Raw genomic sequence first — 274,180 nt, 5'->3', positions numbered from 1 at the left:
GGGGAGGCCGGATAGAAGGTTTATGCACAACTGCAGCCTCTGGAGGGTCCTACACCTTGATGTTCGGGAGACTCCAGAGGCACCAGCAGCTTCAAGTACCTGTCTGCTGTTTTGTAGCATCTGTTCTCTTAATCCGATGTATTTGTCTGGCAGAAACCGTCCATATTGTGCCTTTATCTGCCCAAACCCAAGTGTGCTCTGAATCAAATTTGCATAATAATTTGGAACGCAGTGTAAAGGTCAAGTTAAGTTCACTTTTATTAGCAGTCATTTCATCTCTTCTTAGTAATCCATTCCGGTTAGGTATCATGACTGGTTTAGACATGACAGTTCACTTCTTAGTCATAAGAAGTGCTTGGAAGGTTGAATGTTTTATTAATCGTTCGAGAACAACTGCTCTCTTCATAATACAGGATGACATGGTGCATATATTTCACTAAAAAGCATTTCTGTCCCATCTTTCTGGTCTCGGATTTGCAGATTCGACTCCCGATACGACCTGAACCGCGTCTGAATCTGAAAGTCGCCCGGTGTTCGACAAACGTGCCGTGGAAACTCACACGCAGAGATACAGAAGAGACGGGATCTGAAAACGGGGGGGGCGCGGCGAGGGTCCGGATGAAAGCTGGCGGACTCCGGGGCGAGGGGAATGAGTCCTGGGAGATTAGACCCGACGGGGACTCCGGGGAGGGCATCCGGACTGATCCACGGGGAGATGACAGAGATGGGGAGGCGACGGGAGCAGATAAGCCCCCGATGTGGTCACTTTAAAGGGTCAAGCTTTATCCGCCCTGACGTCAATCTGTGCCTCCAGGTCAGAGAGGAGTAAGAGATGGATTCTTGGACGGACACGTTTCAATTTTAGATGGTTCTCATAAAAATATAGCAATTTACCTGCATTTATGGAAACTGTAAGAGTCTAAAAACCTAGAATTTGTTAGCTAGTGCAGTACTTATAATCAAATCAAATCAAGAGGAAGAAAATAACAAATCAATTTATACCTAGAGCTGTACAAGTAATCACAATCAAATCTAAATTTCAGTTTGAAGGAAGCGTAATGAACCACAAATGGTCACGTTCGAAGCTGCCAGAGGGAAAACAAAGCGGGAAAAAGGAGGAAAAGAGGTACTTTCAACATTCTAACGTTTTTCTACATTTTTCACTCTTTTTAGCCGCTTTCTGGTGGAATATGAACTTATTTATCACATACAAATAAAGTCAAGTCCAGTGTTAATTTTGACAACATATTTTAATTTAGTTTTAGTCTTTTGACGAAAATGTAATTCGATTTTAGTCTAGTTTTAGTCGACTAAATTTAAGACGAATTTAGTCGACTTTGCTTTGATAATATTCATTATAATCATATTTAATCTTGTTCCTCTGCTTCATGTTTCTGCTCCACATAAACAAAGCTCAGAGCTGATCCTTTGGCAGTGAATTTAAATGATCTGAGGCTCTTTCAGACGCTCAATATAAGTTTGGATGATTTTAGTCTCTCCTTTCCATTTTTATTTAGTCTTATTTTAGTCGACTAAAATATCTGGACATTTTAGTCATAGTTTTAGTCTCATGAGAAACGTTTAATTTAGTTTTAGTCCAATTTTAGTCGTCAAAAATATCACTTTAACTAAAATTAAGACAAAATATTTTAGGCGACGAAATTAACACTGGTCAAGTCTAAATCGGGTCCATATGGATGTTTATTCACAGCAGATTGTTCAGTAGAAGCGAAAAAAAACGGCAGTTGTAGCTAGCGTTAGCATTAGCACATTGCTAACATGTTCTCCGTTATGTATGTGTTTATGGGCTGTTAAACCACTTTGCTCCTCTCCATGTCTTTGTATCTTTATTTAGTGGAAAACTATATTCATAATTCAGCATTTGTTAAAGTAGTTTTTAAATAATTAGAGAAAGTTTAGATTTTTCTCCAATTTGTTTTCCCCCTTAACTGTTTTCAAACATATATGGGCGATTCCAGAGATGCCGTCTGTATTGTCCGTTTTCTAAGTATTTCTGGGCTGTTGAACCACGTTGCTCTCCGTGTCTCTGTATCTTTATTTAGTAGAAAATATATTCATAATTCAGCGTTTCTTTCTTGACCTCAGTGTGAGCTGTCGTTGACTCGTCATCGGAGTCACATAACTGCGAGAGAAATGTCTGAGATTAATGCTAACAAAAAGAAAAGGTAGATACATGATATTATTATAGCCTTTCTTTAAATATTTATGAACTGAAAAGTATAGAAGCACTTCCTGAGTCTGTTAATTTTAACGTTTTAATGTTATCTGTGGCAGTACCCGAATGTCCACCCTAGTCCCTGACCCGTCATTCACTACATAGGCCCGCACTATATAGTCACTGGTTCTGTTGGCGATTCGGACACAAGCCACTACTTTCTCCGCGGCGAGCAGATGTGTTTTTTTTTTAAAATCTGAATTTATTTATTGTTACAAACGTTTATTTTATGAAACAGAACGATTGTTTTGACACTTTTACAGGCGTTTTATTTGACATTTAAATTCAAATTAAAACCATCATCACAAAAAAAAAAAAAAAAACTCTCCAGCGTTAGCTCAAAAGACAGCAGGTTGAGTGACTACATCTGCTAAAAGTTCGCTAAACTCCGGGAATAATGTATCTCTGTGATAAAAAACAAACTCAGAGACAGTGGAATATTTATGGATTAATACGAGTCAGATACTTTATATTTAACTTGGATTTTACAGGAATGGCTTGGATTATTCGAGAGAAGGAAGCTATCGGTCATTTAACAGCTCCAGCTAAAAGTTAGCAGCTAACGTTAGCATCTTTTCACCGTAACCGTTTATATTGAAGTCGTTTATTCATGACAAATACAAACGCACGACTGAAACAGCTGATTTACTTCAGTCGTGTTGTTTAGTTCAAAGACCTGTCGCTGTCAGGCTCTTCTCCGACTCTCGCAATGCATTGTGGTCTATATTGAGACCTGTTTAGTGACCATCGATGCTCACTACTTTCCGAGATGCATTGTGGGAAATTTCGAGTGCCCTACTTTTTTCTCTCTGGACATTCGGACACCCCTACAAAATGGCGTGACCTCTATATAGTCACTATATGGGGGATAGTGTGGACATTCGGATACAGCCTGTGTTTTATCATTTTAGCTTTTTTATGCTTATTTAAAGTGCCTATGACAGGTTTGAAAGCTTTTGAAAATATGATCATCAGTGGCATCATTTTATTTCATTGAAGGAGCAGTTTTAATGAAGAAAAGTTATTTTATTTGAATTTTTAAGCTGCTGACAGGAAGTGACATTGACAAAGGTAAAGTTCAGAGCAGTTTGACTCATTTCCTTTTGACTTAACATGGTTTGCCTCTATATATGTCACTTCCTGTCAGTGTCCAATAAGGAAGTGAAACTATAAACATCACAAAAATGGCCAAACTAAAGAAAAATGGGGACGATCTTTAGCAAAATGTTAAATATAATTGCGTTAACTATGTTTTGGCAATAATTGCGTCTAATGTGTCATGTGCACTTTAAAGCTTTTTCGCCAATGATCACAAATTACACATTCAACGGTAGCATGATTTTCAACAAATTTAAAAGAAATCCCTTGACGATAAAAGGTCTGTTAATATTTCTGCACTTTTAACGAAGTTTGCCGTTTGTTTTGCTCTGCAGTTATTGCGCCGTAGAAGTAAAATGATTAACTGCTGACTCCACGATACTTGAAGATTAGTTTTATAAGACACTCCGGGGCTAATTCGTCTTTAGCCTTTCGCTCCGTTGCTGCGTCTCTCGGGGCTGAATAGCTTTAATTACTATTGACTGACTCTGAAAACAGCCCCATAACAAAAACAGGGGCGATCCATAGTTGCACCAGGACGACTCTTGACTCCCCCTAGTGGCTGGTGTCATTTCCACGACCAAAGGTGAGGAGAGATTCAGTTTTGTACCTAACTATATATATTAATACTGACTTACTGACTTAGGGAGGGAAAAAATTCACTTTATGTGGGAAAAATGGCTGATAGTTGACATATAATTTACAAAGACTTGTTCAGAGGGGCTACTGTTAAGCTCTTGAATAGTGAAATAGTGAAAAATCTATAGTTGCTTAGTTTTTATGGGGTTTTAAACTCAATAAATCAGGCAGGGGTTAAATAATTAAAAGTCCCAACGGAGAAACGTTCACAATATTGCTGAGTACAAGACAAGAGCATTTGGAACTTGTTACTTAAGCAGAGATTGTAAGCAAATTGTTGACAAGACTGGGTGGTTTGAGTTGAGGACGTTTATGACTAAACCCAAGCGAGAGGGGTCTTAAAGGTCTTACATTTGTTGATGTTCACAGTTTCATTGTACATCAAAGACTCGAACAAAGAAATGTTGGAATTAATTAGAAATGTCAACTTTCTCCAAATAATCCTGTCCACATTTGAGGCTGTTTTGGGGATTTCGCTGTAGAGCCAACAATCCTTACCATTTTTAATGATATTTTAGCACAACAGCATATTCTATGTTAAAGGGATATTTCAGGATTTTTGACAAAGGGCCTCATTTCCTAGTTATCCAGAGTGTTGCTGATTTCTGGAGATATTTTCTTTTGTAATTCATTCAGTTCTTATATTTGAAGAGTTTCGTGGTGCTAGGCTAGTGCAAGGCTAATGCATTTCTTTGGTATCAGCTAGCCTGCATTAAAATATGTCTGACCCGCTCCACAGAGCACCTGAGGCAAATCACTTATAACACCAGACTAACCATATAAATGTCTGTGTCCATAGAATAATTTTAACCATTTTGTATTTAAAATACCTTATATTTGAGCAGCATCAGCTTTGTGGTTGTATAAGCTACACAGCGGCGGAGTGATCTGCTAGAAAATAGTCCCTCAAAATGCGATCATTCATGTGATGCAGGTCAGTTATATTCCAAACATTATTCTACGGACACAGACATTTATATGGTTAGTCTGGTGTTATAAGTGATTTGCCTCAGGTGCTCTGTGGAGCGGGTCAGACTGTTTTTAATGCAGGCTAGCTGATACCATAGAAATGCACTAGCCTTGCACTAGCCTAGCGCCACGAAACTCTTCAAGTATAAGAACTGCATGAATTACAAAAAAATAATATCTCCAGAAATCAGCAACACTCTGGATAACTAGAAAATGAGGCCCTATGTCAAAAATCCTGAAATATCCCTTTAAAGCTCTGGACACCTTTCACCCTAGTTTGAAAGGTAAGACTCTAAGCTCTCAATAGGTGAAAACAGTTTAATTCTACGTGCCTCGGTCCCTGAGAAATCCTAAGCTAAACAGAGGCTAGTTTTGATCAAAATCACTGATTTTTTTCTGGAAATTGACACTCTCCTTTCTGATTAACTCCTCTCTCCGCTCTGGCACTAACGTTATGGGAAGAGGTCAAATTCCTAAATATCTCTGCGTGTTATCGATCTCTTTTTATGGCATGTGTATTTAAACAGTCTGGTTCTCGGATTGAAGACTTTAACAGGATGTTTCTCAGTCGTCCTAGGACCGATTTTAACCATTTAAAAACTCAGAGAAACGTTAAAATCTCAACTGTTTCGATCCATGTGAAGCTGCTCTGCTTTGTCAAACGTGCTCCAGAGAGAGTGTGTCGGGTTTACTCTGCGTCTTACCGAGATGCTGTCCCGGGACCCGTCCGGCCTGTAGGTCCATGAGAAGGTGACGTCCTCCGAGGTCCACCTCCAGGAGAAGAAGGAGCAGGAGAGCCGCACGTCAGACCCGACCAGGGCGTGCCTCTCCCAGCCGGTGTAGATCACGATGCCCCCTGACCGCTCCGGGACTGGACACACACGGGACAAGACACTACGGTAAAGTACTTCTCAAAAACAGCTTCTCGGACTCATCGTTACTTAAAGGCCCTAAAAGAAAGACCTGCCTTTTGTCTTGTTGTAGGGAAACTATAAAAGTATGCTGTAAGTCCTCATTTGTGAAAAAATAATCCTGATGGGTGAGGTTTGCTTTACATTTCGACTAAATTTAAGGGAAAGTACTAGAGTCTTGGTAACACTTTATATTAACTCCACCTTAATAAATGGTTAATTAACACTTATTTTATCATGAACAATTAATTAGTTAAGTGTGACTAACACTTAGTATCTACTTAACCCAGGGGTGTCAAAAACGTACGGCCCGCGGATCCGGCCCGCGAATGATTTAATCCGGCCCCTGCCCTGTAGCCTGTAAATTCCAGAGTATGTAAAAAAAAAAAAGTTTGGCTTTACCCTAATCAAAAAGCTTCTTGGGAAAAAACACCAAGAATAAGAAGAAAGCAAGGATGTAAACGCAACAAAAATATGACAAAAATTCAACCAAAGAGTGACAAAAACTCAACAAAAATGTGACAAAAATTCAACAAAAATGTGACAAAAATTCAACAAAAAGTGACAAAAAACTCAACCAAAAATGTCACAAAACTGTCAAAAAAATGTCACAAAAATGTCACAAAAATGTGACAAAAATGAAAAAAAAAAGAAAGAAAAAAAAACATACAAAAGGTGACACAACACAGCAACAACGCGAGGAAAAAGATCAGTTTTGTGGGTCTTAGCTTTCAAATGAGGTGCTACACAGCCAAAAGAGGACAGAATGCATTTGGTTTAGGCGGGTGGTAAGAGGTTAAAGAATAACCAGAGTGCTCATTCCAGCCACTAGGGGGCATTACATTTAAAAAAAGTAAAGAGTTCCACACGTGTCCAGCAGAGGGCACTGACATAACAACAGCTCAGGATATGAACAACACATTATAGCCACGTGGTGAATGGTCAGTCTGCCCCAGGGCGAGTGTGGAGTGAATGAATAATGACTATGTAGTACTTTGAGGAACTTGTGACACAGGCTTGTAAAGTGCAATACAAGTGTAAGCTGGTGTTATTAATGAAGCTACAGTTAAGTTTGGGCTTTAACCAAATCACAGCTTATTATTATTCATTTATCGGAAACATTTTCTTTATTATCTGTGGCCCGTGACCCAAAATGAGTTTGACACCCCTGACTTAACTAGTGCAGTTAATTCCCAACTCATAATGAATAGTTCTTATTGTTAAGTAGTTATTAAATGAGAGTATTACTTAAAGGGACTATACAGAGTTTAAAACTGTTAAAATTAAAGGTACACCGCGCAATATTTTGGACTATACAATAAAACAAAACATGCTCCTAATGACAAAGAAAATGCCGTTAGTGCAGTGTGTAATAAAATAATGGATTTGGATGAGAAACCAACCTGTTTAAATCCCATATTCTACCGCCTTTCGTCACATCTCCATGGAGACGAGCTGGAGATTCACTCCCAGTAAAGTTTACAGTCATATCTCAGGAGGGGTGAGCTTCACACATTTGTACATTTATGAGGAATTTTTCAATGAGGAAAATATCTGTCATAAAATAAATGCTTCTATTTAAATTTGATTTATTGGGTAAAATTTAAAGGGGGGGTATTATGCAAAATCGACTTTTTCAAGCTTTACATCATGTTATTATGTCACTCCCTCATTAAAAACATGCCTGAAGTGTTGCCTTGGCACATTCCCGTATTTTTGAGTAATCTGTAAAAATTCTGATGGCGGCCATTTTAGGGATAGGTTTGCCTGAGTCCTCCTAGGAACGCCCCCACCTCCTGGAGACGCCTCCGAGCTTTGGTCACCAGCCGAGTAACCAACCACTGCTCCTCAGCAGAACCCCCTCCCCACTGATGCCACAGACAGCGTGTGGAGGGGGCGTGTCGGAAAGAGTCAGAGGTTCTTAAAGAGACAGAGGCCTATTTCAAGACATTCACTACAGCCATTTTGAGAGAGACATTTTATACAAGGCAGTTATTCTAATTTACTGCATTTACAGACCAACAGAAGGTTTCGTCATCATTGTAGTGTGATATAGACTATGTGATTGAAAAAAGCATAATACCCCCGCTTTAATATAGAAGCTGCAGTTACACGTATGACCTGAGGTGGCAGTAGTGAGTATAAAATGGCTAACTTGCATCTAGCGCCTTTAACTGATAATTAATTCAGTTTCAGCTCATCATTTATTAAGGCTAAATAAGGTGTAGTAATTATAAAGTGTTACCGAAAGGACAAATCTGTTCAGGAATAAGAACTTTGCGGCTCAGTTAAATAAAGTTAAATAAATAATCAAATCGAGACGTTATAGAAGATACAGGCTTGTTTCATTACCCATAAACCCGCAGCAGCGTACATTTATCTTACACTGACCACCTCTGCCATCGAGCTGAACCAGTTCATCCTAATCTTCCACAAAAGCAACACCTTCATGATTCTAAAGTGTTCATTTCAAGTACGTCAATTTCTTTGTGACAGAAAACTTCTCTTCTGTAACTCTGAGTAATCACATGCATTTAATTTTCCGCATTTCCGCCTGAAATCACACCGCTCCACAAAAGCTCTGCACGAGTCTCTCAATCACCATAAAAACCCCCTTCATGAGGTTCTGCAGGAGGCCGTCACTGACGCTCGGACAAAAGGCAAAAACGTCACCTTGATTGTGACAAAAAACAAGAAACAAAGGAATTCATTCAATCTACAGCCTCCGACTCCGCGGCACAGCCCACGGTTTTATAATGGTTTGTTTTATATATGTATATTTTACAACACAATGGAGCAGTTATTTCCAGCTTCTCATTAATACTCATAGTTTCAAAGCTTGTTCTCCAGGCTCTGAAAAGCACATATCTAAAACAAAGGATCTACTGCACTGTAAAAAAGACAAAGATATTAAGTCCATTCTACTTATATTTGTATGGCAAGTTTTACCAACACAAAGGCCTCAAACTGCTGCACAAACAACAAACATGCACCAAATCTAAAAAAAAAGTCAATCAACAATGGAAAGTAGTAGTTGTTTTGTCTAAATACAGGTATAAATATCTTGCCCAAATCAAGGACAAAAGTATTAAATTCAAGGTGACTTTTTTTTTGCAGTGTAAATACTATAAAACACGAATGAATCCAACGCCATGGAATAAATAAATATATGATTGAAAACAACAAAATGAATAAAAGATTTGATTTGCAAAATAACTGTCTTCGGGAAAATTAGTAATAATCAACAATGGAATTGTTTTTATTTTTTAAATAAGGTTAAAAACAGAATAAATAGAGACATACACTGCAAAAATGGAAGAAGTAAAATCAACCCACTCAAAACTAGATCAAAATTCTTCATGAAATAAATCTGTTGTAGTTGTTTTGTCTTAATACAAGTATAAATGTCTTACCCCATGGACAGATCTCTCGAAATCTCTCATCAAGGACAAAAGTACTTATTTCAAGGTGACTTTTTTGCAGTGTAAATACTATAAAACTTGAATGAATCCAACACCATGGAATAAATAAATATATAATTAAAAACAACAAAATGAATAAAAGATTTGATTTGAAAAAAAAATGTTTTCGGGACAATGAGCAATAATCAACAATGGGAAAAAAGATTTAAATAATATTAAAAACAGAATAAATAGAGACATACACTGCAAAAATGGCAGAAGTAAAATCAACCAACTCAAAACTAGTTAAAAAATCTTAATTAAATAAATCTGTTGTAGTTGTTTTGTCTAAATACAGGTATAAATATCTTACCCCATGGACAGATCTCTCGAAATAAGACTCTCAAATCAAAGACAAAAGTACTTTTTTCAAGGTGACTTTTTTGCAGTGTAAATACTGTAAACCTTGAATGAATCTAACGCCATGGAATAATAAATAGATAATTAAAAACAACAAAATTAATAAAAGATTTGATTTGCAAAAGAATTGTCTTCAGGAAAATGAGTAATAATCAACAATGGGAAAAAATATATATAAATAAGATTAAAAACAGAATAAATAGAGACATACACTGCAAAACTGGAATAAGTAGAATCAACCCACTCCAAACTAGATCAAAATTCTTCATGAAATAAAACTGTTGTAGTTTCTTATCTTAACACAAGTATAAATTCCTCGCGCCATGGACAGATTTCTTGAAATTAGACTCTCAAATCAAGGACAAAAGTACTTATTTCAAAGTGACTTTTTTGCAGTGTAAATACTGTAAAACACGAATGAATCTAACGCCATGGAGTAAATAAATATATGATTAAAAACAATAAAATGAGTAAAAGATTTGATTTGCAAAAGAATTGTTTTCGGGAAAATGAGTAATAATCAACAATGGAAAAAAATATATTTAAATAAGATTAAAAACAGAATAAATAGAGACATACACTGCAAAAATGAAATAAGTAGAATCAACCCACTCAAAACTAGATAAAAAATGTTAATGAAATAAAACTGTTGTAGTTGTTTTATCTTAATACAAGTATAAATATCTTACTCCATGGACAGATCTCTGGAAATCAGACTCTCAAATGAAAGTACTAATTTCAATGTGACTTTTTTTTTGCAGTGTAAATACTATAAAACTTGAATGAATCTAACACAATGGGACAAATACATATAATTAAAATGAATAAAACACAGTCAGAGGACCACGTGTTGACAGTGCGAGTATAGCCTTGTTTTTAAACAGGACTTAAAAGCACCAACAGAGGGCGCTGTGTTAACGTGAGGCGGAGGACGAGCGTTCCAGAGTTTGGGGCCAACAACTGAACAGCTTTGTTTTCGGGACAACGAGCTGGAGCAGAGTCTCAGAACTCACACGGCAGATCAAATCAATCCACGAAATGCCAAAATACTCATTAATTAACACAAGTATAAGCGGTGAGTGCAGATAAAATCCTTTCAGAGTCATATTAAAAAGAACACACTGTAAAATCAAATTAAATATATCGATAACCCCAAACAAACATATAATAGAGAAATTTCTTCCGATAAATTAGTAATGATAAGCTGTGATTTGGTCAAAGCCCCAACTTGACTGTAGCTTCATTAATAACAACGTCTTACACTTGTATTGCACTTTACAAGCCTGTGTCACAAGTTCCTCAAAGTACTACATAGTCATTATTCATTTACTCCACCTGTTATTGAAGCCACGGCCGCCCTGGGGCAGACTGTCCATTTACCATGTGGCAGTATAATGTGTTGTTCACATCCTGAGCTCTTATTATGTCAGTGCCCTCTGCTGGACACGTGTGGAACTCTATCCTTTTTTTAAATGTAATGCCCCCTAGTGGCTACAATGAGCATTCTGGTTATTCTTTACACATTCATAACTCCGCACAGGAATGGGCGAGAGATGTACTTTTTTTTTTTTTACATAAAATTCTCTACAGGGGCCGGATTGAACCATCTCGGCCTGTGGGACGAATGTTTGACCCCCTGATCTGAGCTCTCTCCTTTGGTAGGTCTGCAGAGTTTTGACCGGGGGCATTTTAAGGGGAGGCACAATATACTTTTTTTTCTCTTTCTTTATTTTGAAAGAGGTTTTAAACTCATAAACTTACACCTGGAAACAAAAAAACACCAAAGCTTCACAATAACATGTTTAATTATTGCACTGATTCAATGTCTCTCCATTGATCTTACAGGGAAACTTTAATCTTTCTCACATTGGTGCCACAATATCTCCACTTTAGTCGCTCCTACAGACTTAAAAACTTTACAGCCTTGGACTTAACAATATTTTGAAGCTTATTCCAGAGGGATTTTTGAACAGAGCTGTGGGAAGATATTTTAGTTAGGGGGCGCTGAGGGACAAAATTTACCCCCAAAATACTTTTTCTGTGCATAAATCCTATTTATTAACCTCTTAACTCCCGCCTGAACCGAGAGCATTTTCTCCAGTTCAGCTTGACCTACAAAACTAAATTGATCTTTTTCCTCACATCAGATTTTTTTTTCCTCACTTTTTTTGTTGGGCAGTCATCTCATTTTTGTCAAATTTTGGTAAATTTTTTGTCACTTTTTCGTCAAATTATTCGCATTTTTTTGTCAAATTTTTCTCAATTTTTTGTCAAATTTTTGTCAATTTTTCGTCCATTTTTTCTCAATTTTTTGTCCATTTTTGTCATTTTTTGTAACTTTTTTGTCACTTTTTCGCCAAATTATTCGCATTTTTTGTCAAATTCTTATCACTTTTTCGTCAATTTTTTCTAAATTTTTCGCCAAATTTTTCTCACTTTTTTGTCAATTTTTTGTCACTTTTTCGTCAAATTATTCGCATTTTTTTGGTCAAATGTTTTGTCACTTTTTCGTCAATGTTTTCTCACTTTTTTCACATTTCCATCCTTGTTTTCATCTCACTTTTGTTGCTATTTTCACACCTTTTTTCCAGAAGCTTTTGGACTGGGGTAAAGCTGGAGAAAATGTGCTCGGTTCAGGTGGGAGTTAAGGGGTTGATATTGCCTGCAGTTCACAAACTGTCCACCAGGGGGTGCTGCAGCGCCCTCAGCACCCTGGGTTCCCACGGCCCCATTTTAACAAACAAGGCAAAATTGTTCCATTTAAAAACAGCAAGAAATCAAAAATCCCCCTTGAAAAGGTCTTTATAAATAATCTTGTCAATGAAATAAAACCATACAGTTAAACCTGGCTCCTCTATCCAGATTTTTTATATTTCAATAATACAATTTTTTTTTTATATTACCCTTATTATTGATGTAGAGGTATCAATAATAAGGGGATTTTTTGGCATTTTCAGGCATAAACGTCGTATTTTAATATGAAAACATAAAATGACAGAAAACTTGTAATACATTTTCCTCTCATATTTATGTCAGTGATCTGCAGACAAACTTTCAAATTGATATCTCTGAGTTTAAAAAGTTTCCCTATTGACCGGACAGGAGCACTAACATCACCGACATCATCCCACAGTCCAGACAGTGTTGCAGCTTCTGTCAAATCCACTCAGTCCACAGTGAAACCTTTTGTTTATTGGTTTTCCCACTTTCTGCAGAGGGTTTTTAATCTGAAATCCTCACATCTCAGATCACAATCAGCTCCTCGCAGCGATTTTCCGGCCTTCGACCCACTTCACTATCAGACTCTGCATCAAATTAGGAGAAATTAGAGAAAAAGCCAGTTCTTCTCCTCATTTAACCCTTTTCAGTTTCTGCAGCTGCACAGACGCAGAAACGACGGGACTTTTCCACTTCATCATCACTAATGCACAGAAATGTCCTTTTATGATTATGGATAATGTCAATTCTGTGAAATATAAACATAAACCAGGTCTGTTTTTAATTCAAGTGGCTCCAGTGACTACATTTAAGTTTAGGATTATCTTCTTTGTAAGACTTTTTACTCCTTGTTGTACTTTCTAAAGCTGCAAAAGTAAGACATTTTGAAGCTTTTGAAATGCACAACGTCTTGTTTCAACGGGTTTCCTGATAATCTCTGTTACTTTACAGAATTAAACTTAAAGATGTTTTTTTTTTTGCCTATTGCCTCGACTTACTTACTTGATTTAGCTGCATTTTAGCCTCATTTTGTCCCTGATTTGAGTCTTGTTTTGTCAAAGGTGAGACGCTGCAGGTGAATACGGAAAGTTTTTAAACTCAGAGATATCAATCTGAAACTGTTGCTGCAGATCTGACATGAATATGAGGAAAAAATGTGTTACAAGGTTTCTGTCATTTTACATTTTCATAAAAACAAGGCCTTTTATGTCTAAAAAATGATTCTAAAAAGCTTCTATTCTCAATTTCTTTCCTAATTACACCCTGGCTCAGCTTCAAAACGTACGACTGCAACTTTTAACACACCTCTTTGTTCTCAAGTCTCCTCACTCTGTTTTCAGATAGATAAATTCTGTATCTGTTTTTATAAAGATCTGTGAGGTCTGTGAGTATCTGCCCAGGGAGCAGCGAGGGGTCGTGCCGGTGCCCCGAATTTCTTATATTTTCGGCGACGAAATCTGATTAATGGATCGAACCAGGTTTAAATGTATTATTTTGTTGATATACTGATTACAAAGAGGGGATTTTGGATCTTGTTCATTCTTAACACATTGAGGCTGCGCTGTTTTGGGGATTTAACTGTAGAGTGCCAACACGCCATTTATCATGATATTTGTCGCACCACAGCGTATTCTATGTTATAGCCATGGACACAGGCTGTGGCTCGTTTGAAAGGTGAGACTCTAATCTCTCCGTAGATGGAAACAGTTTAATTCTACGTGCCTCGGTTACTGAGAAATCTAAGCTAAACAGAGGCTAGTTTTGATCAAAATCCCTGATTTTGTCTAGAAACGGAGATAACGGGGGTTTATTCAACTCTCTCCTTTCTGAGTAACTCCTCTCTCCTCCTCTCTGGACGGACACTAACGTTATGAGAAGAGGCAAATGCATAAATATCATTGTTTCAAGTCAATTTTCAACGACAACATCAGTGACACATTTGAAACACCTGATTGAAGACTTTAACAGGATGTTTCTCAGCCGTCCAATTTTGATCATTTAAAAACTCAGAGAAATTAGTGGTAAAATCTGCAAAAAAAATACATTTTGCCTTGTTTTTTTAAATCCAAAAGTCAACACTTCAGGTTAGGAATTAGATATTGAAAAATCCCCCGGAAATGGTTTTGAAAATATCGTTCAGTCCGAAGTTGGAGAGTTTAAAGTCTGTCGGAGCTGCTTTGGTGGAGACATTGTCGCACCGATGTGAGAAAAAAGAAAACAATTTCAAATGACCTTTGAAATAACTCTGCGGGGAAACATTGAACCAGTGCAATAATTAAACCTGTCATTGTGAAGATTTGGTGTTTTTTCTTTGTTTCCAGGTGAAAGTTTCTAAGTTAAGAGACCGATGAGTTTTGCCTGTGGTGACACAAGCGTAATAATGTGTAAAGGTTTGTGATTTTAAATAATGTAGCTGCATTTTAGCCTCATTTTGGCCCTGATTTGGTGGGTCAAAATGTTTTAAAATCCGCCATAGCAGTTGTCGGACGTTGCCGTGTTTGTCTCCTCCTGTAGTTTTTATCTGAAACCCTCTGGACGCCCCTGAACTCCATCCCTCGAGCAGAAACCTGTAGTTTTTACCTGTTCCCAGGAATAGGACGGCCGCCAGAGCCAGCGTGGTCAGCATGTCGTCGGCGCGCGTTACTTGTGTCCCCCAAAAAAAGACGGCGATGGATCGGACTCGGAGCAGCGGGACGTCCCACAGTCGGAGAGAGGAGCGCAGGGTCTGAGGCGCGAGGCGAGAGGCGAGAGGACACAGGGGACGCGGAGGGACGCGGCCAGAGCACAGTGGGAGCTCTGTGAGGGAGTTTCCAAACAACCACACCCCCCTGGACCGGCACCGGCACGACCCCTCGCTGCTCACTGGGCAGATACTCACAGATGCTCTTTAGAAAGACATTTATTCATCTGCAAACAGAGTGAGGAGACTTGAGAACAAAGAGGTGTGTGAAAAGTGGCAGTCATACGTTTTGGAAGCAAGGGTGTAACTAGGAAAGAAATTGAGAATAGAAGCTTTTTAGTATCATTTATCATCATTGAATTTGACTTCTAGTGCTTTTTAATGATCCGCCTATTGCAGGGATCTTCAACCAGGGGCAAGGCCGTGGGAAGCCAGGGAAGGCAATATTAACCCCTTAACTCCCACCTGAACCGAGCACATTTTCTCCAGCTTTACCCCAGTCCAAAAGCTTCTGGAAAAAAGGTGTGAAAATAGAAACGAAACTGAGATGAAAACAAGGATGAAAATGTGAAAAAAAGTGAGAAAACATTGATGAAAAAGTAACAAAAAATTGACTAAAAAATTACAAAAAATTGACAAAAAAGTGAGAAAAAATTGATGAAAAATTGCGGGGGAAAAAGGACGAAAAAGTGATAAGAATTTGACAAAAAAATTTGAATAATTTGACGAAAAAGTGAAAAAAAATTTACAAAAAAATTAAAAAAAAATTGAAAAAAATGAAAAAAAAATTGACAAAAAAGTGAGAAAAATTTGATGAAAAATAGCGGGGGGAAAATGGACGAAAAAGTGACAAGAATTTGACAAAAAAATGCGAATAATATGACGAAAAAGTGACAAAAAAATTACAAAAAATTGACAAAAAATTGACAAAAAATTGACAAAAAATTGACAAAAAATTGACAAAAAATTGACAAAAAATTGACAAAAAATTGACAAAAATTTGACAAAAAATGGAGAAAAAATGGACGAAAAAGTGAAAAGAATTTGACAAAAAAATGCGAATAATTTGACGAAAAAGTGACAAAAAAGTCACGAAAATTTGCCAAAAATGAGATGACTGCCCAACAAAAAAAGTGATGAAAAAAAATCTGACGTGAGGAAAAAGATCCATTTAGTTTTGTAGGTCTTTCAAATGAGGTGTTACACTGGCCTACAGGATTTGGGTAAAGCTGAACTGGAGAAAAATGCTCTCGGTTCAGGCGGGAGTTAAGAGGTTAATAAATAGGATTTATGCACAGAAAAAGTATTTTGGGGGTACATTTTGTCCCTCAGCGCCCCCTAACTAAAATATCTTCCCACGGCTCTGACCAGGAGATCAGGAGAAACCAGTCGTTCTCCAGCCCTTCATTGGTCGCTCGCCAAAGACTTTCTGCATTTCTACTCGTGCTCGAAAGGTCACATTTTAGAGGCGTTTTCTTGTTTGTTCTGAGCGCGCTGAACAGAATCTGCATTTCAGAAAGTTCAGCTGGATATTAGAAAGAGTGCTCACTTAACCTTACCCTTAACCCCCAGGCGTAACCGAGCTTTACCCAAATGTAAAAGCTTAAAAGAAAAGCATCCGAAAACAAAAATGTGCTGGAAAAGCAACAAAAAAGTGACAAAACCCCCCGAAAAACAAGAGACGAAAACAGGCCAAAAAGCCACAAAAAAGTAATGAAAAAGCAGCAAAAACAAACAACAACAAACAAAAATGAAGCGACAACGTGACAAAAAGTTACCATCACTTTTCTAGATTTTAGCTTTCAAATAAGTGTTGCTCTCCAGTCAAGAAGCCTTTGGATTTGGGTAAAGCCGAACTGGAGAAAATGCTCTCGGTTAAGGCGGGGGGTAAGAGGTTAACATATGTATTTGTGGAAGTGTCGCATTTACGCTAATTTGGGCCAGGCCGGCCAGAGTCCAGGGTCCAGAGTCCAGAGTCCAGGGTCCAGTCCCAGTCCCAGTCCACCCCTGTGCTCCGCTGTCCTTTCCACACTAAAGTCCATGAGATGCTCAGGACGGTCTTGGTTAACGGTTGAGGCCAAACTACAGGCCGGGCTCCTCATGTTCATGCACAAAGTTTTGATAAATCAACAGCCCAGTTTTTGTGTTTAACAAACTCTTATTCAGCGGGTTTTGTGACTCGCCAAGTGACGACAAACTCTTTGGTTGTTCCCAGACCCAAAAGTAACTCGATGAAGAGAACTGTTCTGCACACTGCAAAAAGTAATTAACTAGATCAGTATAAACATCTCAATTTGAGCACAATAATCCAAATTTTAGTTGCTTTGACAAGTTAAGAAGTTGTTGGGCATTTGTCCTAGATTATTTCACTTGTTCTGAGATGTTTCTGACTCGTTTCGATACATTTCGTCCTTATTTCAGGTAGTTTTCTTTGCCAATTTGGTAAGAAAATTGGTCTTATCTCATTGGCAATTTTACTTTCTTATTTCAAGCGAGATTTACCCTAGAACTGGTCTGAAATGTCCTCAAACAAGCAAAGTAAACTTGGTCCGATCAGGAAAAGTGTCAAAACAAGATACATTTCCTCAATTCAAGTCATTTAAGCCAATGCTTGATATTTACTTTTTGTAGTGAGGAGCCAACGCCTTTTAATATAAACACTAAAAGTAAAACACACTTCAAGCTGAAAGTAAAGAGTCAATTAGCTCAGTACATGTGAGCAGAGTCACCATGTGTGTCCTGTAAGGTTGTATGATTATATGAAATGTGTAGCATTCATGTATTCTATTTTAACTGGTTTGTAATTTTATATTGTGTCAGGACCCCAGGAAGACGAGCGACCACTTGTGGGCGCTGATGGGGATCCTAACAAAGAATAAAGAATGAAGAGTTACTGAACTATGTGGGAAATTCTTAGTGACACAAACAGGAAGTAAAAGGTGACTGGACTCTCTGAGAAAACAAACACACACCAGAAACCAGATACTGCCAGAGTGTGATCTCGGTCTTGGGTTTCAGTGTAGATGTTGCTGATGAGAGGCGACCTGAGCAGACAAATAAGGTGGCTTTAAGGTGTTTTAAGGAGGAGTCGGTCACAGTTGTCGCTGTTCACCATCGAGGGAGACAGTGTGGAGGTTTTTGGAGACCTCCCTGGGCTGGACTGATGTCTGTACTTCCTCCAGAGACCAGGGGCCTTTAACATCTGTTTTACCGGACTGTCATCTCCAGTGTCCTCTTCTATCGTCTGCTGCGGAGGAATCAAGAAGAAGGACAGGCTGGTGAGGAAGGCGGGTTCTGTCATGGGCACAGACTTGGACTCATTTACTTATTAAGGAGAGTCCTGTAAGCAAACTCTTGTCCATCATGGATCATCCCCACCACGCCCTGCACGCTCCCTTCACCAGGCAGAGGAGCAGCTCCAGTGAGCGGCTGCTGTCTCTGTCCTGCTTCAAGGACCGGCTCAGGAAGTCATGTGTCCCACAGGCCATTCAGCTCTATCATTAGTCCTGTAATAAGTGACAGAAAGCACTCAATTCACTGTTGCTCACTTGTGGGAGTCTTTAGAGGACTATTTTCTCGTCGAAAGGAGCAGCTGAGGTGGCTCGGGCATCTGTTTCGGATGCCTCCTGCCTCGGTAGGTGTTCCAGGCATGTCCTATTAGGAGGAGGCCTCGTAGAAGACCCAGGACACGCTGGTGGGACTATGTCTCCGAGCTGGCCTGGTGTGGCCTCGGGGTCAGAACAGCTGGAGGAGGTGTGTGTGGACCGGGAAGTCTGGGCATCTCTGCTGAGACTGTTTCCCCCGCGACCCGGCCCCGGATAAAGAGGAAGAAAATGGATGGATGGGCTAACGCGGCCAACACAAAGTAAATATTAAAACACTTTTATTGAACAAAACAAACAAAACAAATCGTTGACATTGTTGCACACATTGTTTGATATGCATAATAGAGACATCTGTTCAAGCCAAATAAATACGACAGCACATCCTAAAGAGGAGAGGAAAAAAGAAGAGATTATGAAATAACATTTTTGTGTTTTGTCAAGTATGAGTTTATAGGTGTCCAATTTTTCAAATATATGTCCTCCTTCAGTCGTAAAGTTGCGGTGATTTCCTCTATACAACTCACAGATTTCAGTCTTTGAGTCCATTGGTCCAAAGTGGGCGAGTACGGTTTGAGCCAGTTGGTTGTTATTACTTTGTGGGCGACCAGCACCATAACTTTTAACAAATACACTTTTCCCTTTTCCCTGACTTCAGGTGTATTGCCACTAAGTATTACCTGGAAGATGTGATTTGATATCTTTATATTTCCCAGAAAATATGAGAAAAGTCACCTATTTCTTCACACTTTCGGCAACAGAGGGCGCTTGTATTATTATTGTAACTGGCCACGATGATTGGGGTTCTGAAAAATCTTATTCTTAACTTCCAACTACATTTTTCCCAATTTGGACTGTTGAGACGTTTATGCCCCATGATTGTTCCCAATCTGAATCATGAATTACTGTGTTGAGCTCTAATTCCCAATTATTCTTGTCATTTTCATCTTGTTCTATGCGAATCATTTTGTATAGAGAAGAAATTATCTTTTTTAAATACCTTTTTACTCTCCACTGCTTCTATCCAGTACTGTTCAAAATCTTGTGGCCATTCTTTAACTTTGTGCTTCTCTAAATAATGTCGAATCTGAAGAAAAAGAAATAGGTCACTTTTAGGTAATTCGAATTCTCCTTGAATCGCAAGTGCAAAGTTTTGAACGAGACTGAGCAAAACTGATGGCTTCAACAAACCAGGACTTTCAGCACTCTCTGGGGCGGTTTGCAGCCGAGTGTGTAGCGGCCGGGATGAGAATCAGCACCTCCAAATCTGAGGCCATGGTTCTCCACCGGAAAAAGGTGCTTCCCCTCTTCAGGTCGGTGGGGAGTCCTTACCTCAAGTGGAGGAGTTCAAGTATCTCGGGGTCTTGTTCACGAGTGAGGGACGGATGGAGCGTGAGATCGACAGACGGATCGGTGCGGCGTCAGCAGTGATGCGGTCGCTGTATCGGTCTGTCGTGGTGAAGAGGGAGCTGAGTCGGAGGGCAAAGCTCTCGATTTACCGATCGATCTACGTTCCCGCCCTCACCAATGGTCATGAGATTTGGGTCATGACCGAAAGGACAAGATCGCGAATACAAGCGGCCGAAATGAGTTTCCTTCGCAGGGTGGCTGGGCGCACCCTCCGAGATCGGGTGAGGAGCTCAGTTACCCGGGAGGAGCTCGGAGTAGAGTCGCTGCTCCTTCACGTCGAAAGGAGCAGCTGAGGTGGCTCGGGCATCTGTTTCGGATGCCTCCTGGTCGCCTCCCGCGGGAGGTGTTCCAGGCATGTCCTAGTGGGACAAGGCCTCGTGGAAGACCCAGGACACGGTGGTGGGATTATGTCTCCGAGCTGGCCTGGTGTCGCCTCGGGGTCAGAACAGCTGGAGGAGGTGTGTGTGGATCGGGAAGTTTGGGCATCTCTGCTGAGACGCTGCCCCCGCGACCCGGCCCCGTATAAAGCGGAAGAAAATGGATGGATGGATGAGAAAAACAGTCTCGTTTGCTTTTAATTGAGTTTACATTTACATTTAATACTATCATTATTTAGCGCCTTTAGCTCGTAAGATAAAAGCTCCGCCCTTTACGAGCGCTGGCGTTTCCTTTGGGGCAGGACTCACAGTGAAAGTGATGTTTGTAACACGCTGCAGTGAACGGTCCATCAGTAACTCACTGCCCTTTACTCAATCCTGAGCTGCCTCTACATTTGTTGGGGACCCTGCTAAAAGACAACGGGACAGGAAGTCCAGCGTGGGGACATTCTGCAAACAGCCCATTGCTGCTTCACTGAAATACAATGATAATTATTACTTACAACTGATGTTATTCATCTAAATAAGTCATATTTAACATTGGTCCTGGTCTTTTGACGATGAAGAAAATCGTCCCTGCACCAAAACAAACTGGCCTCGCCCTGTCGTGGGGAAGGTTGAGGACTAAGGGGTGGAAAAGTCCTTTTGTTTTTAACCCAGATGCTCTTCCTCCTGCGACAGCCACAGAGCGACTGGCTGCGAGGCTCATTCCCCTCATTCCCCTCGTTCCCCCGCGAGGTCACACCAGGCCCTCCTCTCTCTCCTGTTTGGGTTGCTGTGCACTTACTGACGTCCCCGAGAGGAGACAATGGGGACAGTAGCAGCGTCTGAATGTCCCTTTCTTCCCCTCTCTGCCTCTGCCTCTTGTCTCTCTATTTATGCTTTTGCTTGTCCCAAACAAAGGCCGGCATTGACAGCGGAGCCGGCCCACTTCTCGACTCTTCCAGTAAAGCAGACCGTCTGAGGAGTGGGAGACTCCGGCTATAAATAAACGAGTGGATATAAGGACAGATCGAGGCGGGACGGGAGGAAATGGGCCCGATGCAACTGTTGCTTCAGGAGATGTGAAGAGAATAATGTGTGTTTGGAGGACGGTGGCAGATGTTTTAAAGGTACTACTGGTATCGAGAAAATAAGCTCAAATAAATGATATTTTTCCCCAAATTTTCCATCAGTTTTGCCACATTTTTTTCATGTTTCCCTTATTTTTATTAGTAATATTTCCCCATTCTTTTCCCTATTTATTTTTCGATTCATTTTCCCTTAATTTTGCCATAATTTTTCCCCAAATGATTCCACATTTTTCACATATTTCTTGACATTGAGAGATATTGTAAATTTGAAGATCTTCCACACACTATTGTTCTGTTTTCTGGTTTAGAAGAGAAATATTTATGTAAAGTATCGCAGCATAGTTTCAGCAGTTTTTCCCCCCCGCATTTTCTGCAATTTTAATTTTTTTATACGGGATTGGGGAATCCGGCCCAGGCATTTTAATAGGATTTCCGTGACTCCAGGTCTTTCAGCCATTTGTGCAGCTTCTGCAATTTCAATACGTTTGTTAAGTGGTGACATCACAGATCTACTTCCGGGTTCTCTGATGTGCGAGAAACTACAAGAAACTCTTTAAAACCACAGTCAATATTTCTGAAACTCAGCAGAGAGTTACTGAACAGACTTATTTATCAGGCCCATTAGCCAAATATGCTAAACCTACTGCTATAAAAGTAATATTAACCAAAATCGGTGCATCCGGGTTAGCGGAGATAAATGCTAATGCTAAAGTAGCGATATTGATGGTTGTTTTTAAAGAGGGGGTATTGTGCTTTTTTCAATCACATAGCACCAGTCTATATCACATTACAATGATGATGAAACCTTCTGTTGGTCTGTAAATGCAGTAAATTAGAATAACTGCCTTGTATAAAATATCTCTCTCAAAATGGCTGTAGTGAATGTCTTGAAATTGGCCTCTGTCTCTTTAAGAACCTCTGAGCCTTTCGGACACGCCCCCTCCACACGCTGTCTGTGGCATCAGTGGGGAGGGGGTTCTGCTGAGGAGCAGTGGTTGGTTACTCGGCTGGTGACGAAAGCTCGGAGGCGTCTCCAGGAGGTGGGGGCGTTCCTAGGAGGACTCAGGCAAACCTATCCCTAAAATGGCCGCCATCAGAGTTTTTACAGATTACTCAAAAATACGTGAATGTGCCAAGGCAACACTTCAGGCATGTTTTTCATGAGGGAATGACATAATAACATGATGTAAAGCTTGAAAAAGTCGATTTTGCATAATACCCCCCCCCCCCCCCCCCAATATAAAGAATTTATGTAAATTATGGAATTTAACCACAATGCAATTTCAACAGTTTCAGCAATTTATGAATTTGCATCTGCAATTTCGCAGTCAATCCAACACATTCTAGTTACTTGTATCCATGCTAGTAAACAGAGGTGATGATGAGATGTTGATTTTAAAAGCTCAAAAGACTTTTGAGCCAAAGTTTGACAAGACATTTTCAGCAAAACCTGTAAATTAATGCATTTTGGACCTTTTTTCCCTAGTTTTAACCTCTTAACTCCCGCCTGAACCAATCACATTTCTCCAGTTCGGCATTACCCAAATCTAAAAGCTTCTTGGGGAAAAAAACGACAAAATGGAGACGAAAAATTTGAAGAAAATGAGGATGTAAGCGCAAAAAAAAAAATGGTTAAAAAAGTGAGAAAAAAGTGACAAAAGAGCAGCAAGAAAGTAACAAAAAAGTGATGAAAGTGTAGCAAAAAAGAGACAAAAATGTGTTAATAAATTTAAACAAAAAAGCGATAAAAGAGCCAAAAAACCCAACAGAAAGTGTCAAAAGAGCAGCAAGAAATTGACAGAAGTGCAACAAAAAAGTTTGCAAAAATGAGAGGAAAAAACATGAACATATTGACAACAACACGGCAACAATGCGAGGAAAGACATACGTTTTGTGGGTCTTAGCTTTCAAATGAGGCGCTACTTTGGCCTTTAGGAAAAGAGGAGAGAATGCATTCGGTTTAGGCGGCTGGTAAGAGGTTAATAAACTCTTTTAATAAAAGTCAAGCAGTGTCACTATATTCCAAATAAACTCAGATTTTGATTTTCAGAGAGAGGTTTTATACTTCAGGAATTGGAGCTTCCCATTTCAAACTATTCCCTTGAGCAAGACATTTCAGTCCCAGTGAATGAACCCTTATAACCATCAGTCTTGTCATTTTGTGCCCAGATTTGCTGTGAATTTGTCGCACAGAAACTGGAAACTCCGTCCATTCTCTGGCCAATTACCTGATTTTCATTACACTCGAATTTGTTTTTTGTTTTGAAGAACAAAGCTTCAGTCCTTCACAAAAGAACAATCTGTCTTCAAAGAAAGCTCAGCCTCAGCAAAGCGTCGTCCATGTGGAAGTGCTGAAGTTTCAAACTGTTCATGGAGAAGCACCGGCCGCTCCTCGGTCTCGGGAAGCTCTCATTGTTCTGCTCGAGTCCACTGAAAAACAGGACAAACTGAAGCATGTGTCCGAAGGCGACAATTGACCTTTCGCAAAACCCCACCCAGAACAGTCGTCCAATCATAATCACAGCAACCGTTGCTACCAGACATTCTCCAGATCTGCCTCCAGAGAAAGTAATGAAGTGCGTTTTCTCCTCTTTCAGAGCTGAAAAAAAGCTCCTGCCGCTGGAATATCTGAAATATTTCCTTCTCAAGTGCTACAGGAAGCCTTTAATCTGAATCTGGCTGAAGAATCCTGGCTTTTATGTTACCTGCGGGGGAGACAAAGCCACTGCAGCCTCTCTCTCCTCCACAGCAGGAGCAGACCCCAGGCTTTCTTTATTTTATCATATATCAATACAAGACCAACATAAGAGGAGACCTTACCCGGTACTGGCTGCATTTGAGGCAGATCCAGGGATGTTTTCTGTTTTCACATAAGGGTGGTGCTTTTGCCCCCATAGTTGTGTGGCTAGGTAGCAGAAAGAACGGCGGTGAGAATAATTTGTTTAACCTTAGCTTTTATTTTAAAGAGGGGGTATTATGCTTTTTTCAATCACACAGCACCAGTCTATATCTCACTACAATGATGACAAACCTTCTGTCGGTCTGTAAATGCAGTAAATTAGAATAACTGCCTTGTATAAAATGTCTCTCTCAAAATGGCTGTAGTGAATGTCTTGAAATAGGCCTCTGTCTCTTTAAGAACCTCTGAGCCTTTAGACACGCCCCCTCCACACGCTGTCTGTGGCATCAGTGGGGAGGGGGTTCTGCTGAGGAGCAGTGGTCGGTTACTCGGCTGGTGACGAAAGCTCGGAGGCGTCTCCAGGAGGTGGGGGCGTTCCTAGGAGGACTCAGGCAAACCTATCCCTAAAATGGCCGCCATCAGAGTTTTTACAGATTACTCAAAAATACATGAATGTGCCAAGGCAACCCCTTCGTTGCATGACATGTGTTAACTTCTTAACTCCCGCCTGAACCAAGAGCATTTTCTCCAGTTCAGCTTCACCCAAAATCCTTTTTCCTCACATCATCAGATTTTTTTTTCAGCACTTTTTTTGTTGGGTAGGCATCTCATTTTTGATCTGCCTCCAGAGAAAGTAATGAAGTGCGTTTTCTCCTCTTTCAGAGCTGAAAAAAGCTCCTGCCGCTGGAATATCTGAAATATTTCCTTCTGAAGTGCTACAGGAAGCCTTTAATCTGAGCCTTGAGCCTTGATGTTTCAGCCGCAGGTGGTTTTGTTATTGTCACTGCACTGACGGGACATCGCGGCTGAAGAATCATGACTTTTATGTTACCTGCGGGGGAGACAAAGCCACTGCAGCCTCTCTCTCCTCCACAGCAGGAGCAGACCCCAGGCTTTCCTTATTTGATCATATATCAATACAAGACCATCATAAGAGGAGAACATACCCGGTACTGGCTGCATTTGAGGCAGATCCAGGGATGTTTTCTGTGCTTTCGCCTCCATAGTTGTGTGGCAGGACGGGCGGAGCTAGGTAGCAGAACGGTGGTGAGAATAATTTGTTTAACAACAGTAGGAATGTGGAGATTTCTAAAATGGAGTTGCCCTTTTTGTCCCCAATATCTGTGACCGGGTTTTGCCCTGATGACTTTTAGAGCGGGACAGCAAATGACCTGTTAGACGGCCATTCCCACAGTAAGTCACTGGTCACGTAGTCAGGATAAATATCCTCAGTCTCGAGTAGAAATGGAGAGAATCGGTCTTCATTTACTCCCGCAGTAGCAAATTAAAAAAATATTTTTAACTTCAATATGCAAGAATTTAATAAACACCTTTCAAACACTGTGGACACTGTGGAGAAGGAGGTGGACATGAAGAGGGTCTTGTTGTCGTTTGCTGCTCAAAGTTTTGTGATCTTTCAAACTCCCCCACATTTTTTGTCACTCCTGCCAATGCACGTGTGGAAGAGATAAACCTTAACACCATTCAGTTACTCAGCTCCACTTTCTGTCCACTATCATTAGTTTTGTTTACTCTGTCCACTGACACAACTGAAAAGTGCCTAATTAAACCAAACTCCAATGTTTAAATGAACTAAAGGAGCTAAAATATAAAATTATGTTTTAACACGTAGGCTACAACCAATGTAAATATGTTACATCAATGTTTACTGAAATTTTGATGAAAGAATCTTGAATATTTAAAAAGTTCTGGTCATTTCTCTCTTTAGGTCACACTGACCTCTATTTGTTTCAATGGAATGGGCGGGACTAAAGAGAGATGCTGATTTTGAACTAGAAACAGCTGCAACTTTCTTCATACTGAACATATAGACACACATCTCATTGCATATTGTTGGGGGTTGCTGCATCTTTCCACTTAAACTATTTGCTTGCCTTTCTATTGAGTTTGAACATTTTATCCACATACCTAACAATAGCTTTTATTTTAAGGATGTTGGGAGTGTGTTGACTTGAACAGTGTTATAGCTACTGAATTTGCGTTATTTCAGGGTTCATCAGGTTTTTTCTATTCCGTCCAAGAAACAAACTGTAAACAAAATTGAACAAAACTAAATCAGAACAATGCTCAGTGCAACAGTTGGTCTCCAAATAGCCGGGGAATACCTCTGAGGGAGAATAGCAGGGTGTTAGCTGAGTGGCTATTGGGGTTTCTCCGGAGTGCAGGCGTAACATACAGTTTGATTCACCAGAGCTTGACGCCTTTAGTTGGTCGGAGCCAACACGGCGAGTCCGACCAAAAGGAACTGGATACAGGAAACCCACAGTAGCAACAACAAGCTTCACACACTGGCAACGCTGGGACCATAGAGTCACTGAGAAAGGGCGACAACCAGGAAGTGTTCGAGGTGAGGGGACAGTTGCAGTGTTCCCTTCGTTGCATGACATGTGTTAACCTCTTAACTCCCGCCTGAACCCAGAGCATTTTCTCCAGTTCAGCTTTACCCAAATCCTGTAGGCCAGTGTAACGCCTCATTTGAAAGCTAAGACCTACAAAACTAAATTGATCTTTTTCCTCAAATCATGAGATTTTTTTTCAGCACTTTTTTTGTTGGGCAGTCATCTCATTTTTGTCAAATTTTCGTGACTTTTTTGTCACTTTTTCGTGACTTTCTTGTCACTTTTTCGTCAAATTATTCGCATTTTTTTGGTCAAATTCTTATCACTTTTTGGTCCCTTTTTTCTAAATTTTTCGTCAAATTTTTCTCACTTTTTTGTAAATTTTTTGTCACTTTTTCGTCCATTTTTTCTCACTTTTTTCACATTTTCATCCTGGTTTTTCGTCTCAGTTTTGTTGCTATTTTCACACCTTTTTTCCAGAAGCTTTTGGACTGGGGTAAAGCTGGAGAAAATGTGCTCGGTTCAGGTGGGAGTTAAGGGGTTAAACTTCACTTCTTGACCATTTTCTAAAGGGCGGGGCTTTTGCCTCGCAGCCCCTCAATGTATCACAAAGTATCTCGTTTAAACGCTTTTTTTTAGGCAGCCAAGAGTCTTTCAATTCTAGTTTGAGGGATTTTAGCCCTTTCTTCCTTACAAAAGTCATCCAGAACTAAGAGATTTCTGTGTTTTCTGTGTCTTTGTCACGCAGAGGTCTATCCACAAATCTTCATTGATGTTTAGCTGAGGAGACGGTGAAATCCACGGCAAAACCTCCAGATTGCAGCTCTTGAGGTCGTCCATTGTGGATTTTGAGGTGTTTACGATCTGTTGTTCGGCTTTTTCACACATGGTGCTACGTTCTGTGCCCGTTCTTCTCCACACAGACCTTCGACATCAGTCCGGTGAAATGCTTCCTTAAAATAGCAGCACGTTCACGCGGACACGTCTCCGTCTTCTCCTTCTTGTCACAGGTCATAAATATGCAATCATTCGCCCGTCGGCAAAGTGTGAGAGGAAACATGGCCAAACTAATGGGCTGCATCTCCCTCGTAGCTTCAGTAAACACATACAACGCTCGGCACTGGGCTCCCGCTGTGGTAATGTAAGTCATCACTCAGAGGCCCCCGGGGGCCGCGCCGTGGACCACACACGGGCGTATGCAGATGTTCGGATATTACTTTCATGAGTGCAAAGGATATCAGACGAGACGCGGCAGGTGAACACATCGATTTTTCACCCAGTGGTCAATTTGGAGATTCTTGGTTCGTTCAAAGGTAAAGACAGACCAAACTCACCCTTTACCATGTTTGTTTTATGATGTTTTGTCAACTTGTGCTTTTGAATTTTGTCTTGAAATCACTAAAAGTCCAGTGTTCCAGCTTCCCACAGGGGGATCTTCAGACAATAAATTTAGGGTCCCTTTAATCAAAGAGTATTTTTATGCACTTTCTTGCATCATCTCCAGTTGGGCAGAACGATATGGAAGTAACTTGCGATACGGCTGTGCAATATCGCCATGACGATATTATGGCGATATTTCACTAAACCCTATCAACACGATATGCTCCATTCTACTTAACCCCTTAACTCCCACCTGAACCGAGCACATTTTCTCCAGTTTGGCTTTACCCCAGTCCAAAAGCTTCTGGAAAAAAGGTGTGAAAATTGCAACGAAACTGAGACGAAAACAATGATGGAAATGTGACAAAAAAGGGAGAAAACATTGACAAAAAAGTGACGAAAAATGTATGAAAAAGTGGCAAAAATGTCACAAGAAATTGACAAAAAAAATGACAAAAATGTGACAAAAATGTGACAAAAAAATATATAAAAAAATGACAAAAATGTGACAAAAATGTTTTCATTTCTGGCGCCTCCACTTGTTTTTAGAGCTGTTCACGGGGAAAACATGCAAGGTTTCCTCCGAGTGCTCCCCTTAGCCAGGTGATTCTGACCATCAGCCTGGCTCCACATCAGGAGATGGGTCCTCGAGCGCGGCACTGCCCACGGCTCCTTACGGGTCGGCCCAGCGGTATCGAAGGATCGGTCAAATGCAGAGGACACATTTCCCTACGAGGACAATAAAGTAAACAAACAAACAAACAAACTAAAGATTCTGAGAATCCTCTCAGAGAGCTTCTAACTTAGGTTACAATTCCTAGCAAGGAGTCTGAGTGATTCCAGAACATTCTCAGAGAACTCTGAGCAAAGAATGGACAAACACTCCTGCCTGAGTGAGGAGGTGAGGCCGACCCCGTTGTTAGCTCTGAGTCGTCATTTCAAAAGCTGTGATTGGTTGATCCTTAAAGCTAGATAAAAAAATATACTTTTGGTGATAATAGGTAAAGGATGGAGCCTCAAATTGATAAACTTGATCATAGAATCTAATCTTATGAAGACTTGTCAGTAATATTTCACATAAATAATATATCTGTTAAATGACTAGTAAGCTATACTTTAAAATGATCCTACAAAATGTGTGAAACTTTCGGGTAGTATTACATTGTGGCGTTGGAGAAGTAAGTGCATCATAATGGGATCAACCACAAATGAGATTCCTGCACGAGCCAAACTTAACGTTTTATTTATTCACTGTCACCCAGTGTAAAATCTCTCCTGCCTCTTCTGTCCGCCATTTTGTCCTGAGCTCCTTAAAAGTCCGATTCCCTGCTCTTAAGAGATCTCAACTTATGAGCTCTTCTTCTTTAGTGTTATGACCCAGGGCTCAATGGGCCACAACAATGGGGATTTCCACACAAAAACATAATTTATTTCAAAAATATAAAGATTTAGAATTAACAAAATATAATACTATGTATAAAGATAGTTTAGATGTGCAAAAATGGTCCTGGCTGGCATCCTGGGGGAGGAGAGAGGACATAGAGGTTAGCAGGAGCCAGGGACACCGGACCCACCCACTTCACTCCTCCAGGGCCGTCACATTTAGCACTAGCTTTGTTTCTTTCCAAGGATCTGCTCTTCACTCCTTGGGGAAACATCATAATTGTAACAATCTTCTTTGAATTTGGCCACAAGGAGCAGCTCTTTGCACTGAGAACCTTTAGGAATACAGCCCCAGTTTATATACGTCTTAGCTTTCAAATGAGGTTACACTGGCCTGTAGCTCTCCGGTCAGGAAACTTTTAGATTTGGGCAGTACTAGGGCTGGGTTTTTTTCCGATACCACTACTTTAACGATACCTGCTTTTTGGTACCGGTGCCTTAACGGTACTTTTTTTGATACCTTTTTTCTTTTAATTGAGTTAAAATAATGTGTATAAAAAGTATCGTTCAGGAGAACAAACAGCCCAGCGGCAAAAACATCAGAAAACAGGAGCAGCAGCATCACCTGTAGCTTCATGTTTTGAGCAGAATTCCCACTAAAGCCGTGATAAAAAGAGAGAAAGGACATTATTACCTCCTGAGCTGGAGGAACAGACCAGATCCACATCGGGCATGGTTTACTTTCAGATAAACTTTTCTAAACTCACTGCGCTGTTTGACAGTGAAAGCGCCTCACACGTCAGAGATCTGTTAGATAGTGGGAGCGCTCACTCTGTCACTAAAAATGCACCATAACTGTTCCAAAAATGGCTAATGCAGAGTGAGCGCTCACCTTTTCCAGAAACAATCTTTGATCCCAAATGCTCCGGTGTAGCTGGAGTTGTAACAACAGCAGTAACTTCAGGCTCTGTGGGGCTAAAGCTAAAGGTAAAGCCCATGCATTTCTCGTTGTCATAGAGTGTTGTCACTGCTTTTCTCTTTGTCTAAGAGCTCTAGTTTCTTATTCAGTCCTGGTTTAGTCCTGGCTCAGACCGCGGCTCTGCCATCTCTGATAATGACTGAAGTGTGAGTAAGTTACAGCTTTGCTTCACTTCTGCATTTACGCTGAAGCTGCTCATGAGTTCAGGCTTTTTTAGACTCACTGTGGATAATTTATTGACGTTTGGAGAGAAAAGGTACGGGAAATTAGCACCGAAAAAGAAAAAAAAGCTTTTCGATACCGCCCCCTACCGGAGCTTTTCGGTCGGTACCAAGTAGGTACCGTTTAATGGTACCCAGCCCTAGGCAGAACTGGAGAAAAGGTGGGGCTAAGAGGTTCATATCTAATTCCCAGTCTGATTTATTGAGTTTTGAACAAGGCGAAATTTCAATTTTGACGGAATTTTCCACAAAAAAATCTTTCTAACTAATACATTTAAACCTGGCTCAATCCATTGAAACGCCTTATTTTCTATGAAAACGCAAAATGACAGAAAACTTGCAATACATTTTTTCCTCATATTGGTGCCTTTAATCCACTTCAAAAGTTTCAAATTGAAATCTCTACATTTCAAAAGTTTCCTCATTCACCTGCAGTGCTTTCATTTCTGGCGCTTGTTTTTAGAGCTGACGTTCCTCATCTCTGCCTCCCCGTAAACAAAGCCTCTTCACTCTCTACTTTTCAATCCTTTTTAAACCTTAAATCATCCCACGACTCCAGCTCCTGCAAAAACAAGAAGAGAAGCTCAATGCCATCAACTCCTCGTGTTATTTTCTTACTTTTGCTTGATCGCGGTCGCTGTCGGAGGCCGTTTGTTAAACTGATCAAGCCGCGGGAACAACAGTCTCTTAAACCCTCTGTTCGAGACTCTGACGGGCTCTGAAGTCGCTCCTGCCGCGGAGAGAGAAGAAGCTTGTTATCCTTTTGACTCCTGTCTCGGTCTGATCACAAACACGTGGTTCGCTTTAATGTTTAATTGAACGGGAAAGCGGTGGAAAAAACAGCCCACTCGATCAGCGACGGAGCGGCTTTAACGGGAGCAGAGATTTATACAAGAAAAACAGCAGATCATTATTACGCTGCAGTGTTTCTCATGCCACACAAGAGACCCATGTGTTCACTGTTTGGTCCACTTAAACGCACCAGGGTTAAGTTTCGAACGCTGGTCCGGACCTTTCATGCAGGTGTGAAAGCAACAAACGAATCCTGGTGCAGATCAAAGCTACTAAACTACTGATTCATCCTCTGTGAGTTAAAGCTGTCCTGAGATAAACAGTGAATGGTGATGTTCTCTGTGTGGCGCCAGGAGGGCCTATCAAAGGGGCCAGGCCATGCTGCTTTTCGTGACAACAATCACCACGTGCACCCGCCCCGCACCACCTCCCTCCCCTCCCAGCGCCGCAGGAAGAAGTATAATCATATTGTGTATCCAAGAGTCCAGGACTATAGCATGGATTTTATTAGAAAGAATAATGACAGTAATTTAAAGAGGGGGTATTATGCTTTTTTCAATCACATACACCAGTCTATATCACACTACAATGATGACCAAACCTTCTGTTGGTCTGTAAATGCAGTAAATTAGAATAACTGCCTTGTATAAAATGTCTCTCTCAAAATGGCTGTAGTGAATGTCTTGAAATAGGCCTCTGTCTCTTTAAGAACCTCTGAGCCTTTCCGACACGCCCCCTCCACACGCTGTCTGTGGCATCAGTGGGGAGGGGGTTCTGCTGAGGAGCAGTGGTTGGTTACTCGGCTCGGAGGCGTCTCCAGGAGGTGGGGGCGTTCCTAGGAGGACTCAGGCAAACCGATCCCTAAAATGGCCGCCATCAGAGTTTTTACAGATTACTCAAAAATACGTGAATGTGCCAAGGCAACACTTCAGGCATGTTTTTAATGAGGGAGTGACATAATAACATGATGTAAAGCTTGAAAAAGGGTTCCGTAGGGTTCGGGCAAAGATTTCCAACTCTAACCTGGAGCATCAGGAGACACTGAGCCTCCTGGATATTTGTGCAGATGCAGTAACACAAGTGCTAGAAAAGACACAGAAAAATGCGTTTGTGTTTAGCGAGAAAATGAAGGAGAGGCTTCGAGCGGTTCCCGAACAGCGGCGTCAAAGTGGAAAAAACTTCACCAAACTTAAATGAAAGTACAGACGCATTAAAGAAGAAGAGGAACAAGACCAACAGTTTGTCCCGTGGACATAATGGAAACAAACAGAACAATCTCTCTCTAAATGTGGAGAAGACAAAAGAGATTGTGGTGGACTTTCGAAGAGCATGAGTCCAACTCCTCTAACAATCAACGGTGCTGCAGTGGAGAGGGTGACCTAAGTTCCTGGGTGTGCACATCACAGAGAAGCTCTCCTGGACCATGAACACGACATCACTGGTCAAGAAAAGTCATCTCTGCTTTCACCGCAAGTTAAGAAGAGCCAGAGTCCCAGCCTCCGTTATGTCCAACTTCTACAGAGGGACTATAGAGACCAGCTCCATCACTGTGTTGTTCTTCTACAGAGGGACTATAGAGAGCACCCTGGCCATCACTGTGTGGTTCTTCTACAGAGGGACTATAGTAGGGCTGAAACAACTAATCGATTAATCGACGACTAATCGATTGTTGAAATAGTCAACAACTATTTTAGTAATCGATAAATCGTTTTCTGGTTCACACAGACTCAAATAGAGCAAAAATTACATGAAAATGTAGTATTTTTGATGAAAACCTACTTTGTTTTTATAGTAAGTGTATGTAGTACCCTTTGTACATTGTAAATTTCATGAATATCTGTTTGTGTCTCATCCGATCAGAAGCAGAATTAGCGCCAAGAGCCTCCAAACAACCTTTTACTTACGTTTACTCCATCAACACGTCCTCAAGCGGATCCACATGAGCTTTATGTGATTAAAAAAATAGAAAAAATAACATTTTCCTACACCATTCATAGCCAAGCGATTAATCGATTAATCGTAAAAATAGTCGATAGATTAATTGATTACAAAATAATTGTTAGTTGCAGCCCTAGACTATAGAGAGCATCCTGACCAGCTCCCTCACTGTGTGGTTCTTCTACAGAGGGACTATAGAGAGCGTCCTGACCAGCTCCATCACTGTGAGGTTCTTCTACAGAGGGACTATAGAGAGCATCCTGACCAGCTCCATCACTGTGAGGTTCTTCTACAGAGAGACTATAGAGCATCCTGACCATCACTGTGAGGTTCTTCTACAGAGGGACTATAGAGAGCATCCTGACCAGCTCCATCACTGTGTTATGGTGCCAGCACTACCTCCTGCTGAAGGAGCTGTGAGAGCAGCGGAGAAGATCTGTGGAGCCCCTCTCCCCTCTATTAAGGACATGTACTCCACCCGTCTCACCCGTAAAGGGGATCCTACGCACCCATCACACAGTCTCTTCAAGGTAATGCCTTCAGGGAGGAGACTGTGGAATCTATGGGTGAGCTCCAGCTCCTCCAAACTGAAGAACAGTTTCATACACAAGGCCTCCCTCCCTCCCTTTCACTTTGCATGTCATGAGTCTATATCATATATTAGTTTCACATTTTAAGTTGTATTACAGAAATACATTTTCACGATATTCTAATTTCCTGAGTTTCACCGGTATTCAGTTGCATTTTTGGGTTAAACTGACGACTTGTTCGGTTAAAAAGTTTCCTGTTTTGTCCAATTATTTTCCTCTTGGATGAAATATTTTCAAAGAAATGAATTATGTGCTGATTTAAATATAGTATTTGGGCATTAGGAAGCATTACATTTGAGTTGCTTCTGCCTGTATAAACCCTGTATTATCATCATTACTATGTTTTAAATGGAAAACAACATGGCCGTAACTCGCCCCGTTCGACCTGACGACCCCTCGCAGACCGATAATAAAAGTCAAAGCGTCTCCTCGGGCACTTGACCCTCCAGCGTGTGTGTGTGTTTGAGGTTGTAGGTCTTCCAAACCTCACTTGTATCATAACATCCATGAAGCGATCTAATTTCCTCCACGTCCTGGTTTGCCCCTTTGGTCCACAATGGCCTTCTCTCTCTCTCGCCTCAAACAAACCCTTTCTTCTCCTCCGCCGCTCTCTCTCCATCTCGCCGTCCCCTCCTCTCCGCCATTGTCCCGCGCTCTCTCGGACATCTCCTCCATGTCGGGGCCGCCGGGGCAGGCACAGGGCCGCTCTTTGTCCCCCAGCACAGTGGAGCTGATTCGAGGCGGCGGAGTGCGCGGGCTGCCCCTAACCTTTCAGGGATTCGGTGATGTCAGGCGCCTGGCGTATTGTTGTCGTTCCCACATAAGATCACACAGAGGAGGGCTGTGTCGCCGAGGAGCCGGGCATCGGACCATTGGAGAGGAGAGAGCGCCAAAGCAGGACTGGATCAGGTCTGGCTCTTGAAGAAGGCAGCTCTTGTGGAGTCTCAGCAGGACATGGAGAAGCATCTCATTAAAGCATTACATGTAATTTAAAAAGCATTAAGATGGATTCTATCAGTCCATCCAGAGCTCTGTGATCTCATCAGTCCAGTCTTTAGATCATTCCTGGCCCCCCCAGCTTATGTGTCTCTGAGCACTTGTACTTCTGGACACTTCAGGTTGGATATAACTGCTTATTATACGGCTCTTCACAACGTAAGTAGAAGCTCCGTTGATTTGAATGGGATTTCCCAACGTTCTACCGGTCATTATTTTCTGATAAAGGACCTCTGAAAAAAATAATGACCGCTGCCAATGGCAACGGAGTTCGTGCTTTCATATCACTCCGCACGTAAGTAGTAGCGACACTATCTCTGTTCCCGTCACTGCGAGAGAAGTTGGGGAATTGCTTGTGAAGTTAGCATGAGTCTAACTTTCAACTTACCCAGAGATTCGCCACAATTCCTCCAACTGCGCCTTCAACTAAGTAGCTAGGCTAGCTGCTAGCCTTGCTGCTTCTAGCCTAGCCAAACGTCGCAGAGCAACGCGCAAACTTTTGGGAACTATTTGTCGCGGAAGTCATTAAATAAACCTTCCGACCTTCATAAAAGTGTATGAAGTTTATGTTGTGTGTGTTCAGTTGGCAAATGGCCGTATAATAAGCGGGATAATGTATAGAACGCTGGTCATTATCGGGAAAATAAGCAACTTCAGGGCGAAACAAGTCCGGTTCGCCCTGTCGGTGCTTATTTTCCCGATAATGACCAGCGTTCTATACATTATCCCTTACTTAAAATGGCGGCACTGGTAGATAATGGATTCTTTTAAAGGGATATTCCAGGATTTTTGACATAGGGCCTCATTTCCTAGTTATCCAGAGTTCATTTCTGGAGATTCTTTATTTTTTATTCATGCAGTCCTTATATTTGAAGAGTTTCGTGGTGCTAGGCTAGTGCTAGGCTAGTGCATGTCTATGGTAACTAGTAGCCTGCATTAAAACAGTGTGACCCGCTCCACAGAGCACCTGAGGCAAATCACTTATAACACCAGACTAACCATATACATGTCTGTGTCGACTGAATAATGTTTTAAATATAACCATTTTGCATTTAAAATAACTTATATTTGAAGAGTTTAGTGGTGTTAGGCTAGTGCTAAGCTAGTGCATGTCTATGGTAACTCATAGCCTGCATTAAAAACCTCTTCAAAATCATGGGGTTGTCCTCCAAACGTTGCCATATCTGATTTGTTGAAAGCTCCGGTAACCGAGCAGATCCCTCCACCGCTGCATAGCTACAACCAGGAAGCTGATGCTGCTCAAATATAAGTTATTTTAAATGCAAAATGATTATTATTCAGTCGACACAGACATTTATATGGGTAGTCTGGTGCACTGTGCTTGGGTCAGACTGTTTTAATGCAGGCTACAAGTTACCATAGACATGCACTAGCCTAGCAACGCTAAACTCTTCAAATATAAGAACTGGATGAATAAAAAATCCCCAGAAATCAACAACACTCTGGATAACTATAGGAAATGAGGCCCTGTGTCAAAGATCCTGAACTCTCCCTTTAAGCTCGAGTTCTCTTCAGTCATTGACAGTTACTTTGTGTTTTCTCCTGTAAACTTGCTTCTTGCCCCCTCGATTTCCCGATCCCATATTTTGACATTTCCAGAGAGCTGCATCCCTCTGACAAACTGTCAACAATGTTTGGCTTTTCAGTGTTTGACAGACGTCTTTGTCCTTCACCTGGGACGCTTCAACCCAACAGGCTTTCAGTTTCACAGTTTGGAGTTAAAAATATGGTCAAATAATGTAATAAAAAGTACACTTAACCCAGTGTACTTTTTATAAGGGGTCTTTTTAAAACCTTTTTTTTATTATTTTTTTTTATTTTGCAATGCAGAATAGGAAAACTTTACTTCATCAGGTCAGGTTTTTGTACTAAGTAAGTTCTCTGTATTCTTTAAGGCTATATACTTTTGGAAAAATCTACAAACCAAATATCATGGAAAAGTACAGAACATATGGCTGTAAATGCTGTTTAAGCGGCGCTAGCCCACAGTTAGCTTAGCCCGTTAGCCTGTTAGCTTCTTCTTCGTGATTCCTTTAGTGTGTATTGGTGACTCCGACCCGGAGGCAGAGGGGTTGAAATTGTGGTTTTCTGGCCAGAGACACCAGGGGGAGATGAAAGACCCCCCAAATCATCCCTTTAACACTTGTATTACCCCCACAGGGACTACGGAAAGGATTTATTAATGTAAACAAGTTACTTAGTGCTGCTTTTAAAAAATAATTTTAAAAATCACATAGTCGCTCCGGGGTATAAGACGCAGCCAAGCTATGAAAAAAAAGTGGGACATCAAGTCTGGAAAATACGGTCTGCTAAACACAACCTTATAAAACGTCAATGAAAACAAAGCAGAAATCATATTAATGCCATGAAAGGGACAAAACATACCTCGAAAATCACATAGTCGCTCCGGGGTATAAGACGCAGCCAAGCTATGAAAAAAAAGTGGGACATCAAGTCTGGAAAATACGGTCTGCTAAACACAACCTTATAAAACGTCAATGAAAACAAAGCAGAAATCATATTAATGCCATGAAAGGGACAAAACATACCTCGCCATACTTTAGTATAGCCCCGTTGCTTCCATTTTCATTTGTACAGGTTTAGAACGTTCAGTTTAAATCGGGTCCGGAAAAGGACGGTGATATGAGAGCATTTAAGAACAGGCTCAGATCGAAAGACATTTCTGTGATTTCTATGATGTTTCTGCGCTCCAGTTTGAAACATCCTGAATGTGTTATGCTGAAATTAAAGGGACTATACTGTCCCGGCTCACTCTAACCCAGAAGGACGACGAAGCAGGTACATTTTTAACAGATTTATTTTGGTAACTTTACAGGTGGAGCAGGAGGAACCAGGCAGGCAGGCATATGGACAAGATGGCCGGCAGGCAGGTGAGTAGACAAGATGGCTGCTGGCACCTGAGCACAAAAAATAGGTTACAAAAAATATAGATTTCACAAAGAAGGAGCCAAGCGTTACTAACTGGATAGTAGAGACAACGAACTGGCGAGGAGTGGCTGAAGAACCAGGCGTCTTATACTGCAGGTTAATGAGGATGGATGAGTATCAGGTGTGCCAGCAGCCAAGCCAGGAAAGCCACGCCCAGGTAGGAGGAAACAAACACACACAGAAGAGAGGGGAGAGCCAAGATATGGATCCTGACATATACGGAGTTTAAGAATGTTAAAATGATGTATTTTCCTCCACCTACATGTTCCAGCCGTGTCCTAATGTGTAGAATGAGCTCAGACCTGTTCACCACAACTGCCTCTAAAATCCTGTCACTCAGAAAGTTATACTTCGGGTCTGAAGTGCCGTCATGCACGAGCTTCATATAGAGCAGGGAGGCCCAAACTTTTTGTCTCCGAGGCCAAGATGAAAAAGTGCCTGTGAGTCGCGGGCCAAACACGGCGATGTCAACATAACATGCTATATTAAAACAAATGGTAACTATGGCAAAAGCCTAGTTTTAGTAAAACAAAATCAACAATTGAAAAAAAAAAAACCACCTGTATCTACAGCACCTACAGTGACTTTACCTCATCTGTTCACTCAAAGAAAACGCCACATTAGATTATTTTGAAAGTGTCAGTTCAGCATCAATTCTTTTATAAGTCATTTTTTACATATACTGTTGTCGATGTAACAACCTTTGCAATAAAAGTTGGAAAACTGAAAGTTGAAGCTACAACGCTCTGTGATGAATAAATACCAAGACGCCACAACAGTGTTTCCAAAAGGACGGGAGAGGGTTTGAGAGTTTTTACCATAGACTGTAAAAAATAACGGATTTACAGACTCCCCCTCCCCAGCTCTGACGAAGCATGTTCCTAAAAAGGGCATAAGGGCGGGATCTTCACTTTAGACTCCGCCCTTGTGTGACGTGTAGCTCGCGCTGCTCCAATGCTAACAGTCCGACCCTCATTAAGTACGAGAATTCAAAAATTCATATTACGAAAACCAGCCTGGCTTCATAAATTGTGACTAACCCAGCGTTATCTCAGCAGGAAGATCGAGCCTAGTGTTGAAAAAAATGAAACCAGGCGTTAAAGTTGTTTTTAAGGCGTCTAAACTCCAATGATAAAAGATAATTGAAGCCCTTAGCCTGAGTCCAAAATCCAAACATCAATGAAATCTAAAGAGACAAATGTGCGGGTCGAACCTCAGCCTATCACAGAGCAGCACCGTCGTCACAGCCAATCATCGGCCTCGCGTTTAAAGGGATATTTCAGGATTTTTGACATGGATCATTTGGTGGTTTTGGTTTCTCCAAGACAGAGACACATTGGACCAGTTCCACTCAGAGTGATCTTTTAGCTCTGTTTTCCAGAGGCTCAATAGGCAATGGTTTATAAGAGGCAAGGAGTATATCGAGATCTGAAACAAGGCCATGGGTTTTTTCCTTACACAAAGCGGTGGAGGGGACTTTCCTGTAAGTCTTTTTTTTCTCTTAGTCCATTTTGGTCTATTAATTTTCCAAGCGTGTGACATTTTAGGTTTTATTTCATGTTTATTTGACTTAAAACAAATACAACAAATACAATCTTTTAAACAGGGATATACATTGTAAAGACAGCAGATAAAATGGCAGGGAAACACTACGGGAGGCTGTTTTTGGGCTGTTTTGATCATAACTAACTCCGAATTAAAAGCATTTATCTATCCATCCGGACCTCGAGTTGATTTAGTCGTCCTGGTGGGTCCTGAAGCCGAACCATTTAAGAACCACTGGTTAATATGAGGAACCCGATCATGATCTGACTGATGCAATAATGTCTAATCTATTATGGAAACTGGCTAATCTGATAATCCGATAAATGGCATTATGTGAAGTCGACACAAAAACCCAAATTCTGAAGAATGGTGCACCTGGGCATGAGTGAAAGGCCACAAAGTCCTCAATCACGTGCACGTGTTTAGTCCTGACTCTGGGACCAGGAGACCACGCCCTGACGTCAAGGATGAAATCAATAATGGTGAATGGTCTCGAACAAGCGCTTTTCCATCGTCATCAGGCCCAAAGCGCTTTAAAGGAAAAGGAACCAGTCACCCATTCACGCTCTCATTCATACACCAATGAACACAGACACTGGAGGTAAGGAGGGGGAAGTGTCTTGCCCAAGGACACGATGACAGTGTGTATCTGCGGGAGCTGGGATTTGAACCCCCGACTTTCCAACCACGAGATGACGCGCTCAACCACCTGCACTCGCCCCAAACGAAAAGAAAGGAAGGAAGGAAGGAAGGAATGGAGTGCGGGAGGAAGGAAGGAAGGAAGAAAGGGAGGGAGGGAGGAAGGAAGAAGGAAGGAAGGAAGGAAGGAAGGAAGGAAGGGCAGGAGGGAGGGAGGGAGGAAGGAAGGAAGGAAGGAAGAAGGAAGGAAGGAAGGAAGGAAGGAAGGAAGGAAGGAAGGAAGGAAGGAAGGAAGGAAGGAAGGAAGGAAGGAAGGGAGGGAGGGAGGAAGGGATGGAGGGAGGGAGGGAGGGAGGAAGGAAGGAAGGAAGGAAGAAAGGGAGGGAGGGAGGAAGGAAGGAAGGAAGGAAGAAAGGAAGGGCGGGAGGGAGGGAGGGAGGGAGGGTGGAAGGAAGGGAGGAAGGGCGGGAGGGAAGAAGAAAGGGAGGGAGGGCGGGAGGGAGGGAGGGAGGGAAAGAGGGAGGAAGGAAGAAAGGGAGGGAGGGAGGAAGAAAGGGAGGTAGGGAGGGAGGGAGGGAGGGAGGGAGGAAGGAAGAAAGGGAGGGAGGGAGGAAGAAAGGGAGGGAGGAAGGGAGGAAGGGAGGAAGGGAGGAAAAGAAGGAGAGGAAGGAAGCAAGCAAGTCAGGAAGCAAGCAAGCCAGGAAACAAGCCAGGAAGCAAGCCAGGAAACAAGCCAGGAAGCCAGGAAGCAAGCCAGGAAGCAAGCCAGGAAGCAAGCAAGCCAGGAAGCAAGCAAGCCAGGAAACAAGCCAGGAAGCAAGCCAGGAAACAAGCCAGGAAGCCAGGAAGCAAGCCAGGAAGCCAGGAAACAAGCCAGGAAGCAAGCCAGGAAGCCAGGAAACAAGCCAGGAAGCCAAGAAACAAGCCAGGAAACAAGCCAGGAAGCCAAGAAACAAGCCAGGAAACAAGCCAGGAAGCCAGGAAACAAGCCAGGAAGCCAGGAAACAAGCCAGGAAGCCAAGAAACAAGCCAGGAAACAAGCCAGGAAGCCAGGAAACAAGCCAGGAAGCCAGGAAACAAGCCAGGAAGCAAGCAAGCAAGCAAGCCAGGAAGCCAGGAAGCAAGCCAGCAAGCCAGCAAGCCAGCAAGCCAGGAAGCCAGCAAGCCAGGAAGCAAGCCAGCAAGCAAGCAAGCAAGAAAGAAAGAAAGAAAGAAAGAAAGAAAAAACAAACAAACAGGGGCAACAGTGCAGTTAGTAGAGTGGGTCGTCTCATGATCGGAGGGTTGGGGGTTCATCCCGCCTCCTGAAGATACACGCTGTCGTTGTGTCTTTGGGCAAGACACTTCCCCCACCTGGCCTCCAGTGTCCGCGCACACTGGTGCATGAATGAGAGTGTGAGTGAGTGAGTGGATCCTCGCTGAAGCACGTTGAGCCTGATGTAGGTGGAAAAGCGCTGCAGACGCTGAGACCATTCACCAAAGAAAGAAAGAAAGAGCTGACATGGTCTCCGTGGCCGGGCTCCAGCGCCGCCTGGACCTCCTCCAGGGCAGAGCGAGCGTGACTGACCCAGGAGCAGCGCGCCGCAGCGGGACGTCCCAGCACCAGCCTCCCCCCTTTATGCTGCGCCCGGGCCGGGGCTGGTGCTGGACCAGAGCAGAGCGGGATCCCTCCTGAGAGGCCGACAGGAAGTAAAATATATACTCCTGTTTCCACGGCGACGCAGGAGTGTTGGGACAAAGGACCACAGCTCAGCGCCAAATGAGAGCGGTCACCTGCACTGGCACGGATACGGAGATGAACTCTCTTTGCTCCGACTCTTCGTCTTTTGAAAACGTGATTAATAATAATAAAATAAATTAAAATAGCATTGTGCTGTTTTTTTTCTTGTGTCGACTTTGTATGTTTCTCTCTTTTTTGTCACAATAACACCAGTATTTTCCATTCCAGGGCAACATTTGAAAACTAAGGCCTAAAAAACGGATAGTAGTTTTTTTGTCACGTTGTTGCTATGATCTTAGCAGAAGCAGAAAGCCCTCCCGAGTCTGGTGATGAAGCGAGTTGAGAGCGGTTTGGGCCGGTTTAGGAAGGCTTTGAGCTCAATGTTTAGATGTTTCACCATATCTTCTTCAAAAGTGTCCTGTTCTGCCTTCAGGAGAGCGCGGGCAGAGCCGTGCTCCAACACCAGCTGTTTAGCTGCTGTTTTTCCAATCTTCTTCAGGTCTTTCAAGCTGATGTCACATTTTCCACCAACAATCAGCTGTTTCTTGATCTTCTCACTCAGGGTGATGGCCATCTGCACACTGTCCTGTCTGTTGTGCGATCCGGCCAATTTAAGCACTTTCTTGACCAGCGCGTGAGTGAGAATGTCGGACACCGGACGTCCACTGGAAGAGGTAACGTCAGGTGGATCCTTCTCCTCAGGAGCGAGGACACTGTCCTCTCCCACAGGTTCAGCTGGTTCATGAGCGTTACTGACGAGGGAACAGTCCGGATGCTCAGAAGAAGGAGTCGATACTTTGCTCCCTCCAAGAACGTGGACCTCATCCTCTGCAACTCTTTCTGCTGGGTCAACAGTAGCCATGCTGACCACCACCGTTAATCCACTTCTCTTCACTGCTGACCTCTTGCTTGGATCATTGTCTTTGGGTAAAGTGTCCACATCGGCTGCGTCCGGCGCTGGTGGACTGGTCTCTGTTTTCCCATCTTCGAGTGGAGTTTGAACTAAACTGCAGACAGTCTTGGGGTTGGTTTCCACCCCCATGAAGTCCAACAAAGGCTGAACATCTGCCAACAGCTGCTGCAGTTCGAGTGCAAGCTTAGCGTTCAGCTCCACTTCTGGGGCATCCTCAGGTATTGAAGCGTCCTGAAGTTCTGCGGTGACCTCAGGTATTGAAGCGTCCTGAAGTTCTGCGGTGACCTCAGGTACAAAGGCGTCCTGAAGTTCTGTGGTGACCTCAGGTACAAAGGCGTCCTGAAGTTCTGCGGTGACCTCAGGTACAAAGGCGTCCTGAAGTTCTGCGGTGACCTCAGGTACAAAGGCGTCCTGAAGTTCTGCAGTGACCTCAGGTACAAAGGCGTCCTGAAGTTCTGCGGTGACCTCAGGTACAAAGGCGTCCTGAAGTTCTGCGGTGACCTCAGGTACAAAGGCGTCCTGAAGTTCTGCGGTGACCTCAGGTACAAAGGCGTCCTGAAGTTCTGCGGTGACCTCAGGTACAAAGGCATCCTGAAGTTCTGCGGTGACCTCAGATACAAAGGCGTCCTGAAGTTCTGTGGTGACCTCAGGTACAAAGGCGTCCTGAAGTTCTGCGGTGACCTCAGGTACAAAGGCGTCCTGAAGTTCTGCGGTGACCTCAGGTACAAAGGCGTCCTGAAGTTCTGCAGTGACCTCAGGTACAAAGGCGTCCTGAAGTTCTGCGGTGACCTCAGGTACAAAGGCGTCCTGAAGTTCTGCGGTGACCTCAGGTACAAAGGCGTCCTGAAGTTCTGCGGTGACCTCAGGTACAAAGGCGTCCTGAAGTTCTGCGGTGACCTCAGGTACAAAGGCGTCCTGAAGTTCTGCGGTGACCTCAGGTACAAAGGCGTCCTGAAGTTCTGTGGTGACCTCAGGTACAAAGGCGTCCTGAAGTTCTGTGGTGACCTCAGGTAAAAAGGCGTCCTGAAGTTCTGCGGTGACCTCAGGTACAAAGGCGTCCTGAAGTTCTGTGGTGACCTCAGGTACAAAGGCGTCCTGAAGTTCTGCGGTGACCTCAGGTACAAAGGCGTCCTGAAGTTCTGCGGTGACCTCAGATACAAAGGCGTCCTGAAGTTCTGCGGTGACCTCAGGTACAAAGGCGTCCTGAAGTTCTGAGGTGTCCTCAGGTACTGAGGGGTCCTGAGGTTGTGAGGAGACAGGGACGTCCTGAGCAGGAACAGAGTTCACCTCCGTCGTAAGAAGAAGCTCCTCCTTTGTGTTTTCTGGCTCGACACAGAGGAAGTTGTAGCCAAAGCCATTGAGTATTTTGGCAGCAGCGTTTTGTTTGGCCTCTTTCTTCGAGAGTCCGGCTCCCACAACAGTCTCCTCTGCTACAGTTAATCTAACGTAGAAGACCCAGGTTTCAAACGATTTGTCAACGTTGTCCACTTTGTACTCTGCAGGCTTTCCCCTCCATTTGGTCACTAGATCATGCAGACACACGATAGGATTTGCGTTCGGCTCAAACGAAGGCCGTTTCCTCCAGAGCTTGGCCTTTTGAGCGGAGTTCCCGGCCAGTGTTTTCCCCGGGAGCGGGAGAAGTCGTAGTTCGGGCAGAATCTCCTGTGCGGCGAGTGTTTTGGCGATGATCTTTGTCGGGCCTTGAGCCTCAGCCATTAAACGTCCCACCGTTAAACGCAACGTGAAGGATGCGCTGTGGATTGGGCCGTCTTGTTTCAGCTCCAGGAAACAAGCATCCAATCGATGTTTTGCTGCGAGTTCGTAAACCTCACAGACTTCGTTCTTGTAGTTGATGTTCACCTTTTGCTGGAGGGACATCGTTAGTGCTCGAGTATTTTCCATGTTCAGCTCCACTTCTGGGGCATCCTCAGGTATTGAAGCGTCCTGAAGTTCTGCGGTGACCTCAGGTACAAAGGCGTCCTGAAGTTCTGCAGTGACCTCAGGTACAAAGGCGTCCTTAAGTTCTGCGGTGACCTCAGGTACAAAGGCGTCCTGAAGTTCTGTGGTGACCTCAGGTACAAAGGCGTCCTGAAGTTCTGCGGTGACCTCAGGTACAAAGGCGTCCTGAAGTTCTGCGGTGACCTCAGATACAAAGGCGTCCTGAAGTTCTGCGGTGACCTCAGGTATTGAAGCGTCCTGAAGTTCTGCGGTGACCTCAGGTACAAAGGCGTCCTGAAGTTCTGTGGTGACCTCAGGTACAAAGGCGTCCTGAAGTTCTGCGGTGACCTCAGGTACAAAGGCGTCCTGAAGTTCTGCGGTGACCTCAGGTACAAAGGCGTCCTGAAGTTCTGTGGTGACCTCAGGTACAAAGGCGTCCTGAAGTTCTGCGGTGACCTCAGGTATTGAAGCGTCCTGAAGTTCTGCGGTGACCTCAGGTATTGAAGCGTCCTGAAGTTCTGCGGTGACCTCAGGTATTGAAGCGTCCTGAAGTTCTGCGGTGACCTCAGGTATTGAAGCGTCCTGAAGTTCTGCGGTGACCTCAGGTACAAAGGCGTCCTGAAGTTCTGTGGTGACCTCAGGTACAAAGGCGTCCTGAAGTTCTGTGGTGACCTCAGGTACAAAGGCGTCCTGAAGTTCTGCGGTGACCTCAGGTACAAAGGCGTCCTGAAGTTCTGTGGTGACCTCAGGTACAAAGGCGTCCTGAAGTTCTGCGGTGACCTCAGGTACAAAGGCGTCCTGAAGTTCTGCGGTGACCTCAGATACAAAGGCGTCCTGAAGTTCTGCGGTGACCTCAGGTACAAAGGCGTCCTGAAGTTCTGTGGTGACCTCAGGTACAAAGGCGTCCTGAAGTTCTGTGGTGACCTCAGGTACAAAGGCGTCCTGAAGTTCTGCGGTGACCTCAGGTACAAAGGCGTCCTGAAGTTCTGCGGTGACCTCAGGTACAAAGGCGTCCTGAAGTTCTGCGGTGACCTCAGATACAAAGGCGTCCTGAAGTTCTGCGGTGACCTCAGGTACAAAGGCGTCCTGAAGTTCTGCGGTGACCTCAGGTACAAAGGCGTCCTGAAGTTCTGCGGTGACCTCAGGTACAAAGGCGTCCTGAAGTTCTGTGGTGACCTCAGGTATAAAGGCGTCCTGAAGTTCTGCGGTGACCTCAGGTACAAAGGCGTCCTGAAGTTCTGCGGTGACCTCAGGTACAAAGGCGTCCTGAAGTTCTGTGGTGACCTCAGGTACAAAGGCGTCCTGAAGTTCTGCGGTGACCTCAGGTACAAAGGCGTCCTGAAGTTCTGCGGTGACCTCAGGTACAAAGGCGTTCTGAAGTTCTGCGGTGTCCTCAGGTACAAAGGCGTCCAGAAGTTCTGCGGTGACCTCAGGTACAAAGGCGTCCTGAAGTTCTGTGGTGACCTCAGGTACAAAGGCGTCCTGAAGTTCTGCGGTGACCTCAGGTACAAAGACGTCCTGAAGTTCTGCGGTGTCCTCAGGTACAAAGGCGTCCTGAAGTTCTGCGGTGACCTCAGGTACAAAGGCGTCCTGAAGTTCTGTGGTGACCTCAGGTACAAAGGCGTCCTGAAGTTCTGCGGTGACCTCAGGTACAAAGACGTCCTGAAGTTCTGCGGTGTCCTCAGGTACAAAGGCGTCCTGAAGTTCTGCGGTGACCTCAGGTACAAAGGCGTCCTGAAGTTCTGTGGTGACCTCAGGTACAAAGGCGTCCTGAAGTTCTGAGGTGTCCTCAGGTACTGAGGGGTCCTGAGGTTGTGAGGAGACAGGGACGTCCTCAGCAGGAACAGAGTTCACCTCCGTCGTAAGAAGAAGCTCCTCCTTTGTGTTTTCTGGCTCCACACAGAGGAAGCTGTAGCCAAAGCCATTGAGTATTTTGGCAGCAGCGTTTTGTTTGGCCTCTTTCTTCGAGAGTCCGGCTCCCACAACAGTCTCCTCTGCTACAGTTAATCTAACGTAGAAGACCCAGGTTTCAAACGATTTGTCAACGTTGTCCACTTTGTACTCTGCAGGCTTTCCCCTCCATTTGGTCACTAGATCATGCAGACACACGATAGGATTTGCGTTCGGCTCAAACGAAGGCAGTTTCCTCCAGAGCTTGGCCTTTTGAGCGGAGTTTCCGGCCAGTGTTTTCCCCGGGAGCGGGAGACGCCGTAGTTCGGGCAGAATCTCCTGTGCAGCGAGTGTTTTGGCGATGATCTTTGTCGGGCCTTGAGCCTCAGCCATTAAACGTCCCACCGTTAAACGCAACGTGAAGGATGCGTTGTGGATTGGACCGTCTTGTTTCAGCTCCAGGAAACAAGCGTCCAATCTGTGTTTCGCTGCGAGTTCATAAACCTCACAGACTTCGTTCTTGTAGTTGATGTTCACCTTTTGCTGTAGGGACATCGTTAGTGCTCGAGTATTCTCCATGGCAGTCGGGAAAGTCTCGTGTTTGTGTCCGACAGTTTGAAGAGATATATTAAAACGTGTTGTCTGGCTAAAGCTCTGAACAGGAATGAGCTGTGATGAAGGCTGACCTAAACTCTCAACACTCAGAATTCTCCGGTTGCTACGACGTCGCACTGAGATGGAATGGATGAGCAGAATTATGCAAATGAGCACGGAATGTTTTGGGCTGGTTACTTCCTGGTTACGAGTGTTGGGTAGCGACGAATTCCTGTCCACGCAATTTACAGATAAACTAATGTTAGCCTTTAGCTTCAAGGCTAAAACACAGAAGTGTCTTTGAATTATGAAAAATCCGCCTCCGAGAGCTGCACAATTTGGCAAAATAATGTGTTTTTTTTCTCCCTCCTTTTGAAATTCATAAAAGATCGAAAAAACTGTGATCCAAATTCACAATTATTTTGCCTAATTTGTCAAATATCCAAATTTAATCCTCGGCTTCATCTAATAAATGTGATGCTTTTCCACGTCAAAGGGGCTGGCTGTCACATTACTTCATATAGCTGCACTAGGGGGCGCTGTGACATGATGTTGTTATTGAACGTTGAGTCGATATGGACTAAAAGTCATATCCCAATATATTTAGGTTGAATATCGATACGATTTATATCCCGATATTTTTTTCCGCAAAGTGAGAGCTGTGAAATGAAATGTTAAGTCAAAGTCAAATACGAGTAGTTTTATTGAAAATTCACTATAAAATGTAAACATAAACGCTGCACAACAAAGCTCTGTAAGGCGCACATTTAAATGAAAAAATATCTTTAATAAAAATAGCCTAGAAAATAAAATAGGTCGATCTTTTTCTGAGGGCAGCATTTATGAGAAAACATAAAGTGCTCAGTTTAAGATCAACTTTTAAAAAATCGGCTTGAGATTACACGTTTCTTTTTAGTAACCTAAGGCGAGACACTGCAGGTGAATAGGGGAAAAAATGTATATTTACAGATTTCAATTTGAAGCTTTTGCTGTCGATCACTGGCATAAATGTGAGGAAAAAATACATTGCAAGTTTTCTGTCATTTTATCTTTTCATATAAGAACAAGGTGTTTTATGGCTAAAAATGCCCCCAAATTTCCCATCTTTTTGGCGACGAAATCTGAATAATGGATAGAGCTACATTCAAATGTATGGATTCATTTTATTGGTGAATGAGTTTCCAAGACATTTTCAGAGGGGATTTTGGATTTCTTGTTTAGTTTTAAAATAAGCTGTTTTTTAGTGGAAAAAATTGTAAAAATGTAATTTTTGCCTTATTTTTTGACATTCAAAACTCAATAAATGGAGTTTAGGGATTAAATAATAAAAAATCCCCCTGAAAAAATCTTCCAAATATTGTTCAGTCCAAGGCTGGAAAGTTTGAAGTCTTTAGGTCCGACTGACGCGGACATAGTGTCGCCACAATGACAGAAAAATGTGTTTTGAGAAAAAGGCCCTTGAAATTGTGTTCTCCCATATAAGTCTATGGGGGAACATTGAATCAGCGCAATATTTAAACATGTTATTGTGAAGATTAGGCATATTTTCTGTTTCCGGGTGAAAGCTTATATGTTCAGAGACCAATTAGACCCAAAAACTGAAATCTGAAAAAATGTAGTTTTGCCTGTAGTGTCTCCCCTTAAGAACTTATCTCAATTTGAAATATCCCGATATTTGCGATATGGTCTAATTCCATTTCTCATTCATAAATATATTGATATATCTTAAATATCTATATATCGCCCAGCCATAGATCATAGCTTTGAATGCATCTGTACTATAAATGAACGAATACTAGGGATAGATACAGACGGCATCTCGTCATAGAAGGGGGCGTGGCCTCGCCGAGGGGGAAAATAGAATCTTTAGAGAAACACAATTTTCACATCACATGTAAATAAAGTCAAATGTAAATCGGGCCCATATGGATATTTTCTCACAGCAGATTGTTCAGTAGAAGTGAAAAAACGGCAGTTGTAGCTTGCGCTAGCTAGCCGTTAGCATTAGCTCGATGCTAACATGTAGCATCAAGTTAGCATTCTCTGTTATTCATGTATTTATGGGCTGTTGAACCACTTTGCTCCTCCCCATGTCTTTGTATCATTATTTAGTAGAAACTATATTCATATTTCAGCATTTGTTAAGTTTTTGAATAATTAGAGAAAATTTACATTTTTTCAAAATTGTTTTCCCCCTTAACTGTTTTCAAAAATGACCATATATGGCCGATTCCAGAGATGCCGTCTGTATCTATAGACGCATGTTTTTTTTTAAAAATTAAACCTGTAGAAATAACTTCTAAAACATGGGACTGATTTAAAAAATTACAAATTTGTGAAAAACAAAACAGTTTAACATAATGATCCCAGTTTGAGCTCTGTGGCCCTCGAAGAAGAGCCTTTGCTGCTGCCAGACGGGTGGGGGGACATGTTTAAAAGGGGGGTCTGGGGCTCCTCCCACTGAGATCTCTTTTATTTTAATGGAGCATTTTGGTGCATTTTAACAGACCAATAGGCTCATATTTTTTTCCCAGTGTCAACTTAATGAAAATGGCTCAGACCTTGTTTAGAACTCGTTTAGATCCAGATTAGTCCTGGTTTAGTCTTAGTTTAGTCCTGGTTTAGACCTGGTTTAGACCTGGTTTAGACCTGGTTTAGACCTGGTTTAGACCTGGTTTAGTCCTGGTTTAGACCTGGTTTAGTCTTAGTTTAGTCTTGGTTTAGTCCTGGTTTAGACCTGGTTTAGTCTTAGTTTAGTCTTGGTTTAGTCTTGGTTTAGTCCTGGTTTAGACCTGGTTTAGTCTTAGTTTAGTCTTGGTTTAGACCTGGTTTAGACCTGGTTTAGTCTTAGTTTAGTCCTGGATTAGTCCTGGTTTAGACCTGGTTTAGTCTCAGGTAAAAAGTCATCTGATAAAGCCTTCCATGTGAGGGAGTTTGCAAAGAGAGAGGGAACTCATTTGACCGCCCGCACTGAACATGCATTTCTCTCCTTATGCCCAGGGGCCCTTGAACCTGCTGGGCCCCTGGGTTTAGCCCTTATAAGCCCCCGCATAACTCCGGCCTTGTGACCAGCCCGCACATGCAGAGGCGGGTGGTGCTCAGGAGGGCTGGGACAGATGTGGAGCAGGTCGTCCTGTGAGGGTCGAACAAACTGACTGAGGGGCTTCGAGTTCCAGAAATATATTGTGATGCCGTTAAAACTGAGGACGCAAACATTTCAAAGTGAGGTTGTAATGCACCCTTTTGCTCGAAGGTGCACTGTCGCTGTGTTGTTGGGCAAGACACTTCACTCTCCTTGCCTCCAGAGTCTGTGTACACTGGTGTGTGACTGGTTCCTGTGAGGGCCTAAAGCAGGAAGAAAGGCTTTATATAAATGCAACCATTTTTCATCACTGCAATATTCTCAATTCTCCAAACATTTTAGGCTGGGACGGTTTCTTGAAAACAAACCGACTGATATATTTTAAATATATATATAATGTTTTTTGTTCAGCTAATGGTGATGTTGTATATTTATGCTCCTGACAGTGTAAAGCAGGGTCTGCAAGTTTGCGTCGTGGAGGCCGATTTTCATCATTGCCAAAACACCCAAGGGCCGAACCTCAACATTGTCGCCTAAAGTAAAAAACTATTTTCTGCAAATGCCAATGTTTTATCAGTGGTTCCCAAGTGTCAGGGCTTTGGGACCTCGGACGACAAGCCAAGGACCCAAATAAAACTAATTCAGTCATATATCGTATAAAATATTGTATTTTCCACACACGTTTTTGTTGAACAAGCATTAGATTTCCTATTAAGACTGAAATTAAAAATCAAAACTAAATCAAAACTACCCAATAACATTGTAACAGACACAGTTAATGTTTCCGTGCAGCTTCAGATGGAAAATATTAAATAAACGTTCCCTATAGATACAGACGGCATCTCGTCATAGAAGGGGGCGTGGCCTCGCCGAGGGGGAAAATAGAATCTTTCCGGAAACACAATTTTCCACTCTTTTAAGACATTTTCTGGTGGAATATCAACTTATTTATCACACATAAGTAAAGGCAAGTGTAAATCAGGCCCATATGGATATTTTCTCACAGCAGATTGTTCAGTAGAAGTGAAAAAACGGCAGTTGTAGCTAGCGCTAGCTCACCGTTAGCTTTAGCCCGATGCTATGCATGTAGCATCATGTTAGCATTCTCCGTTATTCATGTATTTATGGGCTGTTGAACCATTTTGCTCCTCCCCATGTCTTTGTGTCTTTATTTAATAGAAAACTATATTCATAATTCAGCGTTTGTTCAAGTAGTTTTTGAATAATTAGAGAAAGTTTACATTTACATACATACAAAGTGCGTGTCCCACTTACAAAACAACACCAGTGTAGAACAAGGCTTTCTCCTCAAAATAATATTTTCCATTTAAGTCTGAAGATGAATGTTCTGCTTGTGTTTCCGCCTCGTGCTCCCACACTGAGATAATTTAGCCGTTATGAGTTTGTCTGAGGAAGAAAATACAAACTTTTCCCTTTGTAGCACTTATTATTTTCATGACAAAGACTGAGCGGCTCTTGTTGTGATTTGAAAAACGCACCGAGACTCACATTTTCAAACCACCTGGACGTCTCACTCAACTGCAACGTTTCTGACGCCACAGAAACATGAGAGACAGAGCGAGTCCAGATGAACTCAAGCTGAGCCAAAACGACCTCCATTTTAGGATCTGGTTGACGTTACTTAAGTTGCTTTGTAGAGAATTGTTACGTTTTCAAAGTAGAATACAAATCAGTTTATATAATCTGTTACGGCTAACGGCTAGCGGGCAAAGCTAACTGCGGGCTAGCACCACCTAAACAGTATTTACAAGTTTGAGTGGGAAAAAATATTTTCATTGTGTAATTGGATGTAAAATATCCCTCTGTCCCTTTGTCTTTTCTGTCAGTGTAATATTTACTCTGACGGACAATTAATGAGTAAAAAAAACGTAACTTGCTACGACACCTGCAGTGGCACTTATGGCCTCTAGGGGTAAGAACTACTTAAGGTGAATGGTTTGAACTGGATCTCAATTGGGAAAAGAGCCAGTTATTTTCAGTCAATTTTACCCAGAACTGAACGAGAAGAATCTGCCCAACAACAGAGCAGGCCACACAAGTCAAAGCTAAATGACATGTCAGACCTCTTTTTTTTCGCTGTGGCGCAAGATTTTTTTCAAAGCGTAAATATCAGTCCCTCTGTATGGTCAGTTATGGCGTCGTGTTATATTAAAAAGAGCCATGCGGCGTCCGAATGTGCGTCAGCGTCCGCCATGATAAGAAGCCTCCGAATTGGTCTGTTAGTTAGGAAGGAGTTATGGGAAAGGAGCCTCAATGCTAACTAGCATAGCCACTTTAGCATAGGGACCTCTGGTGCTAACTAATCGGTGATAAGGAGCTATGTGCCATCCCATAAGCCACTGCGCCGCCAATCCCCCCACCCCCCTCGGCCCCACCCTCCAGTGATTCATGCACAACCACTGTTGATTGACAGGAGCACATTTAATAATAATAATAATAATAATAAGCCAAACTTTATAAAAGTGACTAAATCCATGTTGTCGTCTCCACAGCTCAGTCACATGTCAGTGTTAAAGAGCCGCCTCAGGAAACGGATTAAATAAAGACAGTTTGTGCTTTTGTTTTCATTTAGTAGAAACTTAAGCCACATGGATCATTTGCTACTGCAGCTTTATGAAACAGCTGTTGAGATAAAATAACACCGAAGGGAAATGTATGGCTCATTTGGACTTTTTTTTCTCCTTAAATGTCTTTATGTGGACACTATGTTGTTGCATATGCAATACAGTAGGGGGCGAACAGCGCTTTTGCTTGCCTGCAGCCTGCCAATGACCTTAAAGAAGAAGAACAGCAGCTGTTGGTGATGTCACTTCCCCTAACCCTGGGTAAGGATGGTTGAATTGGGCAAATGCTGCTGAAGCTCTAGTTCCCTAACTGCATAGAGGTCTAACAGTCGACTCCATGAAAGGTTAAGGATCAGGAGCTAGTGTTATACTTAGAGGCTACAATTTGATGGTTTCAGACGCAGCCCCAGTGTTTTGTCAAACCTTCTTCTATGTGGACTCAGAGGCATTGACAGAGCATCTGCACGGCGCCACCTACAGTTCTGGAGTGCACATTATAAGGCTTTTAAACAGTAAAAGCAGTTTAGTGTGAGTAAAATCATGATATAATCCTAGTTAAGACTTGGAACGGCCCTTGTTCTTTCTCATCCCAGTCTTTACCACAGTCCAAAAACCACACCCCGACTAAACCCACAACCGACAGCGACAGAACCGTCCGCTCGGCGTTTTCTGGGAGGAGATTTACAGCTTTATCTGAGGCCGAGCGCCGAAAGCAAACAACGCGGCGGAGGAGAGCTGCGGTTTGAATCTGGTATTTGGGAAATGACTTGTTCGACAATGGAGTCCTCACAGACCCGGCCCACTCTCCGCCGCCGACAACACGGGCAGCGGGCGTCCGAAAATCAGCCCGACAAGAGGAAGCAGTGATGGATGAGACACAGGAGAGAAGAGGCAGAGGAGCCGCACATGACCGGCAGAAGAGGATTTAACCGTCTGAAAATACAGCGGTGATTCCAAGTCTTCCCCCTGTGCTCCTCCCACTCACACATTCACTCTCATTCAGACTTGCTTCTGCCATTTTATTTATTCCTCTTTATTGGTTTCATTGGTTGGGACGGTGCATGTAGACCTCTTAACCCCTGCCCTTAATTGAGCACATTTTCTCCAGTTTTACCCAAATATAAAAGCTTCTCAGCTGGAGCTCACAGCCTATAGGCCAGTGTAACTCCTCATTTGAAAGCTAAGACTCACAAAGTTCATCGAAAGTTCTCATGTTTCAGTTAGTTTTTCATCACTTTTTGCTTTTTTTTGTAGCATTTTTCCGCATTTAGAAAATATAATTGAAATATAATTGTGATCAAGCCACAAAAATGTGAGCAAAACACAGCAAAAAAGAACAAAAACATGACAATCATAACAAGAGAGAAGCTTAGATGAGTTTTTAGCTTGGCCTATAGGCTCTGACCTTATGGATTTGGGCAAAGCTGAACAGGAGGAAATCCCCTTGGTTAAGGCGAGGGTTAAGAGGTTAATGAGCACACACAGGTCTCATGCATGTAAACAAGCCACACCGGACTCTCTCATTCATCGTGGCCTATTGTGCATGTTTTTAGTGGTAGGGGAGACTTACGCAGACAAGGGGAGAACGTGCAAACTCCACACAGAAAGGCCGCCCACTTATACTATCCAAGTCAGGTGGTTTTGATCATAATTTCAGATTCATAGACACTATAAGGCTTTGTTAAAACAATAGAATGCATGACTTAATAAAAGGGTGATAGTGAAGCTCCAACAAGGACTGGATGTTCTTCCATTGTGTTCAGCCCCGTCTGCAGAGAGACTCCCTGGGTCTCAACAGGAGCTCATCATATAATTAGAATGTCATGAAAAAGTGCATTCACTTCTGTGACTCATTACATGCAGAGTAAGATATGTAAAGCCTTTATATGTTATAATTTTTATTATTATGGCTCAGCTTGTAAAAACCCCAAATTAAAAATCTCGTTAAATTAGAATATTTTGAAAATGGACTGTAAATCATAATCATGGAGGTGGCACAGCGGTTATTGCTTGTGCTTCACAGCTAGAAGGTCCGGGTTCGATTCTCACCAAGGACGGGGCCTTTCTGTGGAGTTTGCATGTTCTCCCCGTGTCTGCGTAGGTTTCCTTCCGAGTACTCCGGTTTCCCCTACCACTAAAAACATGCACAATAGGCCAGGATGAATGAGAGTGCGCTACAGAGTGCGCATGGGGGACGACGGATGGAAATTAGCCTAAGGCTACAATCCGGTGTGGCTTGTTTACTAACTTGCACTGTCCCTACCAAATAAACCACAAACACAAACCAATAAAAATCACCTTCTCAGAAGCAGCGCAATGCGCTGCAGTCGGTGCTTGTCTGTAGCGCCGGGGAACCACACGGTGATGGAGGATGGACTCCATGATGGCCGTGTAGAACTGCACCAGCATCTTGGTCGGCAGCTTAAGTTTCCTCAGCTGCTGCAGGAAGAACATCCTCTGCTGGGCCTTCTCGATGAGGGAGCTGATGGTTGGCTCCCATTTAAGGTCCTGGGTGGTGGTGGTGCCCAGGAAATGAAAGGAATCCACAGTGGACATGGGGGAGGGAGAGTCTGTCAGGGCGAGGGGGGACGGTGTGGCTGTGTCCACAATCATTTGCCTGGACACTGCGTTGTTTTGGGTCATTGTCCTAATGTTTGGTTTGGCTTTGAGGCAAGTCCTGTTGTGATATTGGGTTAAACAAAACGATTCATTGATTGTGGGTCTCGAAGCCAAACCAGTTGAGAACCACTTTTCTAGATCATTTTTGCAGTTTGAAGCTTCCAGAAATTAAGTGGTAATTTCCAGACTATTAAGTAAAACTGACACGTGATGCTAAAGACAATCCCTCGACTCCAGGCCACGTCTAAGATCTGAAATCCCCCAGCCTTTCTGCTCCGCTTTGGCTGGAGTTGTGGTATGTTTTTTCAGCATCTCCTCTTTCCCGGTAAATCCGTCTGCTGCGGCGGCGCCCGGCCTCGTCTCCTTGGCGCGTCCCGGCCCCATCGCTCACAGCGCGACGGGACCGGGCGTTTGGTATTCAGGACGCGGCGAGGAGACCGTCTTCTGCTGCGGACGCTTTTCAATGGGAATTTCTGACAGAATCGACACAGCGGCGATGGCACGTTTCCCGCAGATATGGAGCCGCAGAAACGAGCCGAGAATATGAGATTAGGATCTGACGGAGACCGCAGGTGAATTTAGATTTGGAATCGAGGGCAGGATCGTGGTTCGTACCAAAGAGAGGAAATAAAAATCAAGCTTGGAGGAAACGATCGAGACCTAACACAGAAAGTACTGAGGTAAACAAAGATGTGTCTGAGATTACCCGCTCTTTAATGTCCTCATACTAAAAATCAGCGTAAATCTCATCTCTTAATATTTGCAAACATTTCCATCAAACTGAGGAGTCACCAAAAACAACAGTGTGTCCGGGGGAGTAAGGTTAATTTCCTTCCCAAAGCCGAAAACACAACCTGAACACTGCCTACAATGTGGACGACATACGCCCAGATAAATGTCTCCAAATAAACAAGAGCACGTCTGCTCTAAGGTAAGGTTAGGGCCTAAACGCTAGGCTAACACCTTAGCATGCTAACATCTAGCTACTGACAGTCACATAACGTTACACAAACTGGAGCTGTAACTTTAACTGCGGCGGTCAACAAGTCACAGTCTCACGTGTTTTCATCTCCCTTTATGATAAAAGTACTGTGTATTTTGTCTCTGTCCCGACTGGCTGTAGCTGATTGTCATTGTGGCACCTGTAGGTCTAGCTAGCTGTAGGTTTAGCTAGTTAGCAGCTCTGTCAGTGGCAGACTGAGACACCCTCAGTGCAGGACGGAGCGCTACCGCAAAGCCTTCATCCCCACTGCTGTCAGACTGTACAATAAGACTGTGAAGTAACATGTGCAATAATCTCTGTATCAGCTGCACTTTATCAACTCTGAGTGATCTTCTTGGACGCCGACTGTAACAAGTGAATTTCTCCTTTGTGTGATCAATAAAGGTTTATCTTATCTTATCTTATCTTAGCTAACTTTAGTGCACCGGAGAAATGTTCCTATTTTTAGAAATACTAAAAACAACTAAGAGGGTTCTGACCGGGAAGTGCTGGGAGAAATTGTGGCAAAAAAAATAAAACATAAATTGTGTTAAAGGGGCTGGATGAAAGTTCAGTATTTTATACTCACTACTGCCACCTCAGGCCACATTTGTAACTGCAGCTTCTATATTAAGCCCCTGGTCCACAAGGCGGTGCTGTACGTTTGTTAAGTGTGACGTCACGACTTCCGCTTCCGGGTCCTAGCATAACCGGCTAATATGTGAGAAAAAAAAAACTCTTTAATACAACAATCAATAACTCAACAGGGAGTGACTGAACCTACTTATTTCTCAGACTCTTTAGCCAAAAATGCCGCACCTACTGCTAAAAAAGTAATATTTACAAAAGCATAGCTTAGCGTAGCTGCTGCGCCGTTAGCATTTATCTCCGCTAAACCGGAAGTGCCGACTTTAGTAAATAATACTTCTTTAGCAGTACGTGCGGCATTTTTGGCTAATTAGTCTGAGAAATAAGTATGTTCAGTAACTCCCTGTTGAGTTTCAGAAATATTGATTGTTGTTTTAAACAGTTTTTTGTAGTTTCTCGCACATCTACGACCCCGGAAGTAGAGCTGTGACGTCACCACTTAACAAACGTGTTGCATTTAAGGAAGAGATCATGAGGTTTGATTTTCCTTTAGACCTGTCTGTTTGCTGTAGTGTCAATGGTCCTTTATCCTTCGTTGAATATTTAATATCTCGAATATCTCCCTCCACTGCAGACGGTAACAAGCTTTTGCCTCGATCAAGAGGATATCATCGTGTTTCACCATTTATTTGTCGGGCTTAGCAACAGTAACTAAGGGGGGCGGGGCTCGGCAAAAGGTCAATTGTTTTCCAAGAAATTTTGATTTAAAGGGTCTAGATGCAAGTTAGCCATTTTATACTCACTGCTGCCACGTCAGGTCATACGTGTAACTGCAGCTCCTATATTAAGCTCGTGCATGATGGCACATCAGACCCGAAGTAACACCTTTCTGAGTGACAGAGCAGGATTTTAGAGGCAGCTGTGGTGAACAGGTCTGGGCTCATTCTACACATTAGAACAGGGGTAGGCAATGTAAGGCCCGGGGGCCAAATTCGACCCTCCAGCATAAAACCTTTGGCCCCAAGAGAATTTTGGAGAAACATTTATTCATAAATCAGAGACCAAATACATGAAATGGACTCTAAAATGTGGAAAATACTATCAATATTTTCCACATTTCCCAGCAAAACACCCTATTAGATCATGTAATATAAACAAAACTTATATTTGTAGAGAAATGGTCCTTTACTTTGGGCTAAAATTGTGAGTTTCGGCCCTTGGTGTTTTGGCAATGAAAGAAAATCAGCCCTCCATGACACAAACTTGCCTTAGGACATTGTTGAAACATGTAAGGGGAGGAAAATACTTCATTTTAACATTTTTAAACTCTGTATAGTCCCTTTAAAGACACAGGTACATGAGAGAGATCTTTTTGACTTCATTGAGAGAAGGAGAGATGTGGTTTCTCTCTTCCCCCCCTGGGTTTTTTACTTTTTCCTCACTGTGCTGGAGAGTCTAAGGACAGGGACCCCACGCACCTCGTCACCACCTACTGCTGACCCTTATTAGGACTTTATGCTTCATTTGCCTGAACTTTACATTATTTACTGCTCTGTTTTACATGTTCAGTGCAGCCCTGTGAGGCAGCTTCTGTTCTGATACTGGGCTAAAGTGTTCTGCTCATCTCCACAGGTCGGCCACTCCTTGGAAGTGAAGCAACGGTGAAGCCAAACTGTCTCCATTTATAGACAATTTCTCTAACTGTGGGTTTATGAACATCAATACTTTTAGAGATGGTTCTGTAACCTTTTCCACCTTTATACAAATCAATAGTTCTTGATCGCGGGTCTTCAAACGGCTCTTTGGAGCGAAGGTACGAACATCAAACAAAGCTTCTCAACACGAGACAATTCTTAACTAGTGTGTTTTTCAAGGGCAGCTTTAAAACACAACTCAGTGACTGGACTTCAGGTCGGCTCACGCCTGACTCGAAATGTAGAGTTGATCCTCCAATAAAAGCTTCATGAATAAATAAATGTCTGCATAAACTTGGCCCACGACTTATAGGGCATAAAATAAAAAAAGTAAGTCTCTCGCCCATTCCTTTGCAGAGTTATGATTTTTTTAAAGAAATTACCAGAATGCTCACTCCAGCCACTAGAGGGCAGCTTAAATAAAAATAAAAGGAAAGAATTCCACACGTGTCCAGCAGAGGGCACTGACATAATGAGAGATCAGGATACAAAGAACTAGTGATGAAGCTTTCCTGCAAAAAAGTGTCTAAAAAAAGTGCTTCGAAGTCTCTGAGCCGTTTCATTCTGTTTGAACACTGACCTCGTGTGGATGAACTGAGCACCAACTCAATCATGTGGAAGAGTTTTATTGAGTTTATTGAGTTTTCTTTCCCTGTCTTGGGATCAGCAGAATGTTGTAACGTAAATATTGATGATTGTATAGTCACTGGAATAGGACAAAATGACTATTATGTCAGATCTTCTTTATGCATAGTAAATTAATGTATCTACTTACAAAAGGGGTGTCAAGTCTACTTTTACAGCTCCCCGACTTGAAAGGGAATGTCCTCTCTACAGGAAGGAAATAACTGGACTTCACTCCAATGAACAGACTTTTGGGTTTTTATTTCTCTGTCCGTGTGGTACAGGTGAAAAACCTCAAAACACAGAACAAAAGCAAATGTAAATAAACATGTAAATAAACAAATAATTTTCTAACCAATTTTTAGCTTAAGTATTTAACATATATTTTAAACACATTTATGCATTCTGATACATGAAATTAGTTTTGATGCCCCACATTTGTCCCTTACCGGCAGTCCTTCTCTCTTTGCAGAAAGGTGTGTCTTTTTCTTCTTTATTCGGGACCTCTTTGAGGTTTTGAAGAGAGACACCGCTTGTGTCTCCACTCTCTCTGGTCCTCTGCACACTGACTGGCATGGAGAACCTGTGTGTTTTTGGAGTTGGTCGGAGTGTGTTGATTGGAGCATTGGTTTCACCTGCTTGTAGTGCTTGCTGTGGCTGGGGGGCGGGGCGAGCAGGCAGCTGGACAGCACACCTCCCACTCGGTCTTCCATCGGTTTCCGATGGAAAGATCGCAGAATGACTTTGCTTCTTAATGGTCTGATCCCACCGCTGATGGGAGGTTTAGCATCGCTGTGAGTATTTTTGCAGGGGTTGTGAGCAATGGCTCCCTCTGCTGGTCTTACCTCCCACTGCAGTTTTTTGCAGGTTCTTTTATCCACCTCGGTTTTGGTCGACGGTTCCACCCTTTTCTTGCAGATAGCTCCGGACCTCTGGATCCCAGGTAAGTTACAACCACAGTTGTCTTCCTTTGCGTTCACAGCACTCATGGACCTCGCAAAGTGGGTTTTGGAGCCGGTAGTTGAGAACGTCAGCCCTCCGAACAGCTTCGGATGAGAGCCAGCAACCGTCTTCCCCAAGGGCCCGTCCCACAGCACTAAATCTCCAACGCTGGACACCTTCTGGGGAGCCAGTTTGCCCTCCTTGTGGCTGATGAGGAGCTCCACCTGTCTTGGCCTCACCAGTTCATTGAGTGCGACCTCTGGGAAGAACCTTTGGAGTTTCTCAGCAGACACATGCTCATGGACTTGAGCTATATCATTGAGTCCATAGCAGATCAACAAGCGAGGTTTGAATGTGCCATCACTAGCGCGGACCCGAATCTTCAACAGGTAGCGCTTCGTGTTAATTTGGGAGGTCATCCCGCCGACGCCATGCACCACTAGTGTGATGTCCTCACTCCGGAGATTTAGTCTTCTGGCCGCTCGGTGAGTGATGTAATTTGTATCAGAGGCTAGATCAATGAGCGTGCCTATCTTCTGCCCCCCGTTGGCTTCTACCTCTAACAGCATAAGGATGACTGGCCACTCTTTCAAGCCATTCTCCGTCAGCAGATCTTGTTTGCTTGACGCCTGTGGGGTTTTGGTCACGGAGTTGCTGAAGGCATGGCGACATTCTTGAGAGAGTTCTGGGGGGAGTTTTTTGAGGAACTCCTCCTGGGCTTCTGTGTAAGTCTTATAACGATCCCCTCCCACTGCAGCGATTCTGGGCTTCGGCTTTCCTAAGGGGCACAAGTAAAAGTGATGTTTATTGCCACTGCATTCTGGTTTCCTGCACAGGAATTCGTCTTTGCAGTGGTCCTTCACACTGTGGATTTCTAGGCATTCTTTGCAGGCTCCTAGTCGTCTCACAGCATCCTTTTTGTCAGATAGCTTCATTTTTTGAAACTTCTGGCAGAAATACAGCCTTCGACTGTGCTTAGCGTCCCCACACACAACACAAACAGAGTCTCTGCTTGACTGCATGGTGGTTCTACTTGACCTATGTTTCGGGACTTCTTCCCCCATTAGCTGATCCAGCCGTTCGTAGATCTCCTCCTGGCTTCTGAGGAAAGTCAGAAGAGTATCAAAGCGTTTGTTATCATCTACATGATTTTCAGCTGCATAGCGTAACCAATCCCTCTTCAGAACCTCAGGCAACTTGCTTTCTATGGACATTGTAACTAGCGGGTTTTTTATGGCACCGGTTTGGCCAAGGTCTCTCAGGTCAATTAAGGCTTTCTCGACCAATTGAATAAGCTCAAGGACCTTTCTCGGCTGGTAGCTTCTTACATAGGGAAACCGCTGCAGTTCCTCAACAATTTCAATAGCAATGGTGGTTTTGTTACCGTAGCGATTGTCGAGGACCCTGAAGATGTCTTCGACTGCTGTGTAATTAGACAGGCGAAGATCTCTTCTGGTCCGGTCATCAATACTGTCTAGAAGCTGGTATTTCATTACCTCCCGTGATCCAGTAGGTTCGCCTTGTTCCTGGAGCGCCAGCCAGTCCTTTCTCCAGCAATAGTAGTCACGCCTGGTGCCAGGGAATTTGGGTAGCGAGGTTGCCTTTAGCTTCACAGCTGGTCTCAGCGCGTTGTCGATTGTAACTGAGCTTAGTCGGTCCTCCTTCACTCTGGCTTTAACAAACTGACCTGCTCTCGCTGTTAGTTTGGGGAGCCCTCTCTCCAGGTCATGGACACGGGACTGGAGGGCTTGTTGCTCTGCGGGAGGAGCCCAGCACTTCCACCGAGTGTGAAGATCCTTCGCATTTTTAATCAGCTTCTCCAGGTGCTTTACTAGGAATTCATAGTCGTCATTTCCTTCACTTGGGTCAATGGTTGCCACACGGTCTGCCTCCGTCTCAGCAGCCTCCACGACCAGATTCAGCTCTTCATCTCCAAATTTGGCCCATAGAGTTCTCAATATGAGCCCTTTCAGCTCCTCCAGTTTCTTTTCACACTCACTTTTAGTCTTCTCCAGATCTGCTTTCTGTCGCTCCGTGAGTGCCTCGTCATCCAGCTCCGATTCCACCTTGTACTGATCCTCCACATCGTCATTAGCCTCGAGTACTTTGTTGGCCTCTCTTGCCATCGCTTTAAAGTTGTCTTTAAGTTCGTCTTCTGACATAACTGTATGCGTTCTTAGGATGTTGTTCACCAGCCGGGAAAACTGCCTTTTTGCTGTTGTTCTGGTGGCTTTCAGCTGAACCAACATCATTGAGTCGGCCATCTTGATTGTAGAGTCGGAACAGGTGGGCGCAGGTGAGTAGATTTATTTTATCCAGGTTTGGAGTCTGTCATAGGAATTCTTCCCAGTATTCACAGCTCCGGTTTTTCACTGTCAAGTCTACTTTTACAGCTCCCCGACTTGAAAGGGAATGTCCTCTCTACAGGAAGGAAATAACTGGACTTCACTCCAATGAACAGACTTTTGGGTTTTTATTTCTCTGTCCGTGTGGTACAGGTGAAAAACCTCAAAACACAGAACAAAAGCAAATGTAAATAAACATGTAAATAAACAAATAATTTTCTAACCAATTTTTAGCTTAAGTATTTAACATATATTTTAAACACATTTATGCATTCTGATACATGAAATTAGTTTTGATGCCCCACATTTGTCCCTTACCGGCAGTCCTTCTCTCTTTGCAGAAAGGTGTGTCTTTTTCTTCTTTATTCGGGACCTCTTTGAGGTTTTGAAGAGAGACACCGCTTGTGTCTCCACTCTCTCTGGTCCTCTGCACACTGACTGGCATGGAGAACCTGTGTGTTTTTGGAGTTGGTCGGAGTGTGTTGATTGGAGCATTGGTTTCACCTGCTTGTAGTGCTTGCTGTGGCTGGGGGGCGGGGCGAGCAGGCAGCTGGACAGCACAAGGGGGAAGGCGCTAACAAGCTGAAGCTACTGCCTACTCCTTTTGAGCATCATATCCACGTTATTTATTTATCTATTCGGCTATTCACCTACGCATGCATCTTTCTTTTGCTTGATTACTGTGCTGAACTCTGTTCCTATGAAGAGCTTTGTGGAGCTCAGATGCTCAAATAAAAAAGATGAATTGAATTGAAGAGAAGTTTCAAACAGACGTGTGGCAGTTGAGGTTTGATCAAATCAATCATAGGCCGATAAATTAGAGTAAATTTCTTGGTAAAGTGGGTCTGTGCTTCATGGAGCTCCAGTGAGCGTGGCCTCAGTGGGCGGGGCCTCAGTCACCTGCGGATCTTTTTACTTAATTCAGTCAGAACTAATTTCGGCTCTATTTGCTGTAGACGGCGCTCCTTACGTTTTCCTCGCCTGATCATCTCCGCACTAGGAAAGCTGTTGGACCAGACAGGCTGTGTCCCAGGGTGCTGAAGGCTTGTGCTGCAGAGTTGGCTGAGCCTGTCCAGCAAATCTACAACCTGAGCCTACACCTGGGAAAAGTGCCCTCACTGTGGAAGACTTCATGCATCGTCCCAGTGCCAAAGAAGGGGCGGCCAGGGGACCTCTGTGACTATAGACCTGTGGCACTGACCTCCCACCTCATGAAGGTGTTGGAGCGGTTGGTTCTGAACATCCTGACACCTCAAGTGCAGTCGGCCCAGGATCCCCTCCAGTTCGCCTACAGGAAGAATGTGGGAGTGGAGGACGCTGTGCTGTACCTCCTGCACCGGGCCCTCACACATCTCGATAAGGAGAGTTGCACTGTGAGAATTACTTTTATTGATTTCTCCAGTGCCTTCAACACGATCCAGCCCCTCCTGTTGAAAGACAAGCTCACCAACATGCAGGTCGACCCTCTCCTCGTGTCCTGGATCACGGATTACCTCACCGACAGACCACAATTTGTGCGGTTGGGGAGTAACATCTCTGACTCCGTGACCAGCAGTACCGGGGCTCCACAGGGGACGGTTCTTGCGCCCCTCCTCTTCACCCTGTACACCGCGGACTTCAGGCACAGCACTGAACTGTGTCATGTGCAGAAGTTCTCGGACGACACTGCCATCGTCGGGTGTATCCGTGGGGGGGACGAGCAGGAGTACCGGTCCCTTGTAAAGGACTTCACCACCTGGAGTCACCTGAACCACCTGCAGCTGAACGCCTCCAAGACAAAGGAGATGGTCCTGGACTTTCGAAGGTGTCGCCCATCTCCTCAGCCTGTGACCATCAATGGCGAGGAGATCGAGGTGGTGACCTCCTATAAATATCTTGGGCTACAGGTGGATGAGAAGCTGGACTGGTCAGTGAACACTGACCAGCTCTACAAGAAAATGCAGTGCAGACTCTACTTCCTGAGGAGGCTTGCTTCTTTTAAGATCTGTAAGAAAGTGCTCCAACTGTTCTACCAGGCAGTAGTGTCTAGTGCTCTCTTCTATGGTGTTGTGTGTTGGGGGGGAAACATCAGAGAGAGGGACACTCAGAGACTGGACAAACTAATTAGAAAGGCCTCCTCTGTGATTGGGGCCGATCAGGACTCTGTAGCGGCAATCTCGGAGAAGAGAACTCTGGAGAAGCTGCTCTCTGTAATGGACAACAGAGACCACCCCCTGCATGAGCTGGTGATGAAGCAGAGGAGCTCCTTCAGTGAGAGGCTGCTCTCGCTCTCCTGCTCAAAGGACAGGCTCAGGAGATCCTTCTTGCCCAGAGCGATCAGGCTGTATAACAAATCCTTGGGGGGGGGGGGGGGGGGGTTAAATGGGAGTGAAATGTTTTTTATAGTACCTCTATATTTTTATACTTTTAAATTATTATATTTATTCTCTGCACTGTTATTTTAAATTTGATGTTTGTATGTGTGACTGGATTGTGCAGCTGATAAACTGAATTTCCTTTGGGATTAATAAAGTATATCGTATATCGTGATCAGCTCCACGTCTGCTTTTGTATCTGTCCAAAAGCAGGTACAGATACAGACTCAATTCGTAAAGAATAAGAAAATACAAAATGTATTCTGACCCACAGACACTTTCGCCACATGAACGCATTTAAATGGAAAATGGGTGAAATACAGCACATTTATTTATCTATGATAATAATGACTTACATCACTATATGGACGAGGAAACATCCGCTGTTTAAACCTCGCCGCTAAAGGCAGCTCAGTGAGACGCTGTGAGCCGATGACCGGCTTTAAGACTCGATACAGAACTCACAGAATGAAGCCGTTTTCAAGACAGTCACGTGACCAGATGTTACTGAAAATGGCTCCGACGCAATGTTTCAAAGCATCTGCTTCAGGAAGAGCGAAACAAGCTCCGGAGCGCCGAGGTTTTTGGCCATCACTACTAACATCACATTGGCTACAGTCCTGAAAAAAGTTTCCTCAATCGTATTTCCCAATAAAAACATATTTTATTCAGGAGCTTTTGTTAATGGACCCCGGCGATACACTCCCCATTTTTGCTTTGCCACCGTTTTAGACCATAATGTTGGTATCTTTAACAAACTTTTAGATTAATAGTCATTGAGCAATGTGACTCCCAGTTTATATTATGGTACAATTTAACCACAAAGCTTAAAAAAGGTCAGAAATGGCACTAAAGTCATTCTCGTACTACTTATGTTCACTTGACTCGCCTCCTAGAACATCATTAACTACTTATAATATACTTTTGATAGACTTTTAACTCTTTAACCAACACCTTCACCTTTGTTTGTGAGCAGAATCCTCCAGAGAAGATCCACTGTCAGGGAGAGTAGCATCAGTAACTCACAGTAATCCTGAAATATTTATCTATTTGAGCGAAACTCTGTGAAAACGCTTCATCGTAAGAGCCAAAAGTCTTTACTGCGACCTTCACAAAGCTGCACAAAGGTGAAAAACAAATCAATCAGACCCCAATCAGTCTCTTAAAACTGCTCTTTATTGTCATTTAACACATTGAAGCTATTTACAATTGACCCCGATCACTGATAACGGTGATTACGCGACTGTGGGGGGTGATTGGAAGGGCATCAGTAGTAATCCTCGGGGTCCGCCTTGTCGCCCTGGTTCTGGATCTGCTGCTGCTTCTTGTACAAATCCGCGATCTGTGAAGAGAGAGAGAGAGAGGTCAGGAAACAGTGAGGAAGGACAAACAGGACAAAGGATTCGCCCCAAACCTGCCATTACGATCACGGCCTGACGGAAAACGACGACTTCTGTTTTCAGGTGATTTGATTTAAACCCAATGCTAGTGTTTTACAACAGTCATATTCTCTGCTCCGTGTTTCCGAGGGTTGAAGGATATTCCTGTCAGCTCCTCCGATGCAGCAGAAGCACAAGTGTGGGGTAACATTACACGATACCATTAACCTCTTTGGCTTTTATATAGGCCTGTGTAACACCTCATTTGAAAGCTAAGACCCACAAAACTGATCTTTTTCCTCGTGTTGTTGAGTTTTGGTCACATTTTTGTTGAATTTTTGTCATTTTTTTGTTGAATTTTTGTCATTTTTTTGTCACATTTTTGTTGAATTTTTGTCACATTTTTGTTGAATTTTTGTCAAATTTTTGTTGAATTTTTGCCATTTTTTTGTCACATTTTTGCTGAGTTTTTGTCACATTTTTGTAGAATTTTTGCCATTTTTTTGTCACATTTTTGTTGAATTTTTGTTGAATTTTTGTCACATTTTTGTTGAATTTTTGTTGAATTTTTGTTGAATTTTTGTTGAATTTTTGTCACATTTTTGTTGAATTTTTGTCACATTTTTGTTGAATTTTTGTCACATTTTTGTTGAATTTTTGTCACATTTTTGTTGAATTTTTGTTGAATTTTTGTTGAATTTTTGTTGAATTTTTGTAACATTTTTGTTGAATTTTTGTCACATTTTTGTTTTTGTGGCTATTTTGGTGCTTTTTTCCCAAGAAGCTTTTTGATTAGGGTAAAGCCAAACTGGAGAAAATGGTCGGGAGTTAAGAGGTTAAACAAAGTGACTGACATAAATATGATCTCCCCAATTTAAGAATCTTTGCCTATTTCTTAACATTTTTTTTTATTATTATTTTTAGCCACAATTTCTCCAAAATTTTCCCTTTCTTTTCAGATTTTTTGCCCCAATTTTAAAAACAAATTTCCTCATTTTTTTTTTCTGAACGTTTGGCCCAATTTTTCTACATTTCCCCCCAAATGATTCCATATTTTTCCACACATTTCTTGACATTGGAGATGAACCCGATATTGTAAATTTACTTATTGTTCCTTTTTCTAACACTAGATGACAAATATTTTCGTTCAGGTATCGGTATCATAAACCAAGTATCGTTAAAGAGACTATACAGAGTTTAAAAATGTAAAAATTAAGTATTTTCCTCCCCCTACATGTTCCAGCCATGTCCTAATGTGTAGAATGAGCTCAGACCTGTTCACCACAACTGCCTCTAAAATCCTGCACTGTCACTGAAAAAGGTGTTAATTCGGGTCTGAAGTGCCGTCATGCACGAGCTTAATATAGAAGCTGCAGTTACAAATGTGGCCTGAGGTGGCAGTAGTGAGTACAAAATGCCGAACTTGCATCCAGCCCCTTTAACACAATTTATTTTTTTTGCCACAATTTCTCCCAAATGTTCCCAATTTTTTTCTGAATTTTTGCCCCATTTTTCATTTTTTGTGTGTGCCATTTTCATCCGAATTTTTTGCTCAATTTTAAACACAATTTTCCTAATTTTTTCCTGAATGTTTGCTTATTTTCCCCCAATTTTTTTGCCCGAATTATTCCAACATTTTTCACACATTTCTTGACATTGCCGCTGAACCCGATACTGTAAATTTGCAGCTCTTCCACACATTATTGTTCTGTTTTCTTGTTCTCCATGACAAATATTTTGGTATAGGTATCAGAAAAAGTATTGGTCAGGTATCGATATCATAAACCAAGTATCGTTAAAGTACCAGAAAAGAAGAAGATTTGTCAATGTCAATTAAAACCATATGCAGCATCCAAAAACAGCGCCTTCTCATCCATCCGTACACGAGGAGCTGGTCACCTCATAACTCCCATAAAGCTGAGGTTCTGTAGGTCACGATGGGCGATGCAATAAACTGGTTTCACTGTTTTAAATATAAAGGGGTGGAGCCATGTGTAAAAAGAATGTCCACTTCTCATTCTAAGTTAATATTAAGAAGTCATAACTCACAAAAACCTGCGGCTGAAGCTGATAAACAGCGCCAGAGAGCACTAGTGGTCAGATAGTGTAACTGCAGCAACACTGTCATCAGGAAAAGTCTAATCAAGCGAGTATTCATTGCAAGTCTGTGCACAATGAGCCCTTGACAGTTGAGGGGCCCCAAGCAGTGCCTGCCTGGCCTAATAGCAAGCTACGCCCCTGCTAATATTAACATGAGGCTGCGGCGCAAAACGATAAAGGGAATCATTAATGAAGGAGATTTAGGATTCTGGAAAAAACCGGTTCCGTTTTCTTTGATGGGAATCTCACCCAGAGATTCCCATCTCTAGGTGAGGTTTGGCAGATCAATAAAGGCTGTGAAAGAGAAGAAGCTTCTGCACTGGCTCCCTGTCACTCAGACTTTATAAGACTGTATGTTGGTACTATACAGCTAATACTGGCACACTGGCGAGATAAAGTAAGCACCTATAGGTGGGCCTATAATCATGCAAAATCGCCTTTTTGGAGCTTTTAGCCATGTTGTTATGTTATTTCCTAATCAAAACCACCCCCAGAGTAGTTTTTGGCTTCATTCACGCGGTTCTAATCCAAGTTCAATCCTCCTGAATTCTGCTCTGAGCAGGATTCCTGGTAAACGAGTTGTGACACTCTGATGTTTTTTACGTCATAGCGTCAAACAGGAAGAGCCCGACGTCTGTAATGTAATGCCTTACTGTGTGATTTCAATTTATAAAACAGCTTTATCATTATTTCTGTTGTAAGAAAGAAATGTAGAAAAATAAAAACAAAAAAAGGAAGTGCCTGAGGCGTCCGCGCTGGCCCTGCGGGGAAAACAAACCCCGAGTGTCTGAACAGACGTCATGTTTGCACTGAAAGTTGTGAAGAAGGAGCTCTTTCTAACTTACTCTGGACACGCCTGTTCTTTTTTCTTACTTAACGATAATGTTACGGAGAAAAGCTTTAGAGGACTTTATTCAACCTTCCTAAAGCAGAGGCCACTCGCCAGAGGTTGGAATTTCTCTCCGGGATTCAGCGACTATCAGCAAAATGGTGTTTTTCTGTGACTGTCTCTTGACCGACCTTGGCCAGAATCAAAATGGATTAACTTTTATAACTAACACGAGTCCCATAATGTAAACATACGATGGAGCGGCCAGGACAGAGCGTGTTAGCTTGTGTGTTAGCGTGTGTGTGTTAGCCATTTATGAAGCTGTGTTGCAGATGTCAACTCCTTATAACTCCATCGTGAAGTAACTTCACTTATTGATGTGATATTTAGATTTATTTTACTGCTAGTAAAGCATGGGTGGATTAGTTTGGAGAGTGGGGGCGGAGTTAACTGAATTGAAGCATTGTGTCTTCTGGGTTTGCAAAATACCTCCTGAAAATACTTATATTTCTCACAAAAAATAATACTTCATAGCGGTAGAGGTACAATATATAATATATGCCTATAATTTACTTTGGAATGGCTAAAATAGCAGGATACAGATCCTTTAAAGGATTTGTAACATTTAGTAGATTATGAACACAACCACACAATTTGAAGTCCTTAATTAGGGCCATATTCTCTGATGTATTTTTTTCTCGGTGATTAAAATTTCTGACTTGACAACTGAAACTCAGAAGAAACGTCTTTCCCAGCTCCGAGGATAAATTAAACGCAGCGTGACCCTGTGCTTTGTGCTGTGAGGTTGACGACACATGCAGCGCTTTGACCCCAAGTCTAAACACAAAGGTGCAATCATCTCTTCCAGGTGGAGATGACGGCAGGGAGGAGAGAGTTCAGCTGCTCCAACAACCACAACTAACCTGGCGCATGGAAACACAGAATTATGGATTTCTGATTATCGGGTTATCAGATTCCTTCAGTTGTCTCATGTTTCTGCCCATGTAAATCTGTCCCTGTCAAGTAAAAAAACAAACACACCTCTGAACAACATTTCAGGCTCTGATTGATTGTGTTCTCGCCCCTGTAGGAGCTGTCCCATCAGCAGTAGGGGTAGTATTAGAGCGAGTATCTGTCCAGCGGCGGCCGAGGCGGGAGAGCAGCATTAGACCTTCAGCGTTAGCTCTCCCACCGAGCGCCGCCTCTGGCTCTGGTTCTCAGCCAGTGTCCGACCGGGAGCGATCAATACGAGTTCTGTGGGCTTTTCCGATGATCCGTCCGCCACTGACTCCGCTGCTGTGCACTCTGTGCTGTGCACTGCACCGCTGGCACCAACACTTAACTCCACTGCTGTGCATAAATCTGTGATAACACATCCCTGTTAAATCAATCACTTCCTCACCAAAGAACTGCAAACTCTGACCAAGCTCCGACGGCGATTCAGGAACTAGGCCACACATTTATTACAGGCTGGACAAATGTGGTGGCTTGTTTATGAGAAACTACAAAATGCAGCAGCAAGAGCTTTAATACCAACATTTCTAATGCAACAATCACAAAAGATCTGTGCAGTTTCCATCGAAGACATAAGATCTACACAAAAATCTAGGTAAAAAAGAAAGTATTTCAGCAAACTTTAGAGAGGAACAGACTGTCTGTACAGAAGGTCAGGTGCTCTTCAGGATCAAAACGTAAGAATAGGCACAAAGAAAGAAAAATCCGAGGCACTCAGGTATCTCCTTCATTGGATGGACGTGCCGACGTGTTTTGGTCACGTTCGACCTTCAGGGCATACAATACCAATGCCTTCTTCAGGTATTGTACCCTGAAGATCCAATAAAAGGACCTTTAACCAGGTATCAGAGTGCCTCGGATTTTTCTTTCTTTTTTGTGCCTTCAGCTTTGTTAGTTGTTAGTTTTGAAATTCCTTTTTTTTCCTACTGAATTTATGAAGTAAATAAAGATGAGCAGTGACATCTTCCGTCTAGTGCAGGGGTCCTCAGACTTTTTTCTCTGGGGGCCACATTATAGTTCCTGACTGTGATGGGGGGCCGGACCGGGTTGGCTATAACATAGGCTTGCATGACTCAGACCAGAATGCCTCATAGTAAAGTAGAGCCTGCACAGTCGTCCCCACCACTATATCCACAAGATCACTGGATTCAGGCACATATTTGTTTCACTGTAGTGGTTTGCAAAAATAGTAATCAAGTCTTCACACTTTGTTTCAAATGTCCATTTATTTATATTTTCAAATAAAACATCATTATGTAATGTGACCAAAGTAATAACTTCTTACACTTGCGCTTTACGAGCCTGTGTCACAAGTTTCTCAAAGCACTGTCGTCATTATTCATTCTCTCCACACTCTGGTGTTAAGCTTCATTTACCACGTGGCTATAATGTGTTTATATTCTGATCTCTTATGTAAGTGCCCTCTGCTGGACACCTGTGGAATTGTTTTTTTGTTTATTCAAATTGCCCCCTAGTGGCTGGAATGAGTAAACTGGTTATTTAGTTAAAATATCCTAACTCCGCACAGGAATGGGGTAGAGACTTACTTTTTTTTTGACATACTCAGGGATTTGTGCTCTACAAGTCGGGGGCCGTAGTTTGAGGAGCCCTGGTCTAGTGCAACAACAGCGTTGACATACAAGCACCAAATCTAATGCTAGGGTGGCCAGGGCGCAGGGGCGGGGCTTAGAGAGAAGAGATCGACTGAGGCGTGGTGTGACTGAAGCTACATATTTACCACCACCGAGTATAGAGTGAATGAAAAATTGTCTCATGTAAAGCTCTTTGTGACCATGTCTGTGAAAGGAGCTGTACAAAGAAAGCTCTTCTTCCATCGTGCGCAGCCTCATGTACTTCCTTTAGCATTTAGGCGGCATCATTTACACGACATATTACACGCTTTATTCCACTGTGAGCTGAACATTAGCAGTGTCCCAAGAGACTCTGGTATTGAAGAGCTCTACACGCCGCAGAAACAAAACCCACTGCCATCCCTGCTCACTCCTGCTCCACGGAAAACATTGGTCCGCCGAAAAAAAAACAAACTTTGGGAGAGGCCGCGGTTGTACATAACTTCCCCATTGGCCGGTAGTGTTTGTCCAGTCCCGTTTCAGGCCTTACACGTACTAATCTGAAGGCCCTAACCGTCCGAAATCAAGATCATTGCACTGGCTTCTGCTGACCTGATCTGAAACTCTTCTGAAGGTTCATCGTTTAACAGTCAAGGACCAATTGCGTAAGGGAAAATGTATAGAATGCTGGTCATTATTGGGAAAAAATGTACCGACAGGGTGAACCGGACCCCGACGAGAAGATACATTATCATACGGCCATTTGCCAACTGAACACACACAACATAAACTTCATACACTAAAATGACGGCCGAGAGTAGGGCTGTGCAATTAATCGAAATTTGATTACAACAGTAAACGATTACAAAATTAGCATAATCGCAAAAAATTTATTATAATTTTATTTTTATTTTTTTCCCCAAAAAAAAATTCTTCAAATTTTCCAATTTTTTTTTCCCAATTTTTTTTTTTTTTTTTGCAAAGCAGACTTGCGTTATTTCAGGCTGCTGGGATTATTTTCCCTTTGCTTTTCACGTGCCGTGGCTCATGCTTTTGCCTGACATAGAAACAAACAGCGCTGTGTGATGATGTCATCAGACCGCGCTGCTCAGTTTACTTGCGCAGGTGTGAGGGCTGGCCAGCAGGGGGCAGGTGTGAGACAGAGACCTCTCTTTAATGACTTTTATGACTGTCCAGAAAACAGAAAAAATCATCATAGTGTTTTGATTATTAATTAAATAAAATAAAGATAGACTTTTTTAAAGGCAACAAATAATCGTTTGGATAATGGTGATTTCAATTATGACAAAAATAATCGTGATTATTATTTTTTCAATAATCGAGCAGCCCTAGCCCAGAGGTTTATTTAATGACTTCCGCAGCAAATAGTTCCCAAAAGAGTAGCCAGCCTTGCTGCTTAGTTGAAGGTGCAGTCGGAGGAATGGTGGTGAATCTCTGGGTAAGTTGAAAGTCGGACTCACGCTAACTTCACGAGCGATTCCTCCAACTTTTCTAGTGTCCACTACTACGTACGAGTGATATGAAAGCACGAACTCCGTTGCCATTGGCAGCGGTCATTATTTTTTTCAGAGGTCCTTTATCAGAAAATAACAACCAGTAGAACGTTGGAAATTCCCATTCAAATCAATGGAGCGTGTGGCAGGCATATCGGAGACAGGAAGTGAATCGGGGACAGGAAGAGAATCGGAGCTAGCGAACGCTGGAGAATCAGGGCTATGGTGTTTAGCGCATGCGCAGGCCTCGCATGTTTACGGCAGCTCTTTGATAGATACTTTATTGATCTCACAGATGGAGAAAGTGTTAATTAGGCAATGTGTAAATTATGTCGGCTATATTTATGTAAAATACATTGAAATAAATAATTGTAATGATGATGATAGAAATGATAATAACGATTATGAAAGATTTGACAAAGCAACAGAACAACAAGTTGTAAATTGTGTATATTTATAGAAAATACAAATAAACAAAATAATGATGATTTTGATGATGATATAAATTATAATAATTATAAACGATCAGATTTAACTAAACAAAAACAACAATTGGCTATTTACAAAATGTACAATCTATGATAATATTTATAGGCCTATATATTTACACAAAAGGCAGCCTAATATAAGATTTAAATAGGTTAGGTCCTCATAAAGCCATTCTTTTCAGCGAAAAACGCGAAAGAAAACATCCTCGTGGGTAGTTTGCACTCTATATGACTGGAATAAGCGGAAAAACAATTAAAATCATCATACAAATCATAAAAATATTAATACATTTTAAAGCCGGTCGAACTGCGCGCCTGTAAGACGCATGCGCAGAAGTACTAAATATATTGTGCTGAGTTAAAACAAACTTCTTTCAAAACAGTACTTTTGATTTTTATTAAAATGATGTTATACAAAGCATTATGTCTGTGTCAAGCTATTTTTTTTATTCGACTCCAACATATTAATCACTGTCTTCTAACTGTCCCCGATATGCCTGCCACAACTGTTTTCTAACTGTCGTAAACATAAATTGGCCACGCGAAGCTTGCGCATGCGCTAAACCCCTGTGTCCAATTCTCTTCCTGTCCCCGAAATGCCTGCCACAGAGCGTTCTACTTACGTTGTGAAGAGCCGTATAACAAAGCTCCTTAAGTTGAGTCTAATGTTTTTTATAAATGTGTTTCTATTGTCGCTGTGCACAGGGTCAGGCTTTTCAGAATCACGATAGTTTATTAATCCACATGAGGAATTCATCACTTGCTGCTGCTCCAATAAATATCCAAAACATGGAAACACAAAAGAGTCATCAATAAAAAGAGTCATAATAAAGTGCTGCTGGGACAATAGAATTAAAATGGATAATGTGTGAACAGTTGCTGGTGTCAGAGGAGCTGTACAGTCGAACAGCTGCTGGGAGGAAAGTGCTGCTGTAGCTCTTTAGTGCATCAGGGCAGGAGCAGTCTGTCGCTGAACGTGCTCCTCAGACCGAGTGCAGAGAGTGAAGGGACCTGATCCTCCCCAAGATCCTCCAGCCCATTACGGTTTAAAGACTCCATCTCCTCCTCCACACATCACTGGCCTTACGGATAGGTTTACTGAGGAAATTATTGTCTTCATTCTTAAAAGACCGAGGGCCGAAACTGACAATTTTAGCCCGAAAGTAAAGCACCAGTTTCTACAAATGCCAGTGTCGTACATAATATATAAACTAATCGGAAAGTCTGAAGTAAGAGACGGCATATCTCACATTTTTAGAGCACCTTAACTCGATAAAATGGGTAACACTTTATTTTACACCACCCTTGATACATTGAACCTGCTCGTTTCACTACGAGAGGTAAAGGACTTTCTTCCTAAGAGAGTCCACTCCCCAGAAGAAGAAATTTCTCTCCACGATTCAGCGACAAACCTGCCACAGTATGTTCATCACTTCACTGATGGCTTAGTGAACTTGTTCCAGAACCAAAGTGTATTCACTTAAAACCATCGCGATTCCCACAATAAAAACACCCGATGGAGCAGTAAGTAATTCAAAACGTGTGTTAGCATGTGTGTTAGCATTTTATGAAGCTGTGCTGCAAATGTCAACTCCTCATAACTGCAGTGTAAAGTAACTTCACTTATTGCTGTGATATTTATATTTCTACTACTGCTAATGTTGCATGAGCAGAATCGACTCAGAGAGAGGGGGTGGAGTTAACTGTATCCAAGAGTCTTGTCTTCCGGGTTGAAATACTTATATTTCTCACAAAAATGAGTACTCCATAGTGGTAGAGGTTCAGTATATGGGCGGCACGGTAGTACAGTGGTTATTGCTCTCGCTTCACAGCTAGAAAGTCCGGGTTCGATTCCCACCAGGGACTCGGCCTTTCCGTGTGGAGTTTGCATGTTCTCCCCGTGTCTGCGTAGGTTTCCTCCGGGTACTCCGGTTTCCCCTACCACTAAAAACATGTACAATAGGTGAATCCTCCAGCCAGGTGTTTCTGACCACCAGCCTGGCTCCACATCATGGAGATGGGTCCCCGGGCACCATCGAGATGCACTTCTTTGTCAAGCTGCACTGACAGAATCAGTGCGCATGTGCACATGTCTTTGTCTCTCATTAAAAACGAGTTATTAGCAGCTGGTAAACTTTGTCTTGCATAATATTACGTAACTTAAGAGCAGACGACTCTTTCCTCAGCAACTTTTATTACACTTAAACGGTCATGCTTTCTGATTATTGACAAAACTTGTACTTTTTTTTGTTTTTAAAGCCTATATTTTCAACAGACAGATTTTTAAAGGCAAATTGCTTTACTAATTACATGTAGAATAGACGGCCTAATTCGACAGTAAAATTTATGAAATCATGTTATTTGCTGAATAAGCGGAACTCGATGGCTGAATGTAAAATGGCTCGATAGTTCTGCACATGCACAGCAACGAGTAGTGCAACTCGACAAGCCGTCTGTTTCGATTGTACACCGGCCCAGGCTGGCAGCTCACTGCTCCTACAGGTCACCCCAGCGGCATTGAGCATGGGTCAAATGCAGAGAATGAATTTCCCTACGGGGATTAATAATAAATAAAGCATACCTTATACCATATATAGTTTACTTTTGAATGGCTAAAATAGACCTAAAGTAAATATTACTTTTTTAGCAGTAGGTGCGGCATTTTTAGCTAATGAGTCTGAGAAAAAAGCAGGTTCAGTAACTCTCCGCTGAGTTCATCGTGCAAATGCAAATGGCTAGCTAGCACTAGCTACAACTGCCGGTTTTTTGCTTCTACTCAACAATCTGCAGTGAATAAACATCCATATGGAACCAATTTAGACTTGACCTTATTTGTTTGTGATAAATAAGTTAATATTCCACCAGAAAATGGCTAAATAGAGTGAAAATCTGTGTTTCCCAAAAGATTCTATTTTCCCCCTCTGCGAAGCCACGCCCCCTTCTATGACGAGATGCTGTCTGTATCTATACCTCCTGCCCAGGGCTTTAAAACATAAGCAAACAGGCCCCAATGAATGGTTTCAGTTGGCGGGACACGTGTAGTTAGTGATACAGGAGAACAAACTTTCTCTAAATTAAACGTTTAATTTAATTGTTTATTCGTCTGGCCCCAAAGCACAAACTATCACAGGGATCGCGAGCTTTTCACAGCACTTTCAACAACATCTAAACAACTTAACATCTTCCAGGCAAACAACGTAAAACAGTTCTGAATGTTTCGTCCGGTGAATTAAAGGATGAAGAAAATTAAATTACCGGTGTTTGGGATTTCTATTTCTATTTGATTGTGAATTATTTTGCAGCAGTAACTTTTTCTCCACTATTATTGGACAAATTACTATGTTTTCCGTCTTCAGATGATTAAATTTCATCTTAAGCCGCGTCAAAATGAAAAACAAGAAAAGCTGCAGCCGCCTAAAAACTCTCACGGGATTCCTTCAGGGCTTAATTTACAAACTCTTAGATATTTTGTAACTTGCTAATTGTGTTACGGTCGAGTTAACGCGCCGCAGTTTCCCTTTAAAGACAGAAAGAATATAATTTTGTCCAGCTGCGTCAGAACAAAGCTGGCATATTTTTTACACATTTATAGGGTTTTGCATTCCCCCATAGACTTAATAAAGAGTAGTTAGGCCGGCTCATGGTAATTCATACTGAGCGATATAAACCTGCGCTTTCTAAACAGCAGAGAGTGAAATGATTCCACTCTGAGCAGACGGAGACTGAGCCCAGGGACCGAGACAGATCCAGGTTTAGTCCAAGGACCAAGGATTCCTAAAGGTGCGGCAAAGCTTCAGGTTTACATTGAAAACACCTGGAGGATGCGCCTCAGGGAGCGTCAAAATATCCCGCAGCGAGTCACGCTTTTGACGTGCTGGACAGGGAAATGTTGAACTTTTTGGAGAAATGTGCGAGCGTCGACAATCAGGAGCTTTCCCCAACAGTGACGTTGTAGCTGAGCCACCGGGGCAGATGTTACGCCGGCCCTCAGATGTAAACAAGTCACGGAGGTTTAGCTTCATTGTGAACCGGAGCTACAGCAGCTCTGGGACTTTTACAACGACACACATCAGTGTTTCTTCACCTAAACACCAAGGATTAAAAGCGGCGACAAGAAAACTTATACCATGGTCTGGGTGAATACTCGATTCTGATTGGCTGGTGGGTGCTAACAAGCGTGCATTATTTTCGTATAACCGCACACGTAGTCCGGTAGTTAAATCACTGGGATATCACTCCACTGTGGGCGTCGCCATAGCAACGCATGACACAGCTGAATCAGATAAACACGCAATTAGTGACTGACAAGAACGTATGAGATGGATTTTGTTTAATTTCAACGTATTGAGCCAAAACAAAATGTTTGATAAATGGGAAGTAGAGGAGAGTGAGCAGCTAGGTTAGCTACTGTTAATAACATATGAGCTTTACATTTCTATTGAAAACGGTTAAGGCACTATTCATGATTTTCAGGCGTACATAAAATGATCCTGCATTTAAACATATTTGTCTGGATTAGTAAAGTCAATCATAAAAGTTTCAGTTCGTGGGGGCCAGGTGTGAGCGACTCCACCGCAGCTGTTTCCATAAACAGTTGAGCTCGTTGAACTAGCTAGCTTTAGCTTCAGGTTAAACACATGGATCTATTAAACAGCGTAAAAGTGAAACAACTCCTGCCCACGAGTGCCGCACATCGGTGTTTACTTCCACGGAAAAGTGCCCGGTTAGTCCTGTTGTGTTGTGATTCTGGCGATGCAGCGTGTGCTTATGTTGTTTGGTTGCGCCTGAAGATCCTCGTAGCTGCGGAGAATGACTCGCCCTGAGACGAGCCTTCGGTGACCGGCTAATAACCAACATAAAATAGTCCCGGTGGTCTGGCATATTTAGTGAGTTTAGTAAATGAAACAAATATTTATTATAAATGTTACGTTTGTGGGACCATGGTATAAGCGGATTAAACAACTCGGAGCCGTGCATTAGACTCCGCACTTCGCGGCGTAACACCACTCCGCTGCGCGTCGTGGTGTTCTTGACTCCGCGTCGTGCATTATAACCGTCGAATGCACGGCTCCTCGTTGTTTAATCCTTACTTATTGGGCCTCGAGGACGCCTGTTGTAGCTACGAACACACGCTGACGTGCGGCCAGAGCGTCGGTGACATTTGTGACAAGCATCTAACTCCAGGCTTTAGGCGCGTTTTTGACGCCCGAAAAGCGTTTGGTGTGTACGCAGCTTAAAGAGGGGGTATTATGCTTTTTTCAATCACAACGCACCAGTCTATATCACACTATAATGATGACCAAACCTTCTGTTGGTCTGTAAATGCAGTAAATTAGAATAACTGCCTTGTATAAAATGTCTCTCTCAAAATGGCTGTAGTGAATGTCTTGAAATAGGCCTCTGTCTCTTTAAGAACCTCTGACCCTTTCCGACACGCCCCCTCCACACGCTGTCTGTGGCATCAGTGGGGAGGGGGTTCTGCTGAGGAGCAGTGGTTGGTTACTCGGCTGTTGACGAAAGCTCGGAGGCGTCTCCAGGAGGTGGGGGCGTTCCTAGGAGGACTCAGGCAAACCTATCCCTAAAATGGCCGCCATCAGAGTTTTTACAGATTACTCAAAAATACGAGAATGTGCCAAGGCAACACTTCAGGCATGTTTTTAATGGGACTACAGATGAAAATTAGCCATTGTGGCTAACTGGCATATTTACAACATGACTTTGAGGACTCATGCTAATTAATATGCACTGTCCCATCTTAAATAAATAAATAAATAAATAAAGAGGGAATGACATAATAACATGATGTAAAGCTTGAAAAAGTCGATTTTGCATAATACCCCCCCCTTTAACACAACCACAAGTAACCGCTGTGTCAGTCTGTGAGCGACATGGACGTCCTACAGGGGAGAAGTTCAATAACTTTGAAAATCATGAAAAGCTGTCTACAGCTGTAGAGCCGACACTTCACTCCCGCTCTCTGGAGTTTGACAAAGCAGAGGCTTCCAATGGAAAGCTTGAAACATTTGAGATTTTAACATTTCTCTGAGTTTTCAAATGGTTAAAATCGGTCCAAGGACGACTGAGAAACATCCTGTTAAAGTCTTCCATCTGAGAACCAGGCCTTTTCCTTCATTTCATTTATTAATTTATTTGAATGGGACAGCGCATATTAATAAACAGACAACTAGTGCTGTAAATATGCCGGATTTAGCTCAAGGCTAATTTCCATCCAATTTGAAATGCACAGGCGATAAAAAGATCGAACTGCGACTACGTTGTTGTTGAAACTGAGATATTTCGGCATCTGCCTCTCCCCATAACGTTAGTGCCTGTAGAGGAGAGCGGATGAGAGGATTTAATCAGAAGGAAGAATGTTTCATAAAACAAGCGTTAGCTCCGTTTCTAGGAAAAAAATCTGTGTTTTTGATCCAAAGTAGCCTCTGTTTAGCTTCGATTTCTCAGGAACCGAGGCCCGTAGAATTATACTGTTTTCACCTACGGAGAGCTTAGCCTCTCACCTTTCAAACGAGCCACAGCATGAGTCCATAGCTACAACATAGAAGACACTGTGGTGCTACAAATATCATGAAAAATGGTCTGGATTCTCCCAAAAACAGCGTGGCCTCAATGTGTTAAACTATGAAAAGAAAAAAAATCTGAAATCAAAATAAGCTGTTTTATCTTGTGGGTTCAAAGCTCAATAAATCAGGCAGGAAATAGACATTAAAAAATACACTGTCCGACCCCAAAAAAGGTAACGTGCACTAAAGTTTTGTTCTTGTGTTATTTAAGAGTTTACAAACACATGACAATCCATCGTGAATCTTCACTCTTAACTACTGCTGTCTCACACTCAATAATCCCGTGTATTTCTATTCCATAATTTAAAACATTCAAAGTTAAATACTGTAGTACACATTTTAATTACATGGGAGAGTTTCCCAAAAGCGAGGACGTCTCAAGGATTTCCCGGACGTTCAGCCCCGGCCGTCGCTCGTGTTATTGATGCGTTTGTAAATGCTGCGCCCTTGCTCTTGCTCTTATTTAAGTTTTACTGCAGAGCTCTCGACCGTGAAAACAAACGCGGCTAAATTTTACACGGATTTAAGCAGAAGGCCACTCGCTCGACCTCCAAACAACAGCGTGTGAGACGCCGGCGAAACTGGGACGAGCTCCTTTTCAATCCGCAAAGGCGAGACGCTGCAGTGGAGACGGGGAAATAATTACAGAGATTTCAATTTGAAACTTTGGCTGTAGCTTTCGAAAATATCACCAACAAAATCTGAGCCAGGTTTAAAGTTGTAGTGACAAAGACTCCGAGGGGATTTTAAATATGCTTGTAAAAGGTAAGATTCAAATTTCGGGTTGTTTTTTGCAGTTCAAGGCTCAATAAATCAGGCTGGAACTTCTGAATGAAACCGTCAAAATATTGTTGAGTCTAAGATGGTGAAGTTTGGAGTCTGTAGGAGAGATGAAAGAAAACAGGCCCTAAAGTCTGCACGTGTGAAAGGAAATGACCATATTTGGATCACAGCGTCATCTTGTTGCCTTTCGTGCTGCACGTGGATACCAAACAAGTTATTTCCTGGAAAACCTCCAAGAGATTCTTAACAAAACATTGTAAAATAAGCATTGAAGAGGATGACTTTGGACTCGTTTTCACTCTGACAACAATACCAAGATGTTAAAGGGATATTTCAGGATTTTTGACATAGACTCATTTCCTAGTTACACTGCAAAAACTGCTTAACTAGATCAGTATAAACATCTCAATTTAAGAATAATCATCAAAATTTTAGTTGTTTTGACTAGTTAAGATGTTGTTGGGCATTTGTCCGAGATTATTTAACTTGTTCTGAGATGTTTCTGACTCGTTTCGATACATTTCGTCCTTATTTCAGGTCATTTTCTTTGCCAATGGGGAAAGAAAATTGGTCTTATCTCTGGCAATTTTACTTTCTTATTTCAAGCGAGATTTACCCTAGAACTGGTCTGAAATGTCCTCAAACAAGCAAAGTAAACTTGGTCCGATCAGGAAAAGTGTCTAAATGAGAGACAACCACTCAAAACAAGATACATTTCCTCAATTCAAGTAATTTAAGCCAATGCTTGATATTCACTTTTTGTAGTGTATCCAGAGTGTTGCTGATTTCTGGAGATATATATACTTTTTAATTCATGCAGTCCTTATATTTGTAGAGTTTAGTGGCGCTAGGCTAGTTCATGTCTATGGTAACTAGTAGCCTGCATTAAAAACAGTCTGACCCAAGCACAGAGCACCTGAGGCAAATCACTTATAACACCAGACTAACCATATAAATGTCTGTGTTGAATAAAATATAATGCAAATTGTGTTCTGCGTCCTGTTTGGCTGGTCGAAAATAAAAACAGCTAGCATGTGAAGCTCTCCTCAGCTAAACACTCGCCGTCTGAAGCTGAAACTGCTATGATAAAACTTTGATCGTAGCTATGATTGTCTCTTAGTTTGAACAAACGCACAGCGGAGACGAGAGAAGCTCATGATGTTTCCATCCCCACGTCTGTGATGTGAATCTAAAGATCGTATTAATCGCCCAGTGACACCAGACATAAGGGAGAACCCGTGTGAACTGGTGAGAAAAGAGCATAAAGTGTGTGGTGAGGGGTTTTACAGCCTTAAAACATATGTTATCAGTCCCTCCAGGATTTCACGATCAAGCAAACATCAAGCACACTCCGCAAAATCAGTGCAGAGGTGCAACTTTTCCAAAAGCCCACAACTTTCCCGCAAGTATTCCAATAATCCGCTATTTCCTTCGCAATTTTTCCTTAACTTCGCAACTTATGCACAACTAAAGTGAGTTTCTGATCATTTAAAAATATTTGACTTGTATGTTATGTTTTATGGGGGGCAAAGCTCTCGATTTGCCGATCGATCTACGTTTCCTCTCTCACCTATGGTCATGAGATTTGGGTCATGACCGAAAGAACAACATCGCGAATACAAGCGGCCGAAATGAGTTTCCTTTGCAGGGTGGCTGGGCGGTTATTTTTAGAACGTAACCCCCGCGATAAACGAGGGACCACTGTATTTGTACAATTAGACTAAAACTCATTTGAAAGTAGTTAATCATGACTACAACTGTGACTAATTAAACTGATTAAAAAGAAAAGAAGGGACTAAAAACATCTAAAACATCCATGACAGTTTGTAAGAGCCTCAAACTTAAATGAAATGCAGTCCAGTGTTTTGCCCACATTAAGTTCTGTCGCTGAAATCATTCTAAATCCTCTTCTCACCTGTGACCCGGTGGTGGCGTCCTCCGGCTTCTTGTCGTCTCGGATTCGGAGGAAACGAGGAAATCTCAAAGAAATGCCCTTCACTGGATCCACCTGAGGGAAACAGGACAATGGTACACTTGAAATCATTCAGTTTTCTGGGGAATAAGAAACTTGCACAACAGCCAGAGTCTTATCATACTATTTATTACTCGATCTTTTATTCATGGTTTATTTTGAGACCCTTTAAAGTGAGATCTCAGCGCCGTATTTGATCCAATGTAAGCGACAAACAAACAGAGAACAGATTCACAGAGAATCAGGGTGTTATTAATGCACTGTTGAAAGTTCAGGAGGAGTTTTTTCCGTCATCAACTTTTTAAACTTAATGGGCTCCTGTCACGGTTTGCAAACTGGAAAATATCAAGTATTTAAGACATTTATGCCAATAGTGGTAAAGATTTTCATGGTTTGGGGGTCTACTATGGTCATTTGAAAAAAAAAAGAAACGGCTAGACATTAGGGATGGGAATCTTAGGCCACTGTCCGATCCGATTCGCATCTCGATACACCTGCCACGATCCGATTCATTTAAGATACACTTGGTGTAGGGCTGTGCAATTAATCGAAATTCGATTACGATTTCGATTACAACAGTAAACGATTACAAAATTAGCATAATCGCAAAAAATCGATTATACATTTTTTTTTCAAATTATTTTTTTTTCTTCAATTTTTTTTTTTTTTAAATTTTTGTTTCCACATTTTTTTTCTTAATTTTTAATTATTTGATTTTTGTCACTTTTTTGATGGATTTTTGTCTTTTTCAGCTGGATTTTTGTCTTTTTTGTAATGGATTTTTGTCATTTTTTTGCTGGATTTTTGTCACTTTTTTGATGGATTTTTGTCTTTTTTAATGGATTTTTGTCTTTTTTTTGCTGGATTTGTGTCTTTTTTTTGCTGGATTTTTGTCTTTTTTTGCTGGATTTTTGTCACTTTTTTGCTGGATTTTTGTCACTTTTTTGATGGATTTTTGTCACTTTTTTGATGGATTTTTGTCACTTTTTTGATGGATTTTTTTTAAAGGCAACAAATAATCGTTTGAATAATCGTGATTTCAATTATGACAAAAATAATCGTGATTATTATTTTTTCAATAATCGAGCAGCCCTAACTTGATGATACCAGAGCTGCGATGCGATTCGAATCATCACCAAGACCACGATGCATCTGGGTCCACACATCTGTAACCACCACCAGCCCGATACGATTCCACATCTGTAACCACCACCAGCCCGATACGATTCCATTTAGGCCAATTATCACAATGCATCTCCATGTTTCGTGATCCACGCTTTGCTTGATGCAATGATTCAACAGAACCAGCTCAAATAAATTAAGATTTGACAAATATTCACAATTATTGAGGGCATTCATTGATATTAGACAACTTTAAAGTTAACAACATATTTTTTTGAGTTTTGTATCCTATATATTCTATGGGTTTATCCACCTTAAGATTGTTTGTTCTTTAGTTTTTTCAACAATTTTGGGGGGACAATGATTATTAATCTCTGATCAGTATTGTTAAATTAAAAAGGCGATTGTGTGCATTATTTCCACATTAATAGCGCACACACAGAAAAGCTCACATGGTCATGCTAATTAATGGGCGGGGCTCCCTCTGCCTCAGCGCAGTCTCACGTGTACTTCCACCTGGCTCTAATGCAGTAAAGTGAATTTCTGGACTCTTTATCCCTACTAGACATGTAATACAGGAAATATAGGGTTCACACTGGCAGCAGTAAATCAGATTATCAGAGCCTATTCCCCCGTAATACAAACAGAAAATTAATTAAATCTCATCAAATCAAAGGGATTGTCCATTCGCCCAAACGATCATTATTGTTAACTCCACTGTAACTGTGCAATAAAGCCCGTGCCGCACTGAAGACATTTCCTCACGACTCGCTCCGGCCTCGGCGTCGAGTTCCTCAGAGACGGCGCTGATTTAACAAGCTCAGCCCCGGTTTAACGACAGACGCTTTATGTTTGCACTGGGACTCCAGCAAATGGACCACGATCCTTCCCATTACAACCAACATCTTTTACGGCTTCTTTAATAACTCAATTAAGAGCGGCTAATTGTGACTTCTTCTTCTTTACTGCCGCCGGTCGACCGTTACGTGGTGGAGGAGTTTTCAGGGAGATTATTGGGCTCTCGACTTCATCAGACTTTACACAGGAGGCAGAGAATGTCACTTCAACGGCCAAATACTGGAGGAAAAGTGTAGGAATAAATGTTGAAGAATTTTCTCATGGGGTTTAGAAAAAGTGCTTTGTACACTTGTATTTTACTCTACAAGCTTCTAAGAGATCAGAGTGTTAAGCTCTTAACCTCCACCTGAGCCGAGCACATTTTCTCCAGTTAGACTTTAACCAAATCTAGAAGATTCTTGAAAAAAAGTGTCAAAAACAAGATGAAAACGAGGATGAGAAAGTCACAAAAACCCAACAGAACAGCAACGAAAAAAGTGATGGAAAAGTGATGGAAAAAGAGACAAAAATGTGACCAAAAAGTGACAAAAATCTGACAAAAAAGTGACAAAAAAGTGTCAAAAATCTGAGAAAAAAGTGTCAAAAATGTGACAAAAAAGTGTCAAAAATGTGACAAAAAAGTGACAAAAATCTGACAAAAAAGTGACAAAAATCTGACAAAAAAGTGACAAAAATCTGACAAAAAAGTGACAAAAATCTGACAAAAAAGTGACAAAAATCTGACAAAAAAGTGACAAAAATCTGACAAAAAAGTGACAAAAATCTTACAAAAAAGCGACAAAAATCTTACAAAAAAGTGACAAAAATCTTACAAAAAAGTGACAAAAATCTTACAAAAAAGTGAAAAAAAATCTGACAAAAAAGTGAAACAAATCTGACAAAAAAGTGACAAAAATCTGACAAAAATGTGATGGAAAAATGATGGAAAAAGTCACAAAAATCTGACAAAAAGTGACAAAAATCGGACAAAAAAGTGACTAAAATCTGACAAAGATGTGATGAAAAAATGATGGAAAAAAAGATGGAAAAAGTGACAAAAATCTGACAAAAAAGTGACACAAAGTAATGTAACAAACTGTCACAAGAAACAAGATCCTGCTAGATCAGTTTTGTAGGTCTTAACTTTCAAATGAGGCTTTACTCTGGCCTATGGGCTGTAACCTCAGATTTGGGTAAAGCTGAACTGACAATGCACTTGGTTAAGGCGGGGGTCAACAGTTTAAAGGCCACATCTGTATTCACACTATCATGATGTCCTGATGGAGAAGGCAGAAAAAAGAAGTTCTACGTGGAACCTTGCTCCATGTGGGTTTTTCCCGATTTTTCAACTGGTCTTAAACTTTTGAGCTGTATAAGAAACACTCACCAGTCCCATGGCCGCCTTGTAGACCGGAGACAGGGACAGGTCTGCGCACTTCACCTCCCAGACCTGCACCGCGTCCAGCCACACGTCGGGCTCGGCCGACTGCTCCGTGCGGTAATACGCCCGCGGCTTCTGCAGAATGTGCTCCTGCAAAACACAAACACAGGGATTTATACAAAAGTACCAACCTGAAGACTAAACGCAGAAGTAAAGACTAAATGTAGAATAAACGACCTTTACATTGTTGTAGTAGCGAGTGCCTCGGACCTCCCTCAGTGTGGAAACGTATTTTTGTAAGACTTTGCTCATTTCTCCCGGCCTTTTACTTGAGGAGCACCTGTTGTTGCCAGATCTGAATGAGCATTTTGAAGCACCCATCCACATTACTGCTATTGGAGAGGCTGGAAATGCTCACAAAGCGCTTTCCATGAGACAATTTACATCCACTCCATACTCTGAGGAGGAAGCTGAGGCTGGAGGAGACCGACTCACACATACACACTATTGTACACGATACCTGCTGCAGCCATCACCTTTGTGTTTTGAGCACAATTTCCACTTAAGCAGCGATAAAAAGAGAGAAAGGACATTATTACCTCCTGAGCTGCAGAGACAGATCCACATCAGGACATGGTTTCTTACAGATAAACTGTTCTAAACACACTTTGACGAAGCGAAAGCACTTCACACGTCAGAGATCTTTGCACAGTAAGAGCGCTCACTCTGTCAATAATAATTTACCAAAACTGTACCAAAATGCAGCTGCTTGTAAAGTTGTAAACAACAGCAGGTAAGCTCCGCCTCCGGGTCTGTCGCTAAAGGGAAATAGTCTTTCTTGTTGTCACTGCTTGGTTTTGCTTTTCAATTTGCCTAAAAGCTCAAGTTTCTTATTCAGTCCTGGTTTAGTTTAGCTCTGGGTTTTACAACTGGTGAAGTCTATGTCCTGGTTTAGTCCTGGCTCTGTCGTCTCTATTACAAAAGTTTAGTAAGTTATAGCTTTACTTTGCTCCATTTGCGCTGAAGCAGCTCAGTATCTCCTCACACGTTCATGTGGCTTTTTTTAGACTCGCTGCGGGTCAGATATTGACGTCTGGAGAGAAAAAGTTGGCGCTAGGGCTGCTCGATTATAGAAAAAATAATAATCACGATTATTTTAGTAATAATTGAAATCACGATTATTTGTTGCCTTCAAAAAAATCTTTATTTGATCAATTCATTTTTATTATTAGAATAAATTTGCTGAGACTGGCTTGTAGAGTAGCTTGTGCTAAGTAGCGAACGCAGTCGAAAAAAGCAAAATAAAGTCCGAGGCACTCGAGTCATGTAGCAAAAATAAAAGTCCTTTGTTGAGTATGGACCAGGTCCATAGTCTCCAGCCAGTCTCAGCAAATTTATTCTTATAAAGCTCAGCTCAGTCTTCGAAGAGCACCGGTCTACTTTCTCACTCTTTCCTAGACCATTGATGCACTCGCCTTCTTCTATTTTCATTTTTATTATTATCTAAAACAAAACAACTATGCACAACATTTTTCTTTGGACAGTAAAAAAAAAAAGAAATTGTATGTTTCTGAAATCATCCTATTTTGAGAGATACCTGCCCCCTGCTGGCCAACCCTCACACCTGTCCAACAGAGCCGCGCGGCCTGATGACATCATCACACAGCGCTAATGTTTTTATGTCAAACCAAAGCCTGGGTCTGCGTCTGAAACCATCAAATTATAGCCTCTAAGCACAAACACTAGCAACTAACTCCTTAACATTTCATGGGGTCGACTGGGAAAGGGAAGTGACATCACCGACAGCTGTTTTTCTCCTTCTTTAAAGTTATTGGTGGAGCGCAGGCCAAACAAAAGTGCATGTCGCCCCCTACTGTACAGTGTCCAACAACAACTTGGCGCAGTGGCTTATGGGATGGCACATAGCTCCTAATCACCGGTTAGTTAGCACCAGAGGTCCCTATGCTAAAGTGGCTATGATAGTTAGCATCGAGGCTCCTTTTCCTAACTCCTTCCGAACAGACCAATTCGGAAGCTTCTTGTCATGGCGGACGCTGACGCACATCCGGTTTGGCGTAATCTGCTACCAATCTGCTCGTTTTCGGACGCAGCCTGAGCCTTTAGCTTGTGAAATGCAAAGGGAACAGGAACAATCATCTCAGCAGCGAGAAATAATACGAGTTTGCTTTGAGCTCCGTTGAGATCTGCTCCTGAAGAACAGTTTAGACTTTTCTGCTAAACAAAGTAGAAGGGGGGGGGGGATATTTTCGACTTGAGGGTACCCTTTAACGGTACCCAGGCCTATTGGTGGCAGGACAAACCGGAGCACCTGAAGGAAATGAACCTGTAAACTCCAGAGAAAGGCCCCGTGTGGCTGTGGATCAAACCCTTATAGCTGTGAAGAACAAGCGCGTGGATCAGTTTCTAGTGTCAAAGTGACTCTGTGCCTTTGCCTCATCCTCGCGGACTTTCATTCAGCCTCACGGCCTCCTCCTCCTCCTCCTCCGAGACCTCGCGGCTCTGAACCTGGATTTCAAACGGCGCTAACCTGCCCCGGGGCGGACACTCGAGCGCCGCGTTACGATGACACGACATGATTCAGGAACACTGATGGACGCACCTGCTGCCTCTGTTTCAACTCCACACATCAGACACAGGCGGGACTGAACCGGCCCACTGACGCTCAAAGGGACCGAAATATTTGTTTATTAAAAGCGAACGCAGGACATAATCACAGGAACAAAAGCCACCGCGATCACAGGCACACGACACCTCCTCAGTGGGTAAAGGGATGTGTGATCATGGAGCGCCGGGTAAACTCATCAACAGGGTCAAAATAACATACACTTCCACCTGGACTTTTTTTTTAAATGCTCAAAACGGTCTTTTCATTGTCAAAAACTTAAAATAATCAGTGAGTATTTCATTCGGAACATTTGTGTAACAAAATTTGCATAATTTCCGCCAAAACTATTATTGAATGTTGTTTTAGACCAGTGGTTCAGGGGTCACAAGGGAATATAATTATGAGAAAAACAGCATTTCATTTGTGAAATCCATTCAAATATTCAAAACTAACTGTTTAAAATGTAAATTAACCTGATTTTAACCTCTTACCGCCTGCCTTAAATCGAGCACATTATTATCATTATTTATTGAAACAGGAACAATGTACAGAACCATTAGTCTTTACAAGAAAAGATGGTTTGTACCAGATTTAGCTCAGCAGCTATTTTCCATCCGCAGTCCCCGGACAGGTTTTGAACATAAAACATTACAATTACAATCTATAAATCCAATCTACAATAAAATCACTGTATAAAATACGTTCTTTGCTTTTCCTAAAAGTGTACACACAAAAAGAAACTAAACAACCTCTATAGTTTACAGTACATTCATTAACCTCCCTCTCTCCTGGTGCAGCTGAATTGTTTGCCTTTTTCAGCGAACCACGTTGCTTTTCTGGATACTTTTGTACATCTTTGTCGTGTTTTTGTGGAGGTTTGGTGGATTTGTTTACTTTGAGAGTCCAAAATGGTCCTGAAGAAAGCAGCTTTTTGAAGGTAAACAAACTGCTAGCTTATCAGCTAAACCCATTTGAGATCTACAAACATCTTCTTCTGAGACACTGAACAGTGAAGAGGCACCAAGAGCCCCCACACCAGCAGCACGGAGGAGGCGTCACAAGAGGAGCTACAGGAAACAACAAAAGGGACCAACGAGGAGATGGTGATAGACTGTGGAGGGAGCTGTGCAGGAGGAAGAGGAAGGACGAGGTGGAGCTGACCAGTGCAGGACACCACGCTCTGAGACGGGGACAAGCCCAGGAGGCGGTTCACCGTTTCAGATGATCAGAGGAGACAGAGGGCAGCTACAGTTTCTCCATCCTCCAAGGTCATGCGGGTGGAGTGGCTGAAGGACAACGAGATCATGGACCCGGCCGAGGACAGGAACTTCTACATCACCATGGACACAACCTGATCATCAAGCAGGCGCGTCTGTCCGACACGGCCAACTACACCTGTGTGGCCAAGAACATCGTGGCCAAGCGCAAGAGCTCCACCGCCGTGGTCATCGTCTACGGATTTCCCATCAACCAGTGCTCCTCCTGTGACCAAAACAGTGAAGATGGCGGCCGCGACACAACGATCTTTCACCAAAGAAAAAAAAAAAGAGTGGTGCGCACTGAATGGGTGCTGCTGCCGGATGCTCTCTCATCGAATGCAATTTCTCCATCTGTGAGATCAATAAAGTACCATCTTATCTTATCTTAATGCTGACACGACTGATGATCTAAAATGACCAGTTTCAGACGGTCAGGAAGTTTGTTCCACTGTTTAATGGAGCGAAACGAGAAGGCACATTGTGCAAAGGCCGACGATATTTTTGGTATGACACAGTTTTTATTTGCAGTGGATCGAGCAGCTCTTGTATTTTGCTCAGAACAAAGTCTGACAAAGTTCTTCAGTGGTGGTGGACCTGCGTTATTGGTGATTTTGAATAAAGTTCTTAGATTATTATAGAATTAGGTTGTCAAAACTGAGCAGTTTGTACTTACTCAGGATATTGCAGTGATGATGATGATGAAGTGTTTTTTTATCGAGTGCCTTTAAAGCCTGATTATACACGGATCTTAGTGGTTTGAGTGTGGTCTCCTTTGCCTGTGACCAGCTGGATAAACAGTAAGTAAATACATTTCCTCCAGTTTGGCTTTAACCGAATCTTAAAGCTTCTTGACTGGAGAGTTTACAGCCTCATTCGAAAGACCGACAAATCTTCACTTACTCTTTTGTGGCTTTTTCATCACTTTTTACTCATGTTTTTGTCACTTGTGTATTGTGTTACTGTTGCTTTTTTGACACTTGTTTTTTTTAAGAAGCTTTAAGATTTGGGTAAAGCTGAACTGGAGGCCTACAAAAGAGAGCGGTCACATTGTTGCCGCGTCACATTTTTAAAGCATTTTTGTTATGTTTACATCTCATTTTTGTCACTCTTTTTGTCTTGTTTTTGTTGCTTTTCCGGCACGTCTTTTGTCACTTCATTGTTGCTATTTTGATGCTTTTTTCTTTTCTTTTTCTTTTTTAATTTTTTAAAGCTTTTAGATTTGGGGAACTGGACTAACTAGACAAAAAGTGCTCGGTTCAGGTGGGGGTCAATAGGTTAAAAGATTTACCTCAGATTTGATAAGTGATTTAGCTCTTGTTTAGAGGGGCTAGATGCCATTGTATACTCACTACTGCCACCTCAGGTCATACGTGTAGCTGCAGCTTCCATATTAAGCTCGTGCATGATGGCACTTTGGACCATAGACTGTATATATAAATGGACAGCTTCTGCTCACTCCTCCCCGTTAAACATAATGACCACAATTTACAGACTCCTCCTCCCCAGCTCTGACGAAGCCTGTTCCTAAAAAGGACATAAGGGCGGGATCTTCACTGTAGACTCCGCCCTTGCGTGACGTGTAGCTCGCGCTGCTCCAATGCTAACAGTCTGACCCTCATTAAGTACGAGATTTCTAAAATTCTTCTTACGAAAACCAGCCTGGTTTCTTAAATTGTGACTAACCCAGCGTTATCTCAGGAGGAATATCTAGCCTAGTCTAATGTTGAAAAAATTGAAACCAGGCGTTTAAGTTGTTTTTAACGTGTCTAAAGTCCAATGCTTTTCAATCGGGGCCTAGTGGCGATATGGAGGTACTGCAGCAATGGCAGCCTCTAGTGTTGAGGGCATGAAGCAGAACAGCCAGCGGCCATTGCTTTGGACCCGAATTAACAACTCTTTGAGTGACAGTGCAGGATTTTAGAGGCAGTTGTGGTGTCTGGGCTCATTCTACACATTAGGACATGGCTGATATACAGAATTTTAAGATTTTTAAACTCTGTATAGTTCCTTTAAGATAATCATAAGTGAAAATGTGGAATAAAAAAAAAAAATCTAATTGTAAGGCAAGGCAAGGCAAGTTTATTTGTAGAGCACAATTCATACACAAGGCAATTCAAAGTGCTTCACAGTTGCATAAATATAAGAAAACAAATACAATCAATAAAACATCAACATAGAATTAATCAATTACAGTAAGAGGCAAGAGTGTAGATAAAATACTTTCAGTTATATGCATTTTTAAGTCTTGTTTTGATTCGCTCTGTCTTGAGCACTATTTTTAAGTCTTGTTTTGACTTTCTCTGTCTTGAGCACTATTTCGCTCTGTCTTGAGCACTATTTTTAAGTCTTGTTTTGACTTGCTCTGTCTTGAGCACTATTTCGCTCTGTCTTGAGCACTATTTTTAAGTCTTGTTTTGACTCGCTCTGTCTTGAGCACTATTTGTGCTATTTACTACTATTTATTTTCTATATTGTGCTTTTTTCATGGGTTCAAAGCTGAATAAATCAGGCTGAGAATTAGATATTTAAAAATCCCTCTGAAAAAAACTTAAAAACATTGTTAAGTCCAAGCTTGTAAAGTTTAGAGTCTGTAGGAGTGACTATAGTGATTATTTTGTTGCATGAGTGGAACAAAGACCTGACAAACACATGTCTCTGCTCCTCTGTACCGGCGCCTCCAGGAACAGAAATACCATATTTGGATTAAAACGACATCTCAGAGACTCTTGGCAGGACATACTTACTGGATACAAAATAAGTCAATATTTGTGAATGAAAATGTGGGAACTCTGCTTTAGATACGCAATGTCAGAGTTACTTCCTGGAAATCTCCAGCTCCTCACGACAAAACATCATAAAATAAGCATCTGGGGTAAATAATCTCCAGCAAAAAAACCTCCACATCGACCCCAGCCTGAGAATCAATACTTCCACCTGTCGTGTCTAACCTGCATCAGATCCTTTACCGTCTTTAGCTCCTGACGTCGTGACATCAGTGTGAAGAACTGCAGCCTTACTATTCCTGAGATGCTCGTCAATAAAACCTCTCCACGAGCGATCACGTCCGACACGACTCTTACAATCCCTCCGTGTGATGCCTGTGCAGGAACGGCCCATTGTTGAGCGGCTGCTTTGTTTCCGCTCCTGTTTCTTTTGTCACCGCCGGCTAATCTGCGTTACTCCAGCGAGTCGGGAGTCGCACCATTGTCTGCGTATGATTTAACTAAGTCTATTGTCTATTTGTGATAATGTGTAAAGATTAGAACAACACTCACTGTTTTCTTCAAAGGGAGAGGTGCCAGTCGAACGCTTTATCCCTGATCCATTAAAACTAAACAAATCAAAGAGTGATTTTCTGGTTTAGGCGACGCGTGCATCCATTTTGACATAATTCAAGTCAAATTTAAGTGACTTTTAGAGCATTTCCAGCCGGTTTAGTCCTGATTAGATCTTGATCCAGGCCTGAAGGCTTCTTCCCATGTATTTCACAGGTTTACAGAAGTAGCAGCTCGTGAAAAGCTTCATGATGCCATTTCAATATCAAAATACAACATTCTAATGCTGCAAATGCAAAACACAGATACATACAGTTTCTTAAGATCAGGATCCATTACAGTAAATGGAGGAATTTGATTTAACGCAGAACTTTTCGGCAAACATTTGTATGAAATTGACAGAAAATCAACAGAATCTTAAAAGTATACAGGAGGATTTTCCCGAATTTTAGGAAACAACCGCCCTCTCCACTTTTAAAAGAAAATGCGCAATGCTCTGCCTGCCTCCGAGGAGGAAGAATCTCCCAAAAACACTCTGGTCTTGTTTCTCTCTTCTGAAGCCTTTCTCTATTTTTGATAAAACTCTGGTGCCACTTCCAAAGATGTTTAGATTTAGTGTGTGTTGTTCGACAGCCCTAAGTTTCAGTCTTTTGGATGAAAATACTTTTAGTGTTAATAACATTTGTGTTTCAGTCGACGTAAACTAAAAATATTGTTGTAGTTGTCGAAAGCGGCCGCTCTCCTCATCCTCTGATCATCACCGTCTGCACATCGGTTAATCAACATTCATATGCTTCAGTACGGCTGCTCGATTATTGATAAAGTAAAAGTACAAATGATTTCATGTTTGAAATCATCAAGGAGAGGTCTCTGTTTCACACCTGCCCCCTGTTGGCCAGCCCTCACACCTGCGCAAGTAAACTGAGCAGTGTGGCCTGATGACATCATCACACAGCGCTGTTTGTTTTTATGTCAGGCAAAAGCACGAGCCATAGCACATGAAATGCGAAGGGGAAAAGTCTGCTTTGCAAAAAAAAAATATATATATTTTTTGTCCGACTATGCTAATTTTGTAATTGTTTAGTGTAATAATCAAAATTGTAATTGGATTTTGATTAATTGCACAGACCTATGCTACAGTATTTAAAGCAGTACTAAGTAACTCTTCCACCTAGAGGCCATAAGCGCAACTGCAGGTGTAGTAGAAAGTTACGATTTTTTAACTTATTAATTGTCTTGGAGAGTAAATACTACGCTGACAGGAAAGGCGAAGGGAGAGAGGGTTACAGTGCATCCAATTATACAATGGAAGTATTTTTTTTTCACTCAAACTTTGCTGTAAATACTGTTTAAAGTGACGTTAGCCCGCAGTTAGCATGTTAGCTCGTCTTTGTGATTCTATTAGTGTGTATTGCTTTCTCCGCACCGGTGGCAGTCAAGTTGCAAACATGGTTTTCTGGCCAGAGACACCAGGGGGAGATGAAAGACCCTCCAATCATCCCATAAACACTTGTATTACCCCCACAGGGACTACGAAAAGGATTTATTAAGGTAAACACGTTACTTAGTACTGCTTTAATGCCTGATTTGAAAGCCAAGACCTTGGCTTAGTACTGCTTTAACTGGGGACAAAACTGTCCTGTGACATCGCTACCAGTCGCTGAGAGAGAGAGAGTCTCGTCAACGTAAACTCAAACATCTCGTCATGTTTTAGGCGCATTGAGTTGCCTTGTGTACGAAATGTCGTACCAATAGTCGGCTTCCATATTCAAAGTTTCTTTCTCTTCCCAAGGCTCTATCTTGACTGGTTCACAGAAAATATAGGCATTTTTTCCCTCTCTACTCATAACCTGTGCCTGATTTTGATGTGAAATCATTCAATTAAATTATATATTTTTCTTCATATTTATATCAGTAATCTACTGCTCAACTTTTCAAGTTTGATTTGTACAGTTTTCCCATACATTGTTTCTTATTGCCCAAATGAGAGGAGCAAGGTCTCGTATCTGCCTCTTTTATTTTTAAATTCACTGTCGAACTAAAAAGAATAGGTTTACTCGTTTTGGGCATTCTTGTGATTTTTCTTTCTTCTCAATAACTGTTCCTCTGGGGCTGTAGACAGTCCCCTCCAGGATTTCGCGACTCTGCAAAATCAAGCAAACTCTGCAAAATCAGTGCTGCATTACAACTTTACCGCAACCATTCCAATTTTCTGCTATTTGGCAACTATTCCTGTCCCGACTGCGAGAGAGAACAACAAATAAAGGTGCAACAACGTAATGATTTTGTAATAGTCTGATGAAAACAACACTGGACTCTTTGATGTCAGTTCTACATTCACACAACGTTTAAGGCCTTCATTTTAGCACAATTCATTCAATGACTCTTAATGCTTCGGTATTTATTTAATGCAGAACTAAGCAATAAATCCTTGTCATCCCTCTGGGGTAATACAAGTGTTAATGAGATGATTTTGGGGTCTTTCATCTCCCCCTGGTGTCTCTGGCCAGAAAACCACAATTGCACCGACCCAGAGCCTCAATACACACTAATAGAATCACGAAGAAGAAGCTAACAGGCTATCAGGCAAAGCTAACTGTGGGCTAGCACCACTTAAACAGTATTTACAGCCAAGTTTGAGTGAAAAAATTGATCTCCATTGTGTAATTGGATGAACAATATTCCTCTCTCTCCTTTGTCTTTTCTGTCAGCGTAGTATTTACTCTCACAAAATAAATGAGTAAAAAAACGCAACATGCTACGACACCTGCAGTTGCGCTCATGGCCTCTAGGGGAATGAGTCAGTTGGTACGGCTTTAAAGAAGTTCATAACCGGTAATCTCTAAAAACGTGTTAAAAACTGTCAGTAGAAAAGTGTTTTAATAATCCCCAATAATGTCACCCTGTCCCCCCCCTCCCGCCCCTCTGCCTCCCCCCCTGCACAGAACCCTCTCCGTGTTAAGAGTCCGGAGGCTTGTAGCAGCTCGGGCCGCGCTGTTCCTGCTCAAAGCCCCATCCATCACCTTCACCCCGGGCTTCATTACGGAGCTCCACTGCGCCGCTCCTATTAGTCCACACAGGGGGGAAAACATTACAGTGGTCTCTCAATCAGACCCTCCGCCGCTATTCTGCAGCTCCAAGCACTTCCTCACAAAACTTTTAACCTTTTACTTAAGGAGGGAGCACAGCGGTGTTTGGCGAAATGGGGAGGCTGGAGAGAGCGAGGCGGTGACGGGCGATTTACTCTGGAGAAGTGACGAGAAACCGGGATGAATATGAACGAGGAAAAACGTGAAGGCAACAAAATGTCCCTGTTACTGATCCAGTTTAGATCACGACAAACAGGCTCTGAAATACAATTATTCTGTATTAAATTAGGCTTAAATACGAGTCTTCTTTCATAGGAGCTTGTAAAGCCTTTTATAACGTTTCCTAGGAGGAATACAGTCAGGGTTTATACAGGTAGAAGTGAGTTAAATTGAATGCTTTTTCATGTTAATTTTAGGGTTGCACTGATCCGACACTGGTACTGAATATTAGAGCAGATACTTTGGCTCTCAACGCTTTAAAAAACACGACTTTCATCAACTAAATCTGTGCAAAATGTAACAGTATAGCGACGTGTAAATAGGCAGCAACTTCCCTCTCTCTCGGTACAGCTGCTTTTTGTTGGTTTCTGTGTACCGTATTGTTTCACTGGATACTTTTGTGCGTCTTTGCCGTGGGGATTGGTGGATTTTGTTTCATTTTAACAACTTATGAGCTGGATCCATTTGAGAGCTACACATTTCTGGTTGCAATTGTGTTTTTTTGTCTCTGGCCAGAAAACCACAATTGCAAGTTGACTGCCACCGGACCGGAGCCACCAATACACACTAATAGAATCACGAAGAAGAAGCTAACAGGCTAATGGGCAAAGCTAACTGCTGGCTAGCGTCACTTTAAAGGGATATTTCAGGATTTTTGACATAGGGCCTCATTTCCTAGTTATCCAGAGTGTTGCTGATTTCTGGAGGTTTTTTTTTTTGTAATTCATGCAGTTCTTACATTTGAAGAGTTTCGTGGCGCTAGGCTAGTGCTAGGCTAACACATTTCTATGGTATCAGCTAGCCTGCATTAAAAAGAGTCTGACCCGCTCCACAGAGCACCTGAGGCAAATCACTTATAACACCAGACTAACCATATAAATGTCTGTGTCCATAGAGTAATTTTAACCATTTTGCATTTAAAATAACTCATATTTGAGCAGCATCAGCTTCGTGGTTGTATAAGCGACGCAGCGGCGGAGTGATCTGCTAGAAAATAGTCCCTCAAAATGCGATCATTCATGTGATGCAGGTCAGTTATATTCCAAACATTATTCTACCGACACATACATTTATATGGTTAGTCTGGTGTTATAAGTGATTTGCCTCAGGTGCTCTGTGGAGCGGGTCACAAGGTTTTTAATGCAGGCTAGCTGATACCATAGAAATGCACTAGCCTTGCACTAGCCTAGCACCACAAAACTCTTCAAATGTAAGAACTGCATGAATTACAAAAAAGTTTTTTTTTTTTCATTGTATAATTGGATGTACAATATCCCTCTCTCCCTTCGCTTTTTTTCTGTCAGCGTAGTATTTACCCTCCAAGACAATTAATAACTTTTAAAAAATCGCAACTTGCTACAACACCTGCAGTTGCGCTTATGGCCTCTTGGGGCAAGAGTTACTTAGTACTGCTTTAAATTCCAGTTTGAATTGAATCTTTATAGCCTTGAGGAAACCCTGAGGAGCAATCTTCTTCACTTCGGTCGTTTCTTTCTCCTGCTGCTCTGTCAAAGTGCCTTAAAGCAGTACTAAGTAACTCTTCCCCCTAGAGGCCATAAGCTCAACTGCAGGTGTCGTAGCAAGTTACGAATTTTTTACTTATTAATGGTCTTGGAGAGTAAATACTACGCTGACAGGAAAGGCGAAGGGAGAGAGGGTTACTTTGCATCCAATTACACAATGGAGATATTTTTTTTTCACTCAAACTTGGCTGTAAATACTGTTTAAAGTGGCGCTAGCCCGCAGTTAGCTTTGCCCGTTAGCCTGTTAGCTTCTTCTTCGTGATTCCATTAGTGTGTATTGCTTTCTCCGCACCGGTGGCAGTCAAGTTGCAAACATGGTTTTCTGGCCAGAGACACCAGGGGGAGATGAAAGACCCTCCAATCATCCCATAAACACTTGTATTACCCCCACAGGGACTACGGAAAGGATTTATTAAGGTAAACACGTTACTTAGTACTGCTTTAAAGATGCTATACAGAGTTTAAAAATGTTAAAATTAAGTATTTTCCTCCTCCTACATGTTCCAGCCATGTCCTAATGTGGAGAATGAGCTCAGACCTGTTCACCACAACTGCCTCTAAAATCCTGCACTGTCACTCACAAAGGTGTTAATTCGGGTCTGAAGTGCCGTCACGCACGAGCTTAATATAGAAGCTGCAGTTACACTTATGACCTGAGGTGGCAGTAGTGAGCATAAAATCGCAAACTTGCATCTAGCCCCTTTAATGGAGGTTCATGAGCCAAAAACGGAGCACAGTACGTCCACTTTAACGAACACTATCCACTTTATCTTCACTTTTAAACAAAAATCGCAAAACTAATTGTAAATCCCCAGATGTTTTTCTCACGCAGCCTCAGTAGAAATTACAGTTTCCGCTTCTCCAACTTGTGCCGACACCCGACTATTGACATAACAAATTATTCCGAACACACTGCAGCAAGAAGCGGATTCAACCTCATCAATTAGCGCTGACAAATGCATGTGTTTCCCCCTCCCCCCCCAAAAAAAAAATCCGCCTCCGTTCTGTCAAAACCGCGCCTCGGAGAAAAAGTAACGGGATGAGAAAAAAAAAAAGTCGGCGGATGATTTGACTTTGCCACAACAGCTATCATTTTCAAACGCACTTGTCAATTTGCAGGAACGCTCCGTCGCTCTGGAACCGACCTCTTCAAAAGTAAATTGAAAAAGCAATTCATTATCCCCCGCCGGTGCACGCCCACGCCGTTACTCCGAACGCACATTGTTTAGACACGGCGCCAGTCAGTCCTGGACTTTAAAACAAGCAGGGTGTCCCCTTCCTTCAGGGGCAATTTGTCGGGGGAAATATTTTAAACGTTCTGCTGATTACGGACGGAAATAGGTTTGAGGAGACGGCAGGAGCGAACTGTACAAAGCTCTCACTGCCGTCATTAGGACAGGCACAGAATCCAACAACAATTCTCAACACCATTTACCGACGACACAGCGGTGGGTGGACTTATTTTAAATAGCAAAGCGCCTTTACTTACAAACTGGTGTAAAGACGGGAGGATTGAATGTTTGCCTTATCTCTAAAAGCTTTAACCTCGTCGATCGAACGGAGGAACCTGGGTGAACGGAGGAACCCTGCATTCTGGAATCTGAGGACTGGACGGTCTGTGATCTTGGCCCGTCTGCTGAGGGATCCTTCGGCCCTGGGTCTCTATAGCCTGTCCGTCCATGGGAGTGGATCTCTCCTTCTGTGGTTTTCCCCAAGGTTTCTCTTTTCTCCTGCCGGGTTTTTGAGTTTTTCCTTGCCGTGCTGGAGAGTCTAAGGACGGGGGACGCCCACGCCGCTCGTCGCTACCTCCTATTGGACATTATATTTGCCATTATATTTACCTGAACTTTTAATTGTCATATTTATTGCTCTGTTTTATTGCCTTGATGTTTGGTGCAGCCCTGTGAGGCGACTTCTGTTGTGATATTGGGCTATACAAAACCATTAAACTTGAAACTTGAAACTCTTATGCCCCACCTCCAGTTTGGCAGTAGCGAAATCTAAAAGCTTTACCCAGCGGAACGCCTCATTTCAAAGATAATTTGTCACTTTTGATGCTCTTTTGTTAGCTTGGTCTTAGCCACCCGTCAACTCTGGTCAGTTATTAGGGATGCACCGATACCGATACCATCATACTCGTACTCCTTAATGAGGCTTAATGAGGTCCCGATACCAGAAACCGATGCCACTTGACTTGTGGCGGGCGCTCCAACAGGACACAGCTCTCCATTGAGGAGAGAAAATAACAACAAACTGTAGAATTCTTTAGTGTAAATCCAATATTCCACAGAGAGCTGACTTCATTACAGACGACACTCCCTAAATCAGAGTCTGTGCTGGATTTAACCAGAGCTAAATGTTGTTAGCGCTGCAGCGTGGAGTCTGCAGAGTTCACAAGATACAGGCTAATGTTGCTAGGCTAGCCGCTAACTCGAGGTTAATAGTTCTGCCGATTTTTCCGCTGTTTTATGTCAAGGGGTTTATTCATCTGAAAAACTAACCCAGCAACTAAAAAGTCCTCAGAAAATCCAAATTAAAAAGATACAGCATGTTTATATTGAGCTAAAATGAGCTGCAGAAAAACAATCCAAATGTTAAGCTACTGGATAAGTTTCTATAAACACACGAGAAAATCCACACGGAGCTGAAGTAAAGGAGAAAAGAGACCATTTATCTGCAGTAATAAGTAACATCTCAATGCTATTGGTAAATAAAATACATACATGAATAAAGCACAGGCATTGAGGAGCTTTTGGACATGAGCTGTTCTGTCTGATGGACAGAGCAATAAAAATGAAAAAAATGAAATGGCATCTGTTCAATTATGATATAACTTCTCTTAAAAGTGGAGTCTACTTTACTGAAGGAAATGTAAATGAGTAAATTAACTAATTACTGATCTGCTGTGAAAATGTCAGTCTATAAACTTCAAACAGTCAACAACAAAATGCCTTGTACTCGCATCAGTATTCGGTATCGGCAAGTACTAAATCAAAGTACTCGTGTAGGTTTTAGAAAAAAGTGGTATCGGTGCGTCCCTACCCAAGGCATTTACCATCATGACCACGTTCCAAAGGGAAATCATGGCGGATTTATAGACTCCTCCTCCCCTGCTGTGACGGAGCATGTTCCTAAAAAGGGCATAAGGGGCGGGATCTTTACTGTAGATTCAGCCCTGGTGTGACGTGTAGCTCTAATGCTAACGGCCTGTCAATCAAACTCCGGCCCTCATTAATATACGAGATTTCCAAACCCTGCCGTTATCACAGGAGTAATGTCTCGCTGTAGAAAGTTCCAAAACATTAGAAACCAGGCTTTACATTTGCTTAAATCATGTGGAAAGTGCAACGCTGTCTAATGGAAAACTAGCTTGTTTGGAGATTTGATATAACACCTACTTTAAAATCTCCATCGCACAGAAGCTGAATTCCGGAGAAGTGCCTCTGCGGCGGCGGTGACGTCACACGAACTGCCACATATTCCGGTTTGGGAGCGTTTTTTGACGAGAACAAAGTGTATAAAAACCCAGGAGGCGACGTGTCCAAAAGTAAACGCGGTGTTTAAAATTGCCAGGGCACATTAGGGACGTGCCGGTCTCATTCCAGAGCCGGATATTTCATTTATGTCAAACAAAACGAAATGAAAGGGAGAATTAAATGGAAGATTGATGATTGTAAAAGTGGAAATGGGCCTCGGAGACGTCGCACTGCGGCCGCGCTCGCCTCCAAAACGAGACAATTTGTGCCGGGAATGACAGTGTGAGGTATACGCGGGAATGTGAAGCTGCTATTTACACTTTTGAATGTCTCACAAACTAAAGATTATATGACGGGAAAAAGAAAAAGGGTTTAACCTGAAATAGCTCCACCCATCTGCCCTCGGTTCCTGAGAAATCTAAGCTAAACAGAGGCTAATTTTGATCAAAATCACTGATTTTTTTTCCTAGATTCGGAGATAATGCATTAAAGAGGGGGTATTATGCTTTTTTCAATCACATAGCTCCAGTCTATATCACACAACAATGATGACCAAACCTTCTGTTGGTCTGTAAATGCAGTAAATTAGAATAACTGCCTTGTATAAAATTGCTCTCTCAAAATGGCTGTAGTGAATGTCTTGAAATAGGCCTCTGTCTCTTTAAGAACCTCTGAGCCTTTCAGACACGCCCCCTCCACATGCTGTCTGTGGCATCAGTGGGGAGGGGGTTCTGCTGAGGAGCAGTGGTTGGTTACTCGGCTGGTGACGAAAGCTCGGAGGCGTCTCCAGGAGGTGGGGGCGTTCCTAGGAGGACTCAGGCAAAGCTATCCCTAAAATGGCCGCCATCAGAGTTTTTACAGATTACTCAAAAATACGTGAATGTGCCAAGGCAACACTTTAGGCATGTTTTTAATGAGGGAATGACATAATAACATGATGTAAAGCTTGAAAAAGTGTTTTTTTTTTTTTTTTTTAAAGGGATATTTCAGGATTTTTGACATAGGGCCTCATTTCCTAGTTATCCAGAGTGTTGCTGATTTCTGGAGATATTTTTTTGTAATTCATGCAGTTCTTATATTTGGAGAGTCGAGTGGCGCTAGGCTAGTGGCTGAGTCGATTTTTGGAATATAACTGACCTGCATCACATGAATGATCGCATTTTGAGGGACTATTTTCTAGCAGATCACTCCGCCGCTGCGTGGCTTATACAACCACGAAGCTGATGCTGCTCAAATATAAGGTGTTTTAAATGCAAAATGGTTAAACTGACTCTATGGACACAGACATTTATATGGTTAGTCTGGTGTTATAAGTGATTTGCCTCGGGTGCTCTGTGGAGCGGGTCATACTGTTTTTAATGCAGGCTAGCTGATACCATAGAAATGCACTAGCCTAGCACTAGCCTAGCGCGACGTAACTCTCCAAACAGAAGAACTGCATAAATCACAAAAAATATATATGTCTCCAGAAATTAGCAACACTCTGGATAACTACGAAATGAGGCCCTATGTCAAAAATCCTGAAATATCCCTTTAACTCCTCTCCTTCTCTCTCCTCTCTAGACGGACACTAACATTATGGAAGAGGCAAATGCCTAAATAAATTAGTTTCAAGTCAATTCTCAAGTACAACTTTGTTGACACGTTTTGAAACATTGTGTTCTCGATCTCTTTTTATGGCGTGTGCATTTAAACAGCCTGGTTCTCGGATTGAAGACTTTCACAGGATGTTTCTCAGTCGTCCTTGAACCGACTTTAAACATTTAAAAGAGGAATGTTAAAATCTCAACTGTGTCGATCTTTCTATGGGAAGCTGCTCCAGAGAGCGAGAGAAGTGTCGGGTTTACAGCTGTTCACTACGCAACACCAGCCCCCTCAGACTAAAGAAACGCAATAATATAAAATGTCCAGATTGTGACTTTTCATCATTGATTTCGTCATTTATTTCACTGCTGTCCATCACTGAGGAACCAAAATCACACATAAGGTGTATTAGAGTGTCTAGTTTAGAAATTTAAAAAACAGGTTTTTCCGTTTTTGGCACTCGATGTGTTAAAACAGTGACTGAGCTGTGGTGACACTAACATGTAATTTGTCACTTTTATACAGCTTGTCTTGCGCAGAATCTTTTTAAATTATTACTCTTAAATTTGTGCCAGCACAACAAAAGTGGTTGCACATGAAGAAATACTCGAGGGTTGGGGAATATGGCACATACACTCAGAGGCTTCTTCTTCACTAACAATGGCCAAAAAAACAACTGTTATTCTGATTCTGAAAAAAGTCTATTGAAAATGTGTTTGTCACCCGGGCCTGGGAGAGCAATGTTTGCCATTTTCCCTTCAAAACCTGTGTAAAAATATAGTATAAAGGCTGTCGCAACATGTCATTTTCACCTCTTCTGCATCGTCCACAGAGCGCTTTACACTGAGAGACACTTTACCTTTAAGAACTTGTAGTGCTGCTCCAAGTCTTCGTCCTTAAACCCGGTCCCGATCTGAAGGAGACACAAAGCAGACGTCAGATCAGTGCTGTACACGCTGAGACTTCGACGGCAGCCTGTGGCGTCATGTCACCTCCCCGTAGACCCAAACCCTCCGGGACGCGAGCTAACAGGCTGACGAGGCGCAGGAACAGAATATCTTACTTTAGAAGAGGAGCCCACGAGTGACATGAAGTCTGAGCAGTGCAACAATACTGTCGTAATAACAAAAGGTCTATATAACTGAGGAGGGAGGACTTTGCAATGATGTGATTTGTCAGGTCAGGATTGTGTTAGTTTTCTTTCATTTCACAAGTGCAAGAATTGTCATGTAATGTCTCAGGACAGTGAACTCCAGCTAAATACAAACAAGACAAAAGAAATGTGCTTCACCAGCCAAAGGAAGCTGAAGCGTCACATGCACTGTTCGAAGCACTTCATGATGTAGAGCAGGTGGACTCAGATATAAGAACTTTTTGGAAAACTCTTTCACATTAAACAAACATGTTGACTGTGTTTATAAGAAAGTTCAGCAAAGGCTGTTCATCCTGGTCGCTGAGAGGGTTTGAGTCAGTGACCACATCTTAACAGGGGTTTATGTGAGAACATTTACCACGGTCGCACAAACGAAACGTTTTATAACAAAGGTTTTTTTCATTTACAAACAGGGCTGGGTACCGTTTGTTTTTTTTCCCATACCACTACTTTGACGATAACTTCTTTTCGGTACTTTATTGACACCTATGTTGTTTTAATTGAGTTAAAATAATGTGCATACAAATTAAATAAATCGTTCAGGAGAACAAACAGCACAAACACAACAGAAAACAGGAGCAGCAGCATCACCTGTAAATTCATGTTTTGAGCAGAATTCCCACTAAAGCCGTGATAAAAAGAGACAGACCAGATCCACTTCAGGACCGCTTTCTTTCAGGTCAACTTTTCTAAACACACTGCGCTGTTCGACAAAGTGAAAGTACCTCACACGTCAAAGATCTGTTACATAGTAAGAGCGCTCACTCTGTCACTGAAAATGTACCATAACTGTTCCAAAAATGGCTAATGCAGAGTGAGCGCTCCAGAGACAATCTTTGATTCCAAATGTTCTTGCTGCCATTTGGTGCAGCTGGAGTTTACTAACAACAACAGTAACTTCAGGCTCTGGGGCTAAAGCTAAAGCCCATGTGTTTCTCGTTGTCACACCATAATATCACTGCTTTTCTCTTTGTCTAAGAGCTCTAGTTTCCTATTCATTCCTGGTTTATTCCTGGTTTTTAACCAGGACTGTAAGTCTCGGAGAAGAACGCAGGACACAGTCCTGGTTTAGTCCTGGCTCAGACCGCGGCTCTGCCATCCCTGATAATGACTGAAGCGTTAGTAAGTTATTCACCTCATTCCGGAGGCTCGCGTGGGCGCAGCCATGAATTGTGCCCCTTTTCTCCTATGTGTTAACATGGGACTGGAGAAGTCCACATAAAATCAGTCACTACACAAAAGCAAAGCCGTTTTCAGGCTGCACAGAGAAACGCTGCAGTGTCGACATGTTGGTGCAAGTGAACATTGGCCATTTTACACAAATCAATCGACTAAACATCAGATTTGAGCGGAGAATATTTTCCCTCGTTCTCCGTTAAAATGAACGGGCTTCGCGCTCCGGAAGCGTCTGGACAACGAGGTGCCGAGACAAGGCAAAAAGTGGCAAAAGTGTGTGGGGGGGATTAAGGTGAATAGCTTCGCTTCTGCATTTGCGCTGAAGCTGCTCATGAGTTCAGGCTTTTAGTTTTTCGATACCGCCCCCTTTCCGGTCGGCACCAAGTAGGTACCGCTTAACGGCACCCAGCCCTATTTACTAAACTCACTAGATATGCCAAACTACAGGGACTATTTAATGTGGGTTATTAGCCGGTCTTCACTGTCTCGTCTCAGAGTGAGCCTCTCGCTGCTGTGAGGATCTCCGTCAGGCTCAAAACAACATCATTACACGCTGCATCTCCAGAATCACAACACAACAGGACTAACCCGGCACTTTTCCGTGGAAGTAAACACCGATATGCGGCTCTTGGGCTGGAGTTATTTCACTTCTACGTTGTTTAACCTGAAGCTGTAGCTCAACTCTTTACGGGAACAGCTGCGGTGGAGTCGCACCTCGGTCCCATAAACTGAAACTTTTATGTTTGACTTTACTAATCCATTATGCTGAAGTGCAGGGATCATTTTATGTATGTCTGAAAATTATGAATAGTGCCTTAAGCGTTTAATAGAAATGGAAAGCTCATATTTTATTAAAGGCTAACGTAGCTGCTTACTCTCCTCTACTCCTCATTCATCAAATGTTTTGTTTTGGCCAAAAAGGTTGAAATTATTTGAATCAATTTATTTATTTTATCCAAACCTACGCAGCCCTAGAACTCACGTTTGACTGGAAACTGTGTGGGCAGCTCCTCCACAGACCAGACGAATGTGTAATCAGTGAAATTAATGGCAGACAGACCAGGTCAATAAGACGATTTCAGAACACTTTCAGAAACAAACAGCAGCTCTTTAACTTCGCTTCAATCAGTGACGGTGGGAGAGTGAAAACAGACGGTAGCTGCTGCATTGTGCTTGGCCTGTGTCCCGTTAGATTTTCTCTTATTCCCTGTTCAATATCAACTTAAAGATTTTCAATGGAAATTGCTCAAAGCAACAGCACGTTTCCATCTGCGCGGCCCGGGAGTCTGTTCAAAGGCTGGAACCGAGGCTCAAAACGCAAGTCAACACGGACACGCATTTGCTACGAATAAAACAAAGCAAACCCTGTGTTTTTGTGGGGGAACGTTGGCTCGGGTGTAAATAAAGGCAAATTGTTTAAAGAATTATCTATGAGGAAAAAGTACAGAATCAAGGAGACTGTCCAACTATTGCTTAAGACAGCAGCGAAATAAATGGAACGATTTATGCAGCGTTTTGGAAACTCTAAAGCAGTTTTCACACAAAGTACCACTAAATGAAATATCTAATCTTACAACAGGCACCAAGCCAAACTAACCCGGGAATAGAAAGAGACAATAGTCCTAATATAGACCAAAAGTGGGTGTCTAATGCTACTACGCTTTTTGCAGGCAATAATCTTATTTATTTATTTGATAGGGACAATGCATATTAATGAACAGTTGCACATAAGCACTGTAAATATATCAGATTATAGCCGGGGTGCTAGTTTCCATCTGTAGTCCCTAGGCAGGCAACACATACACAATTTACAATTTACAAATCACTACAAATGCAATAACAACTAAAAGTGTTCACAGGCCTGGTTTTCCTTTAGCCACTGTTTAAAATGTGCTTTAAAAGTGTCCAGAGTTGGAGTCTCTCTGACTGATAAAGGGAGACTATTCCAGCACAAAGGAGGTTCTCCTGTGTGGAACCTCCCAGTCTCCTCGAGCTGATGCCCTGGAGCCCATGATCCCACTAACAGACTTTGGTTTAAAGGGGCGAGATGCAAGTTAGCCGTTTTATACTCACCACTGCCACCTCAGGCCATACGTGTAACTGCACCTTCTATATTAAAGCGATATTTCAGGATTTTTGACATAGGGCATCATTTCTTAGTTATCCAGAGTGATTTTTTTTTTCTGTAATACATGCAGTTCTTATGTTTGAAGAGTTTCGTGGTGCTAGGCTAGTGTAAGGCAAGCACATTTCTATGGTATCAGCTAGCCTGCATTAAAAACAGTCTAACCCGCTCCACAGAGCACCTGAGGCAAATCACTTATAACACCAGACTAACCATATTAATGTCTGTGTCCATAGAGTAATTTTAACCATTTTGCATTTAAAATACCTTATCTTTGAGCAGCATCAGCTTCGTGGTTGTATAAGCTACGCGGCGGCGGAGTGATCTGCTAGAAAATAGTCCCTCAAAATGCGATCATTCATGTGATGCAGGTCAGTTATATTCCAAACATGATTCTATGGACACAGACATTTATATGGTTAGTCTGGTGTTATCAGTGATTTGCCTCAGGTGCACTGTGGAGCGGGTCAGACTGTTTTTAATGCAGGCTAGCTGATACCATAGAAATGCACTAGCCAAGCACTAGCCTAGCGCCACGAAACTCTTCAAACATAAGAACTGCATGAATTACAAAAAAAAAAATATCTCCAGAAATGAGCAACACTCTGGAAAACTAGGAAATGAGGCCCTATGTCAAAAATCCTGAAATATCCCTTTAATAAAGTACACCTCAATAAAATGATCTCTTAAACTTCGTAACGTTCATTGTGTCTACTTGTATTCTAGTATCACTTTTTAGGTTCGTTTTGCCAGACACCAAGGTTAGAGATGTTAAAGATCTTTTACCTTTACCTGCAGATGGCGGCTGAAACATGTAAAGGTAAAAGATCTTTAACATCTCTAACCTTAGTGTCTGGCAAAACGAACCTAAAATGTGATACTAAAATGATCTCTTATTAAAATGATCAAGTCTAAGATGACCCCAAGTACCTCTTGTTGAAGCCCATTAGTATAGTTTTGTACAATATTGGTTTGGTTACATTTTATTGCCGTCACTCTAAGGCTTGACCATCAGTCAGTCTGGACTCAAAAACACCAAGAAGGAAACAGTGAAACCTGTTTTTAAGCGATGTGTGTGTAATCTCCTTAGAAAAGTGATGAATTATGTGCTTGCAGTTGCCCTGATTTTCTTTTTGGAATCCTAAAGCTGATCTTGGGGACGACAGCTCGCCCACGTGCAGCTGTAGCAGACGCCGTAAAACCCCGTGATCCGACCGCGTTCCCTCTCAGGCGGCTCACATCACGCCCGGCTTTCTCCAGCAGAGGGATAAACCAAGTCTAAACCACGGTTCAAGGACTCGGCAGCGGCTCCAGCAGAGGACGAGGAGGACCGGGCTGCTCCGCTCTCAGCTCAGGCCTGACCCAGAGTTTACCGTGTCAAGGACGAGCGGAGGAGGAGGAGGAGGAGGAGGAAGGCTACTCAGGGATTTGGGGCTTTGTCCAACTTTGGGCCGGCCATTTTTTTTCTATTAAGTTCATCTTTATGCGCAGGGGGATTTTTTCATGAATAATGAATAGAGAATTTGGCAACAAAGTCAAGACGGAAAAGACTTCAATGATGGACTAAGCACAGACCCAGAAGTATAGGGTAATTCATTTGCAATTAAGCCTTCGCAAATCAAAGACTAATAATCTTCCCTTCGTTGCAGAGAAGATCATTTAAATGTATTGCGCTTTTGAAAGACACAAGTTACACAAAGCATTTCACAAACCATCAGTATAACTTAAAAGCTGCTGCACACTTAGAGGTTTTTGCACTTCTTTAGACGGTTTAAACTCCATTTCAGACAAGAGAAAAAGCTCAAGCTCTGGGGATCAGGGCTGGGTACCATTAAACGATAGTATGGTATCAGGAAAAAGGTTTAGGTACTATCTGTAGGCCTGTCACGATAACAGATTTGAAGTTCGATATATTGAGGCAGGAAAGTATCTCGATAAACGATGTCATTGACTCGAATGATGCTCAACTCTCAGGCATAAAAACGACAGTAAACTTTTGTTCTAAAAGTGCATCATCACATCCTAAAATACCACACAAGCCGCAATAAACTTGAACTATAATGTGCCTCAATTTTTACAGAAAGAAAAATAGGGGGGAATGTTAATAAATGTACAGACGATAAATATCGAGTCCCCAAATGTAGAGGTGGGAGACTCGAGTCAAATGACTTGACTCGAGTCTGACGTCAATACAGCGATCAATACAGCACGAAAAGGCAGGAGGAAATACGACGTGTTTCTTTGGATGCATTAAAAGTTTTCTAAAGACAGTGAAGAGGAGGAGATTTACGGACAGGAAAACGTTTGAAACAATGGGCTGGACCTACAGCGCAGACGGAGCCTCCAGAACCACGATGCAAGAGCTGATTGATCAACAGAAATCTCGGGGCTTTTCGATGTTTTAATTCGTTCACACAAAGTTTACAGACTGAAGGCTACACGGAATCTACTTTGAGCAGGGGCGAATCCGAGTATACAGGGTCTGGGGCGTTACAAGGGGAACCACTGACAGAAAAACTGCCAGATACTAACAAAAATAAAAATAATATTTCATATTTATATTTCATACTACAAGGAAAAGCAGCTCATGTTTAAAAAGACTGTTTCATTTTTTTCTTTTTTTTTAAGTCGCCCCCCTGGGCCCCCTTCCTTAAAATGCTGTCCCGGTAATTTTGTACATAGACTGTTTATTTAAAATATATATAGTTTGAATGTTTTGGCAATTAAATATTAATTAGACTTTAAATCCAAATTAAAATGTCTATATCTTGAGAAAGCACTTGTAATTTTCAAGATTAAACACATTTTGAAAAGTCGACACGCTGGCGTTTGTGACTTGAGGTGACTTGTCGGCCCAAATGTATTGTTGATCTTTTATTTATTGAACAATAAGTCGATATAGTAATTATCATGACAGCCCTTACTATCGGTTATATTTCTAGTTTTTTGGTTTCTTTTTGAAAGACCAACACGCGGCGGAAGGCGTGGCCACACTGACAGGTTTATTGCTTATGTCAGTGTGGCCACGCCTGGGAAGAACAACATCCCAATAAGAGACGCATCATGCACGTCGGGAGACGCCTCTGACGAAGACGGAAGTAGTTCCTTGTCCGTCGAAACGCGTAAGGTATTTGAATGGCTTTGTTTGTTTTTACCTAGTGTCTTTCAAAAAGAAACCAAAAAACTAAAATTTGTTACTCAAGAAGACATAATGAATGTAATAAAAGAAGTATCGGTTATATTGACAGAAAGAAAATCTTATATCTTTGAATGCAAGTTTTGATGCTGTCATCTCATCATTAACACATCAAAGAGGAAACAGAAAACCTTTCTCTGTGATTTTTACAGCTTGTCATGTCAACAGTCTCAGTCTGAGTCAGTGTTTAAGCCGCTCAAGACATTAGCATGCTAGCGAATAGCATTTAGCTTCAACCGTTGGCAGTCGATTCAACCAACTGTCACTGAGGAACTGTCACTGAACACTGAGGAAATACTACAGCAACAGCTCAGCTCTGACCTCTGTCACATGTCGTATCCAAGGCTAGATTTTTGTGGTTCGGGGCCTTCTCTTGGAGAGGTCAGAGCTGAGCTGTTGAAGCTAAATGCTAACCGGTAGCATGCTATCGTCTTGAGCAGCTCAACCCCTTAACTCCCACCTGAACCGAGCACATTTTCTCCAGTTTGGCTTTACTCCAGTCCAAAAGCTTCTGGAAAAAAGGTGTGAAAATAGCGACAGAACTGAGACAAAAACAATGATGAAGATGTGACAAAAAAGTGAGAAAACTTTAACAAAAATGTGACAAAAATGTGACAGTAAAATGACAAAAAAATACAAAAAAATGACACAAAATTGACAAAAAAATAACAAAAAATGTGACAAAAATGTGACGAAAAATGGCCAAAAAAAAGGCATAAAAATGACAAAAAATGGACAAAAAAATTACAAAAAATGTGACAAAAAAATGACAAAAATGAGTTGAATATCCCCCCCCCCCAAAAAGAAAAAAAATCTGATGACGTGAGGAGAAAGATCCATTTAGATGAGTTTTGTAGATCTTTCAAATGAGGCGTTGCACTGGCCCACAGGATTTGGGTAAAGCTGAACTGGAGAAAATGCTCTCGGTTCAGGCGGGAGTTAAGATGTTAAACACTGACTCACTGGTTTCTTCACATACACGTGCGTCTCTGGGTCTTCTTGAGCAATGATTACGAGTACATAAAAATGTCGCCGTCAATCTGCTGTCTTTGAGTAGAGATATTGTAACATGTTGTAGTACTGCATAATTCTACTTCGGTATTCAAAATGGCCGCCACAACAAAAATCACATGGCTGAAAAGCACGTATGCAGACACCGTAACCAAACACTAACTGAACAAGCATCTGCCCAACCCCACTGACCTTAAATGCTTCTTTGTGAGCAAAACTTTACTTCTATTTCTCGGGTCCAAAGTGAAAGAGTCTTGATTGATTGGATATTATCAGAGCAGAATGCCTCATCAGAGCGCCATCAGTCTCCATCAGCCGAGACACAGAAGGACAGAGAATCTCCTCCGTATTATAAACAGGACGAGAATTGGAGCGTTTCACTGCAAAGCTGCGATGTATTAGGATTTTACGGCCTGTTTTTTAACATAAAGGGGCATCAAACATCGAAGAAAAGACTGAAAAACACGATAAATGGCTAAACTAGCAGATGGATTACATTGATTATCTGTAAATTACCCCATGCAATTTGCTAAATATGAAAAATTTAAGATATTCCATTTGATTGCAGTCCAAACCCATGCTATAAAAAGGAAGAAAACCCTTTGCTGAGCCGCTGTTCTCTTCCCAGTGAGTCAAAAATAGGACAGAACACTCTCTACAGCAGCCAGTCGCCCACCAATTATTAATAAACTTCGTCTGGTGCTACTTTTTGAAGCTTACGTAACCGTCTTCAACGCGGCCCCGCTCGCGCACTTTGGGACTCCGGCGTTTGATCCGCTCCGTCGGCGACAAAACCGCTATTTACAAGATTCATAAATGGATAAACCGGAGTCACGCGGCGCCGGCGACGACATATACCTCCGAGTGCAGGGCGGCCGCGAGGGGGGAAGGCGCGAGGAGCGAGTCTGCGGGGGGGGGGAAACGAGAAACAACCGGTGAGGAATGAGGAGTGCCAAGAAACAGATTCCGGAGCAGCTCAGGCGAAGAAACGCGGCGATGTAGGAATCAATAACGCCAGACAACACAGGAAATCTCAATATTACACGGCGAGGAACGGTAGCTTTCGGAGACGAATGAGACGCCTGGACTTAAGTTCACTATAAGAGGAACTCCGTGTGCGGATTTTGTACCCATTCATAACCATAATGTGAAAACTGAAAAGGTGGGATGTTTTAGTGGTTTTCAACCTTTGGTGCTTCGGGATTTTCAGGTGCAAGACTTATTTTAATCAGAGACGCAGATACTTTATTGTCAGATGTGAAGATCTGAAATTTGTTTTGCAAAGTTCAGCAGCTCCGTATCAACACACACAGCTCCGACGGAGGAAATATATACTTTGTTGAGAGATACTTTCATTTATGCCAAAGTATTGAAGCTATGTTCGTGTTGACTGTTGATTAGGCCCAGATTAGACATAATTTAGTAACATTCTATTCTAGAGCGTCTTGGTTTGATCTAAGCCTGGTGGTACTTGGAAGTAGAGGTTGACCGATATATACTGTACGTATTTTAAAATATTGGCTATATTGGCCGAGTGATGGAGACGTTTTTTGCATTGGAAAGAGCCCAGTCAGAGAATTAAAATGAGCCTCCCACAACTTCCTCGGCCTCAGAAGCTGAAAAACATCGCAGTGAAAATCAGTCACAAGTTTTATGTTGCAGATTTGCACTGTTTTAAGTTTTTAAATCTGCTGATTTTTGTCTTTCATACAAGCCCCCAATAAAGCGCTGCTGTCACAGTTCAACACTGTCACATGTTAGAGTTTAACCTCTAACCTCCACCTGAACCGAGCACATTTTCTCCAGTTTGGCTTTACCCAAATCTAAAAGCTTCTTGAAAAAAGTGTCAAAATAGCAACAAAAATAGAAGGAAATAAGGACGAAAATAGCCACAAAAAAAGTCAATATCCAAAAAAGTCAGTTTAGATTAGATTAGAAGGTCCTAGCTTTCAAATGAAGCGTTACACTGGTCTATAAGCTATAAACTCCAATCAAGAAGCTTTAGATGTGGGTAAAACAAAAGTTGCGTATGTAACTATGGTTACATGAATCCTGAAAATCGGATTGATTTTAAAATGTTAAAGGGGGGGTATTATGCAAAATTTACTTTTTCAAGCTTTACATCATGTTATTATGTCATTCCCTCATTAAAAACATGCCTGAAGTGTTGCCTTGGCACATTCACATATTTCTGAGTAATCTGTAAAAACTCTGATGGCGGCCATTTTAGGGATAGGTTTGCCTGAGTCCTCCTAGGAACGCCCCCACCTCCTGGAGACGCCTCCGAGCTTTCGTCACCAGCCGAGTAACCAACCACTGCTCCTCAGCAGAACCCCCTCCCCACTGATGCCACAGACAGCGTGTGGAGGGGGCGTGTCGGAAAGGGTCAGAGGTTCTTAAAGAGACAGAGGCCTATTTCAAGACATTCACTACAGCCATTTTGAGAGAGACATTTTATACAAGGCAGTTATTCTAATTTACTGCATTCACAGACCAACAGAAGGTTTGGTCATCATTGTAGTGTGATATAGACTGGTGCTATGTGACTGAAAAAAGCATAATACCCCCTCTTTAAAGCAGTACTAAGCAACTCTTGCCCCTTGAGGCCATAAGCGCAACTGCAGGTGTCGTAGCAAGTTACGATTTTTTAACTTATAACAACTTGTCTTGGAGAGTAAATACTACGCCGACAGAAAAGGCGAAGGGAGAGAGCGATATTGTGTATCCAATTATACACTGGAGATAATTTTTTCACTCAAACTTGGCTGTAAATACTGTTAACGTGACGCTAGCCCGCAGTTAGCTTTGCCCGTTAGCATGTTAGCTTCTTCTTCGTGATTCCATTAGTGTCAAGTTGCAAACATGGTTTTCTGGACAGAGACACCAGGGGGAGATGAAAGACCCTCCAATCATCCCATAAACACATGTATTACCCCCACAGGGACTACGGAAAAGGATTTATTAAGGTAAACACGTTACTTAGTTCTGCTTTAATGCTTCTTGTTAAAACTCTTCATGGTCTTGCTCAGTTGTTGACTGTACATCGCCCCAGCAGAGCTCTCCGGTCTGCCAATCAAATGGTTCTGGACGTGCCCAGGTCCCAGGACAAACAGTGGGATGACGGTTTGTTGTTGCCGCGCCTAAACTGTGGAACAGCCTGCCCCTCAGTCTGCGTGTTCTCTCTCACTCTCTGCTTTTAATACTTAGAGAACACTGAATTGTGTCTAGGTTGTAATCATGTGGTGTTTTTAAATTGTTTATCTTTCTGTGAAGCACTTTGGTCCTCCTGGTGTTGTTGTAAAGTGCTACATAAATAAACTTTGATTGATTGAATGACCGCTAGAGCTTCTCTGTCACTCAGAATGCCTGCGTTTCCACGAGAAGATTCTGAAGGGCGGATGACGTGGACTTTATGGCAGAAAGTAGAAAACACACTCGGTTTGGGCGGGTGGTAAGAGGTTCAGGATATAATCATGGAGGATTCTGTTCAGTTCTTTTCAGCTGTGAATATGACAACCGCACTCTTCGCCTTTAATTTGATTTATTAACGATTATATTAATAGATTTTACTTGCCTTCTTGTAATTTTATGTGCCTGTAAATCACATTGAACTGCCTCGAGTGCGAATCGTGCTCCACAAATAAACTTGCCGAGCCTTTCCCCGCCGCCACCTCTGATCTCGCATCATTTCCATTCATAACGTTTGTTTTATGCTTTATACTACTGAGCTCTGTCATTTTTATCTCCCATGTTATTCTTGTTTTCATAGTGTTCCTTACATAAACTCGCCTTGGATTTATAGCCTGCTGCTGCTCTGTAACCAAGACAATGCAGTTGTGGAGCAGCGGGCGCCGAGTGGGAGCTAATCTAAGTTTATAGAAGTGTAGCCGGCGCTGGATAAATATGTACCCCCTTCTCCGCAAATCCGTTTTCCACAGTCACACGAGAGAAAGTTACAACACACACCGGGTCTTCCCAGGACAAACTCCACGTCTTACTCCCAATCAGGGGCGGACTGGGACTAAAAAAAACAGCCCTGGACTCTGACCAGCCTGGCCCAAATTAGCGTAATTGTGACACTTCCACAAATACATATTTTAACCTCTAACCACCCGCCTTAACCGAGTGCATTTTCCCCAGGTCGGCTTTTTATTTTTATTTATTTTTTTATTTTTATCATCAGCAAAAAGATCGGGAAAGGCGGTCGTAGAAACAGAAGCAAAATCATTAATATAAATAATAAATAATAATGGTCCCAAAATTGAACCTTGTGGTGCACCATACTCCACGGAATTCCTTTTAGATTCATATTTTTTTTAATACTGGGCTTTACCCAAATCTAAAAGCTTCTCGACTGGAGAGCAACAATGTAACGCCTCATTTGAAAGACCTACAAAAGTGATGGAAACTTTTTGTCACGTCATTTTTTGTTGTGTTTTTTCTCACGTTTTTGTGTTATTTTTGTCCGTGTTTTTCTCATGTTTTTGTTGCCTTTTCATCACATTTTTTGTTGCTTTTCCAGCACATTTTTGTTTTGTTTTCATCCTCTTTTTCTCGCTGTTTTGATGCTTTTCTTTTTAGCTTTTAGAATCTCAACTTTCACAGGCCGACACGAGCCGTTACATCACATATCTAGAGAAACTCGTCTTCACTTTGTGTGTTTTTGGAGGGAAAACTTGCTCAGACTTTTCATTTGAGGATCCATTTGTGTTGCTCGTCACTAACAAGCTGCTAATGCTTCTGAAAAGACACTGACAGCGGGAGAGAAATAAAAAAATACAACATTCTGTGTTTAGACAAAACCTCGCTCATATTTACACACAAAAAGGTGCCAGAAAAGCAACAAAAACACAATAAAAAAGTGATGAAAATGCAACAAAATGAAGCGATAAAAGGCCGACAGAAACGCATAAAAAAAGGCAGGGAAAAAGTTAAGAAAACATGACAAAAATGCAACAAAAAATGTGATGAAAAAGAGGCAAACGACCGACAAACGTGCCAGAAATGCAACGAAATAAAGCGATGAAAAAAACGTTTAAAAAAAAAAAACTACAAAAGATGAGAAGGTTTTAGATTTGGAGAAAATGCTCAGGCAGGTAAGAAATTAATTCCAGTTTGAGTTGAATTTAATTGCTTTTTAATGCCCTGCAGAAGCCTTGGTACATTTTTACTACAATATCTAATAACAGCATTCAGCCGAATTAATTTAAGACCATAGTTTTTTGACAAATGTCTGCAGTAAAAATAGTTGTGGATTCTGTCTCCAAGAAAATAATGAGATTTTATAATAAATGTAGGTTTAATGCCAGTTTGAATCTGATGTAATGCTTGTGAATGACTTTAAGGCCTTAAATTTGTTAATTTCCATCCGTCGTCCCCCATACGCACTCTCTCATTCATCCTATTGTACATGTTTTTAGTGGTACGGGAAACTGGAGTACCTGGAGGAAACCTATGCAGACACGGGGAGAACATGCAAGAGGCCCAGTCCAGGTGGGAATCAAACCCTGGGACCTTCTAGCTGTGAAGCACGAGCGCTAACCGCTGTGCCACCGTGACGCCCATACCAGCCTATAGGCCAGAGTAACGCCTCATTTGAAAGCTAAGACCTACAAAACTGATTTACATGCTTTTTTTTACATGCTTTCTGATGCTTTTGTCACCATTTTCGTTTTTTTTTTTACCCTTTATTTTCCAAGAATTTCTTAGATTTGGGTAATGCCTCGCTGGGGAAAATGTTCTTGGTTCAGGTGGGGGTTAAGAGGTTAACGGAAACCCTGATAGATCACTCAAAGATTAGTCAGAAAGAAAGAAAAGGAAGGAAAGAAAGAAGGAAAAAAGAAGGAAGGATATAAGGAAGGAAAGAAAGAAAGGAGGAAGGAGGAAAGAAAGAAAGAAGGAAAAAAGAAGGAAGGAAAGAAAGAAAGAAAGAAAAAGGAAGGAAATAAAAAGTAAGGAAAGAAAGAATAAAGAAATGAATGAAAGAAAGAGGGAAAAAAGAAGGAAGGAAATAAGTAAGGAAAGAAAGAAAGAAAAGGAAAGAAAGAAAAAAGGAAGGAGGAAAGAAAGAAAGAAAGAAGGAAAAAAGAAGGAAGGTTAAGAAAGAAAGAAAGAAAGAAAGAAAGGAGGAAGGAAAGAAAGGAGGTAAGAAAGGACGAAAAAAGAAGGAAGGAAATAAGGAAAGAAAGAATAAAGAAAGGAGGAAAGAAAGAAAGTAGGAAAAAATAAGAAAGGAAAGAAAGAAAGAAGGAAAGAAAGAAAGGAGGAAAGAAAGAAGGAAAAAAGAAGGAAAAAAGAAGGAAGGAAGAAAGGAAAGAAAGAAGGAAAGAAAGAAAGAAAGAAAGAAAGAAAGAAAGGAGGAAAGAAAGAGGAGGGAAAAAGACGTAAGGAAGGAAAGAAAGGAGTAAGGAAAGAAAGGAAAGAAAGAAGGAAAGAAAGAGGAGGGAAAAAGAAGGAAGGAAGGAAAGAAAGGAGTAAGGGAAGAAAGGAAGGAGGAAGGAAAAATAAGACGGAAAGAAGCAAGGAAACAAACAAGCGTCCTCATTCGACGTTCCCACTTAGAAGAAACATTTCGTTATTATGACCCGGCCTGTAAGGTGCACAATATAAGCACTGGCATGAAAATATATATAGATTTTTTTATGAAGTGTATTTTGCACTTCACCCTCCTTCTGAAACATGTCCCTTGTAAAGAGGCTGTTTGTAAAGGACATTATAATTAGAGCCATTCTGATCTGAAAGCCTAATTGAATTGTAATTGTAATCTCACATGTGATACACGGTGCAGCTTATTTTCACATCGTCGTCCACTCAAATACAAATTTATGGTTTGTTTTCTGCAGCTCGAAAGTGAAACGAGCCGTCGTGCCTCGAAAAACAAAGCTTAATATCAAACCGTCTTCGTTAGAGCGACCGACATTACACCAGACTCTGCTTTGACAGGAGCTATTGTTTAAAAGCACTAAAAATTCAAAAACAGGACAATAAAACTTAAGAAACAAGCCTCAAGCGGAGCCGGCACAAAACAAAAACACCCAATTACCAACATTCTCCCCAAAATTCTGACATTTTACTCCAAAATACCAAAGACAACATTTAATAACCGTTTTCTTATTTTTTTTGGAGGCGTAAAAGCGAAGAGACATTTTCATACGACACCGGCCGCTCGCACGAAATTATAGATTCCACAAATATTTACTGAATGTGACAAAGGCACGAAATATAAAAACTGAGTTATTTTGAAATGACGTCAATGCCGTGAGACAAATAAAAAACATAAGTGAAGAGTGTGAAATCTGTTTTCTAATGTGGAGGAGGAGGAAGGGAAAGCTACCGGCGTTTTAGAAGATGACAAAAAGAGAGAAGAGCAAAGAGCTTTTGCAGCACGGGAAACTTTTATTATTGAGTTGTGAGAGAAAGATGGAAAGAAAAGGGTAAGAGGGAAGGAAGGAAGGAAGGAAGAAGGAAGGAAGGAAGACAGGAGAGAAAGACGGAAGAAAGAAGGAAAGAAAGAAGGAAAGGAAGGAAGGAAGAAAGGAAAGAAGGAGGGAAGGGAGGAGAGAAGGGAGGAAGAAAGGAGAGAAAGACAGAAGAAAGAAGGAAGAAAGAAGGAAGGAGAGAAAGACGGAAGAAAGAAGGAAGGAAGGAAAGAAGGAAGGAAGAAAGAAGGAAGAAGGAAGGAAGGAAGAAAGAAAGAAGGAAGAAGGAAGGAAGAAAGAAAGAAGGAAGGAAAGAAGGAAGGAAGAAAGGAAAGAAGGAGGGAAGGGAGGAGAGAAGGGAGGAAGAAAGGAGAGAAAGACAGAAGAAAGAAGGAAGGAAGGAAGGAAGAAAGGAAAGAAGGAAAGAAGGAAGGAAGAAAGGAAAGAAGGAAGGAAGGAAGAAAGAAAGAAGGAAGAAGGAAGGAAGAAAGAAAGAAGGAAGAAGGAAGGAAGGAAGAAAGAAAGAAGGAAGGAAAGAAGGAGGGAAGAAAGGAGAGAAAGACAGAAGAAAGAAGGAAAGAAGGAAGAAAGAAAGAAGGAAGGAAAGAAGGAAGGAAGAAAGGAAAGAAGGGAGGAAGACAGGAGAGAAAGACGGAAGAAAGAAGGAAGGAAGGAAAGAAAGAAAGAAGGAAGGAATGTCAATGTCAATTTTATTTTTAAAGCACATTTAAAGACAACCATTGTCGACCAAAGTGCTGTACAAAGGAAGAAAGGAAAGAAGGAAGGAAGAAAGGAAAGAAGGAGGACGAAAGGCGAGAAAGACGGAGGGAAAGAAGGAAGGAAGAGAGGAAAGGGAGGTAGACAGGAGAGAAAGACGGAAGAAAGAAGGAAGGAAGTAAGGAAGGAAAGAAAGAAGGAAAGAAGGAAGAAAGAAAAAAAAGAAAGAAGGGAGGAAGAAAGGAAAGAAAGAAAGAAGGAAGGAAGAAAGGGAGGAAAACAGGAGAGAAAGATGGAGGGAAAGAAGGAAGGAAAGAAGGAAAGAAAGATGGAAGGAAAGAAGGAAGAAAGAAGGAAAGAAAGGAGGAAAGAAAGATGGATGGAGGAAAGATGGAAAAAAGAAAGAAAGAAAGAAAAATAAGAAAGACGGAAAGGAAGGAAACAAGCGTTCTCATTCGACGTACCCACAGAAGATACATTTCGTCATTATTAGAAGCACTAGCATGAAAATAAAATCTAATTTAAAAAGCATAAATAAAAACATAAAATCGACATAAGGCAAAGTCAGGACTCAGGAAATATCACAGACAGAGGAAAGTAACCGTTTTCCAACCGTTTTGGCAAAGCTCGTATAACACATCATTTCAGTCCTCAAATTGCAAACCATCTGTCAAGTGACAACCTCAAAGCAACTTGAATGAAATGGAAAATCGTGAAAAGAAGAGTGATTTTTTCCACAGTTAAAAGCGTGAATACGATATTGACATAACGAGTGACTCAGTCCATGTGTTGTGTGGACACGTGTGAGTCACAGCCAGGCTATAACGTAATGGAGGTTCACCTTGCAGACGGACTGGAACTCCTCGTTCTCCTCGTCGTAGCAGGCGAGCAGGAAGCCTCCGTACGTCCCGGTCCTCTTCCCTTTGCCCAGGTACGCCCCGATCACGCACAGGTCCATGGTGTCGCCCACTCCGTCCAGGTAATCCTTCTTCAGCTGTCGAAAAAAACACACACACACCCTTAAGTGACAATGTTACTTCTCTCAGTATGAATCGACAGAGCGGACTCACCTTGAGCCAGTTGTGAGACCTCTTCGCGATCTCATAAGTGGCATCTTTCTCCAGAGTCTTAACCATCAGCCCCTCACAGGAATCTATTGGAAAACACAAATACTCTGAATGAATGGAATACAATATACTTCTTGTTTCAAAGTCTCTATCATTGCCCCAATCTTGTAATGTGTAGATAGGATATTTCCACTTCCTCAGTACCAAGTCTTAGAGTTATCTAAAGCATGTTTCTTAGATGTCGTTCTGTTGGGTTCATCAAATCAGGACCTTCAGCAGCTCTGGGGCGGTTTACAGGCGGGATGAGGATCAGCACCTCCAAATCCGAGGCCATGGTTCTCCGCTGGAAAAAGGCAGCTTCCCCTCTTCAGGAGGAGGAGTTCAAGTATCTCGGGGGTCGTGTAGAAGGGTGAAGAGAGAGCTGAGTCAAAGCTCTTGATTTACCGATCGATCTACGTTCCCACTCTCACCTACGGTCATGAGCTTTGGGTCATAACTGAAAGGACAAGATCGTGGACACAAGAGGACAAAATGAGTTTCCTTCGCAGGGTGGCTGGGGGTGAGGAGCTCAGCAACCCAGAAGGAGCTCGGAGAAGAGTTGCTGCTCCTTCACTTCGAAAGGAGCAGCTGAGGTGGCTCGGGAATCTGTTTCAGAGCCTCCTGGTCTCCCCTGTTCCAGGCATGTCCTATTGGGAAGAGGCCATGTGGACGGCCCTCCTCCCGTCCCCTACACCCTTCCACTCAGGCCTCAGTGAGGGCACCATCTGAGGTTCACTCAACAGAGAAATGAGCTGTGGCGTTCAGACACACTCTCCCTCACCCCCATGAACTGCACAGCCCATAAAGTGGCAAAAATCACAAATTCGACAGATCGTACCATTAAAAAAAAAAAAAAAAAAAGTATTTCTTGTGGGTTAAAGTAATTCAGATTCAAATATGTCGTATTTACATGATATAATTTAGCTTCTCCTCTCCCAATAAAATCATATCAAGTCTTACAGTCGCTTTCTTTTTCATTAATAAATGTCTATATGACGATAAAGTTGTTCAAATTAACACTTAGGTCCTAAATAACCCCTCCTGGAACCGCCACCTTAACGTGGTGGAGGGGTTTGAGCGCCCGAATGATCCTAGGGGCTTCGTGCCCCTGGTAGGGTCTCCCATGCCAAAAAGGTCCCAGGTGACGGGTCAGACAAAGAGCAGTTCAGAAGCCCCTAATGAGAGACCAACAGGCCCGGTTAGAACCATGAGGCCGTCCTTCTGTGGACCCACCACCTGCAGGAGGAGCCATAGGGGCTGGTGCAATGTGATTTGGACAGCTCCAACCACTGCCCCCACAACACGGAAACAGAAAAGTGGATGGATGGATGGATGGAGGTCCTAAATAAACGCGAAACTGATGTTGTTTGGTGCGTGTTGCTCGTGGGACTGCTCTCCGGTGTAACAACATTTCGGACAGAACTCCACTCAAATTGAGTCTTAGGGGGGTGAGGGGTGAGGGAGGAGGGAGGAGGGAGCGGTTTCGGAAAGGCCCTATGTCTCCGAGCTGGCCTGGTGCCGCTTCAGGGTCCCCCCCAGAGCAGCTGGAGGAGGTCTGCTTGGATCGGGAAGTCTCTGCTCAGACTGCTGCCTCCGCGACCCGGCCCCGGATAAAGTGGAAGAAAATGGATGGACTTCTTTTTAAACGGTGATGCCCAGTTTTTCTACCGTCCATATTCTGATAAAAACATAAGTGACGTGAGGACATTCTTTTCTCTTCTTGATATTACTCTAGTCTAGACGATGTCATGCGAAGAATCTTCTTTCATTAGACGCACACGCAGAGAACAGGAGGCGACAGTGAGGACGCCGATGCCCAAGGAAACCGAATTAACAACGCCACACAATGAGATGTCTCACATAATGGAGCAAAACAAAAGGATAAAAATGCAGAAAAGATACAAAGTTATGAGACTCCCACACAGCGAAAAAGGGCAGTTCGATGTAACTGCGGCGAAGGCGACAGGAGACGAGGCAGCGTGAAATGAGTTTATAGGCGAAGACACAGAAAGTGCAAATAAGCCTTTTCACGGAGCAAGTGAGATGACAAACTCCGTATTATGTCTATGTACAACACTGTGCGAGAGTCGAGGAGAAATACGACTGCGAATAAAGGCAGATGTGTGGAAGAACAGAAGTTTCTATGGACAAACTTAAGGGAAACGAACACAGGGAGGGATTTAAAGGCTTTTGTTTTGCTGCTTTTGACCCATCCAGGCGGGATTTTGGTCAGACGTTTCTACTGCAGCTGGAGGCTTAAAGGGATATTTCAGGATTTTTGACATAGGGCCTCATTTCCTAGTTATCCAGAGTGTTAAAAGTTATAAGTGATTTGCCTCAGGTGCACTGTGGAGTGCATTAGACTGTTTTTAATGCAGGCTAGCTGATACTATAGAAATGCGCTAGCCTAGCACTAGCCTAGCGCCACGTAAGTCTTCAAATATAAGAACTGCATGAATTGCCAAAAAAAATATCTCCAGAAATCAGCAACACTCTGGATAACTAGGAAATGAGGCCTTATGTCAAAAATCCTGAAACATCCCTTTAACTAAGGCTGGGCAATGAATAGAATTTTAAACTAATCTGATAATCTAAACTGATTTTAATCGATGAGAATTGGCCAGTACTGTCGCATTCGGAAAAAAAATATGGAAGGCGCAATACTGCAGCGCCTGCCAGGTCAATCCCAGGGAAAGACTCGGCCCAAACAAACAGGAAGTACAGGACGGCACATGCGGCACCAAGAGGACCTGGTGATTTTGCTGTAAAATCAGCCACAAAGTTGAGCTAACTCGTCTAAAGGGCAAAACAAAACAGGAACAGGACGAGCACCCGTGTATGAAGAGTTTAAACCTTCAAAGAGGAAAACTATCATCGCTATTTGGACCATGTGGATTTGTTTTGAGGCTGCAGTGGTGGATTAGCTGGAATTCTAACGGTGAATTGTAAGTTTGATCGTCGTTTTTACTAATAAATGCAAGGTTTACTCATTTCTTTATGTAAATATTAAGTTTTCAGTTTGGCCGCAGCTTCTGTTTACAGCTCGTCCAGGACAGACCACATTTATTGTTTTTTTTTCTTTTACACAAAAAAATCAAATAGAAAATGGAGATCGATCAATGTGGGAAAAATAATTGTGATTATTTTTTTTCCAAAATCAGCCCTGCCCTAACCGAGTGCCTTTTCTTTTAGATTCTCCAAATCTAAAAGCTTCTTGACTGGAGTGTGCAGGCCAGAGTAACGCCTCATTTAAAAGAAAACTGGCACTTTTTTCTCACTTTTTTTCACTTTTGTTGCTATTGTTGCATTTTCATTCTTATTTTTGTCCCCGTTTTTCAAGAAAGTTTTAGATTTTGTTAAAACCAAAGCTGTAGGAAATGTGCTTGGTTCAGGTGGAGGTTAACGAAGGCCTTGTCCACACGTAGCAGGGTATTAATAGAAACCACTGTCCGTCGAGAAAGAAACGTCCATTAATTGTCCCCAATGCATCGTTTTCACTTTACAGACCTGCCTTACAATTTTGAGACAACCTACCTTGACAAACCAAATCCATTTTTCTTAATCTTCTCTCGTCAGATAAATCGTACAGCGTGCAAGCAACTTTCTTGACCACACTGACCGGTGATCACATGACAGTAGACCTTCAAAGTCCTTCATTGTGAGGACGTAATGATCCCGATGTCTGGAGCCATTTCTCCTGGAGCTCGACTTCCATCTCAAAGTTCTCGAGCAGCTGCAGTGCCTGGATGGTAATCTGGCAGAAAATTGCTGTAGCTTTCTTGTTGCATTTTGGTTGCTTTTGTCCTTGCTTTCATTGCTATTTTGATGCTTTTTTTCCAAGAAGCTTTTAGAGAAAGAGTCCTCCGTTCAGAGTGGGGGTGAAGAGTTTAAAGTGCTCTTTTGCCTGCGCTCGTCAATGTGAGGCAGTACTTGGGCTTGTAAAAACAGACAAAAATCTCCTGAGAAATCGTTCAAACCCATCACAGTTCTGAGGCGTCTGTGCGGTTTCTGGTCAAACATTTTTAATGACACAAATACGCGGTTTGGTCTGGATGACAGGCCAAATTATAGGAAAACATCTTTGTTTTGTGAGACACCCTGCTACGTGTGTTTGTTTATTGAAAGGACCCCCATTAGCGCAATCATGCTGTCGCTATTCTTCCTGGGGTCCAACTAAATCCATTCACAAAAAGTATAAACAGTATTTAAATCAATATAAAATGCGGATCAATACATTTGTACATCCAACTAAAATCCTATAAAAGCTGTATATAAGGACAGCACATATTTGCATTAAAGGAATAGGCCACCGTTTTTACATACTAAGATATGTTCTTACCTAACCTTAGTCGAGTTAATATATCCCCGTCTGGTCTTTGTCCGTGCGCTCGGTCACGCAAATGGAGCACATACGCAGCCTCTCCCACATGTCATATAGCTCCAAAAAAGCTCACGATAGAAGCTACCAAGCTCTTCCACGTGTTCCCTATTTAAATAAAGTTACGTGAAGTGTTTTCATGCGAAGTATATTTACACAGAAATGTAGCATGTCGATTTTATAAGCAAATAAAAAGGGGGACTATATTGTGAGGCGTAATGATACGAGGAGCACAACATCCGCGCAGTAACTCCTAAAGACTTCCCCCGCTCACTTCCGTCAATAGAAGCTGCGTGACTTGTAGAGAGAAGCAGAGAACAGTTGAAGAAGCGTCGATAACTTGTGAACAATGCCTTTTACGTGCATCGTGCCGGGCTGTGATAACAAGCAGAAAGTATATAGTGTAGTAATGTTTCACAGATTTCCAACTCACCCCGGACGACGACACAGGACTCAGGACCTCGACCATGAGGTAGGAATGCGCCAGCACTTTCCCAAAATATATTTTCTGCTTGTTGTAAAAGGCTCTGTACAAGTCACGCAGCTTCTATTGACGGAAGTGAGCGGGGGAAGTCTTTAGGAGTTACTACGCGGACGTTGTGCTCCTGTATCATTACGCCTCACAATATAGTCCCCCTTTTTATCTGCTTATAAAATCGACATGTTACATTTCTGTGTAAATATACTTTGCATGAAAACACTTCACGTAACTTTATTTAAATAGGGAACACGTGGAAGAGCTTGGTAGCTTCTATCGTGAGCTTTTTTGGAGCTATGTGACATGTGGGAGAGGCTCCGTTTGCGTGACAGAGCGCACGGACAAAGACCAGACGGGGATATATTAACTCGACTAAGGTTAGGTAAGAACATATCTCAGTATGTAAAAACGGTGGCCTATTCCTTTAAGAAAGAAACATCACATGAAACGTTCATTAGCTAAATTCATAACATATTTGTTTTCTCAGTAAAAATTCAAATCTCTTCTTGTCTTCTCCTCCACTAACGTTAGACTATCTGGAAGTCCATTCCATGCCTGCTCTGTATGTAAAGGTCCTCATAGTGCTATTCGATCTTACTATTGGCAAGAGAAATGTTCTGGCCATTGCATGTCTGGTTTTATATTTGTGTTTCTCGTAAGTGAACAGGAGATTTTCATACGTAATCCTTGGACATCTGGCCGACGTAACACTTCTCACAGAGTATATGAGTCTGTTTTTCACTGAACCCTATTTTAGTTTACTAAGCATTTCTTTTGTGCTCATCATGTAGTCACAGCACCATTTGAGCCGCTCGGTTCTGAACTATTTGTTTTAATTAATCTATTTAAAGTTTTAATCACTTCAGACGTCGCATTTGACCAGACTGTTAGAGAGTAGTCCAAGTAGGACAGCACCAGAGCCTGTGCTTATATCTTTTTATCATTGATATTGCCCTTGCCATTTTTACCCCTATCATTCCTATATGTTTGGTCCAGTTTAATTTACAGTCCACTAAAACTCCCAGCAGCTTGGTATGGACAGGGATAGAAGAAGCTGTGATTGGATTTTCACTAATATAATAAGAGAATGTTAACAGGGCAGTGATTGTTTAAAGCTGACTGAATAAACTGAATCAAACCGGAAAAGTCGGAGGCTGTTGAGTAAAATGCTTTTCTTGCTCTCACAGAACCTCCTCCACATCCCGACTGTTCACTTGAGTTAATTAGAAGCTCATCTCAGCCAGAGTTCATAGCGAGACAGAGGTGCGAACAATGGACTAATTTAGCCTCGTTCTGGAGGAAAATACGCTACACACAGCGCACGGAGACTGTTTGTCTTTCACAAATGTAGATCTATGGTGCAGAAACTTTACTTTATGAGAAGAAAATAACTCAATCTTAATTGGAAGTCATCAAACTATGAAAGGAATATTATTGCCTTATCAACTTTAATAGCTAGAAGGCGAATACTATTAGAGTGGAAATCAAGTGTGTAACCAGTAATACTAAAAGTAAGTAAAAAAGAAATTCCAGACATTTATAAATCCAGTGCTTTTTTTTTTCTCTCTCTGTTTTTGTTGAGTTTGTCGATCTATGTCTGATGAGAACTTCAATGATGTGGCAAAGCAATGCTATGATCACTTCATATCGCGATACAATGCGGTATCTCTTTTTTTGAAAAACTTTTTTGCGATATATTGTGCAGCCCTAGTGGCCATTGTAAATTCTATCACTTATGCCGGACTGATTTTGGGTCCCATTTCAGATGGAGGGCGAATGGAGTGGAGATAAGTTGTCATAATGCTGTATATAGGACCGCAGGTTTTTTTTTTTTTTTTTTTATGTCTTTAATTTTTTTGTTTTTCTTTTTCTTTTTTCGGGGGTGGTTAATGTTTTTTTTTTGTTTGGGGAAGGGGGGAAAATAAAATAAAATTAAAGACCTTTGTTGTGACTTGTTGTTCTGACTAGTCAATAAACAAAAAGTAAAAAAATTTGATTAGCCCAGCCTTAAAGGGATATTTCAGGATTTTTGACATAGGGCCTCATTTCCTGGTTATCCAGAGTGTTGCTGATTTCTGGAGATATTTTTTTTGTAATTCATGCAGTTCTTGTATTCGAAGAGTTTCGTGGCGCTAGGCTAGTGCTAGGCTAGCGCATTTCTATGGTATCAGCTAGCCTGCATTAAAAACAGTGTAATATACCATATAAATGTCTGTGTCCATAGAGTAATTTTAACCATTTTGCATATAAAATACCTTATATTTGAGCAGCATCAGCTTCGTGGTTGTATAAGCTACGCAGCGGTGGAGGGATCTGCTAGAAAATAGTCCCTCAAAATGCGATAATTCATGTGATGCAGGTCAGTTATATTCCAAACATTATTCTATGGACACAGTCATTTATATGGTTAGTCTGGTGTTATAAGTGATTTGCCTCAGGTGTGGAGCGGGTCAGACTGTTTTTAATGCAGGCTAGCTGATACCATAGAAATGCACCAGCCTAGCGCCACGAAACTCTTCAAACATAAGAACTGCATGAATTACAGAAAAAATATCTCCAGAAATCAGCAACACTCTGGATAACTAGGAAATGAGGCCCTATGTCAAAAATCCTGAAACATCCCTTTAAGGTTTATGTTTCAAAAGGCTGTTAACTCATTGACTGCCAATGACGTCCACAGACGAAACATTTGACCCACCTTTCACGGACTGTTCCAGAAACTCGGCGATGGCGTCCGTGTTGTCGGAGTCGATGGATTTGGCGAAGACGAACTCCCCCTCGACTTCAGAGAAGCTCTGGTGCAGCAGGGCCCTGCGCCGCGACAGAGGCTGCTTCACCAGAGACTGTCGGGAAACACAAACACACCAACGCGTTACGAGGAAAGCGATATATCTCAGGCCATTTGCTCACAGCGGCCCCGAGCGGCGCCGCGACAAGGACAGAGTGGAATCTGGAGCCGCTTCACAAACAGGGAAACGAGTCCGCCTCGGGGAGCGGGAGGAGGCGCCGGCGAAGGAACGGAAGAGGAGCTACAGCAGAGGGAAATTAACAAGGAAAAGCAAACTGCAAGGAAGTAAAACAGGTTTCAGATCGAGGTTTTTCTTCAGATTAGGCCGCTTTAGTCGGGCTGGGTATCAGTACTTTAAACTCTTAACCCCCACCTGAACAGAGCACATTTTCTCCAGTTCGGCTTTACCCAAATCTAAAAGCTTCTTGACTTGAGCTTACAGCTTATTAGCCAGGTTAAAGCAGTACTAAGTAACTCTTCCCCCTAGAGGCCATAAGTGCAACTGCAGGTGTAGTAGCAAGTTACGATTTTTTAATTTATTAATTGTCTTGTAGAGTAGATACTACGCTGACAGGAAAGGCGAAGGGAGAGGGGGTTACTGTGCTTCCAATTATACAATAGAATTTTTTTTTTTTCACTCAAACTTGGCTGTAAATACTGTTTAAAGTGACGTTAGCCCGCAGTTAGCTTTGCCCGTTAGCATGTTAGCTTCTTCATCGTGATTACATTAGTGTGTATTGGTGCCTCCGGTCCGGTGGCAGTCAAGTAGCAAATATGGTTTTCTGGCCAGAGACACCAGGGGGAGATGAAAGACCCTACAATCATCCCATAAACACTTGTATTACCCCCACAGGGACTACGGAAAGGATTTATTAAGGTAAATAAGTTACTTAGTACTGCTTTAATGCCTGATTTGAAAGCCAAGACCTAAAAAACTGATGTACAATTTTTGTTGTATTTTGGAAATGTTTTTGTTGCTTGCGTGTAATTTTTATTTAATTGTTTTTGATGTTTTTTCTTTTTGTTTTGTCATTTTTGTGCAATTTTTGTGTTGCCTTTTTGTCGCTTTTTTGTAATTTTTTTGGGGGGACATTTTTGTTGCTTTCATTTCATTTCTCTTTTTTTTTCCTTCACTTTTTCGTAATTTTTTTTGTCATCTATGTTTACATCTCGTTTTAATCGCTACTTTCATGTTGTTGTTTTTTTTTACCCATTTAGATTTGGGTAAAGCCAAACTGGAGAAAATGTGCTCGGTTCATGTGGGTGTTAAGAGGTTAACGATACTTGGTTTTTGATATCGATACCTGAACGATATTTTTTCCTGATACTAAAACATTTGTCATGTAGAACCAAAAACAGAACAATAATGTGTGAAAGATCTGCAAATTCACAATATCGGGTTCATCTCCAAATGTCAAGAAATTGTGAAAAAATTAAAATAAAATTGGGTAAAAAAATATGGAAAATTAGGGGAAAGTATCAGTAATAGAAAATGGGGGGCGAAATTATGTGAAAAAAATTTAAGGGGGGGGGGTTAAAATGGAACTAATTTAGGAAAATCATGACTGTAGCTGAAGCCATGTGGAAAAAAAGCTGCTTCATTCCAGGTTATATTTCAAAAGAAAAGGAAAAAAACTAAACTAAACATATGGCTACTATACTTTACCTGTAATAGAGTATTATCTGAATCCATTTATATATACATTTTACGTTTTATTCTAACCAGGTTGAAGTTTTCCAGAACAATGTAGATGAAAGATCAATATTATTGTTATTGGGATCTTTTTTAAGATGATACGGTGTATTGACTTTTTGTTTTTTAATGTGAGGGGCATAGTTCAAACACAGAACCTGGTGAGTGTAAGTTATGTGAAAAGGTTGAGAAGCAAAGATGGATAGAAAGTCCTAGAATATTTCGACCCTTCTAGTTTGCACTTTGTTTGGTATAAGATGTTAATATTGAATGCCAAAAGTTCAATACATTTAGATTAAAATAGGTGCATAACGTTTTCTTTGTATTGACTACAGTATTATCGTTTATCGCGATATTTTCTGAGATGATACATCGTCCTCGAAATAAAATTATTGGGGCAGGCATGTAGAGGAGTTTAAAACCAAATTAAAAACTCATCTTTTTGCTTTGTCATTCGGTTCCATGTAGACCAGACACAGTTTGTGCCTTTATATATTACCTGGGTTTAAGTTTTATTGTGTTTATTGTACATATTGTTACTGTTTTTTTTACAGCACTTTTGTCGACAATGGTTGTTTTTAAATGTGCTTTATAAATAAAATTGACATTGACATACCTAGGAGAGGGCCGCATTTGGCCCCCGGGCCACACTCTGGGCATCCCTGCCCTAAACCTAACCCTAGGCCGGGAGAAAACAGGTTAAAGAAAAACTGATCTAGTAACAACGTGATGATTAGATCACTTTCTGTTGTGAGTCATTTATATAATTGTGACTTAAAGGGATATTTCAGGATTTTTGACATAGGGCCTCATTTCCTAGTTATCCAGAGTGTTGCTGATTTCTGGAGATATTTTTTTTTTGCTTATGTTTGAAGAGTTTCGTGGCGCTAGGCTAGTGCAAGGCTAGTGCATTTCTATGGTATCAGCTAGCCTGCATTAAAAACAGTGTGACCCGCTCCACAGAGCACCTGAGGCAAATCACTAACACCAGACTAACCATATAAATGTCTGTGTCCATAGAGTAATTTGAACCATTTTGCATTTAAAATAACTTATATTTGAGCAGCATCAGCTTCGTGGTTGTATAAGCTACGCAGCGGCGGAGTGATCTGCTAGAAAATAGTCCCTCAAAATGCGATCATTCATGTGATGCAGGTCAGTTTTATTCCAAACATGATTCTATGGACACAGACAACATAAGAACTGCATGAATTACAAAAAATATCTCCAGAAATCAGCAACACTCTGGATAACTAGGAAATGAGGCCCTATGTCAAAAATCCTGAAAAATCCCTTTAATAGACGGTCGTGAAGCCAAGGATGTTTAGTCCAGAAAAGCAGAAAAAAGGAACATCTGCTTTTTCCACTCATGGCAAACGACTCTCAGGAAAGTCTCGGTTAGTTGGGGTGTCAGTGCGTCTCATTTAGGTTTGATAAAAGACTGAGTTATCAACAGAACATTAATCGTGAGCCGTAATGGTGTAAATATCTAATAATGAAACAACGTTACAATCACAGGCGAGTGCGATTGAACGCCTCGTCGTTTTCCCTCAAAAGCGTTTATCGAATCCCCGTTTCCCCGCGTTCCTCGATAGATATTAATTACAATACAGTGAAATTAATGCGCCTCTTCTCAGCAAATAAATCCGCCTCAATCCTCGGTAAATGACTCACGCGCTAACAAGATGAAGACCGAATCTACCTCCCACACAAACAAATACCACTGCAGGCGAAAACCGGGATTTCAGCACAAAATTATGCAACAAAATGTCTCCCGCTCGCGTCTGTTCCCTCATCAGAGGCACCGGCGGAAACACTGCGCCGGATTCTCTGAGATATTTCCCTCATTTTGCAAAAGGGATAAATAATGCAGTGAATGTATGGCTCCACTTTGTCTGAAGGGAACATTATTAAGCATTTGCAAAGTTTTTCCATATAAGATACAGAGACAAAACCTTTTCAGTAACTTTAACCAATCCTGACTTCATGTTTTAGGAGTTTGAGGTTCCCGAATGTATTATGAAATGTGGTTTAATTACATATCGAAGCGAAAATGTTTTGCTATTTTGAACTGTTATAACATAATGTGGCTTAATCTGGGTTTATGCAGGCAGAAGCAAGTCAGATTGAATGCTTTTAATGCCCAAATACTATATTTTAATGCCACAAAAGTAGAAAAAAATGGTGATAGGATTTGCAAACATGTCATCAAACAGAGAAAACAGAATTGGACAAAACTGGAAACATTTAAGGTCAGCACACACTACGTGACTTTTCTAGTCATAAACAATTTTATATAGAATGGGGGCCCCACACTACACGACTGGATTCAGTGCGATTTTCGAACGTCTGGGGGTTCACACTTAACGACTGAGAATCGTGAAGAGTGAACACACTACACGATTCTGACAAACAGCTGATGTTTTATAACACAGCGCGTCTGTCCTCTCTACGGCTTTGAAAACTGACCCCAAATCCGCAAAGATAGGCCTGTGTTTGTGAGCGTGGGATAACGTGTGTGTCCCGATTGGTCAACGGTGTCAACAATGTCACAACACCGCAGCACTAGCTTACCGCTACTACGAAGCCTTCAACTTGGCTATAGTTCTGTCAAATGGAGATAAAAGTTGGCGACAGGAGGAAGCGGGACGTATTTCAGTGGATTTAATAAGAAAAGGAGACGGGCGTCAACCACAGGACGGAGGAGAAAGCGAGAGGCTAGCCACCGTTTGCGGCGTGGTGAAGCTGAACAGTTCGTCTCCAAACTCAGTAAGTGCCGCTAAACTCTGTTCGTGGTTGAAATGTAGCTGGAAAAGGTGGTTGTCGTGAACTTTTGGTGATATAAAGTTGTGCTGTTTCGTGTGTGGGGCTGTGGCCATGAAATAAGTTGTTTGTGCCGCTGGTTTAGCAGAGAAAAGGAGGCGCGTCGGTGTTTTTCTGTCTTTATATCACTCTGTCATTCACATTTGGGACGGTAAAATCACCAACGTTTCTCCTGTGCGTCCAAAATCGGGCTTAAAGATCAAACATGTTTGATTTCCTACGACTGGAGTCTAGTCGCGTCTTTCTACCGCCCACACTACACGATTCAAACGTCAGTCAGTCCAGTACACGACCCGACTCTGTGTGACCGCCTTCGACTAGACGCGACTCGAGAAGACTCGGCACGACTGAGAATTATAGCAAAATCGGGCATAAAAGTCGTGTAGTGTGTGCTGACCTTTAGGCAAAAAAAGTGGCCATTTTCAGCCAAAACTGCAGCTGAAAATGTTTTAGACCAGAATATTGGTATTTTCAATGAACTTATGCGGTAAAAAATGTTTTTTACACTATATTTTTTGGCAAAATTCATTTAGTAACTTTAAACCCTGTTCAAAGTGCAAATGACAAGTTTAATGCTTTTGAAAATATTACTTGTTTAGATGGATAACATCTGTTCAAGTAATAATTATTTTATTTCAGTGAAGCAGAAAATTAATGAAGAAATTCTTAGAAATTACTTTTATCTGAATTTTTTAAGCTGCTGACAGGAAGTGACATCGATAAAGGTAACGTTCCAGAGCAGTTTGACTCATTTCCCATTGACTTAAAGGTCCTATATCATGAAAAATCGACTTTTTGGAGCGTTTAACCATGTTGTCATGCTATTTCCTCATCAAAAACACCCCCAGGACAGGCCTGTTATTTTTTTGTACCTTTTTCTAACGATAATGTCACAGAGAAAATCGTTTGGCTGCGAAAGGTGCAGGACTTTATTCAACCTTCCTGAAGAAGAGTTCACTCGCCAGAAGTTGGAATTTCTTTCCGGGATTCAGCGACAATCAGCAACATAGTGTTTGTCTGTGACTGTCTCTGATGGATGTTTGGTGAACCTTCACCAGAATCAAAGTGGATTCACTTTTATTGTGTGTTAGCTTGTGTGTGTTAGTGTGTGTGTTAGCGTGTGTGTGTTAACGTGTGTGTGTTAGCGTGTGTGCTAGCGCGTGTGCTAGCGCGTGTGTTAGCGCGTGTGTTAGCGTGTGTGTTAGCTTGTGTGTTAGCTTGTGTGTTAGCTTGTGTGTTAGCTTGTGTGTTAGCCATGTATGAAGCTGTGTTGCAGATGTCAACTCCTTATAACTGTATTGTGAAGTGTTAGTGAGAGCGAAATCATTGAAATTGTACATTCCTTCAAAGCTAAGAGATCAACAGATGGATCTGACATAGATATGGTCCTCGTGAAAGAAATTATTGATTTTATTGTCACTCCTTTCATGCATATATGTAATCAGTCTTTTATAACCGGTATCTTCCCAAGTAAAATGAAAACCGCCAAAGTAATACCTATTTTTAAAAGTGGAGAAAAGCAACAGTTTACCAATTACAGACCGATCTCATTACTTTCGCAGTTTTCAAAAATATTAGAAAAGCTATTTGTCAGACGACTTGATAGCTTTGTAGACAAGCATAACCTGTTAAGTGAACATCAGTACGGTTTTAGATCCAATAGGTCCACTTCAATGGCAGTCACCGAACTAGTAGAAAAGATATCAACATCTATTGAGAACAGGGAGTATGCTGTTGGAGTATTTATTGACCTCAGCAAGGCCTTTGACACAATAGACCATTCATTGCTTTTAAATAAACTTGAAGGGTATGGTGTCAGGGGCCTAGCTCACACTTGGCTAAAAAGTTATCTAAGTGATCGAAATCAGTATGTACATATTAATAACATCAACTCAAAGGAGGAAAAAATAACCCACGGTGTTCCTCAGGGCTCCGTTTTGGGACCTAAATTATTTATCATGTACATTAATGAAATTGCTGAAGTCCTCAACAAATTACAATGTATCCTATTTGCTGATGATACCAGTCTGTTCTGTTCAGGAAAAGATCTTGAGCTGCTCTTAAATACAGTAGGAACTGAGCTTAAGATACTAAAAAAATGGTTTGATATAAATAAACTTTCCATAAATCTGCATAAAACTAAATATATTGTATTTGGAAACAAGGAAGTAAATAAACCGTGTCAACTCAAAATTGGGGAGGTAGAAATCGAAAGGGTGTATGTAACAAAGTTTTTGGGAATCAATATTGATGATAAGTTAAATTGGAAAGCGCACATAAATACACTAAAGACTAAAATTTCTAAAATTATTGCCATACTATGTAAAATTAAAACCTCTGTGAATCAAAATGCATTATATATACTGTACAATTCCCTCATCCTTCCATACCTTAGCTATTGTGTGGAAATATGGGGGAATACCTATAAAACTAACATACAACCTATCTTTTTATTGCAAAAGAAAGCAATTAGAGCGATCAGCCATGCAGAATACTTGGCTCCAACAAATCCACTTTTTATCACACTAAATATCTTAAAATTGCATGATCTTGTTGATGTTTACACAGCAGTTGTGATGTACAAAGCTCACAATCTCAGGCTCCCTCAGAGTCTACAGGAGATGTTTCAAACTAGAGAATCTAGATACAACCTTAGAGGAACTGATCTGCTACAGAAACCTCTGGCGCACAGTAATACTAAGAGGAGGTGTTTATCAGTTAAAGGCGTTGATCTATGGAACGGTTTATCTGTTCAACTTAAGGGCTCCAAAACTATTAAAGCATTTAAGAAAATGTATAAATCAAACATGATAGAGAAGTATAGAACACTTGAATGAAAACCATTAGAAGAGAATGCGATCGAGGATACACAGCATAATTTTTGTTTGTTGAAGTTTAAGTTTTGTGCTTAAGTGTTTCCATCGTTGGTATTAGAGAAAGTGTAAAATGTGTCATCTTGGGACACAGAGTCACAGTTGTAAAAGGGGTTAGGCAGAATAAGTCTTGGCTTCAGCCTAAACCCCTTCGGTCAGGCATCATTTAGATTTAATTCTTAATGTATGTGTTTTTCTTATTGTATAATGTCTTAGATCTTTGGAAAACATGTGACATGTGATTTAAATGTTCATAATGACCGAGGAAAATAAATTAACTAACTAACTAACTAAGTAACTTGACTTATTGCTGTGATATTTATATTTATTTTACTGCTAATAATGCATGGGTGGATCAGCTCGGAGAGGGGGGGCGGAGTTAACTGAATCGAAGCTTCTTGTCTTCCGGGTTTGCAAAATACCCCCAAATACTTATACTTCTCACAGAAAATAGTACTCCATAGGGGTAGAGGTACAATATATTATATTAATGCCTATAGTTTACTTTGGAATGGCTAAAATAGCAGGATACAGATCCTTTAACCTTTAACATGGTCGGCATGGGAACACTTCCTGTCGGTGCCCAATAAGGAAGTGAAACGATAATGGTCCAACTAATGAAAACTGGGTAAAAGTTTTGGCAAAATCTTAAATATAATAGAATTAAATATGTTTTAGCAAAAATTGTGTTGAATTTGTAAATGTGGAAACTTTGGGCACAACGGGAAACTTTTGAGGGAAAAAAGTATTTTATTTACACTCTTGCCTCTTACTGTAATTGATTAATTCTATGTTGATGTTTTTATTGATTGTATTTGTTTTCTTATATTTATGCAACTGTGAAGCATTTTGAATTGCCTTGTGTATGAATTGTGCTCTATAAATAAACTTGCCTTGCCTTGAGAAAAAAAATGTTATAACCCGACAGAAAAAAACCTACAATTGAGCTTTTATTTTGGCATATTATTGATAAACCTTTTGTGTAAATGTTTGGCAATGTCACCATTTGCGATGATGTAAAGCTTTAATGCCTGTTGGAGTCAGATATAAAGCTTTTAAAAAACATTTAAGGCCTTGTTTGAGCACAGTTCACTCAATAATGTCTTTAATGCCTCGCAGAAATCCTCATTGCAGCCGCCAGAATCCACAAAACGGGAAGAACAGAGGAAGAAATGACAGTTTGGTGGGAATATTTCACGAGAGCTCGACGAGGTTCACCCCCAAAGATGAAAACGGCGAGCGCGGCGTCGCACGGGGACCAAGAGGAGGCGGGACACAACCCATTTCCAACAAACACGAGGAATGAGAATTAGCTCGCACACAATGGAGAAACAAAGCGTCTAAACCGGGCGACAAATTAATGCACGGGATTTACATAAACGGCGTATTAACTGGAAATGCCACAACTTTAGAGTCAATTACATCGGGCTCATTTGGGAAAACTGTTATTACGCAGGTCTATGGAAATATGGCCTCATTTGCATCGACTGACTTTTAGCAATTCAATGGGAAAACACTGAACCGGGCGCTTTCCAGGAACAACTGCATTATGGGCTTGATAAACAACAGCCTGAGCAGATATAGAGATTATTATTTAAATGCGGAATATACTGTACAGAGCGGGTTCTCCCTCCACTAATCGTGTCCCGCATTGTAAAGCAAACAAATGAACTAGGGATGCAGATTTTATATAGATTTTATAGTTGGAGCCCTCAACGATTAATGCTTAATCAATGAACAGAGTGTATTTTCTCTTGTTCGACTTTACCCAAATCTAAAAGCTTCTCAACTGTCACTTTTACAGGGTATCTGCAGAGTTGGACAAGTCAAATTTAGGACTTTTTAAGACCTTTTTAAGAGCACAAAATCTCAAAAATGAGACCTGTTTTTGAACGCGCAATATATAAATGGACTGTAAAGAAAATCACTGTCACAAAAATCCAAGTGTCGAACTGTTGTTTTTGATTTCACAGTGGGATGTACAAATGTAAGAACTTAATTTTTCACATTAGTTTTAACAACCTTATCCCATAATAAGAATATTGAGATTTAATAATTACGCACAATTATCGACTGAATGAAAGAAAACAACAGATATTTAGTTTTTGTGTTTAAAATGCTTTGTAATACTTGAGCTGGTAAACATTCACTGTTTCTAAAAATAAAAGCAACGTTTCGACTCGTTTGCACAGAACACAAAACACTGTCAACTTTACAACTAATCAATTATCATAATTATTTTAATTATATTATTATTAGGCCAGAATCTAGTCTAGGTTTTATGTTTTCTAAGCTTGTTTGTCAGATGCTTTGATGAACAAACTGAGAAACGTGTTTCTAAAGTAACAGGACTTTCTCTTTCCTTCTGTCCCTGAGCAGAGGAGCGTTTGCTTTGTGTTTCCGAACATGTGGACAAACTTCATTGTGAATTATGCCGTTCATGACCTTGAGTTGGATATTTACAGCGAAGGATTATCTCCACGTTGTTTCATATTGGACGATGGACGTATCTTTCCACCGACAGCAGCATTACGGACGTCCATCAGCGACACCTTGATCATGTTCTGGATTCCTAAACACTGCTGACTTCAATCGTTTTTTTGGGCGGATAAAGCTCTGAGGGAGAGTCCTTCTGCCTCGCTCGACTATCGCTGAGTTTATGTTGTTTGTGGCGGCGGTCAGTGCGTCAGCGTCGCTTCGCCCTCTCGGACCATGAGCGGCACCGGGCGGCTCCTCATTGGTGCTTCTGTGCATTTATTTGTCTACTTTTTAAACTAAATTGTGCGCAAATAATTGGGTCGTTGAACGTTAATTTTTAAGACCAGTTTACCCTGGATTTAAGACGAAATAGGCAGAATTTTAGACTTTTTAAGGCCTCAAATTTGGATTCTTGAATTTTAGACTTTATAAGACTTTTTAAGACCCCGCGGAAACCATGCTTTTATGTTGCGTTCTCCTTGTTTTTTTGCTGCTTTTCCAGCAAGTTTTTGTCACTTTTTTGTTGCGTTTTCATCCTTGAAACAGTTCAGATAACTACAGCGTAAAGAACATACCAAACCAAAGAGTGTTTTTGGCTTCATTCAGGCATGTCTGTAGCCTGGCTAACGGCAGACTAAAATCACAAGTGATCAGTCTGGGGACCAGTTCATTTTCTCACAGGAGAGCTGTGGTTTACGATCGTCCATAGTCGTTTATTGGGCTGAATGTCTGTCATGCGTCTGTACGTTGCCGTAGCCAATCGTATCATCGTATCTGATGACGTACGCAAATACCCGCAGTAAACATCCGAGCTGAAGTATTTACCGTATTTTCCGGACTATAAGTCGCTCCGGAGTATAAGACGCACTAGTCAAACATTGCCTAATGAAGAAAAAACAACAGGCTGAATAGGCGTACGGTTTGCTAAGGTAACACATTGTTGGTTAATAACATGAAGCATAAACAATGAACTAAATAGATGTAGCTGCACTGTTGACAAGCCTCTCCCATGTTTTCAAGCTCTCATCTGCGAACTTGTTCCTCTCGCTGTAGCCATCTAGCTTTTAGCCCGTGATTAGCTTGTTTGTTTACTTCATTGCAGTAACCTCCGCTGTCTTGCTCACTCCAAACTTTCTTTCTGCTGCTCGATTAGCCTGCAGCGCCCTCTAGCGGCATGTGAAAGTATTTAGAATTTTAAATAAAAGGAGGAAAAACATCACACATTAGTCGCTCCGGAGTATAAGACGCACCCCCCCCCCGCCAAACTCTGAAAAAAAGTGCGACTTATAGTCTGGAAAATACGGTAGAACACGGTCTGAAGCATGATCGAAAGATGGCGTCGCGTCTGCTGCTGCCATGTTGGATCTGTAAATAAACGTTCTTTTTTTCTTTTATCCGCAAAACAAAGTACATCATCGTCTTGCCGTCCTTCCTCGAAATGTGACTGGTCAGGATGAATGATGTGTGTGAGTGAATGTATGGTGGTGTCAGAGGAACCGTTGGCGCAGTCACACATTCAAATTCATTATTTGAGCGCACACAGCAGTCTGGAGTTAGCCAGGCTCGCATGTCTGAGTAATCCTCATGAATCCTGCTCTCTGAGAAGCCGCTGAGCCCTCTTCTGCTAAAAGACTGGCTTTGACTATCTTACGTCTGCACTTCCCCCATCCAGGAAGTGCCCGACGTGTCCGTCCCCCGCAGGGTAAATATACAGTGAATGCCCGTAACTGACTGGCTAAAATAGCATGACATAGGCCCTTTAAGTAAGAGATAATGTATAGAACGGTGGTCATTATCGGGAAAATAAGCACCTTCAGGGCGAACCGGTATTGTTTCGCCCTGTAGGTGCTTATTTTCTCGCTTATTATACGGCCATTTGCCAACTGAACACATATAACATAGAGGTTCTTAAAGAGACAGAGGCCTATTTCAAGACATTCACTACAGCCATTTTGAGAGAGCAATTTTATACAAGGCAGTTATTCTAATTTACTGCATTTACAGACCAACAGAAGGTTTCGTCATCATTGTAGTGTGATATAGACTGGTGCTATGTGATTGAAAAAAGCATAATACCCCCTCTTTAATGATTTTCGCGGCAAATAGTTCCCATAAGTTTCCGCGTTTGGCTCGGCTAGTAGCTGCAAAGCTAGTATCTAGCCTCGCTACTTAGTTGAAGGTGCAGTTGGAGAAATGGTGGTGAATCTCTGGGTAAGTTGAAAGTCGGACTCATGTTGACTTCACGAGCGATTCCCCCGACTTCTCTCGCAGGGACGGGGACAGAGACAGTGTCCTCGACTACTACTATACTATGAAAGACCTGTATTACCATTGTTGCCATTGGCAGCGGTCATTATTATTTTCAGAGGTCCTCTATCAGAAAACAATGACCAGTAGAGCGTTGGAAAATCCCAGTCAAGTGAATGGACATTCTACTTGCATTGTGAAGAGACGTATTGTAATGTTAGATAAGTATTAGGAAAGTTAACAGTGTAAACTCTTTCTCCCACTTTCACTGGTGTAAATAAACTTGGGTAAACGGCCTTTAAGCGCTAAATAATATGTTTCAAATGTGTGTCTTTTCTGTTTGATTTCTCTGTGATTTGTTGATAGAAACATCTCGGCGCCTCCCCTCCATCAGAGGCTTCGCCCTCGTTACATTCTGGAGCGTGTACCCGGCCCATTCGCTCGGTAAATTTGTACATTTGAATTTATCGCCGACTCTTTCCAGGCAGCACTTGGACATAGCGTGGAGAGCAGCTGCCCGTCTCGCTCTCCCCACCGCGCACAGAGAGAATCTCAATGAGCCCCACAATCATAGGCCGGTTAAAGCCGCATCATTGTCATTCAGGTTCAGATCTCGCCTCATCATCCGAGCGACGGGCCCGTGCTGCCCGTAAACAAAAAATAAATTAGGGAAGAGAGAGAGAGAAACCCACCTCTCCGTTCAGGTACAGCAGGTCAAAGGCGTAGACGCAGACTTGGACTTTGATTTCAGAAGCATCGACGTCCTGCAAACAGAGACAAATTAGAACGTTAATCAGAGTTGTTGTGTCACAAAACCGGAGGGGATTATGGGTTTTTTCAGGTATTTGGTGATAATTTTAAACACAACAAGCACACGAGCCCAAAGCGGAGGAGACTGAGCCGTTCCTTTCAGAAAAACTGTTCCAACATCAGGAACATCCCAACACTGAGAACCTTCACTAGATCAGTCAGACTCTGGCACCTGGACAATCAAACCTGCAGTCACAGTGTGGACATGGAGGTTTTTTACCAATAGTGTTCACGGTTTCATGTTTATTGTCTTAAAAAGAAAAAAAAACTTTATTTTATATATTTATTAATCTAAATATCTTCTTTGGACAATAAAAAAAAGCCCAAATTATATAAAATTTGCTCACGTTTCTAAACTAATCCTCCCTGGCTGACCTGCCCCCTGCTGGCCAGCCTCACACCTGCCCAACCAAACCAAGCAGGCGGCCTGATGACATCACACAGCGCCGTTTATGTCGGACCAAAGCATTTTCCAATAGTACGTGAAATGCAAAGGATATGAGGCTTCTAAACTTCGGTTCTCCTTTCAGCAACAGTTGAGCACTTATCAGTAGCGTCATCTCAAGAGCTACGTGTAAAAAATATTCAAATGATCCACAACAAATACAACAGCTCCATATTTATATATATACACACACTACAAACACCAAATGGCCTGAACCAGGATTATGAGATCAAGCACTTTCTTTAATCTACAATCTATTTTCATGTGTAAATCACATATTTTTATGTATTTTAATGTATTTTGTAAATCTAATGAACCTTGTCACAGCTTGTGATATATATTTTTTTAAAGGTTGTAATGGTTGTCCCATTGATTACTCATTCATGCTTATATGTGTGTGCAACTCCATCTGCTCACTGAAAATAGAAAAAGAGCGCTGCTTCGGGTTCCCACAAAGTGTAATGGGTTGTAGTGAACTCCGGGTGCTCTTCCAAGGAGCCTTCTCTGCATGAAAACAGAGAAAAATGACTGGCTATGAGTGTAGAATGCAGTCAAAGAAGGTTAGGAGGCACTCCGTAGTTAGCAAAAATTAAAAATCCTTTATTATGGCCTGGACAAAGAAATTAAAAAACGCCAACAGCTTCATCAGGGCAATTTCAATATTGCCCTGATGAAGACAAAGCTGTCGAAACGCGTCATAGCCCGTCATTTTTCTGATTCATCCTCCTGCTCACAGGTGGATGAGCCGACCTATCAGTGGGTAGAGGTTTTATATCGTAGTAGCAAACTCCACTTGGATCGAAACATTGCCTTAATAAATGGAGTCTTTTTAGAGTAAGTGTGCAGGCTTTTTCATTATTCACTGTTCACCTCGATAATGAAAGGACTCAATAGGTTATCGTAAAAACGGTAAATCTTGACTCCCCTAATAGGACCACAAATCTACTTTGTAATAATGAAAATGCAGTGAAAAATGTACAAATGACTGCGGCTCCACTTGTGCACGTGAGCAAACACTGAGTAAATAAATGACCCCTTTAGTTTTAGACACGACTTTCCCAATGAACTTCCTTCAAAGCCTTAATTCTTTTGGTCCTGATTTAGTCCCGAACCGAATCTGACCAAAAGAGCAACAAAAACGAGGATAAAGCGCATCGAAAAAAGTGACAAAAACGCCCGATCTGGAGTAAATGCACTCGGTAAAGTCTTATTTTGACACAGTTTGATGTAAGACAGTGGTCATAAATTTTGCTTTGATGAAATGTTTTATTAAATCATTACTATATTATAAGGCAGTTATTGAATATTGCACTTATGTCTCATATTGTGTGGTTCTATTTGAGAGAGTCGTCCGTACGTGCTTTGTGTGCAAAAGTATTAACAGTAAAGTTAACAGTAAGCTACATTAATGCGCCACATCGCCGCTTCTCTCGCTGTACAAATAAGAAAAATCCATTTAGATCTGGCTCTATTTATTAGTGCGTGTCCTAAAGTATAATGAGGTAATAGGATTTTCTCCCTAAAAGCAGAGTTCAAGTCTTTTCCGCTAAATTTACGGCCAATGTGACATTACCCAAACAGTTTTTTAGCCTTTTCCGACGGCCTTTCTCTAAATCATGGCCCATTACGGAGATTTACGGAACAAAAGCCCAATCTGCGGCGATCTTTACCCCGCGCTGTGGACAATCCGCAGTAATTAACTTCTTACTGCCTTCAAAGACTCATTTTCAAACACTCCTTCTTTCTTTTTCTTAGTAAAAGCGATTATACTAATAGCAGGATTCTGTGCCAAGGTTAGACTCTTTATCTGACGTTTTTGACGAGCGCCTCCTTCAGACGACACCATTTTCAGATCTTTTTAAATCACTTTCCTCCACTCGACCCATTTGTCTGGAATATGTGATGCATGATTCTCGTATCACAGGTTCACACAGGCGACAGAGAGGCACATTTAATGCCACTTTAGAGTCAAAACACTACTTTTGAGATGAAAACATTCTATTAGACTGAGAAATGAGGAGAAATTTCAAAATTCAAAAGCAAATTGGATTCAACCAGGAACTTTGGAGAAAAAAAACATTTCAGCCAAAACTGCAGTTGAATGTGTTTAGACCATTTGTCTACAAGATGAACTTATAGTTAAGCAAAAAGTCACTACAGTATATTCACTAAAACAAACTGAATTAAGGCAATTTTCAATTAAGTTTAATATTGTATGACATTCATTCCACTCCTTTTGTGTTTCTGTGAGAACCTATAGAGAATTCAGCAGATCTTTAAGCAAATAAATGAATACCGTAAATGCTCTAATATAGGCCGGGGCCTTTATTTACTCAAGGGCATCTAGGACCAGGCCTTTATTGGAACCAGGCCACAATTAGAGACAGGCCTTTATTTCTATTTGAGCAAAACGGACGACCAGGAAAATAAAGAAAAACGAGATTTGTGTCCATTTGCAACTAAAATATTAGGTTCATTTATTTCAAACACTCTTCCAGCGGCTGGAGCATTGATGCCTTTTATTTTGTCGGGACAACAGGAAGTGTTTCGCTGCTAGTAGCTTAACGTTCACATCAATGTCAGATTTCTCTACTTTCGTTTTTACCGCAGACTTGGATTATTTGGGAGAGACGCACTATTTATGTTTGGTTATTTTGAGGCGTGGGACTGACCTGCACACGGAGCAGCTGGACGTGCTTTGAAGACACGATGGTGACTTCATAAAAACCCAGGAGGGTCACACAACATTTGTTGTTTGCCCTGTTTCTAAATATAGTCACAGGAGGTTTGAAAAGTGGCTAAATCTGTGTCAAAGTTACGCTCGGCTCAGCTCCTCCGCATCGTTCCCTATCGGCCCGGGTTCCCGTTTGTTTACTTCCTGCGCGTGAGTTTTCATTTACACTAGTATGAGAAAAATTCCTAACTTAGGGAATATGTCTACCGTTATAGTTTCTAATAAAAGCCCCGGCCTGTTCTAGAGAACGGCTTTAATTTACCTCCGCAGGGACCCGGCAACTAATGGAATACAGGCCAGTATTAGAGAATTTACGGTAGTTCAAAACTGGACGGTTTTGTGATAACCATTGAAAGGACATTCAAAACTATGACCAAATGACACGTCTGTGTTAAAAAGTAGGTTTTTCCACGGCTTCTGGCCATAGACAGACGAGCGGCTAACGGCTAGTGCACATGCTCTTATACTGCTTCAGCGGAGTTGACAGATCCACAATGGCCTCCTATAGATACAGTCAGCATCGTTCAATACAAGAGGGCGTGGCCTCGCCGATGGGGAAGGAAGTATGTTTTGGGAAACCAAAGCCGTTCTCTGGCGGAATATAAACTTATTTATCACACACAAATAAAGTCAAGTCTAAATTGGGTCCATATTGATGCTTTTTCACAGCAGATTTTTCAGTGGAAGCAAAACGACATCAGTCATAGCTAGCGTTAGCATGTAGCATGTCAGCATTCTCCGTTATTTTTGTAATTATGGACTGTTGAACCGTTTTGCTCCTCTTCATGTCTTTGTATCTTTAGTGTTTTTTTTTATTCCAAAGTAAGGTGTGTTTCATTGTATTAAAGTTTATTGTGGGATATTTTAAGATTGAGTAATTGTCCAACAGAGCTTGAGAGTCATTTTGAAGCTTTAGAGTTAGTTTCTGTGACATTGTAAGGTCTCAAGGTTCTTTTTATCATGGTCATTCTTATTGAAGATGCAAAAAAGAACAAGAGTCTGACTGACCACACAAATTCTCATTAATTTTTCCAGCCTGTGACCCATGATTCTGATGCCTTGATCTTCACACCACCCAATCATCACCTCCCCTTTCTGCCTCTCCGACTTCACCTTTCTCCCCCTTGTCACCTCCCCTCCTCTCACACCCTCCCTCCCTTAGACCCGTCAGCCACAGCTCTGTCTCATTACTGCTCTCCTCAGCTGCCTCCATGTAAAAATCCACTTACAACTTTCCATCTTCAGGACTGACCCGCTGTCATTCAATCTCACAGGGACCAATAAATAGATTTCAAACTCGCGGCTTTGCAGATCGTGTTCAAACACACATCCCTGTTGACAATAGAAAAGGGAGTCCCTCAAGGTTCACTCCTCTTCACTGTACAGTTCATTTCTATGACACAGTTGCTCCTACTGCTCGAGAGCCCTTTTCCAAATTACAGTCTGCTTTCAATACTTTTCAAAACTCAACTTAAAAAAGACCAAATTCACGCACTTTACTAGAGCCAATACCGTTGAGCGCCCACTTGTTTACAAAGGGAAAGCGTCTGCAACAACTGCCAATGGAAAACAAAACTGGGTAATACGACAAACTGATTTATTAAGCTCAAGAACCATCGTCCCTCTGAACACAAAGAAACATTGCAAAAACGCTCGATATGTGCGGAGGGATGTAAGAGAATCCGGACACTGCAGCGCCTTTAACCTCTTACCACCCGGCTAAACCAAATGCATTCTGTCCTCTTTGGCAATTATATAGGCCTGTGTAACACCTCATTTGAAAGCTAAGACCCACAAAACTGATATTTTTCCTTGCGTTGTTGCTGTGTTGTGTCACCTTTTTTTAATGTTTTTTGTGGTAACATTTTTGTTGAATTTGTGTGATTTTTTTGTTGAACTTTTGTCACTTTTTGGTTGAATTTTTTTCATTTTTTTCACTTTTTGGTTGAATTTTTGTCACATTTTTGTCACTTTTTGGTTGAATTTTTGTCACATTTTTGTCACTTTTTGGTTGAATTTTTGTCACATTTTTGGTTGAATTTTTGTCACATTTTTGTTGAATTTATGCTACATTTTACTCCTGATTCTGAAGCTTGAGCTGACTTTGATATTTGTAAAGCACATATTAAGTTGTTAGAATCACGAAGAAGAAGCTAACAGGCTAACGGCGGCTAACTGTGGGCTAGCGCCACTTAAACAGTATTAACAGCCACGTTTGAGTGAAAATAATTATCTCTATTGTGTAATCGTATGTACAATATCCCTCTGTCCCTTTGCCTTTTCTGTCAGCGTAGTATTTACTCTCACGGACAATTAAGTAAAAAACGTAACATCTACGACACCTGCAGTGGCACTTTTGGCCTCTAGGGGCATGAGTTACTTAGTAGTGTGCATAGCATAAAAAAAATAATTAATTGCAACTCGACATCGATAATAATTAACACTTGCCTTAACCAAACACATTTTCTCCACTTCGGCTTTACCCAAATCTAAAAGCTTCTTGAAAAAGGAGGTCAAAAGAGCGACAAAAATGAGACGTAAATGAGGATTGAAAACGCAATACAAAACACAGCAAAACAGTTACAAAAAGCGACTAAAATTCAAAAAAGTGAAATCTTAGATCAGTTGTGTAGGTCTAAGCTTTCAAATGAGGCATTACACTGGCCTATAGGCAGAAAGCTACAGTTGAGAAGTTTTTAGATGTGGGTAAAAATGCTTGGTTTTGGAGTGAGTTAAAGAAACAGACCACCATTTTTCCATACTGAGATATGTTCTTACTTTATTTATTTATTTTATTTATTTATTTGATAGGGACAATGCATATTGATGAACAGTTGCACATGAGCACTGTAAATATGCCAGATTATAGCGGGGATGCTAGTTTCCATCTGTAGTCCCTAGGCAGGCAACACATACACAATTTAAAATTTATAATTAACATAATTACCTGAGTTTAGACGAGCTGATGCGTACTACAACCTTTACTTTTAAGGTCTGGACCTGTATTTTGAAATTTATATCAACCAAGATGTTCAGATACATTTTAAATGTGACAATGTATGGATAATCTTCAATACCATCTACATTTTTTTACTGTAGTGGCACCAAATTTACACCAGTTACCAATTATCATACCAGCAACTTACTACAACCATTATTTTTCAGGTCTGAGCCTTTATTTTGAGATCCATACCAAAATATAACAATTTATGGATACTACTCTTCAATAGCTTCTACAGTTTTCAATGTAGCGACACTAATTGTACAACAGTTACCAATTATTATGCTAGCAACTTACTACAACCTTTACTTTTAGGGTTTTATTATTTATTTTGAAATTTATATCAACAAATATGTTCATATACATTTCAAATGTGACAATGTATGGATAATCTTCAATAGCTTCTACATTTTAGCAACTTACTACAACCATTATTTTTTTTAGATCTGGACATTTATTTTGAAATGTATGTCAATATATGAAAATGTGCATATATTACTCTTTAATAGCTTCTATAGTTATTACTGTGTTGGCACAATAGTGGCACCAGTTACCAATTATTATGCTATCAACTTACTACAACCTTTACTTTTAGGGTTTGGACCTTTATTTTGAAATTTATATCAACAAATATGTTCATATACATTTCAAATGTGACAATGTATGGATAATCTTCAATAGCTTCTACTATTTTTCAGGTCTGAGCCTTTAATTTGAAATCCATACAAAAATATAACAATTTATGGACATCTTTGTACCTGCGCTTAGTCACGCAAAAACGATCAAAGTGGTTGTTAGCATTTGGCCTCTCCCAGCATATTCCTATAGCTCCAAACGGGGGTGAAGTTGTAAGCTACCACGCTCTTCCACGGGCACAAAGACCAGACAGATACCTATCAACCTGCCTAAGCTCAGGTAAGAACATATCTCATAATGGAAAAACGGTGGCCTGTTCCTTTAAGAGGTTTATGATTCAGCCCTACGTCAGGCTCAAGCCAAAACTGAACTGAACTTACAGAAAACCTTTGAGCAGTGACTTGGAAAGAGCTGCCGGTCGCTTCAAAGCTCAGCCCCATCATCAGTGATACATTATTAAGCAATTCTATCACTTAAGAAGCTCATTTTGCAGAACAAACTGCCGTTAATGTCTGTCCTGAATAATAAGACGGGCAAAATGTTGAGTAAATCTCCACTTTATCCCCAGGACACAGAGAAAACTCCGCTGATTTCATCTTTCTCTCATTAATGTCATAATTAGTGCGTATCAGCTGCCTCTGCGCGGGAACACTGTGTGCTGGAAAACAGAGGAGAAGCCAGAAGGCCGACACAATCAGCCTGTGCATCAGTCCGTCAACACAACAGTAATCAGCGTCTCTGCTCAGCGTTAACTATATCTGGCACCGAAATCATCCGGCGCCGAGATTCCCCCATCGAGAGCCCGCCGCGACTCATTTCTGCTAATTTTAGACGGTGTGGTCAGGCGGGCGGAGGCGAAAGAGCAGGAAACTAATTGTTGTTGTTGGTTGGTTCAAAGGTTTTCTGCTGATGAGGAAAAAAACACCGCTCACGAGAGAGAAAGTCTTAAAATGTTCTCATTTAGAGACGAGACGGCGTTTAAAACTCGGCCAAAAGTACTTGAAGAATAAACAAGAGCATGTGTCGAATTGGTTCAGCAGAATTAGCTTGAACCATCTAAATTTATAACATTTCTGAGGAAGTTCAAACATGCCGAAATTTTGGTTGAAATTGAAGTCAACTCTTCGTATGATAGAATCGTAGACAAAGGTTCTTGAGCTGTCATCTGTACTCTGTTATCTTGGGGACCTCTGGCTGGTGTACAGTGGGTCTCAAAAGTCATATGGAGGACACAGCTCCATGTGGAAGAAGGAGCTTTGGTCAGATGAGACAAAAATTTAACTTTTTGGTCCAAATGCAAAACGTTATGTATGGAGAAAACCTAACACTGCTCATCGTCCTGAGTGCACCATCCCCAGTGTCAAATATACAGGGGGGAGCATCATGCTGTGGGGCTGTTTTTCCTCAGCGGGGACTGGGGAGACTGTAAGAATAGTTGTGAGGATGGATGCAGCCAAATACAGGGACATTTTGGAGGAAAACCTGCTGGAGTCAGCAAGAGAACTGAGGCTGGGGCGGAGATTCACCTTCAGCAGGACAATGACCCTAAACACAAAGATAAATCTACAATGGAATAGTTCAATAAAAACATATTAATGTGTTATCCGGTGTGGCTTGTTCATTAACTTGCACTGTCCCTACCAAATAAACCATAAATAAATAAAATTAGAATGGCCCAGTCAAAGTCCTGACCTAAATCCTGGGTTTCACAAGGTATTAATTCATGCTGTATGAATACTTATGCACGCCCCACCTATCACTCTTCTATTTTTTGAAAAATAACAGAATCATGTGTCATATACCTTTCACTTCACAGTTGTCTGTTACTTGTGTGTTCAGTAAAAAAATAAAAATAAAATCTTTATGTTTAGGGTTGTAAACATGACAAAACGTGTAAAAGTTGAAGGTGTATGAATACTTTCAAGAGGTACTGTATTTCATATCAAGCTCTCTCTCAGTACAGCTGCTTGTTTATGCCTTTTTCTGCGAGCTGCAGGAGTTGGAGAAGCTGACTAGTGCAGGACACCATGCTCTGGGAGGTTCTGCACTGTTCCTGAGGATCAGAGGAGAGTGAAGGGAGCCAGGTTTCCTCCAGGTGCTACGGTTTCCCCGACATCCAAAAAAATCCTGGTCAGGTCGGTCCACAGCGGCTCAGGACTAACACCTGGACACTACTTCGTTGTACGGTTGTACAATGACAAATAAAGCACTTACTTACTGTGCTATGCATCGCCACCGACTGAAATCAAGATGCTATTAAAGAATAGCACACCTCATGCAGATGAGGAAAACAGAAAACTAAAGGAGTAATTTACCAAGCGCCATCAAACATCAAACAGTAAATTATTTAGTACCCGTCTTAATAAATAACTTCCTTAGGATTTGATCCAAATAAAAGACCTGGAAAGTCACTCACTGTGGTTACATGGACAAACGGAAAGTGTGATCTATTACACCCCAACCCATGTAGACTTTCCCGAGCCGATGGTCGGCCGATTGCAATCAGATTAGAGCACGTAACAGTCCAAACAAAGCACATTGGCAATCGATGTATCAGCCAGCCTATTTATTCCGGAAGTTCGCGTGGGCGCCGCCATGAATTGGTCCCGCCCCTTTTCTCCTATCAGTTAACATGGGGCTGGAGAAGTCCACATAAAATCAATCACTACACGAAAACAAAGCCGTTTTCAGGCCGTGCAGAGAAACGCTGCAGAGTTGACATGTTGGTGCAAATGAACATTGGCCATTTTAAACAAATCAATCGACTAAACATCAGATTTGAGCGTTTAAATGGACGGGCTTCGCGCTCGACCGGAAGTGTCTGTACAACGGAAGTGCCGAGACAAAGCGAAAAGTGGCAAAAGTGGGCGGGGCGGAATAAGGTGAATATATTGGGCTGATATTTTGGCATTTTACTTTATCGGTTATCGGCCGATCTAACGCTGATAAAAGCAGATCTTTCCCTGACCGAAAGTGATGGAGACTTCCCGTTTTTTTGCGTTGGAAAGAGCCAAGTCAGGGCTTTAAAATGAATTCCATTACTGTCTTGATCAGCGAAAATGTGTGTTGTTGCAGTAACAAAATATTGTGGTTTAAAATATACATATCGATTGTAAGGAATTGGTCTAAAACATATTGCTCCACAACAGGGCATAAACCAGGATAAAAGGAGAGCATAAAGAATACTGTGAGTTCATATAAATGCAGCCGCCGTTTGGGAAACACCCTTCGATCCATGATAATGGCTCTGTAATTGTGACCGGTTTGTGCCGAAGAAGCTGTTATTTCAATCAGGACTTCAGTGACATGGTAATCTCCCCTGGCCTCGTCCGTCTCCCTCTGATCCATCACCAGCATCATTTCCTTCAGTTATCTGCGGCCGTCTCTTTTCCTTTCAACCTTTCCTCGTCTCCTCTCCCCTCGCCTCATTATCTGGGCCGCGGTACCTTTGTGACACCGCACGGATTTCAATCATCTTTCTGTTTCCGCGAAGTGAGGCGGCGGCTGTGGCGGAGACTTCGACAAAGGCAAACGCTGAGATGTTTTTAGGAGGAGGGTGGACAGATGCAGAGGTGCAACATCAAGCCCTAAAATGTATCTGCAATCAATAACCTGCAGCGCTGTGAGAGATCAGGCTCAAACTATGAACTTATTGGAAACAAAAACGAAAAACCACTCTCAACAATTTCATTTTCAATAATCGACATGCTAACTGATGCATATAAACAAATGGACGTGGCTAGGCTAAGCTACGCCATAGGAATGAATGAGCCGCTAAGCTAACGCACAAATTCTACCGTTTCTAGTCACCTTATTCCGCCCCGCCCACTTCTGCCTCTTTTTACTTTGTCTCAGCACTTCCTTTTTTTTTTTCGACGGGTTTTGTTGCTTTTATATCACTTTTTTGTGGCTTTTTGTCGCCAAGTTTTTGTCACTTTTTTCATTGCGTTTTTTGTTGTGTTTTAGCCACATTTTTTGTCACTATTTTGACTCTTTTTGTCAAGAAGTTTTGAACTGTTTGGCTTTACACAAAAACTTGAAAAAGTGTGAAAATAGCAACAAGAATGAGACAAAAACGCAACAAAAACGCGAGGAAAAGGATCCATTAAGATGAGTTTTAGGTTTAGTTATACTTTTATTGATCCCCGTAGGGAAATTCATTTTTTTGCATTTGACCCATCCTTAAAGGGACTAGATGCAAGTTAGCCATTTTATGCTCACTACTGCCACCCCAGGTCATACGTGTAACTGCACCTTCTATATTAAGGTTGTGCATGGCGGCAATTCGGACCCGAAATACTTAGTTTCAACATTTTTAGGGACTATACAGAGTTTAAAAATGTAAAAAATTAAGTATTTTCTTCCCCCCACATGTTCCTCCATGTCCTAATGTGTAGAATGAGCTCAGACCTGTTCACCACAACTGCCTCTAAAATCCTGTCCTGTCACTCAAAAAGGTGTTACTTCGGGTCTGAAGCGCCGTCATGCACGAGCTTAATATAGAAGCTGCAGTTACACATAAGACCTGAGATGGCAGTAATGAGCATAAAATGACCAACTTGCATCTAGTGTCTTTGTTGGGGCGACCTGTAGGAGCAGTGAGCTGCCAAGTGTGGGCTGGCACTCGGGGACCCATCTCCATGATGTGGAGCCATGCTGGATGTCAGAAACACCTGGCCATGTACAACCTATTGTACATGTTTTTAGCAGCAAACTCAACACAGAAAGGCCCCATCCTGGTGGGAATCGAACCCGGACCTTCGAGCCTTATTCCGCCCCGCCCACTTTTGCCTCTTTTTGCTTTGTCTCGGCACTTCCTTGTATTGACACTTCCGGTCGAGCGCGAATCCCGTTCATTTAAACGGAGAACGAGGGAAAATATTCTCCGCTTAAATCTGATGTTTAGTCGATTGATTTGTGTAAAATGTCCAATGTTCATTTGCACCAACATGTCAACACTTCACCGTTTCTCTGCATGGCCAAAAATTTACTTTGTTTTCGTGTAGTGATTGATTTTATGTGGACTTCTCCAGCCCCATGTTAACAGATAGGAGAAAAGGGGCGGGACCAATTCATGGCGGCGCCCACGGGAACTTCCACAATAAGGTGAAAGGCTGTTAACTCCAGTTGAGAAGCTTTTTATGTAGATTTGGGTAAAGCTGTAGTTCCTTATAACTACATTTAAAGGAATAGGCCACCGTTTTTACATACTGAGATATGTTCTTACCTAACCTTAGACGAGTTAATATATCCCCGTCTGGTCTTTGTCCGTGCGCTCTGTCACGCAAACGGAGCACATACGCAGCCTCTCCCACATGTCATATAGCTCCAAAAAAGCTCACGATAGAAGCTACCAAGCTCTTCCACGTGTTCCCTATTTAAATAAAGTTACGTGAAGTGTTTTCATGCGAAGTATATTTACACAGAAATGTAACATGTCGATTTTATAAGCAGATAAAAAGGGGGACTATATTGTGAGGCGTATTGATACAAGGAGCAAAACGTCCGCGCAGTAACTCGTAAAGACTTCCCCGCTCACTTCCGTCAATAGAAGCTGCGTGACTTGTAGAGAGCCTTTTACAACAAGCAGAAAATATATTTTCGGAAAGTGCTCTCGCATTCCTACCTCATGGTCGAGGTCCTGAGTCCTGTGTCGTCGTACGGGGTGAGTTGGAAATCTGTGAAACATTACTACACTATATACTTTCTGCTTGTTATCACAGCCCGGAAGTCTTTAGGAGTTACTGCGCGGACGTTTTGCTCCTCGTATCATTACGCCTCACAATATAGTCCCCCTTTTTATCTGCTTATAAAATCGACATGCTACATTTCTGTGTAAATATACTTCGCATGAAAACACCTCACGTAACTTTATTTAAATAGGGAACACGTGGAAGAGCTTGGTAGCTTCTATCGTGAGCTTTTTTGGAGCTATATGACATGTGGGAGAGGCTGCGTATGTGCTCCGTTTGCCTGGCAGAGCGCACGGACAAAGACCAGACGGGGATATATTAACTCGTCTAAGGTTAGGTAAGAACTAATCTCAGTATGTAGAAACGGTGGCCTATTCCTTTAAGGCCTAGAGATGATTTTGAAACCCACTCTTAAGTTAAAGCTACAAAAACATCATGGCGAAGATGTCCAAAGGCAGTTAAAAAGCCTGAATAAATCATAAAGGACATTTGAATAATAGTGATTTGACACATTTTTAAAAACTGATTAGGATTATTTGAGCAAATATGGCAACCGCTTCTGCAAAACTGCCAGCAGATTTCGGGGTTTCCTCACCTTCCTCTTGCGAGTCGTGAGGACTTGAAACGGCTGGATCTGTTTCTTCTCTCGGTCCCAGGCCACGGCTTCAGAATCCAACACGCAGGACACCACCGACTCCTTCTTCACCTAAAAAAAACACAAAGGGAAAAACAACCAAAAAAACACATCAAAACTCCAGAAATTAGAGACAAGCGTACGAGCCAATTAGGGGTTTCCGAGGAGAGCGAAGAGCAGCTTCTCGGATAAACAAGTCAGACGGTATTTTCTGCAGCTGCGAAGGCAATCACGGAGCGCATTGTTGGAAAGTTCCTCTCGAGTCGAATGCGGCGGCTCAATTGGATGCTTACCTTGGCGATCAAATTAAAGGCTCTCCTCGAAAACAAGCAGCTGCCAAACACGAAGCCAAAACCATTTAAATGCGGCACTTGGCCAGTTTTCTGTGGTAGTAGATAACCACAGGCGTTATCTAAGCAACTGAGAAACGCTTCTTACTTTCAATTATGTGGCATGTGCGATAATTTGACCCTAATAGGAACACTTAATTCTGATCATCTTCCTTTGTAAATGATCGGTTTGAGAATGCACTGCTTTTAAATTTACAAACTTATTCATGTATTTTCTTCTGAATAACAAAGCCTCCATTAGATTTTCCTAATTCACATTGTCATAAAAGGAGAAAATAAAGTCAATGAGACCTAAAAGTGTTCTGTTCTGATCTGTGGTTCCACATAAAATGCTTGTATCCCACACGCCTCGGTCTAAGTACTCGCCTTGTCACGTATCGCCCTCGCTCTACTCAGTACAGGCGAGGGTTTTGGTGGCGCTCGCAGAACAAAGAAAATACTATTTTAATAAAGGTCGATCACGATAATCGCGTGGTGCGTTTTAATCGAGGAGAATAGGCCAGACCTGAAAAAAAAATAGGGACGACGCAATGCTGCAGCGCCTGTCAGGTCAATCCCAGGGAAACACTCGGCCCAAACACACAGGAAGCACAGATGATACATGCGGCACAAAGAGGACCTGGTGATTATACTGTAAAATCAGCTAAAGGGCAAAACAGAAACACGTGAGGAGCCTCAGAGGAGCAGGACGCACACGGGGATGAAGAGTTTACCTTCGAAGAGGAAAACTATCATGGCTATTTGGACCATGTGGATTTGTTTTGAAGCTGCAGCGGTGGATTAGCTGGACTTCTAACAGAGAATTGTAAGTTTGATCGTCTTTTTTAGTAATAAATGCTCGGTTTACTCATGTCTTCATGTACATCAGGTATCTCCAACCAGTAGCTCAGGAGCTGCTAGTAGCTCACCAAGCCTCTCCAGGTAGCTCACCAAAGACTTTCCACATCTCTACACGCTTGATAACTCAAATTTTAGATGCATTTGCTGTTTGTTTTAAACATGCTGAACACAATCTGTGAACAGTTGGTTCAGTGTAAGGACTAAACTCAAGTTACTTTCTTTGAAATACCATCTTGGCAAGTGATACTTTTGGGTGAACTCCACCTAAGATGCATTTTTCACAAGTGCTTTTGAACATAAGTAGGTCTCCGATGTTCATATTGTGTAAAAGTAGCTTGTCGGGTAAAAAAGGTTGGAGACCCCTGATGTAGGCTACATATAAAGTTGTTAGCGTGATGTTGTGGACTTTGAGGCTCCGCCCACAAACATGAGCTCGTTGACGCTTCTGACATTCTTCAAACATCAACTTTTTTGCTCGTCCAGGAAAGACCACATTTATTGCTTTGTTTTTTTTTTTAAGAAAAAAAAATTGAAAAATAATCGTGTAAGTAACGCCTGTTTTTGGCGAGGGGACGACGTTATAGTACGCTCAAAAAAACTATTTTGCATGTCTCCTATAAGAGAAAAGGGGGAGTATTTTTAAAGTCCCTTTCTGCTACTATCTGGGTGCCTTCGCATGTCCCCAATCCTGGCATTGAGTGCTGGCTCTAGCTCACGATAGCGTCCCGTGTACTACGTGGTCCAAGTGGTGGCGGTGACTTTCTAATGATCAGGGCCCTGTGAACCGTCAAGGGTGGCTAACCTGCTGCTGTTTTGTTTATCAGTTTATATGTGTTTCTTTTGATATAGTTTTGCCTTTGTTTCCTTTGGAATTAGCTTTTGCAGTTTGTTTCGGTTACTGCTTAGCTATTTTTGGTCTTTTGATTACTTTGTTATAACTTGTGGTTAATTTGACTTATTCTAGTTTACTTACATTTGTAAACTGCAATTGGTGGCAATTGTCAGCCAACTGGGTTCGCCGTGGTTTTGTCCTCTTAACTCCCGCCTGAACCGAGAGCATTTTCTCCAATTCAGCTTTACCCAAATCCTGTAGGCCAGTGTAACACCTCATTTGAAAGCTAAGACCTACAAAACTAAATTGATCTTTTTCCTCACATCAGATTTTTCGTTTTTTTTTTTTGGTACATTTTTTGCCACTTTTTCGTCAAATTATTCGCATTTTTTTGTCAAATTCTTATCACTTTTTTTGTCCATTTTTTCTCACTTTTTTCACATTTTCATCCTTGTTTTCGTCTCAGTTTTGTTGCTATTTTCACACCTTTTTTCCAGAAGCTTTTGGATTGGGGCAAAGCTGAAGAAAAAGTGCTCGGTTCAGGTGGGAGTTAAGTTGTTAAAAAGGAATATTCAAATGTTACCTTTATCTCTAATAAAATAAAACATGTTAAATTAGTAGATGAATAAATATATATGTATCCTAAATTCCGCCTCCTGCTTTAACTTATCACTTTCCAGCCAATTCCGAAGATTCCATCCCAAATCAAATTTCAATAAAGTGCTTTTTAATTTTGCAATCAACGTCTTTGTCCTTTTTATCAGAAACGTACCTTTGTGTCCTTTTTCTATCTGGTAGTTAGCCCCTCGGTATACTACAAGTACCACCTGAACCAAGCACATTTTCTCCACTTTGGCTTTACCAAAATCTAAAAGCTTCTTGAAAAAAATGTGAAAATTGCGACAAATTGGCTTAAGTGCAACGGAAAAGTGACAAAGTGACCATAAGACAGCAACAATGCAAGTACAAAGATCTGTTCTCTCTCAGTTAAGGTGGGGGTAAAGAGGTTTTAAAGCTAAATCGCTTCACAAACATCCAACCCAGCTTCAAAAATGACCAGATTAGAGCAAGAACGTACAAACCAAAAGCTCTCAAAGGGCGCCTAAAGGTTAACACACGTTTTCTAATCTCGTCTTCTTCAAACGATGGCAACAACTCAAACTTCTTTATGCAATCCCGCTGCTCGTCTGTGTTTCCCCCCCCCAAAACCTGTCTCCTCTCTTTTGTTAAACAGGTCTTATTTGGTCGGGTGCCCACACCGTGCCAGGAGCCAAGTGCTTCAAAGAAATGTATCTGTTTTTATCTCGAAACAGGTACAAGACTCTGGCAGCTCCTACAGAGACATTTTACCGCCGAGATAAGGCCGTAGATCCGCCTGAAGGAGAATGGATGCGCCGATATTGCAGATTCCCGAGATTAAACCAAGAGTAGTGGATGTTAATTATCACTGCCCTGAGTTAGAGGTCCGAGGAGCGACATTTTTAGTACGGAGAAGGTCGATAAAAAGGGTGGGCATTTTAAAACAGTGGCCAAAAGCTGAGCGCACATTTTATCTGCAAACGTAAAAGCTTGGAATTGGACACTGTTTATGGGTCAGATTAAGACTTCCCGCAGTTATTTGGCCGCTTTAAACAAGGAGCAATAATCTAAAGAAGGGGTTTTTCAATCGTTTTTCTCTCTGCGACCCCTATTTTACCGGCGGATGCATCGGCGACCCTTTCCCCAACCGGAATAATAACTATTTTCAGGGGGGGGAAAGTCATTTAAGCGTTTCCTCTGCCATTATTTCGGAGGGCGTCCCCCGACAGAACCCGCTGCCCTGCCGGGATGATTGCCTCTCACGCAGCCCGACAGCGGAAATCTCCCGGCAAACAAACGTCTTCACCAAATCCGTTCAATGGAAAATGGAAATGGAAAATGTGGCTTTGCGGTGGCGATTTTTTGGACCCGGCGTTTTAATTCGCTGCTAAAGATTAGGCTCTAATATGGGAGAAATGCACATAATCACATAAGAAGGTGCCTTATCACCACAGATAAAGACAACATGAGCGACATGTGCAGAAACATGCTAATACCAAGTAGACACACAACATTTATATTAATTAACACATTGAGGCCGCGCTGTTGGGGATTTAACTGTAGAGTGCCAACAATCCAGACAATCTTTCATGATATTTGTAGCACCACAGTGTATTCTATGTTATAGCGATGGACACATGTTGTGGCTCGTTTAAAAGGTAAGACTCTAAGCTCTCCATAGGTGAAAACGGTTTAATTCTATGTGTCTCGGTTCCTGAGAAATCTAAGCCAAACAGAGGCTAGTTAATCACAGATTTTTCTCTAGAAACGGAGATAATGTGTGTTTTATGAAACACTCTCCTTTCTGATGAACTCCTCTCTCCTCTCTGGACGGGCACTAACGTTATGGGAAGCGGCAAATGCCTAAATATATCAGTTTCTGGTCAATTTTCAAGGACCATAATATGGTATATATATACCATAATAGGACAATATATGAAATGTCCAGATCGTGACTATTCACGAGTTTTTGATGGTCATTTATTTCACTTCGGTTCATCACAGAGCTCCCAAAATCACACATAAGGTGTATTAGAGTGTCTAGTTTAGTAACTTAAAAAACTCAATGTCTTAAAAAGGTAATTAAAGAGTGAAAAAATAACACGCAGCTGCGAAAAAATTATATTTTGGGGGAAAATATGGAGAAATTGTGGTAAAAATAAGGAACGACTGTATAAAAAAAAGAAGAAAATTGGGAATCAGTTCTCACTGCTGCTGTTGTTGGAGTTATTACGTACAAGGACAGTCTCTACTGTCAGCGATCACTGGTCAGTACGGGCAAGAAAGTTGCTCCCACGCTTCACTATTTATCTGAAATGCATTTGGTTTGTCAAGGTCGGGTAGTTTGGCAGGTCTGTGAAGCGATAACGGTGGGACCCCAGTTCATACAACTGCAAAAAATGTATGGACCGTTTTATTTTCAAGATGGAGGGCTGATTTATAAATCCTTCCAGACTTGTTGCTTATGGAGCATTTAAAGAATCTCAAATCAAGCTCTTCTTATCAAATGCCAAAAGCCGACCAGCCCAGGATGACATACGGTCATAATGAAGAGAAGATGGACTTGGCTGCGACGTGTTCAAAGGAAGGACTCGGTCTCTCTCATCAAAAATGTTCTGGACTCCCGAAGGCAAACGGAGGAGAGGACACCCCACGCAAGACCACCTCACACCTGACAGAGGAGGCTCTGAAGAAAGATCAAAACCTGGCCAGGGGCCGGCTCCAGAACAAGGACAAAGGCAGGACGAGATGAAGGCTCTGTGGCTGCCTGGTGCTGACTTTGTAGGGGTAGAGGGCAGTCAGTGAGTAAAAGGTAGTTAAAGACGTTATGTAATAATCAGTAGTATGCAATTCTGCCACTACAAACACACATAATCACATCAAACCACAGCCAACAAAAGTACTAAGGTAATAAAGTCTTCAACTGAATTCTCCAGGGACTGATCTTCAGAATGAGCAGGGTTTATACAAGAAAAGCAGGACTAATTTAATGCTTTTTAAAGCCATTTTAATGCCAAAATACTATATTGAAATGCCATGAATGCAGACAAAAAATCTGTGCAAATTAAATTTCTTAAGATTTGCAAATATTTAATAAAACAGACCAAAGAGAATTGGACAAATCGGGGAAACCAGTGTAAAATCTAATTTATGTCTTAATTTAAGGCCTTGATTTTGGCTAAATTCCAGTTTGACTTAATGCCCTGCGAGGTCAGGGGCGTCGGACTGGGGGGGGGTAAAGGGTACTGTGTACCCAGGGCCCAGAGCAGGGTGGGGGCCCTAAAAAGTGCTGCAAAAAGCGTTCTGTATTGTACTTTCTAAGTTTATAACTATAAGAATTGAACACAACCGGGCTGAAATACAATGGTTGCTAGACAGAATTTTGCACAAACAATAATGATGGATGAATTTAAAAATGTGCCAAATGGTTCAGCCGGCTTCAAATATGGTGCGAGACTAAATGAGGCAGAAGCCCTTTTTTGTTCATGAGACAACATATAGCATATAAGCATTTTTTTTTGCCTACTTTAAAGTCACACATTTGTTATTCCCAGCACAAATATCCTCTGTCCCTGGTGCAGTCGTCCTGTTTAATGTGGTTTGCTAATAATCATTATGCATGCAGAATATTCCACCACCAATTTAAATATCTATATCACTACCGGGATTGAAGGTTATTCAATTTCTGTAACTGAAGCCAATCCAGATGAAATTTCAAGTCAAACATCGAATACACAACAAACTTAAACGAAACAATAAACTAAATATCCAGGACTAATCTAGATTTTTAGGTCGCTGTAAGTTATAATAGAAAATAAATCAACTGCACTGTCAAACCACTGTTATGTGGTTAAAGAACAAGAAATATGAGGGGGGTCCAAAAAGATAGTTTGCACCTAGGGCCCAGAATTTGGTGACGAAAGCTCGGAGGCGTCTCCAGGAGGTGGGGGCGTTCCTAGGAGGACTCAGGCAAACCTATCCCTAAAATGGCCGCCATCAGAGTTTTTACAGATTACTCAAAAATACGTGAATGTGCCAAGGCAACACTTCAGGCATGTTTTTAATGAGGGAATGACATAATAACAGGATGTAAAGCTTGAAAAAGTCGATTTTGCATTAAAAAAAAACGTTAACATTAGCTGCTCCTCCACTGGGGGGCGCCATTACTATATGAACTCTTAGCTGTCTTGAGGTTTCTGAATTTACAAGATGGAAAAAAATGCCTCGAACTGGTTATTACAAGTAGGAGGTGAGAAATTTACCAGTTACGAGTCGCCTGGAACGCACCATTACTTCTCTCGATCACTTCCTGCTGATGCCACTGATGATGTAATGGTCTATAAATCTGACAGGGCGCAGGGAGGACGCCCAGACTTGACAATATCTTCAAGTTATTTAATATCCGTTACACATAATCTTTCTTAAAATCGTCTTTGGGGCAGAGGACACTCGCTGGAGCCATTAACCCACATCATAAATCGAGTTTCAATTGAATTTGTGAACAACTCTACTTATAAGCCCTCATCAGCCGCCATTCCCAGCGCTCAGCCGCCTAAAGACTCTACACCAAGAAGTTAATTCCATACAATAAACGGAGATTTGCATATCGTTACTCCCCTAATAAAAGCCCTAATGCAATTTTATGCTGCATTTTCTCCATCAAGCCTCATTATAATTTCTCCAGTTTACAGGAGATTAATTTGGCGCCCTTTTCCGAGCAAACACGACTGGCTGGGCGGGATCCGTCTGGCTGTGAAGCGCGGCCATTATCCCGCCCGGGTCGCGGGGTTAAGTAAGGCCTTAATTGCCAAATCATGTCTCTTTATTAGTATTAAAACATTCATGTGTTCTGCGTCAGCTCGCCATTCAAAGTGCCTCGGTGTCGCGGCGGCCCCAAGAAAATGAGTTCTCCTTCATTTAAATGCAAAATAGGTTTTATATAAAATGTAATCAGGTCGTGCGGTCCGCGGCGGAGATGCGGGTCTGCGTTAGCGGCTTTTGTTAATCTATTGTGTTCAAAGTTTCCAAACATAATTTACATCTCGGGGCTTTTGACGTGGTGAGATATTTTGCTTTTTAATCATCCGCCGGCAGCTCCTAATGATCCAATTGATTTTGTTGACACGGGTTTGATTTAAATCTACGACGGGGTAGTTTCTTAAAGCAGAGGGGGGGAAAAAAAAGTGCGGCGAGTAATAAGATTAAATCAACAGCGTCAAGGCGGGGAAGAAATAATGCAAATTTTTCCTTTTGAGGTTTGTGTTTTTCGGAAGACGCAGTTTGGTAAAGCGACCCGAAACAAACATCTACAAGCAATTTTTATGATTAGTTTTGCAGCTAATATTAAATTTATAAGGTTGTCTACACATCATTTACACAAAATAAATTGAGTTTGAACTGAACTTTATTTGATTTTGTTCTTACATAATCACAGCTTACCTTAATACCAGCGTTAACTTTTATTTTACAAGTTTATGAGGGGAAAAAAACATGGCGTGTGTTTAAATAGAGTTCATTTCATGGGCGGACTTTTATATCTGTTAGGGGCCTAGTGGTTAAAGCTGCTGCACATATAGAGACAGACGGCGTCTCTGGACTCGCCCACATATGGTCATGTTTGAAAACAGTTAAAGGGGAAAACAATTTGGAGAAAAATCTTTCTCTAAATATTCAGAAAGTACTTTATTTAGTAGAAGACTATATTCAGAATTCAGGATTTATTAACCCCTAACCTCCCACCTGAACCGAGCACATTTTCTCCAGTTTGGCTTTACCCCAGTCCAAAAGCTTCTGGAAAAAACGTGTGAAAATAGCAGCAAAACTGAGACGAAAACAATGATGGAAATGGGACAAAAAAGTGAAAAAACATTGACAAAAAAGTGACAGAAAATGTATGAAAAAGTGGCAAAAATTTCACAAGAAATTGACCAAAAATTGAAGAAAAAATGACAAAAATGTGACAAAAAAATGACAAAAATTTGATAAAAAATTTACGATAAAATGACAAAAATGTGACAAAAAAATTACAAAAATGTGACAAAAAAATTACAAAAATTACAAAAACAAAAACACCCAACAAAAAAATGATGGAAAAAAAATCTGATGACGTGAGGAAAAAGATCCTCTCGGTTCAGGCGGGAGTTAAGAGGGGCTTTTGACGTGGTGAGATATTTTGCTTTTTAATCATCCGCCGGCAGCTCCTAATGATCCAATTGATTTTGTTGACACGGGTTTGATTTAAATCTACGACGGGGTAGTTTCTTAAAGCAGGGGGGGGGGGGAAAAAGTGCGGCGAGTAATAAGATTAAATCAACAGCGTCAAGGCGGGGAAGAAATAATGCAAATTTTTCCTTTTGAGGTTTGTGTTTTTCGGAAGACGCGGTTTGGTAATGCGACCCCGAAACAAACATCTACAAGCAATTTTTATGATTAGTTTTGCAGCTAATATTACATTTACAAGGTTGTCTACACATCATTTACACAAAATAAATTGAGTTTGAACTGAACTTTATTTGATTTTGTTCTTATATAATCACAGCTTACCTTAATACCAGTGTTAACTTGTATTTTACAAGTTTATGAGGGGAAAAAAACATGGCGTGTGTTTAAATAGAGTTCTTATCATGGGCGGACCTTTGTATCTGTTAGGGGCCTAGTGGTTAAAGCTTCTGCACATATAGGCTGTGTCCGAATGTCCACACTATCCCCTATATAGTGACTATATAGTGGTCACGCCATTTTGCAGGGGTGAGCGAATGTCCAGAGAGAAAAAAGTAGGGAACTCGAAATTTCCCACAATGCATCTCGAAAAGTAGTGAGCATCGATGGTCACTAAACGGGTCAATATAGACCACAATGCATTGCGAGAGTCGGAGAAGAGCCTGACAGAGACAGGTCTTTGAACTAAACAACACGACTGAAGGAAATCAGCTGTTTCAGTCGTGTGTTTGTTTTTCTCATGAATAAACGACTTAAATATAAACGGCTACGGTGAAAAGATGCTAACGCTAGCTGCTAACCTTTATCTTGAGCTGTTAAATGACCGATAGCTTCCTCTCGAATAATCCAAGCCATTTATGTAAAATCCATGTTAAATATAAAGTATCTGACTCGTATTAATCCATAAATATTCCACTGTCTCCGAGTTTGGTCTTTATCACAGAAATACTTTATTCCCGGAGTTTAGTGAACTTTTAGCAGATGTAGTCACTCAATCTGCTGGTGCTTCGGACACCGGGCTCTGACCGACTTTCAGCACGTCTCTGAGCTCACGCTGGAGAGATTTTTTTTTGTGATGATCGTTTTAATTTTAATTTAAATGTCAAATAAAATGCTTGTAAAAGTGCCAAGACAGTTGTTCTATTTCATAAAATAAACGTTTGTAACAATAAATAAATTCAGATTGAAAAAAAAAGAAAACATCTGCGCGCGTGACGTCACGCAGCTTGGAGAAAGTAGTGGCTTGTGTCCAAATCGCCAACAGATATATAGTCGACTATATAGTGTGGGCCTATGTAGTGACGGGTTAGGGAATATGGAGGACATTCGGACACATTATTTAGTAGAAAATTATATTCATAATTCAGGATTTATTAAAGATACAAAGACATGGGGAGGAGCAAAATGGTCAAACAGCGCATAAATACATAAATAACGGAGAATGCTAACATCGTTTTAATGCTAACGGCTACCTAGCGCTCGCTACTACTGCCAGTTTTTCACTTGAACAATCTGCTGTGATGAAATATCAATATGGGCTCGATTTACACTTGACTTTATTTGTGTGATAAATAAGTTCATATTCCACCAGAAAATGGCTAAAAAGAGTGAAATATTGTGCCCCCTCCTATGACGCGATGCCGTCTGCATCTATGGCAGAACGACGGTCTGTCCACAGTCCAGGGTTTGTTTAATATCTGTCTGAGCCACTTTCACCCTGAGCTGCCCTGTCAAATCTCAGAGTATTGTCGGCGCCTATAGAACAAGAAAAGAACTCGTGCTGTCGGTGCCAAAGAGTGCGAATGTTTTTGTCCCTGGTGACATTAAAAAGATGGTTCTGAGCACTTGAACACTGACATTTGATGATTCCCGCCTGAGTTTACAAGACAAAGTAATGTCAAATGTGAGGTGCTGTTATTAGGAGCGCTCCCGACTACTATAAAATGTACTGAATATTGAATATGGGGGAAAGCTTCCTTACTACAGCAGACGCCTTTTGAGCTTCCATCCCTGTGCAATGATGTCAATACTGTATAAGAAAATACAAATGTAAGCAGCTCAAATAAACTAAGCAGCAGCGGCACGGAGAGAGGAGCGCGCCATTTGTGAGAGGTCAGCGTTCTCCTCTCTCTGGAGCATCTGGACTCCACTGTGGACTTCAGCCTTCAGCACCATCCTCCCTGGACTGCTACGAGACGAGCTCTACCAGCTCAGCGTGCCCGACTCCCTCTGCAGGTGGATCACGGACTTCCTGACGGACCGGAGACAGCACGTGCGGCTGGGGAAGATCGTCTTGGACTACAAACACTGGAACTCCTCAGGGCTGTGTACTTTCCCCCTGGCTCTTCTCCCTGTACACAAACTGCTGCAGCTCCAGTCACAAGTCCGTAAAGCGGATCAAGTTTGCGGACGACGCCACCCTCATCGGGCTCATCTCGGACGGTGATGAGTCCGCCTACAGGAGACAGGGGGACCAGCCGGCGTCCTGAAGCCCAGAAGACAGTGGAGATGATTGTGGACTTCAGGAAAGACACAGCCCCACAGTGACCGTCGCCCCTCGCTAGGGCTGGGTACACTACGATACCTGCTTTTTGGTACCGGTGCCTTAACGGTACTTTTTTTCAATACCGATGTTATTTTAATTGAGTTAAAATAATGTGTATAAAAAGTATCGTTCAGGAAAACAAACAGCCCAGCGGCACAAACTCGGCACATCAGAAAAAAGGAGCAGCAGCGTCACCTGTAACTTAATTTTTTGAGCAGAATTTTCACTAAAGCCGTGATAAAAAGAGAGAAAGGACATTTTTTACCTTCTGAGCTGCAGGAACAGACCAGATCCACATCGGGCATGGTTTACTTTCAGATCAACTTTTCTAAACACACTGAGCTGTTCGACGAAGTGAAAACACTTCACACGTCAAAGATCTGTTACATAGTGAGAGCGCTCACTCTGTCACTGAAAATGCACCATAACTGTTCCAAACATGGCTAATGCAGAGTGAGCGCTCACATTTTCCAGAAACAATCTTTGTGCAGCCATTTGGTGCAGCTGGAGTTGTAAACAACAGCGCGTAACTTCAGGCTCTGCGGGACTAAAGCTAAAGCTAAAGGTAAAGCCGATGCGCTTCTCGTTGTCATAGAGTGTTGTCACTGCTTTTCTCTTTGTCTAAGAGTCTAGTTTCTTATTCAGTCCTGGTTTAGTCCTGGCTCAGACCGCGGCTCTGCCATCTCTGATAATGACTGAAGTGTTAGTAAGTTACAGCTTTGCTTCGCTTCTACATTTGCGCTGAAGCTGCTCATGAGTTCAGGCTTTTTTAGACTCACTGCGGATCATTTATTGACGTTTGGAGAGAAAAAGTACCGAAAATTAGCACCGAAAAAAAAAAGTTTTCGATACCACCCCCTACCGGAGCTTTTCGGTCGGTACCAAGTAGGTACCCAGCCCTACCCCTCGTCCTGACAGACTCTCCCACCCCCATCTCCATTATGGACTCCTCCCGTTTCCTGGCCACCACCATCATCCAGGACCTCAAATGGAAGCCAACGATCTACTCCCTCATCAAGAAGGCCCGGCAGAGGATGTTCTTCCTGCAGCAGCTGAGGAAACTTAAGCTGCCGACCAAGATGCTGGTGCAGATCTACACGTCCATCCTCACCTCCTCCATCACTAAGAGCATAGTAAATGTGAAAAGAGAATTCCTCAAAAGTTGTTCAAAGTCCAGCCTCTCACTCCTTACAATCTTTTCTGACACAGACATTGTTTGGAAGTTTAAAACACAAAATATTCATGCCGAGCCTCTCCAAAGAACGTTTTTAAGCCTCAATTACGCTTGATACGAACACTAGAGACAGATTTGTCCTGCCCTCGTCTGCTTGTTCCAATTTGGTCTGATCTAAACCATTAAAATTTGCTAATGCGGAAGGACCGGCGTCGACTCTCCGCGATGAGAGCGAAAGTTGATATTTTGCAAAGAATAGCTTGAGGGGGAATTTGCAAAGAAACTCCGACTGAAGTGCCCGTCAAATAACAATACCGGTCTGTCCGTGTTTGTAGAGACAAGCCGCGTCAAAGCGCTTTAAAGTGGAGGAAACGGTGTCGACAGGAAAGTGAGTGAGACAATTGTTGAGATGAGAGGAGATGATGGAAAAACACAGGCAGCGGCGGCGGAGGAGACAGCTGTCCGACTGGGCCTGGCGCGCGATACAACGGCGCACAGAAACAAAGAGATTGGAAATGCTTTATGTTTTGAATCCCGCTGCTCGCTCTGGGAACCGCGCTGTCTCTGGTAATATTAGACGAGTAAAAAGATATGGTGCAGTCGGTGTTTGTTGTTAAAATGGTCAGAAATGGCTCCGGAAACTGCGGCTGTCGTGTAAGTCGTGTCATTAACGCGACACCAGTGAACTGAGCGCAATCAACAATTAGCAAAGGCTTCAGAATGATGCTAATTTCAGTCGCGTTAATAAGACATTCAGCACTTTCATTTACACAGTCATTTAACCCTAGAACACCATCACCAACGCCGGGTGATTTTTACCCGAGATAAAACACCCAATAAAAAGTACTTCATCAAAATCTATCAAAACATGACAATACCTGACAGATTTGAGTCGTGTTATTTTATATTAAACTGTGTCATGTCTAATAAAATGAAAGAAAAGCATCATGAGAGGACCAGATAAAAATGCTCCAAAATTACTGGAAAACAAGGAATTCCTAAAAAAAAAAAATAATGAAGATGAAAACTTGTTTTTTGGTCGACCCATTCCTGGATATGTGAGACTTCTCTGGTGAAGCTCAGTGTCCTCGGCACAAACAGCCACAGGAGAAAGAAACTAAATATGTCATATTTTGAATGGGTATAAATCAGGGTTTTAATCAAAGTGATATTTTTGACGACTAAAATTGGACTAAAACTAAATTAAACGTTTTTCATGAGACTAAAACTATGACTAAAATGTCCAGATATTTTAGTCGACTAAAATAAGACTAAATAAAAATGAAAAGGAGAGACTAAAATCATCCAAACTTCTATTGTCAGTCTGAAAAAGCCTCAGATCATGTAAAGTCACTGCCAAAGGATCAGCTCTGAGCTTTGTTCATGTGGAGCAGCTCCATGAAGCAGAGGAACAAGATTAAATATGATTATAATGAATATTATCAATGCAAAGTCGACTAAATTAGTCTTATATTTAGTCGACTAAATTGACATGCAATTTTAGTCGACTAAAACTAGACTAAAATTGAAATACATTTTAGTCAAAAGACTAAGACTAAAACTAAATTGAAATATGTTGTCAAAATAAACACTGGTATAAATGACCAGCTGACTAAAATATGTGCTGTCAACCTTGAAAGGGGGTAAGACTGCCTTACACTAACCCTACCCTCGCCTTCTATCACTATCACTGGGTGAAAATCACCCGAACATGTGCCTGTAGGAAAAAGTGTGTTTTGGAGGAAAACACCCAGGCCATCAAAGATGTCAAAGACAAAGCTGAAGCCACAGACCCAGGACACTCAGATAAACACAGCATAATGAAAATCACATAAATGTATTTGCTCGGGTTAAAAACACCCAATAGTGTTCTAGGGTGAAGGAAAGGCCCGTGACTCACTGAAAATGTCTTTTCACTTTTGGGTTTCAACACTTTAGTCAAGAACCACGTCAGTGTTTTCCTAAGTGAAGTCTGGGGCCTGGTAGGGCTTTTCCACCAAGCTGGTGCCGGGGCTGGATCCAGATTCAGAACCGGGTCTTTCGTTGGGAACCAGTTAAAAGCTGGGCCAAGAAACGAGCACCAGTGATGTCAGCGGCTCGTGTGTGGCTTTCTCTTCCGGCAAACCGGCAAACTTTAGTTAGTGCGAACTTCCTAAAAGGGGAGAAATGGAGAAGCCAAAACAGTCTCTGTGGAGGAAACTAACTGTTGTTTTGCTTTATGCTCTTTAGCTACAGCTAGAACAAGAGGGAGCCGTTAGAAAGAAGAAATCGGAATGTTGTGACAGGAGCATAAACTTATTTTTGTGTATTTTATAGCCAGAAGTGGCTGTAGTAAGATGTTACTATCCATGTTTTATGTGACAGTGCCAAAGTGTTGCTATGGTAATAGGCACAGCTCTAATTCTGGTGGAAAACCACATCAGTGCGGAATCAACCTGGTACCAGAACCAGGTCTGAACCAGGTCTGAACCAGCCCAGAACCAGCCCAGAACCAGCCCTGAACCAGCCCTGAACCAGATCTGAACCAGCCCAGAACCAGCTCTGAACCAGATCTGAACCAGCCCAGAACCAGCTCTGAACCAGCCCATAACCAGATCTGAACCAGCCCTGAACCAGATCTGAACCAGCCCAGAACCAGCTCTGAACCAGATCTGAACCAGCTCTGAACCAGATCTGAACCAGCTCTGAACCAGCTCTGAACCAGCCCAGAACCAGATCTGAACCAGCCCCGAACCAGATCTGAACCAGCTCTGAACCAGCCCAGAACCAGATCTGAACCAGCCCCGAACCAGATCTGAACCAGCCCAGAACTTGCTCTGAACCAGATCAGAACCAGCCTTGAACCAGCCCAGAACTGCTCTGAACCAGCCCAGAACCAGCCCTGAACTTGCTCTGAACCAGCCCAGAACCAGCCTTGAACCAGCCCTGAACCAGCCCAGAACCAGATCTGAACCAGCCCAGAACTTGCTCTGAACCAGATCAGAACCAGCCCAGAACCAGATCTGAAACAGCCCAGAACCAGCCCTGAACCAGCCCATAACCAGATCAGAACCAGCCCTGAACCAGCCCATAACCAGATCAGAACCAGCCCTGAACCAGCCCAGAACCAGCCCAGAACCAGCCCCTTGGTGGCCCCAGAAGCATTTAAAGTAGAGATGCACCGATCTGATAGTGGTCAGGGGTGGAAACCTCTGGGTACCTCACGATTCGATAAGGCTTACGACAACGATTATCTCACAATGCACCGATACTGCGATAATCGATATATTACACAAAAATAACCTACAATACATCACAATTTAAAAAAATGCTACTTTTTACCTTCATTTTAACATACCACATCATCATTTACATTTCTTTTAATGTTGTTTGAACCCCCATCCGATACCAGCCCTGTATAAAAATCCAACTTTTACCGACTTATTTAAATCAAATATGGACACGCTGTACCTCATTATGAAGCTCTGAACCTGGAGAATTAAATCCGAGTTATTTTACACTTCAGATACCAGCAGCAGTCTGCCAATGCTAATCAAAGCTATTGAAAATTATAGAGAATGAGCAGGTGAAATCCTCCTGTTTCTAGTTTCTAAAGTGTCTTTCAACAACCCTGACCCCACACTTTTAAACTTCATAATAAAGCCAGTAGACTTTTTTGTGCAAATTAAACTAAAGAAACAGGAGGCAGAAGTTGGTATTCATCTGAACAGCTGTGTTTTGTAAAAAAAAAATAACAAAACAATTTAGCTTTTACTGCGCAAAGAAGAACGTTTGAACTTTCTGGAAAAAAAAGAGGTTGAGTCAGAAGCTAAAAGTGTAAAAATTAAAGCCAGGACCGTATCAAAGCGGCGGGAGAAAACACGGGGGAGGCCAGACGGGCGAGAAAGGACTTATCAGGTGTTTGAAATAATGACCAAAGAGAGGCCGGTGATTAGAGGCGAGACGGGGACACGGGCGACAGACGCCGTAATAAGGTGAAGACGTCAACCCGAGAAATGAAAGGAACGGATGAGCCGAGGAAGCCGGCTGTGACAGAGGGCAGGATCAACTTGTAAAAACAAAAAAGGGGAGACAATTAGGTGCCAAGATCTGCGAGATTTAGAGTTTAATAGTGGTTATTGGAAAGAGGGCCAGGCAGGAGAGGAGAGTATAGAGACAAAATACAATCTGAATGGTTGTAGATTAAAGCGATTTCTGCTTCTTCTTCTGAGAGCTCAAACTTGACTCGCTGAAAAGCTGCTCGTTTCTGTCTACTCCTTTTGGGAATTATTTGTTCTTGTTTTGCTTTGTTTTACCATCTGCTGAATGTTGTGACTCTCAGCTGCTCGAATTAAAAGATAAATGAATGAATGGACATGAAAGTGCGAGTCTCTTTGTAGGCTTTTGGCAATTTGTTAACATGGGATTAGCATGAATGACGGCTTGTACAGTGAAAAAGTATTGCTCCCCCTTTAACTTTTGCGTTAAAGAAGAAAAAACACGCACATCCAGTCTGAATAGTGTGCAGGACCAAAGTGGACTATAAAGCTGAAAAAGAAAAAAGTCCGCACAACTAAGTAGCTCCCAGAAAAGTTATTTAATGACTTACACCGTGTAACGTTTCGGGCCTGAGCCCTTCCTCAGACATGAAGGTTTTGAACAAAATGCACACAGAATTTATACTAGGGTGCGTTTGATTACATCAGTCACGTGAGTGATCACATGACGGGTCACATGTCTGAACAGAAGATAAATCGATAAAAAGGTGCAATATTTACAATATTTACAATATTTACACGTATATACAGAGAAGATCGTGAAAAAAATATATATATATATTTTAGTTTTTATAACATTTGTTTTAATTATGTCGATCTTTGGGTACCCGTGATCTTTGAGTAGACATTTTTTTCTTTTGTGTGCAAAGGGTGTCCTAAGTCAGTTCTAAGTGGGTGTAAGAAATGTTAGACGACCAACATGATAAATGGAAGTAGATATACAATAAAAATAAAGGAACAACACTGCAGCGATGGTGTACCACAATAGAGAAACCACAGCACTTATTGACCTTGTTCTCAGCTCTAATTTTTTCATGTTTCAATCTGATTTTTATCTACAGATCTCTGGCACAAGCATGGGCTCCAAGATGGCGCCGAGTTTCGCATCTCTCTTCTGTGGACATTTTGAACATCACATCATCTTCAACGAGGACAAAAATCCATACCTCATCCACATTTCAAACTGGAAACGATACATTGACGATATCTTTTTTATCTGGAAGGGCACGACAGAACAACTGTGGTCTTTTCATGACTTTATAAACTCAAATGACTACCACCTAAAATTCACTATGGAACATGATTGCAACAAAATGAACTTTTTAGACATACTGGTTCAAAAAGATTGCAACAAACTATCATCAGATCTATACAGAAAGAGCACTGATAGAAATTCGATTCTACATGGACATTCATATCATCCAGTACACTTGAAAAAGAGCCTTCCGATCTCCCAATTCAATCGAATCCGGCGGATCTGCAGTACAGATTCAGACTATGAAATCCAAGCAAATGACTTGACCGCACGTTTCCAGCAAAGACAATATAAGGATGAATGGATCACCACGGCACGGAACAAGTTCAACTCTGTGTCACAACAAGAGTGTCTTCAACACACCAGAAAAAACGACTCACGATCCCAAGTAAATTGCGTTGTCCAATATTCACCCCTCAGCAAACAATTTGAACACACTATTAAAAAGCACTGGCACATCATACAATCTGATCCAAACTTGAAAGAGCTCTCGGAACCGCCCCGCCTTGTCCTGAAAAGACCGCCCAACTTGAATAACATGCTTGTCAGAGCAGATCTACCGCCATCTGTTCAACCGCATTTTCTACAACAAATACCACAAGGAAACTATCGATGTGGTCACTGCACTCAGTGCAATTTCACTCAAAAAATTAATCACTTCAATCATCCAAGAACCGGAAAAGCCTTCAAAGTCAGAGGTGTGATCTCATGTAACACGAACAATGTCATATATATGCTTAAATGTCCTTGCGGTCTAGCATATATTGGAAAAACAACCAGACCTCTAAAAACTAGAATTTCAGAACACAGATCCAACATTCGCAACCATGATGTCAAAAGTCCAGTGGCGTTCCACTTTACAAATTACCAACATAATGTCAGTGCCCTAAGATACATGGGGATTGAGAAAGTCAGCCCACCAAGAAGGGGTGGCGACATCAATACCCTTCTGTTAAGAAGGGAAGCTTTTTGGATTCACACCTTAGACACATTGAGCCCTCGGGGTCTCAATGAAGACTTTGATATCAGACCTTTTCTATAATCTAAATGTCGGTACTCCAGTGCTGTGGTTTCTCTATTGTGGTACACCATCGCTGCAGTGTTGTTCCTTTATTTTTATTGTATATCTACTTCCATTTATCATGTTGGTCGTCTAACATTTCTTACACCCACTTAGAACTGACTTAGGACACCCTTTGCACACAAAAGAAAAAAATGTCTACTCAAAGATCACGGGTACCCAAAGATCGACATAATTAAAACAAATGTTATAAAAACTAAAATATATATATATATTTTTTTCACGATCTTCTCTGTATATACGTGTAAATATTGTAAATATTGTAAATATTGCACCTTTTTATCGATTTATCTTCTGTTCAGACATGTGACCCGTCATGTGATCACTCACGTGACTGATGTAATCAAACGCACCCTAGTATAAATTCTGTGTGCATTTTGTTCAAAACCTTCATGTCTGAGGAAGGGCTCAGGCCCGAAACGTTACACGGTGTAAGTCATTAAATAACTTTTCTGGGAGCTACTTAGTTGTGCGGACTTTTTTCTTTTTCCCCCTTTAACTTTTGCCACGCTATGTAAGTAAGTAAGTAAGTAAACTTTATTTGTATAGCGCCTTTCACAGACACAGAGTCACAAAGCGCTTCACAGTGTTAAAACATAATAATAAAACAGCATATTCATTGCAATAATTCGAAATTCAGTAAATCATGATACAAATGGTGTCAGTATTGCATCAGCCGGACTCAAATGCTTTCTCAAACAGATGGGTTTTTAGGTGCTTTTTGAAAGTAGCTGCTGACTCCAGTGAGCGCAAGTCAAGAGGAAGTTCATTCCAAAGTCGGGGCGCTACGGCTTTGAAGGAGCGGTCTCCCCGGGTTTTAAAGTGTGTTCGTGGAACCATCAACAGGTTCTGCCCAGAGGACCTCAGGTTCCGAGACGTACTATAGGGTTTAAGTAGGTCGGCAATATAAGTGGGCACCTGACCGTGTAAAGCTCGAAAGGTCAGCACCAAGATTTTAAACTGAACCCGATGTTCAATAGGGAGCCAGTGCAAGGACTTCAACACAGGTGTGATGTGGGCTCTTCTGTTTGTCCTGGTCAGAAGTCTCGCAGCTGCGTTTTGAACTGACTGCAGACGAGCAAGCTCTTTCTTGCTCAGGCACGTAAAGAGACTGTTGCAGTAATCCAATCGCGAGGACACAAACGCATGGATGATCATTTCCAGTTCTTCTCTGGACACCATGGGTCTGAGTTTAGCGATGTTACGCAGATGGAAGTTGCAGTTTTTTACCAACTGCCTGACATGATGTTCAAGAGACATATTCTTATCAAGGATAACGCCAAGATCTCTCAGCTTTGTTTTTGCCGTGAGGCTCAAGTTGCCTAAGTTGCCTATGGACCACAAACTTTACGTGAAAGACACACACTGAGTGACTTAGTGAAATGAAATTTATACATGATTTTGGGTGGCTAGAAGAAGACATTTTCTCATCTGACCAAAACACCTTCTTCCACATGTTTCCACACAAAAGTAAATCAAGCATTGGCTTAAATGACTTGAATTGAGGAAATGTATCTTGTTTTGAGCGGTTTTCACTCATTTAGACACTTTTCCTGATCGGACCAAGTTTACTTTGCTTGTTTGAGGACATTTCAGACCAGTTCTAGGGTAAATCTCGCTTGAAATAAGAAAGTAAAATGAGATAAGAGCAATTTTCTTTCCCCATTGGCAAAGAAAACTACCTGAAATAAGGACGAAATGTATCGAAACGAGTCAGAAACATCTCAGAACAAGTGAAATAATCTAGGACAAATGCCCAACAACTTCTTAACTAGTCAAAACAACTAAAATTTGGATTATTATGCTCAAATTGAGATGTTTATACTAATCTAGTTAATTACTTTTTGCAGTGCAGCTGTATCTAATAAAGGGAAAGTAGGCTACAGCCAAAATAAATCCAATTGTAGCAATCTGCTTGGTTTTACATAAACCTGTGTCTATATTCCTTGTTACCTCACGAAGAGAAAAATTAATAAAATAAAATGAATAAATGAATAAAAATAAAAAAAGATTAGAAAAGAAATAAGTAAACATGTTTCTGTGAGCTCTGGCAAACAGCAAATGGGACTTCTAATGGTTTCTTTTAAAAATGCCACTCTTCCATAAAGGCCGTAGTTGTGCAGTGTTCCACTAATAGTTGTTCTGTGTACAACGGGGGTTGGCAACATCAGGCCCAGGGGCCAAATCCGGCCCTCAGCACAGAACCTCTGGCCCCCAATATGATTTTGAGAAATATTATTATGCAAATATGGGCTCAAAGTACACTAAAAATGCGAGAAATAGTGTATTTTTTAAAATGTCCTTACAGAACATCCCCATTGGTCATATATAATGTAAAACAGTGATTCTCAACCGGTGGGTCGGGACTCAAAAGTGGGTCACACTCAATATTTTCAATCTGAAACTACACGGAAACACACGAGTCTGATCAAATTAATGTTATGTTTTGATCATAATTTCAGTCTTAAAAGCAAATCTACGTCTTGTTCAATAAGACCATGTGTGGTAAATATATTTTATATTTTATAGGAAATATGATAAATTACAGTTTTATTTGGGTCGCAGCTTGTCATTGAGGTAATGGCGGGTCTCGGAGCCGGACCACTTTAGAACCACTGATGTAAAACACTGGCATTTGCAGAAAATGGTTCTAAACTTTAGGCCACAATGGTGAGGTTCGGCCCTTGGTGTTTTGGCAATGATGAAAACTTGCGACCTCTGGTGGACAGTTTCCCCCACCTGAGCTGTGTCTCTCTGCAGTTCATCCAGGGTCATCATAGGCTTCTTGGTAACAGCTCTGGTCAGTGCTGTCCTTGTTCGGTCAGTAAGTTTAGGAGGACGGCCGGGTCTTGGTAGGTCTGCAGTGATGTCAGACTCTTTCCATTCCTGGATGGAGTATTTAACTGTACTTTGAGAGATGTTCATAGATCTTTTTATAACCTAACCCAGCTTTATATTTCTTAATAACTTTATCAGGGACCTGTCTGGTGTGTTCTTGGACTTCATGATGCTTCTGCTCCACAATAGTCTCTTAACAGACCTCTGAGACCATCACAGAGCAGCTGTATCTGAACTGACATTAGATTAAACACAGGTCGACTCTATTTAGGCAGTGGGTCAACATGGGATCATTCAGAAATCACCAGGCAACTTCTGAAAGCAATTGGTTTCACTAATGGGTAAGGGGGGTCTGTACTTATGCAGCTCCATAGTGTGGCAAAATGTGGAAAAGTTAAAGGCGGATACTTTTTCCTTGTATTCTGTTTTTATCATAATCATATCGGCTCTGATGCAACAGCGTGCGAACAGAAACCCTAGTAAATTTACACAGTGGTTAATTCAGAAGAGGAATGATGCGCTGTACATTCATAAACAGAAAAGTAGAGAACTGAACCGCTCCAGACCCGCTGAAATGTTTACTAAAAGCCTGGTTGAACAAGGTCTAATCCGCCCGGATTGTGTTTGAGCGGCGCAGACAAGCCTCGGAGTCAATGACCAAATATCATTAACAATTAATTTGTGCTGCATTACAAACGGCTGCAGCGTCTTCTGTGGGTCAATCTATTATTCATAAAACACACTTGTACTTTTCAGAATCAAATAAACTCGTCAGACACAGTAACCAGGGACTCGGGCTGGTGAAGAGGGCAGAACAAATTAATCAGACAGCGCCGTGTGTTCGTATTGTGCTCATTAAAAAACAAAGAAAGTCAAAATTAGGGGATAAATTATTCGGGGTCGTCGGGGCCAAGAGACACATTGAAAAGCATCTCATGACTTAATCACAAAAAACATAAAAACTTAACCAGTTCTGAAAAGCAGAACTGGCTTTAATGTTGAATTTCTTAGTGAAGTTTTGGAGAGGTTTGTGTTTGTTGAAAGTTGGACGGTTTGTCGTTGGTTTTGGCGAGATCAGGAAAAAAAAGCCTCAGAGTTTCCAATGATTCATTTTCTTAAAACTAAAATAGTTCAGACTTGGACAGACACATATTCTCATTCAATCATACAAAACACTAATGTACACTATTTACAGAGGAGGGCAGTACTCCAAAAGATACTTGAGTAAATGTACTTGAGTAAATGTAACAAAGTAATTGTGCTTTCTCAAGTAGTTCTTCCATAGATACAGACACATCTCTGGAATCTCCCATATATGGTCATGTTTGAAAACAGTTAACGGGGAAAACAATTGAGAAAAATCAAAACTTTGTCTAATTATTCAAAAACTACTTTAACAAATGCTGAATTGTGAATATAGTTTTCTACTAAATAAAGATACAAAGACATGGAGAGGAGCAGTGGTTCAACGGCCCATAAACGCATAAATAACAAAGAATGCTAACATGATGCTACATGTTAGCATCGGGTTAATGGTGCGTTCCAGGCAACTGGTAACTGGTATTTTTCCCACTTGAAAGTTACCAGTTACGACTTCAGTGCGTTTCAGGTGATTGAAGTCGTATGTAAACAAAACAGCTAATGCTACAACAATTAGCTCATACGATGCTAACGTTATATGAACGTTTCTTCAAACCAGATCTAAGTACAAACATGTGACATAACGTTGTGTTGAAAGCTGTGACTAAAAGTAACGTTCATTTTGTTACAGATTTAAAGAGGGGGTATTATGCTATTTTCAATCACATAGCACCAGTCTATATCTCACTACAATGATGACAAAACCTTCTGTTGGTCTGTAAATGCAGTAAATTAGAATAACTGCCTTGTATAAAATTTCTCTCTCAAAATGGCTGTAGCGAATGTCTTGAAATAGGCCTCTGTCTCTTTAAGAAGCTCTGAGCCTTTCCGACACGCCCCCTCCACACGCTGTCTGTGGCATCCGTGGGGAGGGGGTTCTGCTGAGGAGCAGTGGTTGGTTACTCGGCTGGTGACGAAAGCTCGGAGGCGTCTCCAGGAGGTGGGGGCGTTCCTAGGAGGACTCAGGCAAACCTATCCCTAAAATGGCCGCCATCAGAGTTTTTACAGATTACTCAAAAATACGTGAATGTGCCAAGGCAACACTTCAGGCATGTTTTTAATGAGGGAATGACATAATAACATGATGTAAAGCTTGAAAAAGTCGATTTTGCATAATACCCCCCCTTTAACTGCGCCACTGGGGGGCGCCATTACTGTCTTCATCTCGTATACGAACTCGTAGCAGTCTTCAGGTTTCCGAGTTTACAAGTTGTAATTACCAGTTCGAGCGGTGTTCCAAGGCATTTTTGCAAGTGGGAAGTGGTAAATTTACCAGTTTCCTGGAACGCACCATAATGCTAACGGTTAGCTAGCGCTAGCTACGACTGCCGTTTCTTCCCTTCTACTGAACAATCTGCTGTCAATAAATATCCATATGAACATGATTTAGACTTGACTTATCTGTATGTGATAAATAAGATTATATTTCACCAGAAAATGACTTAAAAAATTGTGTTTCCCAAAAGATTCTATTTTCTCCCTCAGCGAGACCACGCCCCTATGACGAGATGCCGTCTGTATCTATACGGCGCTGACTGTCCTGCGTTACCATGGAGATCAGCTGCTGTCAGTTTTAATAAATTAATTGGTAAAAACAGGAAAAGCTCAAATAAAGATACTTGAACACAGCATTCATTATAAAAGCAAGGCCGGTTTTTGCTCCCGCGAGACATGAGTTTTGAATCTCCCAAAAACCACAGACATTTACCTCGACGCCACTGATTTATCGGACCAATTACATCGCTCACAAGGTGTGCTTCTACTACTTATCTTAGAGCGAGATTACTGTGCAGCACTCGCAGAAGAATCCAAGAGAATACAAGCCCGTCTTTAAAACAGTCTGGAGCGAAACCGAAGAATAGCTGTTCGCTCCGACAAAAGGTCAAAGAGCCGGAGAAAAGCACTCGATCTGCTCCACTCTTTAACACCAGCTCTCAACCTTCTGCTGAGGGCTTTTCATTTCGATCCAAAGTTACTGCTGCATTAAAAGTGCTGCTTTGAGGTTTAAAAAGGACCATTAGAAAAGAAGAAAAGCAGGTGTTGCAGTCGGGCACGTGTCAAAGGAGAGACGCGCTACGAGGGTTTTCTTGTTCAGAGAAAAAATATATCGATGTTTGAAAAGCTTGAAAAGAGGCGTTTGGGGACGAAAACACCTACAGCGAGGGCAGAACTGCTGCATCGATAAACAACAAAAAGACATTCAAGACTCGTCAAATTTAGAAAACTACATTATATCTGTTTTAGTATCACTGTATTGATCTCTCGTCAAAAAAATATTATTCTGTCTGACCACAAAAAGGTCACATGCTCTAATATTTGCTTGTAGCGTCTTTAGCTTAGACAATCATCGCTGCCCCGTTAAAGATGTTTTTAGTGGGAGGGGAAACCGGAGGAAACCTGCTCAGACACGGGGAGAACATGCAAACTCCACAGAGAGGCCACGTCCGAGCGGGAATCAAACTCGGGACCTTCTCGCTGTAAAGCACGAGCGCTAACCACTGATGGGAGAGTGTGACCACGACACAAAGCCTTCGTCAGCACATCCCAAAGATCCTCAATGGGGTTAAAGTGCATAATCAACATAATTATAGTAAAGATTTAGCCAAAAATTTTACTCAGCTTTCTTTTGTTTGACCGTTTTTGGACACTGACAGGAGAGAATGGTCTGGATGCTCAAGACAGACAGAGTCAAAACAAGACTTAAAAATGCATATAACTGAAAGTAATTCATCTACACTCTTTCCGCTTATAATAATAATAATAATGCATCGGTTTTATATAGCGCTTTTCTGGACACTCAAAGACGCTTTACATTGCATTATTCATTCACTCCATACCCGGTGGTGGTAAGCTACTATTGTAGCCACAGCTGCCCTGGGGTAGACTGACAGAAGCGAGGCAACCAGTCTGCGCCATCGGCCCCTCCGACCACCACCAACCACTCACTCATTCACTACATTCGCTGGGCTTCCTGGTGTTACCAAACGGTCTCCCATCCAAGTACCGACCAGGCCCTTCCCTGCTTAGCTTCCAAGGTCTGACGGGATTGGGCATCGCAAAGGCGGTATGATTAACTTTATGTTGATGTTTTTATTGATTGTATTTGTTTTCTTATATTTATGCAACTGTGAAGCACTTTGATATTGCCTTGTGTATGAATTGTGCTCTACAAATAAACTTGCCTTGCCATGCAGCCGATAGAGGGGCACGTGATCAGTGGAGCTCCACTTTTCCACACGAAATGAAGTCACCTCTGCAGGACAACGCTATCCTAAACTAATCCAAACCAACTCTAATCCTAACCTGAAAGATAGTGGAGTTCACTAAAGGCGTTTTATTGAGATTAACTGAAAAAAAAAAATGGCGTGGGTAAAAAAAGTGGAGCTGATGTCCTTTCCTGTGGAGGTCTGGAGCTCCACTGATCACATGACTCTCCATCGCCTGCCTTTAGATCAATGGGCCTCATGGAGCTGACATTGTGGCCAGGGGTGACTCCAAAAGACACTTGGTAAACAGGATTCTAATGGGACTTCAGACCCCCCAAGAACAGCTTAAAAGCCTGGCTCCAAAGAGTTTTATTTTTTCTAAAATCGCCATGACCCATGTGACAACGCTGGGCCGAGTGAAATACTTTTAACCACGCTGGTTTTTGTTTATCAGCCCTAAAAGTGGACGCCTTTTCAGCGCATGGACTGGCTCTGGAGCCTGTCAATCAAGCTCTGCAGCTCTGTGGAGGCTCCGCCCACCCCGCCTTTTTACCCTTTTAAGGAACAGGCTTCGATGGAGGAGATCGAGCAGCCATGTAAGAGCCACAGACAACTGAATGAGACTGAACGGAACACCGGCTATCTCTAATTATTAAATCTAGAATAACCTGTCTAACGACGGTCTAAACCCAGCTCACGTTCGTTAGTGGGTGAACAAATAACGATTGGTGAATGATCGCCTTTAAGAGACTCATCAGTCTTTTTGTCCCGTGTAGTTTCACTTTGCACTGCACCCTTAACTGTAAAAACTGAAGTTATTTGAGGTATTTTTCACCGATAGAACCAATCAAAATGAACGCTTGTATGAAATTGTATAAAAGTTCCCATGTCATCCTAAATTGGCAGAGAGAAGTATTGTCTATGTAGCTTCCTGTGCCTTTATATGATTGTCTGCACATGTTGCAGGAAAATACAAGGCAAGAGAGAACAAAGCCTCTTAAAGACAAAGCAGAGAGTGTAAATTATGCGCCGCCGCTGCGAAAGCGCTCGTCTGACAGTCTCGTCCCGTGGGCCCAGGCGGGAGCTCACCTTGGGGATGCGGGAGATGATGTCTGGGTACTTGGTGGTGTTGTCTTCCTGGTTGCGGCTGAAAATGCGCACCTCGCCGCTCTCCAGGATGTGAATCTGTGGGGAAAACCGCACAAACACACACATTTGAAGTCAGAGGTGGAAGGAACTAAACCGGAGAAAATGGAGGCAGCGCTGCACGATTATAGGAAGGTTTTCAGGAAATGTGTCCGCTTGGATTTGAGATTTAAGTCTTTAAATAAAGTTCACTGTGGAGATATTAAATAAAGGATATCGGGTATCGATAAATGCTGCGTGTGCTTGAATACAGAAGAATGAACACGATCACAACGCTGAAGGAGCTGAGAATCCAAGTCTGTGTGGTCTCTCTGTGCTCAACACTGGGCCCACAAAAACATCACACAAATCACCCACAATCCCACCTTCTTAAAGGGAAGGCAGCACTGAACACATCGGCCGTATCAGCGCATGTGTCCAGATCATTGAGTCAAGTCTCCAAGTCGTCTCAGTGAAAAACAGGTTTGATTTCAGCGGAGACTGAATGAGTCTCAATCAGTCTCGATCAGTTGTGTCGCAAATACTATTACATACGACTCTGAGAATAATTGGTATCCGACAGGTCAGAGACATTGCAGAGACGTCAAAGAAACGTCTCTGAGGACAACCAATAGTGTTTGCCACGTTGCCACAGCTGCTTGAGACCGCGGAGACCTCTCGGAGACCTCTCGGAGACCTCACGGAGGCCTCACGGAGACCTCACGGAGACCTCACGGAGACTCAGCTGAAATCAAATCTGTTCGCTTTCACCGAGACTACCTGGAGACTCGGGGACGTCTCGGAGACAGCGGTGACTCTAGTCTCCAGGCCGGTGAGACGAGCCCATTGGCAGTCTCCACAACGTCTCTGCAACTCGCCTCCGGTGGGGTAAAGGGGACTTGATAAAACGCCCACTCTGGACCTCCAGTGTGAGAACATTTGGGATTTCAGCCAAACAAATGTAGAGAACAAGCAGTGATGTCAAACGTGTGTGAGAACAAAGCCAGTAAAGCCGTCGTTTGACATCGCACGACCCTGCACTCATTTCTGTTTCCACCACACACACCTGCATTTGTTATGGGCCGCGCCCCAACAGAGGAGCACACTGTACAGATCATCATTAAAGCTTTGTAAGCCGTGAAGAGAACAAATGTGGACAAATACTGCCCTCTGACTTATGGAATCATTCAGAGGTGCCAAGCTGTATTAAATAACATTAAATCCGTATGACCAGTGTGTCAATAGTAAGGGCTGTCCACTCTCTCGTCCAATCAGAGGCCAGAGTCTGTTCACACGGATCAGCGATTTGGCCACAGCCAGAGGTCGGTCCCAAAACCTATACCTGGTCAGACCGGTTTGGCCCTGGCCTTAGTTATGGAAAAGCTCGACAAAGCTGGGGAAAAAGAACCATCCGGCTGATACACGTTAGAGATATTAATCCTATTGCTTATAAAAGTTACGAAAACCTTCGGAGAGGCCATCTGATTTCTGTTCTGTCATGGTTATATAAGCTGTTTGTGCAAATGTCCTATAAATGTTCTGGTAAAAGTGCTGTTAGACAGTTCTGGTCAGAATAATGTCAGACTGACCAATCAATAAGGTTAATGATTAGTTGTTTAACAAACTTGTTTTGCCCAAAACTGCATGTATTATCTGAGTCAAAAGTCAGGTTGTACGTCTGGTTTAGAGGCAGGACTAACAAGTATATAATGACAAGACAGACTTCCATAGACAGACTTCCAATTGAATGCTTGTTAAGCTGTATCTTCTATTTTTGTGCTATTGATTGAATAAAGACCTCTTCGAACGAACTTCCTGAGGGTTCTTTTCAAGTCACAGACCGGAGCAGATATTTCATAATCGATATATCTCGAAAGCTCCTGCATGTGGAAAACCACCTTAAGTGTATCAGAGCTAATCAGCGCTAATGTTAGCATTTTATCCAAGCGCGATCGTCCCTGACTGACATTACTCAGTACAGACATGTTACCGTTCTGCACTGTTCAAAAGCCAGAAAAACAGGAAATAAGCTGCTTCTCTCTGACAGCCATGTGTGCAGGAGGTTATTTTCAACAAAAAACTAAACTAAACTAATATAATATTAATGTACAGTATTATCTGAATCAATACATTGAATTCTAACCAGGTTTGATGAGGTATTTTAAGAAGTGATATATTGTTCTATTTACGGCTTATAACTCAGTCTTCAGTCCTGGATTTGTTTTGAAATGAACTGAAGCTGGATTTAAAAAAAAACAAATCACAAATCTATTCACAAAATCTGCCGGAGAAATCACAAGCAGATATTTTTCCCCGATGATGTTCAGCGTTCAGCCCTGTTATTTGTCCTCAATTGCTGCTTTTGTGTCTCCACAGCCCCACAGCCCACGCTCATTTCAATCCTGACCCACTCTGTGTGCAAGTGCTCCCCCTATTGGCCATTTCTCCCAACATCCACCGCAGAGACAGACAGGGGGGGTGTAGAAAAGAGGAAAGGAAGATGGAGAGAAGGGGGTAGAAAAGAGGAAAGGAAGATGGAGAGAAGGAGGAAAGGAAGATGGAGAGAGGGAGGAAAGAAAAGAGGAAAAGATGGAGAGAAGGAGGACAGAAAAGAGGAAAGGAAGATGGAGAGAAGGAGGAAAGGAAGATGGAGAGAGGGAGGACAGAAAAGAGGAAAGGAAGATTGAGAGAAGGAGGAAAGGAAGATGGAGAGAGGGAGGATAGAAAAGAGGAAAGGAAGATGGAGAGAACGGGGATAGAAAAGAGGAAAGGAAGATGGAGAAAAGGGGAAAAAGGAAGATGGAGAGAAGGAGGAAAGAGAAGAGGAAAGGAAGATGGAGAGAACGGGGATAGAAAAGAGGAAAGGAAGATGGAGAAAAGGGGAAAAAGGAAGATGGAGAGAAGGAGGAAAGAGAAAAGGAAAGGAAGATGGAGAGAACGGGGATAGAAAAGAGGAAAGGAAGATTGAGAGAAGGAGGAAAGGAAGATGGAGAGAGGGAGGATAGAAAAGAGGAAAGGAAGATTGAGAGAAGGAGGAAAGGAAGATGGAGAGAGGGAGGAAAGAAAAGAGGAAAGGAAGATGGAGAGAACGGGGATAGAAAAGAGGAAAGGAAGATGGAGAAAAGGGGAAAAAGGAAGATGGAGAGAAGGAGGAAAGAGAAGAGGAAAGGAAGATGGAGAGAAGGGAGAGAGTGGATGAGGGAAAAGGGATTCCACATTGGTTTGCATCCTCATGTGCCGCTCTCCCTTTCTTCAATTCAGCTCAGTTCAAAGGCACTTTATTGGCATGACTGTCCAAAAATTAACAATACCGCCGCGAGCTTTTACATTAGAAAGCCGGGCTCGCTGTGGATCACTGCAGCCTCCCGTCGCGTTCCGGTAATCGTCTTTCCCCCCCCCCTTCTCTTCTCTTCCCTCTCACTTCTTTTTTCGCTTTGACTGTTTTTCTCTGAGCCTTTCGCAGTTTGCAGCCGCCGTTCCTCCGACACACAAAGCCTGGGAGTAGCGTGCCGTCTGAGGTCTCGGGGCTAAAGCGCGGCTGTTTTGATGAATCCGGGGCGAGTGTTTATTTCGAGTTGAAAAATGAACCCGCTGGAGTCGGGGGGGGGGGGGGGGGGGGGGGGGGGGGGGGGTTAAAACAACTTTGGGCTTGCGTGGGGAAAATACACAGCTCCAGATTGTTTGGTTTGGTTTGAGAATCGCTTTACAGATGAAAAACCGAACAGAAGATTAATGATATTTTTATACCTTTCACACTTCCATGAGACTAAAATTAATGAGGAGTCTGGGCAGGGTGATTGCCAAGAATTTACGCCTAATTAAATCAGAGAAATGTTGCATTAATTTAGATTTTTAGCAATATTTAAGGCCATTTCATTCCAGTTATTGTAATGCAAATACACTTAAACATGTAAGTCTACCTTCACCTGGGAGAAACATAGAAACAATACCTGCTTTTGTCAAAACGGAGCTAGTGTGGATCTATTTTGTGCTAAATCTTTGAATAACAGGCAACCCGGTACTGTGAGAAAACACTTCACAAAACACAGCCGACTTTGAGTGGCATTTATGGATAAAAATGCACTTTATGTTAGAAGGCAACAATGTAAGGAAAACAAATATGTGCACTTTCTAACCCAACCCTGTGTCGACCTCACAACAACTTGGGACCCCCCATTGTAAAATACAATAAGTATTTGCTGTATAATAAATTCAGGTGCAGAGACAGAACGCTGGGTTTAAAGGGGCTAGATGCAAGTTAGCCATTTTATGCTCACTACTGCCACCTCAGGTCATACGTGTAACTGCAGTCTCTATATTAAGCTTGTGCATGACGGCAATTCGGACCCGAAGTAACACCGTTTTGAGTGACAGTGCAGGATTTTAGAGGCAGTTGTGGTGAACAGGTCTGGGCTTATTCTACACATTAGGACATGGCTGGAACATCTACGGGGAGGAAAAATTCTGTAATACAGGCCGGTGCCTTTATTTACTCAAGCACATCTAGGACCAGGCTTTTACTAGAACCAGGCCAAAATTAGAGACAGGCCTTTATTTCTATTTCTGAGCAAAACAGACGACCAGGAAAACGAAGAAAAACGAGATTTGTGTCCATTTGAACCTAAAATATTAGGTTAATTTAATAATTATCATTTCAAACCCTCTCCCAGCGGCTGGAACATTGACACCTTTTATTTTGTCGGGACAACAGGAAGTGTTTCGTTGCTGTTAGCGGAACATTGACGTCAATGTTACTGCAGGTTTCTGTTTCGTTTTTACCACGGACCAGATTATTTGTTGTTTTCTTGTTTGTGATCGATCATGAGACTGACCCGAGAGAAGACGAGACACTCGCGCTGATGGGAGGAGTTATTCTGAGGCGTGGGACTGACCTGCACACGGAGCAGCTGGACGTGCTTTGAAGACGCGATGGTGACTTTAAAACCCTGGAGGGTCACACAACATTTGTTGTTTTCCCTGTTTCCAAACATAGTCACTGAAGGTTTGAAAAGTGGATAAATCTGTGTCAAAGTTACACTCGGATCAGCTCCACTCCCGTTTGTTTACTTCCTGCACGTGAGTTATCATGTACTCTAGTATGAGACAAATTCCTAACTTAGGGAATATTTCTACCGCTATAGTTTCTAATAAAAGCCCCGGCCTGTTTTAGAGACCGGCTTTAATATGCCTCCGCCAGCCGCGAACGCGGCCTCTGTCAGAGACCCGGCCGCTAATGGAATACAGGCCAGTATTAGAGAATTTACAGCAGTCCCTTTAAAGCTCTAGATTGAGGAGCCTGGTCGTGTAATGGCTGTAGAGGAGCGGCTCGCTGCTACACGCTTGCATTATTAGCGTCCGTCATTGCGTAGTAGAAAGTAGCGGGGGAGTAAAAAGAGTCAACTGTGCGGAAGTGCTTTGAACTGTGATAAAACGATCTCACAAAAATGACAGATTGTCAGCTCTGGAGATCGCAAAAGACGGTCTAATATCGTCACATCGCCCAGCCCTACACACAACGCAGCGTGATTTTCCCAAAGATCCGCTTCTTCTCTGAATGCTAATGAGCTAACACCAATCTGTGTTTATTAATGCAGTTAACATCTGGCGACCCACCACAGTCAGTGTTATGCTGCACCTTTTCTCTCGCCGTAGAGTAACAGAACATGTCGTATATGCAGAGAGTCATTACTAAAAAAAAACATTCCACATGACGACCAAACCAACAAAGACAGCTGGATGGATCTGTTGCCTTTATAAAGGGCTGCTCGATTATTGAAAAAATAATAATCACGATTATTTTTGTCATAATTGAAATCAGGATTATTCAAACGATTATTTGTTGCCTTTAAAAAAAATCCATCAAAAAAGTGACAAAAATCCATCAAAAAAGTGACAAAAATCCATCAAAAAAAGAAAAAAATCCAGCAAAAAAGTGACAAAAATCCATCAAAAAAAGTGACAAAAATCCATCAAAAAAAGGACAAAAATCCATCAAAAAAAGGACAAAAATCCATCAAAAAAAGGACAAAAATCCATCAAAAAAGTTACAAAAATCCAGTAAAAAAGTGACAAAAATCCATCAAAAAAGTGACAAAAATCCATCAAAAAAGTGACAAAAATCCAGCAAAAAAGTGACAAAAATCCAGCAAAAAAGTGACAAAAATCCGGCAAAAAAGTGACAAAAATCCAGCAAAAAAGTGACAAAAATCCATCAAAAAAGACAAAAATCCAGCAAAAAAGTGACAAAATTCCAGCAAAAAAAAGACAAAAATCCATCAAAAAAGTGACAAAAATCCAGCAAAAAAATGACAAAAATCCAGCAAAAAAGTGACAAAAATCCATCAAAAAAGTGACAAAAATCCAGCAAAAAAATGACAAAAATCCAGCAAAAAAGTGACAAAAATCCCAAAATTAAAAAAAAAACAAATGTGGAAAAAAAATTTGAAAAAAAAAAATTTGAAAAATATATAATAATATAATATAATATAATATTGTATAATCAATTTTTTGCGATTATGCTAATTTTGTAATTGTTTACTGTTGTAATCGAAATCGTAATCAAATTTCGATGAATTGCACAGCCCTACCTTTATATTTCAAACATGAATTAACATATATGAATAAACCACTGTGTGCAATGTTACATCTACAAAGCCGCACTGCAGGAGCGACGACAAACTTTCGACAAACAAGCTCCTAATTCACCCGAGGAGCCGTCGAGCGCCGCATCAGTCTTAAAGGGAGAAACAGGAGCGGGGAGGAAAAGGTGCAGAGACGTCACGCGTGTGTGAACCAAAGTCAAGCGCTAAGTCGGCCGCGAGCGCTGGGAAAATCACACACCTCCGGAGCGACGAGCGTGGAAAATTCAACAGCACATGTTCGGGGCGTCGAGAGGAGCAAACAACATCAGTCACTCCGCTACAGTCGCACTTTGAACCGAGCGCTATAGGAGAAGGAGAAGCGGGCGTGTAAAATTCAGGAGCATATGTTCAGTGTCAAGGAAAGCAAACATCGTAAGTCACTTCGCCGCCGCCTGCGGTACTTTGAGCAAGTCGCAGTAACAGGAAGGAGTTCGACGTCGGCCTGTCGTGACTTATAGGACTGTATATTGTCTCAGGAAACATCTTCATAAACAATACTATAAACTAAATCCTGTGGTGAAGCTGGTGCAATTATCCATGACAAAAAAAAAGTAGTTTAAAAAGTGGGACAAGACAACTCGTGCTGATGGTTTGAGTAAAACCGATACCTCGGCTTGTCACAAAAGCAAATTTTGAAGTTCTATATTTTGAGGCAGGAAAATATAAACATTGATGGTAGTATTGACTCTAAAGATACTAGATACTTTCTAAAGCAGTGGTTCCCTACCTTTTTTTGCCTCGCGTATCCCTTGAGTCGTTGATTTATACTCTGAGTACCGCCTATCTTGAGGATTTTGCTAATATTATTACAAAGTCACCAACTAAACTAAGATTATACAGTATTTAGCAGTGTGTTGTGTTCAAAATAGAGCTAAAATACTCTCAAAATCAAACCTTTTACTGAAAAACATAATTAAAACTAACTTTCCTTTGAAATTCATATTAAATTCTACTCAGTTTCATCTTTTTTAAGATGAAATAATCCCAAGTATCCCCTGCTAAGTGCTCATTAGTGTCCTTCCTGTTAGGAGTTATCAGCCAGCCACTAGGAGGCAATGTGCATAATGCTGAACTTTGACTGTGTTAGCCGCTAATGCTGAACTCTGACTGTGTTAGCCGCTTATGGTAAACTCTGACTGTGTTAGCCGCTAATGCTGAACTTTGACTGTGTTAGCCGCTAATGCTGAACTCTGACTGTGTTAGCCGCTTATGGTAAACTCTGACTGTGTTAGCCGCTAATGCTGAACTTTGACTGTGTTAGCCGCTAATCCTAAACTCTGACTGTGTTAGCCGCTAATGCTAAACTTTGACTGTGTTAGCCGCTAATGCTGAACTCTGACTGTGTTCGCCGCTAATGCTGAACTCTGACTGTGTTCGCCGCTAATGCTGAACTCTGACTGTGCTAGCCGCTAATCCTAAACACTGACTGTGTTAGCCGCTAATCCTAAACACTGATTGTGTTAGCCGCTAATCCTAAACACTGACTGTGTTAGCCGCTAATCCTAAACTCTGAATGTGTTAGCCGCTAATCCTAAACTCTGACTGTGTTAGCCGCTAATGCTAAAGTCTGACTGTGTTAGCCGCTAATCCTAAACACTGACTGTGTTAGCCGCTAATCCTAAACTCTGACTGTGTTAGCCGCTAATCCTAAACTCTGACTGTGTTAGCCGCTAATGCTAAAGTCTGACTGTGTTAGCCGCTAATCCTAAACACTGACTGTGTTAGCCGCTAATCCTAAACTCTGACTGTGTTGTAGTAGTAGTAGTAGTAGTAGTAGTAGTAGTAGTAGTAGTAGTAGTAGTAGTAGTAGTAGTAGTAGTAGTAGTAGTAGTAGTAGTAGTAGTAGTAGTAGTAGTAGTAGTAGGAGTGATTGTTAAAGCAGTACCTGGGCTCTCTCTCCGTCGTACTTGTACTCGCAGGTGAACGCCGCCTCGTCAAACTTCTTCATGACTTCGCCCACGCCTTTGGTCGGATGAGCGAGCATCGGTCTGAGCGGGACGCCTGCAACAAACGGGTTTTCAACAGTTATAGAAAACATAGGAGCACCGGGAACCTCTGAAATCTGAAAACCAAAACAATCCGCCAGAACCCTGAGGAGCCCCTGTCCCCTCCATTAACTCATTCACTGCCAGCTATTTTCAAATCGGAGAGCTCCCCAGAATTTTTACTGTTTTTTCAAGACCCACAGAAAATTTAGGTCTGAGTCTATGTCAACACGAAACCCACCAAAAGAAAGATTTGACTCTCTTCTTTCATCTAAAAAAAAGGTTTGTTTGTACCTCTTTCCATTCTTTAGTAATCGTCCGTAGAAAATGCTGTTTTCTGACCAAAAAGCTGAGAAAACGAAAGAGCAATGCCACCTAGAGACTCAATAATGAACTTGTATTTCTTTTATTGAGTCACCAGGTGGCAGCATTAAGCAGCACAACCAAGATTTTAATACCAGACATGCTCAAGGCTTTGCCGCAGTTGTTCTCATTGAAAAACCTAATTGACATCTATAGACGTCATTGGCAGTCAATGTTTGGATTTCAATTGACGTCTATAGAGGTCATTGGCAGTCAATGAGTTAAGGACATGGACTCCACCCGTCACACCCGCAAAGCCGTCAGAATCACCAGGGACCCTACACACCCATCACAGTCTCTTCAAGGTAATCATAGACTGTATAGATTAGATCAGCTTCTGCTCACTCCTCCCTGTTTACCATAATGACTACGCTCGTGGGGGAAGCCATGGCGGATTTACAGACTCCTCCTCCCCAGCTCTGACGAAGCATGTTCCTTAAAAGGGCATAAGGGCGGGATCTTCACTGTAGACTCCGCCCTTGTGTGACGTGTAGCTCCCGCTGCTCCAATGCCAACAGTCCGACCCTCATTAAGTACCAGATTTCTAAAATTCTTCTTACGAAAACCAGCCTGGTTTCATAAATTGTGACTACCCCAGCGTTCTAGTGTTGAAAAAATAGAAACCATGCGTTAAAGTTGTTTTTAAGGTGTCTAAACTCCAATGCTTTTCAATGGGGGACTAGCGGCGATATGGAGGTACTACAGCAATGGCGGCCTCCAGTGTCGTGCCTTCTGGGAGGAGACTGCGGAGCCTACGGGCCAGTTCCAGTCGACTGAAGAACAGTTTCATACACCAGGCTATTAGGAAGCTGAACTCCCTCCCTTCCCTGTGCTTCCACCCCCTGCTCCACAACAAGGACGAGAGAATGAACTATTACGATGGATTGTGAAATGAATTGACAAATAAAATCTCTGAATCTTAAACCATTTCAGGAACGACCTTCTGAAGCTCATTGGGAAACTGGCAAGAATCATTGGTGGCCATTTTGAAGAATTGAAAATACTGAACATATTACCACGTGTTCATACATTGTTAAACGTCTTCAATGAGAATCACACAATAGAAATATCCGATACATAAAGTGTTTTCAAACTACTGAAGTAAAGGTCCTCAGAAGGTTCCTTTGTTCCCGCCTCTGGCTGCGTTACCGAACTCGCCATAACCATAACGTGCCGCGCCTGAATATCAGCCATTATGGAAGTGTGAAAAGCAGCTGCTGCGTTTGTCTCCGCGTCGTTAAAACCCCGTCACGAGCGCGTCTGACGGCTGTAATTAAAACTATTTATCTGCTCGATCCCGGTTTATTGGCGTCTCTCCGAAGCGCCGCCTAAAGCCACGTTACTCAGAGCGTCTGCACCGGCGCCAAACGCTTTCATCGCACACTTTCCTCACGCTCACCTTTTTTTCTTTTTTGGTGCAGCTTTTCCAGTGTGCGTTTTCGGAGCCCGCCCCCGACTCCAAAGTGACACATCGACAAACTTCGCCAATTATTTTTCAGGGGAGCTTTCATTCGTGGGTGAAGAAGAAATATGCAAAATCGGAAACGAGCGGCGGGAGAGAAACTGACAATAGTGTTTGTTTCTGCAGGTGTTAAACAGATTCATATTTTGCGCTCTTTTTGTCAATAGTTGATGAGGTAAGAGACAGATTTCAGAGCATGTTTGTGGAGGTATTAACTATAACGTTAGCAGCTTTAAACAGCGATAAAACCACATAGAGACTGGATAATTTGCTGTCAGCGAAGGATATTGTACTCCCTAAATGAGTGCAGTCTGAGATTTCCTCATTGCGAACTTTGGCTTGTTTTTTGTGGCGATGTGGGTGACTGTCAGTAAATAGTGCAGCCAGGTGTATGGTTTCCTCTTGGTTGACATATTAACCTCTTAACTCCTGCCTGAACCGAGAGGATCTTTTTCCTCACATCAGATTTTTTTTCCATCATTTTTTTGTTGGGCATTCAACTCATTTTTGTCATTTTTTTCGTCATTTTTTTGTCAAATATTTGTCATTTTTTTCGTCCATTTTTTACTACATTTTTGTCATTTTTTTGTCACATTTTTGTCTTTTTTTTTGTCACATTTTTGTCTTTTTTTTTGTCACATTTTTTATCACATTTATGTGATTTTTTGTCACTTTTTTGTCACATTTTTGTCACATTTTTGTCATTTTTTTTGTCACATTTTGTCATTTTTTGTCACATTTTTGTCATTTTTTGTCACATTTTTGTCATTTTTTTGGTCACATTTTTGTCAATTTTTTTGTCACATTTTTGTCAATTTTTTGGTCACATTTTTGTATTTTTTTTGTCATATTTTTGTCATTTTTTTCACATTTTTGCCATTTTTTGTCATTTTTTTGTCACATTTTTGTCATTTTTTGGTCACATTTTTGTACATTTTTCGTCAATTGTTTGTCAATTTTTTGTGACATTTTTGCCACTTTTTCATAAATTTTTCGTCACTTTTTTGTCAATGTTTTCTCACTTTTTTGTCACATTTCCATCATTGTTTTCGTCTCAGTTTTGTTGCTATTTTCACAGCTTTTTTCCAGAAGCTTTTGGACTGGGCTGAAGCCAAACTGGAGAAAATGTGCTCGGTTCAGGTGGGAGTTAAGGGGTTAAAGAATGCACCAGAGGGGATTTTGGATCTTGCTTAGCTTTTCTAATAAGCTGTTTTTTTTCAATTAAGAAACCTGTAAAAATTCAAATTTGGTCTTGTGTTCTGTAAGTAAGTAGTCAGTAAGTAATATTTATTTATATAGCACCTTACACAGACAAAAGTCACAAACTGCTTCACAAAAATACAAAATAGAAATACCGCTCTGCTGACTTAAACCTTCTCAAACCCATCACCAAATCAAAGCAGCGAACCTTGGGGGACCGAGCCTTCGCCATCGCCGCCCCCACCCTCTGGAACTCACTCCCCGTCCACATCAGAAACTCAGACTCTCTGGCCACTTACAAAAAACTGCTCAAAACTAACTTGTTTCAGCTCACCTACAACAGCTCTGCCATCTTTGTTTGTTCGTCTCATTTGTAAAGCATCTTTGTGTCCCCTGAAAATCGCTGTATAAGACCTATGTATTATTATTACTATTATTAAAGTACATTTACTAGGGATGCTCGGTTCAAGAGATTAAAGGGTGTGTTGGGTAAATATTTTAAGTTGACATTAAAACAAAAATATATTAAGCGAGAAAACTAGGCAAAATTGACCTCTGCATGAAAAAGCGTTGTTTTCACCTGCTGTTACTTCACCTTTTTGATCATTACCTTCCTAATTAAAAGCAGCAAATGTGGTTTCGATTGTTAAAATCACAGGACAGGACAGGGACAGCCCCCTCTGCCCTGAAGTGACCCTCAGCTCTTTCTTCAGGCTGAATACCAAAGCGGCGCCGACAAAAAGAACGACGGACTTCGGGTAATTGACCAGAGACGGGCAATTTACTTTCCAATTTGGATCTTCCGATGGTGGCATGTTTTAATTTTCTCACCCGCTGCCAAACGTCTTATCGCAAACGGCCTGACAACGGCATAATTGGGGCTTAATGCTTTTGTTTAGAGCTGGGTCCCCCTCGCTGATAAACGACTGTGCGGAGGAAGTGACCGGCCTCTTCAGAGCAAATCGATCAGGAGTCGGCGGGAGATTTTAATGGAGACATTGGGTTTCAAACGAGCGGATCATTCACTTCTATGTTCAGGAATCACTTTGGGAGACGGAAAGTCACAATGAAGTCACAATGAAGTCACAATGACAAATATCAATGAGTATTCTGAGAGAAAGTATCAGCATCAGGACAGAAGCAGAGGTTTGTTTCCTGCTTTAAACCAAACAGTGATTGTATTTAGATTTTAGAACTCGCCCCCAAATCCTTGAATTAAAAAACATGTTCATGGACATCATGAGCTGATATTGTCTTTAATTAATGATACTGACGCATAACATGTGACTTTTATCATAGTAATCGCTTACTATAATAAGGAAATATCATAGAAAGCTTATTACTATATGATTACGCTTATGGAGTATCCACTAGAGCAAAAATTAAATGAAAATGTAGTATTTTTGAAAAACTACTCAAGTTAGGGTCTGTAGTGTTTCATAAATATCCGTCTGTCTCTCTTTCAATCAGAAAGCAGGATTAGCCCCAAGAGCCTCCCACAAACATTCCCTTTAAATTTACTGCATCAACACTTTCTGAAGCGGCGTCGCTTTATGTGGAAAAAGTTTGAAAAAAAATAAATTTTTCATTCTTTCTACATCCTAGTCGTCCAACACCAGTGAACTGATGAGTTCATGAGCAAGACTGACACTATGGAAAATTGTCTCCCCACAACAAGAAACTGTTGTACCATCGTTAACTGAAATAAGCTTTTTTCACTCAAAGGAGTGGAATATATATGGGAATAATCAGGGCATTAACACAACTGAAGGTCGAGTCTTTACTAACAAATAACTTCTGCGTACGAATCTGATTCGATACAGTGGTCACTGGTCACTCACTATAACGTAGGGCTGCTCGATTATTGAAAAAATAATAATCACTATTATTTTAGTCATAATTCAAATCACGATTATTCAAACGATTATTTATTTTTTATTATGTCTTTATTTTATTTATTTATTCATCAAAAAAACTGTGCTGATATTTTCTATTTTCTGAACAGTCATAAAAGTATCAATGATTTCAAGTTTGCCTTGATTAAAGACAGGTCTCTGTTTCACACCTGCCCCCTGCTGGCCAGCCCTCACACCTGCGCAAGCAAACTGAGCCTGATGACATAATCACACAGCGCTGTTTGTCTTGATGTCAGGCAAAAGCATGAGCCATGGCACGTGAAACGCGAACAGAAAATAATCCCAGCGCCGTGAAATAATGCAAGTCTGCTGTGCAAAAAAATAATAATAATAATAATAATTTAAAAAAATATATAATAATAATCGGGGTTTTTTTGCGATTATGCTCATTTTGTAATCGTTAAGTGCAGTAAACGAAATCTTAATCAAATTTTGATTAATTGCACAGCCCTACTATAACGTGGTTCACCTTTCGCGGCCTCGCTGCTTCACAGATTTATTTTTCGTACAATTTTGCAGCTTTTTAACCATAAAAAAATTACCATTTACCATTTACGCCATACGCGCATTGTGTTCTGCGTCCTGATTGGCTAGTCGTAGAGTGACCCTCCTCTCAGCGCACACGCCGCAGAGTCACAGCACCGGCCGGGCATGAGCAGGTCAGACTCCGCCTTTACTTTCTCTGCACTTTTCCACGCAAATAAACGCCGCGAGCATGTGGCGCTCGTGTGTAATAGTTGTAAAAAATAAAGCTGAGAGCATAACATTATATTGCTTGAAGACAAGGGGCCCGATCTTGTGCATCAAAACGGAGACGCTAGCGTGACATTTTGCGCTCAGTCGGAGCACTTTGTGATCTTGCCACTCCAGACTTAGCGCATTTAAGTGGGTGGAGACACACATTTTCCTCCAACCAGATCGACTCCGCGTCCAGGAGAGTGGTTGTGGGGGGTGAACATGTGCTTTTGTTTTGCTTCGCGTTCACGCCGAGCGCGGCCGATCCGCGCCACAGCGTCGCTGTAGCTCTTTTTCTCTCGTGACGTGAACATCGTTTAGCTCACGATGGGGTAAATAAAGTTTTTAGTTTGACCTGTGAGAGCCTAAGGCTTAAGAAAGAACGCAAGACAGCGCAATGTAAACGAGGAAGTGAATGTCAGCCGTGTTTCCATCAGTGCAGTCGCCTCCTCTTGTGACGCCCCCTCACAGGTGGCGGAGGCGAATGGCACATATAGCGCCGCCACTCGGAAAATAATTCGCCAAGAGCCTGCGCCGCCCCGTGCGCCGCCACAAGATCTGGCCCTCTGTGTCAGTATGTAAATATATATTGTTTAAGTGTTTTGACAGTATTCAATTGTGTAAGTTTCACAAAATTTCCAGGTTATTGCAATTTTCCACCCGCAGGGACTCAGAAATAAGTGCCTGGATGTGGCACCTAACTATGGAAAGTCAAAATGCAAAGGTAGAAGCTCATTTCTTGACAGTAGGAAAGTAGTTTTAGAAATGCAGATTATTTAAAAAGTTACACAAAGACCTACAATTATAACCATTGAGATGCTCCTGTAGTTTAGTCTTGTGTCCATGTTTACCTGGCGTGAGCTTGCAGTGCTTGGGGAGTTCGTCGATGCCCTCCTTCAGCAGGACGGGGATGAGCACGTCGTAATTGGGCATTTCACTGGTCAGAGGGAGAAAGAAAAAAAATCAATTAAAGCTCAGAGGGACAGAGCTTCATGAAACGCCAGACTCCTGCGCCGTTAATTTATCCCCAACAGTAAATACTGGAGCAGTCCCGTGAAGACTTAACCATGGAGACGGGTCAGCGGAGGCAATCGATGGATGAAAGTATGAGGGAGATTAACAAGCATCAGATTCAATTTTGAAACTACTGTAAAAATGACCGGGTGGAACTTTTCCGGATGACTTTGGTTTATATTGAGCTTTACAAACGTGTCTTAAAGGGATGTTTCAGGATTTTTGACATAGGGCCTCATTTCCTAGTTATCCAGAGTAATTTGAGGCATTTCGGCGGAGTGATCTACTAGAAAATAGTCCCTCAAAATGCGATAATTCATGTGATGCAGGTCAGTTATATTCCAAAAATTATTCTATGGACATAAACATTTATATGGTTAGTCTGGTGTTATAAGTGATTTGCCTCAGGTGCTCTGTGGAGCGGGTCACACTGTTTTTAATGCAGGCTAGCTGATACCATAGACATGCACTAGCCTTGCACTAGCCTAGCGCCACGAAACTCTTCAGATATAAGAACTGCATGAATTACAAAAAAAAATATCTCCAGCAACACTCTGGGTAACTAGGAAATGAGGCCCTATGTCAAAAATCCTGAAATATCCCTTTAACTTTTCACAAACTTTGACGGCAAACTTCATCTCGCCAGGGATGAGAAGGATTTGAGTTATTTTAACAAACTGCTCTGTCTGATTCAGGAGCGTCTTCCGGCTAAAAAACAAGTCTAAACCGGAACCAAACCAAGACAAAACACAGATAAATCTAGGGTTTAAGCAGGAGAAAGTTTGGACAATCCTCAGACTAAACCAAGCCACAAAACAGACAGAAAAAGGACTAAAAAGGACTAAATCACAAGCACCGCATTATGCCTCGTTAAGTTAAAATGTTCAGCTTTTGACCTTAAAGCTACACCACGTAACATTTCACCCCAGAAATAGAAAAAACACAAGCATTTACTTGGACACTTTTCATTGTTGAAATAATGATGAATAATTCTTGTGAGCGTTGCAGCTCGTCTCCATGGAGATGTCGACTAAATCGGGCCAAATTTAGGATTTAAATCCTTATGAAAACCCACTCTTTGATTACCCACTGCACTGTGTCTATCAGCTCATTAGGAGCATGTTTTGCATTGGCAACTGTAGAATCCAAAATATTACGCAGTTTGCCTTTAATTAGGATTTTTTAATACATTTTTTTCCACCTTAATTTATCTTTTGGTTATGAATAAAACCAAAAGATGGTGTAAAGGTGTAAAAAAAATTCCCAATTTTTGCCAAATTTTTATTTTTGTTTTCCTTTATTTATTTATTTTTTTGACTAATCTTGACACTATTTTTCTTTCTTAATTTTCCCCCCAATTTTTTCTTTCATTCCTTAATTTTTGCACTTTTTTTTAACTAATATTTTTCCTATTTCCCTCCCATTTTTTCCGATTTTCCCCCCAATTTACTTATTTATTTGCCTAATGTTGACACTATTTTTCCCAATTTTCTTTCTTATTTTTTTTACCCCAATTTTTTCTTTCATTCCTTAATTTTTGCACTTTTTTTAAACTAATTTTTTTCCAATTTTCCCCAAATTTATTCCCTATTCTTTCCGCAATTTGTGTCTTTTTTTTGCCTCTTATTTTTGCCACAATTTCTCAACAAAGAATTCCCAAATCATTCCCCATTTTTCACACATTTGAGATGAACTCAAAAATTAGCAGATCGTCCAAAACATTATTGCTCTGTTTTCTGGTTCTAAATGACAAATATTTTAGCATAAGTATCGGAAAAAGTTCAGGCATCGGTATCGAAAACCAAGTATCGCTAAAGTAGTGATATATGGAAAGTAATGTAACGGTGCCCAGCCCTAATAAGACTAAATAAAGCCAGTAAACTTGGCTAATCTTTACCAGTAAGTCTGTTTGAGAATAAGCGTCTTCTCTTCGATCCAGGCGCGTTTGCTGTCGGCGCTCATGCCTTTCCCGGCGTCGATCACAGCGGGAGGGAAATCTGCAAAAAAAAACACACTTTAACAAAAAAAAAAAGAGTTTCTGAACTTTTCTAAACCACAGACGCGGAGACGTGACGAGCCAGATTTAAACTTCAAACAAGATATTTAGAGGTTTATCCGTGCATAAAGCGACGGAAAGTGGATGTAGAGGTTCGGGAGCCGAGGCTTAAGGCGAGACACTGCAGGTGAACGGGAAAAACAAATTTAGACTGATTTAGAGACGTTTCCTGTGGAGCCCTGACAGGAATGTAAGGTTTCTGCCACTTTATTCTTTCATATTGTTACTTTTCACATAAATAATGGACAAAATGCTTAGAATTTTGGCAAAATCTAATTATCAAAGTTATTTTTACATCATGAATTTTGAATATCTTGTATACTTTTTTTTTAATAAACTTTTATTGTGTGTTTTTGGCGTTCAAACCTCTATAATAAACTAGTGATGTGACGTTCATGACCGAGCGGCTCTTTTGACCGGCTCTTCGAGGGGAACGGTTCGATCTAGATCTCAATTGGGAGAAAAAGGAAGAAGGTCCTGCTGTACAAATGTGCCAAGAAGAACAGAGCCCACCTACAGAATTTTGGTTCAGCTCAATCCAAATCATTTGGATGTTTAATAATCACTGAGAGAAAGGGTTTGCCTTTGAAATTGTGTTCATGTTGATGCACTTCAATTAAATACAATAAATATTTATATTTAAAATGAGTGGTGGGACTCGATTAAATGTTTTTTAATCGAGTTAATTACAGTTTATTAATGCTAACATTAGCATGGAGGACGTCTCTGTGTTTGTCCAACATGTTTTACAAAGAGATGGTATTTTAGACTTCAGTAACTACGACGGAAGGAGAACTTTTTTTAACACAGCCTGCACACAGCAGTACAGCTGTCTATCGTCCCATCAGGACGTTTTTTTAAAACAGAACCGAGTCCCCAACGGGCCGAGTGAAGCATCTCCATTGCTGTTGTGGGCGGTTGTGCATCAGATATACGGGCGTACCAGAAACACGCAAATTGAAAGGTTCCGGCTCAGAACTTCTGGCTTGGAGGGGAAATCGGGGAAAGACGATATAAGCGATTGCTGTTATTGTTTACTTCCGCAATTTTCGCCGGATGTTTTGGTGAATGGTCGGCAACAGCTGATGCATCCAGGCCTCTAACTCGGTTTTATAAAATGATAGATCTGTTACAGCGCAAGAGAGGCAATGCACTGTTTATGGACATTGTTTTTGCTGATTATAGGATTTTAATAAAATGTTTATCAAATATGAAAACGTAAAATGCCGACAACGGCCAACGGATGTGACGACATCACGATCGCTCGTATTAACTGCGTTAAATCTCCCAAAGACTCAGCTCTCAGTAAAGAGTCGTAAACCCCATAACTACAATCAAAGAGCTGAGGCATGAAACACTAAAAGATACCTCTGAGCAAACCTTCAAAACATCGTGAAGTCCAGACAGTTTGGAGTCTGAAGGGGCAGCAAGATGTCGCTGCAAGAGTCACTATATTGTTTTGTTTTAGTGGCTTTTTGGTCACTTTTCAATGGTTTTTTTTGGGGGGAGGGGGGCGTTTTCAGCACATTTTTGTCTCGTTTTAGTCTCTGTTTGGATGCTTTCTTTCAAGAAGCCTTTATATTTGGGTAAAGCCAAACTGGAGAAAATGTGGTTGGTTCGGGCAGGGGCTAAGAGGTTAAGGGAGAATTTGCCATCACATAAGTGTGTCAAACTTTAATGTTATTCTTTATTATTGTCTGAACAAATATGATCCAAAGGTTGAAGTACAGCGTCTGGTCTCAGCAGTAGTTCCGTCAAAAGTGTAATAAATCCATCAAAACAGAAAAGACAAGGCGCATTTGATTCGACAAAGCCCCTGAGCTTATATCGAATAAGCAGAGTTATGTCGTCTATACGGATATGAAACAGAAGTATATATTTCCTCAAAGTTACCTTGTCCGGGCGGCGTCAGACACACGGCCTGACTTAATGCGGAGAGGACGCTCAGTTCAGCCAGACCGATCCGCAGTTTTCCAGCCAGGGACCTGTCGATCAGAAACAATTCACCGTGTTTAGTATTCGCGACGGCGCCGATTCATATCAGCGCAGACTGAGCTCACCAAAGCATCCACACAAGCGGAAGAACTGAACACACAGATCTGCATCAGTCATATCAAATCTAATCAACTGTAAAACTGACCTGAAAACCCCTTTTCATGATGGAAAACTCTTGGATAACTGAGATCTTGGAGAAACTAGCTTCTATTACCTTTAAATAAGGTAATGTGAGCAATGAGGCAAGGGGAAGATGAAGTTCCTATTACAGTTCACACTACGATACAGATACCTAGAGCATCAACTAACTATGCAATTAACCTCTTAACTCCCACCTGAACATGGTTTCTCCAAATTCTCCAAATCTAAAAGCTTCTTCAAAACAGAGGCAAAAAACGAGAAGAAAATGAGGATGAAAACGCAACAAAAATCAACAAAAAAGTGACAAAAATCCAGCAAAAAAAAAGATAAAAATCCAGCAAAAAAGTGACAAAAATCCAGCAGAAAAAATGACAAAAATCCAGCAAAAAAATACAAAAATCCAGCAAAAAAAGACAAAAATCCAGCAAAAAAAGACAAAAATCCAGCAGAAAAAATGACATAAATCCAGCAGAAAAAAAGACATAAATCCAGCAAAAAAAGACATAAATCCAGCAAAAAAGTGACAAAAATCCAACAAAAAAAGACAAAAATCCAGCAGAAAAAATGACAAAAATCCAGCAAAAAAAGACAAAAATCCAGCAGAAAAAATGACAAAAATCCAGCAGAAAAAATGACAAAAATCCAGCAAAAAAAGACAAAAATCCAGCAGAAAAAATGACAAAAATCCAGCAGAAAAAATGACAAAAATCCAGCAGAAAAAATGACAAAAATCCAGCAAAAAAAGGCAAAGATCCAGCAAATAAGTGACAGAAGAGCAGCAAAAAAGTAATAAAAAAAAGTGACGACAATGGCATAAAGGAGAGAATGGATTTGGTTTTGGCGGGTTGTAAGAGGTTTAATGAATTTTTTCTAACTTTTTTCCCACATGCTGTTATGTCACTCCCTCATTAAAAACATGCCTGAAGTGTTGCCTTGGCACATTCACGCATTTTTGAGTAATCTGTAAAAACTCTGATGGCGGCCATTTTAGGGATAGGTTTGCCTGAGTCCTCCTAGGAACGCCCCCACCTCCTGGAGACGCCTCCGAGCTTTCGTCACCAGCCGAGTAACCAACCACTGCTCCTCAGCAGAACCCCCTCCCCACTGATGCCACAGACAGCGTGTGGAGGGGGCGTGTCGGAAAGGGTCAGAGGTTCTTAAAGAGACAGAGGCCTATTTCAAGACATTCACTACAGCCATTTTGAGAGAGACATTTTATACAAGGCAGTTATTCTAATTTACTGCATTTACAGACCAACAGAAGGTTTCATCATCATTGTAGTGTGCTATAGACTGAAAAAAAGCATAATACCCCGTCTTTAACAGCGCTCAGCCCTCGTTCTGATCTGACTTGCTTGACCCTCCTCCAGGCTCTGCTCTTTCCAGATCCACCCACAGATGTTCGCTGATGTTTGGGTCACGACGACTTCAGGCTTCTTCCCTTCATCTGGTGTTATGTTTGTTTCCTGAATTTACTTCCTCCCCCTTTTTTACAACCGCTATGTTTTCGAGCAATCCTATCAGATTGATTTATATTCCTCTCCGGTGCCGCCGCCGCCGTGAGTTCGTGCCCGTGTGAAGGCGCGTGTTGGAAGTGCGTGTTGGAAGTGCGCGTGTGATCGGCACTTTACCTGACGATGTAACGGGCCTCGGAGAAACGGCACGCCACAAAAAGCCCTTTGATGATGTCGATTTTCTTATTCATGGCCTGAGGCGGCGCAGACGACGGGAAATTGAGATTCACGGGAGAACGGGGAGAACGGGGAGGGGAGGGGGGGAGGGAGAGGAGGCAAAAAAAAAAAAGACAGAGGTCACCAAAGAGAACAAACACACAAAGAAAATATCCACATGAAAGGAGCCGACTGTTGGAGAGAGTCTGCTGGGGACTTCAATTATACATAAGGCTGCGAAAGTAGATAAATGAAAGCAATGTTATGGAATTTAGGAGCACAAACAAACGCTCACACATGAACTGGAGCTCAGGGGCGTAATAGATTGAGCCAGACAGACCGGTATACAGTACATAAGAGGAAGAAAGAAATGCAAACAGAGACGATAAAGTGGATAAAAGCTTTCGGTAAATAGAGTCTAAGTGCCGTAAACTATTGCTGTGTTCTTTGGTCTGAGCTGAGACAGAAACGACACGGGAGGGTTTCAAAAAGAGGGGTTTTAAACCGCTTTAAGGGTAAATGGGTTTATACAGGTCGCTCTTTAATGCTATGCTAATGCTAGATAATGTTTGGTTGTAGCGCCTTTAGCTTTGATGACAGCGAACATTCAAAAAGCTTCTGCGACCTCAAAAGTAGGGCCTGACCGATACGGCTTTTCGGGGCCCGATACTGATACTGATATGAAGGGGGTTGGGCATGGCCGATAGCCGATATAAAGGCCGATATTTTAAAGGGACTATACAGAGTTTAAACATGTTAAAATTAAGTATTTTCCTCCCCCTACATGTTACAGCCATAAACTGTTCAGATAACTATAGCATAAAGAACATACCACTGCACCATTAACAAGCCTCTCCCGGCAGCACGTTTTTAAAGCTCTCATTTGTGAACTCGTTCCTCTAAATGTGATCGAGCTTTTAGCCCGTGATTAGCTTTGTTTTGTTCTCTAAGAGCAACCTCCGCTTCTCGCTCACTCCAAACTTTCTTTCTGCTGCTCGATTAGCCTGCAGTGCCCTCTAGTGGCATGAAATTACATATTTGAAGTTAAATAAAGGGAAAAAATCACATATTAGTCACTCCGAAGCATAAGCTGCACCCACAACTATGAAAAAAACTGACTTGTAGTCCGGAAAACACAGTATCTTTGATGAAGCGTGTCGTTTCGGTGGCCAAGAAATGCAACTTCTGATATAAAACATGTAGTTTTATCCTTTTTGTTTTGTGACAATCTTCCAAGAATAGTGAGAATCCAATTTAACAACATTTGAGGTTGAAATTTTGGCACAATTAATTTAGTTCCACTTAAATTGACTTAAACCCAGGAAGAATTGCTTTTCACATCAGCTCCACTTCGAGGGTAAATTACTCAAAGCTGCAAAACAAAATACTTGGCAAGGCTTTCTGAAACAATGAGCTTGTTTGCAAACAATAAAACAGATGTTATTGAGAAAGTTTCCTCAGTGGGTTTGACTCACTGAATTCCCGCTCATGGCGGCGATCTCTTTGAGCTTCTTGAAGACGCTGAGGGCGGTCAGACTGGCCGGCTGGAACATCATGCGCTGGTTACTGCGCGAGCTCTCGGCCACGAGGCCCAGGTCGCCCTTCTCCTGCGCCTCCGCCTTGATTTTGTCCAACTGTCGCCCTGGAAAACAAGAAACAAGACGAGGACAGTGAGACAGAGAACAGGCAAATGAAAAAGAGGTGGCGTCGCCTTCATGAATCCACACATCAGATGTAAATGAAGTACTGTTATAGAAATCTGAACCATTAATTGTTTATTCCTCTCATCACGTCACATATGCTTTATGGACATTTGACCATTACATACACTGACCTATATTCAGTGAGCATTACCTCATTTACTAGAGTTCATTTGCATGTTTGTGCATGAGTTGGTGCGATAGGGCGGAGGATTTCTATCCTCACTCACTCGTGCTCTCACATCCAGCTTATCTCTCACCCATGGCCATTGGCAATTGTTTACTCGTCCATGGTGCCTTATGTATCTCAATAATGTAAGACAACTTTGACCATTACATCATTGGGTTCGCTTGACCGGAATTTAAGATATGGTGTTTGTGTCCTCGCATTGGCGACGCTCGTCTTATACATTTTGTCAGTGTCTCTGAATGTCTTAGGTCAATCTGACCTGTTACACCATTGGGGCATTCCATAATCGTATGATCATTGTGCTGTCTTTGTGTATAAATACTGTGACCTGTGAACTGTTCTTCAGAGCATCTTGTATCCAGGTACTTGGTGTGTCTCCATATGCATATGTTAAATAAACCTGCACGCTTGATTCATGACAACTTCTCTCCGGTTTTCATTTAATATGGTCTCAATGTTTACCATAACACTACATTATACCCAACAAATATCTGCCCATAAAGTCCAGACAGATCATTAAAAACTCTATAAAGAGACAGTTCCGTCTATTTCTGGGTCAGCTGTAGTTCAGTCTGTTTGGATCTCACACAGCCCTGTATTTCATTTCCGGTTTAAAAGTTCGATGTAAGTCTGACCTGTCGCCTGAGCCACGGCCTTCATGAGCACCGTCTCTCCCACTCCCAGCTCCATCCCGAGGTAGGCCGGTCCCAGCTGGTTCAGGCAGAGGTACACGCAGCACAGCAGGTCGTCTACAGGAGGGAAACAGACCGGTGTATGGCTTTATCAATCAATAAATGCTTTATTGTCATCTAAAAACAACGACATTTTGTTTGAGCATCACAACAGTAAACGGTATGTTGTGAAAGTGCATAAATAAATGGTGCAGATCCGTTAATCTATTCTGAACCAAGCACATTTTCTCCAGTTTGGCTATACCCAAATCCAAAAGCTTCAACAACAACAAAAAACATCAAAACAGCGACAAAAACAAGGATGAAAACGCAACAAAAATGGGCCAAAAACATGACAAAAAAGCAATGAAAAAAAGCGATGAAAAAGCAACAAAGAAGCCAGAAAAAGAGACAGAAACGTGACAAAATGCAACAAGAAAAAGCAATAAAAACCGACAAAAACATAAAGTGACAAAAAGTTACAATCACTTTTGTAGGCCTTAGTCTTCATATAGCTCTCCAGTCGAGAAGCGTTTAGATTTGGGTAAAGCTGAACTGGAGAAAATGTACTCAACTAAGGCGAAGAGTAAGAGCTTAATAAGTACTTCTTTTATTATATTCATTATGTCTTCTTGTTTAAGAAATAGTTTTAAAGGTATAATAAAAAGCTTTTGTTCAAATACCTTACGGTAATAAGGTTAATAAGTTAATAATGCATTTTCTCCAGTTCAGCTTTACCCAAATCCTGTAGGCCAGTGTAACACCTCATTTGAAAGCTAAGACCTACAAAACTAAATTGATCTTTTTCCTCACATCATAATTTTTTTTCATCACTTTTTTTGTTGGGCAGTCATCTCATTTTTGTCAAATTTTCATGACTTTTTTGTCCATTTTTTTGTCACTTTTTTGTCACTTATTCGTCAAATTTTTCTCACTTTTTGGTCAAATTTTGTCATTTTTTTGTACGTTTTTTGTACATTTTTTGTCACTTTTTCGTCAATGTTTTCTCACTTTTTTCACATTTTCATCCTTGTTTTCGTCTCACTTTTGTTGCTATTTTCACACCTTTTTCCCAGAAGCTTTTGGACTTGGGGTACAGCTGGAGAAAATGTGCTCGGCTCAGGTGGGAGTAAAGAGGTTAAAATCGAAAAAGCAAGATAAAAACAATTTAGATTTTCATCAATAAAACTGCAAAGTGCTAATTTTTCTGAAAAATGCTTGATTTTCACCTAACCCATCGTATCGATATCGAGATTTGAAAGTCCGCCCATATCGTTCAGACCTAGTTTAGTGTCCATTTAAGAACAAGCTGATTAGTTTAGTTGATTGGTTTATTTGGTAGCCTATTGTACTTGTTTTTTGAGTGGTACCTGGAGGAAGCCTATGCAGATATAGCGAAGAATGAACAGGAAACTAAACTAATTCATGTTTCTTGCGTTCAACTTTCCTCTTGGCATTTACTGTAACCATTGTTTGCCCGGTAGTTGATAACGTGCCCATGAAGCAGAAGTGCCTCTGCCGTTTGAGACCTCTGTCCAAATGCACGGCTGAAAAGGCAGAACAAAAGTAACCAAAACCGCCTTCCCTGCAGTCACAAAACTCCGGAGCGCTGATGGACCGAGTTCGCATCGAGAAAGCCACATCGAGCCGCTTTGTCAGCCCCGAAATTGGACGGGGCCTGAAATAGAACGGCGTTACACAATGTATTACCCTTGACTCGCGGACACACAGGTGAAGAGCAGAAACAGAGCGGAATAGTGCGACTTCAGCCGGAATGAGCTGCTCTTTCGGTGAATAACCCAGAGCCAAAACACAAGTCCTACAAAAAACGTCAGGCAATTTCACACCGATGAAAACTGGAAATCACAAAGCAGCACCAAGGTCTGCCCCAGTTTTCATCGTTTGGATATATATTCCTACCTGACTGACCGGAGCTTTGCCGTGATGGTCGACGATTATTCCTCCTCTTCTGCCCCGCTGTCATCTGGGGTTGCCACAGGGTTCCATCCTTGGCCCGGTCCTATTCTCACTGTACATGCTTCAGCTCGGGTCCATCATTTCTAAACATAATTTGTCCTTCCACCTTTATGCTGATGATGTCCAGATCTATTTACCGGTACTCCCCAACACTGCCTCTGCTCTCGAATCACTCCATAGCTGCCTTTTGGACATTAAACAATGGCTTGCTCAGAACTTTCTCCACCTGAACGAAGCAAAATCTGAATTTGTTCTTTTTGGTTCCGGGGATGTCCTTCAATTTTCATTCCAGGGTCATGGGTCCAGTTCGCGATGCAGTTCGGAACCTGGGAGTCATCTTTGACCGAGAGCTGAATTTTAAACAACAAATAAATGCTGTTGTCAAAGCCAGTTTTTTCCAGCTGCGCCTTTTGAGCAAAGTTAAACCCTTTCTCTCGCGCCAAGACCTCGAGAAGGCACGTGTTCATCAGTTCTCGGTTGGACTACTGCAACACTCTCTACTCTGGCCTCCCACAGTTACAGTCAGTGCAGAATGCAACAGCCCGTCTTCTCACCGGTTCATCCAGACACAGCCACATCACTCCCGTCCTCTCCTCCCTGCACTGGCTCCCGGTCCGTTTTCGGATTGATTTCAAAATTTTAATGTTTGTTTTTAAAGCCCTCCGCGGTCTCGCTCCGTTATATCTAGCTGAGTTGGTGACCGTACATCGCCCCAGCAGAGCACTCCGGTCTGCCGATCAGATGGTTCTGGACGTGCCCAGGTCCCGGTACAAACAGTGGGGCGATCGTTCTTCCAGGGTTGTAGCGCCGAAAGTGTGGAACAGCCTGCCCCTCAGTCTGCGTGTTCTCACAGAACTGTCCCTCTTTAAGTCTAGATTGAAGACACATCTCTTCAAACTAGCTTTTAAGACTTAGATCGCACTTATTTGATTGATTGATTTTTTTAATACTGTTTTATCTGTCTGTGAAGCACTTTGGTCTTCCTTGTGTTGTTGTAAGGTGCTATACAAATAAACTTTGATTGATTGATTGATATATTTATGGTTTCAGGGTTTATATACAAGCGGGACATGTTTTAGACGGCGAATGGAGGCTTCGAAAGAGCAACGTAAATCCCAAACTATTAATTTGAGAAGTGGATCGAAGCAGCACAATGGCGTCTGCATCACTCAGCGGCGTTTTGTACCAAAGGCAGACGAAAATAGCTCGCCTGACGTCCGCGCGGAGAATAAACGCAGAAATGAACTGACTCATCGAGCGGCGTTGTGTGCTGGGCTTCGTCACAGTCTGATGGAGCTGCTGCCAGCGGAGCCCCGTCAGAATATAACAAACCACGGACAACACATTTTTACTGCAACAAGTGCCAGGGAGACGTTCAAAAGGTCTCGCTAATTTACTGATGTCAATCTGAAACTTTTGCCTTAGACGTATGAGAAACAATAGTGTAGGTTTTCTGCTCGTTTCCACATAAGCAAATTCATGCTGCACAAAACGAAGTGCCAAATCACTGACGAAATCTACAGTAATGTATGGTAGGGCTGCTCGATTATTGAAAAAATAATAATCACGATTATTTTTGTCATAATTGAAATCACGATTATTCAAACGATTATTTGTTGCCTTTAAAAAAATCCATCAAAAAAGTGACAAAAATCCAGCAAAAAAAGACAAAAATCCAGCAAAAAGACAAAAATCCATAAAAAAAGACAAAAATCCATCAAAAAAGTGACAAAAATCCATCAAAAAAGTGACAAAAATCCATCAAAAAAAATGACAAAAAAAACATCAAAAAAGACAAAAATCCTGCAAAAAAGTGACAAAAATCCATTAAAAAAAAGACAAAAATCCAGCAAAAAAGTGACAAAAATCCAGCAAAAAAAGACAAAAATCCATAAAAAAAGACAAAAATCCAGCAAAAAAGTGACAAAAATCCAGCAAAAAAATTGACAAAAAAACATTTAAAAAAATGACAAAAATCCAGCAAAAAAGTGACAAAAATCCAGCAAAAAAATTATAAAAAATCCAGCAAAAAAATTACTAAAATCCAGCAGAAAAGACAAAAATCCATCAAAAAAGTGCGATTATGCTAATTTTGAAATCGTTTACTGATGTAATCGAAATCGTAATCGAATTTCGATTAATTGCACAGCCCTAATGTATGGTTTTATTTTCTTGACATATTAAAGTTTGGCTTTGGGGAAAATTGGTTCAGTTTTTGAATAAACTCCTGTAATTTTCCAGACTATAAGCTGCTACTTTTTTCCCACCTTTTAACTTTATACAACGGTGCGCTTAATGCATAGATTTTTATGGTCACACTGAATATCGTGTCATGTGTCACTGTATTGCTGTCGATACGGGTTTTTCTATGGCCAATATTTGTGACCGATATTTCCAAATGTCTGGTCTATAATCCTGTAAAAACTTGGCCGCTCGTTAGCATTAGCATATTGTTTCTAGCCATGGCATGTCCATATTGACGGAGGTTTAATGAAACTTGTGTTAAACAAATTTGAAGCTAGGGCTGCTCGATTATAGAAAAAATAATAATCACGATTATTTTAGTAATACTTGAAATCACGATTATTCGATTAACGATTATGTATTATTTATTTATTATTTATACTGATCAGACGCGCTCACACAAATCGCGCAGGACGGACTTTTTGCGCTTTGGATGGACGAGCGGGAGGGCATCCTTAATCGTTTTTTCTCAATAATGCTATTATTGTGATCGTCTAGAGTAATAATCGAAATCGTAATTGAATTTCGATTAATTGCACAGCCCTACTTGACGCTAACCAATTTTCATTGCGATGTTTCTCACCTCCCCTGAGGCCAAGGGAATTGTGGGAGGACTCGTTTTAAAGCCCTGACTTTGAAAGTCTGTATGATTTCCGGTCCCAGAAATATCACCTTTTTTCGGGCGCTAGATCGGCCGATAGCCGATATTGAAAAATCCCCAAATTCTAGTCCACAGTGTTTCTGTGACTGAAATAAGTCCTTTAGAATCTGCTTTGCTTGTGTTCCTGTACCTGTACAGCACTTTGGTCAACTGAGGTTGTTTTTAAATGTGATTTATACATAAAATTTACATTGACAATGCTTTATGGAAACTCACACCTTTTATCTGTTGCAGCTGAACCTGAGATCACAAGGTCTGACAATTCTGATGGTTGAACATCTGTCACTCAAATGCCAGTGACAGAAGAAGGAAGAAAGAAGCTGAGTCGGGGCAAAGTTCTCGATTTACCGATCGATCTACGTTCCCACCCTCACCTATGGTCATGAGATTTGGGTAATGACCGAAAGGACGAGATCGTGGGTACAAGCGGCCAAAAGGAGTTTCCTTCGCAGGGTGGCTGGGCGCACCCTTCGAGTTCGGGTGAGGAGCTCAGTTACCCGGGAGGAGCTCGGAGTAGAGTCGCTGCTCCTTCACGTCGAAAGGAGCAGCTGAGGTGGCTCGGGCATCTGTCCCGGATGCCTTCTGGTCGCCTCCCGCAGGAGGTGTTCCAGACATGTCCTAGTGGGACAAGGCCTTATGGAAGACCCAGGACACGCTGGTGGGACTATGTCGCCGAGCTGGCCTAGTGTCGCCTCGGGGTCAGAACAGCTGGAGGAGGTGTGTGTGGATCGGGACGTTTGGGCATCTCTGCTGAGACTGCTGCCCCCACGACCCGGCCCCGGATAAAGCGGAAGAAGATGGATGGATGGACAGAAGGAGGAGGCAATTTCATATCGATTAACCTTGCAGCCCTAGATTATAGCGTCATCTCGGGCGCCTTTCCTGATACACATGGACCGGCGCCGTGATGTTGTAGGTACTTCCTGAAAAACTGCAGCTCTCGAGTCGACAAAGCGTCATAAGAGCAGCATCACAAAGGGTGAATTCAATCCATATTTGTTTCACTGTGATATTAAAACTAAAATGTGAAGTGAGGAAACTCGCCTCAACATTGACCAAACACAGCCCTGCACTCAAACACAATTAGAGTCCGTAGCTTCCATCGAGATCCTCCAGACCAAACCTAGTTGGAGATCTGAGGAATGAAGATTTAGAGCGACTGCCGTCCGCTCCTCACGAGTCGCCTTCAGGGACTAGTAGAAGAATGGGACACATTTCCCCCCAATGGAGACAATCAGGATGAAAATCGTTTACCTGGAGAGAGCAGCAGCACCGAGCGGAGGAAGTTCGACAGCGTTTCGATGTTCTTCAGCCTGAAAATAACACAAGGACCTTTTGTTACAGCAGAGTTAGATTAGTCAGATTATCTCGATATTATTGTGTCAGAAAGGTAATCACCACCGTCTCTTCATGGGGTACAACACCTATTAACCCCGGAGTTTAGGTCTCTACAAACTTGTTTTGAAATGTAAATGATTCTTGTGTTAGTTTAGCAGTTCATATTTCAGTCTTTTCTCAAATGCTAATTCTCCCGGACGCATTTATACTGCGCTCTGAGGAGTGAACCGTGATTTAAGGTGATTTTTATTTTTAAACCTGTGCTGTAGATAACTCACATTAGGAGGAGAAACTGTTGAAGTTTTCTGTCATTTTAATGGCATCTCTTTGGGGACAAACTCTAAATAAAAGACAGAGCCAGGTTTAAATCTACGGTTTTATTTTGTTGATATATTCGTGATGAAGACTTCAGATGGGATTTTAGATGTTATTCAGTTTTTGACTTGATTTATTAGTGAACAATCTAAAAGGTTTTTGCCTTGGTTTTGTCGGAGTTGAAAGCTCAATAAATCAGGCAGGAATTGGATCTCTCTGAAAAAAACTTACAAATATTGTTCAAGTCTGCTGTCCCTACATAATGTTTTGTCATTTTTGTGTAAACTACTGTATTTTCCTCTTGTCTAAAACCGTGCGTGTACTGCCCCCTCATGGCTAAAAAGCAAGCTTGGATTTTGAAAAACCTTCTAAGAGGGAAAATAATCGTAATTATTTTGGGGGCAAAATTGCCCAGCCCTAGTTTAACGGGGCTAGATGCAAGTTGGACAATTTATGCTCACTACTGCCACCTCAGGTCATACGTGTAACTACAGCTTCTATATGAAGCTCGTGCATGACGGCACTTCAGACCTGAAGTAACAACTTTCTGAGTGACAGTGCAGGATTTTAGAGGCAGTTGTGGTGAACAGGTCTGAGCTCATTCTACACATTAGGACATGGCTGGAACATGTAAGGGAAGGAAAACACATTATTTTAACATTTTTAAAATCTGTATAGCAGAGGTGGGAGTAAGTCACTAAATGCAAATCTCAAGTCAAGTCCATGCCGTGAAGGTCCAAGTCCAAAGTAAGTCCAAGTCAATCGGTCATGGGGTCAAGTCAATTCAAGTCACAAACACCATCGTGTCGACTTTTCAAAATGTGTTTAATCTTGAAAATAACAAGTGCTTTCTCAAGATTTTGCAATTTTGAATTTAGGCTAAAATCAAACTTTTTCAAATCTCATGGATTTGGATGTAAAAGTCTAATTAATATTTAATCGCCACAAAATTCAAAATATCTATATTATAAATGCCCCAGGCTATGTACAAAATTACTGGGACAGCATTTTAAGGAAGGGGGACACTTAAAAAAAAAATGAAAGAGAGTCTTTCAAACATGAGCTGCTTTTCCTTACAGTCTGAAACATAAATATAAAATAATATTTTTATTTTTGTTAGTTTCTGGCAGTTTTTCTGTCAGTGGTTCCCCTGTACTGCCCCAGACCCTGTATACTCGGAGAGTAGATTCCGTGTAGCCTTCAGTCCCGCTGTCACTGGGCTCTGTGCGGATTCGTAAAATAGCCTCTAAATGCTGTAAACTTTGTGTGAACGCCTTAAAACATCGAAAAGCCCCGAGATTTCTGTTGATTAATCAGCTCTTACACATCGTTCTGGAGGCTCCGTCTGCGCTGTAGGTACAGCCCATTGTTTCAAACGTTTTCCTGTCCGTAAATCTCCACCTCTTCACTGTCTTTAGAAAACTTTTAATACATCCAAAGAAACACGTCGTATTTCCTCCTGCCTTTTCGCGCTGTATTGATTTGACGCTCTGTCGGGAAAGCGAACACGCATGTGGCTAATTACCATAATGTAAACATAGATCCGCCGCTTTTACGAAATTTATCCTGATCTTTCAACAGTTTCACTCAAATAAAGAATAACTATAAAGTCACAGCGAGTCATTGAGAGTCATTGGCCTCAAGTCCAAGTTAAGTCTCGAGTCACAAACAGCAAGTCCCAAGTCAAGTCTTTTTGGAGCTTTGATCAAGTAAGTCTCAAGTCCCGAAAATTGCGACTCAAGTCTGACTCGAGTCAAGTCATGCTGTATAGTCCCTTTAATGGTTCCCAGCCCTAGATGGGACTTCACCTCTATGGCTTTTGGAGAAGAGTATTGGATGATTCTTGAAACGTCGGACATCTGTGTATGAAAATGTCCAGGTGAAATTAAGTTCGTCTTCGTTTACGATGTGTATTTTATAATTTCAACAAAGAGTTTTTAAGGGGAAAATGCTTTCACCTGCCGTGTCTCGCCTTAAAAGAAAAAAAAAAGTGCAAATGCAAATGTTCTGAGACTGATATATGCGCCGAAGGGACTTTCTCATGTTGGAATATTAACAAGTAAAAGAAAGAAAGTGTAAAATAATGGAGTCATATGGAAGTTTTCCCTAATTGAAGATACTCCCTCTCTCTTTGACCTTATAAAACCAATTTCCATTTCATATCACTTTTAATACGAGCTCAATTAAAAGGTGCAGAGTTATCGTCTCTCGCAAAAAAAAAAAAAAAAACACTTCAAACGCACCTTGAAGATTCTGCAAAAAGCAACTTATTACTTTTACTTCACTCGACTCAAAAAACGAATCCAATTTCTCTGCTGTTTCCGCTCGGAGAATACTTGGCTCTAATTATAACCAGAAACTCCCGGAGTCGGAACACTGGGTTATGCAGCTTTTGTGGAGAAGACAAGGAAATTTATAGTTCGTAACATAAAGTCAAGCTCAAGACTCGGGGTGCGCATTGTATGGGGAGAAACTAAAATGAAATTATGTCTACACTTGATTTAAACCATGGCCAAAGCAGAAAAAAAAAAAAAGAACGAACGAAGGATTATCTCGAAGATGTTCTTTCATATTTGACAGATAGTCGTCGCCTTTTGCTGCAACTTTCAAACACGATTTGCAGAGGTGGGAGTTAGTCACTAAATGCAGTTCTCGAGTCACATCCAAGTCGATTGTTCATGGGGTCAAGTCAAGTCTTGCTTTAGCCGGCAAGTCACCTCAAGTCACCTCAAGTTACTTTTCAAAATGTGTTTAATCTAAACTTTTTTAAATCTAATGGATTTGGATTTAAAGTCTAATTAATATTTAATCGCCACCAAAGTCAAAATATAGACTGTGTACAAAATTACTGGGACAGCATTTAAAGGACGGGGGGCCTACTTAAAAAAAATCACAAGTCTTTTAAACATGAGTTGCTTTTCTCTAAAACATAAATATAAAAAAATATTTGTATTTTTGTTAGTGTCTGGTAGTTTTTCTGTCGGATTCTTCTTTGTACTGTATTTATGAGAAGGACGAATGTTTGGCTGGGAAGCTACAAATGAACTGTCCCTCGGGGAGAAATAAAGTCTTCTGAATCTGAATCAAACACAGAGACGTCCTCCATGCTAATGTTAGCGTTAGCCTCAAACAAACACTCCAGCCCACTCTTAGCCACAATAACCCTAAACTTTGTCAGGATAAGAAATGGCTCTGTTTTATGGCCCTTTTGCTTTATTTTTTACTTCTATGTAAATGTGGCATTATCATTACTGTTTAATGAACTCTACAAGTTACATGAGTGATCAGAGGACCTAAAACACTTGAAAGCTAAATAGCTATAAATGCACTTTGCCTCAGTTACTCGAATAACTATACAGATAACAATAATACAAACAGTTGTTGTTGAATTCAGGTTTCGATCTAATTATTCTATAATTTAGGTGCAAGCATGTTTTGTTTGGTTTTCGATAAAAATACGATTAATTACAGACTGTGAGGAAGCCACGAGGGGTCGAAATGGGCAGGCAGACTGACAAGTAGAGAGACCAGACATTTATTATTCAACCAACGGAACTTCTCTGTGATACAGATGTCACACACAAAATGGCCCAGGTCAGGTTTTATACCTCCCCTAATGTGAAAGGACCTCCCACAGGTTAGTACCATTGCTTGATGGGTAAATTCCAAATATAAGTTTATCTGGTAAGTTTTAACATTTTACATAAAATGAATAAGTTTAGTACCAAAATGATAAGTGCTCAAATTAAATCAATAACAACAACGATACAAACCAAAAATCAAATGCAAAAGGAAACGCAAAGCAAAGTTTAAACTAGTTTCCTCCCTGCCACATTGTGCTCCCTGCGCTTTTAAAATGGCTGACAAAGACCACGCCCTTCCCTTTGTTCCCACCATGTGGTGCAGGTAAATTTGTATACTGAATAAATAAACCAAGTTTTAAACCGACAATGTGATGTAATTATTAACTTACATGAATCTGAGGATTATTGTTAGCTGATGGATATTGCAAAATAAATACTGGGACAAACCCACTTTGTCACACAGACCTGTAACCACTGCAAATAACCCATGAAAAAGAGACTCTGTTGTGGTGATATCTTTGCAGATCACATAGTTTTAATGAAGGAGTCTGAATCTGAGTATGAAGAGTTTTATGTCCTCACTTAGGGACGTGCAAACACCTGGTTATTAGACCACACTGTGTGTGTGTTACTCACCGGCCCGAATCCTCTTCGATCCTCTCGAAAGTGCGAGCCACGGCCAGATACGGCACTCTGCGAGGAGAGAATTAGCATGTCGTTAGCCGTGAGTTGATATTTTAGCATTCAGGCCATTAGGCTTACTCAGCGGTTCCCTGCAAAGACCAATTAGTGCGGCAGAGGAGATAGGCTTTGACCAACGGGGGTTATCAAAAAGTGACAAAAACAGCAGCCGCGATACGAAAAGGTCAGGCTGTCAGCGCGACGGAGCGGTGGCCCAACACAAAAATGTCACCGGGAATTTATCATAACAAGGGCAGGGTAAATAGCCGCGTCCAGAGAGAAAAAGAGTGTGTCCTTTTCAAAAGCCACAGTGAGTTAAAGCCACAGAGAAACTGAACTTTAGATTTTTTATACAAGCCACACTGCAAAACACTTGAAAACGCAAGCATGGTGAATAAAATACAAGCAAATGTCTTATTATGGGTGTTTTTATTCCTTCAAAAACATGTGACATAACAAATTAGTCATTAGGAACACTTTTGGTCATTGGTATCGCTGCCATTTTGGTTTTCGTTTCAGCTTTTAACCACAGTTGAGTCATAGCAACATATAATAGGGAATATAGCGCAGTTTGGCTTTAAAGAATCTGTATCCTGCTTTCGTAGCCATCCCAAAGCAAACTATAGGCATTTATATGATATACTGTACCTCTACCACTATGGAGCACTATTTTTTGTGAGAAATATAAGTATTTTCTGGGGGTATTTTGCAAACCAGGAAGACATGATGTTTCAATTCAGTTAACTCCGCCCCCTCTCTCCGAGCTAATCCGCCCATGCAACATTAGCAGCAAGAAATATAAATATCACAACACAATGCAACACAGCTTCATAAATGGCTAACACACACAAGCTAACACGCGTTTTGTTAGGTAAGAAAAAAGAACAGGCGTGTCCAGAGTAGGTTAGAAAGAGCTCCTTCTTCACAACTTTCAGTGCAAACATGACATCCGTTCAGACGCTCAGGGGGTTTGTTTGTTTTGTCCACAGGGGCAGCGCCGGCGCCTCGGGCACTTCATTTAAAACAAATTTGTTTCTTTAATTCTTTCTTCTTTGTTTGACGCTATGACGTAATAAACGTCAGAGTGTCACAACTCAGTGGTTTTCCAGCAGAGGGCGGAGCAGCTGCTCAGAGAGCAGGATTCAGGAGGATTACTGAGAACTGCGTGAATGAAGCCAAAAACCACTCCAGGGGTGTTTTTGAAAAGGAAATAGCATAACAACATGGCTAAAATCTCCAAAAAGTTGATTATAAAGGTGGATATAAGGAAAACTGAAAGTCAAGGCTACAGACCTTTCTACTAATATACATGCGTTTCCAATGACGTCACAAAAGCTAAGGCCGCCATTTTGAGTTCGAAGTGGAATTATTCTGTACAACATGTAATAAAATCTTCACTAAGGGTGAAAATAAATTACAAAGGCCGTAGCATTTTGTATGTAATCCTAATCACTGCTCAAGAAGACGACTGTAAAAAGAAGGCCCCATAAGTGTCTCTGTGATTGTTACAGTTTAAACACCAGCCGGCGGTCTCCAAAATGGCGGTCACACCTAAAGAAGTCACGTGACAGAAAGGCATAGGAAAATAAGGGATTTAAAAGCTCAAATCACGAACAAAACAACCCAATAAAAAAGTTTTACAGTTTTAAGCAGATAAATACTGAAAGTGTAACCCACTGAAAACAGCTCCACGATACACTTATTTATTATTTTTCATTTAACTGGAGTGTTCTGTTTATCTCTAGTAGTTGATAAAGGTTAAAATTAAAGTTTGTTTTCTCTCAAAAAACCCATCTTCACCTCAAGAGTCACTCCGACACACTCTCAGAATCATTGTCAGCTCCTCCTCTCACAAAAACAAACAAAGTACGAGGGTTAATGCCGTTATTAATAAGAATTGGCGCTTACTTCTGTCCGTGTTTCCAGCAGGCGTCGTCTATGGGATGGTATTTCGGGCCAGAAGGATCGTAGTCTGTTTGTCCTGACGTCGCCCCGCTGGAAGAATAAAGTATTGTTAACTAGAAATGCAATGGCTGCGCCATTGCGATTGACTGCGGAATTGCGGGAAGCGAATGCAGAAATTGCATAAACTCTTCAAATTGCATAAATGGCTTAATTTGCATAAATTGTTAATATTGCATAAACTTTTATATTCCATAAACTGGTCAAACTGTTGAAATGGCCTCAGTGCTTGATTGGCAGAAGCTGCACAAATGGCTGAAAGGCCTGGAGTCTCCCCATTGGCTGGATTCCCCCATACACACCAATGCAAAAATTTCAAACTCTCGTATAAAAAAACTGGAAAACTGCAGGAGGCCAGTTTTTTCTCTAAAGCCACAAGTTGCAGAAGCTGAACATGCACAAAGTGCAGAAATTGCATAAAATGCAGAAAAAAGTGCAGAAAAGCATGGATTTGCGGCAGCCCCATTATAAGTCAATGGGAAAAATCTCCGACATTTCGGCCGATTGCGGAAAAAACATAAATTGCAGAAGTCCCAAAAGTAATAGCACCCTTCTCCTCAACATGCGGAAGGTTTTATGCATAACTTGCATAAATTGCACAAAGCATGAAGGTGCTGAAAGCTGGAGAAAATCGGGAAAAAGATGGAAGAGGAATAATAATAAAGAACATGAAAACCAATAATTGACTGCGGAAGAATTCCGCAGTCAATCAATTATGCGTCTTAGTTCCCTTGGACACCACAGGATCAGAACTTAACAAATTCAAAGCTCTTCTCTTCTACTTCTACTCTTCTACTTAGCTGGGTGCCGTTAGACGCAGCACGCAGCCCTAAAAAAATCATACAAATAAAAACTTTCATTTGTATTTGGTATATTTGAGATGAAGCAACAAAGTCACTTCTTTTGTACACTGTCCCTGAACAAACCGCATCAAAACTTTCAATACCAGTATGGTCTCTTGGGTACTACTGGTATTGAAAAAGCAAAAGATACAAAAGTAGGCACACACAAAAAATGATACAGTATCTTTAGAGACCAAGTTTTGATGCAGGTACAGCATTAAAAGGAAGTGACTTGGTTGTTTCAGTTCAAATAAATTAACATGATTGTCCTGTTTTCTGGTTCTAGATGACAAATACTTGAGTATAGGTTTTGAAAACCTGAAAGTATCGTTCAGGTACCAAGAAAAATCTGTATAGTATCCAGCTGCAACCACCAACACGCTCTCATTCATCCTGGTCTATTGTACATCGATCTACGTCCCCACTCTCACCTATGGTCATGAGATTTGGGTAATGACTGAAAGGACGAGATCGCGAATACAAGCGGCCGAAATGAGTTTCCTTCGCAGGGTGGCTGGTGCACCCTCCGAGATCGGGTGAGGAGCTCAGTTACCCGGGAGGAGCTCGGAGTAGAGTCACTGCTCTTTCACGTCGAAAGGAGCAGCTGAGTTGACTCGGGCCTCTGTTCCGGATGCCTCCTGGTCGCCTCCCGCGGGAGGTGTTCCAGGCATGTCCTATTTGGAGGAGGCCTCGTGGAAGACCCAGGACACACTGGTGGGACTATGTCTCTGAGCTGGCCTGGTGTCGCCTCGGGGTCAGAACAGCTGGAGGAGGTGTGTGTGGATCAGGAAGTCTGGGCATCTCTGCTGAGACTGCTGCCCCCGCGACCCGGCCCCGGATAAAGCGGAAGAAAATGGATGGATGGATGGAATCACTGATCTCACTCTCTGCTTTTGAACAGACACAACCAAGTCTGTTTTACTATAAATTAACTGATTTTAATTCTATATGATATATTGGGATGAGATTTGTGTATTTATCAATATTGGGCCAATTTAATGGCCATTAAAGGACGATATCTCCGGAATTTTATGCACTGTAAAAAGTCAGTCACAGTCAGAGCTTTGAAATGAAAATCTGTTACAAGTTTGTTAAAAGTTTTTATATTTTATATTTCAGACTTTTGCTCATCCCCAACTGGAACCGCCACCTTAACATGGTGGAGGGTTTGAGCACCCGAATGATCCTGGAGCTCTGTTGTCGGGGGCTTCGCGCCCCTGGTAGGGTCTCCCAGGGCAAACAGGTCCTCAGTGACAGGTCAGACAAAGAGCGGTCCAGAAGCCCCTTATGAGAGACTAACAGGCCTGGTTAGAACCATGAGGCCGTCCTTCTGTGGACCCACCACCTGCAGGAGGAGCCATAGGGGCTGGTGCCATGGGATTTCCCACGACAACGGACAAGTGGAAGAAAATAGATAGATGGACTTTTGCTCATAATTTCAGAACCACACAAGATTATCAGCCAAAATTCCCCCAACAACAGCCTGAAAAAACATATTTGTCGCCCTCCATTTACTGCCCTGTACATACTGTAAGTATTTGCTTTGTATCCCCGTCCCTGCCCCTTTAAGTGCACCCTAAGCACTTTCTGGCCAACATTGTAAACAGGAATTTGCTCTTAATGTTCCGCCTGATAAAATAAAGGAGATGAATAAACCGGAGCACCCGACACGAGCGCCGAGCAGACTTCGAAGAGCCAGTGTTTTCACAAAAACAAGCCGCTTTGAAATTCACTGCCAGTTTTAAGTAGAAAGTTTAATTATATTTTTATTGCTTTGGGGGGGGGAATAAAGCACGAGCAAAGTTCAGCTTGAATAAAAAAGTTCTCTCTCGAAGTAGTTCAAGTTTAGAACAACTTCAGAGGAATTGAGTATCCCATAATACTCACGGAAAAATAGCCTTTAAAAATGTATGACTTTTTTCATTAATATTTCGTTCTGACCCACTACTTTACATAATAATGCATTAGTTTTATCCAGCGCCTTCCCAGACACCGAAAGTCACTTTACAGGGTGCATTATGGATGAATCTCTCACGACGTTTGAAACAGGGCGGCACAATTCTGGGAAAAATAATATCTAATTGCAATTTTTCTGAACAGTTCTGTGACTCAAATTAGATTCACGACTCGTTTTAAAAATGTCCAGGAAAAAAAAACCTTTGAGAGGAGACGGAAATATGAACTGCTAAACTGTAGCACATTTCAGAACATGTTTGTAGAGGTGTAGACTACAAGGGGGAACAGGTTTACAGGCTAAACCGGTAAATATCTGTGTAAAACTACTTTGCATGAAAACACTTCACGTAACTTTATTTAAACAGGGAACACGTGGAAGAGCTTGGTAGCTTCTATCATGAGCTTTTTTGGAGCTATATGACATGTGGGAGAGGCTGCGTATGTGCTCCGTTTGCGTGACAGAGCGCACGCACAAAGACCAGACAGGTATATACGGTATTAACTCGGCTAAGGTTAGGTAAGAACATATCTCAGTATGTAAAAACGGTGGCCTATTCCTTTAATGTCACCTAAAAGCCTGTACTGATTCTTGTTTAATGTGTTTACATTAGTTTATCAATTGATATAAAATCGATAAATGGTGACATCTCATTTGCAAGAAAATTAAGTGTGTGTTGATCTCACACATTTACGTTTTCACTCAGAGAAAGACACTTTTAAGAAAGGGTGTTGGTATCGGTTAATGTTGAGTGACTCAAACCCCAGTGTCAGTATTGGAAGCAGAAGACCTGGATTGGTGCATCTCTCACAGAACTACCCGAACTACAGGAATGTTTTCAATGCATCAGCCCTATGGCCCTAATAAAGTGCCCCCTGATGTCACAGTTACTACAGTTTAGAAGCTTCATACACAGGATTATAGAACAGACATTAGGAAGAAATTGTCAAAAATATCGGTCAAATATATCGGCTGTGCATATCGGCATCAGTCAATAAAAATCCCCCAAAATGGCATCGGCCTTAGAAAAACCCATATCCATCGATCTCAACTAAAGAGGGGTTAAATCGGAGCCAAAAACAGGCTAAACCGGGTATAAAGAGGGGCTAAAGGAGTGTAAACTGTAAACCAGGGTTAAGCACATTACATTTATACAGTATAACAGACAAATGGTGAGAAGTGTGTTGCCCAATGACACAAAATGCATGGTCGCTGATTCACCACATCCTTGGTCCACTTTTGATATTGAGAAAACCCAGAGGATTTGCACTAAACAAAGCTCAGCAAGTCAAATGCTTTTTAATGTTAAAATGCTAAACAGAAAAACAACAGTGTCATCTTGGATCCATTTAAGATTAAGAAAACTTCAGCATCGTGATAATTAGACGCCATCTTCTCTTTTTCCTCGTTAAAATGCCACTCGTCCTTTGTCTGTCACCGAGGCAGTGACAAATAAACTGCTGCTGGATGAAAAATGCATGTTCTGTCTTTGGCTAACGTTAAAAATAGCTTGTCATTTTGAGGTCATCTTCCTCGGCGGCGAAGCAACAAATAAAGTGGCAGCGTTTTGTAAAAGCCGCGGCGGTGAACGGTGGAATTAGACGCTCGCGGTTATCAGTCTCCTGTCAGCGACGGTGAAGAATGTGTCTAAATGTTTTAAAGTGCCAAACGTGGAAGCATTCAGGATAAACCTCTGCGACGCGCCGAGAGGGAAAGAGCCAATGGTTTCAGATTGAGGTGGTGGGTGTTAGAGAAACAAATTAAATCACTATGTGTCATATTCAGTCATACAGTTAACGGACTTCCAAAACACAGCAAGAAACAAGCGCTATTGATCAATGATTACTTATTACTTAAAGCAGCACTAAGTAACTTGTTAACCTTCATAAATCCTTTCCGTAGTCTCTCTGGGGGTCTTTCATCTCCCCCTGGTGTCTCCGGGCTGGAGTCACCAATACACACTAATGGAATCACGAAGAAGAAGCTAACAGGCTAACGGACAAAGCTAACTGTGGGCTAGCGCCACTTAAACAGTATTTACAGCCAAGTTTGAGTGAAAAAAAATTATCTCTGTCCCTTTGTCTTTTCTGTCAGTGTAGTATTTACTCTCACGGACAATTAATGAGTAAAATTAAACGTAACATGCTACGACATGCTACAAGAGTTACTGCTTAAACCTCTTAACCCCCACCTGAACCGAGCACATTTTCTCCAGTTACCCAAATGTAAACGCTTCTTGAAAAAAGCATAAAAATAGTGACAAAAACAAGGATGAAAAAAGTAACAAAAACACGACGAGAACAAAAAAACGCTAAAACATGAGAAATAAGGGACAAAAAGTGGAATATACATGCATTCCACTGCATCTGTGTTGAAGCCTCTGAATGCAGTTTCCCATTCAGCCATTAGATTCATCACTGGAGATGGTTATAGGACCCACCACTGTGATCTTTATGCTAAAGTGGTTTGGCAATCTCTAGAACAGTGGTTCTCAACCTGGGGGTCAGGACCCCAAGGGGGTCGCGAGACAAATTTGGGGGGTCGCCAGATCATGTAGATAAAATACACCTATTTTTTATTAACGTATATTATTATTATTATTATTATTATTATTATATTTTACTGTCGCATGTGTGTGCTATTTTACCAGAGTGCCATTATATGTTCGTAATTTGATTAATTTTATTTTAGCCATTTGTTTTTTTCTTTGTTTTTTAAGAAAGCTAATGTTCCGATTTTTCACGGTGTGACCCGGGCGGGGGGTCACAAACCCTTTAACTGTTATAATGGGGGTCGCGGCTCCAAAAGGTTGAGAACCAATGCTCTAGAGGCAAGGAGGGAGCAGCACTGTCTGCTTCGTGGTTATTATTTGTTTAATCTTATAAACGTCAGGTCAAATGCTGACCAGCTGAGGTCTCAGGACATTTTGACTCTCGAGTCTCACCGTGTAAAGACAGAATGGGGAAAGAAGGCCTTTTACTACTTCGCACCAAATGTCTGGAATGAGGCACAGAAAACCTTTTATGTGGATAATCTCATGACCTTCCATCAGTTTAAATCCCTTGTAAAGGAGTTTCCTCCATGTGTCTGCTCTTGTTTTTAAGTTTTACACATTTTCTTAGTATTGTGTTATAGTCTAATCGTTCCACTGTTGTCTTATTGTAAACTGTTATCTACCTTGCATGTTTTAACAGGTCTCTCTTGCAAATGAGACATTGAGTCTCAAGAGACCACCTGTATAAATAAAGAATAAGAATAATTTGGATAAAGCCAAATTGGAGAAAGTGCGTTCAGCTAAAGTGGGAGTTAAGAGGTTAAGGTACATTTGTCCTCTGCATTTGACCCATCCTTTGATGCCCATCTCCAGATGTGGAGCCAGGCTGATGGTCAGAATCACCTGGCTGGAGGATTAACCTCCACACCGACACTTGCGCGGGTATTTTACACGAGAAGAAACTGACAATACTTGATAATATGACAAATGACGTCATGCACGAGCTTAATATAGAAGCTGCAGTTACATGTATGACCTGAGGTGGCAGTAGTGAGTATAAAATGGCTAACTTGCACCTAGCCCCTTTAAAATATGGCAAAATCATGCAAAAACACATCTCCAGGTAAACGCAACAACAATTCGGAACCTTCCAAAAACAATTGAGGTAAAAAACAACCTTCTTATGCTTCGTTAATATCCCAAAATAAACAATAAACCAACTTGAGATCGAGGTTCAAAGTCAAATCTACGTGTCAGTAATTCAATTGACAGCTTCCACTTCAGTATGGATTGTTCCAGCTATTTCCTTAATAGTCCTATTTCCCCCAGACTTCGAAAAACAAAGTAATTTATCCCGCAGCCAATAGATGCTTTTGCAAAACGGTTAAAAAGCCGCATCTACCCACTGCCAGGATTAAATAACTCGGGTAATTATTCAATTGGAGCCTTGTGCCACTTTGCGGAGGTAAATCCAATTTGTGCGTTATTGCTTGAGCAGTTGCTGAAGGAGAATTAATGCCAAATTTTTAGTCCGTATAAAACAAACCCATTTAAAACCGCAGCGATCTCACTCGGTTCATTTAGGAGAAGGCGCGGGGAAGGTATTTCAGCGGCGCGGGTCGAAACAGAACGGACAGGTGCAGCGAGGGGGAAAAGCAAGACAAATCTCAACACGGGCGGCCTGAGCGTTCTCCCTCACACGCCGCTTCACAACAACTTCTGGATCCGACGACTTCGCTCGTGTTGACGTCCGTAATGTTGTGCTACAAGGCTGTGCGGTTAACCTCTTAACTCCCACCTGAACGGATCCCATTTTCTCCAGTTTGGCTTTACCCTAATCATAAAGCTTCTTAGGAAAAAAGCACCAAAACAGCCACAAAAAATGAGAAGAAAACAAGGATGTAAACGCAACAAAAAAGTGACAAAAATTCAACAAAAATGTAAAAAAAAAAATCAACAAAGATGTGACAAAAATGTGACAAAAATTCAACCAAAAAGTGACAAAAATTCAACAAAAAATGACAAAAATTCAACAAAAATGTGACAAAAATTCAACAAAAATGTGACAAAAACCCCCAAAAATGTGACAAAAACTCAACCAAAAAGTGACAAAAATTCAACAAAAAAATTGACAAAAATTCAACAAAAATATGACAAAAAGATGACAAAAATTCAACAACAAAAATGACAAAAATTCAACAAAAAGATGACAAAAATTCAACAAAAATATGACAAAAAATCAACAAAAATTTGACAAAAATTCAACAAAAAAAATGACAAAAAATCAACCAAAAAATGACAAAAATTCAACAAAAATGTGACAAAAATTCAACCAAAAAGTGACAAAAATTCAACAAAAAATGACAAAAATTCAACAAAAATGTGACAAAAATTCAACAAAAATGTGACAAAAACCCCCAAAAATGTGACAAAAACTCAACCAAAAAGTGACAAAAATTCAACAAAAAAATTGACAAAAATTCAACAAAAATATGACAAAAATATGACAAAAATTCAACAAAAAAAATGACAAAAATTCAACAAAAAAATGACAAAAATTCAACAAAAATATGACAAAAAATCAACAAAAATGTGACAAAAATTCTACAAAAAAAATGACAAAAATTCAACAAAAAAATGACAAAAATTCAACAAAAATGTGACAAAAATTCAACAAAAAAAATGACAAAAATTCAACAAAAAAAAGACAAAAATTCAACAAAAATGTGACAAAAACTCAACCAAAAAGTGACAAAAACTCAACAACAATGTGACCAAAAAAAACATTAAAAAGGTGACACAACACAGCAACAACGCGAGGAAAAAGATCAGTTCTGTGAGTCTTAGCTTTCAAATGAGGTGTTACACAGACCTATATAATGGCCAAAGAGGACAGAATGCATTTGGTTCAGGCAGGTGGTAAGAGGTTAATGTTCGAGCGCCGCAGTTCAAAATGTCTCATAATGTGAACAATGATCTCCAAAAGGCAAGACGTTAGAGAGAGGACATTACATTCTAAACTGGTTTTGATCTTTTACCTCGTCAGAGTCGTCTCCCTTTGGCAAGTTTCAGAGCTGCCAACAGTGTTTCGATTCTAGTTTGAGGAATTGTTGTAATTTCTTCCTTACAAAAAGGCAGAACTGAGAGGTTTCTGTGCCGTCTAAAAGGTCCATCAGCAGATATTCAATAATGTATAGGTTTGGAGGCCTCCTGAGGTCGTCTATTGTGAATTTGAAAGTGTGTTTACAGGATTTCCCATTAAAGGGATATTTCAGGATTTTTGACATAGGGCCTCATTTCCTAGTTATCCAGAGTGTTGCTGATTTCTGGAGATGTTTTTTTTGTAATTCATGCAGTTCTTATACTTGAAGAGTTTCGTGGCGCTAGGCTAGTGCAAGGCTAGTATATTTCTATGGTATCAGCTACACAGCATTAAAAACAGTCTGACCCGCTCCACAGAGCACCTGAGACAAATCACTTATAACACCAGACTAACCATATAAATGTCTGTGTCCATAGAGTAATGTTTGGAATAAAACTGACCTGCATCACATGAATGATCGCATTTTGAGGGACTATTTTCGAGCAGATCACTCCGCCGCCGCGTAGCTTATACAAACACGAAGCTGATGCTGCTCAAATATAAGGTATTTTAAATGCAAAATAGTTAAAATTATTCTATGGCGGGTCAGACTGTTTTTAATGCAGGCTAGCTGATACCATAGAAATGCGCTAGCCTTGCATTAGCCTAGCGCCACGTAACTCTTCAAATATAAGATCTCCAGGTATTAGCAACACTCTGGATAACTAGGAAATGAGGCCCTATGTCAAAAATCCTGAAATATCCCTTTAAAGGAATATTTCAGGGATTTTGTTCTCGCAGCTCCTGTTGGCAGGTCTTGCTGACACTTCGACCCAGCAGAACTTTGTTGGGCAGGGCTGCGAGAACTCTGGCTGTGATTGGCTGGATTTTTAGTGGGCGGGGGTTATTTTTGGCAGAAGCGGGAAGCGAGAATCCAATGTTTACTTCCCAAGACCAGTGCGGCAGTGTTAATTTCGTCGACTAAAATATTTAGTCTTAATTTTAGTCAAAGTGATATTTTTTCCGACTAAAATTGGACTAAAACTAAATTAAGTTTCTCATGAGACGAAAACTATGACTAAAATGTCCAGATATTTTAGTCGACTAAAATCAGACTAAATAAAAATGAAAAGGAGAGACTAAAATCATCTGAACTTCTATTGTCAGTCTGAAAGAGCTTCATATCATTTAAATTCACACCAAATGATCAGCTCTGAGCTTTGTTCATGTGGAGCAGCTCCATGAAGCAGAGGAACAAGATTAAATATGATTATAAAGAATATTATCAATGCAAAGTCCACTAAATTAGTCTTAAATTTAGTCGACTAAATTGACATGCAATTTTAGTCGACTAAAACTAGACTATAATCGGAACGTTTTTTTTTTACTAAATCTCGACTAAAATTAAATTACATTTCAGTCAAAAGACTAAGACTAAAACTAAAATAAAATATGTTGTCAAAATTAACACTGCAGTGCGGAAAACGGGAGAGAGAACATGGATAGGACAAGGACACGTAAATGGCAACAAAGTCCTGGGGAGAAACACGCGGACGTTTTGGGCGTGGACGAAGAGGAAGCAGAAGAGCCTGGCGCTGCCTGCGTGAAAGTCAACCAACATGTTCAGTGAAGGTTCTTGGACGCTGATTGACAATAGGCTCATCTTTAATGAAAACACAGAGAAGCTGTGTAAGAAAGGGCAGCAGCACCTGTTTTGCCTCCGGAAACTGGCTTACTTTCATGTGGACAGGACCATAATGAGACTGTTTTATAAATCTTGTGTCGAGTCAGTGCTAACGTTTTCTATGATGTGTTGGTTTGGTAACCTTAACATAAAAGCGAAAAACTCACTCAGCAAAATTGTACATTTGAGTGCTAAGATTCTGGGAGCTCCTCAGACTCCACTTTCGGACCTGTATTCTGGACAGGTGACGCGGAAGGCTCTGAGTATTCTGGCTAATGATGCTCATCCTCTTCATGGTGAATTCTGTTACTTGCCTTCTGGTTCGAGGCTTAGGGCTCCATTGGTGGGGAAAAACAGATACAAATATTCCTTCATACCTGTAGCCATCTCCACTCTAAACGCTGAGTATAAAAGGAGTTTACAGGCACCAAATTCAGTGTGAGGGAAAAAAAAGTTGTTGTATACTCTTGTTCTGTTGTAAGGTTTTGCACTTCGGCATCTTGCTTGTACTGGTGAATGAATGATTTTTTATTTTTCTTGTCTGTTTTTATGTATCTATTTTTATGTATCTTGTGCTGCAAAACTAATTGCCCTATCGGGGACATGAAATAAAGTGAAGTGAAACCTGAACTGAGGCTGCACAGACGTCAAACAACACGATTTTACTGAGTGACACGGAGGTGAGCTTTAACGTTAACGTTTTCTAACATAATATACCAGCGGGAGATGTGGCTAAACATCTCGCGTCTTGTGGAGCATGAACAGGCCTTTACTGTACAAGTTAAAAAAGTTGCAGTTCTCCATCTTGTTCCTCACCTTTTACTGTCCTCTCCCAGACTCCTCCTCTTCTTCTCTCCCTCACTTTGCTCTGCTTTCTCCGTCTTCTCCGTCTTCACCGTCACCGCGGCTTTTCTGGGCGCTGCTCACACAAAAACAGACGCACACACACAGAGGTTAGGAGTGCGACGGTTCAGGGCAGAGCAGAAAATGTGCTGCTGTCTATTTGGCCAGATAAAGCTGAGCACATCGAGGACGGGAGACAGGAGCGTTTTTTATGCAAGCACAGAGCTATGCAAAACGCCTCACCAAAGAAACTGCTGATTGGAGCCTTCCTGGCGGGCCCCTTATCTCCCGCGGTATTCTGAGCTCCACTTTTGGGGCTTTCTTTGGCTTTCGGCTTGTCCTTTTCACGCGTTTCTTCCCCCGCGACTACATTAGTTCCCGTCTCGTCGTCAGAGTCGGACGTTTCTGTTTTTGTAGGCACTTCTCGAGCGCCTTTGTCCTCGGCCTTTGGAGACTCCGACTTCTCGCCGCTGTCCCGGGCGCTGGAGTCAGAGGTGGCGGGATTTTCAGAGCTTTCCTGCTCAGCCTCTTCTTCCATTGGTTCGTCTGCGTGATCTGCAAAAAAAAATCACATCGTCATCGCAGTGATGAAGGCGGCATGACGAGATAACATTGGAAAACAGAGAGATTTTTAAAGAAAAATGACTTGCAGAGGCATTTGTAGCGTTTTTTTCTATACATACAGTCATGATTCTGTGAATGAGCTTGTGTGAGTGAGTGGAGGTGGTCGGAGGGGCCGATGGTGTAGTCAGGCCGCCTCACTTATGTCAGTCTGCCTCAGTGTTTTTTTTTTGGCAGCCCTATTGGTTTTAGACAAAAATACTTTCTAGTTTTATAATAGTAATAATAATAATAAAATTTATTTGTAACGCACTTTTCATTCAGAGAATCTCAGAGTGCAACAAAACAACACACACATTAAAAACATCAACAATTATAAGCTTTCTTAAAAAAGGAAAATTTAGCTTTAAAAAAGTCCAGGTTTTTTGTTTCCCTCAACTCCGCGGGGAGGCTGTTCCAAAGCCTTGGTGCAGCAGAACAAAAGGCTCTGTCCCCCATGGTTCGGCGTTTAGTTGAAGGAACATGGAGGTGGAGGCTACTGGATGACCTGAGGGTGCGGTTGGAGGGTTTCCGTGATATTTTATTAATTTCTAAATGTAAAACTAAAAAGGTTTTCAAGTTTTATTAGAAAAAGTAATAATTTTCGATAAGCATTGGAAGTTGGGATAATTTCGGCCAATTAGGCGCACCTTACTATAAACCGCGCCGGCTAAATGTGCGGCCTTGTGCACATTCAGGCCACACTCGAATATAAGCTGCAGGTTTTCATGGTGCCGTGTGTCCGCCCAGAGCAGCCCATGGAGCGGATGAGGAGGAGGAAGAGACGCCTCATCCCGGAGAAAGGTGCAGGCAGAGGGAGGGAGGCAGGGACGGCAGTGATAAACGTAAAAAAGGCAGAAATGGCCAGTGTAGCCGACCTCAGTGTGGAAGTGTAGGGATGTGACGTGTGACCCCCGGCTCACATTAACTACAGTCCGGGTTCGGTCCTGATCCGGTCCGGGTTTGCCCCAAACTACCACTCACAGTGAGTCCGGCTGACACTGTGGCACAGAAACGGCACTCGCGAGAACAGAAGTGCGCGGGGGTTGCCCGCTTGGTGCGAGTTTACGTGATGATTAGCCCCGTATATACGTAGTTTTTGTAAACAAAAGCCGCATTTACCAGAACGACTCTCCCCAGTGAAGTGGATGCTTTGCAACACACTACTGCCCCGTGTCAGAAATGTTTACATTTACGACGTTACGCGCGTGTACAGGTGGTAAACGAGACCAAATAAGTAGCGAGCAGACAGATTTTATTTTGAAATACACCGGATCTTCTTTCCTCACGAGACCTGACTTCCTGCTTGGCTCGTGTTTTTCTGTCAGCTTAATCCGCGGAGCAGTGTGAGTCTGCAACTTTGGTTTTAATGACTTTCTAAGTTCGCGGATGCCGTGCCGGACCTTAACCGGATTTAATGTGGGCCGGGGGTAACACGTCTCCAGCTCAGACCGCTCCCCAGGCTCCCCTTTAAAATGAGCAGCTCACAACTTCCTGGGCCTCAGGGGAACTGACAAACATCGCAATGAAAATCAAAGTAATTTTACAGTTTAGTATTCATATATTTTACGTTGCAGACTTTTGCATGTAAAACCAGAACCATAAGAGACAGAGACTTTTGGAATCTGCTGATTTTCGTCTTTCAAAACGAGCTGCCTCCAAAGCACTTACTAAACATACTGGAGACATGGAATAAATCAGCCATGTGCTTCTTATAAAGCGCCCCCTGCTGTCACAGTTCAACACTGACGCTTTCTACAGTTTAGACACTTCATACACAGGATTATAGACAAGATATCAGCCGTGCATATCAGACGTCTACTCAATATGTAATAATAATAATAATAATGCCTTACACTTGTAATGCGCTTTACAAGCCTGTATTACCAAGTTTCTCAAAGCGCTACATTGTCGTCATTATTCATTCACTCCATACTCGGTGGTGATAAGCTACTGTTGTAGCCACAGCTGCCCTGGGGTAAACTGACGGAAGCGAGGCAACCAGTCTGCGCCATCGGCCCCTCCGACCACCACCAACCACTCACTCACACACCACATTCACCCCAGGCTTCCTGGTGTTACCAAACGGTCTCCCATCCAAGTACCGACCAGGCCCTTCCCTGCTTAGCTTCCAAGATCTGACGGGATTGGGCATAGCAAAGGCGGTATGGCCTTTCTTCCAATACAATAAATTTTACCCTAGGTTGTGTCTCATTGTGTTTAATTTTGAAGCTTTGGAGTTAGTTTCTGTGGCATTAAAAGGTCTTCAATTATATCGTTTATCGCAATATTTATAGAATTTCAAATCTGGTTATCGTGACAGGCCGACTCAACACCACAGAACCAACATAACTATTAATAGGACCCGAAAAGACGACGCTCTCCCACTGTCGGAAAGCTCTGTCGGCCAAACATATTCTCCTCCATCCACGTGTAAATTAGGCATTTGACATTCTCGTCCCCCAAATATCCACAATTTCTCAGTCATTTTCCCTGGAACCGCTTCAAAACTTGATCCCAGTTCACCATTATGATCCCCAGCCACTTTAAACGCCCAATTCCAGCGTGACTCCATCTTGAAGCGCCTTCGTATTCAGCGCGTGCAAAGCCACTTCCTGCTCCTCTCTCGGATGCCTCCACTTCTCTCCGCCGTAAGTGCGGAGGAAATCACAGGCGACAGTGAAAAGCCCCCTCTGAAATTGGTTTGCGGATCCTAATAAAGTCCCGGCTTCCTTCGCTTCACTCTTTGGCATTTTGTGACGCTGTAAAATTAGTTTGTCACTCACCTTCCGCAGTCACGGCCCCGTGTACTTTAGCCACACAAAAACGACGACTCTAGCGTCTTCAAGGCCGCTGGTGTGTTCGTAAGCAGGGCGTTAAAAGCATTAAATCTGAATTCATTGGGAACTGATGACATCGTAGGGCTGTGCAATTAATCGAAATTCGATTATGATTTCGATTACAACAGTAAACGATTACAAAATTAGCAGAATCGCAAAAAATCGATTCTAATTTTTGTTTTCAATTTTTTTATTTTTTTTTATTTTGCAATTATTATTTTTTCACTTTTTTTAAAAAAACATTTTAATTTGGGGATTTTCTTCACTTTTTTGCTGGATTTTTGTCTTTTTTTGCTGGATTTTTGTCACTTTTTTGCTAGTTTTTTGTCTTTTTTTGCTGGATTTTTGTCTTTTTTTGCTGGATTTTTGTCTTTTTTTCTGCTGGATTTTTCAAACATTTCCCTTTAGTGTTATTTTATTTCAACAGCTGTTTCTTAAAGCTACAGCAGCAAATGATCCATGTGGCTTAAGTTTCTACTAAATGAAAACAAAAGCATTTAATCTGTTTCCTGAGTTTACTCTTTAACACTGACAGGTGACTGAGCTGTGGAGACGACAACATGGATTTTGTCACTTTTATAAAGTTTGGCTTGTGCAGAATCTTACTTTTTAATTATTATTATTTTTATTATTAAATGTGCTCTTGTCAATCAACAGTGGTTGTGCATGAATCACTCGAGGGTGGGGCCGAGGGGGGTGGGGGGTTTGGCGCAGTGGCTTATGGGATGGCACATAGCTCCTAATCACCGGTTAGTTAGCATCAGAGGTCCCTATGCTAAAGTGGCTATGATAGTTAGCATCAAGGCTCCTTTTCCTAACTCCATCCTAACTGACTTACCAATTCGGAAGCACATCCGGTTTGGCGTAAGAGCTCTTAGCAATCTGCTCGTTTCGGACGCAGCACAGGACTGAATAAGAAACTAGACTCTTAGACAAAGAGAAAAGCAGTGACAACAAGAAACACATGGGCTTTACCTTTAGTGAGAGACAGCACAAGCCTGAAGTTACTGCTGAAGTTACTAAACTCCAGCTGCACCGGAGGAGCAGATCAAAGATTGTTTCTGGAAAAGGTGAGCACTCACTCTGCTTTAGCCATTTTTGGAACAGTTATGGTACATTTTCAGTGACAGAGTGAGTAACAGATCTATGTAACAGATCTTTGTCGTGTGAGGAGCTTTCACTGTCGAACAGTGCAGTGTGTTTAGAAAAGTTTATCTGAAAGAAAACGGTGCCTGATGTGGATCTGTCTCTGCAGCTCAGGAGGTAAAAATGTCCTTTCTCTCTTTTTATCGCTGCTTAAGGGGAAAATTCTGCTCAAAAAATGAAATTACAGGTGACACTGCTGCAGCCCGTGTTCTTTCTCTTGTAACACATTATTCTAGTTCGATTAAAATAACATAGGTGTCGAAAAAAAAGCACCGTTAAGGCACCAGTACCGAAAAGCAGGTATCGTTAAAGTAGTGGTATCAGAAAACGGTACCCAGCCCTACTGAGGTAACTAAAGCTGCCCTTACCACTGAAAACACTCACTACACATGATTTAGTGGGAGGGGACACCAGGGGGAACCTGCACAGACACGAGGAGAACATGTTAACTCCACATCAGGGCTCGAAAATTAGTTTTATAGTGACGCCGCACTGGAGAGAGCGGCTTTGGGGGAAGAGTCGGCCAAATGCTGCTAATTTATACACTTTAAAGCACACTGAGAAGCTTCCTGCTACCCCGGTCTTAAGCCTCTACAAACTTTCCACTTTATTCATTCCCACATCACTTTTTAACAAATATAAACCCAGCATGTCCCGAAACTAGACTCTTAAATCTTGTTTGCCGGACACTTCCTGCCTAATTGCTCCTCCCCCTCCTCTCGGACTGACCCGCTCACAGCCGTTACCTGCCGGGTCGGCCTCGCTCTCCACACGGGCGCGTTTGTTTTGATGACCCGCGTCCTCCTTCGCCTCGGACTCAGAGTCTTTCTCCTGGCTCTCGCTGCCCGTCTGCTCCTCCAGCTTCCTCTTGGGGAACATCTTCCTCGCTGCAAGAGAAAACAGAATAAAGTATGAAGGCAAGCGAGGCAGTGAAAATGCAGAAATCTTAACGTATTAAATGGTAAAAATGGACCCAAGCCTCACTGTTTGTAACTGTGCAAAAAGGCCAGAATCAACCAGCAAATGGACGATATAAGACAAAAAAATGTTATGTATCTGGGGTTATACTGATAGCACATTTATTTTATTGTCCATACTGTATGTAATGCCACAAGCACAAAAAATAAGTCTTAAGAATTGTGAAAATTTCCTTTTCATTTCTGTTTGATGATTCCATTAATGATGTTTAACAGCAAATTAGATCAAACTTGGAACTTGGAGAAGGAGAAGGAGTACGAACGGGCAGGATGCTAACGTACTGATCCTGCCTGCGCTGTGATCAGTTTAATTACCGTATCTACGTGAGTATTTGACTCATCTTCATCAAATAAACATCCATTTAAAGCACGCAGACTGTGCACAGTTAAATGCAGACAGTTTCTGTGCATTATTTCCCATTAACTACCAGGAATCCCCTCTACTTTGAGCTGGCACTGACGTCAGTGTGCACTTACAGTTACCGTAATGTCCGGCCCATAAGCCGCTACTTTTTTCCCACGCTTTGAACCCTGCGGCCAATATGACGGTGCGATATATATCGCCGCCAACAGGCACCAGAGGCGTCTTTAACAGTAAACGCAAAAGTGACACAGGCTTGGTGAAAGATTATGGCTGAACTTCTAATCAATGCTCTTGGCTGAGGAACAGGAGATGAGTAACTTTTAAAATGATGAAGGTTCACTTTAGCCTAAATGTGGGAGGGCTTTGGGGCTTTGCTCGCCTGGAGAGCGTCTGAGCTGGAGACGGGTGACACATTCCTACACCTCCACACTGAGGTCGGCTACACTGGCCATTTCTGCCTTTTTTACGTTTATCACTGCCGTCCCTCTGCCTGCACCTTTCTCCGGGATGTGGCGTCTCTTCCTCCTCCTCATCCTCGCCACGGGCCGCTCTGAGCGGACACACGGCACTATGAAAACCTGCAGCTTGCACTCGAGTGCGGCCTGAACGTGCACAAGGCCGCACATTTAAAGTAAGGTGCGCTTAATAGGCCGAAAATTATGGAATGCCTTCACGAAGTGCGATGATTGTTGACGATATTCGGCACGTTTTCACTGAAAAAACTCACGAAAATATCGAAAACTATACAAAGCAACTTAAATTGTTTCAAACTTATTAGACACTATATTCCTCCTGTACATGCATGTAATGATATTCTCACATATATCATACTGTATGACAGCATGGGCACATGCCACGCCCTCAGCCACTAAACATATCAGGTCATTATACAATCAAACTCTAAAGATCATGGACAAGAAGCCAATCTGCTTTTATCTTTAAGTATAAATTGTTAAGCTCTGAAAGCTTTAGCGATTTATGTTTTCTCAAACTAACTTTCAAATGTCTCAATAATCTGCACCTGAGCCTCAGTTCATTTGTACAGAGACAAAACAGCAACAGAGTCACCAGAGGCTCCATCAATAATAACTGCATAGATCCTGACCGCAAGACTGCATTCTCTCAGTCTGCCTTTACATATAAACGTGCAAAGTTATGGAACTCATTACCCACTGAACTCAAAACCATGACTGAGTTTAAAATGTTCACCTCGAGTTAAGTCTTGGCTGAAATCGAAACAGAATTGTACCCATTTGTAAATAGCACTGAGTTTGTTAGCTATAAACTCTTTTTGCATCGCATCAGTAACAAGCTTGTTTTGTACTATGTTAACTCGCAATGTCCCTGTCAAATAAATCAATAAATAAAATAAATAAAAAATCGGCGTATCCGCGTGATTGGAGTGTAATGTCTTTAAATGAAGCTTTTCTTTATTTGGCTTCATGCCGTCCACTGCCAACGTTTTTAGCATCGCCGCACTATTCCAGAAGTTTTTCTCTACATTCACAGAGTTTTGAGTAATCCTCGGGCAAAGCTTTAAAATTAAGCAGTTTCTTCTTTGGTGTCAGCGCTTCATAAAACCTAAAACTGTCCAATACATTTTTAAAGCTCATAATCCAATATAAGTATTATATCAGTTCAGAGAAGGTTTATCAGACTGTGCGAAGCTGCAAACTACGCCTTAAATCAAAACTGGAAGTTAGCTTTAAACATAATTATTCTTACAGCTGCAGGAGGAGCCAAAGTCTTCACCAGCACTAACGCCCTTGTTTTCATTTTACAAAGACACTTTCAAATGATAAAACATAAATGTTAAGTCCCAAAAGGGTGATATTTCGACCACACGTAAACAACAAACATGGACGTCCTGACAGAGTCCTGATCTGACCTTAGCTAGACCTAGTTTAGTCTCGACTTCGACCGATTCCTGCTCATTAAAATCCGTCTGAAAAAGCCAAACACAGACAGCGGATTTTAGTTTGAAAAGTTGCAAATCACTAAAAGTCTTAACCCGCCAAATTAAAACAACTTTCTTCCCAAATAAGTGGTTTACTGAGACTCCCACAGAGAGGTCTTTTATTGTGGCGGGGCGTCGGCGAAAACTCCAGAGAATCCACTGATTAAAAGAGAATAAGGAACAAAGCGCTGAAGAGAAACGGATAAAAAGCTGCAAATCCAGGGAATGAGTGGTTTCAATTATAGCTATTTTCTCTGTAAAGCAACGACGGAGGAAGATCTGGGTCACAGTTCCTTCCCGTTTCATGTTCAATACGATTTAAAGCCAATTCTTTCTCATTACAGGCTTTGTTTGTGTGACGTTTGTCTTCAGTGAGTCCAAGATCTTCAAAACCGTCAGTAAGAGACACGTTTCAGAGGGCGCTTTCACTGAGGCTCCAGAGAGGATTTTAAAGATGTTTTAATTGTGTTGTGCTGTGATTGTGAAAAACAAAACATCATTTCTGGAAAGATTTGTTCAATGTTAATTAATTTAGTTATTCTTTTATTGTCTGTTTCACTTTAAAATGGACAAATCCTGCAAGAACGAGGCTTAAGGCGAGACGCTGCAGGTGAATAGAAAAAAATACTAATTTAGAGAGATCAGTTTGAAAGTTCTGCTGAAAATTACTGATATAAATAGGAGGAAAAAATGTTTTGCAAGTTTTATGTTTTAATATAAAAATGAGTCATTTTGTGCAAAGAAATGACCAAAATTGAAGATGTTTTCAGACGAAATCTAAATAATGGATAGAGAGTTGTTTTTGGCAGCACTTTTACGTTTAGTCACATTTAAGTCATTTCTAAATGTACCGTAAGCACATCTAGGACCAGGCCTTTATTGGAACCAGGCCACAATTTTACCGCAGACTTGGATTATTTGTTGTTATCTTGTGTAAAAGGCGAGTTTAGACGGAGCGTTTGTGTTTGTGATCGATCATGAGACTGACCCGAGAGAAGACGAGACGCTCGCGCTGATCGGAGGAGTTATTTTGAGGTGTGGGACTGACCTGCACACGGAGCAGCCGGACGTGCTTTGAAGACGCGATGGTGATTTTATTAAAACCCTAGAGGGTCACACAACATTTGTTGCTTCCCCTGTTTCCAAACATCGTCACAGGAGGTTTGAAAAGTGGCTAAATCTGTGTCAAAGTTACGCTCGGATCAGCTCCTCCGCAGCGTCCCCATCAGCCCGGGTTCCTGTTTGTTACTTCCTGCACGTGAGTTTTCATTTACACGAGTATGAGACAAATTCCTATCATGGGGAATATTTCTACCACTATAGTTTCTAATAATAGCCCCGGCCTGTTTTAGAGACCGGCTTTAATTTGCCTCCGCCAGCCTCGAACCCGGACTCTGTTAGAGACCCGGCCGCTAATGGGATACAGGCCAGTATTAGAGAATTTACGGTAAGTGAAAAAAAAAAAGGCGGAGGGTGGATTTATAAATGCCCTGCTATGTGTGGACTAGGCCTTAGATATAAAAAAAAAAATACCTCTGAGAAAATCTTCAAAGCCTTGTTGGAAAGGTTGGAGTCTGTAGGAGTGGAGATGTTGCATGAGTGGAACAAAAACCTGATTTTCCAAAAAACAGCCCTCTGGTTTTGGACGCCTGCTCGTGCGTATGTATATCCACAAAGGAAATGACCATATTTGGATTATAGATTACAGTATGTGTGAGTGGAGTGCAAGTCGGCAAAAGGTCACGAAACAAACATTGCATTTTCCTCATCTTTTCTTCCCGGTTCCGTAGTATTTCTTCAGATTTCTGCACAGAGCCGGTTGAAAACGAGGCCACGCACGACAATCCCTCCTTTACTTCTGCATTCAAACACTCCTCTCCCACAATCAGCTCTAACAACTGCACTCTCCGCTCCGACGCTCCTATTGAGGCGCACTCAGCATAAACAATATCGCAGCACATTATTACCATCATCACGGAGCGGATACACGCGCAGAAGTAATGGGCTGCACTCAAACGTCACGCACAGAATAACACGTATGGACCAGAGCGATTCAGAACACACGGCCTCACGTTTTCATTTGTGGACGGACAAACCCGGGCGCGTCTCGTTAGTGAAAAATGGCTTGTTTTGTTTTCGCGAAATGACGACTATTTAAGGCCATTAGGCTCCTGCTAACAAGTAATCACCAGAGGAGCTCGAGGCGGGAGAGCAATCCATCTTCCAAATGCGTCAAAGTAAAGAAGAAAAAAAAAAAAACATGGGGAAACTTTTTACTGATGAAAAGAAATAACTTGTGTCTTAAACAATCAGTGGTTATTTTTGTTTAAAGAAGAAATGAGGAGGGGTTTCAAATGGAGATGGTGCCAAAGCAGGATGTTTAACACAAATTTAAAGCCAGGTCATCTTCAACAGATGTCGGACTGGGCGACGTTAAACTCTCGATTTTCATTTTACTCAGTTTGGACGATTTTGAAGCAGTACTGAGTAACTCTTCCCCCTAGAGGCCATGAGCGCAACTCCAGGTGTCGTAGCAAGTTACGATTTTTTAACTTATTCATTGTCTTGGAGAGTAAATACTACTCTGACAGAAAAGGCGAAGGGAGAGAGGGATATTGTTCATCCAATTATACAACGGAAATCATTTTTTTCACTCAAACTTGGCTGTAAATACTGTTTAAAGTGACGTTAGCCCGCAGTTAGCTTTGCCCGTTAGCCTGTTAGCTTCTTCTTCGTGATTCCATTGGTGTGTATTGGTGGCTCCGGTTCGGTGGCAGTCAAGTTGTAAACATGGTTTTCTGGACAGAGACACCAGGGGGAGATGAAAGACCCTCCAATCATCCCATAAACACTTGTATTACCCCCACAGGGACTACGAAAAGGATTTATTAAGGTAAAAACGTTATTTAGTCCTGCTTTAATCGACTTTAAAAAGTCTCCTGATCTTTCATATGCAGAAAAAAGCTCATCGTCCTGCTCATTGATATTTCCTAATGCAGTTACAATTAAGCCCATTTACAAAACAAAACCCTTTATTTAAAGATGTTATTTCTGTTTTAGATTTTCCTCGTCTGCTCTCAAAAGTGAAACCTCTGAATAAGCCATGGAGTTTTCAAAAGTGTTTTAGTTTTATCGTCTTCATGCCTCTGCTGTGATTGACAACTGTCTCCATGGAGACTCAAGGAAAAGGGGTGGAGTTAAATGGTCCGCTCAGAGCAGAGAGAAAGACGCAGGAGCAGACCGGAGGAAAGTGGGACAGAAAACTCCAGCGTGTCCTCTTAAAACACAACATGCGGCCTTTGTGAAGCAGCAGATCGTCAGAAAGTCCCTGCTTCTCCGCTGGAGTTGTTTCACTACGGAGCGTCTGAAATGCTGCTAAAATGGCCGCACGTTGGGGGAACATGGAGCGGCGGACTCGATTTTACGATTTAGCCATTTTCCAAATCGTCTGTTTAAAAGCATTAATTAATTGGATTTATCGCCCAGCCCTAGGGGGCGGTATCGAAAATCTGTGCCAAGTTTCTGTACTTTTTATCTCCAGACGTCAATATCTGACCCGCAGTGAGTCTGAAAGAAGTAACGGGACCGTGTGCGCAGATAGGGGGGCGGAATCGAAAACCCCCGAAACGTCTGACAGGCTATAAAAGTTAATCCTGACTAGGAGTGCTGTCCTTTCTTTCATCAATATATTATTCCTAGGAATTAGCACCCAGTCAGAGAGCAAGTTGTGCGCGTTGTTTGCTTGTCATTTCCCAATTTTATCTCCATTTTTTCTTTCAATTTTTCCCTTTTTTTTTCTTCATTTAGTCCCCACTTTTAAACATTCTTCCAATTTTTTTTTTACTCTTTTAAAATTATTTGCCACTTTTTTTCCCACATTTATTCCCCATTTATTTCCCATTTTTCCACATTCCTTGACAGTGGAGATATATAATTTTTCCCCTATTGGTTCCCCTATGTTGTCATTTCTTTTTCTAATTTTTTCCCTTTTTTTCCCAATTTTATCCCCATTTCTTTTTTTTTATCTTTCCCATTTTTTTCTTTATTTATTCCCCACTTTTAAAAAATGTTCCACCATTTTTTTTTACTCTTTTGAAATTATTTGCCACTTTTTTCCCACATTTATTCATTTTTTTCAAATTTTTTCCACATTTCTTGACAGTGGAGATTAACTTGTAATTATGCTTATCTTCCAAACAGCAGCACATAACCTGGTAGAGAATATACTTCCCACTGATAAAGCACAGCCCTGAACTATGTCTCCATTTCTCCGCTGCAGTAAACCACACAGAACCTGAGGCACCGTCTTGAAGCACTGACCAGTTTTGCGTTTGGCGATGCCGGGCGGAGAGACGGACTTGGGCGTGCAGGGCGTCCCGGAGGAGCCGGACTCGGCCGGGGTCGCGGGCGTGGCGGGAGTTTCAGAGGTGGACGGGGTGGTCGACGCTGGAGTCTTGGGGGTCGCGGGGGTCACAGGCGGAGGAGATTTAGGAGTGGCCTTCAACGCCTCGCTCTGTAACAAACAAAACAAACTCTGCTTAAAAGTCTTGCCTTTACACGGTGTTACAAATTATTATGCAAATGACATTTTTCCCAGATTTTCTAAACTGTCAAGTCCAATGAGAGTCAACGTAGTTTTCGAAAATAAATACAGTAAACAACTCAAAATCTGCTTTTCCAAATTATTATGCAACTCATCGTTTCAATATCGGTTGGTCAGGGGAGGATGGGGTCCACATCATGAGTACCATAGAAGACAGTGCTCAGTCAGAAACTCCACATGTTTTTCCGAGGTCATTTTCACACCCTCAGGGATCCTAAAGGGGCCGACCAGCTCTCTCCTCATGATTCTGGCCCAAAACATGACTCCGCCCCCTCCTTACTGACGTCACAGCCTTGTTGGAACATGGTGGCCATTCACCAACCATCCACTACTCCATCCATTTGACCATCCAGGGTCACACGGCCTTATCAGTGAACAAGACAGTTTGAAAATGAGTCTTCATGTATTTCTGTTCATCAGCTTCAATGTACAGTTTAGGGGAGGCCGGATGGAAGGTTTATGCACAACTGCAGCCTCTGGAGGGTCCAACAGAGGCACCAGCAGCTTCAAATACCTGTTGTAGCTGCTGTTCTATTAATCTGATGTATTTGTCTGGCAGAAACTGTCCTTGAAGGTTTTCAGACCTAGACCAAGGCATTCAACTACTGTATTTCACACATTTCATCAGCAGAGAGATGCTTTTTCTTTCCTATATTGCTTGAAAATAATGGTCTGTGTAATAATGTGGAACACCCTTTTTCAATAGTTTTTTCCTTAAAGGGGAGGTATCATGCAAAATCAACTTTTTCAAGCTTTACATCATGTTATTATGTCATTCCCTCATTAAAAACATGCCTGAAGTGTTGCCTTGGCACATTCACGTATTTTTGAGTAATCTGTAAAAACTCTGATGGCGGCCATTTCAGGGATAGGTTTGCCTGAGTCCTCCTAGGAACGCCCCCACCTCCTGGAGACGCCTCCGAGCTTTCGTCACCAGCCGAGTAACCAACCACTGCTCCTCCCCACTGATACCACAGACAGCATGTGGAGGGGGCGTGTCGGAAAGGGTCAGAGGTTCTTAAAGAGACAGAGGCCTATTTCAAGACATTCACTACAGCCATTTTGAGAGAGCAATTTTATACAAGGCAGTTATTCTAATTTACTGCATTTACAGACCAACAGAAGGTTTGGTCATCATTGTAGTGTGATATAGACTGGTGCTATGTGTATGAAAAAAGCATAATACCCCCTCTTTAATAGAAAATGTATTAATTTTGTATTAATACACTCATCATCATAGAGCAGTGCATTTGATTTGAGGCTCGTGTTTGAAGTATTCATGGATAAGTTTATGTTTCGATGATGGAAAGAAAGCGTTCTCCGGGATTGGATTGTTTCTCATTTTAGATGCAGTTTCCACAACAAGAAAAGTGTGGGAACCTCGTGAAATCCAACACCAGTATCGTTATTGGAAACAATCCTGAGCAAAATGTGCTCCAAAAACAACAAAAATCCGTCTCTATTGGGTTTTATTTTGTATAAGAAGCTGCTAAACCTCCACGAGCACGTCCCGATTCTCAGGAGTTCATATTTCAGTCGTCTCTCCTTTATTGCGTCCCTCATCATTTCAATCCATTAACTTTATGTGCCGTTTCACATGTCGTCAATTATCAATTCACGAGTCTGTAATTGGCTGTTTCTGACGGCCCGGCGGTTTTACAAGAAAACGGCCCTTTACGTTACAAGTATTATCATTTCGGTCTTTCCCCAAATCATTGAATCTCTCACCGCTGCTGCAGTTAATTACCCCGATTCATCAGCGTGTCCTGCGCGAGCTGAAAATACCACTGGGGGGGGTTTGTCTGACAGAGAGAGGCGTCAGCGTCCCCGCGCATGTGCTAAATTTGGCTGCAATGTTTGCCTGGAGGAAAACGCTGCCGAATTAATTCACTTTTAATCAAACCACCAATGAGGCCAGAGCGAGTAATTAAGAGCCGAGGAGACGGAGGAGGCGAAGGAGGCGAAGGAGGCGCGGGAAAGTTCCCCCGTGCAGCAGGAAGTGAAGCGATCACATGGAAGATACGATTTCTAGAACAGACTTTTCAGACGTGTTCTGCTGTTCCCTTGAAAGTGAACATGTATAGTTGTGGGTTTGGAAACGTTCTTTTGTGAACCGCAGTGCTAATATTTCACAACGCTAGGGGCCGCCATTGCTGTAGTACCTCCAAAACAAGCTAGTTTTCCATTAGACAGCATTGCACTTTAGACACGTTCTAAACAACTGTCTGTTTTCTAACTTTTTTTAACTTTCTACAGATCGATATTCCTCCTGTGATAACGCTGGGTTAGCTACAATTAAAGAAACCAGGCTGGTTTTCGAATGAAACATTTTAGAAATCTCGTATACTAATGAGGGCCGGACTTTTATTGACAGGCCGTTAGCATTAGAGCTAATGGCGCGGCTACGACCAAACTCCACGCTAGGGCTGAAACAGCTAATCGATTATTGAAATAGTCGACAACTATTTTAGTGATCGATTAATCGTTTTCTGGTTCACACAGACTCAAATGGAGCACAAATTTAAAATAGTGTACCGTATTTTCCGGACCAAAAGTCGCTCCGGAGTATAAGACGCACTAGTCAAACATTGCCTAATGAAGAAAAAACAACAGGCTGAATAGGCGTACGGTTTGCTAAGGTAACACATTGTTGGTCAATAACATTAAGCATAAACAATGAACTAAATAGGTGTCTGGTGTGTTAACGTCACACAACTGGCAACTACCTGAGGACGGAGATGTAGCTGCACTGTTGACAAGAATCTCCCATGTTTTCAAGCTCTCATCTGCGAACTCGTTCCTCTAGCTGTGGCCATCGAGCTTTTAGCCCGTGATTAGCTTGTTTGTTTACTTCATTGCAGTAACCTCCGCTCTCTCGCTCACTCCAAACTTTCTTACTGCTGCTCGATTAGCCTGCAGCGCCCTCTAGCAGCATGTGAAAGTATTTAGAATTTTAAATAAAAGGAGGACAAAAATCGCACCCTCCGCCAAACTATGAAAAAAAGTCCGACTTATAGTCCGGAAAATACGGTATTTTTGATTAAATATCTTGGCTGTGTCACATTCAACCAGAAACCAGAATTAGCACTTAGCCTCCAACAAACATTTACTAAGTTTACTCGATCAGCATGTCCTCAAGCGGCGCCACTTTGCTTATGTGATGTCAAACCATTCACAGCCAAGTGATTAATCATAAAAATAATCAGTCGATTAATCGATTACAAAAATAATCGTTAGCCGCAGCCCTACTACACGCCTCGAGGGGGCCAAGACTACAGTGAAGATCCCGCCCCCTTTTGCCCTTTGTAAGAAGATGCTCCGTCACAGCAGGGGAGGGGGAGGAGTCTGTAAATCCACCATGATTTCCCCCTCGAACAAGGTTATGGCAAACATTGTTAAATAAAGAGTTTACAAATGGATATACTTGATAATTGATTGTACCATCCATCCATCCATCCATCCATTTTCTTCCATTTGTCTGTTCCCGGGTCGTGGGGCAACTGTTGGAGCTGCCTAAATCACACTGCACCCTATGGCTCCTCCTGCAGGTGGTGGGTCCACAGAAGGACGGCCTCACGACTCAAACCGGGCCTGTTGGTCTCTCATAAGGGGCTTCTGATCCGCTCTTTCTCTGACTCGTCTCCTAGGACCTGTTTGCCCTGGGAGACCCTACAGGGGCACGAAGCCCCCGACAACAGAGCTCCAGGATCATTCGGGCTCAAACCCCTCCACCACGTTTAGGTGGCGGCTCAAGGAGGGGTGATCTGTACCATGACAATAAAATATGACTTTATTGATCTTACAATGCAGTCAATTATTTTTTTTATCGGTAGCAAAAAAGCTGGATCGGTCCATCTCAAATTTCAAGGTGAAAAACATCTCAATTTCAATAAAGGGCTGCGACACTCCAGACTTTGGGAACGGCTGCTTTTGACCATCTGCCCAAAAGCTATAATAACACGAGCAAAATCTCTGTGTTTCGCAGAATATGCTTCCCTCAAGTCCCATCATTTTCACCAGACTCACTCCAGTCATTCGTATTTCAGTCTTTGAAACATAAGCTTGAAAAAATAGGCTTCACGACATCCATTTTAGACGAGGGAACATTATAATAAACACAGTAAAAGGCACAGAACTGTCAATTATTAAACCGAATTTCACTTTTAAACTAGAAACGATCGCTGTTAATTTCCTCGTTCCCCGGAGAGATGAGCGGCGGTGGATTTTAACAGATGAACTGCTGGATAATCATCATTACCACAAGAGCGATGCTTGTCACTGTGGTGCAACCAAATCACTCAATTGATTCACACCGACTTCACACAAAAACAAACAGCTCCGTTTTCCTGACGTTTCCCTCCAAATTCCTCATTACGTGGTTTCCAGTCGCGTGAACGTGCCGCTGTCCCTCTCGCAGATTATTCTTTCATTAGTTATTAGTGGAGCGAATTAGAAATATGCAAACCTTGGCGTGAGCGCTGCCGAGGACCTTGTGTTTCAGAGGAGCTCGTTAGTCGCTGAAAAGTTTCATAACAGGTGCCATTTCGGAGGTTTCCCAGTAAAAGCAACACTGTGATTAGGCCGGGTGTCAGATGAGGATAGTTTTGTTTCTTTTTAAGCAATTAGTCAAGAGCAGACATCGGTTTTGTTCCAACTTGGACCAAAAACATGACAACATAGTTTTGGATCAGAATGGAGTGGACGGCCGCACGGGAAAACCTCGGCCCTGAAAGAAATGAATAAAGTATCGGGATCAGACCCCGAAAGTCTGAATCAGTCAGGCCCAAACTCTGCATGTGTCACGGTTATGTATTACCGTAAATTCTCTAACACTGGCCTGTATTCCATTAGCGGCCGGGTCTCTAACAGTGGCCGGGTTCGCGGCTGGCGGAGGCAAATTAAAGCCGGTCTCTAAAACAGGCCGGGGCTTTTATTAGAAACTATAGCGGTAGAAATATTCCCCATGTTAGGAATTTGTCTCATACTGGTGTAAATGATAACTCACGTGCAGGAAGTAAACAAACAGGAACCCGGGCCGATGAGGACGCTGCGGAGGAGCTGATCCGAGCGTAACTTTGACACAGATTTAGCCACTTTTCAAACCTCCTGTGACGATGTTTGGAAACAGGCCAAGCAACAAATGTTGTGTGACCAGGGTTTTAATCAAGTCACCATCGTGTCTTCAAAGCACGTCCAGCTGCTCCGTGTGCAGGTCAGTCCCACGCCTCAAAATAACTCCTCCGATCAGCGCGAGCGTCTCGTCTTCTCTCGGGTCAGTCTCATGATCGATCAAAAATACAAACGCTCCGTCTAAACTCGCCTTTACACAAGATAACAACAAATAATCCAAGTCCGAGGTAAAAACGAAACAGAAACCTGCAGTGACATTGATGTCAATGCTCCGCTAACAGCAACGAAACACTTCCTTTTGTCCCGACAATATAAAAGGTGTCAAAGTTCCAGCCGCTGGGAGAGGGTTTGAAATGTTAATTAATAAATGAACCTAATATTTTAGGTGCAAATGGACACGAATCTCGTTTTTCTTCGTTTTCCTGGTCGTCTGTTTTGCTCAAATAGAAATAAAGGCCTGTCTCTAATTGTGGCCTGGTTCCAATAAAGACCTGGTCCTAGATGCCCTTGAGTAACTGCAGGATTTTGGACATTGGGCCTCATTTCGTAGTTATCCAGAGTGTTGCTGATTTCTGGAGATAAATATATTTTTTAGTTAATGCAGTCCTTATATTTGAAGAGTTTAGTGGTGCTAGGCTAGTGCATGTCTATGGTAACTGGTAGCCACCATTAAAAACAGTCTGACCCAAGGCAAATCACTTATAACACCAGACTACCCATATAAATGTCTGCGTTGACTGAATAATGTTTTAAATATAACCATTTTGCATTTAAAATAACTTCTATTTGAGCAGCATCAACTTCCTGGTTGTAGCTACGCAGCGGCGGAGTGATCTGCTCGGTTACCGGATCTACAGTAGTTTGTTTACCTGTGGCCGACATTACTACACGTGGAATTCACAAAAGAGCTTTCTACAAATCAGATATGGCAACGTTTGGAGGACGAGCCCATGATTTTGAAGAGGTCTTTAATGCAGGCTACTAGTTACCATAGACATGCGCTAGCCTAGAGCTAGCCTAGCACCACTAAACTCTTCAAATATAAGAACTGCATGAATTAAGAAATATATATATACCTACAGAAATCCACAAAAATCGAGCCCCTTTAAAGGGGCTAGATGCAAATTGGCCACTCACTACTGCCACCTCAGGTAATACGTGTAACTGCAGCTTCTATATTAAGCTCGTGCATGACGGCACTTCAGACCCGAATTAACACCTTTCTGAGCGACAGTGCAGGATTTAGAGGCAGTTGTGGTGAACAGGTCTGAGCTCATTCTACACATTAGGACATGGCTGGAACATGTAGGGGGAGGAACATAGGAGGGAGGAACGTCCCTTTAACCTCAAAATTATGTATTTTCCTCCCCCTACATGTTCCAACAATGTTCTAATGTGACTTGTTCACCACAACTGCCTCTAAAATCCTGCACTGTCACTCAAAAAGGTGTTAGTGTTCGAAGTGCCGTCATGCACGAGCTTGATATATAGGGTGCAGTTACACGCATGACCTGAGGTGGCAGTAGTGAGTATAAATTGGCTAACTTGCATCTAGCCCCTTTAAATTCATGTCCCATGATTCTGCTCAGATCAAGTTTATCAATCAGTTAGTTTAGTTTAGCTCCATTCATCCTACAATCTCAGTATTTTCGGACATAAATAAGAGGTAAATATCTCTAAATGCCTAAAAGACGCATAGAGAGAGATTAATTCATGACGGATAAAAAAAAGCTCATCTCAGATTTTTTTTACAACCCTGTCCGTCAAAAAGGCGGAGAGAAATTGAGCTGCTGCAAAGGCGTAACTTCCTGTAAAGGATCAATAAAGTATCTATATCTATAATAACGAAACCACTGCATCGGGCTGCTGCACCACCGTTCTTCTACATTTTGGAAACAGTCACCAAATAAACCAAATATCTTCATCTTGTTGCATAATCTACACCAGCAGGAATAACAGGTAAACCCGTCTGCCACAGTAACAGTTCCTCGCTCCTCTTCAGACCTTTATATCCGCTCAGCTCCTCTGGATCCACGTTCGGCCGAGGGAAAAACAACTAATTTGATCCTTCTCCCAAATGAACAAGGCCCTGCTCCGTGGACCGCAGGTGTTTTCAGCCGCGTCCAAAGCCGATGATCAGCTCTTTTCATTAGCGCCTTTATTGACAAAGCCATTGAAACGCGCTCATCCCGGCTGCGATTACTGCGGCATTGTGTGGACACCTCCGGGTAAACAATAGTCGGTGATTCTCTCCAGGATTCAGGGAGAGCACGGAGGTTTTTTTGGGGCAGGTTTTGGAGTAGATTAGAGGGAAACGCTGATGGTGAATGTGCTACAGGCTCTGGAGAGGAGATGAAACTGATCCAGTAATTAAACAAACAACAACAGTGAGGTCGATAAACTGTGGTTAGTGTTCTGAAGCAGTGGTGGTCCTGCAGAGGGAACACGATACACTGAATGAAACTCAGAATGAATTAAGCGTGAAGGCAAAAACGAGAAGCCAAAAGACGAACTGTTATCGATCTGTGAACTTCCCTTTTATGTCAACAGTATGATGTCGCCAAATATTAGATCCTTTCTGGCAAAATCTGAAGCCGATCGGAAGCTGTCTGTTGACGTCACTTTGCAGATCAGCTCTCCGAGGTCCTCAGCCACATCTGCAACCTGAGCCTCAGCCTGGAGAAGGTCTCTGTCCTGTGGAAGACCTCCTGTGCGACTGGTGTGAGCGCAACCACCTGTGCTTGAACATCAGTAAGACGAAGGAGATGGTGATCGACTTCACAAGGAAGCCACTACCGCACACACCGCTGAACATCCAGGGGGAGGACATTGAGGAGGTGGACAGTTTCAAGTACCTGGGTGTTCACCTCAACAATAAACTGGACTGGCCCCACAACACCAACTCCCTGCACAAGAAGGGCCAAAGTCGCCTCCACCTCATGAGGAGACTGAGGTCCTTCACTGAGGTCCTTCAGAGTGAGCAGGCCTGACTCTGGGGTGGCCTCTGCTCTCCACTACGCTGCCGTGTGCTGGGCCCCGAGCAGCACAGAGCGGGACAAGAACAGACTAAACAAGCTGGTCAGGAGGGCCAGCTTCGTCCTGGGCTGCCCCCTGGACTCTGTGGAGGAGGTGAGGGACAGGAGGGTGTTAGCCAAGCTCACCTCCATCATGGACAACACCTCCCACCCACTGCACGGGACTGTAGAGGAGCTGAGCAGCTCTCTCAGTGGCAGACTGAGACACCCTCAGTGCAGGACGGAGCGCTACCGCAAAGCCTTCATCCCCACTGCTGTCAGACTGTACAATAAGACTGTAAAGTAACATGTGCAATAATCTCTGTATCAGCTGCACTTTATTAACTCTGAGTGATCTTCTTGAACGCCGACTGTAACAAGTGAATTTCTCCTTTGTGAGATCAATAAAGGATTATCTCATCTTATCTGATCCCGGTTCCTAAAACAGCTCACGCCAGGGAACGGGCCCACTACAGACCAGTTTCCTTGACCTCCCACCTGATGAAGACCATGGAGCGGCTCATCCTCACCCACCTACGCTCATCCACCAGCACTGTGAGGGTCATGTTCTTTGACTTCTCCACGGGAGTGGAACATCTCCCTACATGGACCATCAACTACCTCACTGACTGAACACAGTACAAGCGGCTGCGCAGCTGTGAGTCTGAGGTGGTCGTCTGCAGCACCGGGGCCCCTCAGGGCACCGTCCTCTCACCGTTTCTCTTCACCATCTACACCAGGGGTAGGCAAGTTTGCATCGTATATGGCCGATTTTAATCATTGCCAAAACACCAAAGGCCGAACCTCACCACTGTATCCCAAAGTAAAGAACTTATTTTCTGCAAATGCCGGTGTTTTACATCAGTGTTCTCAAGTGGTAAGGCTTCGGGACTCATAATTACCCCAGGATGACATGCCGCAATTGTCATATATCGTCTATATTAAAAAAAAGTTTTAAAAAAAACAGCCCGATGACATTCATTTAGGCTCGTGACCACAGAAAATGGGTCTGCAAGCCACTTTCTGGTCCCAACCCACGAGTTGAGAATCATTGTTTTACATTATGTGTATGGTCCCACAACACCAACACCCTGTACAAGAAGGGCCTGTCACCTCCACCGAGACCTCTGCTCAGGACTTTTTATGACTCTGTGGTGGCCTCTGCTTTCTTTAAAAGTCATGATGTATCGAAGTATCGGCACATCATAAAGTTATCACGAACCATGTACGGTGTATCAAAGCGAATCGCTCACAACTTATATTTTTTATTGTAATATTGTCCAGCTGCAGATACTGGCACCGAAACAACAAAGGTCAACTCGTCTTGACTCTTTCACTGCAAAAAGTAATTAACTAGATCAGTATAAACATCTCAATTTAAGCATAATAATCCAAATTTTAGTTGCTTTGACTGGTTAAGAAGTTGTTGTTGGGTCCTAGATTATTTCACTTGTTCTGAGATGTTTCTGGCTCGTTTCGATACATTTCGTCCTTATTTCAGGTCATTTTCTTTGCCAGTGGGGTAAGAAAATTGGTCTTATCTCATTGGTAATTTTACTTTCTTATTTCAAGCGAGATTTACCCTAGAACTGGTCGGAAATGTCCTCAAACAAGCAAAGTAAACTAGGTCCGATCAGGAAAAGTGCCTAAATGAGTGAAAACCGACAAAAACAGGATGCATTTCCTCAATTCAAGTCATTTAAGCCAATGCTTGATATTTCTTTTTGCAGTGCACAGCAGATTGTAACAAATGTGTGTCTCCACTGACCTTCTCCACAGCTTTCTCCTCCGTCTTCTCCTTCTCCTTGTTTTCTTTGACCGTCTCCTCTTTCTCTTTAACGACGGCGGGCTGTTTCTCTTTGACCGCCTCCTTTTTCTCTTTGACCGCCTCCTTTTTCTCTTTGACCGTCTCCTTTTTCTCTTTGACCGTCTCCTTCTTCTCTTTGACCGTCTCCTTCTTCTCTTTGACCGCCTCCTTCTTCTCTTTGACCTCCTCCTCCGCCTCCTCGTCACTGTCCAGGATCTGACGGCTCCGTTTCGGCGGCTTCTTTATGGGAGACTCCAGCTCGTGAGCCCCGTTCTGCACCTTCAGGGGACTCTTCACCGGCCTGCGACAAAAACACAGACTCCCAATATTAATCCACTCACGGAAAACACACTGAAGCAAAAAAAAACAACCGAGCAGACGACACACTGTACTTTCCTTCTACATCATTTTTCACCTGCGCAAAAGGGGCGACAACTCAACGAAATCAATCCATCAAGCTACGAGCTACGGGAGTCAAACCCAGGAGCTTTTTTTGCAGGGAGACAATTCATTTAGTCACATTTATATTAATTCGAACACATTCAATCATACGCTCTGCTTCATAAAGCCTTTCCCACATTAATCAGTCCCTCCAGGATCTCGTGGGCCATTTTTCCAAAAGTTACGATGAAAAGTTTGTGAATTTTTTTCTTCTTAAGGCGAGACACTGCAGGTGAATAGGGAAAATAAATAAATGTAGAGATGTCAATTTGAAACTTTTGCTGAACATTAGATATAAATATGAGAAAAAAATGTATTGCACTTTTTCTGTCATTTTATGTTTTCACAAAAAATAAGGCATTTTGAGCATTAAAATGGCCAAAATTGCCTATATTTTAACGAAATGCAAATAATGAATTGAGCCAGATTAAATTTTATGGTTTTATTTTATTGACATATTAGTAACTAAGATTTTTTCAGGGGATTTTGGATATTTTGTTTAGTTTTTCAATAAACTAATCATCAGTGAAAAATCTGTAAAAACTCAAATTTTGCCTGTTTTTTGGTTTCAAAGTTGAATAAATCAGGCTAGGAATTAGATATTAAAAAATCCCTCTGAAAAAACCTTCAAAATATTCTTAGGTGTCAGACTGTAAAGTTTGGAGTCTGTGGGAGCTTCTATAAGGGCTCAGGCTCTGCCCGAGTGCGGCTTCTCTCATTCAGAGAAAACCAGCCCTGAAGTTTTGTAGCGAGTGCGCATGCGCGGCCCGTTCTTCGACTTTTCCGCACCAGCGTCTTGTAGGAGGAAAAATACCATATTTGGGTAGAAGCGTCATCACGGGGACCCTGAGCAGGACACGTGGATGTAAAATCTGTCAATATTTATGAATGAAAACCCGCTTGAAAGACGGCGTTTCAACGCAGCGCAGCAGCTACTTCCGGGTCGCCCCCACCTCGCAGACAAAACATCATAAAATAAACATCATGCGGGTTAGTTTTGTCATTTTTATATCTGACATGAAAACTAAGATGTAAAGGGAGGAAAATAGATAAAAATCTCCACTTCGAACACTGCGTGAAAAATCAATACTTTCACCTGCCGTGTCTCGCCTTAAAACGATATATTTTTACATCAACATAAAACTTTTCTTTGCAGTTTTAGCCTCCTAACCCTCGCCTGTAGTTGATGAAAGTAACACTGCTATGAGGCTAGAGCGCTTTATTCATACTGACTGGTAAATCATGTCAAAATAGTTAATAGTTTCAATGTGGTGCCTATGTCTTGTTGCACCAAACAATTAAAAAATTAAAACATCGATTCTGAATCCCCATTAAAGCCCAGACTTACTTCTTGACCAGCTCGTCCGCAGATTTCTTTTCCTTGGCCTTGGGCTGGAAGAAGGATCTGAAAAGACACAATAAGAGATTTAATCTTTGTAAAGAACTGGCAAATGGGGCGTTCACCTCAACAATAAACTGGACTGGTCCCACAACACCAACGCCCTGTACAAGGAGGGCCAAAGTCGCCTCCACCTCATGAGGAGACTTTATATGACTCTGTGGCCCCGGGCAGCACAGAGCGGGACAAGAACAGACTGAAGGAGCTGGTCAGGAGGGCCAGCTCCGTCCTGGGCTGCCCCCTGGACTCTGTGGAGGAGGTGAGTGACAGGAGGGTGTTAGCCAAGCTCACCTCCATCATGGACAACACCTCCCACCCACTGCATGGGACTATAGAGGAGCTGAGCAGCTCGTTCAGTGGCAGACTGAAACACCCTCAGTGCAAGAAGGAGCAGGTCCTTCATCCCTTTTGCTAGACTTAGACTATACAACAAGACTGTAAAGTAACATGTGCAATAATCTCTGTATCTACGTCACTTTATCAACCGCTTGCACTATGACTGTAAACCTGCACTGCTAATACTGACATTGTTATAGTCTGTTTTAATCTTATTTTTTATTGTTCATACTTTTTGCCTCTAAAAGGGAAGGGACTAGATGCAAGTTGGTCTAACCACCTCAGTAAGACCAACCTGCCACCTCAGGTCTCACGCGTAACTGCAGCTTCTATTCACCTTATTCCGCCCCGCCCACTTTTGCCACTTTTTGCGTTGTCTCGGCACCTCTTTTTCCTGACACTTCCGGTCGAGCGCGAAGCCCGTTCATTTTAACGGAGAACGAGGGAAAATATTCTCCGCTCAAATCTGATGTTTAGTCGATTGATTTGTGTAAAATGGCCAATGTTCATTTGCACCGACATGTCGACCAAGCAGCGTTTCTCAGTGTGGCCTGAAAACGGCTTTGTTTTAGTGTAGTGACTGATTTTATGTGGATTTCTCCAGCCCCATGTTAACACATAGGAGAAAAGGGGCGGGACCAATTCATGGCGGCGCCCACGCGAGGCTCTGGAATAAGGTGAATATTGAATTGCATAAATGGAGAACCCCTTGAGAAGCAGCATCTTGTTTTCAAGGGGGACCATAACATTTAAACATTACACACAACAGAAAAACAAATAAAGCAGTAAAAAAATAAAGATAATAATGTTATTCTAATCAAGAGTACACTACAAGCAGTGGCATTCAGTTTTTAGATAAGTAAAAAGAGACATTTCGAAGGGACCAAAGGTTGATGAAGACCTCAGTGATACAGGCCCTAAAGGAGAAGGACCTCCGGGCCAGCTCTTTATGCACAGTTGGAACAGTAAATATAGTTTAGTGAGAGTATCGAAGAGGGTAGGAAGAAGTATAAGGGACAAGAAAATATTTCTATATTAAGCTCGTGCATGACGGCACTTCGGACCCGAATTAACACCTTTTTCAGTGACAGTGCAGGATTTTAGAGGCAGTTGTGGTGAACAGGTCATTCTACACACTAGGACATTGTTGGAACATGTAGGGGGGGGAAAATACATAGTTTTAACATTTTAAAACTCTGTCTAGTCCCTTTAAAGATTTGTGTAGTCATTGTATAGTTACTATTTGATCCTTTGCACATATCCTGTCAAGTGAATTGTTCCATTGTGAGATCGATATAGGCTTCATGGACTCACTAAACCTTGACATTGTTCAAATCTATGCTGAAATGTGTATGTTCTGCTGTGCATTTGACCAAAGAATGTTAGTTAATATGGTCTTTTTGCTTAGACAATTAACATTATTTGCTTCTGTGTGTAATTTTCTGTCATATCGCTGAGCATTGTGGGATTAGCAGCAACTGTAAACTAATGGAGATTTTAAAAGTTAAAATACTGGAGTTATTGTTCATATTAAAACACTTGGACACCACAGTGAGTCAGATGTATTTACCAGCAGTAACTTAGCAGCCAATGGCTATTTTCCCCACTTTTTATACTGTTTTTAGCTAATGTTAGTCTATGGAAATGTATGCTAACAGCTGCAAAGATGGCGGATCTCCATGGTAACTGTGGACTTTACCGAACTCTGAGAAATTGAATAAAAAGCGTCAATTTATGGCGTTTTTTCTCCTTCCCCTGAGCTCCAAGACGTCAAAAAAGTCTCACAAAACTATATACGTTCACATCGTGACTTTAAAAGGTAAATGAAGCCCTGGTTGCTGCACATGTGTGTCATTAAAGACAAGCGAGGGCTGAGAGGAGCTTTTGTTTTGAGCTCTTTCAACATTACGTTACATAATTTACATGTTTTATCAATTGAAAGTGAAATCCTGACAGCTTTATTCCTCACACTTTATCTTAAATCCGTGCTAAGTGTCGCAGTTTGCTTATTTTAACAGCATTGAGCAGTTCGATATCAGGAAGTGAAGATGCTAAAATATGAACGCGCGTGCATTTAACGACAAAAACACACATATGCAACGGTCTGTAACGGTTATACTTACGCGATACTGCGCTGCATGGCTCACAAAATATCCGTAAAATGCTGCAAATCAGAATTAAATGGCTAAAACCGGGTGCAGTGTCCGCATACGAGGCAAACAACTATGTGAATATTCGGCGCCAAAATCCTATTTCAACCAAAGATCGTGAGTAATGAGAGGATGACTCGCTCACTGGTGATGACAAACTCGAAATTTGGGGAATAAAACGGCCGCATTTGCATAATTTGACCAGCGAGATTGTCTGAAACGTCATGTAAATGTTTTGTATACAAAGTAGCGAGTGTTTTTTAGGGTTTATTGGAAGAAATGTGGAATAAGATGCGGAGTTTCCTGAGACAGAGAGAGAGTGACACCTCTTCGTCTATATGTTTTCGCGCCAGTGCTCTCTGTCGCCCCCTGCGCTTCCGGTTTGGTACTGCAGCAACATTGAAATACATGACTGCTGCTTTTGGTGGCTTCATGTGGCATATAAAGCGATGTAAATGGTTTCCCCTATGTTTGTAAATATGTAGCAATACAGAATGACAAGAAACAGACAACAAAATGACAAAAACATTTTAATTATTTGAACTTAAAAACACATTCACCACAGTACAGACTAACAGACAACACTTTTTTTTGCAATAGATTTATTTCTTTTATTTATTTAAATGGCCATTTGCTCAAAATGCATTTCTCTTCCACTGGTGCAACAATATCTCCAGGTCGCTCCTACAGACTTTTTGGACTTAATAATATTTTTTAAAAGTTTTTTCAGATGGATTTTATTTATATGTAATTCCTAGCCTGATTTATTGAGTTTCAAATAAGAAAAATAAAATGAAATACAAAAAATGTACACATCTAAAGGCTTATTTTAAAACTAAACAATATAGGCTAAGGGTGCCCAAAGTGGGGCTCGCGGGCCAAATATGGCCCACCAGAGAGTTACCTACTTTTGCACCGCATCTGGTATAATACCCATTCATTGTCAGTGGTAAATATTGATGCAGTACACCTTTTGGCCACCAGCATAAAATTGGGGGCGCTGTTTCACTCCTTTCGCAAAGTTAAAAACACTGTTGTGGTGTCTTGGTATCAACTTTCCCAGTTCTCCAACTTTTATTGCAAAGGTCGTTGACATCAACAAAGATACATGTTAAAAAATGTACTTAATAAAAGAATTTAAGCAGAACTGACTCTTTCAAAATGATCAAATGTGGCATTTTCTTTGAGTTAACAAATGAATGAGCTAAAGTCACTGCTGGTCGGCTACTGTAAAACTGTGTTGTTTACATTTTGCACTATATTGCTACAATTGTTGATTTTGTTCAACTAAAACTAGGATTTTGTTTAAATGTAGCATGTTATTTGTGTAGATGAAATAAAATAAATAAAGTAACTACTATTATTTGCAGTTATATGTGTTTCACGCTTGATATCGCCGTGTTTGGCCCGCGACCCTCAGGCACTTTTTCATTTCATATTTTGTCGCCGTAAATATAGGACATAAAAGGCCTTTCTTTATATATATATGAAAACATAAATTGACTGAAAACTTGCAATACATTTTTTCACATATTTATGTCATTAATCTACAGTTTCAAATCAATATCTCTGAATTAAAAAAGTTTCCCTATTCATCTTAATGTTGACTTTAACTAAATGACCTTTTCATCAATGACAAAAGACAAAAACTAAAGTAAAAGTAACACTGGTTTTCTCAATGATCCATCCCTGTGGCGTCTTTAACATAAACCCCAAACACCCTGAATCCACTCTCCTCATCTCTCGGGGCGGGCGCTCTCTCCCCACGGGGCAGACCTCCTGTGGTCCCCGGGCGGCGCTCTGTCCGGCTGCCCCTTCGTCTCCATCCCGGGACGAAGAGGAGGAGGAGGAGGAGGAGGAGGAGGGGAGGTGAAAGGGAAGCCAGGGGGGAGTCCACACTGCGGAGGAGGAGGAGTCAGGGCGGGTTTAGGGAGGCAGGAGGAGAAGAGCAGAGAGGAGGGGGAGGAGTGGAGCGCTGGAGTTTAGAGACGGGAAAGGAGATGGAAAAGACTTCATTAGTGAGAGTCGCAGGGTTACATATACTCATCTGCATCTGTTTTCTGCTGTATGACCGATTTTGAGGATCTGTTCTTTACTTGAGTCTATAGTATTTATGTCTTATGTCTTTTACTCCACTACCTTTGAAAGAAAAATATTACTCCACTACATTTTCTGTATTTTAGTTCAATTAAGTATCCAAACTAACACCGATTTGAAATGTAAATTATTATAAATGCAATACATTTTACAGAAGGGGTCCCGAGTAGTTGGATTTTGGGAGTTGCCGCCTGAAAAGTTTGGTAGAGCTTTTATTAAAGGGCAGTCGTCTCCAGCTCGCCGGCCTGGAGACTAGTTGGAGACTCGAGTTGTCGTTCCGAGACGTCCCCTGGAGCTAAGGCGAGTCTCGGTGAAAACGAACAGGTTGGATTTCAGCGGAGTCATGGGTCTCCGGGAGGTCTATGTGGACTCAAGCACTATTTTCTGTCCTCAACCTGAGAGACGTTTCTGTGACGTCCCTGCAATGTCTCCATGACCTGGCGGACAACAAAGAGATACCAAAGAGATCTCAAAGAGTCGTACAGAGTCTCTTTGAGGTCTCCTTGGTATCTGACAGGTTTCTGGAGACACAGCATAGACCTCTGGGAGAGCTCGATCAGAGACCACCACCAATTACTACTAACTAAGGAATATAACATATTACTTCAACAAAATACAGGAATTGCTTAGTCATTAATATTCAAGTAACTCGAATTACAGGTGCAGTTAAATGGTTTGTATTGTTGCACCAAAGAAAAAATGCCAAACTCCCCCCAAATAAAATGCAGCACCAAATCAAGTTGGACAATAAGATAATTAGTTAAATAGTTATTAAGATAGTCGCGAGTAGTTAATGTCCTCAAAACAAAACACAAGAGAATGAGGAAAGGAAATCTGTGACTGCACTTTTGCTCGGTGGCATTATTATTATTTTCAGTTTATATTTTGCCAAAGGTAACTGAAAAGAGGCAAACCAGACACCAGACAAACCATATAAATGTCTGTGACCATAGAATAATGTATAACTATTTTGCATTTAAAACAACTTATATTTAAGCAGCATCAGCTTTGTGGTTGTATAAGCCAGTGCAATTTTTATGCAATTTCACCTAGTTGCTTTTTTTTGTAAATAAAAATGTCGAATGTCTGTGGCCTCCAGTGATTGGCAGAGTAACCATGTAATACTCTTCCATATCAGTAAGTGGTCGCAGGTAGCTCATTTGTGATGATCAATGGCATTGTGTCTCGGGAGACTATAAGGTGTTCCTATTCAAGACACTTTGATGAGAACAACTGAATATAGGCTACAGAGGTAAAAAAAAAAAAAGAAAATTCTGCTGGTGGTGTGCCTCGTGATTTTTTCGATGGAAAATATGTGCCTTGGCTCAAAAAAGGAAGAAAAACACTGGTATAAGCTACACAGCGGCGGAGTGATCTGCTAGAAAATAGTCCCTCAAAATGCGATCATTCATGTGATTCAGGACAGTTATATTCCAAACATTACTCTACGGACACAGACATTTATATGGTTAGTCTGGTGTTATCAGTGATTTGCCTCAGGTGCTCTGTGGAGCGGGTCAGACTGTTTTAATGCAGGCTAGCTGATACCATAGAAATGCGCTAGCCTTGCATTAGCCTAGCACCACGAAACTCTTCAAACATAAGAACTGCATGAATTACAAAAACAAATATATCCAGAAATCAGCAACACTCTGGATAACTAGGAAATGAGGCCCTATGTCAAAAATCCTGAAACATCCCTTTAAGCAGATTTGTCATGTCTACCTGAGTACTGTCAGTTACTTATTTGACTGCGCAACTTTTATTGGAGCAATATTTAACCTTTAGTATTTCTTACTCAAGTAATGAAAGACGAAATAGTTGTCTGATTATATCTGATTATTTCTACACCGCTGCACTCGATCGTGGTTAACTTTGCATTTCTCTCCAAACTTGTGTTTTGCCCAAGGACACGGCGGCGCAGCGGTGCTAACGGCGGGCAGCCAAAATCCCTTTCATGGAAGCCTTTGTCGGCCGCTGAGTCCAGGCCTGGGTTTAAACAATCCTGCGCTGAGAGGTTCACCGCGGAGCCGGGCGGAGAGCGAGGGGTCGAGCTGCTTCATTTTGGCAAATTTAATCTCGTTTTATCACAGGGTTTTACAGAGAGAAGCGAAATGTTGGAGAGAGCAGAGGCCAATGATCACTCAGAGGATTAACTATGTGAGCGGAGATAGAAAGAAGAAAAGAAGAAACAATAGTACCACTGATGATGTGTTTCTCCCATCAGTAAAGGAAGATGGTGGACATTTTCAAGCCGATAAAAAAACATATTATACACATAGTATGTCCTGGGCAGTGGTGGAAGAAGTACTCAATATTCTTAAAGGAACAGGCCACCGTTTTTCCACACTGAGATATGTTCTTGCCTGAGCTTAGACGAGTTGATAAGTACCTGTCTGGTCTTTGTGTGTACACTCAGTCACACACAAAGACCAAAGATGTTGTTAGCATTTGGCCTCTCCCAGTGCATTCCTATGGCTCCAAACAGGGTGAAGTTAGAAGCTGCAAGTTCTTCCACAGGCACAAAGACCAGACAGGTACGGATCAACTCGTCTAAGCTCAGGCAAGAACATATCTCAGTGTGGAAAAATGATGGCCTATTCCTTTAAAGGGGGGGTATTATGCAAAATCGACTTTTTGAAGCTTTACATCATGTTATTATGTCATTCCCTCATTAAAAACATGCCTGAAGTGTTGCCTTCACGTATTTTTGAGTAATCTGAAAAAACTCTGATGGCGGCCATTTTAGGGATAGGTTTGCCTGAGTCCTCCTAGGAACGCCCCCACCTCCTGGAGACGCCTCCGAGCTTTCGTCACCAGCCGAGTAACCAACCACTGCTCCTCAGCAGAACCCCCTCCCCACTGATGCCACAGACAGCGTGTGGAGGGGGCGTGTCGGAAAGGCTCAGAGGTTCTTAAAGAGACAGAGGCCTATTTCAAGACATTCGCTACAGCCATTTTGAGAGAGCAATTTTATACAAGGCAGTTATTCTAATTTACTGCATTTACAGACCAACAGAAGGTTTGCTCATCATTGTAGTGTGATATAGACTGGTGCTATGTGATTGAGAAAAGCATAATACCCCCTCTTTAATGTTTTTATGGGCTGTTGAACCACTTTGCTCCTCTCAATGTGTTTGTATCTTTATTTAGTAGAAAACTATATTCATAATTCAGCGTTTGTTGAAGTAGTTTTTGAATAATTAGAGAAAGTTTAGATTTTTCTCCAAATGTTTTCCCCCTTAACTGTTTTCAAACATGACCATATATGGGTGATCCCAGAGATGCCGTCTGTATCTATGGTTCTCCACCGGAAAAAGGTGCTTCCCCTCTTCAGGTCAGTGGGGAGTCCTCGCCTCAAGTGGAGGAGTTCAAGTATCTCGGGATCTTGTTCACGAGTGAGGGACGGATGGAGCGTGAGATGGACAGACGGATCGGTGCGGCGTCAGCAGTGATGCGGTCGCTGTATCGGTCTGTCGTGGTGAAGAGGGAGCTGAGTCTAAGCTTTTGATTTACCGATCGATCTACGTTCCCACCCTCACCTATGGTCATGAGATTTGGGTCATGACCGAAAGGACAAGATCGCGAATACAAGCGGCCGAAATGAGTTTCCTTCGCAGGGTGTCTGGGCGCACCCTCCGAGATCGGGTGAGGAGCTCAGTTACCCGAGTGGAGCTCGGAGTAGAGTCACTGCTCCTCCACGTCGAAAGGAGCAGCTGAGGTGGCTCGGGCATCTGTTCCGGATACCTCCTGGTCGCCTCCCTCTAGAGGTGCTCCAGGCATGTCCTATTCACCTTGTACCGGAGGCTCACGTGGGCGCCGCCATTAATAGTGCCCGCCCCTTTTCTCCAATCTGTTAACATGGGGCTGGAGAAGTCCACGAAAAATCAGTCACTACACGAAAACAAAGCAAAAAGTGGCAAAAGTGGGCGGGGCGGAATAAGGTGAATTGGGCAAGGCCTCGTGGAAGACCCAGGACACGCTGGTGGGACGATGTCTCCGAGCTGGCCTGGTGTCGTCTCACAGAGATGGAGATGAGTTTGTTTTCCGCAAATCACCGTATCTACACAAGACCCCCGACAGTTCATGGGTAACACTTTACACTGGCCGGTAAGTCCTTGGTAGTTTCAGTGGTAACTCTAGATAGTTATGGTAGTACTTACAGTGGTAAATACTAGTAATAATAGTGGTACTTCTAGGTACTTATTGTGGTACTTACAGTGATACAGTGGTAACTTTGTGACTCCCTAGCCCTAACCCCATTTACTAGTAATTACCACTGTAAGTACCACAATAAGTACCAAGAAGTACCACTGTCATTACTAATAATAACCACGGACTTACCGGCCCGTAATGTAAAGTGTTGCCGTTCAGGGTTTTAAATGTATCTAAAGAAAAAGACAAGAATTCAACTGGTCTGGGCATCTCTGCTGACCCGGCCCCGGATAAAGCAGAGGAAAATGGATGGATGGATGGTTTGTCCCTAATTCCTTCTTGATCTTGTCTTTTTTGGACTTGTACGGTCAAATCTGAGATGGTTCTTTGTGGGAAGAGTCTTCATGGTCACAGCAGGTCCAAACGCCAGCTGAGCAAAGTGTCTGCTTTTACTGCAGGATTAAAGTCACTCCACAGTTTGAAGAACGTCAGGTGCAGCTCCTTTATCAAATACGAAGGATGAATCTGACTAAACTCTTGCCGCATTTGAAGGTTTTTCTAACATACTTACATTCACAGTTTGCACGACGCGCCTCCGAACAGAGACGCTCTTCAAGGTGAGAACTTTTTCTCAAACTTAATTTTTATCTTTTGACGAGACAAACTTCACCTTGAAACGAGACAAGCAGCAAACGCACATTCCAGACGCTCGGAGCGAAAATAGAAGCGACGCTCGGAGGAGAGACTCGCGAGTGGGAGAGGTGTGAAAACAGGAAGGGAAATTAAAAGTTATTGAGAATTATTACTCAGTAAAAGTGAAATCATTGAGCGTCTTGATGATGGTTTCTCTGGCTTGAGGTGAGCAGGTTGGATTTTATATTTAATTTCTTAAGACTTGCAAACATTTCATCAAACGAGGGGAAGAGAACTGGACAAAACTGGAAACTTTTGAGCAAAAAAACAGTTTTAAATCATCATTTTGGAATTCTCGCTGAACTTACACAGTAAAAATTCTTGATGAATTTAAATTTAATGCCAGTTTGAATTTCATTTACTGCTTTTTAATGACATTTAAGGCCTTGATTTTAACACAGTTCATTAGAAAATGGCCCAAAATAAAATATTGCTTTGTACAGTGTGCTCTCTTATGTTGATTGTTTGTCCACATTAGAGAATCTGACCTGTGTCCAGGACTGATCCAGCTCCACAGAGAGAGAGGCCTGAGTCCGAGGGCAGGAGGGGCGCAGTGTGGACCCACTGAAGACACACAGAGAGAGGGAAGGAAACAGACATTAAAGACCCTGTGATGAGGAAGATTCTTTACATGATTTGTTAGAAAATGTGAGATGAAGCTTTGATACATTAAAGTGCATTAGACTCATTAGACACAATAGTTAACACAGTTTTAATTAATTTACCCATCTTTCTTAAGTTTTATACATTTTTTGACATGTTTGCTGTTCAAGTTCCTTATTGCTTTAAATGAGCAACATTTTCTTGAAATAAGCACTTTTGTCTTTGATTTGAAAGTCTAATTTCAAGAATTCTGTCCAGTGGGCAAGATATTTACACTTAAAATAAGAAAATAAAAATACGTTTTATTTGTAGTGTGTGGGTCAGTGGTTTACTTTAAAACCTCAATAGATAAAATAAATCACTGCACTCAATGAAAAATCTTAATTTACTTAATAAAACTGTTTGTTAACCTGAATGGCCGCTGGTTGCTCTGCTTCATGACTGTGACGAGAGGGGCCGCCATTACTGCAGTGCCTCCATATGTGGGCGGCAAAACAAGCTAGTTTTCCATTAGAAAGCATTGCACTTTACACATGATTTAAGCAGCTGTAAAGCCTGTTGATGAGGCTGGGTTAGGCACAATGAAAGAAACCAGGCTGGTTTTCGCAATTGGACAGTTTCAGGTACCTGGGTGCTCAACAATAAACTGGACAGGTCCCACAACACCAGCGTCCTGTACAAGAAGGGCCAAAGTCGCCTCCACCTCATGAGGAGACTGAGGTCCTTCAGAGTGAGCAGGCCTGACTCTGTGGTCGCCTCTGCTCCACTACGCTGCCGTGTGCTGGGCCCCGGGCCGCACAGAGCGGGACAAGAACAGACTGAACAAGCTGGTCAGGAGGGCCAGCTCCGTCCTGGGCTGCCCCCTGGGGGACAGGAGGGTGTTAGCCAAGCTCACCTCCATCATGCACAACACCTCCCACCCACTGCACGGGACTGTAGAGGAGCTGAGCAGCTCTTTCAGTGGCAGACTGAGACACCCTCAGTGCAAGAAGGAGCAGGTCCTTCATCCCCACTGCTGTCAGACTGAACAACAAGACTGTGAAGTAACATGTGCAATAATCTCTGTATCAGCGCCGCTTATTCTCTGTACTTCTTGACAACCTGCACTAGGACTGTAAACTACTGTGACTGTTGGTTATTTTATACTCACTACTGCCACCTCAGGTCATACGTGTAACTGCAGCTTCTATATTAGGCTCGTGCATGACGGTTGCCTGGCTCTGCCATACTCTTCCCTGTCCATTCCATGCAGGGAGTTAGTCTGGTCACGGAGCAATTGGAGCAGTTTGAACGGGCGGGCCTAACGCGCACAGATTGTCAGTGAAATAAACCAATTAGCGATTAGCGGACGTGACGACAGCTGTGTCCAATTTAAAAAATATGAAGTGAATATAAACTCACGCGGAGAACGCGAGGCAAAATCCTTGACTACTTCATCCAATGGTTAGTTTTGGCTGATGTTAACGTTAATTGAACTAAAAACATAGAGGTGCAGCGAGTGACGTAACCTTCTCATTTCTCTGTGACGGTCGTGATTGGTTCGGCTCGGCCTTAGCCGCCAATCAACAACTTGTCTACCGTGCATGGCCAGACCCACCTTCTTTCGTGCAGAAAGAAGGTGGAATTAACACCTTCCTGAGTGACAGTGCAGGATTTTAGAGGCAGTTGTGGTGAACAGGTCTGGGCTCATTCTACACATTAGGACATGTAGGAACATGTAGGGGGAGGAAAATACATCATTTTAACATTTTTAAACTCCGTATAGTCCCTTTGAGAGGGGTATGCCAGGGGTTTTGATATTTTTAGAATAAATTTATTATATGTTATTATTATAATTTAAAAATGTTTTATATACAAATGTCACCATTTGGCCACAATTGTGTCACATTAGTGTCACATTTCTGCCACACATTTCTGTCACATTTTGTCACATTATTGCCACAACATTGTCACATTACTGTCGCGTCTTTGTCATTTTCTTTTTTTGACACTTTTTCGTCACCTTGTCGTCACTTTTTTTGTCACATTTGTCACATTTTTGTCACCTTATTGTCACACTTGCTACAAACCGAACTACACCCCGCACGGGCCGAGTCTGCTGTGAAGATCCCGCCCTTATGCTCAAGGACAAAGATCCGTTTAGATCAATTTTGTGGGTCTTAGCTTTCAAATGAGGCTCTGGCCCACAGGCTGGCAGAACGCGCTTAGATAAGGCGGGTGATAAGAGGTTAATTTAAGTGTAAATATCTTATCCAAAAATCAAATCAAGGACTAAAGTGCTTATTTCAGTGTCCGCTTCATATCAGGTATGCCGTTCACCTGGGGTCCGGAGTGGGGCAGGGCGGGGTAGTTGACCAGCACCAGTTTGCTCAGGTTGAATTTGTAGGTGAAGCGTTTGCCTTTGGTTTTGTGCAGGATGCGCTTGTTGTAGTAATATCTGCGGATCACAGAGATGGAGAAGAAGATGAAGAGGTGTCTTTGTTGTTCATGGCTTCTCTGCAGTTGGGACTCTGACCCCGCTGGTACCTGAGCGCCCGGCTGAGTTTGTCGTAGTTCATGTGCGGCTTGCCCTTCCTCTCGCCCCACAGCCGCGCCAGTCGCTCGGGGTCGCGGATGACGAACTCGCCCCATTGGTCGCTCCAGCCGATGGCCCCGCCCTCACCCCGCCCCAGCAGCTCCAGGAGGAAGTGCCAGAGCTGCACCTGCCGCGACCCGGGGGCCCACCAGGGTTTGTACGCCCAGTCGGGGAACAGGACGGCTGCGGAGGAGGAGCAGAGGGGGAGAACTGGAGGGTTTCAGAGGGTAAACAGTAAAACCTGAAACTGGAGGGTTTACCAAACTGTGAGACCGCGCGAGGCGAGAGAGGAGCTTCTCACTTTTTTGCCCTTTTAAGGAACAGGCAGCCAAGTCAGTTTCACAGAGGATTCGGGACCATAACGGGAGGATTTTGATGTGACAAAATATAAACTTTTATCACACCTAACCATTCGAATTTGGCATAACCATCTCAAAAGCTGAACTTCGGTTTGTTAATTTGATAAAATATTACGTAAATGTTCTTTTTGCTAAAGCGTTAACCTTGGGCATTTCTTTCACAGTTATGTTTCTCCGAGGACGACGACAGCTCACACTCAGGAAAGTGGCAGAGTTTAACTAAAAATCTCACATTAGATGTAAAAGAACAAATCAGCAGTTTTCTCCAGTTTTCAGCACTATGGGACTTTACCGCAAACAATGTCACTTCCTGTCAGTTTAAAAATTCGGAATAAAAATAACCTTCATGCCCAACGTTTCTCCGGGTCCTTCTGCCAAATCGGTGCCATTTCAGCTTTAAATTATTTTTCTGGATGTATTTAGGTGTACAAAAATGTATGGGGGCCATCTCAGTCGCTCTTTAAAGGGGAGAGATGCAAGTTAGCCATTTTATACTCACTGCTGCCACCTCAGGTCATACGTGTAACTGTAGCCTCTATATTAAGCTCGTGCATGACGGCACTTCAGACCCGAAGTAACAGCGTTTTGAGTGACAGTGCAGGATTTTAGAGATAGTTGTGGTGAATAAATCTGGGCTCATTCTACACATTACGCAGGGCCATGGGAAGATATTTTGGCTAGGGGGTGCTGAGAGACAAGATTGCCCCCCAAAACGCTATTTCTTTGCTTATTTCCTATTTATTTAATATTGCCTGTAATGCATAGACGATCAGGGGGTGCTGTAGCGCCCTCAGCGCCCTGGGTTCCCACGGCCTTGACATTAGGACAATAAAAATACAGAATTTTAACATTTTTAAACTCTGTATAGTCCCTTTAAAAAATGTTAATAGATTATTCCTATTTCTCTTCCTCAGAATGGTAACAGGAATGACGGTAACAGGAATGACAAAATTTGACCAATTTGCCAATTGCAGGCTAACGCTAACTAGCACAGAAGCACATGCTGTACCCAGTGAAACTACATTTCTTGTAGATATTGATTAAATAAGTTAGAACAGAAACATGGATTTACACTCTTAGTGGACAATGTAATGAAGTGATTCTTTTGTAGTTCTAGCAACAATTTATACATTTTATACCTTATTAAAGATGAAAAATCACAGGCCGTGACGGGCCATAAACCAGATTTTTGGATTCTCTCTTTTTTAAAGGGGAGGTATTATGCAAAATCGACTTTTTCAAGCTTTACATCATGCTATTATGTCATTCCCTCATTAAAAACATGCCTGAAGTGTTGCCTTGGCACATTCACGTATTTTTGAGTAATCTGTAAAAACTCTGATGGTGGCCATTTTAGGGATAGGTTTGCCTGAGTCCTCCTAGGAACGCCCCCACCTCCTGGAGACGCCTCCGAGCTTTCGTCACCAGCCGAGTGACCAACCACTGCTCCTCAGCAGAACCCCCTCCCCACTGATGCCACAGACAGTGTGTGGAGGGGGCGTGTCGGAAAGGGTCAGAGGTTCTTAAAGAGACAGAGGCCTATTTCAAGACATTCACTACAGCCATTTTGAGAGAGACATTTTATACAAGGCAGTTATTCTAATTTACTGCATTTACAGACCAACAGAAGGTTTCATCATCATTGTAGTGGGATATAGACTGGTGCTATGGGATTGAAAAAAGCATAATACCCCCTCTTTAAAATAATATTGTTGAAATTGAAAATTGAAATTGAAAACTATTAAATATTACAAAAAAATATCAAAATAATGTTATGTAATAAATAATGTTATGTAATAGTACACATTACTTCCGTCTAAATAAGTCATGCTTGTTGCTGATCACCTCTGCTTGTGCTAACACTCTCTGGTTTTCTATTCGCTGAGTCAGACTTTAGAGAGAGCTGGTGACGTCACAATGACATCAATATGAGCTGTGACTATGGGCGAAGTGTCTTGCCCATGGACACCACAATAAGCCACAAAGCTCATATCCGTTATTCAAAGCCCAAACAGCCCTCCCTCCCTCTTCTTTAGGTTAAATGACTCTTCAGGGCTGCACAAATGTAGATTACTGTTGCAGCAGCGGAGCGGCTCGTCTTCATCATAATGATGTCTCTGTAAAGGTCCCACTGTGCACATATTATGATACTGTGTGTTTATTTCTCACTGTAGAAGCTTTTATTTCTGGAAGCCGCGCATTGTTCTCCACGCGCGGCCCCGTCTCCCGCCGCTTCAGCATTAAAACCGTCTGCACAAAAACTCATTCATCATGCAGCGGGACGGACTGAAAAGACGATCTCTGTGGGGCAAAGGCAACTTCACCGCCGCGCTTTAGCTCGGGTGTTTGTTTACGGGCGCCGCGGCGACGGGGAGGGGCGCTTTTGTCTCTGTTTGTGACTTTTTTTTCTGATGAATTGTGTTCATTTGATGGGGTTTCGTGTTGTCTGAGGGTTTTTGGGATGTTTTTGTGGACAGGAGGGAGGAGTTTGTTGAGAGCTGAGTGCACGAGTCTGTCAAACAGTGGTGTGTCTCTGGCCTCTTCCGAAACGAGCAGATCGGCAAGAGCTCTTACGCCAAACCGGATGTGCGTCAGCATCCGCCATGACAAGAAGCTTCCGAATTGGGCTGTCAGTTAGGAAGGAGTTAGGAAAAGGAGCCTCAATGCTAACTATCATAGCCACTTTAGCATAGGGACCTCTGGTGCTAACTAACCGGTGATTAGAAGCTATGTGCCATCCCATAAGCCAGTGGTTCTCAACCTGGGGGTCGCTAGACAAATTTGGGGGGTCACCAGATCATTTAGTATAATAAATATACATATTTTCATTAGCATATAATCCATCCATCCATCCATTTTCTTCCGCTTTATCCGGGGCCGGGTCGCGGGGACAGCAGTCTCAGCAGAGACGCCCAAACTTCCCGATCCACGCACACCTCCTCCAGCTGTTCTGGGGGGACCCCGAGGCGACACCAGGCCAGCTCGGAGACATAGTCCCACCACCGTGTCCTGGGTCTTCCACGAGGCCTCTTCCCATATATTCCCCTATATTCCCATAGCATATAATCTAATGTTTTATTGTAGCATGTGTTTGCCATTATTTGTTTGTAGTTTGATGACTTTTATTTCAGCCGTTTGTTTTTCTTCTTTGTTTTTTAAGAATTATGTAAGCTAATGTTCCTTTTTCTCTGGGTGTGACCCGGGTGGGGGGGTCACGAACCCCTTTACCTGTTATAATGGGGGTAGCGGCTCCAAAAGGTTGAGAACCACTGCCATAAGCCACTGCGCTGATCCCCCCACCCTCCTCGCCACCACCCTCCAGTGATTCATGTGCAACCACCTTTGATTGACAGGCGCACATTTAATAATACAAATAATAATACAAATAAATTAAGATTCTGCACAAGCCAAGCTTTATAAAAGTGTCAAAATACATATTGTCGTCACCACAGCTCAGTCACATGTCTTTCATTTGGTAGAAACTTAAGCCACAATTGTTTTGTTTTTGTCTCCTTAAATGTCTCTATTTTGACACTATGTTGTTGTTGGACACTGTACACTAGGGGGCGACATGCACTTTTGTTTTGCCTGCACAAAAACAGCTGTTGGTGATGTCACTTCCCCTTCCCCTGGGTAAGGACGGTCGGATTGTGCAAAATAGCTCTGAAGCTCTAGTTCACTAACTGCTTAGAGATCAGTTGACACCATGAAAGGTTAAAGGAACTATACAGAGTTTAAAAATGTTAAAATAATGTATTTTCCTCCCCCTACATGTTCCAGCCGTGTCCTAATGTGTAGAATGAGCTCAGACCTGTTCACCACAACTGCCTCTAGAATCCTGAACTGTCATTCAAAAAGGTGTTAATTCGGGTCTGAAGTGCCGTCATGCACGAGCTTAATATAGAAGCTGCAGTTACACGTATGACCTGAGATGGCAGAAGTGAGTATAAAATGGCAAACTTGCATTTTGCCCCTTTAAGGTGGTTTCGGACGCAGCCGTGGTCCACTCTCCTTATTCATTTCTCTTTATGGAGGAGAAAACTGACCCCAGATCAGCAAAGTTTGGCCTCTTGTTTGTGAGCGTGAGAAACACTTGTGTCTGGATTGGGCAATAATGTCATGTGATCACTGTCGGCACGACACAGCTCAGAGCTGCAGGTACGAGTCTTCCTGAACTTGTTTATATTTCTCTCAAATGGAAATAAACGTATAGGCGACATGAAGAAGCAGGACGTACAGTATTTCCAGTAGATTTAAACAGAAAAGGAGATGGACATCAGCCCCGTGATGGAGGAGAGAAGCAGCTGAATTGTCCCAACAGTGAGTGATGCTAAACTCTGTTTGAAATGTAGCTGGAAAAGGTTGTTCTTCTAAATAGCCCATAGATATAGTATGATAAAGATGAGCAGGTCATTCAGCCCCATTCATTGGAGAAGGTCCTGAGTCCTGTGTGAACCTTAATGGCCGCTCTGTCTCCTCCTACGAAGCCTGTTCCTTAAAAGGGCAAAAAGGCGGGAAGCCCTGCACTCACAGGGTGGGCGGAGCCTCCACAGAGCTTGATTGACAGGCCCTGGAGCCAGTCAATGCACTGAAATACTTCCCATTTTTGGGCTGATAAACAAAAACCAGCGTGGTTAAAATTATTTCACCTCCCCCAGCGTGGTCACATGGGTCACATGGGTCAGAGTGATTTTTAGAAAAAGAAAAACTCTTTGGAGCCAGGCTTTTAAGCCGTTGGGAGGTTTGAAGTCCCATTAGAATCAATGCTCCCAAGTGTATCTTGGAGTCGCCCCCGGCCACCAGGGGGCGGTATTACTGCAATGACAGCTCCCACCATGAGGACCATAGAGAAGCACGTTCCTCGCCCATTGAAACAGCCTTTTGCACAGTCTTTAAAGTTGTGCTGTTTGTTGTGACTGCGTGGAGCTGTGGCCGTTAAATATAGGTTATATGTTTTTTTTTTTTTTTTTTACTCTAATCTGACTACTTTTTTCAGTAACCACCAGTAATCTAACGCATTACATTTTCCTTACCAGTAATCAGATTAAAGTTACTGTGAATTTCTATTCTGAGGAGGAAACAGATGGAAATACATCACTATTCTGAATCTATGGCAGCTTTGTTGATGTTAAAATGTACTTCCAATGCAACACCAGGGGGATGTAACTAATAAAGTAACTTGTGCTCTAACTAGTTACTTTTAAAATCAAGTAATCAGTAACCATGTAACCAGGGATCTGTGATAAGACTACAGATTACTTTTTCAAGTCTGTGTGTTTTTGATGCTAAAATCCCCTGAGCTCCTCCTGTGTTTCCAAAATCAGGCTTAAAATTCAAACACATTGACCCTCCGCCCGATGAGACACGACTGCCTTCGACTCATCGCAACTGAGAACGGATCGCGGGGCAAAGTTTGAGAACCACTGCCCCAGACTTCAAACCAAATCACACACAAAAAAAAGTTCTTTAAGGACTCACTTCTGCTCCAGAACGGTGACGGCAGGTGTCCTATAGGGGGCGCACAACCACACTGCATCTGCGACCAAACAACACAGCAAACATGACCTTATTGTTAATTAATTTAAGGCGAGAAAGAGCAAATTAAAACAACATAATGAATTGCAGATGTGAAAAAGAGAGTGGACAATTAAAGCAGAAGGAATTTACCATTTGCATTTTCAGATATGGCCTTTGAAAATGATAAATATGAAGTATTTTGTTACAGTTATGTCACCTTAAGCTTCACATCGTATTCCAAATATATAAATACTTGAGTCAGAAGGAGTTAAAGTGTCCTTACCTCGACAGACGCAGGCACAGGAGGCTGACGAATGGAGTGATTGTCTTTTGTGACTGAAGTGAAGTGGACAGATCCTAAACCGCTGCCTCCTCTCCCCCCTCTGCCCCCGTCTCCTCATCCCTATCACTGTCCCAGGACCCTACACCCCCCTCCCCTCCCTCCCCTCCCCTCTGCCCCGTCAGGACAAACCGGTCACTGCCCCGTCATCAACTTCACACAGACGATACTTTAATGTAGCGAGGCCATTACATCGACTTTACACACGTTTATTGAAGGATATTTGTGAAAGGGAATATTTACTGAAGGAATGACTTTGTATAAGTAGAAGAAAAAAGTAGGATTATTGTACATGTTTTAGTGGTAGATAGAAACAGAACTGTTGTGGAGCGGATGGAGCTGTGGAGGAGGTGACCAGTGCAGGACACCACGCTCTGAAACAGGGACAGACCCAGGAGCCACTGCACCTTACTTACTTACTTACTTACTTACTTACTTACAAACTCCACCTGTGACCTTTGGACTGTGAAGCGAGTGCTAACCACTGTGCATCAAAGAAACTCAAATCTCCATGAAGACAACACCTGCACTTATACATTCACCCTCTCCTCCCTCTCTCCTCCCCTCTCTCTTCCTTCTCCCCTCTCTCCTTCCCTCTCTTGGTCTCTCTCTTCCTTCTCCCCTCTCTCCTTCCCTCTCTCTTCCTTCTCTCCCATCTCTCTCTTCCTTCTCCCATCTCTCCTCCTTCTCCCCTCTCTCCTCTCTCTTCCTTCTCCCATCTCTCTCTTCCTTCTCCCATCTCTCTCTTCCTTCTCCCCTCTCAGTTCCCTCTCCCCTCTCTCCTCTCTCTTCCTTCTCCCATCTCTCCTCCCTATCTCCTCCCCTATCTCTTCTCTCTTCCCCTCTCTCTCTCTTCCATCAACCCTCTCTCCTCTCTCTTCCTTCTCCCCTCTCTCCTTCCCTCTCTCCCCTCTCTCTTCCTTCTCCCCTCTCTCCTTCCCTCTCTCCCCTCTCTCTTCCTTCTCCCCTCTCTCCTTCCCTCTCTCGGTCTCTCTCTTCCTTCTCCCATCTCTCCTCCCTCTCTCCTCCCCTATCTCTTCCCTCTTCCCCTCTCTCTCTCTTCCTTCTCCCATCTCTCTCTTCCTTCTCCCCTCTCTCTCCTCCTCCTCTCCCCTCTCTCCCCTC

The 274,180-nt window shown here is 41.9% G+C and overlaps 2 protein-coding genes across 2 annotated transcripts in view; both read right to left on the bottom strand.

Annotated features, from left to right (window-relative positions):
* mpz (myelin protein zero) overlaps window positions 1-15,103 on the bottom strand; it is a 68,425-nt gene extending 53,322 nt beyond the window's left edge. Inside the window, exons 1-2 of the mRNA XM_079561520.1 lie at window positions 14,973-15,103; window positions 5,647-5,813 (exon numbers count right to left, since the gene is read on the bottom strand). Of these exons, the coding sequence (XP_079417646.1) occupies window positions 5,647-5,813; window positions 14,973-15,018 (213 nt within the window). The 5' untranslated portion in view covers window positions 15,019-15,103. The remainder of the gene's footprint in view (window positions 1-5,646; window positions 5,814-14,972) is intronic.
* Window positions 15,104-66,192: 51,089 nt separating this feature from the next.
* On the bottom strand, window positions 66,193-256,810 carry lig1 (ligase I, DNA, ATP-dependent). The gene is made up of 28 exons (XM_079561006.1): window positions 256,690-256,810; window positions 254,180-254,236; window positions 252,448-252,691; window positions 252,352-252,387; window positions 242,157-242,349; window positions 235,285-235,425; window positions 230,196-230,507; window positions 229,926-230,028; window positions 219,000-219,086; window positions 217,047-217,103; window positions 212,428-212,486; window positions 206,256-206,369; window positions 205,206-205,372; window positions 203,692-203,768; window positions 201,818-201,909; window positions 199,766-199,865; window positions 197,706-197,791; window positions 191,079-191,194; window positions 182,517-182,612; window positions 155,293-155,403; window positions 142,071-142,142; window positions 129,175-129,319; window positions 121,585-121,667; window positions 121,356-121,508; window positions 104,578-104,631; window positions 86,674-86,817; window positions 83,271-83,363; window positions 66,193-66,438 (listed from the first exon to the last, which is right to left on the bottom strand). The coding sequence occupies exons 1-28, from the start codon at window positions 256,704-256,706 to the stop codon at window positions 66,364-66,366; spliced, it is 3,084 nt and encodes a 1,027-aa protein (XP_079417132.1). The 5' UTR covers window positions 256,707-256,810; the 3' UTR covers window positions 66,193-66,363.
* Between the last annotated feature and the right edge of the window lie 17,370 nt (window positions 256,811-274,180).

The sequence above is a fragment of the Gobius niger genome (assembly GCF_951799975.1).
Source record: "Gobius niger genome assembly, chromosome: 8".
NCBI lineage: Eukaryota > Metazoa > Chordata > Actinopteri > Gobiiformes > Gobiidae > Gobius > Gobius niger.
The sequence above is the reverse complement of the archived record's forward strand: the minus strand, read 5'-3'. Positions and strand labels throughout refer to the sequence as shown.

What these genes read in the sequence shown, in the direction of transcription:
- lig1 (XM_079561006.1), bottom strand. An exon ending in ACGACGGAGAGAGAGCCCAG is followed by an intron (nt 182,613 to 191,078) that starts GTACTGCTTTAA and finishes TTTTCCCCACAG; the next exon opens with ATTCACATCCTGGAGAGCGG. An exon ending in AGCACTACAAGTTCTTAAAG is followed by an intron (nt 86,818 to 104,577) that starts GTAAAGTGTCTC and finishes TGTGTTTTGCAG; the next exon opens with GAGCACATTCTGCAGAAGCC.